The 211,060-nt window shown below is 42.3% G+C and overlaps 4 protein-coding genes and 2 long non-coding RNA genes across 11 annotated transcripts; 2 read left to right on the forward strand and 4 right to left on the reverse strand.

The window, feature by feature from the left end:
- Nucleotides 1–39,050: 39,050 nt before the first annotated feature.
- Nucleotides 39,051–56,909, reverse strand: OPN3 (opsin 3). Its single transcript, XM_080998787.1, has 4 exons — nucleotides 56,358–56,909; nucleotides 44,327–44,646; nucleotides 42,226–42,477; nucleotides 39,051–39,725 (listed from the first exon to the last, which is right to left on the reverse strand). Exons 1-4 carry the CDS (start codon nucleotides 56,731–56,733, stop codon nucleotides 39,462–39,464), a joined length of 1,212 nt encoding a protein of 403 aa, XP_080854913.1. The 5' UTR covers nucleotides 56,734–56,909; the 3' UTR covers nucleotides 39,051–39,461.
- Nucleotides 56,910–70,875: 13,966 nt separating this feature from the next.
- WDR64 (WD repeat domain 64) lies at nucleotides 70,876–136,602 on the forward strand. Of its 2 annotated transcripts, XM_080997664.1 has the most exons (28): nucleotides 70,876–71,221; nucleotides 71,554–71,684; nucleotides 82,071–82,173; nucleotides 83,380–83,483; nucleotides 88,558–88,587; nucleotides 90,888–90,998; nucleotides 93,051–93,268; nucleotides 93,680–93,814; nucleotides 95,055–95,134; nucleotides 100,402–100,541; nucleotides 111,674–111,800; nucleotides 113,149–113,297; nucleotides 113,696–113,819; nucleotides 114,034–114,206; nucleotides 115,104–115,286; nucleotides 116,264–116,391; nucleotides 116,733–116,825; nucleotides 117,913–118,006; nucleotides 119,548–119,590; nucleotides 120,671–120,819; nucleotides 121,404–121,509; nucleotides 122,504–122,565; nucleotides 124,036–124,145; nucleotides 125,580–125,768; nucleotides 127,274–127,373; nucleotides 128,357–128,437; nucleotides 134,467–134,562; nucleotides 135,943–136,602. In XM_080997664.1, the coding sequence occupies exons 1-28, from the start codon at nucleotides 71,068–71,070 to the stop codon at nucleotides 136,006–136,008; spliced, it is 3,279 nt and encodes a 1,092-aa protein (XP_080853790.1). In that variant the 5' UTR covers nucleotides 70,876–71,067; the 3' UTR covers nucleotides 136,009–136,602. The 2 variants fall into 2 exon arrangements, with proteins under 2 accessions (XP_080853790.1, XP_080853791.1); XM_080997665.1 differs by lacking the exon at nucleotides 83,380–83,483 and having other exon boundaries at nucleotides 71,078–71,221.
- LOC308472711 lies at nucleotides 83,497–92,825 on the reverse strand. Of its 2 annotated transcripts, none has more exons than XR_013983655.1 (3): nucleotides 92,567–92,825; nucleotides 87,190–87,342; nucleotides 83,497–84,243 (listed from the first exon to the last, which is right to left on the reverse strand). It is a non-coding gene; the product is annotated as an uncharacterized lncRNA (long non-coding RNA). The 2 variants fall into 2 exon arrangements; XR_013983656.1 differs by lacking the exon at nucleotides 92,567–92,825 and adding an exon at nucleotides 91,837–92,024.
- Nucleotides 121,569–124,052, reverse strand: LOC308472734. 2 transcript variants are annotated; one of them, XR_013983687.1, is made up of 2 exons: nucleotides 123,944–124,052; nucleotides 121,569–122,249 (listed from the first exon to the last, which is right to left on the reverse strand). It is a non-coding gene; the product is annotated as an uncharacterized lncRNA (long non-coding RNA). The 2 variants fall into 2 exon arrangements; XR_013983688.1 differs by having other exon boundaries at nucleotides 123,436–124,028.
- A 5,512-nt stretch (nucleotides 136,603–142,114) lies between the features above and the next one.
- EXO1 (exonuclease 1) lies at nucleotides 142,115–163,839 on the forward strand. 3 transcript variants are annotated; one of them, XM_080997672.1, is made up of 14 exons: nucleotides 142,115–142,270; nucleotides 144,347–144,531; nucleotides 146,658–146,777; nucleotides 147,977–148,100; nucleotides 149,061–149,198; nucleotides 150,299–150,511; nucleotides 151,501–151,688; nucleotides 152,722–152,818; nucleotides 153,348–153,576; nucleotides 154,022–154,274; nucleotides 156,601–157,090; nucleotides 157,824–157,928; nucleotides 160,468–160,661; nucleotides 163,471–163,839. In XM_080997672.1, the coding sequence occupies exons 2-14, from the start codon at nucleotides 144,371–144,373 to the stop codon at nucleotides 163,619–163,621; spliced, it is 2,463 nt and encodes an 820-aa protein (XP_080853798.1). In that variant the 5' UTR covers nucleotides 142,115–142,270; nucleotides 144,347–144,370; the 3' UTR covers nucleotides 163,622–163,839. The 3 variants fall into 3 exon arrangements, with proteins under 3 accessions (XP_080853798.1, XP_080853800.1, XP_080853799.1); XM_080997674.1 differs by having other exon boundaries at nucleotides 142,136–142,324; XM_080997673.1 differs by having other exon boundaries at nucleotides 142,136–142,288.
- An 8,987-nt stretch (nucleotides 163,840–172,826) lies between these two features.
- MAP1LC3C (microtubule associated protein 1 light chain 3 gamma) lies at nucleotides 172,827–180,954 on the reverse strand. Its single transcript, XM_080998788.1, has 4 exons — nucleotides 180,776–180,954; nucleotides 180,443–180,498; nucleotides 180,105–180,211; nucleotides 172,827–176,023 (listed from the first exon to the last, which is right to left on the reverse strand). Exons 1-4 carry the CDS (start codon nucleotides 180,831–180,833, stop codon nucleotides 175,813–175,815), a joined length of 432 nt encoding a protein of 143 aa, XP_080854914.1. The 5' UTR covers nucleotides 180,834–180,954; the 3' UTR covers nucleotides 172,827–175,812.
- Between the last annotated feature and the right edge of the window lie 30,106 nt (nucleotides 180,955–211,060).

A 211,060-nucleotide genomic window follows, 5' to 3' on the forward strand; every position in this document is an offset into this window, starting at 1 on the left:
CTTTTCTTCAGAAAGCCCTTCCGCAGTCCCCGAAATGTGTGGGGGGGGGACATCTCGCCTTTTGTTGTTGTTGACATTCTGTGCATGCCCAGAGACACTCCCTTTTCCTGTGGCTGCAGCAGCCCCACTAAGCAGTTGCGAAGCCTGGCACTGGGGGAGGGGGGGGGAGTTCATCAGTTCAATCTTCCACGTTGGCGCTTTACTCCAGGCGCAAATGCTGAAGAGTTTTGCCAAAGTTGTTGCTAGCTAATAATTGAGGAACGCAGCAAACGCGTGGTGTGATAATGTTTTAGTAGTCTGTCAGATCTAGTGCATCCAATTATCTTATTTGCTCCACTTGTTCAGGTTGTAATGTTGTAACAGTTTGATGCTGATAGCTATGCTGCTTTCAGCTGATGTCGAAATGGGAAAAAAAAATGTGTTGTTTTTATTTTTGAAGCTGGGTAGGGTCCATTCTAAGAGTAAACAAGTGAAGACCCACCCTTTCTTCTGAGGCTTTCAACAAAAACTCTGAATGTGATAGGAGGGTTAGAAGCTCCTCTATTCTGTAACTGAAACCTGATCCTCAGGGTTTACAAAAACCACCTGATTCTATGCCAGAATGCCAGATGATGTCATATACAACACTGTGCTGTTCTGTAGATCTCTCTGAGTATAGTCTAATACAAGAGAGAAACTAGGAGGGGGAAGTATGCTTGTTTTTGCATGATTTCAGTTTAGCCTAATAAAATATCCACCTGCTGACTAAGGCAAACAAAGCAGAGTTGTGTCTAAATGCCTCCTCAACATTCTCCACTGTATTTTTTGGCAGAGAAACTGGGGGCTGGGGGGGGGCATGAGTGGTTTCTCCTGGCAAAGGGGGAGTTCCCCAGCAATTTTTCAGTGTTGGGATTCACCACTAGCAGTGACACAACTTCTGTTTTCTTCTAGGGATCCAGCCCCCAGCCAATGCAAATGGCAGAAGCAACTGTGTTGGCAACCCAACCAACCATTCTGCCTCCTCCCCAATGCTCAAGATCTAGCCTGGTTCCAGGGCATTATGGGTGGGAAATGGCAGCTGGAGGGGGTGGAGTGCCGCGGACTATTGGAGAAAATTATGCAAAGTGACCTTAGGGATGAGAAAAGGGGAAAGCTCAATTTTTCTCAGAAGAATACCTTCTGATATATATTTGTATTCTCTGCTCTAAATATATGGTATATAATTACTTGTGCACAATGTGACATTTTTTTGCACCCAAAGAACTACAGAAATGGAAAGAGATGCCACACCACAAAATAATTTATTTGGCTAGCATCCATAATGGTGTAGAGAGATTTCCTTCTGTTCTTCACTTCTGTTTTGTTGGTCATAATTTAGGGCCAGTTAACATACCCTTTTCTTATATAGCAGCTATGATCAAGAAATGGTAAGTTTCCTTCCTGGGGTGCAGATTGTATGGTAACAGGCCAGTAAATATTCTGCTATGTGCCATGAACACAGCTCATCATATTGTTGAAAACCTTTACAAAGTGAGATGAGTCATACAGTGATAGACCAGAATCAGAATATCATAGAATCTAATTACAAGGTCATATTGGTGATGGAAAAGGGAGCTATCATTTAATTTGGGGAAAATATACACATTTTAAAAATCCCTATGGTGTAACTCACTGTAATGTGGACGTTCCTTTACTCAATCTCCCCAGCGTCAAGGTCCAAATTTGCTTGTCATGGGCATGTTGATACAAAAAGGTTATGAGAACTGGATTTTGGGGTTTTGTGAAAGCATGACAATCCCAAAACAAGGTCAAATATATTTAGCTCACAAAGTTAAACTATAGCCCTCAAATTAAAGGAAAACTTACAAGTTATGATCGACACAAAAATAATTTCCCCCATAATACAGGTTGGTAAACAAATATGACATGCAGCTACTGCCAAAACATATGACTGCCATTCTGTGACATTATGACAAACATAATTACAAGTCAATGGTGTCAAATACAGAGCATGGCTCAGCTACAAGAGAACTTATAAATCCATTTGATTTCAAGCCTTAACACCTCCAATTTAATCAATGGGAATTAAAATTGTTTAACTGCAGTTGCAACAGCACCCTATTTATTTTTATTGATCTAAAGAGTAAAAGAAATTTAATCCAGAATTACTTCTGCCAAAATGGATGCCTTTTACTGGAGCAAAATATTATTCCCATTAAATGTGCTTGTTCTAATGTCCTATTTTTATGATTGAACAGATTTGAATATTGATACAACTACTAAATGTAGTTGTATCAATATGATAAATATCATATGTATGTTTATAGAAGGATAAAATGCATAGAATTCTTGCTAAAGTTTTAAAATGAAAACTTCATTCTCAAATAGGATTTTTTTAAAGGATCCTTTAAGAATTTGAATTGGTTCTGATTCTGTTTTTTTGCTCTCACAAACAGACAAACAAGATCCTTGAAATCTTTTGCCTATAAAGTTTTTCTTCAGTTTTATACATCTGTCTTGTTAAAACAAGCAGCAATATAAAAATATATAGTTAACATTATTTGGGTCTAGATTTTAATCCAGATGATGCTAGCAGGGACATGTTATTACTTGCAGTGTGCACTTAAAACAATAATTATTCATGCTGTTAAAAATTACTGTTCCCAGAGCCAATAAGCATTTTAATCATGTTATTATATTTGATTCAAAAACTAATTGCTCATTTTTTGACACCCTTAAGAAAATATTTAGGTTAACAGACAATGAAGACTTTCTTCCAATCAAGCTCAGCAGGGGCCCCTTTTGTTGGGCAAAGACAAATAATGCAATATAGCAAGGGAGATCCACCCCATTGGGAGACAGTCTTGAGTGTGGATTGCTGTTCTGAATGTGATCTGTACACCAGCAAAAGAGCTCTGCATGGTGAAGCATCCAACAAACAGGGATATGCCTGGAGATAGCAGGATATAGGTAAAGGTAAAGGACCCCTGGATGGTTAAGTCTAGTCAAAGGCGACTCTGGGGTTGCAGCGCTCATCTCACTTCAGGCCGAGGGAACTGGCGTTCATCCACAGACAGCTTTCCGGGTCATGTGGCCAGCAGGACTAAACCGCTTCTGGTGCAATGGAACACCATGATGGAAGCCAGAGCGCACGGAAACTATACAGCGGTACCTATTTATCTACTTGCACTGGTGTGCTTTTGAACTGCTAGGCTGGCAGGGACAAAGCAATGGGAGCTCACCCCGTTGTGGGGATTCGAATCGCCGACCTTCTGATTGGCAAGCCCAAGAGGCTCAGTGGTTTAGACCAAAGCCCCACCTGTGTCCCTTAGCAGGATATAGGTATAACTATAGATATGTTGTTGTTTTGTCGTTTAGTCGTGTCCACTGCCTCTATATAGGTATATAGAGATTCCTGCACTGCAGGGGGCTGCACTAGATGACCCTCAGCTGCCCCTTCCAACTCTACAATTCAATGATTCTCTATACTGCTACTTCTAAATATTATTATTATTTTAACTAGCATTGATAGTGAGCTCAGGTGAACACTGAGTTACCAGTCTCCAAGGCAAAACAGTCTAGGCTTCTACATTCAGAAGATTTGGATCTATCTGCATTAGCGCTGTGTGGTGATTGTAAAGCATTACCAAATGAGTGGCAAATGTGCATGAGTGATTCCATCCACAGTTCATATATGATTCAAGTTGGATATATTATGCAATAATATCTTAAGGTACAGTCCATGCTCTCAGAGTTGAGTCTCATGTGTAAGAGCATGCAAGCTAGAGGTTTCTCATGGGGTCATGGCCTGATACACAGACTCCATGGAGGAGCTAGAGACTACACACCACCCCAAAACCGAAGGTTCCTTGCATGGGAGATACAAACAAACCAGCTATCTCCAACATGGAATCTGAGCTCCCTCCACCAGCGTGGTGTTAGCCCCAGACATTACCCTGGAATAGACTTAAGTTCTACTACATTGTCACTTCAAGGATTGTGACAGATGGCATCAAGTACAAATGGGAGCACTCTGGTTCTGCTATCCAAGAAGCCAATCATTGGAAGCCATCTGTTTTGGAGGCAGTCCCCATATGTAGATATCTGCTAATGATTGACAGCAGATATGTCAACCCTTCAAGAAGCCACAACAGAGCTTTGAGATTGAAAATCTGGAAGCTTATCTTGGCTTCCAATTATTTAAGGTGTCAGAAGACAGCTCACCTTTGCTAGTAACATGTAACTGTTTTCCCATATACCCCCCCCCCCCTGCATCTTCTGGGCAGGTTGCTCTGAGTCACTATGGACCTGGATAAGAATCTCAACTCAATGCAAAATGCACTGAAAGAACAGGAAGGAAGCATAAGCTCTTTTAACTGCATTGATTTTGTGTGCAAATGCTTGGTTCAGATTAAGCGAGTGAAAAATAATCCATTTTATCTTGAATATGTCACCTAAAACTATGATTACCTACATATGGTTGCACTATGCCATGAGCAGAAAATCCTTATCTATAGATAGATATTAGACACTTGAATAAGGCACCCCCTAAAATAATGCATCTTGTGTGAAGATGGATAGATCAACTTGTATTTCTACCACCTTTTCTCTCCTCCCTCCACCACAGCCAACAGTAATGTATACACAACAACAACAACAGCAGCAGCAGCATGCATGTCATGGGTTGGCAAACTAAGGCCCGGAGGCTGCGATGCGGCCCAATCGCCTTCTAAATCTGGCCTGCAGACGGTCTGGGAATCAGTGTGTTTTTACATGAGTAGAATGTGTGCTTTTATTTAAAATGCATCTCTGGGTTATTTGTGGGGCATAGGAATTTGGTGATTCCCCCCCCCCCCCATATATGATAGATTAGATAGATAGATAGATGATAGATAGATAGATAGATAGATAGATAGATAGATAGATAGATAGATAGTCCGGCCCACCACAAGCTCTGAGGGACAGTGGGCCGGCACCCCTGCTGAAAAGGTTTGCTGACCCCTGATGCATGTGGTAGTAACACACAACACATGCAAGCTGCATGCTTTTATTTGAGTTGTTAACAGTGAACACTTACTTGAACATATGTTGACAAACAGCCACCACCTCCACTACCTTTCACAGCATCATAGATTGTAGATTTGGAAGGGACACATCTAGTCATCTAGTCCAACCCCCTGCAGTGCAGGACTATGTCCCAGTTGGGGATCAAACTTGTGACCTAGGTGTTATCAGCACTGACTGAGTGGTCCTTGTAGGCAAAGCATATGTGCTGCTGCCCCTTCTGAGGAAGAAGAGATGGCATGGTGATAAAACAAGTAGTTGAAATCATACTTTCATGTGGACTGAGAGGCTTCTTTCGGTGCAACATCAAAAGCTAAAAAAACAAGTGGGTTGGTTTGTTCTGCTTCTCTCACCCCCCCCCCATCCCACCCAGCATGCAACAGTCAGAAGCCCTGGGAAGCTGCACTAGATACACAGATAACCTTCTGCCCTTTAAGAAAGGTTACAAGTGTTTGGAGTCTAATGATCAGAGTACATTTCAAGGTTGCCCTTCACAAGGCAGTTATTTTTAATAGACATCGTTTCTTTTCCTAGAAATCACCACCTTTTAGATGACCACAGCTCTGAGAGGTTTGGAAATCCTGGGCTGCTAATTTTTGTTCAGCATTTGAAACAGTATATTTCAGAGGACCTGCATATGATCAAGCAGGATGCAGATGTACCTCTTTCTCTTAAATGCCTTGATAATTTATTTATCACACTATTCTCCCAGCCTTCCACCAAGAAACCAATTAGTAACAAGTTACCTTTTGCCTTCAGCCTGTGAGGGAGTTTGGGCTAAGAGATATGGACTGACATTCCTGTTTTTTAATTATATCCCGCCTTTCTTCCATGGTGGAATCCAAGGCAGTGTACCAGTAGTTGTGGTTTCCAGGCTTCCACCCATCCAGGCACTGACTAGATCAAGGCATTAGCCTCATGTGCCTTCACACAATGCAATTTAATTTAAACGAGGATGTAAATTAAATGAGGCCCAATTTAAATGAGGATTTGAACTCAGATCTCCTTGGTCCTACTCCAACCATTAGTCCAACTAACCAGTATGTATGTATTTATAAAATTATAACATTGTGTTTTAATCACTGTAACCCATCCTGAGACCTTAGGGTGAAGGGCAAGTAATCAACAACAACCTCATCATCAACAACAACAACAACCTTTGAGAATTATTTTTTTTGCCTGAACTACACGCTCATTTATCCCAATTTTCATTTTGTCTCTTGGGCCAGCAAGGCCCAAGTACCAAATACTTGACAGTTCTCTCAGTTGCTGCTCTCCCAACCGTCACAAAAATCATTGCTAAGGGAGCAAAGGTGCTGCCTATCCAGTAAGAGAGTCTGCCTCTCCTCTGCCTCCATCGTAAAAGAAATGAAATGTACTGACAAGGCATCATTTCTGGCCATGCAGCTAAAACCAAGCCACAGCAACTTTGTAGTGTCCTAAGATCAGAGATAAAAATCCCTCTGCCTGCTCTTTAGAGATCCTCTAAAGCAGTGTTTCCCAACCTTGGGCCTCCAGCTGTTTTCGAACTACAATTCCCATCATCCCTGACCACTGGTCTTGCTAGCTGAGGATTATGGGAGTTGTAGTCCAAAAACAGCTGGAGGCCCAAGGTTGGGAAATGCTGCTCTAAAGCATGGTAGGGAACATGTTTGGGACCAGCAGGCCAGATCCGTATCTGTCCTCACCCCTGCAGCCAACTTTGACAGGTGGGCAGGACAACCCACTTGCTGATTGACAGATAGGCTGTCCCACCCACATGTCAGATTTCCTTGCACAGCACTTCCCAACTTCCTAGCATCCAAGGGGCTTTGCCAACCCTATGCTTGGCCCTTGGTATGTGCTGAGCACAGGGCTTGCAAAGTATTTCCCAAGCACTTGGCAACCAACTGGCTGCTGGGAAGCGCTGCACAAAGCACTTTGCAAGCCCTGTGCTCAGTGCTTCTCAATACAGTTGCTAAGCCAATCCAGCTGAATCAAATATTTCAACCCCACTTTCAGCAAAGATCAGCTGCATGAAGTTCCCACGGGGATCTCAGTTGCACAGCTGATCCAGCCCCATCTCTACCTGCCTCACACCTGATATCACATGTGCTAGGTGTAGTTTGAGGATGGTGTGGTTTGAGGAAAGTGACCTCCTGGGCCAAAATGGAATCTGTGCTGGGCCAAATTAGGCCTAGTAGCTGGAGGGTCTCCACCTAGGCAGTGAGGAGTCTTTTTATCCTCTGGCTGAGAGATACAGTGGTACCTTGGGTTAAGAACTTAATTCGTTCTGGAGGTCTGTTCTTAATCTGAAGCACCACTTTAGCTAATGGGGTCTCCCACTGCCGCTGCAGAGTCTGTAACCTGAAGCGTATGTAACCTGAAGAGTATGTAACCTGAGGTACCACTGTACTGGTCTTTTAGAGATCATTCTCCAAAGTGTGTAGTGAGATAAAGCTGCAGGGGCTGTTGAGGGACTTCCTGTGCCCTGGCAGGCCGGATTCAGTCTATGGGCTGTGAGCTGGCCACCCCTGCAGCAGAAGATCAGAGCTGCATATCAGTTGCCCCTAGGAATAGCCATGAGAGTAAAATCTGCATAATGAAATCTGAAATAAGATGAGGACTTATCCCTATGATCTTTGACTATTAATAGTGATCTTCCCCTCTCAATAGTTGGCTATGTATCTTGAATTATTATCTACACAGCTCATAAAGCTTTACCTATTCTTTTTGTTGAAAGGAAAATGAGACATATATATATATATATATATATATATATATATATATGAAACATAATACTATAGAGTATAGACTAATTATTGGCAGCTAGAAAAGACCTTCAAAGAGAGGCCAACATTACTAATTCCTTTTCCTGTGAAAAGGGATGAAGGATCCCACTGAGGAATGATAATAGAATACCACATCCCTAACCCATCTCTCTCTCTCTCTCTCTCTCTCTCTCTCTCTCTCTCTGTCTCTCTCTCTTACTCTCTCTCGGGCGGGGGGGTACAAGACGAACCAACAGTAATTCTGGACTCTGCTAATGGGGGTGACATTGGTTCTGAAAGAATATAATGGCATAATATATGGCATGCACTACCTTCACATAATGAGGGCACACTCTGAGACCAAGAAAAAAGGAGAGGAGAGGAAAGGACCTGTGCACTCAGTAAAGATTTTATTAGCCACTTTCATACTTTTAGATGAAGACAGGGAATTGTACTCAAGAGTGTGTGTGTATATAGACTTCCATAAAAACCATTGTTTTTTAAAGTAAAATAAAATCAAGGAATCACTGCAGTACCCAAGTCAGTCTCCTGGCACTTTCGGAATAGTTTTAAAACACTGCAATTCTTAAATGCTGAATAATTTCACAATACCGACCGGAACAATGCTTTTACTGTTAAGCCACTTACTCTAAATTCACCAGGTGATATCCAATGTTATTTATACTTAAGAGGTACTCTATCTGAAGTTCTTATTTGTTCCTATGGGTGTGTGATCTGTAGCAGCATCACAGAAGGAAAGAAATATGTGACGATGTCCTCTGGAAGTGTTGAGAGCAGCCCTGAATAACACATTTTGTGAAGATCTTTCTATGAAATGTCCTTGACTGGGAATTGCCATTAAGAGTAACCACTTGCAGTGAGGGTGCAAGTTGCTTCAAACACTTGCAGATCCAATCAGTATCTTGGGGCTCCCAAAAGCTGGATTTTGAATGATTTGCACAAAATGATAGCCATGATAAAAAAAGGAATTTTGCTGGCTCACAAGCAAGGTTACAATCTGAAGAAACAAAATGTGGGGGTTTCCTTAGTCATTCAAGCAGGGTAAATCAAACCCATAAGTCAAAAGAGTGAACACTTATCATCATCACCACCACTAAATAAAGGAGTTGGGAGAAACCACTGCATGGCAGGCTATACCTCATCATAGCTGACTGGAATATGGTGTTGCAGAAGATTGACATAAAGGTTTTATGGGGTGGGGGTGCAGCTGGTGTGTATTTGTTCCCACCTGTGAACGGAAAGTTACTATTGGTTTTGCCAGCTGAAGGCCTGAGGTAGAGATCTTTCCACTCTGTTTCCTTTTTATGTGTGATTTTGACTAGGTTTACCTTGTTTTTTTCTTTTTCTTTTTACAGTGCAACATGGTCAATAAACTTCCCTGTAAAATGGTTTTATTAGTGCTTCCCCCATCCTCTCTCTTGACACTTAATAAAAAGGACTCCTTGGCAACATGCACAAACACAGACACTGGAAGGAAACAGCAGGTATGTGGCTTTCGTGCAAATCCCTCCAACCTACTCATATATCCTCGAACCCGGTAAAAATAAAGGTTTACAATCAGGCGCTGATCCTCAAGCAAGACACCCTCGGTGCAATCCTACGCTCAAGTTAACTTTTTTAAAAATGAAGATGGGATTGCTACTAAATCCACTACTCCTGGTGGGAAATTAAAGATACAGTACACGATCATAGTGGATAGTTATACCTTTGTTCTGATGGAGCATTTTGCACAAATAAGCACCAAATAGCAAGGGGGGACAAAAAGAAAAGGACAGACTAATAACAACAACCCTTGTCTTCTCTTCGATACCCTCCCTCAAGTCTCCAGATACAAACATCCATTCCACTGCTGCAGAGAGAGACATGGGGCACAGGATGCAGTGGCGGATGCTGTGTCACCCAAGAAACACTTTTCAGAGAGCTGTCCACATATATACCGTATTTTTCCGTGTATAAGACGATGTTTTTTGCTTTAAAAAACTAGGCAAAAATTGGGTGTCATCTTATACATGGATAGTGAATACAGAGGGGGGACGTGCTATTAATGGCAGCAGCAAGGAGAAGATTGGCAGTGGTGATTGGGCAGGTGATTGGCGGCTGCGGCAAGGCCTGCTGGTGATTGGCTGTGACTGTAGCAATTGGGCAGGTGATTGGCAGCTGTGGCAAGTGGGCGAGTGGGCTGTTGGTGGCGGCGAGCAGGCAGACAATTGGCGGCAAGGTGTGCGATCGGCAGATACATCTATGATTGTTCTGTGTGTAAGTAAGATAGCTCAGTTGGTAGAGCATGATACCTTTTAATCTCAGAGACATTGGGCAAAAGATTCTTGCATTGCAGAGGGTTGAACCAGATGACCCTTGTCCCTTCCAATTCTATGATTCTATGAATTTGGGGTTTCTTCTGGCTGCAGCAAGGAACATTGTAGTAGGCATATTGGAATTTATTTTCTTTTTTAACCACTTTCCTATGAAACATCTCAAAGCAATTTAACAATAGGACCAAACATAAAAGCAGATAAAATAATGGCATATATAAAAACACTGAAAACAATTCATAGAAGAAAACTAAAACTATTCAGATATATACGATTTCAGATCCAGTGGTACAGAAATACTTACATTCATCTTTAAAATGTTTTAAATTCTAAGCCTTTCTATTTAGTTAGTTTATTGGCATTTCTCCCCTACTTTTTGGCAGAAGGTGGCTGGGAGAAAATGAGGGTGACAAACATCAGGCGTTTAAAAAGTTCAGAGCTTTCCGTCCTGAGGACAACTGGATAATTTCATTCACTGATAAATGCCTTAGATCAAAGTAAATGCATTCAAGAGCTAAACAAATTATAATTAGAGAAGAAGTCCTCATGATTATTCATATATTTTAAGACTTACCAAGAGTGTTTCCTGTGTACATATGTTCAGCTGGGTTTCAAACATAGATGCCAATTTACTGCTTTCTTGATGCTATCTAGGAGCTAAACCAAATAAATCTCAGTTTGTGAATCAGCAGTTCTCTTACCACTCAAGGGATTAATTGAAATGAAGAAGAAAATTGTATCTGGGCAGGCTATAGTATCTGGCGCAGACAGCACAAGCAAGGTAAGCATATTTACTAGGGGCACAATTCAGTGGAAAGGTCTATACAAATCCCATTGGGAGGAAGTCAACGTTGCACTCTTTGGATCATTCTGCCATCACAAGCAGATTAGATGACACACACACCCGAGTACAGATGTGGTGGTTCTCCTGACCCTCCAGAATGGATTTTGATGGGATGGGTGGAGAAGAGGGCAAGGCAGAGGAAGAAAGCCTTGTGCTAGTGGGAGCCTTTGTGCTGTCTTTCACTATCATGCCTGGTTAGTTGAATCTGGGCCAATGAAATGAAAGGGAAATGTGCAAGGGCTGCTCCCATCTATAGAGAGCTTATGCTGGATAGTGTCCTACAAACAAGTAGGACTTACAAATTCACTGGGGCAGACCTAATCTTACTGAATGTGCTTTAACAGAGCGTAGAGGTGTAAGCACCTTCTTGACATGTTGACGGTGTAGCACAATCTGCTTTGGGAATTCCCGGTACCAGTGGCCATCCATTGTACTGATTAAGTGCTTTTAAAAAGATGATAATTAGCTAGTCACTTGTGCCATCAGTGCTTTTTTATGGAAAGGAAAGGAAAGGAAAGGAAAGGAAAGGAAAGGAAAGGAAGGGTTCTGATACTCACATTGACAAAAGTGCTAGAGGTGCCAGCACAAAATGGCTTCCATGTGCAGCAAAAATGGTACTGATACTCCATACTGCTGGGAAAAGGCCTGAATATCATTAGATGTTTGGAAGAAAACCCTATGGCGCATCATAATGGAAGATCCATTTGTGGGTAAGCAAGACAGCAAGTCACTTTATGAAATTCAGCATTGTCAGTGAAATCCCTTAACTTGGTCATTCCAACCCCTTTTGTTGCTTGTGGTAGCCATTTTATGGAGAGAGTGAAAGAGATAAATATGTATCATTGTAGTACTTGTACTATAAATAGACTCTTTATATAATTTCTGTTGTACCCTTCACAAGACCACAACCATCTGAGCATTCTCATCCCTCTCTTATGTGAGAGGAAAGAGCCACTCTTGGACCTCAGAGTCCCAGCTCACCATCAGACAGCATTGAGGACAGCATCCCCATTAATTTTTGCTTAGCTTTTCCCTGCCCTGCCCTCTGTCCTCCTTTCACCCTCTTTCTCTGTGGTATATAAAGCAGAAACAACTCCTTCCACCCCTCTGATCTTTTTTATCTATTGAATAAGATTTCTTATCCGTCCTTCACCATAAGGTTCCAACGTGAGTTACAGCAACAGCAAATACAATTTAACACTCCCCCAGATAAAATCATTACCATTATAAGATACAACTGTTCCAAATGGAACAGAGTGATATTATCTTCCAGTCCCACCTTGTGTCGTTTACCTGGGCTTCCTTTTAAACAGCTCCAGCCTCATCGCAATGATTCTGTAAAGTTGATGACAAAAACCAGCCCTCTGCAATAAGTATGCTTACTCCAAAGTAAGTCTCACTGAGTTCAAAGAACTTACACGTAAGAGTGCCCTAGGACTGCAGCTGTCCCTGGAAAAGGGTGACTTGATGTCTGTCTATGGAGGATGGAGCTGAACTGCTTCTCTCTCAAAGGCAGCACTGCGGAGGCTGGCTGGCTGCCTCTCTCTGGCTTTGTGGGTGCCTGGCCTCCAAAATTATATTATTGTGGGTGTCCAAATACCCACAGCCCTCTGGAGTTGACTCCTATGGCAGACCAATTCTGCGTTACAAAGATGTCTGCATGAAGGCTGGCAACATCAACCCTGCTGTGCCGGATTTATGTACAGTGGTACCTCAGGTTAAGAACTTAACTCGTTCTGGAGGTCCGTTCTTAACCTGAAACTGTACTTAACCTGAGGTACCACTTTAGCTAATGGGGCCTCCTGCTGCCGCCATGCCGCCAGAACACGATTTCTGTTCTCATCCTGAAGCAAAGTTCTTAACCTGAGGTAATATTTCTGGGTTAGCAGAGTCTGTAACCTGAAGCGTCTGTAACCCGAGGTACCACTGTATAAGCCAAACAAGCTATAGCTTAAGGCCCCACTCTCTTGGGCCCCCCCCAAAAAAATTATGAGTCTTTGTAAATTGTGTTTCTAAAGGAACTTTTGTTATTGCCAAATGCATTATTAAGTTTGTTATGAATAAAAAATCATTTTAAGTTAGAGCTTAATAATTATTTGTATTTCACTATTAATATACTTCTTCTTAATTGTATTTCAGTTCAACAATTACTTTGATAAAATACATAATTTGTTATGCGCAAGTGGCTTTAGATACCTATTAGGTCCATAAATTACCACATAGCATATATTCAACACACAAAAAACCAACAACAATTTGTTGTTGACAAAGGACAGCTGGACATATAAAGGGCCCCGTTACCTTCAGTAGTTTAGAGCCTCATCAAACCTAAATCCAGCCCTGCATGTGCGAATTCCTTGCGGACAACTGCAGTGTGTGGAGACAGGAAGTCAAGTCGTGTATCCATAGCAGTGACCAGAGGAGAAATGACTTCTGGGAGGAGCACAGAGAGAAGAAACACCATGGTGCATCTGCAGCAGCACAACTGGGTGCCTTTGTCTGCCCCAGCTGCAACAAAACATCTCTCTCCCGTGTCAGTCTCGACAACCACAGCAGGTGCTGCAACCTCCCAACAGTTGAACTTCCAACCGCCAAAGGCACGCTCCCCCATTGTCCCAAATAAGTGTATAAAGCAGAGGTTGACAATTTTGGGGGAACCATGAGCACATTTGCATTGCTGTAAAGGTAAAAGGACCCCTGACTGTTAGGTCCAGTTGCGGACGATTCTGGGGTTGCGTGCTCATCTCACTCTATAGGCCAAGGGAGCCAGCATACAGCTTCCGGGTCATGTGGCCAGCATGACTAAGCCGCTTCTGGCAAACCAGAGCAGCGCACGGAAACACCGTTTACCTTCCTGCCAGAGCGGTACCTATTTATCTACTTGTACTTTGATGTGCTTTTGAACTGCTAGGTGGGCAGGAGCTGGGACCAAACAAGGGGAGCTCACCCCGTTGCAGGGATTCAAACTGCCAACCTTCTGATCGGCAAGCCCTAGGCTCTGTGGTTTAGACCACAGCATCACCTGCATCCCTCTTCCATTGTTGTAGGCAATGATATTTGTCTAGGAACAGAGGTGCCAGAACTCACCATGAACACCTTCTTTGTTCTGGCATCCACCCGAGAGGTGCCAGAACTGAGTTCTGGCAAGTTCTGGATGAAAAAAAGCCCTGGTTGCAGGCACTGCACATGCTATTCAAACAGATGGCAACCTTTTCATTGGATACAGTGGACTGCTTCTTTCAAACCTACTTTCAGTGGGTGAGGGGACCCTGTGAAGACATGTGCCACCCACAGGTACCACGTTGGCAGTCCTTGGGTTACAGGCTTAATTGCCCTCTTAGTTCTTTTGTTCTATATTGAGCAACTTGGTTCCTTTTCTGGCATGGATTTTAGAGAAGATAAACAGGGAACGGTTGGGCATAACTGCTAGCTTGACACTGCTGCCACGCCACAAGTGTAAGAGAAACCATTCGTTCTCTTTGAAACCCGTAATTTCATATGGTTCAGTGTGCAATCTGTATTTATTTATTTATTTCTTGGTCACAGTTGCAAGAATGCAGTTGTGAAGCTGTTTGATTCTTCTCTCCCTCAAACGATGTCTTTCTATTACATCCTGATGCTCGGATCATGGCAAGATGTTGAGTTAATAACTGTGAATCAGGCATTGATCTTAAGCTCTGCCTACACTGTCCCGCATTCAGAGACAAATTGCAGCTGTCTGAGTTTACTATGAACTGTGCACTGGAATTATGTGTTAAATTGGGGTCCATTCTGAGTCACCCTGTGGAAAGACCAACACAGATTACAACAGATCACAGGGTTGCCTGTCTGGATCTGCTAACATTGCCCAACCTTGCTTAAACTACACAAGAACAGCTCTATGCAGTGGGGACAAACCATCAAAACTGGGGCTGTTTTTCCAACTTTGTGCAGGGTTGTGAATTATTTTGTTTTATTAAATTTATACACCACCCTTCAGCCAAGAATCAAAGGGCAGTTTCTATTATAAAAACACAAAAATGCATTATATCTTCTTCGGATTCATGGGGAAGTCATGTTTGAACATCCTCTGGCCCATCTGTGTCTTCTCCCTCTCCCCAATGTTCTCTAAATGCAGCATTTTAATCTGTTTCCAGCCTTTGTAAATCTTTGGCATTCCTGTTTTATCTGTTCCTCGTTTTCCTTTGTTTTTATTCTGATGTGTCAATTTCTTTTTTGAGAGCCAGTGTGGTGTAGTGGTTAAGAGCGGTAGTCTCGTAATCTGGGAAACCGGGTTCGCATCTCCGCTCCTCCACATGCAGCTGCTGGGTGACCTTGGGCCAGTCACACTTCTCTGAAGTCTCTCAGCCCCACTCACCTCACAGAGTGTTTGTTGTGGGGGAGGAAGGGAAAGGAGAATGTTAGCTGCTTTGAGACTCCTTAGGGTAGTGATAAAGCGGGATATCAAATCCAAACTCTTCTTCTTCTTCTTCTTCTTCTTTTTCTGATTTATCCCATGGTATATTTTGTAAATTTTGGGGTAATAGCAGCAGGAGGGGAATGCTGGCCACTGCCCGGAGAACGTTTTGTGGAATAAAAATGTTGCAAATAAATTAAAATAACCATCCTGTTGTTCTTGTGCAGAAGCTGGGCAGCCCTGGACCTGGAAGCTGAATGAGGAAGAGAGACCCCCTCGGGAAGCAATGCTAAGCTGCTCTGAATGGATTCCAATGAATGCAAGTATTTAATTTGTCAATTTGGGCATCCTTTCTCACTCTTAGATTCTTTTTTTAAATGTTTCTTTTAAAAAAACAAAAAAACAACCCCTGCCTGTTTTCCAGAGTACAGTGTGACACTTCACACGAGTAACAGGCACTTCCTCCTGCCATGTTCAAAACTGTGAAATATACTTGAAAATAGATTTTAATTAACATTAGCACTTTCATAATTTGTGTTGGCAGCAGCCTGTTGGCAGACTCCAGCAGCATGAGAAATTGTAACTATTTTCAACTTGCTTTTCACATTGGCATCCCCAGGGGTGAAGACCCTGTGGTCCATCAGATGTTGGACTCCAGTTCCCATTTCTCGCCCCCACCTTCCAAGCCTCTGTGACCCTTTGCTGGTGCCTGACCTGTCTGACCTCTGGCACCAGGCCTGATTGATTTCATGTGATGCTCTAAGTGTCCCTAATTTCCAGGGACGTCCCTGATTTAGAGAAGCCATCCCGGTTTCTGATTTGATCCTGGAATGTCCTACTTTTCTTTAGGATGTTTCTATTTTCATTGGAGAAATGTTGGAGGGTATGGAGTTATCCAAACCATCTGAAGGCAATCCTGCATAGGGAAGTTTGTTTTAATGTTTTATTATGTTTTTATATATGTTGGAAGCTGCCCAGAGCAGCTGGGGCAACCCAGTAAGATGTGTGGGGTATGAATAGTAAAATTATCATTATGGAATAGGACGTCCCTATTTCCATCAGAGAAATGTTGGAGGGTATGCTTTCAGCCAAATACAGGCTTTCTGCCATTTCTTCTTTTTGTTGTAGCCCCGTCCGAGTCCTGCTGCAGAGCAAGCAGGGGCTAGGAGTCTCTGAAGAACACTTGCCTGAGAGCAGAAACTACATGCAAAGTCAGATAGTCCAGAGATCAGGGGATCCAGATGATCACAGAGCCAAGAGTCCAGATGGAGAGCAAGCAGCAGCAAGACAGAGCTGGGAACCACAGGTGTAGTTTCCAGCATCTGACTGCTGCCGAGAGCTGATTCTCACCAGTGCCTTCTCCTCTGTGAAGGCTGATCAGCTGCAGGTTCAGTTACTCTGCCTTCTCCCCCTTCAGGCTGTTGTTTAGCAGGCAAAGCTGACTCCTGGCCCATGGCACTGTTGCTGTTGCAGGTTAATAGGGAGGAACAGCTGCACTCCTTTTGCATTTTATCCTAAGGTTACCAGACGTCCCCGTTTCCCGGGGACAGTTCCTGGATTTACAAATCAGTCCCCCTGACAAAATCCACTGAATTCGACTGAGGTTGAAAAGCGTCCCCGGATTCATTGAAAAAAATCTGGTAACCTTATTTTATCCACATGAAAAAGGTGGCCATGTGACACATGGGGAGTGGGGCTGGAATGATGCTCCCCATCCTCAGGGCCAGGCACACCATTGGCTCTATGGGGAGAACATATTTGTGAACATGAGCAAAAATGCCTATATCGAGGTAAGGTGTGAGCAAAGATGTGTATATTAGTCAAAACAACATGCAAAAAAATGTGTTATGCTTTGGGGAAATTGCTTTGCAGTCATGTCTATGCAGTTCTTATTTTTGCCAATGCATGTCTAGTCTCAGACCATGGCACTTCAGCTTGCATATGCAGAAACATATTATGGAATGTTTCTCCCTGGAAAAAAAATACTTCTTGCATGTATAAAAGAAGAGTCTCAGGGAGAAGGGTCAGCTACAACTGTTCCCCAACACTCCAACTTCCCATGTTTTTATATGGAAGAACATTCAGTTGGTCAGGGTTTTGTTGTTGTTGTTTTGTTCTGAACAGCTACTGCCCGGGAATAATTTTATCACTTTATTTGTTGTTTCTGTGAACTGGCATTTTGGTGAAAGAGGTATATTCACACACACACCCCGCCCCTGCAAAGAAATGAGATCCAAAAGAATGTGTGCCTAATCGAGGAGCTTAGTTCTCGAAGTCAGGTGCCATAGTGATTGCTAAAGGAAGTGTAAACTTATTACTTATCCATCCCATATCAGGTTTTGGGTGTTGTGGCTGGTTCGGAAGAACATGGAAATATCCAGCACGTATGCAGTGCTAGGTGGGAATGAAGATCCAGAAGACAATGGCATAATACTAAGCTGGACTGTGCAGAATGAGAAAACTGTGGCTGTCTCCCCCACCCTCCTGCCACCAGGAGCCAAGCCAGGCATCCCCAACCTTCGGCCCTCCAGATGTTTTGGACTACAATTCCCATCATCCCTGACCACTGGTCCTGTTAGCTAGGGATCATGGGAGTTGTAGGCCAAAAACATCTGGAGGGCCGAGGTTGAGGAAGCCTGAGATAAGCCATGGCTGAAAGCTCAGCCATCAGCTGTAACAAAGGTTTGTTCTTAGCTTACTGGTCATGGTTTGTTTTGGGAAAGGAAGCCACAAGTTCAGGTTTGGATGTAAAGCCAAGCCAAACCGTGCCGGAGCTCCTGCTAGAGCAACAGGAGCAGGGGAAGAGCAAAGAGGTCACTATTTTCTCACCCTGCACCATCATGCATCCTCTTTCATGCGATGCCACTGTGTTCCAGGTTGGCATGCAAGTGCCAATCCAGAAATGAATCTGTGCATGAGGCACCTCTGGCTTTTTTTAAAAAGCAAGAAACTTGTTGAATATATGCAGTTGAAGTTTAAGAAATTGCCGAATGATTACCTGGAACACAGAATATATCTGCTACTAAATGTTTTAGGTGAGTAGCAGAAGTCCTGGCTCCCTGGGCCCCACAAAATTCCCCATGAAGGGGCCGGGCACCCACAAATTTCAGCATCAGGGCCGTGCACCCATTGCTCATGGCACCCACATTCACCAGGCCAAGCTGGCACTCCTGGTGAGTAGGTTAAAAACTGATTAGTTACATTTTATATTGCGTGGGTGTTGCTTTTAAATGAAGTTCTAAACTGCCTTGGGAAATTTATAATCAGTTTCTTTGTAATGAATAAATAACCAAATTAAATAACTGAAACAAATTTATCCAATTGGTATGTCTTCTTGTCCTCCTGTAACTGGAGCTATGTAACAATTCCTGGAAAAAACACTGAATTTTTTTCTGGTGACTACAGAATGTTGTGTACATTAAAAGGCACCCGTCTCCATTTGCTGTGTCGCTTACTCTGGAGTTTCCTGGCTTTCAAGCAATTAAAACCTCATTTGTAATACTCTACTAAAAGGTACCCTCCCCCAATAATAGATAATTTATCCCGATGTCAAAGCAATCAGGAAAAATGCTGGAAGACAAATTTAAAAAGCACTACTAAGCAGCCAACACAGGTGCATGGTTTATGCAAATGTGTCAAATGAGACTATTTGCCCATCATTAGAAAAAACTTGCAAAGGATCCATGTATGTTTGCAGTAATTTATCTATTTTTTTATACAAGCTTCTGCTGAAGCAGAGAGGTTTAAATTGCAGTTCCAGGATTTTAAGTTGGCTAATCAGTGCGAAAGCATGTAATTTTCGATGATTCATCACAGTTTTGCTTCTGAAAAGGGGATTTTTGGTAAATACGCTAATGAGAACATCCCTGATTTGGCAGCCCTCCTGCACATACAGGAAATTCAGTATGTGCTATTGGAGCTTCATGCAAGAAAGGTATACTCAGTTCACTTAACAGGAGATAGAGCCCATTATTTTCTAAGCCAATATAGACTTCTTTCTGTAAATTACTTGTTAAGTACAGTGGTACCTCGGGTTAAGAACTTAATTTGTTCCGGAGGTCCGTACTTAACCTGAAACTGTTCTTAACCTGAAGCACCACTTTAGCTAATGGGGCCTCCCGCTGCCGCTGCTGCGCGATTTCTGTTCTCATCCTGAAGCAAAGTTCTTAACCCGAGGTACTATTTCTGGGTTAGCGGAGTCTGTAACCTGAAGCATATGTAACCTGAAGTGTCTGTAACCCGAGCTACCACTGTACAGTATTTATGTCCACCTCAATCCAGGGTTCTGAGGCACATGAAGTAGCCCCCAGTGCAAACACTGAGTTCTGTAGATGGGACATTCCTCAGCGCCCATGTGGAGTTTGAGGCAAGCACTAGAGCTTTTGCATTGCAGTAATCACAAACATTTGCCATTCCTCCCTGGTGAGTTTTGTTTTGAGGATGCCAAGTAGCACCTTGTGTAAGGACAGCGGTGGTGAGTAGCAAGGTGAATGTCAGACCAAGCCAGACCATTGGCCAGTGTGGTATAGTGGTTAAGAGTGGTGGACTCGTAATCTGGTGAACTGGGTTTGCGTCCCCGCTCCTCCACATGCAGCTGTTGGGTGACCTTGGGCCAGTCACACTTCTTTGAAGTCTCTCAGCCTCACTCACCTCACAGAGTGTTTGTTGTGGGGGAGGAAGGGAAAGGAGAATGTTAGCCGCTTTGAGACTCCTTAAGGGGAGTGAAAGGCAGGATATCAAGTCCAAACTACTACTACTACTACTCTTCTTCTTCTTCTTCTTCTTCTTCTTCTTCTTCTTTCTTCTCTACAGTGACTGGCAGCCTCTCTTCAGGGTTTCAGACAGGAACTTGTCCCAGCCCTACCTAGAGTTGCTAGGGAGCTCCTTCCCCACAAAGTGGTTACTCATGCCAGCTGCACATGTACAGTGCCTAAATGCTCTGTCCCAGCTCCTGCCAACCTAGCAGTTCAAAAGTATACCAGTGCAAGTAAATAAATAGGGACCGCTACTGTGGGAAGATTAACGGAGTTTCCGTGCGCTCTGGCTTCTGTTATGGTGTTCCGTTGCACCAGAAGCAGTTTAGTCATGCTGGCCACATGACCCAGAAAGCTGTCTGTGGACAAATGCTGGCTCCCTCAGCCTGAAGTGAGATGAGCGCCACAACCCCAGAGTTGCCTTTGACTGGACTTAACTGTTCACAGGTCCTTTACCTTTACCTGCAACCACCATGACCCACTCAGGCCCAGTGCTAGCACCTCGAATGGGGCATGGACATCTGACCCCAAAGGCTCAATGTGGCTGATGCCACTTGCTGGCAACCCCTTTAAAAGGGGGGAGGTCTTAGCCTGGCTCTGTAGTGAGCAAAAGCTGCCATTATGGCAGGGGCCCAAAGGTGTTCTGGAGCAATGAACATGATGGTTGCAGAAATTCTTCTTACTTCCATGTATAGCCCTGGGTTGAGTGCTGCCACCTGTTCCCAGATTCTCCCACCTTCCCCAAACTACCCACCACTGGTAGGTTCATTTTGTGTGCCCTTTCAACCCTGGTGCCAACCTTGGATACACTCCATTGACACTAGCAGGCATGGGTAGAAACTGCACATTTGTGCACCGGTGCACAAGGTGTGAATTTTTTGAACATTGAAACCACACCAGATAAAGAGCCTAGATGGCCAATGGCTTCTTGACTCTCACCTAATGGAGGCTGTGGCATCATAGAATCATAGCATTGGAAGGGACCCTGAGGATCATCTAGTCCAACTCCCTGCAACGCAGGAATATTTCCCAGCTACTGAGGAATGAACTTGGGAGCTTCTGTGTGGAAAGCAGATGCTCCTCCACAGAACCCATTCCCCCTTGTACCCACCAGCCTTGTTTCCAAAATTCAAGGTATGCAGAAGATCAGAGATTCCTCTTCTGATGTGGGCACACATGAGGGAGAAGGCCATCCTTCTGGCATCCTGGAGCTATTGGGCGTGGTGTAGTGGCTAGAGCATCAGACTAGGACATGGGAGACCAGGGTTCAAATCCCATTCAGTCATGAAGCTTACTTAGTGACCTTGGGCCGGCCACCAACTCTCAGCCTGACTTAAAATAAATAAATAAATAAATAAATAAATAAATAAATAAATAAATAAATATTGTTAGTTAATTTATCTTGCCCAAAAGGATTTACAACCAACAGGGATGTTATGATGATAATATGGAAAGCAGGAGGGGGGTTGGGAAATGTATGCCGCCTTGAACTCCTTGAAGGAAAGGTGAGATCTAAAATGTAATAAATAAATTAAAGTAGCCTGCTTAGGGAGGAAGGCCCAGGGCAATAAGTCATAAAAACGTGCAAAACAACTTCACTCTTCCCCAGCGATTTCAACTGTTCCTGCTAAAAAAGGGGTCTGAAGGACCAATTATTTCTTTTCAGCTTAACTGCCTGATCACACTGTTCTCGTGTAAGTATTCCAAACAACAGCTGCTTTTCGGTGTCTTCCTGTCGTCTGGTGTTTTGGACATCCGGCTAAGCCTTCTCATATTCTGTTTAAAATACCAAGGCGAGAAACAGAGGATTAATCATGGTTGGGCACTAGACAATAAAGTGCAGAGAGGGTTAGAGGACGTTGTCTGCAAAACCTGCAATATATTTCAACTCTTGCCTTTGACTTGATGTAGACTCAAGTGGATTCTGTCCTTGCCCTGGATAAAGGCTGCCAAAAGGCTCTTTTTTAAAAAAAGCATGGTAATATTTCCCTTTATGCTGCAGTTGCATTGGATGTGATGCACACCCTTGATTTCGGAACATCCCAATTTCACCAAAGATGTCTGCTTATTAATCCAATAATATGGCTAGATAACTAGTGTCTTGCTTTTCTGCTTCTAAGCTTTAAATTGGTAGTTGGGAACCTCTAGCCCATGGGACAATCTACACCTGCCAGGGTGTCCACGTTGGCCCAAAGGACCATTTTCCCCAAACCACACTCACCTGTCCATCAGTTAATACCTTTGGGTGGTGTCAGCTGCTGGGTGGGGGCCAGCATGTTCCCCCTGAAGCCAGCAGAACCGAACCCTCTGCTCATCAACCATGCAGGGAATACACTGGCAAAACAGACCTGGACAGCCAGCAGAATTGTTTAAATTGTGTCCTTGAATCCTGAACCAATCCCTGCAGCCAATTTTTATGTTCCAACTAGTTCCAGCTAGTACTTAATGTTCCAGCTAGTTCCAACTGGTACTTATTGTTCCAGCTAGTACATAATGGTCATAGTAAAAAATGGTCATAGTAAAAAAACCCAATGATCATAGTTGTTATGTACTGAAGTTCTCACCCTGGGCCAGCAGGGGGATACTGTAGATAGTTATGCAAATGAAGGATCGAAAGTGACGTTCAGTGATTGGCTAGTTACAGAAAATGGTTACTGTTGCATTCTAGTGGAGCTCTATATAAGCAGGCTAACTGAGCTCCTCAGTTCAGTTCTGTTCCAGCTTAGAAATAAAGAGCTGCTTTGGAAGAATCGCTGTGTCATCTGATATGTTCGCCCACAACTTAACAATAGTAAAAAATGGTCATGGTAAAAGCTACATAAGATACATTGCAGTAGTCTAACCAGCAATGACCCACTTTCAAGAGCAAGGCAAAGCATACAGTTCTCTCACCCACCAAAGCAGAACTTTCAAAGGCAGATCCAGTTGTCAGAAAGGTGGGGGATATAAGAATCAATATCATTGTCATTTATTTCTGCCTGTAAGGTCTCTGACACATCAGCATAAAGGAACCACGGTATAATTGAGAAGTGGATCCAAGGGGTTTTCAACCAATACAGCTCTTCCCTGACACTTTGACACTACAAGGAAAAGTGCAAACTTGACTTCATTGATTTCCATTTTTCAAGCCCAAGGCTGTTAAAAAACAGTATGAAGCTGTGAAAAGCGGAATTTCACAGTTCTTTCAGTTTTAATAATTTACAAGCAGTCATTTCAGTATTGGAGGTGGGTTCTTTTTTTAATGCTTCCATATTCTCCCCACCCCCTTTCTTGGCTTTCTTTTCCCTTTGGGGAGGGAGCTCATACAATCACAGACTGATGAGATGAAGAGATCATGGTGTCCAGCTTGCCTCTACCACTTCCTGCTCTCTCTCATGCTGCCTCCAGAGCAATCAAAACACATTCCGTCCACTGAATTGTCCAAGGAGAATTTTATTGAAGCACTATATTGAATCACTTGAGGAGCAGATTATATATTTCTGACTTAACGGCAGTCTCGGGAACCTCATAAATCCTAGTACAAGAGTGGCATCTATCTCAAGCCTGTATTTATGACAGATTTTCAAATCCATAGGATACAAACAGCCAGTTCATGCAGGGAACCCAGATTGCTCTGATCTACACACCATGCACTTTCTTCCATTTGCTCTCATGTTGATGCACAAAAGCACATTCCTGCTGCTTCTGTTTCATTTTGGCGTAAGGCTGGCTGGCCACCCATCTGCTGCTGGATCTAACCCATAGAACAAATGATCGGGCTGCTGCTGGCCCTCCTAAGTTTTATTTCAAAGTACAGTGGTACCTCAGGTTAAGAACTTAATTGATTCTGGAGGTCCGTAACCTGAAACTGTTCTTAACGTGAGGTACCACTTTAGCTAATGGGGTCTCCCGCTGCTGCCACACCGCCACCTCTGCTTGATTTCTGTTCTCATCCTGAAGCGAAGTTCTTAACCTGAGGTATTATTTCTGGGTTAGTGGAGTCTGTAACCTGAAGCGTCTGTAACCTGAAGCATCTGTAACCCAAGGTACCACTGTATGGTGAAAGTGAGAAAAGTAGTCTTCCAAAGGTGTTCATAAGCAGGAAATATATCACACACTTTGAATTTACAGTTCTGCTTTTAATTTTGTATGCCATGGACAAGCTTGTACTTGAAGAGGAATTTCATATCAATGCTCAGAGAATCACATGACACTTTCAGGTGTGCTCCAGAAAGGCAACTACATGAGTGAGGCACGAGGCATGTTATATAAACATAAACAACAGTGTTTATTTTCCATATGTGTATCAGAAAGTCAAAGGGCAATGGCCGACCTATCTCCTTAGGCAGTGCTTTTTTTCTTTAAAAAAATGTTTAGGGGTACTCTCATTTTGACTCAAGAAAATCACCATTTTATAGTTCACATTAGAAAAAATAAATACAGTAAATGGACAAAAGTACAAAGATTAACAAAATGTTTAGGAGTATGCATACCCTTGTGTCCCCTCAGAAAAAATCACTGTCTTTAGGTCTAGGGGAAGTGCTTTTGGAATTATTCCTATTTGTGATTTCTTTATTTACTTCATGAAATTTATATAACGCCTGGTTGCAGAACAAACCTCAAAGCAGTTTACAAAAAAGATAACATAATAACAGAACCGCTAAAAATTTTACAACTATAGTTTAAAGCGTAAAGAAAGTTAAAACCACAACAGAATAGATTAAAATAAATTACAACTCACAGGTTTTTTTTCTGAACTTCTGGGTAAAGGTAAAAGTAAAGGTACCCCTGACCGTTAGGTCCAGTCGCTGATGACTCTGGGGTTGCACGCTCATCTTGCTCTATAGGCCAAGGGAGCCAGCGTTCGTCTGCAGATAGCTTCCGGGTCATGTGGCCAGCATGACTAAGCCACTTCTGGCAAACCAGAGCAGCGCACGGAAACGCCGTTTACCTTCCTGCCGGGGCGGTACCTATTTATCTACTTGCACTTGACATGCTTTTGAACTGCTAGGTGGGCAGGAGCAGGGACCGAGCAACGGCAGCTCACCCTGTCGATCGGCAAGCCCTAGGCTCTGTGGTTTAGACCACAGCGCCACCCATGTCCCATGAACTTCTGGGTAGGCTTGCCTAAATAAGAATGTATTCAGGTGGTGCCAAAATGAATACAGTGAAGGCGCCTGCCTGGTTTCAGTAGGCAGGGAGTTCCAAAGTACTTAAGGAAGCTTCCTCATAATAATGTTAGAATGAACAGGACATATGCATTTATTTAAAGGAAAGATCCATTATCAGCAGCCTGCTCAAACCAGTATCCTGCTCATAAATGTTTCTTGTAGCTCTGACACAGAACATTTCCCAGGTGCTTAAGACCCCAGGATTGGTCCAAAAGCTTTCCTATGGAGGCAGACATAATTTTGAACCAGTCTTTGAGAAAAAGAGCTGATGCAGCCTTGTGAATCAGGTTTTGCTTTCCACTTGCCTTTCCTAAGTACATTTGCCCACAAAATGTAGTGGCTGCCCAGCTAGAATTCATGTGAAACAACTGAAGTCAGTGAGTGAGAAGAGTCAAGCAAAACATTTCATTTACCAATGATGTCAGAGTGCTGATATAAACACAGAAAATACATCAGTTTAGAATGAATTTTAGAGGACAAGAAAAATGTATAATTATTTTCAGGATAAGTAGCTCCTGTCTGTGGAATAAAACCAAACAATAGATGTTACCAGAGGCGAGACGTGCCATTGCAGTTAGGAGAGCATCAGTTAGATACTCCCCCGCAGGAATAAAACTAGCGCCATCTAATGATAAGAATCCAGTTGTGTGGCTTCTTTCCAATGTAGCTTTTAAACAGAACGAGAAGCTTTCAAATGCTCTCTCCCCTGTTCAAAACAAAGAGGGACTTTGTGACAACTGAAAAGGTGGGCTGGAAATGCCCTAACTAAATAAAATGAAAGTGATGTTTCCATCACAGTTAGAGAATGTTCCGGAACCTCAGACGCAGAGGCCAAATTTGACCCTCCAAACCTTTCTGTCTGGTCCTCAAGACTTTTCCCAGGCCACATCCCTCACCAGTCCTCTTGAGTTTTTATGCCTTTCTGGAATTTGTCACTGAACTCTGATCATGCTTTTTGCTTCCCTGGATGGAGGACACACACAGAGAGAGGAAGGGAGGGGGTGTAAAGGTAAAATTCGCATCAGGATCCTTGCCCACTTTTGCCTTGGCTCCACCCACCAATGGCATGTGGCTCTCAGAATGTTGCCCAGAAAGGAACATGGTCCTCGGGCTGCAAAAGGTTCTCCATCCCTGTTCTGGAATACACAACGGGGTTCATCAAGTGATGTGTTCAAGCCTATTGGGACTTCTAATTTCCTGTGTGGGTAGAAACCATAGTGAAGCAGGTTTTGGTCCAGGATTAGGAGAAACTTCTGAATGGCCCAAGCTGCTTGAGAGTGGAACAGACTGCCTTGGGAAGTGGTGGTCTCTCTTTCCCTGGAGGTATTTAGGCAAAGGATGAATGAATGGCCATCAGTCAGGGTTGCTGTAGCTGCATTTTAAATCCTGCATTGAGAAGGGGGATGGGCCAGATGATCTTGAAAGTCCCCTTCCGTTCTTTAAACAATTATTGTAACTGAGTGCTCATCCTGGAACACAATAATCCTTCTCCAGCAGCTGCACAAAACAGGGAATGACTGTAGGGCTGAGCTAAAATGGCCTCCCCAAACAGTATTAACACTGGATCTGCAGTCACACCTAAAATTCACAGACTGCAAATATGGGGAGGCTTCCTCCCAAATAAGAACTGAATTTCCCCAACAGTTCTGGAGGAGCTTGAAAAAGAAAACATTCAGAAAATCATTTTCTGGTCGGTCCTTGAAGGCTGATAGTTCGGAACAAGCATTCCTTTGAGGCAGATTGTCCAACCAAGGTGATCTTGTCTTTGAGAGAGCTTTTGTCAATGAGCTTCAAAGGGAGCCTGGGGTTCTCCAGAACACTGTCTGAAAACAAGTGCTTTTAGGAAATCTTTTTTTCAACAAAAGTGGTAACCTTAAAGCTAACAAAATGATCAAGCAGCGTGCAGGGCTTAATCCCACAAGCCTTTTTACCTCTTACATGAAAGGTACACTTTGTGAGCATGCTTAGCTGCAGATAACAGTAATGGGCATTTACTAACATAAATATGTAAGTTAGGTATTCTGTGTTAACTCCTCATTGACATATTTTGCAAGCACCTAACCAATATCCTTAACTCATTGTGGGCAGAGCAGCACCTGAGGACAAGGTAGCAAAAACCAGGAAGCACTGCAAAGCTGTATGCTGATATCTTCTGTTGAGAATAACTTCATGGATTTTCAATATGTTCAGTCAGACAAGCTCTAAACCTAATTACAGGCGTTCCTCCGCTTATGTGTGTTTGACTCATGCATGACCGCATATAAGTGTGGTGCAGGGAAATAATTAAATGTATGAATTTAACCTTCAAAAATAGTCTGAAATGAATGGGGGAACTGCAAAAGCAGTGCAAAAAGAGTGGGAAAAGGCGCTGGGAGCCTTTGAACTGAGCTTTGAGGCCTGTGGAGAGTTCGAGTTTGAGGAAAGAAGTTTGAAGGGAGTGATTATGGTGGATTTTTGTGGGTTTCCAGAGGTTTAGATGATGTTTACAAGCTCTTTAGATGGTGCTCCCCACTATATGTGATTTTACATACACGCATGATGCCCAGGAATATAAGTGGGGAGACGCCTATAGTTTTTCATGAGACTTAGGAAAAAAGATCTGCATTTAAAACATTTCTCATTAAAAACTCTATTTGTGACACAGTATGTGCATACTCCCCCATTTCAGTCAGTGCGCAAGGCATTTATGGTTTTAGCAACATGGTGTGAGCAGAGGAAGGAGGGAAAGAAAGAAAGAAAGAAAGAAAGAAAGAAAGAAAGAAAGAAAGAAAGAAAGAAAAGATGGTCAGATGAGAAACGATGACAGTAATTTTCTTGTAATGAATTCCTTTACTTTTGTGGATAAGGCAATCCTGCAGAACAGGCCAGAAGCCAGTTCTATTCTGCACAAAGCTCCCTCTGTGGGTCCCCTGATCTTGGTTGGGCTACAACTCCCATCATCCCTGACCATTAGCTGTACTGACTGGAGCTGATGGGAGTTTGGATCCAGCAACATCTGGAGAGCTACACCCACTGCTGCTCTGTGGGTGGCTGCTTTTCCTCTGTTGATATCCTGCAACCTACTGGCATGTTTTAAGGAACAACCTTCCAGCTGAAGACAGACAGGTCCTCTCCCTGCTGAAATTCTGACACCTACTGAAAACTTTTTTTTTAATCCAGCAGGCATTTTAACCAAAACTTGGTTTTCAAGTTTTAATGGGTTTTTACTTGTTCTGAATTGTATTCCTTGTACACCACTTAGAGACAATAGTAGTTAAGTGGTATAGAAATGGTTTAAATAAAAGAAAATGCTTCTTTCTCAATTCTCCCCTGTCCTAACCCACTTCCTCACTTCTGCCTTGTCTGTGTATTTGTTTAACGCATATGCATTACACTGAATTGCTGGTTGCACTCTCTGCTTATCAACAAAAATATTTGCTGCAGATAAGGTTTCGGAGTGACTTGCAGGTAATGATTCAAAATTCCTTACTTCCTTATAGGTGCAATGATTTACGAATGTTCCCCCAAAGGGATGGCCAATTCATTGCTATGGTGATTTATACAACAGTTTGATTGTAAGGCTTGATGGGACCAAAAGGCCATTGAGTCTGGTTTTCTTTCACCTCTTCCCACTTATGAAAATGGGATTTACTTCCACATGCATAGGACCTGACTACAAGAGGGTATGTTCACAACAGCTGAAAATAGGGCATGGTCATTTCCTCGCAATGTGTTGCAGTGTTGTTCACGTCAGAAAGGGGATAATAATAATAATAATAATAATAATAATAATAATAATAACAACAACAACAATAATAATAATAATAATAATATTTTACTTATATCACACTTTTCCTCCAAGGAGCTCAAGGTGGTGTTATATAGTTCTCCTCCTTTCTACAACAACCTTCTAAGGTAGGTTAGACTGAGAGGCAGTGAATGAGCTTCATGACTGAGTGGAGATTTGAACCCTGGGCTCCCAGGTCTTAGCCCAACACTCTAACCCAGCATTTGTCAGCCTCTGGACCCTAGATGTCGTTGGACTACAACTCTCATCATTCCTAGCCATCATGGCCAGTTGTAGTTCAAGAACATCTGAGGACCCAAGGCTGAGATAAGCTCTCTAACCACTTCACCACACTGTCTCTGGTTAACATCATGCGAATACAACTTCAAAAACTAGCACTGGGAGTGCACTGGATGTGGAGTAAGCAGTAATGTCCTAAGGTTACGCATTTATACCGCTACGATTAATACAGTGGTCTTTACTGTAACCACCAGTCTCAATTCCCTGCAGCATTTGTCTCATCATTCATATATCCGAAATTCCGCCACCTGGTTTTTCAAATCCCAAAAGCATACAGAAGGAGAGAGGGTAAGGCTTTTGCGGGCTAAATTGCTTCTGTTGGCATTGTACATAAGAGCAAAACCTCGTTTTCTTTCATGCATAGGGCTGCATTACTGGTTAGACAAAATAAGGTGGAAATAACTGGTTTCAACTTTATTTTAATGTACAGTGTTTAGCATCAAGGTATCTTGTGGCAAAAGTATCTTTGGGTAGGACTAAAAGGACTACGACATTTAAAAAGTAATGATTTTTACCTGTAGCATCCGTGTTAAGGAATGCATTCCATGAATTCTGGCTTCATGTGGGTTTAAAAAAAATAAATATGCCAGGATTTGATCTCAGCAAATTTTCCTGGTTTGTTAGTTGGCTTCAAACTAGATGTTACATCATAATGGGGAATTTTTTTGGCTTAATACAAGCCAGGATCTTTGAATTGGTGTTGGTGAATGGATGGAGGAGGGAGGAGAGAGGAGAGGGTTTATGAAGTTTCAAATGGTTGTCAACAGCAGATCATAGGGACTTGGCTGAATAATGCATTTTCTGTGTAGCTTGTCTATTGTGGTTTGTGTATATTAAAGGTCATCTTTGCGAGCTGTGGGCCCTGGTTGTCCTTGAAGTGAAAATGAAAACACACACACAGTTTTTAAAACAATGACAAGAGCTGTGAAGGAACCTCTGCTGGCACAATTCTTTTTTGTCTCTGAGGGGGCAGAAACAGAATTGAATATTGACATCCATTTCTCCAAGGTTCAATTATATAGATGCGTCTATCAACACACTGCCTGGGTCTGTGTGAGAATACACTGCTTTTCATTACTGGGATGAGTTTTAATTTTGTAATGTTTAATTCCAGCAGGATTTTAGAGACCTTCCGTGAAGCCAAGCACAGCTGCTACAAAATAACTTTCTTTTCTTTTCTTTTGCGATGACAGAGCCAATCTTCCTTGATTTGTTATGAAACGAAACTGGGATCCCAAGGTACGTGGACTGTTACCCAATAGAGCTATTCAAAAGCTTTGCATATGTAATGCCTATTAGCATGTGCCACAAGGTGACACACAAATGTGCAATGTGCTAAGTGCCAAATCCATCACTTCCCATGAACAGTTTCCTCAACAGGAGAGAGCTTGACAATGATTTCCCAGTGGTAGACTATGCTTGCCCAACTCTGCCCTATTTAATTCCTCTAAAAGACCTGCCATGGGGTGAGAGTGGGGAGTAGCTTTGGAGAGAGCACAAAATGGGGTAACTAAAATAATCACACTTTGGGGAGGGAGAACCCACTGAACTCAAACATGCAGGGTTATAAGAGTCTGTTCACAAATTCGTGTTCCTAGGATGGGTGGGTGTTGCTTTTTCATGTCACTTTATCTGATATGTTATGGTTGATAACGCCTGAGAAACAGTTTCTACCCAAATGCGATTTTGGTTTTAGACGCATTGTAAGGAGTCTCTATATTGTATTTAAAAATGGGGTATCAGAGTTTTTAGGGGGCTAACCAGGTTGGGATAGCTGGGATAGCAGGCATGTTGGGTTTTGAATGTCTTATGTAGATTTCTCAATTTCGTTGTTCTGTATGGGACAATGACAATAAAGATTATCGTATCATTGATACTGTTGTGTGCACACAGCCCAAACTCTGGTCAAAGAGACTCCAGGGATTTCAGTGCTGAATCTAGGTTCAGCTTCCTTGATACGAAAGTCAATGGAGACTGTGGTGTCTTTGGGATAGCTGGTTTTATTTCCACCTATGGTTCGCCAGAAGCGGCTTAGTCATGCTGGCCACATGACCCGGAAGCTGTACGCCGGCTCCCTCGGCCAATAAAGTGAGATGAGCTCCGCAACCTCAGAGTCAGTCATGACTGGACCTAATGGTCAGGGGTCCCTTTACATTTACCTTTATATACAAGCTAGGGTGGCACTGTGGGTTAAACCACAGAGCCTAGGGCTTGCCGACCAGAAGGTTGGCGGTTCGAATCCCTGTGACGGGGTGAGCTCCCATTGCTCGGTCCCTGCTCCTGCCAACCTAGCAGTTTGAAAGCACGTCAAAGTGCAAGTAGATAAATAGGTACCGCTCCGGCGGGAAGGTAAACCGCATTTCCGTGCGCTGCTCAGGTTCGCCAGAAGCGGCTTAGTCATGCTGGCCACATGACCCAGAAGCTGTACACCGGCTCCCTCGGCCAATAAAGCGAGATGAGCGTCGCAAACCCAGAGTCGGCCACGACTGGGCCTAATGGTCAGGGGTCCTTTTATATACAAGCTAAGTACAGGAAGGAAGGAAGGAAGGAAGGAAGGAAGGAAGGAAGGAAGGAAGGAAGGAAGGAAAGGCTCACAAGCATTAGCATTCCCGCAGATCTTGCCTCTGTGTTAGGTTTCCAGGGAAGAACCCCCAGCAAAGCCATAGCTTTGGATTCAGCCCACAGGGAAAGCCCAGTCATTATGTCCAGCTTCTATCCCAGCCAAAAACTCCCACAAAAAATCCTCTGGCTGCTGTTCTTCTGCTTACAAGATAATGTCGTCTCCAGTCAGGTGTGGGGGTACAGAAATGACTACCCCTCCTCCTGGAGAGCACCATCGCTTAGTGGTCACTATGGCAACATGGTCAGCCCTTCAGTTACAGAGATGGGCAAGTTAGGACTGTTTCCTCTTAAGAAAGGGAATGGTTTGACCAGTTCAACAAGTTTACCTTGAACGGGCTGCAATCCTTCTTTATGGGGGAGCCTCTCCATCCCCTCGGTCATTTTGCTTGCCTATTTTTTTCACATGTGCCATGAGAATTCATTGATTTTGTTGAATTTATAAAAGTGTCAGGAAACAAAAATAAAACAAACCAGGTTGGGGAACCTAATACCTTTTGGTATGCTAGGAAACAGTGTTTGGCAATTAACAATGCTTCTTCATCACAGCTCATGGAGCCAGCATTGGCTTTTATAAGACAATCTGTTCCTATGGGAAGCTTGCTAGTTAGCACTGAAGGAGGAATGATTTATAGTTCTGACGTTTTAAACAATAGCGCGCGCGCACACACACACACACACACACAGCTCCTGCTAGCTTTATAATGACTAAACTACTTTTTGGATCGAGCCCATAATCCTTATTTAATTCAGCAGCTGTTGCCTTTTTGGAAGCCAAAACGCCTGGTAAAGGAAACCTGTGTTCCCATATTGCAAGTGAAGAAAATCCAGAAGGTTTCTGCCTGGTTCACCTAACTTTGGTTGTATTTACAGAGACACTAATAATGTGATTCTGATGCATGTTTCCTAAGGCAAATGCTCAATTTCCCAAGTTACCATGCTTGTTATTATTCATGGTAAATCACTGTCTGTCATAGAAGGCTTAGAGTTGTGGTAGGGAACTGGTCGTCCGCTAGATGTTGTTGGACTCCAACTCCCATCAGCCCTAATTAGCATGGCCGATGGTCAGGAAATCTGAGAGTTGTAGTCCAGCAACAGCAACAGGGCCAAACATTCACCAGCTGTGGCTTAAAGGCTACACACCAGCCAGAAAGCGAGATGAGAACTTTATTGTCTGTAACAAAAACAGAACAGCAACAGGAAACCTTCGACACCACCCAGATACAACTAAGTCCAGTGCCACCTAGTGAGTAAACCATATAATGACACTATCCACATAGTGCCCATATTTTTCCCTTTTGGGAATGCACGGTTATTGAAAGTTACCAGTGTGAGTTGCTAGAGTTGTAATTTTTCAGGGTTCAGTTTCCATGTCAAGATCTCCAGAAGTTAATTTTCTGAGGGAGGTGATGATGGATGCAATACACGTGCTTATAAATGCATACCTGTGAGCACTGGCAATATTCAGTCCAGGCTCTGCCATTTCATGGATGCTAAACTGTATTTTCAATGTTGATAGTGTGTTCTGATTTTTGTCTCTCATTATTTCACAGTTGGTATCCTCTGGTAGTTGTTGATTTGGACTTGGTTTCGAGATTCTTCTAATTTTGCCAATGCATCATATATGTGACTCAGACCGGCAGGAAACTGGTAGACTAGACATGTCTGTAAGTGGGGATGATATTTGTTATTGGAGCTGAATTTAACAGTATCCTGACTTTCAGCGTATTCTGAATTAGAAACCAACCAGTAAAATAGATCATCCTCTGTAAACCAACATATCCAAAGTGTTAAATCAGAAGATTATGGCTAAATAAAAGATATCTTCTTTGATGCCTCCAGACTGTCAGTATTCTGTGGGAGGGATTCAAGTTCATACCAGAAATTTAAGTCTGCACAATTAAAATGGATTAAAGTGCCCAGTCACCCTAGTGCAACAACATCATTTTCTGTGGTTAGCAGAGTAGTGGGAAAAGGCACTGAAATTTGTGGGATGAACAAATACTTAATGGAAAGACGTGTGAACTCCACACAAGCAAACTAAGTGTTGTATAACCTAACCACACGACTGTGTATAGTCTAACATCAGTGCAAGCTTTGTGTGAGAAAATCAATATGCAGGTCATCTGGATGAGCCCCATATTTGTTTTGTTCCTGTCACACATTTTGTTGCCTACTATAATGAGATCCATTTGCCACTAGAGGGAGATCCTGCACTTTAGTAAACTCTGCGGCATGCTAGGAATTTGATGTAATTTGTTACTATTCACATTTAATAGCATTCTCACGGTTATCGGTTATCGCAGGTGTCTGTGTGAACTATAGTGGAGCTGCAGGAACCAGAGGAGGGCACAGAGAGAAACAGTTCTCCCTCTGTAGTTTACTTATGCACACAGTATAGAAGGTTCTTTGCTGAAGCATTCCTTATAAGAATTCGTTTCTCAGCAAAAGATGATAAAATACCATTAACTAAGGTGCAGAAACTTCCCAATGTCTCTTGCAAATGTCCTGCTATTCAGCTGTAATTTAAATCAGATTAAATACTTATGGAATATGAAAAGTGCTGGTAATATTTATTTTCCACAGATACACTTAGAATCATAGAATTGGAAGGGACCTTGAGGGTGGCTGGGGAAGCCCAGCCAGATGGGCAGGGAAGAATAATAATAATAATACCCAACCCCCCACAATGCAGTAATCCTGCATACAGACGTCCTTACAGAGCCAGTGTGGTGTAGTGGTTAGAGTGCCAGACTAGGGCCTGGGAGACCAGGGTTCAAATCCCCACTCAGCCATGAAGCTCACTGAGTGACCTTGGGCCAGTCAGTAACTCACAGCCTGACCTACCTCACAGGGTTGTTGTGGGCATTCAATGAGGAGAGGGAGAACCATGTACACCACCTCAAGCTTCTCTAGAGCAAAAGGTAGGATGTAAATGCAATCTAAATAAATATACAGATTTAACTAATGCCGCGTGTACTAAAAGAACACCATCCATTTTAGAGAACTGCTCCGATTCCTCCTTAAGCACAGAGGCCACAGACAATTGACTGATTCTCTTCTTTAGAGTATCTTTCCTCTTCGCTGTCTTCTTTCACCTATTCAAAACCAGTTTAATTTTAAAATGCACCGTATTCAACTAGTGTGATGTGGTGGTGAGAGCAGCCTTCACCATTCTGACGCCATCCACTTCTCTGCCCTGACACACACCCGACAACAACTCCCATCAATCCTAGTTGCTGGCTGGGACTGCTGGGGGTTGTAGTTCAAAACAGCTGGAGGGCACCAGGTTGGCAAAGGCTGGTTAAAGTGTTGGACCCAGGAGACAAGGTTCAAATCCTCATTTAGCCAGAATGTTCACCTTGAGCCAGTCTCTCAGCCTCATACCTGCACAGAACCTCATGGACCTTCATTGTTTTTACAAGGAAACCCTGAACACTGCCATCAAAACACAGATCATATCTGTGTCCAAAGATGTCTTCTTTGGTTTGGTGCGGGAGAGGGGCCAATGCAAATACACAAAGATCCATCGGGATCCATGCTTCCTGCTCCATGCTTTTGTGTCACAGCAGATCTGGTAAATACTGGATTGGTAATTTTTATAATGTCAGGCAGAGACATCAATGTTAACTTTAATTTGTTGGTTGGGGGGGGGGGGGCTTGTAAAAACCCAGAGATCCATGTTTTGTGCCATGGTGATGCAAACATGTGCCAGAGCTGTGATTTTTGGAGACCTACATTTGAAGGGAGAAATCCCATATTAATATCATGCAAATAGAAGAGGATCTTTTTCTTTTTAACTCTGGAGTTCTTACTTTTCCAATGCCACATTGCAGCCATTTTGTGACTCACACCCACAAAACTTTCCAGAAGTCCACAAGTGTCTGCAAGCCTGCAAATGTTTGTTGTTGGGTTTTTTTGAGGGGAGCTGGCTATATGGGATATAATACGGATGTTATCGAGATGACTATTGGGATTGGTGGCCCAGTCTCTGTACTCTTCCTTCCTGCAGACATAAGGACATAAGAAGGGCCTTGCTGGATCAGACTAAAGGCCAGTCTCACCCAATGTTATGTTCTGCCAGTGGCCAACCAGGTGTTCATGGGAAGCACACAAGCAGGTTATATCAGCCTCTCCTACTTTGAATCTCCAGTAACTAATATTATGAGGTATTCTGCAGAGGTGACTAAACCTGTCAGAATGTGGTTGGACTCCCAAGAAGCATTACCAGTGCTCAGGGATGGTGAAGGGCCAAAGCGCTCCATGTTGATTACTCCAAGACATACTAATAGTAATTCTTCAAGTACTGATCCCTGCTAGCCCAAACTGCACCATCCAGGCATACAAGGGAGGTCTCAGCAGGGTCAGGGGGAATAATCCCAAGGTTACAGAAGTGGAAAACGTTTTTATAGAAGAAGAAAAGGCGGTTGGATGGCACCTTGTACGCCTCCTTCCAGCAACTCCTGCAGCCAAGCTGGTGCCAAATGTATTGCTCTGCTTTCCTTTGGACAACATCAGTAAGACCAAGAGAGGAGTCTTGTCATCTGGGCAAAACAGGACCTCCATACACACATTGCCCAGGCTTGTGCCCTGGAGAGGTCTCTTCGGTGCTGCCAACACAGCAAAAACAACGTGGGAGGTGGCAAATACAAGTTACCGGTCTCTGCAGCCACAGCAGGTGCTGTGATTCCCCAATGGTTGGCTTTGCTTCCAGAAGTGCACTCCATTGTCTCTCGAGACAGATGGATGTCAACAGCCAGCACACACACAAAAAAACAAAAAAACAGCCCAGTGTAGTTTGAGTGTGTTCAGAAGCTACAGAATGGTGATTATTTGGGGGAGGGCATTGAAGAACCAGGAGGGAAAGGAAAGGAATATCTGAAACAGGAGAACTCCACGCTGCAGCATTTCGTTGTAGGTTTCACTTGTTTCTGTATATTCCACACAGGACAAGGAGACTCTGGGTTAATTATCTCATGGTGTCCAGCAGATGGTGCTATACATCAACTTTCTCCCCACAAAGCCACAGAAACTAACCCACACAGGCAGTGCACTATTTACCGTATTTATGTGGTTTGAGCAACAGCACCCTGGATCCTTTGTGTTCCCATCATTCTAGTTTCTTCCAGTTAATTTGGATTCTCTTTCCCTATAAATTCACATGTATGTCAGGGAACTGGTATGGTGCAGTTGCCATAATTATCACTTTGGCGCGGGAGTAGGCTCAGATTAATTTCCCTCTGCTATATAAAAAATATATATATTTATTAATATATTATTATTATTATCATCATCATCATCATCATCATCATCATCTGCAGGTCACCTTGAGTCCGTGTAAAGGAAAAAGGCAGGATATAAATAAATATAATAAACAAATACATCTACAATCATTGAGGTTCTCCCAAGCCTGCTGAGACCTTGTGTTTGTGGTTGCATAGGCTGTTTGCCTACCTAAGCAATGATGTGCACAACCTGAACATCAAAGTTAGTAAAGGACGAGATAAATTTTCATTTCCCAAGATTCCGTTTATCTCTCTGCTGGGTTCTAGCTCTTGGTAAAGACATAGAAGAGTGTCTGGGACCCCAATCACTGAGGTGACCAGAGACAGGAAGCAGATTTGCTCCCATCCCAGCGCACCCTTTACTTTGTCCTATGTAACTGACTGCCATCCAGTCCTATTAGGAAAACAATGTGATTGGGGGCACTATTATGGTGACAGCAAACTTGCCTTCCACCCAACAGTGTATGGCCTCAACTTCACTCATAGGAATCCTGCAGAGAGGATGCAATGTTTCTAGAAGCCAAATAGAATAATAATAATCATAATAATAATAATTTTATATGTTGCCCATCTGATAGGGTTTTTCCAACCACTCTGAGCAGCTTCCAACTATATATATATATATATAAACACCACAGTAAAGGCTTTGCAATACTACCAAGTCCTTCATCCACTCACTTCTCTGCATTACAATGACAAGTGTTAGAGACTATTGCAAAGGGGTACTACATTTATAGTAGCATTCCTATAATGTATATGTTTTTGCTTATTATTTCCTATTTTAAATATTTAGTCTTATTTCATTGTATTCAGTATGTAGTTATACAAACTATTAATGTAAGTATACAGTATTTCAAGCACTGGCCATAATCCCGCACCATAATCCTGTATGTTCTGCATGTTTGTGTGAAACCAGACATGATGTTAAATGAGTTTTGCTATGCACTGTGTGAATAAGTACCTGTCCTGAATCTTCTAACATTCAACTTCATGGGATGTCCATGAATCCTAGGGTTATGAGGGAGAAAAACTTTTGCTGTCCTTTTTCTCCACACCATGCATAATTTTATATGTGTCTGCTATGTAATCTCTGACGCACCTTTTCTCTAAATTAAGAAACCACGAGTACTGCAACCTCTCTTCATAGTGGAGTCACTATGATTTTTGTTGGGAATGCAGTGGGAGAAGGGTTAATCCCCCCTCCCAACTGTTAGTAATAAAATAAAAACACAGCATTTCAGCCATGCATCCAGCTTCACATATAGTTTGGCCCTTAGGCCCTTTTGACTGTTTGCCCTTTTGAATCATTCATTTGTTTTGAACTTCTGCGCCCGCCTCAGAGAAGGTCCACTATAGCGTCATCCATGTCTTGTAACAAATGTTCACGCACCTTTTGGAATTCGCAGTTGCCTGAAGCGCTACCACTCTCTGCTTAAATATATTCAGCGCAAGCACTTCTTATGGGCGGCTGTAAGGGAGATGCCAGTTGCTAACTATCTCAGCTCTCGCAAAGATAATCAGTTCAGTTTTAAAGGGGAGGCAGGGAATGCCACACCACTAAGATACAATTTACTTTAGGAGCTAATTTATTTTGCTTTTGAGCTGCCACCTGTTCGGACATGAGGCGGAAGCTTGGCCTACAAAAAAAAACAAAAACCCCAAAACGCCACTGCCTATATGTACCCCTACACTGAATTCAAGACAAGTGCTTGAAGCTGCCAAGCGGGCTCAAACCGGCTTGCGACATCACACCATGTTAAAATACAACACCAGGCATTGCTTAGAAAGAAATAAATCAGCGAGGCCTTGCTGAAGGAACTATGGCCTACTTTAGAAGCTCCTTTATTTCGCTGGTTCGTGTACAGTGCAGCAAGGGATAGGTAGGTAGGTGATCAAGACATGATATGGAAAAATAAATATTCTAAGGAAAATAAAATAAAAACCGGCCCATCCACCACGTGTCATTGTTTCAGTACTGCCACAACAATTAACATGTTACAGAGAGCTTGAGGCTGGCGGCAGGGCAATCTTACACTTTTCTTCTCAGAAGTAGTCCCCAATGATTTCAATGGGACTTCTTCTCAGGTACACAAGCGAAGGATTGCAGTCTGAATTACTTCCACATCTTGCTTCTGAAAGACGGTGCTTGCTCTTCCTAATTGTGCCACAAAGATAGTCTAACAGTTTGGTTAGCAGAAGTCCGCTCGAATCCCGGGAGCCCCTATAGTGGCTTCACTTGGATTACATTTATTTTTGTGCCCGTGTATTTCGTGCTGTGGTCTATCTGCTGCGTGTCGTCGCTGGTGATAATAAAAATGATTGAGGAAGAGCTGAAAGTCACTTTCTTCTTTGGCCTGTCGCCTGCCTTCTGGGACACAACAATGGGCCTTATCGGTTTCTCGTTCCCTACTGCTGGCTTTTCTTTCAAGCGCCTCTGGAAGCTCAGGAGGCGAACACAGAAGAGCTGCATGAGGCATCGCCGAAACTGCAAGGGGAGCAAATTACAGTGAAAACCCGTCATTCAGAAAGCGACACTTTCACACTGCCTATACCAGAATGACATAGGTGCCACATAAAATCAGTTGTCAGAGCCTGCTGAGTGTTACACACATGTGGTACACTAGAGTACAGTGGCTTGATAACTCTCCTTCAATAGCTTCCCAAACATACATGGAAAAGCTGTACTTTCAGTTTTCATGCTGGCAGCAGACCAGGTATCTGCACGTGTGACAATCTTGATTTGCACCAACACATTAGAACAGGAATGGGGTGGAACCAGTGATCCTCCAGGTAATGGATCTCAAATTCCATCTGACCATGGCCAGTGGTCAGAGACAATGGGAGTCAGAGTCCAAAACAGCTGGAGGTCCAGAGGTTTCTTACTTCTGCATTATAGGATAATTCCATATGTTTGGCCACTGCATCAGCCTACCATATGGTGAAGTGTGAGCAAGAAAGCTCCCCAAAAGGAATTTCTTTTCAATGGGTGCAAAAGCATTAATGCAAACTGGCCTCTCTTTGACTTAGGATGGATTAGATCATATCTAGCATATATAATACCATCCGGCGGCGGGCGGGGGGGGGGAATCTACAGCACTTCATCAGTCATAATGAATTTCAGCTGCTTCTATTAACCTATTTAGACTTCAATAGCAGCTAATGCAAGATCCAGGCGCAGAACAGAACAGATAACAGCCAAAATGATTGCCTCATTTTATCAAAGGAAAACTCCGCTCTTTAATCCCCATGGATGAATTAGCATGCTCATATTTCAGTAGCTTTTATAAAGCCCACCTAAAGTCACTACTATATATCTAATTCTGAATTGCCATGGTATACTCCTGTACTCCATGGGCTGAGCTTAGGAGGCAAAGTGATAGGGACTGACAATCCATTAAGGATCAGAGGCACCCTAACAGTCATATTGAGAGACTTTTGTTCCACCCAGTGGTGTAGGGTGAAATATTTTCTGGTGCTCTACTTTTCCACAGAAAGTTTTCAACTTTGTACACTCTTTCACAGCAATGAATGAATGCCAATTGCAAATACAATATTAGGCAAGTGTCATGGAGCAAGCCTGGCAATTTCAAAGTTTTTTAAACTTTGTTTACTAAACTGAAGTATAATAAACATGCTAAATTAGATTACTCCCCAGGGCAGCCAAAAATTTTGCAATGAAAATTCCTCAACACAAGTTATCCTAATCTGTACATAGCATAATATTCCAGAAAACTTCTGTCACTGGTTCTGCTACACTGTCAGTTGTCTACGGGGTGCCTCCATCCCATTTAGCTGTTTCACATGTTCCATCCTGTCCCTTATGCTACTTAATATCTACATGAACTTGCTAGAAGTCATCCAGAAGTTTGGGCTGAAGGTTCATCAGCATGCAGATGGGATTCAGCTTTACCTCTTTCCCACTGACAGCCTGTGGACTTCTAAACGGGTAGTAGGAGGCTATTTTGCATTAGACAAGAGGAACAACCTGAAGGTTAATCCAGACAAAGCAGAAGTAATGGTGGGAGAACCTGCAAGCCTGTGCAGAGGTGCTCATCTTGTCCTTCACAGAACTGGATAAAGTTTGGGGATGCTGCTGTTTTCACAACAGGACTGAATGGAAGTTTGGGTACTGCAGGTAGCCAGGAGTGCCTTTTACTAGCTTGAACCACCCACAACCCTTCCTAAAGAAGTCAGATCTTGCCTTGGTTGTCCATGCCCTTGTCACCTCCAGACTTTACTACTGTAACACACTTCACATAAGAGTGGGCTTTGCAAGGCAGTTTGGCCCTCCTGCAGTTTCCAGCAACTGGTATCCAAGGAGGAATATGGCCTTCAACAGTTGGGGCAAAACATAGCCATTGTGGCTAGTACCCATCGATAGCCTTAGCCTCCATTAAGTTTTCTAATCCTCTTTTAAAGTTATCCATGGACATCACTACCTGCTGTTGGCATGAATCCTGAAGTTTAACTATGTGCTATGTGAAAAAGCACTTTTGTCTACCATTCTGAACCTTCCAGTGATTCAGCTTCATTTCATGTTCCTGAGTTGAAATTGGTGGAAACCCAAATAACTAGGGTGGCTCCCTTGTATGCTCACACTAGACTTACAATTCCAGGTGTTCCCTAGCACATCCTCTTCATCCTCATGAATCAGTGCCCTGGATGCAAGGACGGCAACTAGGACATCCACCAGACATGCTTTGAGCCTATATATGGTGCAAGTGGTAAAAGGAACAGCACCCTTGTTAAGTTACTAGGAAGCTTTATGCTGGTCAAGTTTCACTGTTCCTTTTCTCCCCCAAAGAAATTCTGTTGGTCTTGCCTTCTGTGCCTTTCTTGCCTGTTTTCCTATAGATGCAAGATAATACTATGTGTAATTTCTGCCATGTTGTGCTTATGTCGGGAGGAAGACCACCTCTATTGCATAATGCATTAGATGCGATCCTTTCGGCCTCAGTAAGTAACTCTGCTTTTCAGCTGCTTACCTTTCTGCTCATGAAGATATAGATAACTGGATTGTAGGCAGTGCTTGACTTGGCAAATAAAGATGGGATAATAGCCACTGTTGGAGTGACAAGGTGGCCATACCCATAGGCTACTAAAAGGGAGACCACTGCATAAGGCATCCAACAGATAAGAAAGGTGGTCATCATTAAAAAACACATTTTAGCTACTTTCTTTTCGTATCTCAAGATCTTGATCACTTGGACAGTGTGCAAATCTTCAACACAACGAAGCTGCAAAGAAAAATAATGAAAAACAATCAAACAGCACATATTTTAAAGAGCATTCAGTTCCAAATCCTTCAGAGAGAAGAATGCCATTGTAAGTGGTCTTATTATTTGACAGCTAACCACGTTTCAAATATTATTAAGGCATCATCCTTCTCACCAGCTTCATTTAAATAAGATTTCTGATGATGCCCTGACTTCTGGAAAAATAGCTGTGTTAATCTATTGCAGCAAAATCAGGGTCTTGTGACTAACAGATCTATGGAATAATTTTGAAGACTACTGATTAAGTTACCTCCTGTCCATGAAAACGTATGCCATAATAATTGTTATGTCTATAAGGTGCCATAGAGCCTTCATTTTGTTATCCGTTATTGTTCAGTTACACCAACAAAAACATTAAAAGCAGAAACTCACTATGTACTGAGCTACAGCGATTTTATGTCAATCCCTATAGAGTCCCTGTAATTACCAATACTAGAATTTTTTATAGATTTATTGATTTTATTTACAATCACACATATACATGTGATTGTATACATGTAAAATTACCTAGTGTGACTTTCTGCATTATTCAAACAAGTATGTAATAATATTGTATTATTAATTCTTGAACAATCTATTTCAATGGTTTAACAATTCAATACTAAGCATGCTTACTTGGAAATAAGTTCCATCAATTTTGATTTTATGTATTCCTTTGTAAATATCTTTCGTATTTACAGGCTTACTTGGATAGCATTTTTTTAATTGAACTGAATGATAGCAATTCTTAAGCCTTTCTTGGAACCACATTATTCCTAACAGTACAATACTGGGCTCATCTTATAGAAGACACATGCCAGAAGTACCTATTAAATTGTTTCAAGGTCATTATGCGCAGCCACCCAAATCCTCAACATTATTCACAGCCCAATGACTTGTTCCATTTCCCTTTAGGAGAGTAACACTGCACACTGTTACTAGAAAAAATATGAAAACTAGATTATGCGTGTGCACTAGGTAAAGCTCCTTCGAGTCAAGGATATCAAATTCAGCTGCTACATTTTGCCCCCATGTATAAGAGGCACTATTTCCGAGAGAATGTTGTCAGGAAAAGTAAGGCAAGATGTGAAAATATGTGTACAGTCAGCTTATCAATATATGGTACGACAGCTAAGACCCTACCTGACCACAGACTGTCTTGCCAGAGTGGTGCATGCTCTAGTTATCTCCCGTTTGGACTACTGCAACGCGCTCTACGTGGGGCTACCTTTGAAGGTGACCCGGAAACTACAACTAATCCAGAATGTGGCAGCTAGACTGGTGACTGGGAGTGGCCGCCGAGACCATATAACACCGGTCCTGAGAGATCTGCATTGGCTCCCAGTACGTTTCCGAGCACAATTCAAAATGTTGGTGCTGACCTTTAAAGCCCTAAACGGCGTCTGCCCAGTATACCTGAGGGAGCATCTCCACCCCCATCATTCTGCCTGGACACTGAGGTCCAGCGCCGAGGGCCTTCTGGCACTTTCCTTACTGTGAGAAGTGAGGTTACAGGGAACCAGGCAGAGGGCCTTCTCGGTAGTGGCGCCCGCCCTGTGGAACACCCTCCCATCAAATGTCAAGGAAATAAACAACTATCTGACTTTTAGAAGACAACTGAAGGCAGCCCTGTTTAGGCAAGTTTTTAATGTTTGATGTTTTATAGAGTTTTTAATACTCTGTTCAGAGCTGCCCAGTGTGACTGGGGAAAGCCAGCCACATGGGCGGGGTATAAATAATACATTATTATTATCCACATAAATCACATTTTGATCACTCTGCATTTGCCCATTTGAATTCTAGAGAAAAGCTACTGCTTTAATTAACTCACCATTCGTATCGCATAAAGAATATGTCCATAGCAGTAAGCCATGATCCCAACTGGTGTGACAAGACAGCCAAGAAAGAAGAAGAGGACAAAGGAAGAATCGCTGGGCTCTTTTGACCTCCAGTCCACTGAACAACCTAATCCATGAATTTCTAGAGTGTAGTGATTCCAGCCTAGGAGAGGTGCTCCTGTCCAGGCTAAGGAATACAGCCAGATATATGTGATTGCCCTCCAAGACCATGCAAAATCAATCACTCTTGCATGGACTACTCTAAGGTAGCGTTCGTAGGCCAGGACAGTGAGAGTAATAATGGAAACGATTCCTTAGGGAGACATAAATGAAAAGTTTAGTTTAGATTATTAAATTATCCCTAATACAGAGATGCATTTTGTAATAACGAAGTACCGGTACTTTGTAGAAAAACACAATTAAGCTAAAATCATTCATCCCTCCCCCCCCACACACAAAAAAACCACTTTAAAAAATAAACACACACACCCCAGGAACAAAAACCAAAGATCACTATTATAAGGCAAACTAATAGTGCACATCCAAATACCTGGAAAAACAAATACATCTTCACTTAGTACAGAATAGATTACCAGGAGAGCTTCCTTAGGGAGAGTGTTCCATAAGAATTTGCTAGCCAATAAATATACGTTTTCTGGTTTTGCATGCAGCCTTGTGATTTGTGGTGCTTGTTTCATTGCTCTGTATACCTAGTTCTATATGGTCAAAAGAAAACATCCAATTGGCTGAATAAGCAAATAATTTATGTTAATAATAATAGTAGTAATTTATTACTTATACCCAACCCATCTGACTGGGTTGCCCCAGCCACTCCGGGTGGCTTGCAAAATAATAAAAACACAGCAAATCATCAAACATTGAAAACTATTGCTGGTGACAGGTCTATTAGTAGTCAAAGAATACCTATCACTTATAACCTGTTAGCTCAAAAAAAAAAAATTAACAAAAAACCCAGTAACCTTATGTTAGAACCATTACCCCTTATAATCAAATTCAGAAAAGGCATTAGATTATGAGCAGTCTCAGACAAGCTCTGTTGTGATGACACCCACTACTGCTACACACACACACACTTTGAAAAGGCTTATTCAGCAGATGGTAAAAGGGAAGTCAAAAGGGAAGCATGAATTCAGCAGGAGTCCCACGACAGTCTGATGGACTCGCAATAAGATCCAGATGGAACAAAACCACCAGAGTGCCTGTTATTGATGCCTTCTTTGAACACAGCACTTCCAGTCAATAGAAAGATCGTTCTAGACAGCAAACATTGTTCAGACCACAGTTGTCCCCCCACCCACTGCTTCTCTGTCTAGCTTGCGCCACCCCATGTTTTCCTGGCAAGCACAACTGCTAGCAACTCCCACCTGGGGAGTTGAGAGGAGGCAAGTGATGGTGGCATCCCTGCATGCGCAGTGGGAGTGTGTGTGTGTGTGTGTGTGTGTGTGTGTGTGCGCGCGCATGCTCATGCACACAAGCCAGCATCAAATGTCATGGCTGAAAAGGTTGTGCATCCTAGGTCTGGGCCGTTTCCCAACTTTACATGAAGCAGCTACATGAACCAGTGCAGCCTGCTTGCTATCAGTAACATGTTAACATGTGAAAAAATAACCCAAAGTTCTGTTTTCAAAGCATGTGCATCATCTGCTACATGAGGAAAGATGCACATTCCCCCCGCCCCCTTGCCCCAGTAGGGAGCTCATGAGTCGATTAAGGCACACTTGACGAAGCAGGCATTCAAATTTAAGTAAAGGCAAATGCAAACAGCCACTTTTTACATGCTGAAGTCAAGATGAGTCATCTTTTCTCAGTTCATTCGTATGTGCTGAACTAGCCCTGTGCATGGGTGAGTGCACAGGGGCAGGTGACTGCCTGTAGCCCCATGCTTGGAAGCATCTGTCATGGTCTATCAACTCAACCCTCCACTCGCCAGCTGAAAGAAGCAGCACAAACAGCTCATGTGGTATGAATAAACACAGAATTTCAGATACCGGCATGCAGGTTCATCATCTTTTATGACAAAGATAAGTCACGCACACAAAATGGAAAACCAAAGTCACGAAATAGGCGACAACTGTGATACAAAATTGAAAAGCTGAACAACTTTGGGGGTGGAGGGGGGCACCAAAAATGAATCTCAGCTGGGTGCCATTTGGTGCAAGGCCAGATTGTTAGGGCAAACTGGAAGCACAAGAAGGCACCTTCCCAGAACTATTACAAACATCCTGCTGTAGATAGCCAGATGCTAGCACCCACCACAAATATCAACTCTGTGGCTGCTAGGGCAAAACACCTCACAGAAGCAAGCAAGGGAGGGAGGGGGAGTCCCAGTCTCAAAACAGTGCCCTTGGTACTTCCTTTGCCTCTCCAAGCCCCCATGCCTTTACTGCTGGCCCCCTTAGCTACTTACAACTTTTCTTAAAAGATTGGGTGGAGGGCAAGGTTAGGATAAAATTGAGGGCAGTCCAGGTGTGGCTTTATGGATTGTATTCAAGTTTTTATAACTCCCCAGCCCAAAATCTGGAGACAGGTTCACCTGGCTTCCTACCGAGAGGAAGAGAGAGGCAGTGTCAAACTGGCTCCACTGCTGTGCTGACACCGTGTTGAGTAAGCTCTCAGTAAGCAACAGCGCTGAGAAGCCATGGGTGCTCCACACACTCTGCCTGCTGTTGCCTAAAAAGCATCCAGCTCTGCCTCTGCGTGTTGCCATCTCTGTCCTCTCTGGTTTCAGTGCTTTCGAATAATGCATGGCAGAGAGAGATTCAGCAGCTGCTGCTGTATCCAGCATGGAGCAGCCATGGCGGGATGTGAATAATCATTCCGCCATGCACCAATTCTCCTCCACTACCCCACCCTCTGGACACTTCTCCCAATTCCACCTACAACTATCACAAAGAACACTCATTCTAACATTAGGAGTGGGGAAACAGTGCGGTTGTCTGAGAGAACCAGAAGTTGGGGGAAAGGCTAAGAACCCTCATCTCTTGACCACCGCACTTTTCTCCCGTGGACAGCTCAGTCGGTTAGCGTGTGGTGCCAAGGTCACAAGTTTGATCCCCATAAGGGACAGCTGCATATTCCTGCATTGCAGGGAGTTGAACTAGATGTTCCTTGGGGTCCCTTCCAACTCTATCATTCTATGAAATGCCTTCCCCTGAAATTATTGTTAGTAAGACAGCGTTTGTAAAAGTGGAGCTCTAGCTTAAGGTTTGAATGACTAGATATGTATCACGACCAAGAAAAAGAAGCTGGCACTTGTTTGGGGGAGCTCAGTGTCCTCTTCTTGGTGGAGCAGCGCTCATTTAGTTTAAAGATTGAAGGCTGCACAAGGCTTGCTGCCGGCACCTCTCTTAATGCTCCAAAGCTTCCCAAGGCTTAAAGATGCCAGAGCTAAATATAGCCCAGTCTTCCAACACAAGCAGTGCTCTACAGGCTTCAATGAAAGCCATGCCCAATTAAATTCTGTACGTCAACAACTGAGCACTACCTTTGGCTTCTGGACTTCCCTGGCTTTTCTGAAATCCCTTTACTTTCCCCCCATATTAATGCCTTGGCTTAGACCTCTGCAGAGTACTTGGGTAAAGGACACACAGAAATCCATTTCTGTATATGGCTGCAATACAGTACTGCCCTACATACAGTGGACAAACAGGCCTAGTTCCATAGGTTACCTTTTCACTTGATTCCTGCAAGCAAAAATCATTAGACTGAACAGTTTCTAACTGCAATACACTTTGTCCTTAAGAGTAACCAGGCAGCTATTTACAGTGCACAGTGACTTGACTGCAGAAATCATTGCTGGAGAACTGTTTCCTGCAGATAGCTCCTACTGCTCAAAGGTGCTTGCTCATAGGCATGGGGCAAAGGACGTTCTGTGCTTTCTGGCATGTTTTCCTCCACTGCCAAAACAGAGAATAGGTCCTGTTGATTCTACCTTGAAGATGTAGCTGTCTTATCATCCAGTGGGCTCACAAGCTCTGCCCTCTCCTCCTCCAGCATCGTTAAGCATGTTTTAGATTAACTGTGGTTTAGTATGTCATTTGCACTCTAAACTGTGGTTGATCTTAAAACAAGTTGGCTTCATAAACTAGGATCTGAAGTTGAATTTGTTTTAGCAAGCCAGAGTTAAGATGAACAGGTTTCTCCTAGTATGGAGGCTATCACAATCTGTGGTTAACCTAAAATGAAAAGAAAAGCTTTTGAACTCATCCTTGTAGCCATGCTGGAGGAGGACTGGCATAATGTTTTGCATTACGTCCAAATAAGGAGACTGGCCCATAGGCACCCAGCAAGCTTCACGGCTGATTGAGGACCAGAACCTGCATCCACACAGTCCTAGTCCAACCCTCTAATTAATACACCATGCTGGTTCCAAGCACTCTTCAGATGATAATAATAAAGCAGTGTCTCATCCATTAACAACAAAAGCTGACAAAAGAAGAGAACAAAGTAGGGACCATGCAATGGCTACACATGTCACTGAAGAGAAGAACAACATGCATCATACTTGAAATAGTTGTTTTCACTTCAAATATTAAGTGAACAACACGGAAGTAAGGCAATGAGGCAACAACCTTTTCTTGGGTCACCATTATATGGAACTAATAGTAAGCACTGATTCTGAGGGAAAGATTTTTACTAACAATCCCACTGCCCAGATTTTTTGAAATCAGTCACAATCCAGATACATGGCAAAGAAATGATATGCCACACGCTGTAATCTGCATCCTGATATGCTCAAACATGTAAGCCACCTTAAATCCGCTGACTGGAAGCTGAATGAGAAAATGAAGTCTAATGCGCAAAAAGAAATGCCAGTTCAAGGCTACATCCACATAGCAGTTTATTCCAGTTTCCCAAACTGTTAATTTCTGCATTATATTTGAACTTTCACATGACAAAAAAGCCATTTGCAGAGAATACAGGGCATGTTTCCAGTAGTGCTGTACGGAAGTGAAAGCTGGGCCATAAAGAAGGCTGATCGCCAAAGAATTGATGCTTTTGAATTATGGTGCTGGAGGAGACTCTTGAGAGCCCCATGGACTGCAAGAAGATCAAACCTCTCCATTCTTAAGGAAATCAGCCCTGAGTGCTCACTGGAAGGACAGATCCTGAAGCTGAGGCTCCAATACTTTGGTCACCTCAGGAGAAGAGAAGACTCCCTGGAAAAGACCCTGATGCTGGGAAAGATGGAGGGCACAAGGAGAAGGGGACGACAGAGGACGAGATGGTTGGACAGTGTTCTCGAAGCTACCAGCATGAGTTTGACCAAAGTGCGGGAGGCAGTGGAAGACAGAAGTGTCTGGCGTGCTCTGGTCCATGGGGTCACGAAGAGTTGGACACGACTAAACAACTAAACAACAACAACATAGGGCAAGTTTAGCACGCATTTCCATGCTATGTACAAGCTTTTTTTTCTGGAAGCAAATAAGATGGCAATGAGCACTAAACTTGTGCTATATTTCTGCAAGTGCATTTTGTTTCACGTGAAAGCTCAAATATAGTGCAGAACTTAGAATGGAGGAAAATGGAATAAGCTGCCATGTGAGTGCAGCCCAAGTCACCCCTGGAAGTTGGAAATGAAGCCTTCAAAAAAGAAAAGCCTGTGGTAGAATTGGAGGTACCCTCAGGCTTCCAGTAAGAAGAGATATGACTACTTACTAAAGGAACTTAACAGCTTATTTTAAAACAGAACACAACTGAGATGCAGACCTCCTTATCAAGCAACACAAACAGCACCTAGGGATCTTTCTTTCCCCTGCTACCTTGGAATGGAAGATAGCTCCTTTTGCAGTTATTAATTCCTCATTCTCTCAGTAGCGTTGCATGCACTTTGCCACACCCACCTCCAAATTCCAGAAAGCGGCAGAGCATCTCCTTCGCTTGCAAAAGGTTCCGGGTTTAATCCCTGGCATCTCCAGGTACGGCTGAAAAAGGCCCCTGTCTACAACTTTGGAGGGTCACTGCCCGCCAATGCCAACAGTACGATTCTGCATATGACAGGTCCAGCATCATTAGCAGAAGCTGAAGGAATAGTTGGGTCCAAAATGGGAAAAAGAGCAAGGTGCGCCATGCAGCCCATGGGCCAAAAGCCGTGTCGGATGCATGCCTGTGCAACCCCCTACCACCTTTTAGCTCCCTCAGCACCTCAGCTTACTGCTCCTGCAGTCAGGCCTGAATAGAGTGACACAACAGAAGTGATTTTCTAGCTGTATGGCAGTAGGAAAAAATGCATTAAAGCAGGAGATTCAATTTTGGATTTAGCAAACAGCTATGTCCACCTTTCTATTTCCCTTCTACAATGTAAAGATGCTGCTCTACCACTCTTCGACTGCAAAAACCAACTAAGTGAAAAATTCTATGGGAAAGTTAATTTTACGCATCACTGTGCCTGTGTGTACATACTGACCTACTTTCTAAATACAACTTCGTAAAACTGGCCTTTATATGCTTACGAAAGAACTTGGTTATTTAACAGTACCTAATTTACTGGCTTATGCTTCCTGGATCCTTTTCTAAATGGACCCCTGAGCCAGAAAGGCACATTTGACACGGGGCAGCTGATCACTGATTTTAGAATTGCAGAAATTGAGTAACAGTTGAGATGAGGAACTTAATGGATGGGAGAAGTGCAGAATGGAAGATACCACCTTAGCACAAGAGATTGGGTGGGGATGATGGTTAGGATCCTTGCAGTCCTCTTTAACTCAAATTATTAACATTTCCTTAAACAAACAGAAGCTGTTCCCCATGTCAGTTAAGTTCAAAAGAAAAAATAATAGTGAAAAGTGTCCTTGAATTGTTTTCAATGTGAAGATGAAAGCTTTGTCTCCCTCCACTGGCCGTCAAGTTGCATCTTACAATATGGCTGATTACATGTAAAATGATTCATAAAAAAATGATTCAATATGGTATCCATACACCCTGCAGCATATCCTGAAAGAGTAAACCGGCTGTGTTTCCCTACTTCTATTTGCTGAAGTTAATCTCAAAAATGTCAGATGGATGGCAAATATTTGAGAGCAGAATCAACATTATTTAAATGTCCAGTCATGTGCCAGGAACCAAGGTAAGATGAATAAACTTGGGTCACTGCAACTGTTGTTATAATGAATTGCATTCATTATAAAAGCACTGCCACAGTGTCCCTCATTACTGTTGTCAGAGGGTTTATTTTCTTATTTTCCAAAGGCAAGTAGCACAAATCTCCACCTGCTCACCTGGAAGCAACTCCTACTGCATTCCATTGGGTTTACCCCCTTTGCAACTGTGTTTACAACCGCAGCCTTAACTTGCACCAGTCTGTATGATATGTTCCTGGACTATAAGGTGTGCACCTCTTTTAAGCGGGCAGCTGAACTTCCGGCAGATGCCAATGTTGCATTCCAACCGATCAACAATCAGAAGTCAGATGTCTATCTTAAATGAGATTTCTAAGAAGGGACTTAATTCCTTTCCGATGTATGACTGTCAAAAAGCAGTTGAGATACATCCTAAAGGGAGTTGTGGCTTGGAGATGACGGCTTCTTGCCACAATGCAGAAAATAGCACATTAGAACAATTTGTGCTTTTCTGAATGGTACAAGAAGAGATTGAGTCCTTTTGAGGATAAAGTGTTAGGTACCATGCAGCATTTTTTAAAAGCTGACAACTCCAATTAAGGCAGTGAAAGCAACAGCACTCCAAGACAGCATCCATAAATGTATTTGCCTAGAATGAGCACCAGCTGACACATGGATTGGGAATATAGATTATGAATGAGTGAAGGAGCAAGGCTTAGCTGAGCTGCCTTCCCCCTGCAGATAACCTTTAGTGAGAATCAGGGACTTCGCCTTTAAGTTCCTATATTAGCAGGCCCATAGAACCTATTTGCACATGAGCTTGAAGATGGTCTGTGCAAATCACATTTGTTTCAATGGGACCCTGACCACTGAGCATGTTGGCAGGGCTTATGGGAACTAGCATTCACCAATACCTGGAGAGCCACAGGTTCCCCACTCCCTACACACACAAACAACAAATGCATCATGTGGAGCTTCTGAATGCCCAAGAATAACTGACTGTAGAGAAACCAAGTGATGCCCAGCTGTGTGCGAACAGCCCTCGGAGGAATCCATTCCCTGGGTACGGAAACCTCCAATATTATGTGCATGCAGCCATCATGTTGCTGGCATTCTTTAAAAAAAAAAATTAAGGCTTTTCATCAGGAATGGGAAGCCCCAATCTTGGGGGGGCCGCACACCAGCAGCCAGGGGTGGAGGAAGCAGGGTGCAGTGGGGGCAGGCTGTCCCAGGTGTCACCACTGGGGGGGGGACAAAATGCTGGGCGGCACCCACCATGGGGCCTGCAGCGCACCCGAGCCTGGGAAAGACATGGTGACTTGGGAGCACACAGGCTCCCCATTGCCCAAACGGTCCACCCGCTGCCTACCCACCCCGCCAGCTGTAGGGCAGCCGAGTGGGAGGAGGCAGGCAGACTCCAGAGGCCCCGCGGAGCATCTCGCCCTGGCTGGCCCCACCCCTGCAGACGGCTGGGGACGCATGCCGTCCCAGACGCCTGATCGGCGTGCTCCACCGCTACCAGCAGCAACCAAAGTCAGAGGCAACCGTAGGCAAACCATCAAGTGTTAATTTTACCTCTGTGCAGTAAACTAGATTCTACACACACAACCCTCTTTATCTTCCATCCAGGAAAGAAGGAAGCACCATCAGGACACATTTCAGCCAGGCCAAAACACTCAGAGATTGTGCAAAGCAGAGCTGGTATGGGGTATTGCCTGGGACCCACACACCGAGGCCAGGAGGACCACTCTGTGACACCAGCCCTGCTTTCATGGAAATGCTTTGGCTCTTAAATTCCTTCAAAAGGAATTCGCCAGGCATAGAAACACACAGGAGTTAGGAGGAGGTTGTGACTGCTTTCCAGCGATGTGGTACATGTGTCATCACAAATGGCTTCCTTGTGCACGTACCTTTAGCTTTTCTACAAAAATAGCTAGACTCCTGGCATGTCAAGTGAATGTAAGAAATCTGGGGATAGCTATCTTACCTGGGGATGTGTGTGTTTTAATGAATTAAAAGGCATACTCCGTTCTACTGAAGACACCTATTTAAATGTAGTTTAATGACTACATGTCTCTGCAAATGGCTTCAGAGAAGGGGAAGCAAATTTCCACTAGCATTGTTTGAATTATTCTCCAGCAGTTTCACCCATTTTCCACTTTGGGAAGGAAAACATATAAACAAAATTGTGTGATTTTGGTTCATAGAGATACCTGAATCACAACAGCTGCAGCCTGTGATTCATTTCAGGATGGGGGGGGGCGGGAATCAACTGAAGATGAGGAAAAATGTACTCAATAGATTGAACGCTGATGTTGTGAATCATCCTGGGTGCTGTAGAAACGCAAGGAAATATGAATGAAAGGAGGTGGGAACGTATCTGATGGGTCTGAGGAAAAGACGAGAAAAAGGAATATGAATTGCCAAGGAAGTAGCAGATTAGAAAAGAAATGGAGAATGATGCAGGTGGTTTTGCCTTGAAATTATTTACAAGTGGGACCCAAAACAAAATGAGGCAAAATGAGGCAAAATGGTTCCAGCCATCCCTCCCATCTATTCCTGGGGTCAGGAAGCAGCAGTCCATCAGCACAGTCAATAGTTCGAGGGGGAGGGAGTATTATCCAGAAGCATCTGGTGGGATCCAGGTTCCTCACTCCTGCTCCATCCACCTGGTTTTCCATTTTATTCTGTCAATCAGCATTCCATGGCCACTGAGGATGCTCAGTCAGCATTAGGCTATTTTGGGGTTCCCTTCCCCTTAAGAGCTCCCCCCCCTAAAGTTTAAGCATCTAAAACCTGTGGAAATCTTGATGTTCCCCCAAGCCTGCTGATACCCTGATCTTGAGGATCTACACTCAAAGCTTGAGTCTGTTATTAGTAGGATACATACAGCACCATCAGTGTACACAAGGGCCTTCCAGAGTAGAATAGGTAACAACAAGGCAATCACTTGCTTGCAAGGAACTTTCATCCTAACACAGATAACTGGCCATAGGCGGGGAACAACACAAGGGTAGAGAGGAAGATTTGGTATCAGCTACAGTTAGGAATGACAATCAGGAATTAAGTCAAAAGGCTCATAGAGAAGATGAGCTTTTGCAGGGATTTAAAGGGAAAGCAAAAGTTCAGCTGTCAAGCAGAAGCTGCAGAGGTCACTTACAAACAGTATGCATGATATGGAAGCGGACTGATAGAGGAACTATGGGCGCCTGCGGGCAAATGAAGACACAAGACTTAAGTGGGGAAGGTGGGGACTAGATTGAGGCAGATGCAAGACGGTGGCATCATAAATGTGGTGAGAGTTATTCCTGGGGGGCCTTTTGCCCTAGATCACGTACAGGTGTGGTGTGTGTTCCTGGCAAAATAAAGATATGGTGAAAGGACGGGTGTTGGTGGGGTAATGCTAAAATGGAGGTGTTTGTAAAATGGAATGATGGTCAGAGAGAGAGGTTAGATCTATGGGGCACAGGGAATGGCAAGCCTTTGTCCCTCCAGAGGATGCTAAGCTACAATTCCTATCATCGAAAGCCATTATCCACTCTTGCTGGGGTTGATGAGAGTGTTAGTTCAACAGAATCTGGAGGGTCAAAGGTTCCCCATACCTGGGATTGTGTACACAGGAGGTCTAGAAAGTACACAGGAAGCAGCCACTGAACTGTGTGGAATGAAGGGATGTGGGTTTTCTGGAAGGAAAAAAAATTGAGCTGGATTTTTCTCCAGAAAAAAAAACTATGCAAATTTGCATATGGTAATTTTCAGTTTGCATCAGAATATATTCTGGTGTCCTAAAGAGTGGTCTAATTTAGCACGTTTGTTTTACTTTTATTTAATAAACAAGGCTAAGCACTTCAAAATGGCCAGACTTGCCTAATGTTGTATTTGCAAGCAGCATCCCTTTCTTGTTACTAACGTACCTACAAAAGTGATTATCTTCCACGGCAAAATGAAGTGCGGGATAATTTTCAGTCCCACTAAGTGGACATTTCCACAAAGACATAAGCCTGAAGGCGCTGCAGATCTATGCAACTGGCGCACTACCCTCAGTACCACTTGTACAAATAAGAAGCAAGACCATGCATACAGCACTGCAGACCATAGTGAGCAGGTACCATCGCTCAGCTAGTGTTCTGCAAAGAGATGTCCTGGTGTCTACACAATTCTTGTTTCATGGATCTACAACTACCCCACCCCACCCTTCCTAATGAGATGGGAAGACACCCCAAAGAAGCTAGAGGAGAAAAGAGAAAATCTGCATATCAGAAGGTTGGGCGTGAAATGAAAGTGATACCACCTGCAGGACCAGGAATGAGCATGCATAGCGAATGAGATAAGGAACACAGACATGAAGTGGAAAATAAGACGGGGTGGGGTGGGGGGCGATGTGCAGCATTTATGGCAGTTTCTAGCTCAAGCCAAAAGACACCTATATTGCCAGAATAACGTTCAGGCTACAGATTCCTTAGAAGCTCCATTTCCTAGCATTGAACTGTGAGAGGTGAACTCTGCACGTGTTCAGAGGCATCATCTAATTTTGACAGAACGTGAGGGGGATTGCACTCACTCTCAAACCACATTATGGGTCCGGTGATTATAATCCGAGGAAAGGGAAGGAAGAAAAGGAGGTCATACAGGACTTGACCTGAAGGGATTACAGGAGAGAGGCCAGCTGGTTGGAGGAAGGGCAGTCCGTTATTCCGGGAGGCGCAAGTGGGAGAAATGGGCTGCCAGGGTGACGGCACCTTTCTCTTTCCTCCTAAGTATTCATTTATTGAAAAGACAAAAGTGTTGATCTGCATCCTTGGGGAACATCAGAGACTTGGAACCACACACACACACACACACACACACAGCATAAAGTGAGTTCCTCTTTTACCCTTCTCCCCGCCTGGACCCCGTGTCTCTGCACATGGCCAGAGGCGCCCTCGCCCCCCGCGGCTCCCCTTACCGAAGAGGCTGTTACTGAAGCCGTCCCACACGCAGCCGGCGGCGTCCCACACCCAGCGGTTCCGCAGGCAGGAGAGGAAGGTGAAGCAGACGCCGAAGAGCGACACGAGCAGGTCGCTGAGGCTGATGTTGACCAGGAAGAGGTGGGTGGGCGTGCGGAGCCGCTTGAACTTGGCGTACAGCACCAGCACCAGCAGGTTGTTGCACAAGCCCAGGATGCCGATGGTGGCCAGCAGCAGCGCCAGCAGCTCGTAGGTGCTGGCGCTGAACGGCGGCCCCGCCGCCGGATTCGGCGGCTGCACGGGCTGCTGCTCCGAGTCCTGCTCCCCCGGCGTCGGCTGCAGGCTGCTGCTGCTGCTGCTATTCCCGGAGTACATCGCTCGGCGTTGGCGCGCAAAAAACTCCGCTCACATGTCGCCACAACCACCACGGTCGCCGCCGCAGCGCAGCCTCCGCAGGAGCGCCCGGCTCTTGAGAGCGCGCCCGAGTGCGTCCGAGAGCCAGCAGAAGAAGCGCTCCCGCCGCGGCCGCTCTTGGCGCCACAAGGGCGGGGAAGGGAGGGGCCATGGGCCTGGGCCCGCCTCCGGCCCGCCCGCCCGCCTGAAGAGAAGCTGGCGTGGGGCGTTGTGAGGCGGCTTGCTAGGAAGGGCCGGCGCGCCGCGCGGAGTCGCCTCGTGCTGCTTCCCCGCGGAGAAGGCGAAGCGCGGGAAGCTGGGAAGTCAGCGGGGAGAACTCCAGGGAGCTCCTCTTCTCACGCGCGGCAGTCCGTCGGAGTTTAAGTCCGATCCTGAGAGAATTTAATTCGAGTTAGGGAAGGGGGGTGTTTAGGGCCGGATTTAGATTTGATGAGGCCCTAAGCTACTGAAGGTAATGGGGCCCTTTATATGTCCAGCTGTCTTTTGTCAACAACAAATTGCCACTGTTTTTTGTGTTGAATATATGCTATATTGTAGTTTATGGACCTAATAGGTATCTAAAGCCATTTGCACATAACAAATAGGAGCCTACACAACACAAAACACTGTTGCTGTATGTAGGTTTTATTTTATTTGTTTTTTATCTTATATTTAAGAAATGTTCATCGGTGTTTTTTTCTTTTAGTTTTTTTGGGGGGCCCCAAGACAGTAGGGTCCCAAGCTATAGCTTGTTTAGCTTACCCCAAGACAGCGGGGTCCTAAACTATAGCTTGTTTCGTTTATACGTTAATCTGGCACTGGGTGTGTTTGTGTGGAAGGAACTGGGCCAAAAGAGTGGTTGTTTGCCCTCTAGCTGGGTTAATATTTTGCGTTGGGCTCCTGTCCATATAAAGGAGAACTACTCTTTATTTTAAGGTTATCTTAAATATTCCCTCGGCAGCTGACAAGCAAGCAATATATGATGAATAATCCCTGGGTGGATTGTTGGAGGCAACTTTTTTTTAATGCTGCCATTTAATGCACTCTTGACCCAAGAAGAACTGGGCTGGATCTGCCCAACCAACATCCTGTTGCCCACAGGAGTTAACCTAGAAAGTCCACAAGGTAGACGAGGACAATTGTGTAACGTATGCACTATATTGGCAGAAAGTGAGGAGGAATTAAATAACTTTTTAATGAGGGTGAAAGAGGAGAGTGCAAAATATGGCCTGAAGTTCAACATCAGAAAAACTAAGATCATGGCCACTGGTCCCATCACCTCCTGGCAAATAGAAGGGGAAGAAATGGAGGCAGTGAGAGATTTTACTTTCTTGGGCTCCATGATCACTGCAGGTGGTGACAGCAGTCACGAAATTAAAAGTCACCTGCTTCTTGGGAGAAAAGCAATGACAAACCTAGACAGCATCTTAAAAAGCAGAGACATCACCTTGCCGTTTAAGCTATGGTTTTCCCAGTAGTGATGTATGGAAGTGAGAGCTGGACCACAAAGAAGGCTAATCGCTAAAGAATTGATGCTTTTGAATTATGGTGCTGGAGGAGACTCTTGAGAGTCCCATGGACTGCAAGAAGATCAAACCATTCTTAATGAAATCAGGCCTGAGTGCTCACTGGAAGGACAGATTGTGAAGCTGAGGCTCCAATACTTTGACCACCTCATGAGAAGAGAAGACTCCCTGGAAAAGACCCTGATGTTGGGAAAGATGGAGGGCACAAGGAGAAGAAGAAGAAGAGTTTGGATTTGATATCCCGCTTTATCACTACCCAAAGGAGTCACAAAGCAGCTAACATTCTCCTTTCCCTTCCTCCCCCACAACAAACACTCTGTGAGGTGAGTGGGGCTAAGAGACTTCAGAGAAGTGTGACTGGCCCAAGGTCACCCAGCAGCTGCATGTGGAAGAGCGGAGACGCGAACCCGGTTCCCCAGATTACGAGTCTACCGCTCTTAATCACTACACCACACTGGCTCTCTAAGGGGACAACAGGATGAGATGGTTGGACAGTGTTCTCGAAGCTACCAGCATGAGTTTAACCAAACTTCGGGGGGCAGTGGAAGACAGGAGTGCCTGGTGTGCTCTGGTCCATGGGGTCACAAAAAGTCGAACACGACTAAACAACAACAGTGCACTATATTGAAGAGAAACACGACCCAGGAGACCAGCCCCAGGAGAGCTGACTGAGAGGTGTAGCCTGGCTGGAGAGGTTTGTTGCTATTCTATGCAGGCTCTCGGGCCTCATGAGAAGTATCTTCTGTTAAACCATTCACTCTACTTGTAGGGAGTCTCTACATAAAGACCTAAGGACAACACAGATAGCACTGTCCCTTCTTATCAGCAGCTGGTAGTCAGCTTCCTCTGGTTTTGAAGGTACTATACAGCTATCAGAAGCAGTAGCTGCTGCTATTAGGAAATAAGGGCTTACTGAATCTAGTCCTGCATCTTGTTCTCAAAGTAGCTAACCAGAAGCCTGTCTAGGCAGAGCATAGGCACCATGGCTAGTAGCCATCAAGAGCCTTCTCCATGAATTTGTCTAATCCTCTTTTAAAGCCGTATAGGTTGGTAGCCAACTTGCTAGAGCTGACTTCCAAAGAAGTATGTAGAGAATTGCTCCTATCAAGTATTAAGGGTGACTTGGCTTGTATAAATGTGACACGTAGTATGTTCATTTATCTGTCCTATTTTGAAAACTAATATTGCTATGTAGGTTATAAAGATCAAGGCATTGTGTATGCTTCTGAACTCTGAGCCTTATTCCTTGAGTCAACAGGCATGGCGCTGGGATGTACGAATCCATAATACCTGTTAGATGTCAGTGAGCTGTTTTTCAACTTTATATTTCATCATTAAACTAGCTAAACTATAACTATTTATTACTCATTTGCCTTTGAACAATGGAATTGCCTGTAATTTGCAGTTCTTTAACTTTGTTTGTTTGTTTTGAAGATTTATGCCCCACCTGTTATCCAGTGGTCCTAAAAAGGGGGAAATGTGTAACTTGATGGGAGTGAGAGGCAGATAGAAAACAAACTAACACGCCTGCACACATTTTATAACACACATTTGAACACAAAACTGCAACAAAATGTTACAGTGTAGAGTGTTCCTGTTCAGAATTCCAGCCATTCCATAACTTCGCCCTCCTCAATTCATGGCTGCTCTCAATCTTCATTGAGCTCTTTTTGGGAGGTTTCCCTACCCCCTAAGGGTTTTTCCCCTAAAAATTTTCATACTTCCCCAAGCCTGCTGTTGCCTCTCTTGTGAATGACACTCATCTTTGAACATTGATAATGGAGGGAATGATGATTAATCATGCTGCGTGTACATCACCTGAATTGCCCTATGCTTGATGACTCTGCCAAATACATTGGGTGATACAAAAGTTCTTTCTGTGTTGATTCATACAAACGATTACCTGATGGTAGTGTCTGAACAAATGCATAAATCACAAAGTAGGATGAATAGTCTGCCTAAGATGGGGTTTGTTTGTTTTTGACAAGTTATGACTTTGGAAATTGTCTAAATGTAAATAATGATAATGATAGCTATGTCGTTGGATGCCCTTGGCAGTGTAATCTTATTCACATCTACTCAGAAGCAATCTCCATCAAATTTAATGGGATTTACTCCAAGGTCAGTGTGTAGGATCGCAGCTTTAAAGTTCAGTGGTCAAAGGATCACATGATTAAGGGGGCTTTAGGTTTGTGCCTCTTAGACATCACTCCACCGCATCATATTTATAATCAACCTTGCATCAGAAGTTTTCTTTTTTAAAAAAAAAAAGTCCAAAACTTCACTGGGCATTTAAGCCCTTAGGCATGCCTAAATAGCTCTTTGGGTCCTTGCCAAGGTCCTGGAAAGCTGTAATACTTCCCAATTAGCAAAATAAACAAATTCTCTCCTCTCTGCGCTCTCAGCAGGCAGCTGGATTAATTTACATTAGCTTTCATTTTAATGAGTTCCATGTGTATCTGTGCTGCATGTTTTCTGAACAGAGTCTTCTTGTTTCAAAGAGAAGAGTTGGGTACATACACAGCAAAATCTTGATTAAAAAAAACCACAAGATGTTATTGAAACACTTATTGTTAGTATGGATGGTCTGTTGTGATTTGTAAAATATTCTAAACTTCTCACTGTTCCGTGATTGAACACTCAAATCACAGCACACACATTGCTTAATTTCTCATGGGGAAGATTGATGATTTGGAATACCAATAATTGATTTTTAGTTTTCTTTTGGTAAGTTAGCCTTATGTCTTTCGAGAAGATGCATTGCAGTTCAGGGATCTAACCTTTAAAATGTGTTTCTAGTTAATTGGGGAAGTGTCATAGCTCAGTGGCAGAACATTTCCCCATGTTCCATCCCCAGTATGTTCAGGTAGAGAATATCCCCAGAGTGAAACCCTGGATAATCTCTTCCAGTCAGTGTAGACAATTCCCAAACTTAATGGACCAGTGTTCTGATTGAGTATAGGGCAGCCTCTTATGTTCCTGCTATGAGCTCTGCACTTTATTGTTTTCCTCTGACTAAGCAGGATTCAGAACCCTACAAGCGAATGTGTTTTATTTCCATATGAAATAGAACACATGAAAGTCAACTTTGAAGGAAGCCAATCAACCAACCAACCCAGGGCCAGGGCAGGTACTCTCTGTACAAATCTAGGTGTTTATAGAACCCTCCATATCTTTATTTCTTTGGGGGGGTATTTATACTGGGTGATATCCAACATTAGTCAAACTCGGGAAGGACCTATTGAAATCAAGACAAATAACTCAAGACAACTGATTCCAATGGGTCCACTCTGCATATGATTTAGTTAGATATCATGCAGTTTTTCAGAAGATAGTAGCCATTTATATAGTATACATATTCCACAACTTTCACAAATAGGCTCCTGTCAAGCCTTAAAATTCCCATAGTGTTCATTCCACAAAGCACCTGTCAGCAAAGTATTCTGCATTCTACCACTTCTCTGGTGTTTCATATCTGTTTCATTCTGCCACTCAGGGGGATCTATTTTTATTGGTTTTTAACAACTTTGTTTTGTTTTGTTTTATTAAACAAGCCAGCTTGACCACCTTTTAAAAACTGAATTGGGGTGTGTTCTACAACATTTATGTATGTAAACACTACAAGAACATGTCCAGAAGTCACAAAATTTGAGTATTTTGCACATCTGTAGCAAATCTTAACATTCTAGATCAGGCATCCCCAAACTCGGCCCTCCAGATGTTTTGGGACTATAACTCCCATCATCCCTGACCACTGGTCCTGTTAGCTAGGGTTGATGGGAGTTGTAGTCCCAAAACATCTGGAGGGCCGAGTTTGGGGATGCCTGTTCTAGATGAATGTGTTTCCTTCCTATGGTTATATTTTTTAAAAACAGAATGAATCATTCTAATTTCATTCATAGCAATTAGTGCAGGTTGAAGGATGAAATCAGATAATAATGTTGTGGAGGTGATCTGCAATTTTAGGATGCCATTGTGAGATTTTCTAGAATCTGAATTAGGAAGGCAACTTGCTTTGTCCTCCATTATTCTCATTACTCTATGACACTATGACCTGAAGAACATGGCCACAAACTGAGAATTAGATGGGATTTGTCACTGATTTCAGTGGACTTAAGCACATGGAGCCCTTCTTTGAAATGTGCCCAACATTGACTGGTCCACAGAATCTAGTCTTGCACTGTTTCCTCATCTTAAATTTCCCATGAGGAATGCATATGGATTAGTTTCACTTCTGTAAGCCCTTGTTTGCAATACTCATTATCTTTGTGATTTATTTGTGAGAAGAAGCAGAGGGAAGAAAAACCCAACTAATTTGTACCAGATAGAATTGATCCTTTTTGCCTTGCTTTGGGATATGATATGAAACACATCTTTTGTTTCATTATTTATGTGAAATAACATGGTAGAATGCCCAAAGTAGCACACCACGTCAGAATTCCTTTAATGTGTGGCTTAATATTTATGAGTTTTGCTGAAAACGTGATTACTCAAGGGATTGGGCATCTGAATGTAAATTTAGATAGAAGTGTCCTTACAGGGCTTACCTATACAGTCAGTATCAAGAGGTGGTTCTCTCAAGGTTACTATCCTGGGCAACAGTTCTCTTTCTAGATTTTGGAATATTTCAGCCATTTATCCTGAGCAGTTATCTAGAGTTTCTTCCTCAGAGATCACTTCCTGTACGAGAGATCAGTACTGCATTTATATAGCCAAAAAAGGACCCCTAATTTGCAGCTCCTGGCCATCCTTTTACTCATTTCAGCATCTGATTTATCCCCTTAAATGCAAGTGCATTAGTAGCTCAAAGTGAATACAAAGGTTTGTGCCGCAGAGCAACTGTTCACATACTGTGCCTCAGACATGCAGAATGAGGACTGGGGTAGTATTATTATTATTTTTTATAAGATATTTATTGAGATTTTCCAAATGTTACAATATAAAAATGACAAAAAGGGGGGGGGAGAAAAAAAAGAAAAAATACAAAATACAAAATAAAAATGATTAAAAACCACTCAATTTTTCCATTACTTATTTTTCCTTAGCTTGTTTCCCGGACCTCCTCATACCTCCCTTTTTTGTATTCCAGTTCAATTTGTTGGTTCAGCAAATCCTTACCCTCTTTGTTTATCCTAATCTTTGGTCTTAAAATAGTAACATTAGATTTTTACCTATTAACAACCCATTTTTCATATTCCCTTAAAGCATTACAGCTGGAAACCACTTAATTTCTATCCAACATCATTCTAACATTCATTAATTTTACAATATTTCTGTAGGTAGTCTTTGAATTTCTTCCAATCTTCTTCCACTGACTCTTCTCCCTGGTCTCGGATTCTGCCAGTCATTTCTGCCAGTTCCATATAGTCCATCAGCTTCATCTGCCATTCTTCCAGAGTGGGTAGATCTTGTGTCTTCCAATACTTTGCAATGAGTATTCTTGCTGCTGTGGTGGCGTACATAAAAAAAGTTCTGTCCTTCTTTGGGTAGTATTAAATCAAAATGCCTTACGATCTAGGGAAGTAGACAGAGAAAGGCTATGATTGACACTTCATGCATTCTTTATGGCACAGTATTTCTTGCTTTGATTCAGAACAAAATTCATTTTGCAATGCAAGTATTTGCAGCCATTCAAACAAGTGAAAAGTGTTTCAAAAACTGAAGTGTTAGGCTGCTGCTACTGCTGCATTGCCACCTGTCTTTTCACTAGTACCCCTTTAAAAGTGTTTGTGGGAGTGGGAGTTATTGGTTTATGTTGGTTGTTGTCCCTGTCCTTGTGCTTCTTTTTATCATTTTTGTCTTGTGTGTTTATCTTGTATTTTTATGTTGTGAACTGCCCTGTTTAGCTCAGTGAAATGTGCATAGGAGAATTTGTCTCTGGATTGTGCCCCCTGTCCTGCAGCCAGCTGCCTTTCCTGCAGATTAGTTGTTGATTGTGAATCACACCACCAGACTAGCAGAAAAGACAGGCTATAAAGTTTATGGGTAGAAGAAGCTATAAATCCCCAAAGCCTGCTCACTCTTTTTAAAAGTTCTGATGTTAACAAATAATTTGGAAAAGTGTCAACGTCCCTTTCAACTTCTATAGTCCAGCAAGCTGTAGCGTGTGTTCACAATACCACCTTAGAGCACAATGAAGTTATCCTCCCCGTGCGTTTCACAGCTCTTCTACCCTAGCTGTTCACATCAGCACGACTTCATTCATGTCAGATTCGTTCCTGTTTATGTACACATCAGGGGGTGTCGAGAGGGCGGGGATGTCTACCCTATGCAAAGGTGGTGAAACCTTGGCTAGAGACAAATTAGGAATGGCTTAAGGACTTACTGGTGTGAAGCTGGTTTGAGAAGCAATGCATCAAGTATTTTATAACAAAGAACAGGCTACTTGCCCATACAGTGGTACCTCAGGTTAAGTACTTAATTTGTTCCGGAGGTCCGTACTTAACCTGAAACTGTTCTTATCCTGAAGCACCACTTTAGCTAATGGGGCCTCCTGCTGCTGCCGCGCTGCCGGAGCACGATTTCTGTTCTCATCCTGAAGCAAAGTTCTTAACCTGAAGCACTATTTCTGGGTTAGCAGAGTCTGTAACCCGAAGTGTATGTAACCTGAAGCGTATGTAACCCGAGGTACCACTGTATTAGATAATGTGTTAATACAGATTAAAAATCCAGCTTTGGAAATGCAGCAAGTGCACAGTAAATAGGAGTGTGAACACAGCTGTGCTATATGTATGCAAGTCAGAGCTTAGCATCCCTTTCCCATGTGGCTATGCAGGTCGTCTGCATAAATACAATCTGCCAGCTTTGTGTCTGTACTACTACAGGTCAATCAATTAATGCTTCATGGTTTCTTTAAAAATTGAAAGTTTGGGTAGGGTGGTACTTCCGAGACGTCAAAGGAGAAAGAAAGTGTAACTTCATTTGCCAGCTGCACTTCCCTGTTTACCTGGGGGTGGGGGAATGGAGGTGCTTCCCAGCTGAGGTTTGCTCTTTGGAACGGAGCAAGGAGTCAGCAAGGTCAGGGAAGCTCTGTGGTGGCAGCACCACAGCTCTGCGCATGGCCAGCGTTACCAACCTGGAGTTCTCCCGACCTTGTCACCTCATTCCCAACCCAACAAGCACAGTGCTGCCACTGCCTCCGCCCGCCAGCTTCACTATCCCATTGGGCTTGGTTGCCCACAGTAGTCTGGTAACATTCTCTCTGTAATCGTAAACAATGTCCCGTGGAAATAGCACTATGTCATGACATAACATAATTCCCAGAGGGGTTCCTGGAGAGAGAAAGACGTCATCATTCTACGACATTCTGTTACAAATTACAGAAGGAGTGCTGACAGGCTGCTTGAAGTGGCAGCAAAGCATTTTCATAGAATCATAGAATCATAGAGTTGGAAGAGACCACAAGGGCCATCGAGTCCAACCCCCTGCCAAGCAGGAAACACCATCAGAGCACTCCTGACATATGGTTGTCAAGCCTCTGCTTAAAGACTTCCAAAGAAGGGGACTCCACCACACTCCTTGGCAGCAAATTCCACTGTCAAACAGCTCTTACTGTTTTGTCCGGGTTTGGTTTTTAAAAATTCCTGGCTTCCTCATCTTAAGAGAAGCACATCCCTGAAAGTTTCTTCAAAATTAGTTGCACCTGAATGTCACTAATATTAATCCCCCCCAAAACTTTCACTGGGGATGAACTCAAGTGGAGGATATTGCAAAACTACTCAGCAAACACAGAAAGCAAGGAATACTATTTCTAAAAAAGTTAACACTGTGTCCCGGTTTCTGTTTATCTCCTGTGGAGAAGTCCCAAGCTTCTGTTCACATTCTAATCAAATGCACTTGTATACAGTAATTGTTTTTCCTGACTATGATTTGGCTACATTACTTACACATTGAAACACAGCAAATTTCTCCTTGGACTGTTTTACTCGCAAGTGTACCACATGTTTACCCACCAAGGATTATCATCGGCAAGTTTCCTTTTCCCTTTATTAGTATTTTTAAAATAGTATTGTTTTGTGTGTTCTTCCTTTTTGTTGCCTTAGCTTTATTTCAAAATAAATTTCATTTAAAAACACTTTAGATTTCACATATTCTAACAAAGCATTTGCTATATAAACTAAGACTCAAGGAGAAATAAAATGAGATATTGCTAGAGGGTTGTTGTTTTTTAGTTCCAGAGCAACCAGATCAAACTGGCTTTTCAGCTCTGTTGTGACTTCTCGTGATCAACCAGTGACCCTGATTCTCCGTGGCATCTATTCTATGGCAGAAAAGAAAAATCTTGAACTTCTTACCTGCCTTTTTATGAAGTGACATTTTGTTCTTCTCTTTAGTACTCTCTGCTTTTTGTTAGCCTTGGGGCCATGTAATGATCAGTGGTGTTGCATTGCATCTATATATAGCTAAACCATTTAGCCATTTAAAAAGCCTTAAGGAAAAAAGTTTGAAGGAAACCTTTTGTGTATTCTGCTGTTGTTCAGCACGACGTGTCTTCATTTTGCCAGTTACTTCTTCTTTGATTGGATTAGACATAAATATTTATCCACTAATGCCCAGTGTATAATTTCTGAAATGAAATTTGCAAAACGGGTCTCTCATCCTGCAATTAAGTCCTGTTGTGAAAAAGCAGGCCACAGGATTCTGATTAACAAGAAGTAGTGGCAGTAGGTTATAAAACCACGGTAAAAATCAAACATTAAAAACTTCCCTATACAGGGCTGCCTTCAGATAACTTCTAAAAGCCAGATAGTTGTTTATTTCCTGCCCACAGGGCAGGCGCAACTACCGAGAAGGCCCTCTGCCTAGTTCCCTGTCTTTTCTATTTGGCTTAGTGGCGCCCTGCGCCACAGCGCCTGCCCATCAGGGTCACTGCGCTCAGGCGCCCAGCAGCGGGAGTCTGGGAACAGCTGCACCGTGTGTTGCTGGCGCTGGCCACCGCTGCAGCCGGGAGCAGAGAATCCCTCTGCTCGCTGCAAAGCGGCTCCCCATCCCGCTCCCCGCCTTGGGCACGGGCTGCAGAGGCGTGGGCAGCTCCATCCTCAACCCCGTGGTCGGCTCCAGCAGCCAGGCTCGGCTCCCTGCATGCTCCCGTTTAAAAAGACACGAGCTCAACCCCTCCCCAACCCCTCCACAAAGACCCCCACCCAAACCCACAACACAGCAGCAACCTCCTCCCTCCTCCTCCACTCCCAAATTCTGTGCATCGGGGCTGTGTCTCCCCCTTGCAATAGATGGAGGTGCTGTGCAGAGAATGGATTAAAAAATAATCACAAAAACCACATCGCTATTTATGTTGGGGTGTGTGTGTGTGTTGGTGTTATGAAGACTCATTACTTCCTGTGCCCGAACAGACTGGGCAGTCTCGAGCTACTGTGTCTAAGGCCCTCCGCTGGGCAGCCAATGGGTTTACACGTTGTGGGGGGCAATAAGAGGAAATAGTAAAAGGGCCTGCCTCACAAAACTTGCTTTGCACAGGGGGAGCGCCGTGTGCTCTTTGTGCCTTGTCCCGGAGGAAAAACTCCCTAGGAACAGATCCTACCCTCCCACCAAAAAAATAAACCTGCCTTTCCAATTTAAATATCAAATGCTTGCTTCTGGAGCGTGATCTTGGTCATCTGTGTGGGGTGTGGAATAAAGGAGTTCTAGAAAGGGGAGGAGGCGTTTGAGCAGCTTCTATCATACAATTGTTTTTACTCTATTAAGGGGCCAGATTGTGGGGGGGGGGGGGGACACACGTATATGTGTGTGTATGTGTGTATATAGAGGTCGCCCCAGCACATGGCATTTCATTTCTTTCTGATCATGCTGCTTACAGTCTATCTCAGCAGGAATATCTGTCCCCTAATGCTCATAACTACCTCCCAGAACAGTTATATTAACCCCCACCTCTAACTCATGAAGCTTTTATCAAATGAAACCCTTAGTTTTCATCTCTTCCTGAGTTTTGTAACTTGATTTGAGTATAGTCTTACATGGTCTTTGGACTCAGCTGCAATCAGTCAAAAAACAGCTTTGTATGTGTTATAAACGTGCAGGCATAAATGGTATATTTGCCTGTTGATGTGACATTGAGACTAAAAATTAACTGAAACTCATTCTTTATTACCTTCAACTGGATTCTTAATTGTGGATTATGAATACACCTTGGCTGGAGTGGTTTAAAAAAGATTGAGTTTGTTTTCAAAGTACGTATAAAGTACATATTCTTATAGATAAATCGGAATTTTAAAGTTTGGAATGGGCTAGAGAAGCTGAAATATTGATAAGGACTGGATATGCCTGTGTCTTTTTGAAAGGAGAAACTATTTCTACAAAGATCCCTGGGAAGGTGGTGCCAGCATCTCAGAGCCCCCACGCCACCTTCTTAAAGTTGGAAGCCGGGTGTGCTTATAAAAATGCTTGGAGAGAGAAACTGAAACTTCAAAGTTTGGAAAAGGTCAGAGAGGTTGAAACATCAAGAGGACTGCATATGTCTATATTTTGCTGAAAAGAAACTATAAGGATCTTCAGTTGTTTGTAACTCCTCATAGACATTTCAAGAGAATTGGATGAGTGAGAACTATCTACTCTTCCCTTCCTGTGGTTCCCAGCAACTGGTATTCAGAAGCATCACTGCCTCCCTGGAGGCAGAGCAGAGCTATCCTGGCTGGTAGCCATGGGTAACCATCCCCTCCATGAATGTGTCTCCTCTTCTTACGAAGCCATGCAGACTGGTGCCCACACATTTTGTTTGGCCTGAGACATTTTTCTGCCTGTGGCGACAGAGAATCCTAGAATTGTAGGACTGAAGGGACCTCAAAGATCATCTAGCCCACATACCCCCCTGAAATGGAAGAAGGCAGCACACACATTCACTGGTTCCATGGACGGAGTCCAACTGGAGGGGTGGCTGGGTTTTATTCTAGCTCCACCAACTCTGGGAGTTGATGTGATTTCAAAATTTGCAGAGAACAAAGTTAGGGGAAATGGGTTTTGAGTGCTTATGCTCATGATGTTAAGTAAATAAACCAGAAATTAGCACTTGCAACTGTAAGTATCTTATTTTTCCTTCTTTTAATAGTTTCAAAGGGGGGTTGACAAAAAAATTTCCGGACCGGGTACCACCTGACCTTGCTATGCCATAGGGTCAACAACTCTGGGAAATGGGAGGCAGAAGGATCTTTGCACCACGGTGCCGGATATGCTTAAGATGGCCCTGTCCCTGTAGCCTCACTTCTCGCAGAAGGCCCTTGTATCTGGATATCAGTGTCTGGGCTGAATGATGTGGTAGAGACACTCCTTCAGGTGTACAGAGCTGAAGCCATTTAGGTCAGCACCAACACTTTGAATTTTGCTCGGAAATGTACTGGAAGCCAATGTAGATCCTTTGGGACTGGTGTTGTATGGTCCTGTCGGCCGCTCCCAGTCTGGCAGCCACATTCTGGATTAGTTGTAGTTTCTGAGTCACCTTTAAAGGTAGCCCCATGTTGACCACATAGCAGTCCAAGCAGGAGATAACCAGCACATGTACCACACTGGCAAGACAGTGCACAGGCAGGTAGGGTCTCAGCTGGCATACCAGATGGAGCTGGTAGATAGTTGCTGGTAGATAGTTGCCCTGGACACAGAAAGCTACTTAGTCCTACAAGACTTCAAGCCAGGATTCTGCCCCTTCAGGATTTCTCCAGATGCCAGCTGAGTGCTGGGTGACAAAGCAATCCCAGACACTTGCTGTGACATACTCTAATCTTATGAGCCTGGGTTCTATGGGGCTCTTCCTGCTTCATACTGCATATTGTTCAGCCCCTCATGGCTTATGGCAGGGGTTGCCAACATGGTACTCTTTCACCTGTTGTGAACTACATCTATCACCTCTGATCACTGGTCAGGCTGGCTGCAACTGATGGAAGTTGTAGCCCACAGCATCTGGAGTGTACCACATTAGTATGGCCTGGCCCATAGTATGCTCAGGTTCCCATCTAGCTGTAGATAGATATCTCCTTTTCCTGCTTGCATGTGCTGCATTGCAGTAAAATACACTGTTTAAACAACTTGAATTCTTCTCTTGATTTTTTTCTTGCACATTAGCAATTGCCAGCAATTATATCTTATTTTACAGGTTCCGACAGGGTAGAATAATAAGAGAGTGCAGTTCCTAGACCATGGGTAGGCAGACTTAAGGCCTGGGGGCAGGATCCGGCCCAATCGCCTTCTAAATCCGGCCTGGGAATCAGCGTGTTTTTACATGAGTAGAATGTGTGTTTTTATTTAAAATGCATCTCTGGGTTATGTGTGGGGCATAAGAATTTGTCCCCCCCCCAAAAAAAAAATAGTCCGGCCCTCCACAAGGTCTGAGGGACAGTGGACTGGCCCCCTGCTGAAAAATTTGCTGACCCCTGCCCTAGATGTTTGAAGTTGAATGAAGAAGGCTGGGTTTCCTGTATGAGATCCCCCCATAAATCGAATCTCAGAGCATTTTGCTTCCTCCTTGTCCTCCTTTTTTCTGATGGAGATTGAACTGACTTTCAGCAGCTTGCCAGTTATGGTGGTTTGTGATCTAGCTGGACCTAATGACCAATGAGGCTCAATGAAGAGTTATGACATCAGGTAGTTAGTGGCACACTGCCTGAGAAGCTGCATGTCAAGGCCAGTCACCACTTCTCATTCACCTAAGCAACACTTCAGCTCATGCAGCTGGCATTTTCTCAAAGCATTAACATCAGAGAATACAACTGAGAAGAAAACAAGACAAGGAGCATTAGAGCGTGTGGAAAGGAGATTTTGCTGCATCCCACCCATCTCATGAAACAGAATGTCTAGGAAAAAAACTCAAGATGATGATATTTCCAACAACATTCCTGATGGAGCCGATTTCAAAAATCTACTGAAACTGTTTCAGAAATTAGTTGACCAGACAGTTGCTCAGAAAAGGGATGAAAGATTAGGCTTGTATATAAAAGATGCTGGTAAGTAATCCGGTTGTACACGCAGAGGGGTGGAATTTGGGGTGATAAATGGATTTACCCTTCAGAATGAATTAAGTCACCCTAGAAAGGAGTCTACCATTTCTCCCTTTCGTGCTCAAAACTTTCTCTAATATTGGGACCCAGGAAGCCAAAGATCCCTGCTGTACTATTTCATAAATTACGAGACAGAAAAGGGATTCCAAATGAAAATGAAGACTAAACTAAATTCTCCAAACACTGATGATGATGGATTGCAGCACGAGGTGATGGTTGGAAAAGTATCAAAAATAGCTGTGCTGATGTGTTAGCTTTTGTCTTTTCTTTCATTGCAGAGGAAATTGATTACGATAAATTCTTTGCTGAAGTCCAGAGGCTGTTTGGTACAGATGTGAAACCACAAGATGTTAAAACCTTCTATAGGAAGATTAGCAACAATCCTGATGGGCGGACGGAATGGTGCGAGGTAGATACGTGTTGTTAATAATAATAATAATAATAATACCGTAATTTATACCCCGCCCATCTGGCTGGGTTTCCCCAGCCACTCTGGGTGGCTTCCAACAAAATATTAAAAACACAATACAGCATTAAACATTAAAACTTCCCTAAACAGGGCTGGCTTCAGATGTCTTTTAAAAGTAAGATATAGTTGCTTATTTCCTTGACATCTGATGGGAGGACATTCCACAGGGAAGGCGCTACTACCCAGAAGGCCCTCTGCTTGGTTCCCTGTAACCTTACTTCTTGCAGTGAGGGAACGGCCAGAGGCCCTCGGTGCTGGAACTCAGTGTCCGGGCTGAATGATGGGGGTGGAGATGTTCCTTCATGTATACTGGACCGAGGCCATTTGAGGCTTTAAAGGTCAGCACCAACACTTTGAATTGTGCTCTAAAACGTAGTGGTGTTGCTGTTTGCGGTGTATAAATGTGTCTTGAGCTCAACCCTAAGTCAAAGCAATCCAATCTGCACTCATATATGAAACCATTTACAAGAAAGAGAATGCTGATACACTTTTACTATTACTACTGACACAAGATACCATGCTAAGTTAAACCGTAGCTGAGCTGATGTCCCACACTGACCTTAAAAGCCAAGGGAGTAGCAAAGGCCATGTAAGTGCCTCCTCAGGAGCCAGCATAGTCATGGCAAGTTGCTCCTTGGTTTACTGTGACATGAGCGCCAGGCCATTATAATAAGGTTACCAGATTTTTTTCAAAGAATCCGGGGACACTTTTTAAAAAAAAAGAGAAATCAGTTGACCGGGTGCCTGGGCGCTCTCATTCCTGGCTCAATTTGGGTCACGGTTTGTGTGTGTCAGTGGTTCCCCCTTGGCAGTGGCAGCAGCAGTCTCAGCAGCCCGGAGCCAGCCTGGTAGCACAGTTGGCTCTGTTGGGAAAAAGCACCAAGGCAAAAGCCAGCTCCAGATGGCTGGAATGCAAAACAGGATGTTATGTTTTGCAGATGTACTGTTGGAGAAAAGGTGGAGCCTATTCTCTGTACTGAGCACCGGATGTTAGCTCAGTGTGTCATCTGACCTGTACTGGAAGTACAGGGGAGGAGTTGAGACTCTTCTGATGGAGTCTGAAGGGAACAGTCACATTTCTATGTACTGTTGAGTGACAGGAATAAAACATGTAGAAAGGACTCCTGTCTGTCTCATTTCTCCTCCCTGGGAGAATGCAGGGAGGGAGAGAGAAGCAGAGAAACAGAGGGTGTGTTCTATCTCACATCTAATGAGAAGAACCGCCGGGTTTGTTTACCTAGCCTGCCGGAGGTCGCAGACGGACGGTAAACACAGTATCTCGCTCAATTGCCTCGGGGAGGCCAGGTACCTCTGCCTGTGAGCTGAAGATACTAACATATGGCAGCCTTCGGATGGTTTCGATCCATCGGACATCTGCATGAGAGGCTGGTGGATTGTCCTCCTCTGCTCCAAGGGAGAAGGCAAGCGTCTGAAAGAAGTCAGAGGCTCAACAGACACCTGGTGGAAAGGTGTTTTCCAGAGCAACAAAGTTCAAGGTATGCTGCATTTCGGGCTAAAAGTGTGAACGCAGTTTGATTAATTCACTGGTTCACGGAGCTGCGTTTCAACGAAAACAAGAGCTCCGGGAGGAAGAGGCCTGCAGCTTAAAGGCTGAAGCCTGCATTCCACAAATTCTTGTGGTTGATAAACTGTCCTATTGAAATGCATTGTTGCTAGGTAACGGAAAGTTGGAAAGTTACTGGCAAAGGGGCTGGACTGTGAGTGTGAGCCTGGGAAAGCGACACAAAATCAGAGAATGTTTTGGCTACAAGTTTACGTGCCCTTGGAAGGGACTTTCCATAGCAGCCAGAGTTTAGCTGCCAGGTGCAAAAGAGCGTAAACAACTTGCAGTTTGCCTGCCTGAGTGAGAAAGGAAAAAAACAACTGTTGGATTTTACAGTTTGTTTGAGAGTGTGGGCTGGAAAGCTGAAGAGGCTTGGCTTCAAGATGGATGCCAAGAAAGGAGCTTTGCCTTACCCACCTCCCTTAACCAGAGACAGTTATTCATCATGGTCTGGATGGATAACTACCCCAGAAGGGGTGAGCCAAGATGATGCTGGCCAAGTTCCTAAGAGCTCATCGAAAGCTGAGGAGAGCTTTGACCCCAGATGGGAGAGTGCAGGAACTGTGGTTGTTGGAACTGTTGGTGTTCCTGAACAAGGTGCAATGGGTGTTGCTGACAGGGGGAGGGAGGAACGGAGTTCAAATCTCCCCACTGATGAATCTACTGGAGAGCATGGAGTAGCATTGAGTGCTGTCCGATGCTACAATTGTGGACAGACTGGGCATCTACAGCGAAACTGTAAGAAGCCGCGCCAGTCAAGAGGAGCAAAGAGCAGCTCTACGAAGCCTGAGGCACCAGGCAAAAGCCGTACCAAGTGCCAGGTGAAACCTGCAAAGGCTATGATGGCGAAAGGAACCACGCCAGATGTTGGGAACTCGTTCATAATTGACACGGGCGCGACGGTTCATATGTGCCCGCACAGACAACTGTTTTCGACGTTGAAGAAGCAAAGCTTCGCTGTGAAACAGGCCAACGGTCAAGAGTTGGAAGCAACAGGAATTGGGACTGTGTATCTTGAGAGTCTGAACTTGACTATAAGTGATGTTTACCTGGTTCCAGAACTGAAATTTAATCTGCTGAGCATGATCGCAGATTGCAAAGAAAGGACTGAAACTGACCTATGATGCTAAAAGCTGCAAGATCTACAAAGATGGAGAACTGTTTCTTACTGCCAAAGAGAAAGATGGACTGTATTTGTTGACTTTTGATCAAAGTGATTACATGAAATGTAATTCTTCTGATTCTAACGAAATCTCTCTTGCAGGTGTGACCAGTGTGAGCACCAGGAAGGTGACCAAGAAGGTCGACAGAGCATTTCAGCGGGTGTATGCTGATGTGATTGGTCCTCTAGAACCATCTAGAGGCAGTGCAAAATATTACCTTTTGTGTGTGGATTGTTTCACTAATTATTCTTGGGTTTATATGATGGAGAAACCGCAAGAAACTTTAGAAAAGTTTCAGGAGTTTTGTGACAAGGTTAAAAATATGCATGATGCTAACATTGATTGTCTTTTCACAGATGAGAAGCAAGTTTTTCTGTTACAGAAGTTTCAGAAGTTCCTGGATGGAGAAGGGATAGACCACAAAGTTGCTGTTTCGACCGAAGCGTGGAACAGGGGGGTCTGTGTTAGAGTGAACAAAGAATTGCAAAAGGGGATGAATGTGCAATTGCTGAGTTCACATTTGCCACATGAATATTGGGCCGAATCGCTAGCGTCCTATCTTCATGTGTGGTTGAGAAAGGTCTCAACAGAGTTGGGATGTTCTCCTTTTGAGAAGCTGTTCAATAGAAAACCTTCTGTTGCCTATTTTAAGGTTTTCGGGTCTCATGTGAGAACAGAAGCTCCAGGTGGAGTAAAGAATGCCAGAGGCATTTTTGTGGGATATGAAAAGGGTCTCTACAGAGTAATTTTGTCTGAATCTGGTCAGGTGATTCTCACAAAGTTTCTAGAGAGTGCTCCAGAGCAAGAGCGGGTTGTAGAACAAACATTTCCCACAGGTGGCAATTCAGATGATGTTGATGATTTTTCTGATGTCACAGATTACAGTGGTACTGACGATGACAGTGATAGCTCAGAGAGTTCAGTTGTAACGGTCATTGAGAGAAAATCTCACACAATGGATAGACCTTCACAGGTGAAGGAAGAACCACTGATAGCTACTGGTTCTCAACAGAGTCCAAAGGTTGAACCAGTGAGCACAGAGGATCAGAACCTCAAACGCAGGTCTGGGAGAGTCACAAAGGGTGTACCATCAAAGAGGTACTCAAAAGAGTTTGCTAACTTAGCTGTTGCATGTGTTGCTATTGTTAACAACTCAAAGCAGGTTGAAGCAGTGTCTAAGTCAGAGACAAAGACACAACAGAGAGTAGCTAGCCAAGGTAATGCAGAAGCACTCATTCCTTGGAAGCCAGACAACCAGAGAGGTACACTGGTGAAACCAGTGGTGGGGAGTTCCAAGGGTGGAACTGAAACAACAGGGGACTGTTATATGTATAACAACTGTTTGTTCTCTTCTCTGGATCATGTTTTGCCAATTGATGCTTTTGGGGGAGGATGTTGGGAAAAAGCACCAAGGCAAAAGCCAGCTCCAGATGGCTGGAATGCAAAACAGGATGTTATGTTTTGCAGATGTACTGTTGGAGAAAAGGTGGAGCCTATTCTCTGTACTGAGCACCGGATGTTAGCTCAGTGTGTCATCTGACCTGTACTGGAAGTACAGGGGAGGAGTTGAGACTCTTCTGATGGAGTCTGAAGGGAACAGTCACATTTCTATGTACTGTTGAGTGACAGGAATAAAACATGTAGAAAGGACTCCTGTCTGTCTCATTTCTCCTCCCTGGGAGAATGCAGGGAGGGAGAGAGAAGCAGAGAAACAGAGGGTGTGTTCTATCTCACATCTAATGAGAAGAATCGCCGGGTTTGTTTACCTAGCCTGCCGGAGGTCGCAGACGGACGGTAAACACAGTATCTCGCTCAATTGCCTCGGGGAGGCCAGGTACCTCTGCCTGTGAGCTGAAGATACTAACAGGCTCTGGCTGGCTTCAGGAGCTGTTCACTGCCGTGGCGCCCGCCATTTTGCCTCGCCGGAAGTCCCCATATGATGTGTCTTGTGCCTTTGAAGCAATCGCACAACATTCATTCCCTACTAATAAATCTACAACACTTAAAATCTAAATCCGGGACATTAAATCAAATCCAGGGACAGATTTTGTCTGGGGACAGATTTGTAAATCTGGGGACTGTCCCCGGGGACATCTGGTAACCATACATTATAATGAAGGATTCGGTAGGGTGAGACCATGGGGATCAGGAAAGGCTTTACTAAGTGAGGCAGTGAGGATGAGAGGGAGCTATCTTCTTGGGCAGGAGGCTGTCCCAGCACAGAGAACGAACCATTTTTTTGGCCCTTGCAAGTCTTTTGATCAAGTTTCTCCTGCATTCCTACTTATGGAACAAGAAGAACCCAAGGAGGATAGCAGCTCAAGCGAATGATTGAAGGGCTTGCAATCTGTTCAACATTGCACCCGCAGTAGATCATCTCCTCTGTGACTGAAATAATGCATAGTTAGCTCCTAAATAATCAGAGGAGTTGCCTTTTATAAGGAGACTGAAGTGGGCTTTGTGACCATGAAAAGCACTTCATCAGGAAAGTGAACTCTTGACAATTTCTGCTTAACTGATGTTCCAGGGAGGCGCATGAATTTAGCTGATAAAGGCAATTCTTATAATTCACACCATTCATTTTCTGGCTGCTGACTAACTTTATGCTGCTTCAGCTCATGGAATAGTAATCACTGGAAAGTAGCCTGTGGTTTTTGGTGAGGCTTTTCTGAGTGGGAAGGGGGATGATGTTGCGAACAACAAGTGAGAATATTACCAGTTCAGCCATGCTATATAATTAGCACACAGGCTCCAGGTTATGGGATGCAAGTGTCTCAAACCACAACTCCCAGCAGTGTATCTTTGGCACTGCTCCGACTTTGCTCTTGTAGAATCACAGAATCTTAGAGTTGGAAGGGACCCAAGGGTCATCTAGTCCAACCCCCTGCAATGCAGGAATCTCAGCTAAAGCATCCATGACAGATGGCCAAGGAAAAAACCTCCAAGGAAGGAGAGTCCACCACCTCTCATGGGAGTCTGTTCCACTGCCGAATGGCTCTTACTGTCAGAAAGTTTTTCCATATGATTAGTCAAATCTCCTTTCTTGTGACTTGAAGCCATTGGTTCGAGTCCTACCCTCCAGAGCAGGAGAAAACAAGCATGCTCCCTCTTCCATGTGACAGCCTTTAAGATATTTAAGGTTGGCTATCATATCTCCTCTCAGTCTCCTCTTTTCCACACTAAACATACTCAGCTCCTTCAACCGTTCCTTATAAGGCTTACTTTCCAGACCCTTGATCATCTTGGTTGCTCTCCTCTGCACACGTTCCAGCTTGTCAACATCCTTCTTAAATTGTGGTGCCCAGAATTGGACACAGTATTCCAGATGCAGTCTGACCAAGGCAGAATAGAGTGGTACTATGACTACCCTTGATCTGGGCATACAGTACTTGCTTGTATACAGTAGAGTACAATCACCTTTTTTCATTTTGCTGGCCATGTCAGCCATTTTGTGCTGGCATCCACAATTCTGTTGTCAATATATGAGCACTGGTACCTCATTTTTAAAGCTTATAAATATTCATAAACCTTAAATAAAAATGAACTCTACAAGTGGTGCTCCTAAACCATGGCTTTTTCCTGCAGAAAGTAGAACTTGTACCCTGGAGTTCTTTCATCGGCTCCCTCTGATTTTCATGTTTAAAGTATTATGCTGCTAGGGCAATGAAGCTCACAAGCACTTGATAGGCTGCTCTCCATAAGGTGGAATGTGATTGGCTCCAGAGGCAATTTGGGGTCCATAAAGTTCTCTTCAGATGAATGTGCTTCTGATTACAGTGCCTTTTTCACCAACTAGATCAGTAGACCGTAGCTAAGTGGTCCATGTATTACACCATTAACCTTTTGAAAGCTGCATTTAAATCATTCTTTTGCCTATAAATCCTTCTTGTCTTCTCTAGGGTTGGAGAGGAATTTAAAAGAGTGCTTTGCTTAGTTCTTCATGTAAGCCTTTGCTGGCAGTAAGAAAAAAAAGTGCGAGAGAATGAGAAGCTGGAGCCTGCAAGAAAGGGGAAGGCGAGATCTGATCTCTTACTCCACGGGGTGTGGATATGAGGGATTTGCCCAAGAAAGGATGCTAAGAGGGAAGTGTTGTGGATTCCTCATACTGTACCTTATTGATATTGCTATATCATGGATTAGATGTACTGTGCAGACAGATTCTATATCTGTCATCACAACAATCCTTGGCAATAAGTTCTTACTGACCTGGAACTATGAGTTGTTTCACATATTCACACAGTTTGTGCATTGGTTACTGCAATGAACTGCATGTGGGACTTCGGTTAGTGCAGAATGCTGCAGCAAGATTGCTGAAAGGAATCAAACCTTGTTAGCCTTTCACACCTCTGCTCAGGGACCTGAACCAGTTGCCAGTTTACTACTGGGTCAAGTTCAAGGTGTTACTATTAATATATAAAGCCCTTAACAGTTTGGGACCAGTTTACTTGCAAGATCACCTTTCCCCATATATGCCCACTAGACTGCTTCAGTCTGAGGAACTGGCTATGTTAGAGATGACACATCATACCTGTTCCTCATTTGTAAGAACCTGATATTTCAGTGTGGCAGTACCCGCCCTTTGCAACTCCCTGTCTTTTGAGATCAGGCAGCCACCTTCACTGTGCTCTTTTCAGAGCCTGCTAAAAACATCTCGGGTGAACTTGCCTTCTTCCACTTGTGCAATAATGGATCAAAATTATGGTAGAAAACTCGATACAGAATTACAAGAAAATCAAACGACATCTAATACACCATCAGCCATGGAGGTTAAGCATCATTAAAAGATAAGGCACTTTGGCTGGAATGCTAAAAGGCCCTTAGGATTTGGTTACATAGCTGAGAAATGCTCAAAGTTTATCTGCTGAAACCACAGCTAAATTTGCTTTTGAAGACAATGGCCATTTTCCACAAGGGACTGAAATCATGTTTCTGTTTTCCCTGTGTCTGTAAATCAAAGGCAGACCTATACACTGACTAGAAAGCTTTTGAAATGACTTCTTTCTGTAATGAGCCATCCCATATTTTGTGTGCTGAGTCTGATTTTCATTTCAGTCATGCCTGGAACCTAATTTTGGAGTCCTCCTGAAGGCTTTCTCCTGGACAAAAGGAACATAGCTTTTCTCCCCACCCCCCATCATCTTGCTTGTTGTTTCTACCAACCATGAACACAGTATGAAACAGTCTAGAGAAATATGTAGGTTCCCAAAGAGGAGACAGCAGTCTCCGGGGAAAAAATTACATATCACTTGGAAAGACAGGCAAACTAATGCCAGTGTACTAGAAGAAGCAAAGATCACCAGTGTCAAAGCAATGATTCTTCAGCATCAACTTTGTTGGACTGGTCATGTTGTTTGGGTGCCTGATTATCGTCTTCCAAAGCAACTACTCTATTCTGAATTTAAAAATGGAAAACATAATGCTGGTGGTCAACAAAAGAGGCTTAAAGACCCTCCCAAGGCAAATCTAAGAAAAATGTAGCATAAACACCGACAACTAGGAATCACTGGCCTGCGAGCGCTCAGTTGGAGAACAGCCCTTACCAAAGGTATCATAAACTTTGAAGACGCTTGAACTCCAGACTTGAACTCTCACACATTCACACTAAGCCATGGTTTGACTTAGCATTGCATGAGAAACCAGCTCAGCATATCCTTCTGGGTTCTATCTAATTGTTCAGTTAGCTAAAATTGCCCCTTGGTTGCATAAATATTTTTTTCTTTGTAATATTCTTCTTTGGCCAGCTCTTCATAAGCCCTTGCCTCTTGCCCTCCTGTGCCTCAATTATTGGTCCATTCATCACCAGGAAAATGGTCAACTTCCTGACACTTCATCCTGAACAATATGTGCTGTGTGGCAGTGGTGACTGGACAGTTGCCCTTCTATGCCCTCAAGCCTTGTTTTGGAAAATAGAATTTGAATTCAAGATTCCTCTAATTTTGAAAGTATGTATGCCTTATGTCTGCATAACCCCTTGGGTTCCAATGTTTACACTTTTCTATCTTGCATTAACAGCATTTAGAAGTGATGCATTCGAGAATAAAGATGTCTGTAGTGTTAGCTGTGGAAAAACCCAGAGTTGATCTTTCAGTCTATCACATTCTCTATTGGAGTGCAGCAGTTGTGAGGACACACACATACACAGAGATAAATATAATTGTGGCAAAAGCAGCATATATATATATATATATATTTAAATACCCTTCTGTCTCAAGTAACCTGGTCCTGAACTGTATAGAACTTGGCCCAGTAGCAGACTGAGTGCCATTGCAAATCCCTCAAGCAAGGTGCTACATGCTGTTAATAGTTTGCCCCACAAGCAACCTAGCTGTGACATTCTGTATCAGTTGCAGCCTCCAAACCAATCCCAAAGGCAGCGGCACATAGAGCAGAGTGCAGTAATCCAACTGTGAGGCCGGACAGCTGTGGTTGAGCTATCTTGATCCAGGATTGGCTGTAGTTCTCTTACCAACCAAAGGTGGCAAAAGGCACATCTAGCCACATGTGCCTCCAGTGACAGAGCTGGCCCCCTCCTCCCCACCCAACTAGCATGAATCAGCCATGAAAGACAAGGATCCAAAGGCAACGTCATTGGGCACATACTCACAGGCACTCTGTCAATGTCATTAGGCTGCAAAACTTGAAACTGATTGCATATAAATGGCTTGATGGAGCACTGGAATTCTTGTTTGAGAATGCATCAGTCATGGCATCTAGCTAGCTACAGAGATCAATGACTTCATCCTCAAAATGCCTAGCAAGCAACTCTTGGATGGTTTCTAAGGTGTCCTGGGTGCCAACCACTGATATGGATGTCAACAGCAACAGACCACCCTGATGATCTCTGCTGGCCATGTTCTCGAGGAAGCAGTGAAATAGGCACAATTATGTGCTCTAGTCATCTTCGTAGTGGGACTTCCGCCACCTATGTTCTAGCCATCATCTGACTACTTGTTGTTGTTTAGTTGTTTAGTCGTGTCCGACTCTTCGTGACCCCATGGACCAGAGCACACCAGGCACTCCTGTCTTCCACTGCCTTCCGCAGTTTGGTCAAACTCATGCTGGTAGCTTCGAGAACACTGTCCAACCATCTCATCCTCTGTCATCCCCTTCTCCTTGTGCCCTCCATTTTTCCCAACATCAGGGTCTTTTCCAGGGAGTCTTCTCTTCTCATGAGGTGGTCCTTCCAGTGAGCATTCAGGGCTGATTTCCTTAAGGATGGATAGGTTTGATCTTCTTGCAGTCCATGGGACTCTCAAGAGTCTCCTCCAGCACCATAATTCAAAAGCATCAATTCTTCGGCGATCAGCCTTCTTTATGGTCCAGCTCTCACTTCCATACATCACTAATGGGGAAACCATAGCTTTAACTATACGGACCTTTGTCGGCAAGGTGATGTCTTTGCTTTTTAAGATGCTGTCTAGCTTTGTCATTGCTTTTCTCCCAAGAAGCAGGCGTCTTTTAATTTCGTGACTGCTGTCACCATCCATCTGACTACTACTGACTTTTAAATATATGTAGAGTTTTAAATATATGCCATCATTTCTCCATGCAGTTTAGGTTCTTCTTATGTGGTGCTGCATTTTGTTTGGCTTGTTTTAGATCTTTGGATATTATATACTGGAGGGTGATGCTCTTGCTGCCCAGCTTGATGAAGAAAATATGGTTTTCCTGGTATCCAAAAAGCAGCGGATTTCAAAAGCAGGTAGGATCTTTTAATGTTCTCTCCCCTTATTGAACTTCTGCATAATGTGTCATCAGATGTGGGCAGAACAATATATTGCCCCTCCTCCTCTCCCAGTAAGCAACATTAGCCCGCCCGCCGGGAAGTCAGAGTAGTGGCTCCACCCATTCAGTGAACAGCTTCTGGTTGCAAATCTATACACATTTGCTGGAGAGAAAGCCCCATGCACTCAGAAATGTTTATGTCTGAATAGACCTGCCCAGGATTGAACTGTGCCTGCTATTATAGGGTTCCTGTTAGACTCTTATGTAATTAAAGTAGATTTCCCAAACAGTTCGTTGATTTTCTTTTTTTTAAATCACAGCATTTCTGTTGTAACTCTGAGTTGCATTTTTCTCCAGCCAAAAGACAACTAGCAAACTCCTCCATTGGCATCACCAAAGTCGCACCCAAGAAACTCCCTATATGATCATATTGTTAATATAGCAGAAGTTCAAAATCAGAGCATGCTTTTTTATATTTATAAAAGTATGTTTTCATAAGTCTCCAAAGATGCCATGTTGTACATTTTTAATACATTCTATGGCTCTGCTGCAACCATCTGTTCATTTGTACTCACCTATGAACTGCCCTTGACAAAAACTGCTTGTAATTCTATTGTAAATGCCCTCACTGGTTTTTAGCCATTACTTTTATTTTATTTTATTTTATTTATTTTACAACATTTACCGGTATATACCACTTACTCAACAGAAAGGCCCTAAGCAGGTCAGGAAGAACAATAGAAATTATCTACTTAAAATAAAGCATTAAAAACAAGTTGGCATAAAAGTTTATAAAAACATTTTTTTAAAAAATCAGTTTAGTTCTCACTGAGTTGGTATATTTGCCTCTGGACTGTACCATTTCTTTACAAGTAGGGATGGGGGAGAAATTCTATTTGTTCATGTTTAAAGGTGGATCTCCCTAATTTGCGCTTTCCAAAACAATTACATACGATTTTGCAGTGTAGTTTTCCAGCAATTAACATGTACTAAAATGCATATATTTAGTGAAAACTACAAATTTCTAAAATGAATTATATTAGGGGAAATTCCTCTGCAAAGACATGTCTGTTAGGGAAAATTCCATATAGATGTGTATCTCGCCTTGTTACTAATTGTGTGCATTACCTAATTCCTAGAAGTTTTGTTGTTCAGATTTTAGAATGTATTTTGTCTTTGGCAGGAGTCAAGAGACGTGATGTAATAAAGTGCATAGTGAAAGTACCACAGCTGGATTTTTTAGTAGTAGCATCACAAAAAGGGATGCTGTCCGTTTTCTCCAGCCAGGTAATTTTTGAAGTAAACTAGATTTGTTTTCTCTATGGTACAGAGCACTTTCTAATATGAACAGCTAATTACAATTGTAAATGCATCTGCCCTTTGGTTATATATGAGAGAGATAGTCAAGCAAACGTCTGCCATACAAGAGATATCTGGCTTCAGGTTCCTGAAATACGTAGGCATTTAATACAATTTTCATATTTTATTCAGGCCCAAATTCAAACAAAGTAAGAACAGGTCACTAGAAAGTGTTCTGTGGAAGCTTAATTGAAGTAAATGGCCATTGCACAAACTGAAAATGTGTTATTGCCCAGGCCACCTTAGTTTGGATGATGCATTAGTAGGAAAAGAAGCTCTTGGAATATTGTTTGCTTTCTCTTCCTTCTAAAACATAATGCACCATCCTTTCCCACTCATTCAGACAAAGGCTTTCAGAAAAATGAGTAGCACACACAGACATTTAATACATATTGTTCAAAAAATTGTATGACTTAGAAACCAGTTCTCAGCATCCCAACACTCTATCGTGACAAAGATGAGAATTATGCAGGTAAAAATTTAGGATCATCCAGATAGGAGCAAGCTTGATGGTCAATGGCTGGGATCTCCAGGAGCAGGTTCAGTCTGACAAGTTAAGCCATTTCCACAGCAGGGTCCTCCATTTCCTTCCTTGTTGAGAATAGTGAAAGCCTGCAGCTGGGCATTTTGGAAAAGGCTTTGACAAGGGGCACCCAGCTCCAGCTTCACATCTTTGTGGAGGGACCTGCTGGGATGACATAAGAAACTCTAATGGAATTTACAACAACGATGTAACCAGATTTTTTTTCAAAGTATGTGATGGAAACTGCTAAGAATGTAAAACATGGCAGTTCTACGTACCTGCTCCTTACCTGCTCCAGGTAAACCTAGAAGAAACATCTGTGTCAGAAATGGAGGGGCAATTCAGTGCTGGCAATAGTGAGCTAGGTAGACCAATTATCCAACTTGGGAGAAGGCAGCTTCTGTCAGAGGCTGGTCCATTAGGGCAAATGGGGCACTGCCCCACCATCCTCATTCTGCCCTCAATCAGTCCCCACCTGCCTACCTTTTTGTTTATAACCTGTCCATGGGTGGCAATGCCCTCCACCTTCTTCCTTTTGGGTCTCAGTTTTGCCCTTGCAGAGCGCAGAAGGGAGGAAAATGTGGGCAAAAGCAGGATTGGTTGGCTCCATATCTGCCCATCATGGGCTTAGGCAGCACCCGCTGGTGGCCTCCCTTCCTTCCCAATGGGAACTACCATTGGAAGCTTCCCATTTTCCTAAAACAGAATATTAGAGTACAGGAGTGTACAAACATGGGAATCAGTATGACCACGCATAATTTGTGTGTGGAGGTCATGTACATATTGGTAAGCTGGTGAAAACCCATGTCTCAAATTTTATTAAAGATTTTCTTGTTTTACAGAAGTATGTGTAATGTCTCTCATATTTTTTCCATGTAACATTTTTACAAATCAGTTTCATTTGTTGAGACATTAGGAAGAAAAGGGGTGGAGGGGGGGAAGATGGGTGGGGTCGGGTGGTGATGTTTCTATTTTGCTTAATGTATGTAGGGTTTGGTGTCAGCGTTGCTCGTGCAGGTTCTCTGCTGTTCATTTGTGTTCCTTTGGTGGTGAGAGAGGTTGGGGTTGGCCCAGGGTGTGGTTGTTTGTTTGTGATTGGCTATGGTGATCTTTGTTTTCGTGTGTGAGTGGGGTGGGTGGGTGTTTTGGATCAGCCATATTGATTTGTATGCTGTTGGTGGATTATTGTCATTGTCTTGTTGGGCTGTGGTGATAAAGGGGAGCCATACTGGGGTAAAGGCGTCTTCTTCTGTTTGTCCCCGTGTCAGTTTCAGTTTATTTGTTAATTTTTCTAGTAGGGCTGTTTCCCATACTATTTGGTACCATTGGTCCATGCTTACTCCTGACAGGTCTCTCCAGTGTCTGGTTATGGTGTTTCTGGCTGCTGAAAGTAGGTGGGTTATGAGTGCTTTGTGGTGTAAATGGGAATTGTTGTCTTGGAAGATGTTGTCTCAAAATAATCAATTCCATAAAACGTTGGCAGTTACCACTTGTATTTCATCCTTTTTTCTTTCTTTTTTTGTAACCCGTTTAAATGAGATGTTGGAAGAGGGGGAAGAAAAGCTATGCTAATAAATCTCCCAAGGATGCAAGATCCTTTGTTTAAATGCAGCAGTAAACTACCCTGGCAGAAGGCACAAATATGAGGCTATGTGCTGTTTATTACCTTTATACTTCTGTAGCTCTTGTGCAAGTAGCCTATGAAATGTCGTGACTATGCAGTAATGCAGCAAAACACACCCAGGGTTTCAATTTAATTAGGACACAATACGCATCATGGGCGTGTACAAGATAATAAAAGATCCTTGCAGGTGATTAAACACTAAAGCAAGGCTGAGACATTTGGGAACTACTGAAGGAATGTGGGAGAAAACCTATTCAGTATCCCTGTACATTATATGTCTTTCACAGTTCTACGAAGAACTGCTCTAAAAAATAACCCCCCTCAGAGAGCTCCCAGCTGCTACCTAAGATTTTCCACTGATGTCACATTGACATCAGTACTTCCATTTCATTTCCAAAGCTCAAAAAAATATTACCTTACTTTTTGAAAGCTCTGCATGGAAATTTTGAGTCACATTAATATAACAGTCCCTGCTGTTGTGAAAACGGGAATAGGGTATGAGTGTGCCTACATCTTTGGCAGGTTATTAAGGATATAATCACACATGAGAATAAACCACTTGACTGATAGCTCAGTTGGTTGGAGCGTGGTGCTGATAATGCCAAGGTTGCAGGTTCGATCTCCGTATGGGACAGGTGCATATTCAGGTTGGACTAGATGCTCCCCGGGGTCCCTTCCAACTCTGATTCTATGACTGTGAATGAGCATTCTGACAAATGGGAGGTTTCTCTTTGCAGTTTAAACCCAGTTGAAACAAGAGGCACTTGTGTGAAAAGTCCCTTAACATTATTTATTAAATTTGGATGCCGCTTTTCATCCAAAGACCACAGGACAGTTTACAACATAAAACTACAAAATGAAAATACAATACAGGGTGGCCCAAAAGTCGGTATACTGCTTTAAAATCTACTTTCTTTGTTTTTGACTCAAGCTCTCACCATTCACAATATCAGTAAAGAAAAATAATCCATTTATTTATTTATTTATTAGTATTAGTATGCCTACTTTTGGGCTACCCTGTATACATAACAACAACAACAAACCAACAATCCCCATCCCACAAACGCATTTAAAAAGCCATAGATTGTTTAATCAACCAAAGGCCTGGTTGTAAAGAGGCAGTCCTTGAGGTATCATGGTCCTGAGCTATTTAAGGCTTTATAGGTAAAAAACAGCACTTTGAATTGGTCCTGGAAACTGATTGGCAGCCACTGCAATCAGGCCAAGTTTGGTATTATATGCTCAACCCGTTTTGCCCCAGTGAGCAACCTGGCCCCTGAATTCTGCACCAGCTGAAGTTTCTGAACCATCTTCAGAGGCAGTCCCACATATAATGCGTGGCAGTAATCTAACACAGAGCTTACTAGAGCATAGGCAACAGACCTTAGGTTATCCCTGTCCAAATAGGAGCGCAGCTGGACCACCAGCTGAAGCCACTAAGGCCACCTGAGCCTCAAGCAACAGCAGAGGATTCAGAAGCTACATACGTGCTTCTTCAGAGGGAGTGTAACCTCATCAAGAGTAGGCAAACTCCCATCCAGCCTAGGGAACTACCCACTGACAGTCTTATCGGGATGGAACATCAGTTTGCTGGCTCTCATCCAGTCCATTACTGGGGTAAGACACCTCCACTGCCACACCTGCGGTTGTAAAGAAGTTCCTTGATCAAAATGTTTCCAGCATCGATGTGGACATAGCTGATCATTTGACACGTTTGCTCATGACAACAAACATCTGGAGTACGATGAAATAACAGTGAAAAATGCTTTGCCTTTTTATTCTAGAAATTATCTCACCATGAACATTTACACCCCCCCCCAAATAATTTGAGAAAATCGTTTTTTAATGAGATAAAGAGTTTACCATCCACTTTTTATGACTAAAAAAATGATCTTTAAATTTCCTGTCTTCAGCAAGATTCAGAAAAATTCCCATATTAGGACTGCCTTTAATCTCTGTAGTACCTCTAAGAGCAATATTTTTTTCTTGCACAAAACAGAATAACATTCAAAATAACCGTTAATATGTCTCAACATTTCTCTTTTTCTGCTTAAATTGCCTTTTGTAGGCAATCATCAATAAGTCCATTTTTTAAATAAAAAACAAAAAACCAAGCTCTTCCATTTTAAAAAATTATCTCGATGGTCTGATGTGTTTTCATGAGCAATGGTTCAGTTCAAAGCCTTTGACATACTGCAAATATTTGAATATGCTTCAGGGATGTTTGTCACAAACAATACACAGGGAAAGCAAACCAATGTCTTTGATACTTTCAAGTACACCAGCCAATTTTATGATCAACAACTTTGCTATTGGGAAGTTTTTTTGGAAACCAGTTAATAGAAAATTTGCAACCATCTTCCAGTGCAGATTTCTAAAAATGAGCCAGTAAGTTCGATCCATGTTCAGTTATTTTTAATATCCTGTCTGTATCAAATTGAAAGAAAGGCAAGACAAAAATCAAGCTCATATACATATAAGCAGTGCTTTTGGTGACAATCCTCACTGGTATAGAATCCTGCCACCTCTTTTAATGCTGCCCATGGCAACCACCTCATTTTTGGATATGGGCACCTCATTTTGAACCCAAGGAAGCACTGTATATGAGACTGTGGCACTGTGAGTTTACTAAAACAATATCTGTGTGTGCTCTGCGTGGTTTTGATTTTGTCGCAAACATGCTCTAGCCACACGTTTTCTGAGAGCAGAGCAGAGGGAACTGTGACTGCATCTCACACTTCCTTACCTGGTTCTTGAAATATTTACCTGGTTGCCACCAACCTGAGTTTAAATAGTATTATTTTTCTTGCAACTGTATCTCACTTACTTCCATGATTTTTTCATTGATTTTCCAGATGAGGATCCTGACGAGCACAAGCATTCCCGTAAGTTGACTCTTTTTCTCAAAAATTCAATTACGAATTAGACATCAGTGAACTGAAACAAATACCTGTACATGTTTGTATTTGAAGCTCCCATATAATTTTGCATTGTGAACTACGCTGGGTTTGATAGCTTCATTATTTCCTATTCGAGTATGAAAATACTATCTATGGCATGATTATCTTACATATTTAGGTCAAAGGATGCATTAAAAAGCTGATTAAAAAGCTTGAAGGAGCGTCTCCACCCCCATCATTCTACCCAGATACTGAGGTCCAGCACCGAGGGCCTTCTGGCGGTTCCCTTGCTACAAGAAGCCAAGTTACCGGGAACCAAGCAGAGGGTCTTCTTGGTAGTGGCACCTGCCCTGTGGAACGCCCTCCCACCAGATGTCAAAGAGAAAAATAACTACCAAACTTTTAGAAGACATCTGAAGGCAGCCCTGTTTAGGGAAGCTTTGAATGTTTAATAGGTTATTGTATTTTAGTGTTCTGTTGGAAACCGCCCAGAGTGGCTAGGGAAACCCAGCCAGATGGGCGGGGTATACATAATAAATTATTATATTATATATTATTATGATGTAATTCATGGAATCAAACCTATTTTTTGAGTCGTAAATAGTGGCAATAAGATTACTTTGGTCAGTGTAATAAGACCAAAGTAATGCAATAAGTGCAATAAGATTACTTTGGTCATCCATCTTTAATTTACAAAAAAAGCTTGGACAAAGCACTGACCACATTTCTTGAAAACTTGATTGTATTCTGACAACAACTTCCTGCAGTTTAGGAAAGTGTGGCTGCAATGTTACATATACTTCCTTGGGAGTAAGTCCGCTGAACAATTCTGAGTAAACATGCAAGTGACTTGTTCAAAGACTACCAAGTAGTTATTTATTAAAAATCATGGTACCAATGATGAAAGACTCTCTGCTTTTGTATATGGGGGGGGGGGGGGGGAGAGAGAGAAATACAGATCTGTGCATTTACACACATACAAACAAAGTTATCTCATTTTAAACAGTATGAGTTATGCAGCTGTGTTTCTTTTTTGTTACCAAAATGCTAAGAAACCAAACTTAACTGAAATGTACACATAACTATACAGGTAATGTACCGTAGTTGCCATATTGTGTCAGAGCTATTCCCGCTACTACAAAGGGAGTCCACCTTTGCATCATCCATTCATTCACCGTATAGATTTTCCCCATCGCTACAATGAAGAATGCACTGCACATTCCCTTTTGGAACACCTTTTTGCCATTTTGGTTCAGAAAACCCATCTAAACTACCACAAACTTTTGATGCTATGCTGCTAATCCCGTTTGGAGATAATAGCCATCTGAAGACAGAGAGAGGTTCCTTCAGATTAGGTGCATCATTTATCTGGGGACTAACTGCTGCCAGGTTGTTTGAAGAGAGTTGAGCTTGCTAGTTAGAGATTATTGTATTTAATGTCCAACAGCTGCTGCTGGCACAACAGTGAGTAATAAATCGATTCATTAGGATAACTTCTCTTCTCTGCTCTTGATTATGAGGCAGCATAATTTTCTCTTCTGACTGCATTCCCCAGGTGATCATATTACTTGAACTATGTTCTTATTATAAACATTTTTCCCATAGCAGGCCTGCCGGTTCCTTGCTGTACTCATTTGGACACAAATTATATAATTCCTCCATTGCAACTGATTCTCTTTTAACATAGTTAGATCTGGTTCATAATCATCACAGGCTGTAAACAGAACTTGAGGTTCTGCAATAATTTTGACAGCTATAGCCTCTTAAATTTAATTTAGAATCCATTAGCGTTTCAAATTGCTCTATACAAATAGCAGAGCATAGGGCAATATATCTTTGTGTAGCACCCACACACGATATGAAATTAATTTATAGCTGTGTTGAGGCGCAGAAATGTTAAAGGGTTTCCATCATAATCGGATGCAAGCAACTACAAAATGTCTGAAACAGTCAACGTTTCAATTTCAGCTTGATTCTAGGGATATTGAAAAGCTAGGATGCACATGTACCGGTAATCAACTATGAAAGTTATATTATAAATTATTAAAATACTTCCACATCTTTATTCCACTGGCACAATATTTGTAATTCCGTAAACACAACTTTATCACCAAATTCTGGCAAACTCAACTTTTACATTTGTAGTTGATACTTCGACTGTAAATATTCCTTGAATTATTCTTCTTTCCATAAATCATTCCTAAGGAGACTTTCAGACATCAATTAAAGATAAAGGTTGCAAACTAGCAAAGAGGTTGATTCTGCCAACGTTTCTCTTTAACCAGGACACCTCCTGGATCACTGGATGTGATTACCTGAGTCAGCTCAAGCGTGTTGTTGCTGTGACGGAAAGAACCATTATCATCTGGGATTATAAAACACAGGGCACTGCCATGGTAAGACACTGAGTCATGCAAGTGTGTGTGTATGTGCATATGCGTTTTGGGGGTAGGGGGACAAAACAAAAATCCAAAGAATGTTTTTTTGGTATTGTGCTACAGTTTAACTGAACTATTCTGCATTCTTGTTAGCATATCTCATACTGAAGCATTATAGCTAGTTCGCAGCTGTATAGAGACTGGAGACTGGATTCAGTTCCTACATGCAGCAAATATCCTATCAGATCATGAAGGGATATAAGCCTGGGCAAGAGAGCTGTAGCTTCTCTGTCCAATTAGGACAAAAATAGACTTGACATGGGAAATCTGTGATTGGACAGTCTGGTAACTTTGGGGGGGGGTGTTATTGTTAAAAGTAGCAGCAGGGGACTAGATTGGGACTACAGCACTGGGGGTGAGGATAATTCTTCCTTACCATTTCACTGTTTTAAATGGCCCAGCTTCTGTTGGTCACAGCTTCTGTTGGTCACAGACAGGTACCCAAAGCGCCTGCTCTACCACTGTGCTACAGCACTTCACTTAACACTCTCTCTCTCTCTCTCTCTCTCTCACACACACACACACACACACACACACACACACAGACAGACATTCTTTTATCAGGATAGTTATCATAGTTTCTCCCAAAGCATTCTGGAAATCATAGTTTGTTGATATTCCTGAGAATTCTCCTGACAGGTCCCTAGTGTCCCCCTTATAGAACTACAGTTCTCAGGTTATTTAGTGGGGGGGGGGGGTCAATATTAAACCTGTTTCTTTATGGCATAAGTATAACTCAGGGGTACAAACTACTTGTACAAACTACTCTCCTGGTATGTCCCACAGAGGAACTTACGGTCTTCAAATAAAAACATCCTGAAGGTCCCAGGCCACAGAGAGGTTAGGCTGGCCTCAACCAGAGCCAGGGCTTTTTCGGCTGCGGCTCCAATCTGGTGGAACGCTCTGCCACAAGAGACTAGGGCCCTGCGGGACCTGACATCTTTCCGCAGGGCCTGCAAGACAGAGCTGTTCTGCCAGGCCTTTGGTCGGGGTTCAGTCTGACTCCCTCTTCCCTTTCATAAGAACTTGCATGAAAGTGGCCTCCCAATTTTTCTCACAGGCCCATATAAGTTCAGCATAAACATTTGGGCCTGGTGAACATTTAAGGTCCCCAACCCTAATCTGCGGGTTGCCATCTGATTGGATTTTATTCTGATCCTGATCTGATTTGAGGATGTATTTTAATTGATTGTCTGATTTTATGTTAATGTGTTATACATTTGATGTTAGCCGCTCTGAGCCCGGCTTCGGCTGGGGAGGGCGGGATATAAATAAAATTTATTATTATTATTATTATTATTATTATTATTATTATTATTATTATACTGATTGTAAAGCACACGTTTTTGTGAATGGCATATTATCAAGTATATTTATTTTAAAGGACAAGGCAAGCACATCCTCCGTCCCCTTTATTATTTGTTTCCGCCATTGAGCCACTAGCTGCTGAGATAAAGGAGAATCAAGAGATTAAAGGGATACAGATAAATAAAACAGCAAAAAATAAAGCTCTACGCAGATGATACCGTGTTAACTCTAGCAAATCCTATGCAGTCTTCAACAGCACCAGAGAAACAAATGTGGAAGTGTGGCTGCATATAAACAAATAAAGCAAAAACAGAAATTATAGGAGTAGATACTGGAAAGGAGGGGTGGGGGGAACAAAGGGATAATTTTGATTTCCATTGGTCTACTAAACTAGTGCATTACCTATAGAATTACGTAACACAAGACCTTCAGGAATGCTGCAAAAATAACTATGAAGAGTTAATTAAGGAATGTCAGTTGCTTTTGGCAGCATGGCAGAAATTGAACCTGTTTGAAAAGGTTTGTGTACTACTTAGGCATATTTGACAAGCTAGGATATATATCTCACAGGTTGCAGCCAGGACTTTCGAACTATCTTCTCACATAATTTTCTGAATAGCATCTTTAAGGCAAGAATACTTATTGGTGGATTAATAGAATAAATGCCAAAACATCTAATCGACAATCTGCTTTATTTCATAGGACAATTGTTTTATCATCAAACCCGTGGAACATTGCGTTATTTGTGTTTGTGCTGTTCAGCGACCAGCAGAACTACTAGTGAAGGATGACATCTTACTGGGGGATGACGGGGGATACGTAAATATGTATACCATGACCAGCGATGACTTCGGCCTAAAGCAATCTAAAGCTAAAAAGAAAGCACAAATTATGGTTATCGATTCTAGGAAATTCAAAAGGTAAGTCCAGATACTTTGACAATTCTCATTATTGAGACTGAAAGTTATTGTTTTTAAATAGAGCCCATGATGGGAAGTTTCCACACTTCTTGACACAAAGAGAACATAAATATTGTATAGAACAGGCATCCCCAAACTCGGCCCTCCATCATCCCTGATCACTGGTCCTGTTAGCTAGGGATGATGGGAGTTGTAGTCTCAAAACAGCTGGAGGGCTGAGTTTGGGGATACCTGGTATAGAACAATGGGCCAGGTTTTCCTTGACATCAGTAGGCTACGGTTACAGCAAACCATGAAGAATCCCATTTCAAATTATTTACTTGGTATAGAGATTATAATTTATATTCCATTTGAGCTCAGTTTCTTATATATGTAGATATATGAATTAGTATTTTATTTTATCACTCCCAGCATTAGACGCAAGCTACATGAGGACTGGGTTGTGAAAGTCAAATACTTTCCGGCCTTGAATTGTTTTGGATCCTGCTCTTTGGACAGTGTTCATTCTTTGGTTTTGGATGACCTGAGAAGACTTGAAGACAACACGTAAGTCCTTATTGTACTTTATATTATTTTCATACAGATAGTCACACGTATGGGTTAAGTCAAATTGAAAACTTTGAAGGAATTGTGAGTTATATGAGCTGTGGGTTTTTTTTAATGAAATCAAAATTAGTTATCTAAAGCCTACCAAAGTGATCTTTCATACAACTATCTTGCAAATTAGGATGCACTGTTGGTCAGAAATATTGGTTTCTTTCTTGTACACCTTAGAAGTGACATGAAATTTCATTCAGGTAGGTAGCCGTGTTGGTCTGATGCAGTCGAAATAAATTAAAAAAATTTAAAAATGTCCAGTAGCACTTTAGAGACCAACTAAGTTTGTTCTGGGTATAAGTTTTCGTGTGCATGCACACTTCACAAAAGCTTATACCCAGAACAAACTTAGTTGGTCTCCAAGGTGCTACTGCACAATTTTTTAATTTTTTAATGAAATTTCATGTTTACAATCTCAACAGTCATTTAAAGATTTTTGTCTTTTTATAATACTAAAGAAGATATAGTACATGCTATAAAGTATAAACAAATAGGTAATTCTCAGAAAAAAGCAAACATCAGCATTAACTATCATCCCCCCCCCAAATATCATTCAAACACACAATGAATACCATAACATTATAAAGTTTATACACACACACACACACACACACAATGTAGAGTCAAATACAAAAAAGGGTTTGCTCCCACTACATAGGACTATAGGAAGTTGCCTAATACCAAGACAAGCCTGTCAGGAGTGCATGCAGGAGCCAGGCACTGTGACTGGTAGGGCTTTGCAGAACTGGGGCTTTCCTAAGTTTGTTCTGAAGAGGTAAGGAGCAGCTGCACAGGTGAAGCCGATTGGTAACTCGCAGCACCTGGTGGCAAGAGCCGGGAAGGGATATAAGGTCAGCATTTCCCTTTGGCTCTTTGCCAGAGCAACACGCTTCCTGCCTTGCTGCGTTTGGCTTCTTGACTCCTTGCTTCCTGACCCTCGGACCCTTGGCTTCTGGACTCCCGGCTCTCTGACCCTCAGACCCTTGGCTTCCTGACTCCTGGCTTCCTAGCTCCTATTGCTGCTCCCACCCCGCCGTCTTGCCCCCAGTCCCAACATCCTCAGCCGGGACTTCGACCGCCCATAAGCCGGACCGTGACAAAGCCATTGGTTGATCTAACTCAGTACTGTCTGCCCTAATTTAATCAAATGTTTGCCCTTATTTAATCAAATGTTTTCTTGTCATTGCAGACCTGTTAGGGAGTTCTCAGTACCAAGGGGAGTTAACGCTTTCACATACTGTGGAAAAGCCAATATTGTTGTTACTGGGGGTAGGTAAAAATGCCTTCAGTCTACTAAATAAGTCTCGGTGATCGTTTCCAAAATTTCTCGGTTGCTAAATAATTGCAATGTTATTGCTGCTGCCTACAAAACATAAATTATTATTATTATTATTTATTATTATTATTTCTATAATGCCCTCATCCAATGATCCCAGGGTGTTCCACAACATAAAAACACAAAAATGCATACTATAACCACAAACAAAAACAATACCTCCCACAGGTTAAAAGGCCACAGTTTGCTTAAGCAGCCAAAGGCCTGGGGGGAAGAGGAATGTTTTTGCCTGGCTCCTAAAAATAGAAGAAAATTTTGGATTTGATATCCCGCTTTATCACTACCCTGATGAGTCTCAAAGCGGCTAACATTCTCCTTTCCCTTCCTCCCCCACAACAAACTCTGTGAGGTGAGTGAGGCTGAGAGACTGCAGAGAAATGTGACTAGCCCAAGGTCACCCAGCAGCTGTATGTGGAGGAGCTGAGACACGAACCCGGTTCCCCAGATTACGAGTCTACTGTTCTTAACCACTACACCACAATTGCTCTCAAAGGCACTTGGTGAGCCTCCTTGGGGAGAGCATTCCACAAGTGCGGAGGCACCACAGAAAAGGCCTGTTCTCATGTTGCCTGACCAATGCCTCACTCGGTATAAGGCTACTTCCTGTCTTCCTGTGCTCCATCCTGACAACAATGTACCAGCTGCAATTTACATCAGTCTCTGGATGAAGTAGCAGCATCAAGGCAATCCTGCCATATTCTAACGTGAGGAAGAAGCAGACGGTAGACATAGTCTTCCTATATAGCATCATTTCAGACTGTTGGTGTTTCTCCTAGTTTCATGTTTCATGCCTGGGATGACGTACTGTAGGTTTGTTATAGAGAAAGTGAAATAATCATCTCAAATTGCAGGTGGAACACCTAGGCTTTGCTAGGTTAGTATTCAGCATCACAATGAGCCTCCAGTTGTTCAGATCAGCAGTGTTGTTTGTTGAACAGCAGTGAGCATGTGGAATAATTGACAAGAAATACCATATTGGCCTGAATATAAGACGCACCCGAATATAAGCCGCACCTTTAAAATTGGAGGGAGGGGGGAGAAAAAAGAAAAAATACACGAATATAAGCCACTCCATTCCAGGCTGCATATGGGCTGGGGGGGGGGGGAGCCGGGCTGCATTGCCAGCAGCCTTTCCCCTTCCTCGCTGTCTCCCTTCCTGGCCTTGAGGGAGAGGATGGAGGACTATGCGCGGGGCGCTGTTTGCTCCTGGCTGCATACTGTAAGGTCGCAAATATAAGCCGCACTTTAACTTTTCATGGTCAGAATTTGGGGGGAAAGTGAGGCTTATATTCAGGCCAATACGGTATGTCTAAAACTGAGCACATTTGGGTCCAGCTATAGCACTACTCTATGAATCTCAATCAGCAGAGAAAAATAAAAATGTCTGATGCTAAATATAGCTAGGTTACCGATATCCTCTTATTGATTAGCAGAGAGAGTGTGGCTGAAATATTCAACATCTTATTCCCTGTAAAATAAAAATTGACATCCTAGCAATATTTTTTACTGAATTACACAAACATTTGCTGAATGCATTGATCATGCAACTAAAACAAGAACTTATTTAAGAAATGAGTCAGCTGCTCCTAAATACTAATACTTGGGACTAAAAGCAATTTATATTTAGTATTAATTGCTAGGCTGTCCATGGCTGTTGCCGTACAGTTCTAATAAAGTGCTGTCAAGTCTTGCCTGTCAGTGGAATAATGTTGTTTTAAATCATTTGAAAAACTAAGTTATAACTCAGTAAACCTTTGCTGATAAAACTGTCTTTTCATCATTTTGCTCAGAAGTATTGGAAGAAGGTTGAACAGAGAGTGTATTCTTTTATTGCTCATCATTCATGTCAACATAATTCTTAGAAGTCATAAATTTAATGAATGCTGCAGATGTCTAGCTGCCTTCAAATCCTTTTTATACATTGTTACGCAGCTCAAAGTCTGCCTAACACTTTCTCCGAGCCAGTTCTATAGCACATGCTGTTTTTTGACAAATACAGGGAACTATGTAATTGCTTATGATTTTTTCCATTCACACCTACCCACACCTGATCGTCACACTGTTCTCTGTTTGAGGGACAGCTGCTTCCATGTGTCATCATCAACACCACCAAAAAAGCATCCCTACTGCCTGCCTGCTGGGCTGACATTTTAGATGAAAGATGCATAAGAAATAACAGAGCTTTATTCTTGGAACTCAAAGAAGTTTCAATGGAAGTTGAGTGCAGTCTTATGCCTAGTCACGGAGACATAATAGTGATACAAAACAACCTTTTTAACTTTGTGCCTTCCCCATGCTTTGAACTACAGCCACTATCATCTCTGACTATTGGCCATGCTAGCTGGGGCTGATGGGAGTTGGAGTCCCAAAAACCTCTGGAGGGCACCAGGTTGAGAAAGGCTGGTATAAGCATTTCTCAGGTTATTCATCAAAACATGGTGGCTGCTTCCTTACCCTAGGGACAGTAATGGGAAAGTAGAAGAAGATGAATGGTTTGGAAAAACTAGCATTATGCTAGACCTCCTTGATTTTTTCTTTAAAATGCAAGGCGTGCATCTGTAAAGACTGACAGCAGGTTTTCCTTTTCAAGTACATGTATTGTAATTGGCTTCCCAAACACATGGCTGGGAAATGAAGCACAGCCCTTTGCCGTAAAGGCTAACAGCAAACATGCTGAAGCCAGAGCCTATCCAGGTGCTAAATAAATCATTTTAAAATTGTGTTACCGAAACATTTCAGTAAACCAGCCACCCCCGTCTAAAATAGCTAGTTACAAAGTATTAGTTTGAGCAATTTATACATTCTTTGGTTACCTGCTTTCTGGATGTGCCTGTTTTTTTCAACAGAGGATCAATCGGTCCTAGTCAGAACAGGCTGACACTCTGATAAGGTGTCAGGAACAGAGCATGGTTCCTTAAAACCTCTGCAGTCACTATCAGGGTAGCAGTTGCTCCCCCTAAAAAGGATGGGAGGAAGAAGAAGAGTTTGGATTTGGTATCCCACTTCATCATTACCCGAAGGAGTCTCAAAGCGGCTAACATTCTCCTTTCCCTTCCTCCCCCACAACAAACACTCTGTGAGGTGAGTGGGGCTGAGAGACTTCAAAGAAGTGTGACTGGCCCAAGGTCACCCAGCAGCTGCATGTGGAGGAGCGGAGACGTGAACCCGGTTCACCAGAATACAAGTCAACTGCTCTTAACCACTACACCACACTGGCTCTTGTTAAGTTCAAAGGAATCATATGCATGGGAGAAGGATACCAGATCTGCATGAAACATGATGAATAGAGACTCCGGTGTCACGGGGTGGTAGTCAACTAAGTTTTACTCAGAGAAGGCCCACTGAAATTAATGGATCCTTAGTCATGCTAGCCTGTACGCCGGCTCCCTCAGCCAATAAAGCGAGATGAGCGCCGCAACCCCAGAGTCGGCCACGACTGGACCTAATGGTCAGGGGTCCCTTTACCTTAACCCTAATTTCAGTGGGTCTCTTTGGGATATTCTTCTCTCGATTGCTCTAATATGCCTTCAGTTTGACTGAAGATGGTATGTGCTTCCATTCAAGAAGTGACAGGGGTCTGTTCCATCTGGCATGTCTCCACGCCAAGGCAAATGTGCAGTGGGTTCTCATCCAAGAGATGTTGTTTGCAGATGACGCAGCTTTCACAGCACACTCTGAGGAAGCTCTACAGAGACTCATCAACCACTTTGCCCAAGCCTGCTGGAGTTTGGCCTCACCATCAGCCTGATGAAGACCAACATCTTGGCTCATGATATTGCCAGCACTCCACACAGCAGCATGGGTGACCACACGCTTAAGGTGGTTGACAATTTTGTCTACCTGGGCTGTAGCATAACCAGCAACTTCCATTGACACTGAGCTGTACAAGCATATTGGCAAGGTAGTGAAGGCAATGGCTCATCTTTCCAAAAGGGTATGGAGGAATGTGATGCTAACAACTCCCAAGATGAAGATCTACCAGGCTTGTGTGCTGAGCATGCTGCTTTATGGAAATGAGTCATAGGCAATGACTCACTACCCGCCAGGAGCAACGCCTCAATGCCTTCCGTATGTGCTGCATCAGGAAGATTTTGGGCAGCACATGGTAGGACAGAGTCTCAAACAAAGATGTGCTCTTCCAAGCTCACATTCCCAGTATGTTCGCACTTATGTCTCAGAGATGTCTAAGCTGGCTTGGTCATGTACACAGAGTGGCAGATGGCAGGATCCCCAAGGATGTGCTTTACGGGAAGTTGGCTTGAGGCACCATGCCTGTTGGCAGATCAACTCTGCTATAAAGATGTCTGCAAATGTGAAATGAAGGCAACACCAACCTTGCCATGGAAATTCCTTGCAGATGACCACAGTGCCTGGAGACAGTCAGGTTGTGTGTCCACATCAATGGCCACAGGAGGAATGACTTCTGGGAGTAGCCCAGAGAGAAGAAATGCTATGGTGCATCCATAACAGCAAAACTGGATGCCTTCATTTGCCCCAGCTGCAATAAGATATGTCTCTGCTGTATCAGTCTCAGCAGCTACAGCTGGCACTGTAACTCTCCAACAGTTTGACTTAACCCTCAGTGGTGGACTCTTCCATTGTCCCTCGAGCAATGGAGGCCAACAACTAACTCTGCATAATATTTAGAAGAAAACCACCCAGAGTGGCACTGCACAATCTGTGACTGTGCTGGTCAGACACGTAACACCTACTACAAAGGTGCTTAATATACAGTTATCTAAGCAGGAATAAGGACATAGAGAGGAAACAGAATTCTCCCCTCCCCCCATTAGACCAGTTAGCTAAGAATTCCCATGTGGTACTTGCAATATCAACACAGTATTACATGCAGCTACAGAAGAAAGTAATACAAATCCCACAAATTTGCTTCTGACAGGCTAATAGCTCAAACAAACACGGACAGACAAAGAGCTTTCCCACTCTCCAAAATGGAGGTTACATCTTAAAATGGCAACATGTTGGTTTGAGATGCATAGAAAAAATAATAACCATACAAGTGTAAGCTGCTAAATGATATGGTAATAATAATAATCTCATATCATGTACCAGTCTGTGATGATGATGATGATGATGATGATAATAACAACAACAACAATACCACAGTATATTAATAACTCTACCAGTTTTGAGTTGTTTTGCAGCCCAGGTAACAGGCTCACTGGTCCATTCCTTTCTCCAGGAGATGATAAAATTCTTCGTTTGTGGCATCCTAACATCAATACAAAGCCAGTGGGGAAGCTGATGGGACATTTATTTAGCATAACAGAGATTGTCACCAATGAAAAGGACCAGCACATTATTAGCCTTTCGACTGCAAAGGTAAACTACTTTTTCACTGTATCTTACTGAGCAGTGGCGTAGCGTGGGTTGTCAGCACCCAGGGCAAGACAAGTAATTTGCGCCCCCTAACCCGGTAGGGGCAGAGAGCTGCGAGTGTGAGCGTGCCCCCCCCAGATGTTGCGCCCGGTGTAGCCGGCCCCCCTGCACCCCCCCACGCTACGCCACTGTTACTGAGAGAAGCTGCTGCTTTCTCCTCTCATCAGTCAGTAAAAATTATAGATAGATAGATAGATAGATAGATAGATAGATAGATAGATAGATGAGACAACCCACAATTTTTCCTTTGAGGGATCTTCTGCATTCTAGTTCATATAGATATAGGCGGTGCTTTTTTTCTTTTAAAAAATGGTCAGGGGTACTCTCATTTTCCTACTCGTATTGAAATACTGCACCTCAATAAGGCCAAACTTAGATTCACAAAATGTTTAGGGGTATGTGTGCCCCTGCGTCCCCCCAGGAAAAAAAGCACTGGATATAGGAGGTAGTCAGCTGTACAGTGCATTACTCCAAAACTACTCTTTTCAATGTTTCCCCAAAGTCTCTATTTAAATCCCTTTCCCTCAATCAAAATGTTGAATATATCGGAAAAGTCCAGGGAAGCAGTCTATAAACATATAGGAAATGGCTGCATGAAGAAAGGGATACTATAGAAAATCTTGTTAGCATATATCCATTTGCAAATAGTGAAATTGTTTATTTATCCTGCATTTCTAAAAAGAATCTGCATTAACATCATGGTGACTCCAATACTTTCTTTCCTCTTTCTTTAGTCCCAAAAGGATTTAATGCAGTGTAGAGTCTGGTATGACCTAGCCATGAGTTTGAATTTCTCTGGAGACTTCAGAGAAAAAGTAAACAAACAAACAAACAAAGCACAATCAGTGCAATCTTGATCCTTTCTGAGTTTTGCATGTATATTTTTCACTCTTGATACTTGTACTGGAATATAACTCTTAAAAATAGTATTAGAATATAAGTTTATAGTGTTGTGAGTTTGGGGGGAGTAGGCTGTATGCCAAGACCCTTCTAATGCCTGAGCCCCACTTCTAATTCTTGGAATAGCTTCCCGGTGAAGTGATAGCCCGGGTGATGGGCCATTAAGGGGAACAAAGGAAGTAGATCTGTGCAAGATGGCAAAAAGGTGGAGGCCCCTCCCCCAGCTGGTGGGTAGTTAGAAAGACAAAGTCTGAGAGCCGAGAACTGGAGTGATGTGAGGTAGGAGCAATGCTTTTTTCTGAGTTTGCTCAAGGGTACACAGTACTGGCACCCTTTCCCCCAAATGTTAAAAGTGTAGCACTTACTGTAAGTACTTCATGGTGAGTACTATGAAGTCAATTTCTTTTTTAAAAAATGCACTGGGTAGAAGGAAAACTGCAAGCTGGGAAGTGAGAGAGTCGAGCAGTGTTTCTTAATATATTAATATAATAATAATTATAATATAATATAAATCATAATAAATTAATAATAAAAATATAGCAATATAGCTGCCAAGTGTAGCAAGGAGATACATCTTACTATATCCCTATAGTATCAAAAGGGTATTTTCTGTTTTCCCATCAGCCTACCATTGCATGAATGAGCTCTTGGCAAGCCCAGCCAGAGTCCACTGTATTCTTTGTTTGTATCAAGACAAAACAAAAGCCTTCTGGAAACTATTAGAGGGAATTAAGAAGACTTAGTGTTGATGATGCAAGCACAACACCCGAGTGGGGAACTGAGTTCCAGTATCTGCTTCCCTACTTATGTTCCATTCACTACCTGCTGTGACTCTGCTCTCCTGAGCTTGAAGAACAGCAGCATTCCTTGTCAGATTATGGCTGCGAATTAATTTGGCCTGATAAAGCTGATAAATCGGGGGGGGCGGGCGGGGGGGAGTAATTAAATCAATTAAAAGTGTGTAATTGAACAAACCAGAGGAAATGTGAGGTTGGCCACAATTCAAACAGCTCACATCCAGAAATGAAGAGGCATGGCGAATGGTCTCAGCCCTTGAAATGTCAGTACATTATGTTATCTGCATCCCTCTCTCCTGAGTGGTGAGAGGTTTTGAAGATTACCTGAGATGGTGGTATCATTGTGATGTATGGTTTTATTTACACAAGCTGAGTATAAGATGGTAGGGCTCACAGCATTAAAACTCCAGCAGATCATGCTCTCCTATTAGGTTTTGGGGGGGCTGGAGCAAAGCCATGCTTTTGAACTTGACGCAGAGAGGAAGCCAAGCTTAGATGTCTTCCCAGCTCAAAATGAGACTGGGCCAGATTATCTGTGGTCTAAAAACAGATGGAAACAACTTAGGGAAAATCCAGTAAGACAACCATTTGATGAAGACATCATGTGGCTGCCCCATATCAGTGAGCAAAGTGCAACAATTCCACATTAAGTTTCCAAGGGTGCTTCCAGAGGATCTATATACTGGGCAATCATCCTGATTTTTTTACAGGGAGATTAGACAATGTTGGCTATTTAATGAGTATTCTGAGTTGTTTGCAGGAAGGTTTGTTGATGTTGCATCAGAGCAAGTTCTCAATCTACGCAGTGCATTTTCTCATTATTTTCCTTTTTGCAAAGTCTGATACCTGTGCATTTTTTTTATGGTCCGAAATGCAGAACTTTGCGTTTGTCCTTGTTGAATGGCATGGGGGGGGGGGATCCAGCTCAGTTTTCTACTTTATCAAGATCATTTTGAATTCTATTCTTGCCTTTTGAGTGTTAGGTTTCCTCACACTTTTGTAACCTTTACAAATTTGATAAAGATTCTATCCGCTTCTTCATCCAAGTCATTGATGAACATGTCAAAGAGCATCAATCCCAGCCCTGAAGGATCCCACTTGAAGCCTCCCAAAATTTGACAATGAACTATTGATAAGCGCTCTTTTTCTAACCAAGATACAGTGCAGAACTTTGTCAGATCCTTCGCTTAAATCAAGATAAAACTGTGTCCACAACATTCCCATACCCACTTAGTTAGTAACCTAATCAGAAAAAGAGATTATTATTATTATTATATTTTATTTGTACCCCACCCATCTGGGCAGCTTCCAACAAATATAAAAACATAATCACTTCCATTCATAAACATCATAAATACTTTCAGGGTGTCATGTTATAAATGTTACTATTCTAGACGGTATAGTTGTAATGTTGCAAAAGTCTGACTTTTGTAAGCCATATTCACAATTTATTTTAAAATACTCAGCTTCACTCAGTTTCTTCTGGTTTAGCCGGATTCCAACCAAGTGGCCTTTGTTCACATTGTCCAACGCTATCCATTGAAATGACATTGCAAATTAGACAGATGTTTCCCATAGTGCACTGGGCTCAGCAGGCTGCTTCTACTCACGGAGAGGTTCTTTGTCGAGAGCAAGCAGCAGAGTGCTGGGGGTTTAAATAGAAAGCTGTGGGGCCTATCTGTGAATACAAATCTTTGATAAAGGCTTACTGAATATAGCCATTCTTCTCCAACCCCCACCCCATTGCTCTCTGGATGGAAGACTGACGTACATTTTATAATGGAGACTCAGTCGCAATCAATAGGGTGTGAACTGTAAGAACAATCACAGCAAAATGCACTGTTTGAACAAATTCTAGACTATTTCCTATATACATCTGGCACTTCGGCCTAGAAAAGAAAATGGACTGAAATGGGTCAAGTGGTGAAAATGTACATTTTTGTTTTTACATATTGGTTTTGTTCAAAGTAGCAGCAGGGAGCAACCTTTGTCATGTTGCATGAAAATGGGGCAACGCGATCCACCATTTTTTTCCTATTGCACTCAAGGAACAAGACCTACAGCAGGCATAGGCAAACTCGGCCCTCTAGCTGTTTTGGGACTACAACTCCCATCATCCCTAGCTAACAGGACCAGTGGTCAGGGATGATGGGCGTTGTAGTCCCAAAACATCTGGAGGGCCGAGTTTGCCTATTCCTGACCTACAGTGTATAGGATGTCAACTTTAAGCATGTATTTAACTATCTCCTTGATTTTTACATATAATCCAGAGCAAGACTACATACATACATCATTTTATTTGTATGCCACCTTCCCATTTAAAGCCATGCTCAAGGCAGCTTTCAGCATGGGGCGGGGGGGAACCTAATTACAAACATAAGTAGTCAGACAACAAATTAAGCATCAAAAATACAAAACTAAATTGATCAATTTCCACATAAATCATAATAAGATACAAATATATATATATATATATATATATATAATCAGTAGCAGCAGCAACCCTGCCTCCCTCTCTTTACAGAGAGACTCCCAGCAACTCTTAAGAAATTCATTATGGTTGGAGGTCTCAGGAAACTGCCCAAGTGGTGTCTGTTTTTACATTTGCCAACTGAAGAAACAAAATGAGATTTGGGCTCCTTCCCCTAATACTGGCAGCCCCTTTCTGCTACTACTTGACTAAATATTAAAGCCATTTCCATATATTAACAAATTAAAACCAGCAAAATAGAATTCTGAACAGAGCCATGCGATATTCAGACTGTAATACTAGACACAGAGGCTCCACTGAACAGTGATCCACTCCATGTTTTCCAGTTGTGTAACATACTAGAATCTGGAGCCGTTCAAACCCAGGACTCAGGCCCCATCTGCACTATACATTGAATGCTGTGTCCTACCATTTTAACAACCATGGCTTCCTCAAAAGAATCCTGGGAACTGTAGTTTGTTAAGGGTGCTGAGAGTTTTCAGGAGACCTCTATTCCCTTCACAGAGTTAGAACTTTCAGAGTAGTTTAACAATCCATCCCTTGTCCTAGGGGACTTTGCTTTAAGTGTATAGTGCCTCAGTCTCCTCTCTCTCTTCCCCTACCAGGGAAGCTGTCTTGCTATTAGACAGCTATGAAAGAGTCTAGGAGGCCTCACTTTTGACTAAAGTCATTTTAATGAAACCATGATCTGCCCTGAGCACTGTCCTTGTCTGTTTTTTTTCTGGGGCCCTTGGAGTCTTACACAAAATGGGACTTACTGAGAAAACATGCAAAGAATTACACCCTCTGATTATTTAAAATGGCTCTGCTTCAAATCTGAACAATACAGTAGCACAGCCGAATTCCATCCATTCCCTACGTAGCCGAGAGCCAACTGAACGGGAGAAACATTCTGTGAGAAAAGTAACCCAGATATGAAAGCTGTATCCTCCAGGAATAGCTTTCAGTGTCACAGTTGTTTAGCTAGCCTGTAATTTTCATTTTTACTCACATTAAGGTCTCCATAGACTTCTTGAATTGTGTAAGTGGACTACAGTGCTATCAGAAAGGCTGTAAAATCCACAGTCAAAACACTGGTGAAAGCCAGACAATTTTCATGTAATGCCTAATAATAATATTCAAGCTACAGTTCTCATGGTATCTCATCCCACTGAGATTAATGCGACTTGATCACTGTTCAAGATGTCAGTCTCCAGGATCAGATGCCTTCATATTCTTTACCTATATTCAGTTATTGTAGCAGCCTGTTGGGAAAAGATCTTAACTGAAATGTTTGGTTATGACAGTCCATATAACTCAAAGAATGTTCTTTAGAGATTTTTAAGAGGCACAGCGTTAGAGCTAGTTCTCATCCTGAAGCAAAGTTCTTAACCTGAAGCACTATTTCTGAGTTAGCGGAGTCTGTAACCTGAAGCGTATGTAACCTGAAGCATGTGTAACCTGAGGTACCACTGTATGCATGGATTCATAGTTTTCAGTTTCAAAAGCCAGCACTCACATGGCAGTCTACATGCAGATGCATGACAGGGTCATTTGTTACTTTGCCCAGGCAAGTTCCCTAATTTGTCAGAACTTAGAATAGCGCTGTTCGCTATAAATAAAAGCCTTCCCCCAAAGCGGTTTGTCGCTGGTCACTTCCAAAAGTCCCGAGCAAATGTGCTGGAATTTCTCAGCTGCTCATTGTGCCTGACCTCACGCAGCCATGCGTGTGTGTACATTGTTACATGCACAGTGGTGACGCTGACTCCCCAGCCCGCTTGCAGCAAACTGTGTCAAAGTTACTCATGTTTAAACTTGTCGCTTGCATAATTGCTGCTGCTCATGCCCACAGGACAAGGAAAAAGATCAAGGTGAAAGTGTTTGTTCCTGTCTCTCTCTGTAGGAGCTTTGGGACTTACCTATGAAATGGCAACTTTCTCTTCTGAATGGCAAAGGAATAGTGTGCCCGTCAAATATCACGTAATGAGCTCAAAGTGCTATATTATTTATCCCTTGCCAAATAATTTATGGCAAACTATCATGCCTTCCATGGAAAAGCATTGTGTAAGACCAAATTTTCTAAACTCATAATGGAATTCTGTTCATACAATCCTGAAGTTTAGGAAATTGTGTATACATGGCCATCGGGTGCGAGACCCAGAAAAGTTTTGCATTGCAGATTTGTAGGGCCAAGATTAGATATTTAGACTTCCTATTGTTACGCCAACCCCCAATCTCTTTTGAGCAGTGTACAAGCTTCTAGGGGATTCCAGGCACTCACCCTGGGTTCTGTTTCCATTGGGAATCAAGACACGGCAGAGACTGTAGTGACTTTAAGATATAATATGGCTTATTCATATATATATACAACCTGAGCGTAAGTGGAGTGAGTTGCAGATCTTACAGCATTGTCTTCTCAAGGGTGTCTCTCCTTGCTTCTCTTATGGCTTCTGCCAGCTGGAGTCCAGAGCAGCCAGCCATACTCCCAAGTCTCTGGGCTGCTGCCTTCCCAGCCAGCAGCCAAGATGGTTCTGGCCCTCCAGCCCCCACTTGGAGTGCTGGCCTGACTTCCTTTCTTCTTCCTAGAAAACCCTGCCAAAACCCGAAGCTCCTTCCTGTCACCTCACACCCCTCCCGGCCACCTTGGTAACCTCTGTTTTACCAAGACCTGGGAGATTCCTCTTGAGGTGACCTCTGCTTCTTGTTTCATAATGAGCTACATTCAGCCAGTCTAGTCCGGCTAGTGAGCATAGGAGAACTGCTGCAGCCTGTATTTTCCTTTCAATGTCCCAAATATTATCTCAACACTACCATTTCTTGATTTCTACTCTTCACTAATAAACTCTGGCACTCCAAATCAGTAACACTAGAATAGAAAAATGCATTGAAAATCCTGCACAAAAAACCTACTTTCTAAAAAAGCTAAATCAAAACTCTAAAGCACGGATCATATGGCACTTGCTAAGGAGTAAGGCTGCAACCCTATACACCGGGGTAGTCAACCTTTTTATACCTACCCACCCACTAATGCATCTTTCTTGTTGGTAAAATTTCCTTACCACCCACCAGTGCTCAACGGAAGGAGGATTCAACTTGTGCTATAGAACTCCTACTGCCCACCTAGAATCCTGAAACGCCCACTAGTGGGCGGTAGGGACCAGGTTGACAACCCCTGCTCTGCTATACACACTTACCTGAGAGTAAGTCCCATTGAACAGAATGTGGCTTACCTCTGAGTACTATAGATATATGTATGTTTACACTGCACATCTCATTTAAATCTGTCTTATTAATAGACACAAATAGTGTTGCTATTCTATGGTGGGACAGGCAACATGGTGCCCTCATGTTATTGGCCTACAACTCCCATCATCCCTGATTATTGATCAAGTTGGCTGGAGCTGATGGAAGTTGTAGTGCAGTGTCTAGAGCAGGCATAGGCAAACTCAGCCCTCCAGATGTTTTGGAACTACAACTCCCATCATCCCCTGACCACTGGTCCTGTTAGCTAGGGTTGGTGGGAGTTGTAGTCCCCAAACATCTGGAGGGCCGAGTTTGCCTATGCCTGGTCTAGAGAGCAGCTTGTTGGCTACATTGTGCTATAGCATTTTCACAAGTGATCCTGGGAACAGTGTTTTGTCTAGAATATGCCACATGTTCCTATACATTCAATAATATAAAACAAAAGAGGCATTTTAAAATTTAAGGTGCATCTACATTTGAATTACTGTTTTAAAAATGCAAAAGAAACCCTTTTAAAGCACTGTTTGTTTATACAGCTGCATATATTTAAATTGGATCTTAAGGGGGAAGAATCCAGTCATTGTTAAGCTCATTTAAAACCATTGATTTCATCAGTGACCAGGTCGTAAAAAAGTCATTTCAACTGAATGCATTCCAAGTGGTTCTTATTTAAAGTTGATTTGAGCATTAGAGGCAAAATCTGTCTTCAGTCTGACTGAAACCATAATGACATTTCATTCAAGTTTTGCCCCCATAAAATTGATTGATGTTATATTTATGTTTTTGCTACTAGTTTCCATCTTGGTGCTAGAGAAAGTGATTCAAAATGCAATTACTTTTAGAATCCACTGACTTTAATCAAAATTTAATGTGTCCTTCTCTGACAAATTGCGGGGAACTCTAGGTCAAGTGCATCCTGGGGGGTGGCATGCTTGAATGGAAAAACGAAATCCAAAATATAATTTGAACTTCTATATAGAACATATGGTCCTTCCGTTTTTTTGTGGAACAAGACAGCATGGTGACACAATAAACTCTTTAGCTGATGAAGAAATAAACCATTTACCTGCCTTGGTAGTTCAGCTGGGAGAGCATGAGACTTTTAATCTCAGGGTTGTGGGTTCAAGTCCCACGTTCGGCAAAAGATACCTGCATTTCAAGAGGTTGGACTAGATGACCTTTGTGGTCCCTTCCAACTCTACAATTCTAAGATTATATGATTCTAATTGTTAAGGACAGTCAGTTTAAGAGTGAAGATCCATTTAGCACTGGGGTGGGTAATCATTTTGGGGACTTTGCATTGTGTTTGTAAGTTAGTGTAGGTCACTTTTTGTGGAAAAAAACCTAAAAAATACAATTATTGTTAATACTGATAACTATACAGTGGTACCTCGGGTTACATACGCTTCAGGTTACATACACTTCAGGTTACACACTCCGCTAACCCAGAAATAGTGCTTCAGGTTAAGAACTTTGCTTCAGGATAAGAACAGAAATCGGGCTCCGGCGGCGCGGCAGCAGGAGGCCCCATTAGCTAAAGTGGTGCTTCAGGTTAAGAACAGTTTCAGGTTAAGAACAGACCTCTGGAACGAATTAAGTACTTAACCCGAGGTACCACTGTACACAGACACACACACACATTTAAAAGTGGGAAACACTGGGGAAAGGCATTGTGGACACAAAAATATCTGTTGGCACCCTGACATCATAGTGGGACACCAAAGGATCAGAAAATTTAAAAAGGGGGGGGGGGTATTTTCAGGCCACAAAAAAGTATTGAAAGTCAGATGTGGCCTGCAGACCATGGGTTAGCCCCCCTTACTCTAGGAATTTTGAGACTCTTGGTCCATGCATACACAGCTTAGGCAAAGAAAGTGGCTGAAAATGTCCAATCTAAAGCAAATGTACAGTATGCATGTATAGATAATGGACATGGTACCCTTGTCCATCATTCAACTGTCCCATAGATTTCAGTGTAGCTTAGACAAAGGGAAACACCTTCAGGATTTCTGGCCAGAAATAAGGTTGCTTAGTGAGAGGCAAAGAACAACATTTTGCACATGGCAGTTTACACTATGTATCTGATGCTTGAAGTGGACATAGCAAAGGCACGCACTGGCGTCATCACTTCTCTTCTCTTCATATAATATTTAATAATGTAGGGTAGTTTATTAATTTCAATGGATCTACTATGATACGAAACCACTGCACTCCTAGTTTCTCTGTCATTTCCTTGGTTGTTGTGTTTATTATGTTGTTTCACTAGACTTTTAAAAGGAGAGAGGGAGAAGTAGAGACGGGGTTTCGGATTTTGGTGGGAGGAGTTCATCCTCTGTAACAGACTGTTTTGTACTGATGAGAGTTTTTGTCCATTCAGCTCTCTCTCTTGGGAAGAAGCGGGGAGCAAGGAACCAAAAACAGGTAGCTTATGACAGATGTGCTAACAAAGCCATACAAAGCTATTAGGCAGCCATCTGGCTCTCAGCATGATCCCCAATCCGATTAACTCTGTTCGGCCAAGAGCCCCCAGAACGTTAGTAATTTCACAAATTGAATATAAAATGATTGCTCCTTGTTTTGGAACTTCTCTTTAGAAAACAGGCAGGCTTGCAAACAGAAGGGTGTTTTTAAACCATATATTGCACTGATGAGGTGAACACACTGGTACATCTATAAATATCCCAAAACATTCAATCCACAGCACATGAAGATCTGTGGGGACGTTTTATGTTATATGTTAGTTTGTTGTTCCTGAATTCAATGTCTGGAGAGAACTGTCCATCAAGCCCTGCATTTAATAATGCTCATGTGTACTGTGATCAGCACAGTTTTGTCACAATGCATAGGCATCGATCTCTGACAATATCTTGTCAGTGATGCTACTATAATTGTTCTGATGCAGTAATTGTTATCATTTAAAAAAAAAAAATCCGTTGACTTTTAATTGAGAAATCTGTGGCACTGAAACATGAGGTTGTGGTCTTCTAAATGCTGTTAGTCCTGCTGAATTCACTAGGAAATGCAAATTAGGTTTTGCCCAAATGATGCAGGTAGAAAAAATTTAAGTATCCACGCTGGCTTTTAAGAAAAAGTGAGAAATAATGCTGGTGGTTTTTGGTTACCAAATCAATTATTTTCAAAGCTTATTTTTCAGATAAAAAATTAAGGCAGATAAGTATCAAAAGCGATAGTTATAAAATATAAAATAATCCACAATTCAAACAAATCATAAATAAAAAACCCATTTTTTTACAAATAAACTTTTTATTTATTTTCCACATGCGGTGTACCTGATTTTTATGCTAACAACCACCAGAACTAAAACAGCAAAATCCCAGAACGAGGAAATATTGCACTGAAGGCCTTTTAAAATATGCATATAAAACAACACAGTGAGGAGGCCTTGAATTGATTCCAAGTCATATACATAACTTAGGCAGTCTGGGCCTTTTTAAAAAAATCTGCTTTTAATTTTGTGTGTGAGAGAGAAGTTCTGTCTTGTTGCATTGTTATTGTTTGGTTTTGGTTTTTCTTATGCATTGTTTTTTTACCTATTCTTTGGAAACCACCCAGAATACTTTGTGTTATGGGGCAGCGAATGAATTACATATATAAAGAAATGCAGTTATTGCACCACAAGATAACCCATCTTGGTTTTCTTTCAGATTTTCAGAGTGTGGGATATCCAGACACTTTCCCTGATGCAGGTCTTCCACGATTCCCAAGCAGGACCTAGAGAGACACAAATCTTTACTATGGTATTTGACAATAACCATGGCACACTTATTACAGGTGTGTTTGTCTAATCATTAGGAGCGAAATACCTCTTCAGATATGAATCTGGGGTGCTGATACATAATTGTGAAAAGTAAATGGATGGCCTTCCAGCTGCATTGTTTAGACCAAGAATAGCTACAGAAATGTGGGGAAAACAAACTGGTGGCTTTAAATAATTAAAGCAATCCCATCCTATGATGCTGATAATTCAAAGCCACAAACATCTTGTGTCTTTTTGTCCTTGAGAAGCACTTATTTGGCATCCATTAAAATCTTGAACATAATTATTATGTGAAGTAAAGTCTGAAAATAGATTTATCATAGTTCATAGCCACAGAGGCAGGAATTCCTGTAAGATATGTAACATAGATATGCCTCTTCTTCCTCCTCACCACCACAGTGTGTTTTTTTAAAAAAATAATATTAATTAATTACAGGTAGGTAGCCATGTTGGTCTGCCATAGTCGAAACAAAATAAAAAAATTCATTCCAGTAGCACCTTAGAGACCAACTAAGTTGGAAGGGATTTTTTTATTTTGTTTTGATTGATTGATTAATTAATTAGTACCCCACCCATCTGACTGGATTGCTCCAGCCACTCTGTGCGGCTTCCAACGTAAATAAAAACTTGATAAACCCGTAAACCTCACAAAGCTTCCCTATACTAGCCCTATACTAGGGCTGCCTTCAGATAAGAATACTTGATGGGTCATTGAGGCCAGTGACAGTTCCCTGTAGCATCTTCCCCTCTCGTTTTCCCCATCTTGAAAAAACGTACATATATTTGTCTTTCACTTTTGGTGAAGAAGTGCACTCACTATTAATCTTTCCATAGGTGTTTAGTTCTGCTGTAATATGTGGTGGCCTTTGATTGTGCAAGAGACTCAGTCTTTATATGTTGTATCCTCTCTGCTTTTTCAGAAAGGGCAGGCTCCCATTTTCATTCCTCCTGCCGCTCAACCACTCTCTTCCTCTCATGCACACACTGCATGATCAAGAGTTAATGGTGGTCCTTGCAGAGTCAAGCAACATTCATGATGGGTCTCACAGTCAGGCATAGCGGTGGCATGCTCTTGACCTCCCAGCACCAGCAACTCTGCAGCTTATCAGTGAGGTCTGAGGTGGCAGGGCGGTTGGTGCTGTCTGGACACACCAGCAAGGGCAACACAATCTTTATGTGTGGTTAGGGAGTACAGGAGTAACAAAGTGGGTCCTGGCCACATCTTCAATGGCATGCTGCCCTTGGAGGGCTGGCTGACCCTCAGCGGAGCCCTTGGGCTGAAAAGGTTTACCCACCCCATTGGACATGTTTGCTGACAATAGCATGCAACGGATGCAATAACCCTTATTATATGATTCACAGGATCAGCTGTGATTGATATTTATCCTCTCACTCGAGTTATACAAGACACAAAACAGGTTCCCCAGACGCATGAGAGGAGCATCAATGTGCTGATTTACAACAAAGTCTTTCGCCAAATTCTAACTATCTGTTCTGAATCAATCGTAAAGGTGAGTATGAATCCTGCAAGCTTTTCAAGTGCAAAGCAAAATATTTTGCACAAAGGATTTAAGAGCAAGTAGGCTATGGGGGGGGGGGGCTTTATCTTCCTACATATTGGTAAGACAGGTATGGGGGACCAGGTGTTGCTGGACTTTAGATTCCATCATCTTTGACCATTGGCCATCCAGACTGAGGCTGATGGGAGCTGAATTGAGAGGGCCACAAGTTCCAGATCCCTGCATTAAACCCAGGGGGAAATGTTAAGAATAGGAATTCTTAGCTTTTTCCTTTCCACTTTCTCTTATCCCCTTAGCTTAATGTTTACTATAGATATTTGAAGAAAGTGACAACTATGTAAATATATATCTGTGTAGGTTGAATTTCATATAATTCACTTTATCTTTAGGTCTGGGAACTGGAAACAGGCCAACAAATATACCAGATTGAGGATGCCCATGGACCTAATGTTGAGTTGACATGTGCAGCAATTGATAAAAATGGATTCCACCTGGCCACTGGAGCATGCGATGGTAAAACTGTGTTATAATTGCAGATTGTAATAACACCACATCTTTATATAATTGCTTTGTGATGAGGGCTGTAAGAATACTTAACTGGAACCTATTTTTAGTACCCTAGGACTTCACAATGAAGGCCAGTTGAAGGCTGCTTCCTATATGACAAAGAGAAATCTCAGGTGCTTCCATGATGAGTGACATTCCTTCTGCTTTGTTGCACGTTTAGGAACTGTGAAGACTTGGGATTTTGGAAGTGGACAACAACTTAAAGTTTTGCCTTTAATCAGGGAAAGCACAGTTAATGAACACTGGCTGATGCAAATGGTTTACCTGAAGGCTAGTGGAAGTAGACATGTCATCCTGGTCTTGGAGTACAGTGGGACTATCAAAATTGTTCAGGTTTTGTTATAGCTTGTTTTTATTTGGTTTGTTGGTTTGTTTGTCAATGAATTATACATCCTTCAACCTTAGGTCCCAGAGCAAGTTACAACATTAGAACACAATGTTAAAAACCGTGCTTGCACTAACAGGACATTTGTAACAGGAAGGGGTTGAATTCCTCCCATGGTTTCAGTATATCCAGTATATCTCAACTAAAGACAACCAACCATGCCCTGCCCTTCCAACCTCTCTCACTGCCAAGGGAAAAAAATAAATGAAAGAGAACCTACCCAAGTGACACAGATGCAAAAACCTCACACATACACTAAGTAAAATAATGTAAATTCACCATTCCCCTTCTCCTCCCTCTCTTCTCCCCCAACCTTATACTGTATAATAATAATAATAATAATTTATTATTTGTACCCCGTCCATCTGGCTGGGTTTCCCCAGCCACTCTGGGCGGCTTCCAACAAAGATGAAAAATACACTAAAATGTCACATATTAAAAACTTCCCTGAACAGGCCTGCCTTCAGATGTCTTCTGAATGTCAGGTAGTTGTTTATCACTTTGACATCTGATGGGAGGGCGTTCCACAGGGCGGGCGCCACTACCGAGAAGGCCCTCTGCCTGGTATACAACATTAATATCTCACATGGAATGTAACTGATCAGTAGAAAATATTCTACAACCTGGAAATAGAGACAATGAACGTAGTTTTGTATCCCAAGAAAATCTTTAATAAAAATCCTTCTCCCAGTATATCTGAAGTGCCTCCCCAAAATGAATAATTAGGTTAGCCTCAGTTAGAAGACCCACCACCCCAAAATATTTATATTTGAAGAAATAAATCATGCCAAGTTGATTCTCAAATTTTTCTGTGCTACTATTCTTCCAACTCCTTGTTCTCCTAGGGTAATGAAGGTGAAGTTTATCTATGCATTACTTGGGAGCTTCCTGAAGCAGTATCTCTTGCTCTGCAAGGCAATCCACTCATGTCCCTAAAACTGAGTCCCAATGCCAAGAAAAGTAATGGATTTTTTCCAGACGTTCAGCTGCTGCTTGATAAGGTGCCTGTGAAAAAATCAAAGAATGAGGTGGGTATTGATTGGCAAATCTGTCCATTTCAGTTTCTCATTTTTTCCAAACTTCATTTCAGTCTGCCACATATCCATACCAGTTGACAATAAAAAAAAATCCTCATGAAAATTGAGCATTTTATTTCAAATTTATCCTAATATACACATTTTTGTGTCCAGTTTTCCCTAATAAAATGCATTTGTATGTGTTATTTTCACTAATGCATGCATTTCAATGCATAGATTATCCTTGAATGTGCATTTTTGTATATATGACCTGCAAAATTTGAAGAAATGCAAAATTTGATGGGTGGCTGTTTGCTTATTTGCTCTATTGTTTCACTTTGCTTGTTGTTCCAGTAAGTGAGAATTAGATGGGTTCACATTAAAATGCAAAATGAACTGAACTTCTCTTCCATCCCTAGAGGTGGGTGCATTTCCAGACTTTTCAAGACCTGCTAAGAAGGAAGTGTCTTGGAGCCTGGGTACACATTATACTCACCACTGAGAAGTAACCACATGAAGTAAACTTAGTTTTTACTGTTGAGAGGTCTCTTTGAAGAGGGGCAGAGAAAACTCAACGGGATTATAGAGAGCAGTGCAAGGGACTTTTGTTGGGTGGATGGAAAAACCACCTGTCAATGTTTGCCTGCAGGGGTGGGGACAGATAAAAATCTGGCCCACTGGGCCAAAAAGATCCCATACTCTTTCCCTCCAATTTTCTCTGCCTCCAGGAGCCTACTTTTCATGTAGGCAGCCTCTTGAGCTGTATAGTCATTTTCTCTGGACTGGGTGATGGGAAAATGCCATGGCACTTTTGTTTGCTGCTAGCCATGCTTAAATGCACAGTGATTGCATAGTCCTGTGTTTTCACAGTTTGGAACAAGAATTTTAAGAAGCAAAGGCAGGTATTTTCTATCCTTTAAAATGATGAGACTGTACATACTGGCTTTTAAATACAATTTTAACAATCATCTTCTTTTGCCGTCTTTCAGTTACCTCTGAAAACGGAAGTGAAATGCTTTGACCTACTAAGAGTGGAAGGTTATAATTTGTTAGCTACCGCAAGTGCAAATGGCGCAATCATCATGTGGGATTTTGAATCTGCCACTGCCAGGCACATGTGAGTAATGAAAGCTGTGAGAGGGCTCTTGCCACAGTGCTGTCCTTCATGCACCTTGGCTGATCACGACTCTGAGTAAGCAGAGAGACAGACAATTGGGAGCAAGCAAGTGAGATACATGAAGCGGGGAACTTGGGCAGATCATCTCTTACTGCTCACACTGCCAGAGGAGACCAGCTCCTTGCCTCCATCTTGGCTTGGGTCATATGAGTCACTGGGCAGAAGCTATGTGCTACCCCTTTGGCCTTGCTCAGTTCAACATCTGGAAAGGGTTGAAATTAGCTCCCAACCAATGCATCCTTCAGTACACACCTAGAAGGCAAAAAATACTTTCTTTACAGATTTAAAGCTGGGAACACTGTCCAAGAAGATGGAAAAGAATTATTAGGAATCAACGGGTTACTGTTCCTCTACCGAGGTGCTGTCTCAGAGAGGTAGGTGGACTATATATCAGGCATGTACAAGTCATATTAGGTCCACTTTTGCTAACTTGGAGCCTTCCAGGTGTTTGGGGTTGCTTGGAGGGCTCAAGGTTGGCAGATGCTGCATTAGATCTATACTGGGTTAAAGAAACAGTGAGCTAGCTAGGTCTTGGACTTAGGTGAAACTGATGAGCGTTTCTCCAACCTAGTGGTGGCAGCCAGTGTTGCACAAGCAGACTTCCACTAATGCAAGTGGGCTTCTCCTTCTTCCCCCCATTCCTGTGTTTCTTTATTACTGTTAACTGGGGCAAAGATTTTATTTATTTATTTGCTCGGGAGGGAGTTCCACACAGGGGTTCCCCATGAAAAAGCTCTGTCCCCAGTGCCCACCAATCTAATTTTAATGGCAGACCAACAAGCTGGTTCCCCAATAAAGGCAGTCCTTCAAATAACCTGGCCCTAAACAGTTTAGGTCTTTAAGTTATTGGTCCAGCCAGTGCTGTCTTCTCCAACAGACAGCAGCTCTCTTAGGAATGTGGGGAAGGGCAATCAGCTCCTTGCATGTTTGGCCTTGTTCATTCACAACCCATCAGGTTACATTTCAGGTTGGTATTGGTGTTGCTCAAATTCCACATGGCAAAGGCAATTGCTTCCATTCTGTCCCATCTCCAAAACATTTGCCATTTAAAGTCATTGGGGAAATCTGCCAGCCTTGTTTTTGAGTAGGCCCTCATTGCCAATACAATGTATTCTTTAGGTATAAGCTTCTGGCATTTCTGTTTGGCATTCTCAAATGCCTATTAACATTCTTTGGCACCTAGAGGCTCTCTTTCATTGTGCCAGTGTGGTGTAGTGGTTAAGAGTGGTAGTCTCGTAATCTGGGAAACCGGGTTCGTGTCTCCACTCCTCCACATGCAGCTGCTGGGTGACCTTGGGCCAGTCACACTTCTCTGAAGTCTCTCAGCCTCACTCACCTTACGGGGTGTTTGTTGTGGGGAAGGAGGGGAAAGGAGATTGTTAGCCGCTTTGAGACTCCTGAAGGGGAGTGAAAGGCGGGATATCAAATCCAAACTCCTCTTCTTCTTCTTCTTTCACAAAGGAAACTTAGCGAGACTTCCACCGACAGTTTAGACCAACCGAGTGATGTCAACACTACACAGGAGGTGGAAAGCAGCTTTGCAAGCATAAAGAAGGTATGTCCTTTGACGTTTGTACAGCAGCCAAAAACACTTGTAAGAATGTTGTGCATGTTAACAGTTAGATTTGCTAAAAACTAAGACAAGACAGCAAAGCGTGAAGTGTTTATCTTCATAAAGGCAACATGGGAGAGAAAGGAGTGTTAGCACATGTTATTCTCTCGTACAGAGTAACCATACAGAGCTGCCTTTAGACATAAAATGTAGGGCTGCTGTCATGCTGCAGTTTGCGTGGTCTCCAAAAGGTGGCTACGGCAACTCCAGTGTGACAACAGGGTAGCAGGTGGCTGAGGTGCATTGTTTAATGGGGAGGGCAGAGGTGCTTCAAAGAGCAGCTTGGCAAACAGCTCTGTGAAGTGCCTTCCTCCTCCATTAAACACAACTGCAGTGAGGTTCAACAGTGGAGGGAGACAGTTTAGCAAATTTGGTCTCTGAAGCTCCTCCCCTCCTCCTTTAAAACCTGGTGGGGCTTGGAGCAAACTGGAAGAGGAAGGGGCTTGTGTCAGCAAGTGGTGGTGGGGATAGATGGGGGCATGGCTAAGATGTAAAGGGAGGGGCATTTGGTCAAGTGTAAAGGAAGGGAGCATTGGAGGAAGGAGTTTGGTGTGTAATTTGGGCTGATGAGCAGACTGAGCAAGGGCAGCAGCCCTCAGTACTCTCGTGTTATTTCAGATGCACATCAGCAGCATTTCCAGATATAACGAGGAATGCTCAAAGGGCCAGTGCATGAGCAGAATTTCCCTTTCTTCAAGTCACATTTTAAGAATAGATTATTTGTAGCAATTAATGATCATTGCTGGAGACGGGATGAGCAAGCTAGGCCAGTTCCCTCTTCCATGCAAAAAGTCAAATATGCAAGCATGTTTTCAATAATCACTACAATTATTGTGTGCTTCAAAGAATGCTGTACTGCACTGTCTGCTCAGTATCAGAACATGTGAGAAATATGATAGCCTCTGTACTAGCAAAAGCTGGAGATTAATGTTAGGTAAAAATGTCAAAAATGCAAAATGCCACATTAAATCATGTTCTCTGGTTCATAGATAAAGAAGCTGAGATTAGGGGGAAGTGAAATTAGACGCTGGCAAAAACCAGCGGACTGTGCAAGCCTGAGACTTTGCTTGGGCTCCTCCTAGCTCATGCAGAACCATGGTTTAGCATTAAGTGCCACAGTGGCCAGTAAGAACAGGGATTTGTGCACATGCACAGTGAGCAAGTTGAGGATAAGTATGATTCTACAGGGAGACTGCACTGTGAAACTGTGGAATTGCAATACATTAAATGGTGGTGGTGATTGCTGTTAAACGTATTACCTGGCTTTCACCCACAGGTTACAATTAAAAATCAGAATTAAAATTTATTACTGTCACAGGAATAGGTTTATAGGCTATTATCTGTGGACTCTGAATCTGTCAGCATTTCTGGGAATGGAAGTATTTTCTTCTTCCCAGTAGTCAACAACTAGAGTTTACTCTTTATGCAAGCTATTTTCAGTTCCAAACCTCTGTTTCAATATGCATGCTATTGTTTAATTTCAGGAAGCTGTTAAAAGTGAAACTGATACCAAAACAGAAACTTCAGGTATGAACTGGAATGTCAGAGTTAAGTTGCAGAAAATCTTCTAATATAAGACTATGTTTAAGAAAACTTTTTTTTAAAAAAAGCTATCAGAAATTAAGCAAGTGGTTGAGTAAAAGAATAGTTAAACATTTGTAAATACCACAGAAAAGGTTTTGAAAACATGCTCATTCAGTGAATGACACAGAAAGGTTTTGAAGAAGTCCTTATTCAGTTAAAAGTTTGAGTTTGCTTATGCTAGTGGATAACTGAAGTTGCCAGAATATTATTATTTAAGACTGGTAAAATGAAGGATTAAATCTTATATACAAAGACTAGGAAACCCATGCATGTTATCTTTGAGCAATTGCTTACCAGAACTGATCCCTTTCTGGAGACCATGAACTTGCATTGAATTGTGAACTGCACTCACTACTAGACACCCAAATAATGATCATGATTATTTACACAAAGATGAAACAAATAGATTGAGCCTTACTTATCTGGCAGCTCTTTTGTCACTATCTACTTGTGTCACTTTCAGTTCAAGTTAAGCTTATGATTGTGCAAGGAAATCAGAGACTGAACCAAGTTATACCTCAGCAGGATACTTAATGACTTAACCAAGATGTAGAATTCCATGCAAATCTATACCCCCTTAGCAACCACTGCCCTGGAGGCTGTTGATGAAGATGCAGACATTGAAATATTAGTATAAAACACATTTTGCCATAAAGCATGTGTCCATGTTCAAAGGAAAAAATAAGCACTATTGTGATGAATTGAAAGTTCTTACTATTTATTGAACTTTTTGTTAGTTGCTTGTTGCATGAAAAGATCTCCAAGCTATTTAAAACATGTGCAATTCACAAACCATACATAAAACAACATACACACCCCAGTAGAGAGCTTTGGCAGCCCCCTAACAGGGAAAAGAATGTCATAGTCCATCCAAAGCATGGACAGGGGGAGATTAGTTTTGGCCTGACATTCAAAAGTTGACAGTGAAGGTGCCAGGCAGATGTCATTGGGAAGAGAATTCCTCAAATGGAGAGCCAAAACTGAAAAGGCCTTCTCCCTGTAATCAATTATGCTTTCTTTTAGAAGCAAAATTTACAGGGTCTCCCACCTTGGAGAACAAAACACTGGGATCTGCTTTATTAGAACCTCCAAATCAGGAAACAGAACGTCGTTCAAGACCTATACTTGCCTCTGGCCATGAAGATGGTTTTATTTATCTCTGGACTATAACGGTAGGTCCTTTTGCGTAACTGGATTGTGGTAGAAAACAATGGGTTCAAGCATCCTTGTATTGTGCTATCAGCCAAAGGATGTACAATCCAAAAAGATTATTCTTCTACATCTCCTGTCCTCTTTCTCTGTTTTTGTAGGAAACACATAAAATTATATTACTATTTATGCTTCATCAACAAAGGAAAGGATTAAAAAATATGTAGAACAAAAAAAAAAACATTGTTTAGAATTCATTCTGATCCAGCTGTTCTTCCAGCAGTAGCCTCGGGAAAGCCACAAAATGGGGCATTTGGGGGGCAGGGGTTCCGCACCAACAACTTTGGATCTGCCCAACAGATTCCTCAAAGGGATCAAGCCTCAGGCCCCTCAGCTGTGGTAGCAACCCCCCCACCCCACCCCCTTGAAGATGAGCAGCAGGGTTTAGGTTGTGTTAGTCAAATCTCACTGCCCTGCTGATCCCTAGCCAGGAGTCAGGATTGCTATGTTAGCCAGGGTGCTAGTAGACTGGTGTGACTCCAAACCCCTAATGTCAGAAAACGCTGCTTTGTTAAAAGAAAGTCCGATTGTGTTTTTGTTTGTGAAGGGAGATCTACTGAGAGAAATTTTGCCTTTCACAAAACATCCTCCAATTCCTTTGACAGCACTGTGCACTGGTGTATCTTCTAAAACACTTTTTGCCGCTAATAAAGGTAAGCAACCATTTATCAGTTAAGGCTGTCATAACAGTTTGTAAGCATTAAAAAAAAAAAAAAAAAAAGATGAGTGCAGACAAGAACTGAACCCTTTCCAAAGCCTGGCCATCGGTCAAATTACTAAAACCATGTCAAACTTTTGAAGATAACTAAAGAATATCTGTAAGCACTCAATATTAAGCACATGCAAGTGTGAAATAAAATTAAAAAGAAATCCTGCATATGTCTCCTCAGAAAGGGAGGAAAAGGAAGGGAATAGAGGGCTGTAGTCTTAATTACGTTGGTTTAAACATGCATATAAATGCTAAGCAAATAATACTTTACTTTGAGAAATCCCTGAGGAATCAGTGCTCAGCAACAGGGAAGCAGCCAAGTGCTAGATCTTTTTCTTCTTTTAAAAAAAATATTTTTATTAGTTTTTCAGATATATAAAAAGTGCTAGGCTATTGTATATTGTCAAATGAACAGTTATTCTTATCCTGATACAAAATAAATGGTAAATCATATAACAATTTCTTTAAACAAACAACACAGAACAAATCACATCTTGGAAAATTAGGGCTGTAAACTGGGCACATAATCCAGATTCAGTAATCATAATTTAAATCAGAACCAGAATCTTAAAACTCTACCATATCAAGGGAAATAGACCACAACATTAATTTTACATTATGTTTAATGTATTAACCAAATCTTCTCATAAACAAAAGGGGGTTCTTGACAGTGGTCCTCCTTACCTGCAAATAAGATAAAATTGAACCAAACTGTTACAAACTATCATTGACCTTTCTGAGTCTGAACAATCTGATTGTAAGGTGCCAGCCTCAAGAAGGCTCTATCTGAACCTGTATAATCCTATTATTAATTTAAAGACTAATCCAGATCCCATCTTGGTCATTATTTACGGATGTCATAAGCCATGAAATTATCTGTGAATTGCTCCTGATCCATATGTGTAAATATTATTTTTGATGGGGCATTTCTCTTGCAGAGGGGCATGTTATACGGTGGCATATTGGCTCCTTCTTAGAAGATCCACAGGATACCAACAAGGTGAGGCAGCTGTAAAACAAGTGCTTGCTTTTAATTCACTTATTACATGGGAAATAGGTATCCCCTTACCAATGCCATTTTGCCCATTTTCTTTCCTAGCTTGCACTGCAAATCAGAACTTTCCTGTTAAATAAATAAAATGTAAAGAACGGTGAAGGTCTAGTATAATCCTAAAAACATGAGGCTTTGTGTTTGACCCGGGGTTTATGCTTGGACCAGGACTTACTGTATTCTAGAAAATTTATAAAATCTGGCACATGTTTGTGATTTGACAAGTAATCCAAATGGTCAGCCCACCTCACCCTCCAAAAAATCCATTCTATAATCACCATTCTATAATATAATAATCCATTCTATAATATGGTGATATTTGTTACCACACCTCACTAATTATCTGAATGAAGGGTGTTGTTAGGGATAGCCCAGAGGGCCTGAACCGTGAATCTCTCTTGGCCGGCCTTCCCTTTCCTTCCTTCTCACCTTTTAAAAACTTTTAAAAAAAAATTACTTGCTTGCCTTTAGGGCAGCTATGACTGGTGCCACCCACCATTCCTAGAGGCATTTTATACAAAAATTATCCTATGCAAGTTTGTGTCATGGGCCTGTGCCCTGAGTCCTGTACTCTAGGAGGGCCCTCCAGCCAGTAGGCCCAAGTTGGCCCCACAAGGATATTTTCATGACATCTTCTGATGAGCACAAGGGTGCAGTTATATCCTGTGTTTGTTGTGTATATCTGTTTCCCAGCCGACAACCGTGGCACTGTCCATGCCAACCTGCATGGAATCCCTTGCTAAAACAATGAAAGAGCAATTCTGAAGCAAGGAAGGGTGTGTATCAGAATCTCTGGCAGAAACAGGAAGGTTTTCTTACCATTGTATTAGGAGGGGATCCCTAGAAACTGCTGCTAAAATGAGGAAAGAAACCATTGCCTTCTAGCAATTTGGCCCGCAAGGCCGATCCTGATAAGGATCTGGCCCATGGAGCCAATGAGGTACCTAGCAACACTCCTGGTCTGAAAATGGAGCAGCGTTTTTCTGTAGCTGTGCCTGAGGCCTGATGTCCATCTTTGATGGAGACACAGACAGGCCTATTTCCTGCCAGACATGATGTACTTCCACGCTGGAGGACTGAACCAGTATTTATTTAAAGCATTCATTTTCCACCCTTCAATTCAAAATGTTCAGAACCGTATGCAGTCTGCACTGGTAGCAAGGTTCCCTGATCATCTAGGTGGTTTTACTGTTTTTAAAGTTGGTGTGTTTTGTATTTTTTTCTCATTTTATCTTGTACAACAGTTTGAATCTTTCCAGCTGTGAACCTGTTTCTAAATATGTAAAAGTAAAATAAAGAGTTGGTTAGCTGTGTTGGGATGACTTACCTACACCTGTTCACATCAGCTGCTTGAATGTTAGAGCTTCTCAACGCCCACCAAAGCTCTCTCACGTATTGCTAACCTCTCTTATTCTGCAGCATATAAAGCAACAAATTTGCTGGAGAGCTCATTCCGCCAAAATAGTCAGCTTGTTCTATGAAGAAGAAAAATGCCTTGTGGTGACTGCTGCTAGTGATAGTTCTGTCAGGTTAGTTACAATTAGTGGCAAGCATTTGAATTTGGCCTATGCCAGAGTTGCTTTGTCCGCTTGATGGGGCATTTAAAAGCACATAGCTTTCCCCAGTGAATCCTAGGAAGTGTAATATGTTGAGGGTGCTGGGAATCATAGCTCTGAGGGGTAAATTACAGTTCCCAGGATTGTCTGAGAGGAGCCATGGTTTCCAAAGTGGTATAAATGTGCTTTAAATGAATGGTGTGAATGTGACCTGTGTCACAGTTTTGCACGCTGGCAAATAATATCACAGCATGGCCTGGGATACTGTATGGAAAACTGCAGAGAGGGCCAGTTCCAGCATTGAGGGGTCACTCAGCAAATGCCGTCCATTTGGCCTTTCTCCTACTGGGCCTCTCTAGAACTTTTGCTGGGCTCTTGGAGGTTTCTCTTGGCTATGGCTGTCATTTTGGATTTCTTGGTACAGAAAGTATTGATCTGAGGTGTAGATATCTTTCCCATTCTAATTAATTCAAGAGGGTTCTGGAAGCTTCTCTGTGTGAAAGAAACAAGCAGAAGGTTCATGGTATTTGGGTTATTTCTTCAGAGAAGCTGAGTACAGCTGCCTTAAACTGGTTCTGTTACCTCTTCTGTCAAGGTCATGCTGACTATAATAACAGGCCAGAAGGAGGCTGGGTCTCACTTTCTCTTTCTATCTCTTTCCTTCTGGTGTGGTATTCTGTATATAGTGTTAAGATTTAATCTTATTATAAGTTATTGTAAGTTTAAATTAAGTCTGCTGCAACTGGATTTCTTATGGACAGTGCCAATCCTGAATGTATTGGATTTGTGACCATTATGCTCATTTGCCTTCAGTAGGAGTAAAGCTCTGCTGGGTGAAATATAATTGCCTCTGGTCTATTTTTTGGGAATCCTGCAACGTGCTTAAGTTTTTACTCGGCTAACTATACGTTGGAGTTCTGCTCTGGATCAATATTGAGTAGAATTCCATGTCAATGGCAGCCATGTTTTTGCTCAAAAGTTGAGTTGACTTCCAGGGTACAGTATAGAAAAATCATGGTCATTTGCCCCCCAAAATATGGCCACTGCTGAAAGCCAGTGAGAGTTGTTTGAGGGGAATTTTTTGATAGAGGGCCCAGGGCAAACATCTACCATGGGCCCTGTTGGAACACTGTGATCCCAGCAACTGCCAAAGATATTATTGTGCCTGACTGCAGCTTCTGCTCCTGGTAGACATGCTGAATAACTATTTTTCTGTGGGCTGCCACAGGCTAACCACTACAGACAAAGAGGTTTTGAGCACTGGTTCTTAATATATTATGCTGTGAGCATTCCAATTCTTCTCAAGTGGAAATCTGTTTCGTTTTTGGTTAGTATTTGGTTAGTAGTCTTCTGTTTAGAAATCAATATTGTTTAAACATTTCTTTATTGGCCTTCTTCTTCACACAGGCTCTGGCATGCACCCGATGGACACTACATTGGTTACTTTGGTCAGCGCAGGTTGTTTGAACTCTTGGAATCCGCAGATATCATTTTGCCCTGTGACGTGAATGAAATCCCCTTCAGCATAAGAGACAACAGCAAATATATGGATAAAAAGCAGAAGTTTGAATATCCTCTGGTCCTTGACAGAGAGAAGTAAGATTGGCCACATATTAGATTGCATGAGGAGAAACACCTGCAGTTTCTATAGGAACTTGTGTATAAGGCAAGGATGGGAAACTTGTGGCCCTCCAGCAGCTTTTGGACTCCAACTCCCATCAGCCCCAACCATCTTGGCCATTGGTCAGGAATGATGAAAACAACATCTGGAGAGTAACAGGTTCCCCATCTCTGCTATATAGAATTACTACAGAATACACTGAACTGAAGCTAAACAATGTGGGTTGTGGCCACAAGTATGGACCCAAATATCCTTTCCACCCACCTACCATCTCACTGTCACAAAACTTTTGTCAGTCACCACAATATCCCCCCTGAAGCTCAGCAATGCCTGTGAAACTTCGCAGATGCCACAGCTGATCTGAAGGACAGTGTCCCCGAAACCTCTCCACAAATCAGCAAGGGGTTGACTTTCTTCATATTCTCTCCACCCTGTTCTGATACGACTCAAAGATAATTATTCACATTAATAAATGAAGTTGTGTCTTTTTAAGCAGCTGGTTTTTTAAAAAAAATATATATATAGCTGCCAGTTACCTTTATGCCCTTGTAAAGATTTCCACAGCTTGCTCGTGAAATAAAATTAATATTTAAAATGAGTTGTGAGTGCACATTTAAGGTTTAAGAGAGGTATAAATAACCGCCCTTTTGGGTTAGAACCCGTGAAAGCTGTCCTTTGTAATACACATTGCAATGAATGGTAGTCTATAAATAAATAAATGACAACAGTACAATTCAGCAACATGGTGTTTGGTTTAGCACTTTCACTATGCGCATTTAGGGCCCATACTCCTAAGGCAGCAGTCAGCAGTTCCTTCGTCCACAGGGTGAAATCCCCATGTCCCACCTGCTTTTGCACTGCATTTGATAGATGTACTTACTACCAGTTCAAATGCAGATATCCCTCCTAAGCACACCCACCCACAACTATTAGGCAGCTGAAAACTTTTTTTTATTGTTTAAAGCACTGCTTGTATGTTTATGCCATTAAATGTTGGTTTATGCCCTTTTTTTTAAAGGTAACTTTTTAAAATGGAACAACTGCCCTGCAGGGTAGGGGTGAGGTAATTCATGATATCACAGGCACCTGCCAATCAGCTGTCAGCTTCTGCAAACTAACATGACGTGCTTCCCCTCTTCTCAGTTCCGAAGACCCCACCATTCACATTATATATGTGGAGCATTTACATCCTTTTGAATTTACCTTTGTAGAAAAGATGTATTTCTTAGTTATGGGGCCATCCATCTGCAGAGCATTCCTATGTATATTTACACAGAAACAAGTCCCTCTGTGGTCAGTGAGTCTTACTGTGCTTCCGGTTGCAGCCTGAAAAGGGCAAACTGTACTGCTTTAAATTTTCTAAATTTTATTGCAATTATTTTTTTATTGCAAGTTATACTTTATTTTTATCTTGCATGATTATGACATTAAGTTTCTTTTGTTTTGTAAGTACAACATCTTTTCCTTTCTTTTTTTCTAGATGGAAGACTCTGACCAGAAGCTCCTTGTCATTGAAAAAGCCTGGCCCTTTTGAAGTTGATCAAGATTTCAAGTTTTTCAAAGCCCTGGCTTCTCCTATGGTACTAAGAGTCAATTGTCATGTCAGAACTCCCTAAAACTGCCATTACATAGAATTGTAGAATTGGAAGGGACCCAAGGGTCATCTAGTCCAACCCCCTACAATGCAGGAATCTCAGCTAAAGCATCTATCACAGATGGCCATCCATATCTTTAGTTGCCAGGTGAAAACATTTCCCCTTAACCAGACCTGTGGCTGATTAACATTCTATGTCCCTTTAAATGTGTTTGGGGGGTTTTGGTTTCTTCTTGTTGCTTTTATTATGTACTTTGTTTTCTCATTTTTGCTCTGTGATCTTCAAAGGAAGGGTCCTCCATCTGTAGAGACAATGTTCATTCATGAAGACACTCATAGAAGTGGACCATGCTAGATAGAGTTGCATGTGTAAATCATGATTAACTGAATTTTGGAGGTGGGGTGTCCATCCTAAATATAATGGGTGCTTCCAGTTTGTTGCTACTTTATGCTGCAAGCCATTCATAGAAATCACATGACTCCCCCCACAAATAATCATAGGAACCATAGTTCAGACCCCCTGGAGCTGTACTTTCCAGTACCCTTAACAGGCCACAGTTCCAGCTGTTTTAAGGCATTTGCCTGAACATGTGAAGACTGCATCCATGCATGGGGGTGGGGGTACATTGTCACCAATTCTTCCAGTGTCACCAGACAATGCAGGCTTCTCTTCAGACCCTTGACTGTTAGCATGAAGGTCAGAAGAAGGTTTCAAAAAAGCACATTCTGAGCCCTGATTTGACAATTTTGACGGTAGCACCAGATTTTATTTTATTTTTCATTTGTTGATACATGTTTCTGTTCAGGTAACTAGGAAGATCAGTATTGGCCATAATGTTAAATCACTGAATGTACTAAATGCTATACAATTAGATGTGGTGGGCTTTTTATTTATTTCATTATAAGTATTTGTTTTTGAGTTTTTTTGCTGGAAATGAAAATACTGATGGTATTGTTTGTGTCTTCTAGATTAACAAACACCCCCTGGAAAGTTTCAAATCTGGCAGCAAAGATACTGGTGTTGTATTTGGGTCTATACCTATATACAGGGTGAGTTCAAAGTAATTTGCTTAAATAAATGTTTCGTAATGGAAGAAACATTAAAATTAAGCAATGTCTCAGATTGTGAATTGCTACCATTTGCTTCTCATTTAAGTATCTCCTTTTTACTGAGCTTGAATTATTCCTTTTCCGCTCTGAGTTTTGTTTCCTTCCTATAAAATATCAACTGTCCTGTAAGATACATTTTGGCTCACCTATTATAGCGAGTAATAGTTGACTTTTACTAAGGCCTTGAGCATCACATATGGGCTATAAAACACCTGCATTCAGCACATAATGCCAGGGCTGTCTGTAGACGAGATACTGAGCCACAGTTATATCACAATCCTATGCTTACTTACCCAGAAGCAGGTCCTGCTGAGTTCAGTGGGAATTGCTGCCAGAAAAACGAGCATGTGATCACAGACTTAGACTGCAATCCTGCACTTAACTGGAAGTAAGTTCCATTCAACTCAGTATGTGCTAGTCCCATTAAACTCAATTGAGATGGAGCTTACTTCTGACACACAGGATTGTACTATATACCATATATTTTGACCTGGCTGTCCACATTGCTCCTCAGCTCAGTTTTTTCCCATCCCAGCGCCCTCCAGATGTTTTGGACGACAACTTTCATCAACCATCATAGCCATTCTGGCAAGGGCCGATTCTGCTGTAGTCTAAAACAGCTGGAGGACATCAGGTTGGGGAAGGCTGCCTTGAGCTTTCTTTTTCTAAGGAGAACCAGTTTTTGCATTCCACCTTAATACATGCTGTCACCTTCCCTCACATTCTTGTTTCCTCCCCGCTATCCTCAGAAGACTTGATTATGCAAACACAAAGAAGCTCTGGTTGTTATTATGTGAATGAGGAAATCCTGGGTTCAGGCTCCCAACTCTTCCTTGAACAAAATGGCTTTAGGGAAGCCGCCATCTCCCCCATACCACAATATAGGCATTAGGTAAGGTCTAGAGGTGCCCTTCTGCTAATGGAAGGGGCTGCAGTCCAGCAGAGGCTCCTGCTCATGGAAGGAAGAGGACAGGCAATTTTCACTGGTTCTCCTTGCAGCTCTCTGCACACATTGCCATGCTGTTCTAGAGGGTTCTCATCTCACAAAGCAGATTTTCAGTGGGCGGGGAAATCAGAGAAATTTGCCTCTCCCTCCTTATGTAAGTGGGAGTGGAATGCTGGAATCGACCCTGTTAAATTTTATTGTAATAATCACTGAGCTATTTTATGTGAAGTACATTGAACATTAACAAGTCCTGTATAAGTGCTATTGTTACGATCAATGTTGTCAGATTCATTCACCTCTATTCCACCTCTGCCACTGCGCAATATCTGTCTTTCCTTCACTCAAGTTTTTTGCCTTCCCATCTTAGTGATACTGTGACTCTTCCTGCTCTCATAGAATCTTGGAAAAGGCACTCAACTGGCATTGTCCTAAGAGATGTTTAGGACTGATGTGTGATATGATCTACTAGGCATAGGCAAACTCAGCTCTCAATATGTTTTTAGACTACAACTCCCACAATCCCTAGCTAACAGGACCAGTGGTCAGGGATGATGGGAATTGTAGTCCCAAAACATCTGGAGGGCTGAGTTTGCCTATACCTGTGATATACACTGGATGTGAATAGGCAATGAGAGACGTTTTCAGGAAAAAACAAACAAACATGAACATGGCTTTGGCTAGACTTTGCCAATATGGTGCCTTCCTGATGTTTAGGCCTTTCTTCCAGCATCTCTGGCCTTTCATGGTAACATGAAACATGAAATTTATTATGGTCAGAGACCAGCTTGAACCTTTCATGGTACATGTGCCGGGTAAGATGAAAATTGCTATTGTGTGCTGGGGCCTAGCATGACAGAGGTTTGTCCCAGTTGGCTCCTAGATGCTCTAGGCACTTTATGGGCCTTAAAGCTGAGCCTTAAATTCATTTTTCTGTTACACTGGAGACTTCTGTACCAGTATACAGATTGCAAGGCAGTCAAGAAACATATGAATCTTCTCTAGGCTTTTTAGGACAACTGTCAGTCTTCCATTTCCCGTTATTAGTTTAAAAGAATTTTGTGACATGCTTTATGACAGAGAAGCAATAAAACCTGAAAAACATTCGCTTCCATTTTTTTCCAACTCTGCAGGTACAAATCAGGAATATCACTGTTACAAAGTCACAGGGAGTTAAAGACAAGTAAAAATAGAAATATCACACATTTCAATAGTTCTATTGGGGGTACATTATTCCAAAGCTGTGTCTTATTGACTAAGCAGCCATAAAATGTTGTTCTTGCCTTTAAAATAATGCTTATATATTTGAGTGGTGAGAAGCTCCAGAGACACAGCACTTACCCAGGGTTGGTTCTTTTTAGATGTTTTTTGGAGGTTTAATTGTGTTTTGTTGTACTTAGGTTTATTTACAAATACGCATTTTGATCATAAATGGGGACACACATTTAGCCAAAGTTTAGCCAACATATAACCAAAGTTCACTACCCCTACAACAGATATCCATAGAAACAGCCAGCACCCTATGAAGCCCAAAACTCTCTTCACACACCAAGACCTGAATTGCCTCTTCGATCATGTTTCCTATTCAAAACATTCCCAAAATCATCCTGCATGGAAAAGCAATTTTCTAAATATTGAGTTCCCATGACAATAGACTGCCTGTAGTTTACCTAACAAAAGGATGGATTGGCTAACAGGTTTGACCAACTTTAAGCAACCTTTCTGATCTGCTCCTCTCCAATATTAACAATATTTGGCTTCAAATACTGTAAAGCAGATTCAGAAGTCGAGAATTTTAATATGACATTTTGTTAAGGATTGGAAATTTGGCTATTTAAATAGCTGGACAGTCTGCTGAATAAAAGACTGGCACAAAATCAGGTATGGACCTGACACCCTTTACATCCTTTCCACTCCTTCCCATACATACACTATCCCATGTCTGAGACTTTCCTGTTGCTGATAGCTAACCCACAAACGGTGCTGCGCTCATGGGAAAGCTGCTTGGAAAGCTCCAATTGCATCTGTGTTGTTTAATAGGAAAACACCCTAACAAAATGTGCACCAAGCTACAGAAAACCCACACTCTTCATTTCAGCTCTTAGGACTGTGGCCTTAATGCATAAATCCCAATTTACTATCTATACCTGCTTAACTGAGAAAAAAGTGCAATTGAACTTGAGTGTAGGATTGCACTGTGAAAAAGACACATCTGAAAATATGTTATATAGAGCTAAAAACAAATAACAAAGTAATTGCCAAATGTGACTCTTTCGCTTTTCACTGGGGTACAAAATGAAAGTCAACAAGGAAATATTAGACTTTTGGTGTGTGTTTTTAACATACAGGAAAGGAAAATTAAGTTCACACATATACTATGGGAGATAACTGGCATGAGCAAGCCACCTTTTTAGAGAAAGGTTTAGAGAGAATAATATATAAGTAATTGAAAATGAGCCAAAATGCAAGCCAAAATCACTTTCCACCTCTACAGAAGTAATAGAAATTCTCCTTCATTCAGCACAGCTAAGTGTTTTTGCTACTGCAAGCTACTCTTCATGTAGAAGACAGATTCTACCAGGGCAGGCTAAAGGCAACAGGTGTATCTTGCTTATAGAAAAGAGATTGCAATCCAAAGCACTCTTAAAAACTGAAGTGCCAGGTTTTTTTGTTTCTGTTTTAAACTTAATTAGTGCTTTTCCTTTATAAATCTCAAAGCAGTTAAAGTAATTAAGAACAATTAAAACATATAGGTAGTTGCATCGCATAATTTCAGTAACAACAACAGCCAATCAAGAAATGTCATGGGGAGCTCATTCACAAAATGGGCACAACAATGAATATTAGAATTACTTATAGGGATAGAGAAGGATTTACCTGATTTGATCCAGCCAGATCCTGATTATCTGGATTGGATCACTAGTCTACTTTAGTCCATTTTAGAATCTGCAGTCCTGGGGGCTGAGAACAATAACGTGTCTTCAAGTTCTGCCACTCTCAGACTTGCTCTGTTCTACTCAAAGTGCACAGCGGCCAAACAAACCAAACAACCATATGCTAGTAGCTGGATTATTTCTGGAATTTTTTGTAGGTGTGGGGCAGTGGATTTTAAATGGACAAAGGCACCACTGGAGCCCTCAGACTGCCTTGTAGATGCTTTTATTTCATGCTGACTTAAAAGGATTTCCCTTTTAGAAATCAAATGGAAACAAAGACTCCTTTGAAGTGGAACAGACAGGACCGCAATGGGTCTCTCCATCCCTAATTACTTCTGAGCAAAAAGGTGCAGGATGGATCTCAAATAAGGAGGGTGGTGTTTGCTGACAGCGAATACTAACAACAAAACAAGACGGGGGGGGGCGGGGAAATAGCTGTACATGTTGCCCACTAATGACAGCACAAGAATGAATGGTTTTAAAATGGAGGCAAATACAGAGAACATGCACCACTTGCAGCATCCATGTTCTGGAATAAACATGCATTTTATATGATGGCAATGGAACTTACAGTTCATGGGTGAATTCTTTAGAGTGTAAAATTGATATGGGCTTTGAAGAAGAAACAGTACCTCAGTGGAAGCAGCTGTCTTGAGGGGGCTGTTGGATCTTCTTCCTTGAAGGTTTTTCAAGAAGAGGCCAGACGGGCACAAGCTATATTGTCTTGGGGAAAATAGTTGAAGAAGGTAATCAGCTGGGCTTCTTCAAACCATGTAGATGTGACAAAAAGAATGACACTATTCCAAAAGCAAAAGCCAGAAGAACAAGTTTCCTTTTTTTTTGGGAAATTATAACCTGACACCATATTGGTAAGATTTTTAGGTCATTACTTGCTGGGTTGCCAAAGGGATATTTTTGTAAACAGGAAAATGTTGGTGGTGGAGTGGTTTCACTTCAGGCTATCTGTACACCGTAAATGCCAAAAATTGGCGTGAGAGGACAAGTATATTGGTATAAAAGGCTTTGTAGTCTAGAAGCGTCTGTAGATTTATTTCACAAAGTTGGTCATGGCCCTTTAAATAAACGAATACAAACATAGGCAAGCAATGTTATCATTCTTATGATTCCTATCTTGTTGGCACTATTCAGAAAGAAACTTTGAAAAATAGCAGTTAGAAAACCCATCAGTTTAACTCTCACCTCGGCACCCACAGCATTTATTTCCCATTCTCAAAAACAGCCAAAGAGCCTTGAAGCACCCTAAATAACTAATTTATTATGGCATAAGCTTTCATAACTTCGTCAGAAGCATGAAGATAAATCTCAGTGGTCAGAAGAAGAAAATTGTAAGTTGAACAGCTATGAGATGACTAAATTACAGTCAATGAGACCTTCAATAAATGTTATAGGCACACCTTTAACCTTTCACAGTACCAAGTTGGTGATACCGTAATTACTGAGGTTATGGTATTAACAACTGTAGTGGGCAGGGAACCATTCACAGCAAACAACCGTAGATAGCACAGATATGTTGGTATTGACCATCTAATTAACTTGTGAATTACTGTATTTATCTCCATTTCACCCACTGCAAGCTGAAACTGCTTGATGAATTTTTGCGTTGTATTCTTCCATTAAAAGTATTCCACAGTGGTCAATTACAGAATGTCCCAGGAGTTGGGGGTATTTTCTCACTGGTTTATGGACAATCCCATTCGTATCATCAGATTTGTGGACATTTATGCTTTTGCATAGAGACTTGTCATGTGTGTCCTATTTAGAACACAGAAGAGCATTGTTGGCATAAATCACACCTACCTCAGCTATATATGTGTTAATTACATTTCCCTGGCAAATAACTTCTATCTCAGCCTCAGTTTACCTTCTGAAAAAGAAATTATAATATTGACCTACTGCAAGGGGATTGCTGTGAGGCTGGACATGATAAATGTAAAAAACTTGTACATCAAAAGTGTTTTATATAAATAACAGCAAGAAGCTGACTAAGGGATTTTTCCTTAGTGCAGATTTCACAAATGTTGCACCTGTCCACATAATTCTTGATTTTTTTCCTAAATTACTTGTAAAAGGTTACAACTCCTCCGAAGATTAAACCTATTCATACAAAGGATCAGGAAGACTCTGTTGACAGTATTGGCATGAGAAGCAGAATTATTTCCCATTCAGTAAGTGTATTGTTTCTTCATGTAGCATGCATGTTATGTCTAAGAATGGGAGGCGCGTGGAGGGAGTTTCTGGATTTTAAATTTCAGGCAATACAACTGAATCTGCTTAAATTCAAATAATTCACCTTCTGAACTGACACATCTGTTTGGCTACTTCTTGGTCAATTGGCTGTGGGTAGTTTGTTTTGCAAAAATGAAATTAAGATTGGGACAAATAATAAAGTGCAAAAAGCAAAACAGTAAACTAAATGGTTATAGCATTCTTTTTTCATCACAGTGAACCTTCAAAGTCTACAAGCCAGGATGGGGGAGAAATCCAATTCACTTTGCATTTATAGGCAGACCTCCCTAATTCACCCTTTCCAAAACAATATGTGGACCGAAGCACAGCCATTCTTTGAAATATTTGCCCTTCTCTGAATTTTGAAAGGCAGTTTCCAGCCAAGTAATATGTACAAAAATGCAAATACTAAAGTGTGCGTATATATTTGTGAAAATAACATACAGAAAATAGTTATAGTGGGGGGAAATTTGCTTTGCAAAGATGTATATGTTAGGGGAAATTTGCACTAAAATGGTGGTTAATTTTTACAAGGATGGGGGGGGTCACAATGATGTGGAAATGTGGAGATCTGAACTTAAGAGTGAAAAAAATACAAAATAGAAAGAAACTGAAATGGACAGAAATGGGAGCCCATCCCTCCCTCCAAGTACAGTAAATGTCCCCCCCACCAAATGCTGGCAAAGAAGTACATAGGAGTGTATTGCCAGAAGAATATTTTGGAGTGTAAGAAAGTAGGCATATTCTAATGCTGCTCTTCTCATCTGCCAAATCAGAAGTTGTCTGACAGAGCCCCATTAGCAGTAGGGTGGAGCAGAGAAGAGACCACCCCTTCTTTCCTGCAAGGCAAGCTGAAACCATAAAGCAAGGAGGGCTGACTCTTGTGCCTTTAAGTAGTACTGGTTTTTTAGCATTAGCTATAGGGAAACTACTTACCGTTGCTGTACCTTTCTACTTGTTTAGAACCCCGCAAACCTCTAAATATGTGCTTGTAGTCAAGCTGCTCGTACTCGCCCTATAGTTCCCATCAGTCAACCTCTTTAAGCTAAATCCTAGCCTCCTTCCTTTAAAAACACATATGTCTTTTGCAAGATCTGGACCAAAAGCAAGCAAAGCAATTTAACAAGAGGGCTGCACAAGAATCACAGAAGGTGGGAAGAGAGATTGGGTCTTCTGATTGTAATAGACTCATGTGTGCTGGTACCGCCTTTGATATTCAGGATCATGTGCAAAGATCGGTATAATGCTCACATACTATTTGGGTTACTTTGCCTTAAAATGGGCATCAGTAAGCATTTGCTCTGCTCTTTCTCTTACAGCCATCGCGTGTCGTCGCTGCAAAAGCTGCCAAAGCTGCAAAAACCCTTCAGGCCCCTCCCTTCTAACCTCCTCTAATGCCAATCCAAGTATGAAAACCATGAAACAGGAAGATGTGTTGCAATGAACATCGGTGAAAATAAAATTGTGATAACACAAAAGGAAAGATCTCTGGATTTTTGTATCTGAAACACTAGGCATGCACAAGCCTACAGACTTCATTTTCAGCAGTTTCTTTTCCCGTTGTTAATATCATTGCTGTACTCCAACAGAGGAATTTTAAAGTGAGACTCCAGTACACTATATCTGAACTAGAACTAATAACTAAATTTAATTCTGTTTATTTGGGCTTGGATGGAAACAGTGGCTTCCTGTTCCACCTCAGGTGTTGATTTACCGAGCAGTGCTAAAATGATTGTGTTTTCACTAGTTACTGCTGTTGGGAATAATTTCTGTGTTTGTTGGTGTACATTTAGACTTGAGCTGAATTGTTTCAGACTCTGCTTTTTGCATGTCTTTGCCATTTTTACCCCAATGTTTGCAGTTTTTCCTGTCCTCTGTACACTCATACCTGCCAGCTGAGGATGCTGTGCCTCTGATGAACTGCACTCTGGTCCATGAAAACTTATATGCCATAATAAAGTTACTAGTCTTTAAGTTGCTATGAGGCTCTCTGTTGGTTTTGCTGCAAAAGGTTAAGATTGCCCCTCTGGATCATGTTGAAAACTTCCTGCCGATGCAGACGCAGGTGGCGCTGTGGTCTAAACCACTGAGCCTAGGGCTTGCCGATCGGAAGGTCGGCGGTTCGAATCCCCGTGACAGGGTGAGCTCCCGTTCAGTCCCAGCTCCTGCCAACCTAGCAGTTCAGAAGCATGTCAAAGTGCAAGTAGATAAATAGGTACCGCTCCGGCGGGAAGGTAAACAGCGTTTCCGTGTGTTGCTCTGGTTTCGCCAGAAGCTGCTTAGTCATGCTGGCCACATGACCCAGAAAAACAGTCTGCGGACAAATGTCGGCTCCCTCGGCCAGTAAAGCGAGATGAGCGCCACAACCCCAGAGTCATTCGCGACTGGACTTAACTGTCAGGGGTCCTTTACCTTTACCTAATCCTGCCGATGAGGCGCTGGCAGGGGAGGGAAGTCACATTCTCAAACTAGCTTATATACAAGTACAGTACACACTTTATATTATGAGTGCAATAAGATTTGTCTGGCATATAGAATAGCCAAGTAAGCCAGTCTTCCTGGCACTGAGAGAGAACCCAACATAAAGAAATATTTCTGAGAAAACGAGCCTGTGTTATATCCCTTCCAAATACATGAAACAAATGGCGACTTGGGGGAAATCTTTAACTTCTCATGAAAACTAGCTGTGACAAGGTAGATAAACCAGTTTCCTTCCTTGAAATAAGAAGAGGGATGCAAGTCCACTCACATTACTGGGCCTCTGTGTTGTACCACGCTCCCTGGGAGGAACCCAGAGGAACAATCTGCCCATGATGCAATCCTTCAAGGTGGGCACCTACTTGCTAATGACGCTGGAACATGGGTTGGGGCTCTTGTCTTCTGTCCCAGACCCTGCTCCAAGTGTGCCCTGCTATAGATGGGTCACACTCTACTCTTGCTTTCCCCCAACTTGGTTCAGATGTTTTGAACTGCAACTTCCAACAGGCCTAGCCATTATGGTCAATAGGCAGGGGTGATGGGAATTGTAGTCCAAATTATATGGAGGTTGGGAAAAGCTGCCCTGCCCAGTCTAATGATGGAATTCTTGCTACTTATCACTGTAAATGCTTTACAAAATGTAATGTTTTATCAGTCATCAATATTTTAATATTACTGATCCATGTTTAAGGGATTCTTCTTGTCTTAATATTATCCTAATGCGTAATTTCTTAAGAAACATCTGTCGATTGATTTACATAGGTATCCATGCCTCCCTTTTCAAGGCAAAAAAAGGCTTCACAGTGGCTATAAAGAAAGCAGGGGTAAAAATTCTGTGACCCAACCATCTACAAGTCACCTACAGTAGCTGTGAAACTTCAATGTAACGCTGTTGTTTTAAGTGTGAACAGACTGGTTTAAATGTTTTTTGGATTGCGTTTCTGGTACTAGCTGATAAACCTGTGTGTAGGAATCTCATGTCAAAATGCTTTATGCAACACCTCGGAATTTTGTTGAGTGCTGGTTAAGATGTGTTAGCCCACACATTTCAAGTGCACACCCTTATTCTGTGCGTGAACTGGCTCTCAGATGAATGCATGGAGTCCTCAGCACCACTTAAGCATCCATTAAAGGTCTCCCAGGTATGTTCTGACCTTGCTTGACACGACTGGTGTGATACTTTGTGATCACATTTTAGATTTCATCTTCCTGTGGAGAGAGAAAACAGAACCTAATGGGACTTACATGCTTCTTAAGGTCATTTTTATAAAAGTTAACTTCTAATGGAGAGTGTGTTGTTATGTGCATTAATCCCATAATACTTTTCTACACACAGAAGAATCTTGGCTGTGTTTTGTAACCTTGAAAATGCCAACTTTTGTTCCTTCCTCATTTCTTGTTTTTATGATACTGTTCCACTGTTTTTATGTTTGTGTTTTTTGTATACTGCCTTAAGAGATTTTAGATATCTTAGACATTTTAGAGGTTTAGAAATTCATTTATTTCATAAAATTTGTACAGCACTTGATTTTTTAAAAAAAAAAAAACTTGAAGCAGTTTTCAAAAAGAAAAAACAAGAAAACCAAGAAAAATTCACACCAGTACTTTCAAACATGCACAAGTTACAATACTGAAAACAGATTATAATTCCCTGAACTTTCAAAGCATCTGGGTACGCTTGTCTGAACAACGTTTTTAGCAAATAGCAGGTGTGGAAAGAGTACAGTGAAGGTGCCTGCTTGATCTCAAACGGCAGGGAGTTCCAAAGTGTAGGTGCTGCCACACTAAGCAATCAGATTCTTACAATGACTATCACTGGAACAGGTATTAAGTGGCACCTGTGGCAGTGCCAATTCTGTCGATCGAAGTGGTCGAGTGACTGCATGTGCAGTAAGGCAATCTCGTAGGTCTCATAGAAATGCTTTTAAATAAATAAATAATGCTGACTTAGGTTGTGTGTACACACCTCTGAATACTTTGGATGCAGTGCACACTCACCCCTGGTTTGGGAAGCAGTGTACACAGGACATTAGTCACAATCTGCATGTATTCTGTATCTATCCTGACATTTCTTATGAAATACAGTGGTACCTCGGGTTACAGATGTTTCAGGTTACAGACGCTTCAGGTTATAGACTCCACTAACCCAGAAATAGTACCACAGGTTAAGAACTTTGCTTCAGGATGAGACCAGAAATCGCGTGGCAGCGGGAGGCCCCATTAGCTAAAGTGGTGCTTCAGGTTAAGAACAGTTTCAGGTTAAGAACGGACCTCCAGAACGAATTAAGTTCTTAACTCGAGGCACCACTGTATTGCATTTTGATGCATTCCCCTCCCCCCCAATCCAGTTTTGGTTTGAATCAGGAAGAAGAATGACCTACCCACCCACCCAGACAGACAGAAGACAGACATACACACCCCCTAGTAAAACAAGACAAATAATTGCAATAAAAACAGCACCAGCCCTTTCATTCAAAAGCCTGTTGGAACAAGAAATTCTTCACCTGCTGGAAGAAGGACAAAAATGAGGGGGGAGTTCCAAAATCTAGCGTTTGTTGTTTTAAGTAATTTGGGGTTGCACTGGCAAAAAAAAAAGACTAATAAGCGTAAAAAATAATAATAATCTGCACAACCCTGTTTTCTTTGGTAATAGGTACAGTCCTGCAAAACAGCTGACCTCCTAGGTTCAGTCTTTTATCCCTGTCGTCATAGCTGCATAAAACTTCCTAATTAAGTAACTGCCTCTCATTCTTTGTGTTCCATAATTTCAGCTGCTTATGCTTTCTATTAATCCTGTCAAAGGCAGCAAGGTCACCAAAAACCACATACAGAGGTTGTCGATTTTGGAACACTGTATTTTAACGAGGCCAGATGACTCCACGCCACCCTCAACACACAAAGAGAAATTGCATTCCGTTAAAAGAAACTCGGTCACCCCCACTGACCAGGCTTGCTTTGCCTTTCTGAAATTTATTATCTGGCACAGCCATTAGAAGCTTTCCATGTTCTTCTCCCTATGTCAGAAATTGTTTCTGCATCTCTCCCTTTTGCTCCTGTTCTCAGCAGGGAAATTGTACGGCAAATTGTGTCCAATTGATCAAAATGCCAAGTATGAGGTAGGGCTTCAGCAGTGCTTGGGTTTAAAAACAGAATGAAAAAAGAGGGTGTAAGAGAACTTAAGCTGTACAGTACTTATGTCAGAGGTGCGGAAGCTTTTTCAGCTGCAGACCACATTTACTCTTGGCATTCACCCCGAGGTGTGGCAAAAAAAGTGTGTGTGTGTGTGTGTGTGTGTGTGTGTGTGTGTGGCCATGCCATACTCTCACATACCACACACTACACAAGCCACACTACACTCCCTCTTCAGCTGGGAGAAATCACCAGGAGTGGATTTTGCTGCTGGTGGTTGTCAAGCACTCAGGAAAGCTCAGAGTCCTCAACTGCATATTATGGTATGGTAATTATAATGATCTTTGCAGGCCAGTGTCAGCAACCTCTAAGCTTCTTTGCAACCAATAAAAGCCCATACGTTTTGTCAATTTGCGTACTTTTCCCCTGACACATCCCTGTTTCACAATCTTTCAAGCGTTACAGCAACACATTGATTTTAAACTGTGTAGGCAGCATTTGACTAAGAGCTGCAGTTTTCAATTGATGCCCTAAGACTGCAAAAGCTGCAGGTGAGGTGTGAAAAACAATATCTATATTTGAACCACCATATTTGCATATTTGCTGTGGGACATCTTGCACACTTTACATCACTGGTAAAGAAGTGACAAATGTGAATATATTTTTGTCCTTCGAGTGCGTTTGTTAATTTACACCTACTAGAAAAAGAAAACATTTTGCATATGAGTGACAGTAATATGAAGAAGCCCACAGATGAAGAGTGGGGAAAAACTGAGTTCTCTGTTTTTTTGCAAATCTGTGAGTTGTATAAAATCTCACTACAAGTTAAGCACCCAAAACATTAAAGTGGCTGAGGAATGATTTGTTAAATGACCGACCCCAGCTGTAAAGTTTAACAAAAATAATTACCAGACTAGCCAAGTTAGGATGATGAGGTCTGACCAATCTATGACAAGTTATTGCAAAGCTGCATATATGTTCAATGACTTGCAGGCCTATGCTCAGTGGAGCTTGCTTGCAAGTAAACATTCATTGTATCAGGCCATATTTAAACCAAGAAACAAATTAAGCAAATTAGCTTTGGAATGAATATATGCCAGCTATTTATTATACTGATGAAGCTGTAACGTGTAGGAGTCCATGCTTAAAAGAATTAGTACAATGTGGTTCAGAGTAGATATCATTTTTTGTATCTTTATTTTAGATCTTATTATGATTTATGTGGCAACAATTAAATTTGGTTGTGTACTTTTTGATGGTTTGCTTGTTCTTGAACTTTGGAAAAGCCAGACCTTCCAAATGTCCCTATTTTGCAGGGGCAGTTTCGGATTTATAGAAGCCATCGTGGTTCCTGATTTGATCCCGGAATGTCCCGCTTTTCTATAAAACATCCCTATTTTCATAAGAGAAATACTGGAGGGTATGAAGTCATCCAACCCCTGAGCCATCTGAAGGCAATCCTGTGCAGGGAAGTTGTTTTTAATGTTAAACGTTTTACAACATGTTGTAATCTAGCCAGAATAGATAGATGGGGTATTACCGTATTATTATTATTATTATTATTATTATTATTAAATACGGCGTCCCTATTTTCTTTGGAGAAATGTTGAAGGGTATGAAAGGCGGCATGCAAATAAAACGATTGACAAATAAATAAAAAAATAAATAACGGAGGCTGAATAGAACGAAACAGGCCCGTCCACCAGGCATTTGCCTTCCTCACTAACTACGTTGCCCAGCATGCGCGAGGTTATCTTTGGGAAAACTGGGCCACGCTCCTGGCGGCCGCGTTGCATGCCGGGCGATGTAGTCGAAAGGAGGTGCCTTCGCTTATTCGGAGGGAGGGAGGGAGGGAAGAGAGAGCGGGAGTGCGCATGCGAGGAGCAGGAGGCGGGGCCTGGAGGCTGGGAAGGCGCGCGGGGCTTGAAAATCGCCTTTACTGTTTCCCGCGCTGCGCAGCCGGCGCTCTTCTTGCTTAGTGGACGGAGCCGGTCCGGTCCGCCGTCGCTGTCAACGGGCGCTTCCTCCTCGGTGCTGAAGGTACCGGGGCCGGAATAGGTAGGAGCTTAGCGGCGGCCGCAGAGGGGGTCGGCTGTACGTTTATAAAGTCCCCACGAGGGTCGAGTGGGCGAGCCTAATTTGTACCGTTTTCAGAGGGATACCCTGCCAATGGGTCGTGGAGTGGGTGCGTGGGCGGAATCCAATATACTTTCCCTTTTCTGAGAAAAGCAAATGCACGATCTTGGCTCTCCCACTCCGCACACAAAGGGTAGTGTGTTTGTTGTTTGTTTTGTTTGTTTAGGCCCCGAACAAGGATGCACAGACTTCAAACTTGCCGAATCTACTTCGATTATTATTATTATTATTTTATTAGAACCCGGAGAGCTGCCAACCGAAGCCTAGTGCAAAACACAAAAACATATATACATTCTACTCTGAACCCAGTGTTTTGTTTTGAGCACCGGAACTGAACGGAGCTCACAGTCCTTCAGTATAAAAATCCACTCCTGATTACCCCAAGCATTATTCATTTCAGCAGTATATTTTTGGGGCGATGTAATCACTTCGTGTCTGCGTGGGAAATCCTTGCTGCTCAGTTGCAAATCACCAAAATTAGTCAATAGTTCCCACCAGCTCACTCCTAGATTACAATGTATAAATAAGATTATAATCTCCTCTGCCCTTGCAGCTAGAAGGGATTGCTGCCTGATTCAGCTTGTTTACTTGGAAGCAAGCCCCACTGAACTTAATAGTGTGATTTGGACTGTGGGGGGAAAATCCCACTATCCTGATCCGGTTAAATGGGTTTCTTTATATTCATTGATTTCAATTAGCACATGACTTGCAGTATTGTACTTAAAAGGTGCAATCTTTTATATGAAATTACATGGGGGGGAGTGGAAGAGCTCTGCCATCCAACCTTTATGTAAGTGCTTCCCGCCAAAACAATTGTGTTGTGAAAATGAACATGAGTTACTAGTCCTCTGCATTTTTGTGGATCAAGTTCGACATTGGATATTAACATCCTAGGATTTAGGGGCAAGGGGTTTGAACTGCCAGATTTTCAGTTACTAAGTCTTTGGTAGAAGGGGTTCTGGGTATGCCAACTCAGCAGCTACTAGAATCTCTTGATTCTTTCCCTGAGTTTGTTTTAATAAAAATTTCCCCATTCAGGTCAGATGGGATCTTACACATTGTGTAGAACAGAGAGAGATGGAAAGATGTGGATTGGTGAACATCAGATTTTGTTTCACTTGTGGCTCATAACATTCATTCCGAAGACTGTTTCAAACATCACAAAATCATTAAATGAACAGCTGTTCTATACGGCACTGAGTATAGAAAATCACATGTATTTTGCAGTGTGTATGCATGTTAGGAAGCCACTGTAGATAGCAGCTTCCAATGTGAGTTTATGTTGCCCATATACAGTGGTGCCCCGCAAGACGAATGCCTCGCAAGACGGAAAACTCGCTAGACGAAAGGGTTTTCCGTTTTTGAGTTGCTTCGCAGGACGAATTTCCCTATGGGCTTGCTTCGCAAGACGAAAATGTCTTGTGAGTCTTGAGATTTTTTCCCCGCTTTCCCCCCCCCTTTATCTAAGCCGCTAAGCCTTTAATAGCCTTTTAGCAGCTAATCCGCTAAGCCTTTAAGCCTTTAATAGCCGCTAAACCGCTAATAGCGCTAATCCGTTAAGCCGCTAATAGGGTTGCTTCGCAAGACGAAAAAACCGCTAGACGAAGACACTCGCGGAACGGATTAATTTCGTCTTGCGAGGTACCACTGTATACACAATGGAGGGGGGAGCAGTCATCATAAGCTCAACCTAACCTCTCTGTACCAATGATGAAGCTTGCACACAAATTTATTTATGCAGGTATTTTGTATCATTTGAACTGTCCCTTGAATGAAAAACATAGGGTAACTATACAAAATTCCTAGCAGGTAACTGTAACTCTAGGATCTCTTACATTGGGGTCAGAATTGAGTATTTTAGCCATGCTCAACCATTTCATCTCTTGGTGGTTTCATGCTGATGTTTGGTTTTGTTGCAAAGTGTTGTTTTGCTTTTGTTTCTCAAGGATTGAGGTTGTATTGACTTTGTTTCCTTCCTAGTTTCCTAGATTTGACTTCGGAACAATGGGGATCCAGGGTTTGCTCCAATTTATCAAAGAGGCTGCCGAATCTGCTCATGTAAAGAAGTACAAAGGACAAGTAGTTGCTGTGGATACTTACTGCTGGCTCCACAAAGGAGCCTATGCATGTGCTGAAAAGCTAGCCAAAGGAGAACCCACAGATCAGTAAGTTTAAAGCAATTTGACGGACAGAATGGGTGTTAATGGGTTGTTGTTGTTGTTATTGTTATTGTTATTATATATACGCATTGTGGCTTTTATGTTGATCTTTCCTGACACATCCGGGTATAGGGCAGTATATACTGTATTGGCCTGAATATAAGCCTCACTTTCCCCCATATTCTGACTGAGAAAAGTTAACGTGTGGCTTAATTTCGCAACCTTACAAAAAATGGCTTTTTTACGATATCGCTGCTGAAACAGACATACGGTAAAATGGAATGGGTGTGAGTGCCTGCGGAATTTTAAGGGAGCGGCTTATATTCGTGCCAATGCGGTAATTCAATAAATAATAATAAATAATAAAATAGGGGAAGTATTTCCTGTAAAAGAGTGGTGCCAAACTTTTTTGGGGTTGAGAACTATATTCACCCTTGACCGATCCTTTCGTGGTTACATGTGGGTGAGGCCCCCACGCCCAGGAATGTATGGGACACATAGCACCCCACTCCAGCTGAAGCATGCAAATGTTGTTGCTCCTTCCCCTACTTGATATGATGAGATCACAATGACTGTAGAGAGCAATTGCTACCCCCATTCGGGTTGCTGGGCTAGGCAGAGTGACTTGTTATTTATTTAAAGCAATTGTTATCCCACTGTTCAGCACAAAAAAGGCTCCCACAGTGCAGCTCATAAATGTCAGTGATAAGACCAATCTACAGGACACTACAGAAAAGGGAAAGGGAAGACTAGGGTTTTTTTGTGGTGAGCAGAAAAAATTGCATGGTGAACTGGATCAGGCCCCCAGGCCAGGTGCTAGCCCCCCGCCCTTTTTGCTGTAAGACATATTTAATTCACACGAGAGATTAATTGGCTTTGTTTTTTTTTGTTTTTTTTTAAAATATCTATTAACCACACTTTTGTATAAAATGGCACAAGGCGGTATAAAGCCTATAAACACAGTACTACAATAAAAACAACTTTAAATGTCAAACAGATCAGTTAAAAGCTGTTTGGCAAAGAATCTCTAATTGGAGAGTTATGTCTTAATACAGTGGTACCTTGGGTTAAGAACTTAATTCATTCTGGAGGTCCATTCTTAACCTGAAACTGTTCTTAACCTGAAGCACCACTTTAGCTAATGGGGCCTTCCACTGCTGCTGCTGTGCCGCCGCCGCTTGATTTCTGTTCTCATCCTGAAGCAAAGTTCTTAACCTGAGGTACTATTTCTGGGTTAGTGGAGTCTGTAACCTGGAGTGTCTGTAACCTGAAACGTCTGTAACCTGAGGTATCACTGTAATACAGTTTTTAGAAGACAGTTTTGACTTGCAGTCTTTTATTTGATGTGTAATGCTCAGTGGAAAAATATATGTGGAAAATACTGCCACTAACAGATCTCGTAATCAATTAGCAACAGTCGACAAGAAAAATAGGAAAAGTACATAATGTGCTATCCAATGCATAAATTAAATTAAAAGGAATAATATTAATTTGTGGTTGTGTTTTAAGTTGCTTATGACTGCTGCAGGCTACTTAAACCCCATTTAATCAATAGAATGTAAACAGCTGGCACTCAGGATTGCAGCTAAAATGAAAGCAGCCTGAAAAATGGAAATCTCTATGATCATCTTTGGCCACTGATACCCATAAGTTTATATGTAAGATGAAATGATGACTGTTCCTGTTCTATATATGTTTAATATAATTACCATTTTTGCAACTAAGTTCACATCATTAATTTCTGTTGGCTAAGTACTGTATTAGGCATGGAATTGTTACCTTTTTATCCCAGCTTTCCTCTGAAGAGCTCAAGGCAGTGAACTTGGTTCTTCCTCACCGCATCGTATCCTCACAACAAAACTGAAAGAGGCTCTGTGTCACTCAATGAGCTTCATGGCTGACTGGGGATTTGAACCTTTGTCTTGCAGTTCCTAGTCCACTGCTCTAGCCATTATGCCACGTTAACTCTCCTTGGATGCTGTGGTATCAAGGTATCTTAATCTTGTGGACATTTTGGTATTGCAAAGCTAAGTGTGCCTTGACTCTTTATAATTAAATTTCCCCTAGCAGTTTACATTTTAGGATTAAGGTGAACATTTCCTGATATATGGCAACTGTGTTTCTTTCTACAGATACGTAGCTTATTGCATGAAGCTTGCTGATATGCTTCTGTCATTTGGGGTCAAACCCATTCTAGTATTTGATGGCTGTACCCTGCCTTCCAAAAAGCAAGTTGAAAAGTCACGACGAGAGTAAGTCTTATGCCTCCCCCCCCCCCCATTAGAAATTCAAATTGGTAATTTGCAGGATATGTGTGCTTTAAAGACAGTAGCTTCCACATGAAAACAATTCAGATGTTATCATAATGAGAGCAGAATTTAGAAAGCAATGCAGTGTTGAAATCTAAACAGACTTCCGTAATGCTGCAATGTGGCATATGATCCTGTCAACAATAACATTAGCTAAATTTGCAAAACCTCTCAGTACTGAACACATCCTACAACCATCTCAATAGCGAACACATTCAGCTTTGACAAAAGTCAACAAATAGAACTTCTACTCCTGTATCACAGACTTTCCTTCTCCCTGAAAAGCTACTCCAGAAAGTCCCTGAACCTGCTGGAACAGGTATAGCATGAGGCACTGCTTTTGGGAGTGGAAATTGAACTTAACAAAGTACAGCCATACCTTGGTTTTCAAATTTAATCCATTCCGGGAGTCCGTTCGACTTGCGGAACAGTTCGAAAACCAAGGCGTGGATTCCAATTGGAAAATCATTTGAAAACCGGAACAATCACTTTTGGTTTTCAATTGTTTGGGAGCCGAAACGTTCGAGTTCAAAGGCTTCCGAGGTTCCACTGTACTTAGGCACAGTCACAGAAAACTTGCACCCTAGTTAAAACAGTGGGATGGTATTCTAGTAACAGTTTCAGTAGATGAAAGTGCAGTGAAATGCTTATGTTCCATTTCTTTCAATGGGGACTTCCTTCCTAAGGTTTACACAATATATTTTATATATTTATGCTTCTTCTTTTTACATCTGGCTTTCAAGCCTTACATAGTAGACTCAGACACCGTAGTTCAGGCATTAACAACCCTGAGGGCATAAAGTGTAAAGGGAAATGCTCCCACAGTCCCCACTCAGTCCATCCTGACCTTCCCATGCCTGGGGGTAGGGGAGACTTCTAAGCAAGCCTTAGATCAGGAACCCTAAGAACACAGGTTTCCTGATCATATAATCGCTCAACATAGGAAGTTGAAACACACAGCAACATTGAGTGTCTAGGTTGTGTGTGCCTCCTCCAAGGCGCTGCCCTCATGTTTTCTTTGAAATGCTCAAATAGGGTTTATGCACATGTCTCCCATGTGTATTGCAATGCTGGTGCTGTCCACCTGTTCAGTTATGGTTGTGTGACACTGAGACGATGGGTTTGTTTTTGTTATCTTGAAGAAAACGGCAAGCAAACCTCCTGAAAGGGAAACAGCTGCTTCGTGAAGGGAAATTATCAGAAGCCAGAGAATGTTTTGCACGTAGCATTAATGTTACGCATGCTATGGCCTGTGAAGTGATTAAAGTAAGTCGCCTTTTAGCTGGTAGGTTGTTGCTGCTCTCCCATTTTATATTTATTGGCAGAATAACTGCATTTCTTATAACCCTGATGTTTGCATAATACAGGCTTTGCAGAAGGGATAGTGACTCAAAGTTTGCAGTGTTTGTTTATTCAACCATTTGCTGTAGTTAGTATTTGAGTAATAGGAGATATGCAATTATATATTTTATATATAAATTAGGAGAGAGAGATATTTCTTCTATTTCTCATTGAAGGAGCAAACCCATGTCAGGGCTGCACCATTTCAGACTGCGGATGAGGGCTTATAATAACTGCATTGTTCCCTGTACTCTTTCCCCACCAACATCACCAAAGATAAGTTGTTTCGATTAAAGTAGCCTGGAGACCTTCACTGTGATGCATCTTGTTAGGTTGTGGGCGAACATATCAGACGACACAGCGATTCTTCAAACAGCTCTTGTTTATTCAGAGGCAGAACAGAACTGAACTGAAGGGCTCAGTCAGCCTGCTTATATAGAGCTCCAGTACAACAGTTACTGTAGCAACTTTCTAAAACTATCCAATCACTGAACGTCACTTTCGATCCTTCATTTGCATAACTATCTACAGTATCCCCCTGCTGGCCCAGGGTGAGAACTTCAGTACATAACACATCTCTTTTCCTTTGAAGCAGGAATTATATTTGTACTGAGAAGCATTCATATTATATAACTCCACAGCTGCAATCTAAAGTGTTACTGTCTGGAAACTGTTTACCAACTCAGCGATCAATGAGCCTAAATGCAGTTCTTTGTATGGAAACTTATTCCACGCAAAAATCCTAAATTCTGCACCTAGGAGAACTTCAGGTGGTCAGGAGAGGCAACTAGGACCATGCGGGGAAGAACTAGGGACTAGGCCAACTGGGGAGGGAGTGTCACTTGTAAAGCACTATAATGGGGGCTTGAATTGTTTTTTTTGCAGGCTGCCCGAGCCCGGGGAATAGATTGCATTGTTGCTCCATATGAAGCGGATGCTCAGCTCGCCTATCTTAACAAGACTGGCTTAGTTGAAGCTATAATTACAGAGGATTCTGATCTTCTTGCTTTTGGATGTAAAAAGGTAGGAAAGATCTAGTAATTCGTTTCTAAAAAGGACAGCACCAGGCCTCAGCTATGCATGGAAACCCAGCCCTCTAATCATTCATTCATTCATTCATTCATTTATTTTATAAAGTCTTTTATTGTAGCCCTTGAGAAACAGGAGCCAGACTCTGGTGCTTAAGACCCCTCCAAAGGCGGCGAAAGGGGGCCTTATCAGAGAGGCTTCATTTGACAAGGTCCTTCAAGTACTTCCATCCATTCTGGGTATATTCACAGGCCCTGGTGGGGGCTACAGAGAGAGCGCCTATTGTCCTCCGAACCCCTGAGTTCCAGTAGCTGCAGAGAGAGAATTCAGTCTTTGGGACAGCTGGAAGCTTCCAGCCAAACTATTTTGCCCGTTCTTCGACAGCTGGGGGGAGCACTTCTTGGGCTTTTCAGAGGGCTCGGGCCCCTCATCGCCCCACTCAGCAAACCTTGGCTGTAAACCACGTAGATGGCCTGCCGCCCCACCAGGCCGCCTTTGACCAGGAACTTGACAATGGGGAAGATGCGGGGAGCCATGACTGAGCGACGTCTCCGCACGTAGGGCAGGGGCCCCCTCTAATCCTATATGACCCAGGGCAGGCATTGTTCTGTGACTGTGCCGTGAGGCATGAAGCTCCTGCTTAAAAATCCTCCCCAGCTATGAATTTGCATAGGGACCTTAGGTCAGTATCTGTCAGTGTTGGCCTCTCCTTCCTCCATCTGGAGTATATGGGGAATAATATTGGTCTCCTGAGAGGTCCTGATTGCTGAGAATAACGTAAGCGAAGGTCTTTGCACATTCAAAAAAATGCCATATAAATGCTAAGTATTACTGACGTTAGGCAGACTGTGACCGCTGGACAGAATTTGACAATGTCTGTATGGGGGAACGGGATTGCTGGGTTTGCAAACGTCACAGAGACGCAACAGGTATGTAATAGAAAATGCAAAATTGTATTGCTTATTGATGAAAAATTGTAGTGTAAAATATACAAGAAGTTTATATGCTGATGATTGGGAAAGAATTCCATGTTTGGTCACCATTTGTAGAAATAGTACAATAATACAAGGACTTGTCCGTTATTTTGTTTTAAGGTATTTCTGAAAATTGACAAGTGTGGAAATGGCTTAGAAATTGACCAGACTCGGCTTGGAATGTGCAAACAACTTGGTGATGTGTTTACAGAAGAGAAATTCCGTTACATGTGTATTCTGTCTGGTTGTGACTACCTTCCGTCTCTTCACGGTATTGGATTAGGCAAGGCTTGCAGGCTGATAAAAATAGCCAATAACCCTGATATTATAAAGGTAATGTTTATTGGCTCTTGAGTTAACTTTATGTTTTCCAAAAGCTCTACAGATAGTGAGGCCAACTCTGGAGAGGAGGAATTCTGGGGAAAGTACTCGATTGAGTTATTATGTAGATACCTGTCAAAAGAAATTTGTTCTGCTGTTCACGTAAATTGGGGAAAACAGTTAAGCAATAATATGTTTTGTGGACTCTTGTATGTTGCGTGTTGACTAAAGCTTAACTCTTCCTTGTTACATTTACATATAGGATCTTTCCAAATAAGTCCATTTGGGTGAGATACAAATACATATTTTGGTTTTAATAATTGTAAATGAGCCAAGATTCGAAGCAGCCCTAGACTTTAACTATATACAAGCTTTGTCATTATTAAATGATTTATCATTATTTTCATACTGGCAAATGTAAAAGGCCACAGTCCAAACTCTTGTTTCAGAAATCATGCCTACTCCTCAGCTTTCCAGGATGATTTTTTGTTTGTTTGTTTGCTGTACTATTTGAAGATAGGGAGAATAAAGACAGAAAATAATATTTGGTCCAAATTTCCAGTGTATGTCACTCACTCTGAAAAGATACTTGGGACTTTGGGGAAATATCAGATCTGTTTGGGTTTTTTTAAAAAGGAAGTTTGACAAAGGTCTTAAAACATTACTCGTCTGCCCCATGCCTCTTTTCAATAACCATTTCAGCTTTGGAGTACATACTAGACGATGCTTTTAGAGTGACAAAACAATGAGCATAGATCCCCAATTCTGTGAATGCAGCAGGGTTTCTGATCCTTCCTTTTCCTGGTGCAACCGCTGAAAATCTGCTCTCGGAGTTTGAGGGAACCTTGGAAATGGTGTGAGGGTTGGCATAGGGAAGGAAGTATTGGTGGACATTGTCCTCCCTGTTACATGAATGGAGAAGCAACAAAGGGTCCAATCCGTTGTTCCTGCTGTCTCGCAAGTATGCTGTGCATTGCATAACACGACCTTTTCTCTTCCAGGTCATTCGGAAAATGGGGCAGTATTTGAAGATGAATATTTTGGTACCAGAAGAATACATACAAGGATTTACTCGTGCTAATAATACTTTCCTCTATCAGTTGGTTTTTGACCCAGTCAGGAGACAGCTTGTTCCTTTGAATGCTTATGAAGATGGTGTTGATCCAGAAACACTGCTTTATGCAGGAAAGTATCCTTTATCGAATAAAAATAATAATGTCTTTATAGTCTCTTCCTTTCATGGGGTCTCTGGGATGCCTGGCAAAGTTAAGCATTTCTGAGGCTGTGGTCCTGTGCATACTTACTTGGAAGTAAGCCCTACAAAGCTTGAGACCTTTCGCTGCAGGGTTAAACATGCCTCGGATATGGGTATAAGTACCAACAATAACAGAGTTAAGATCATGCGTAGAAATCTGTGAAACTTATAAACTCCTTAAATTTGACTTACTGGTGCTAGTTGTTGCTCCATTGGAAAAAAATGGGTGCCTTTAAGTATGTTTAAAATATGCAGGAATGTAATGTAGACCTTCCTTCGCATTGTTCAAGTCAATTTTGCAAGGAAAACTAGCTGTTTAATGGCTTTCCAACATTGAATAAAGTTTGATAAAAGTGAACTATCGAGTGGGCCATCTGATCTCTTGCTTAAATGTAGAAATTCTTACAAGTGGTTTTTCATTCATCCAATAGTTCTTAAAATCTCAGTTAAAAGGTCCTAAACTACCATAATTTTAAGAAGGCTTTCTAAGCTGTTTAGCGCCTCCACCATCCATTATATAAATGGTGGCTATCTTGAAATCTTCAATTATCATGGACTCTTTTACTATAAAACAGAACATAACTGTTGTTTCTAAACCAGTTCATGTTATAGATTCAGTTTAGCACCTCTTCTTTCCTTTGGGAGAAGGCTAAACTTATATAAACAGTAATGCTGCTTCAAATACCTCAGGCGGCTACAAAACTATTGCCGACTAGAATGACGGCTCCTACTCTTAGCACAGAGTCTTCCAGGGATAAAGTTAAGAAGAGCTAATTCTGATGTAAAGCTTTAATATCTTGGCTAAGCTGTTGTGCAAAGTGGTTAGGAGGCATTCATCCATTCAAAGAAGAAGATGTAGAATTTAGTTTTGATTATATAGAGGCTAAATCTCTTTATAAAACGCCGCTTTCAAGGAAAAAAGCATCAATAGAAGAACTGCATTTCCCCCTTAATTTGATTAACTTAGGCACATTGGTGATAGCGCTGCTTTTCAAATAGCACTTGGAAATAAAGACATCAATACCATGGAGCAAATTGATGACTACGACCCTGATGCTCAACAGGTAGTGTTTTACTTCTAAATGTCACATCACCTTTAGAGACTTTGTGAGGAACGTGAAGTTGCATGTTGGCCTGTGGTTGCACACTCAAAGGCAGGCATCCCCAAACTCGGCCCTCCAGCTGTTTTGGGACTACAATTCCCATCATCCCTGACCACTGGTCCTGTTAGCTAGGGATGATGGGAGCTGCAGTCCCCAAAACAGCTGGAGGGCCAAGTTGGGGGATGCCTGCTCAAAGGACTGCTGCCTGGATGACCCAAAGCCGACCTAATACATCAACACTTCCTCCTCTTCCCATGGGGATAAGAGGTGTATGAGGTAACAGGAAGAGCAGTGTTGCTTTCTAACCACTTGTTGGCTTGATTATGTTCCTGGATTGTTCCTCCCATACTGGCCAATGGCCAGCAGTAGATCGATGGAACAGAATTGAAGAACGATCAAATTATTTGCATCGTTTTTAACAATCTCAAGAGAAACAGGCTCCAGTCATTCTTTCCTCTATTATACATCTTCTTGTTTCCTTTTCCTATAGTCTGTACAGCCCAGAAGTCGTGGCTGGGACGACAAATATGCCAAAGAGCAGCCACCCAATTTAAAGAGCATTTGGAGCAGAGACTACAAACCTGGTTCCACTGCCAAGATTACAACAAATTCAGCCTCAGTGTTGGAGAAACCCACAACCAGAGGCCTGGAGCGACTAGTTAACATGAAAGGGCTGAAGCTTCCCAGCAAAGCGCAATTGGCAAAAAGACCAAGGCATGGTATGATAGCTAAATCTCTAAAGAGATTGTATGTGAAAAAGAAAACCTTCCTCTTACTCTAAAATGTTCTCGAAGGCTTAAGACTTGAAAGCTTTCCCCTCATAACATATTTATTTTGTTTATCCCTTTCTATAAACACTTTGAAGGAATAGGATTCTTTAGCATAGAGAATCCAATCAGTTTAACAATAGTTGGTATATATTTATAATATCCCATTTTTGCATAGCAATCCAATTTTCTGCTGCTGCAAACTCATGTATTAATGTAATATTTGGTGACTTAGTGTTTGTTTCTTCTACACTGAAAGGGAATCAAATTAAGATCAATATATCTACATTTCTTAATGGTTTTCTTTAGGTTTTTTTAAAAAATTTAAAAAATATTCCTTACAGTCTTTTTCTGTTGTGACCCAATTACAAAGTGTATTTTTCATATATATATTTAGAAGAGCTGTCAGAAGGTGACCTGCTAAGCCAGTATTTTTCAAACACCAAAAAACCTAAGATGGAAAGCAGTGAAGATGGTGAGCATCCTGCGTTTGTTGGTGCAGTGTCTGCGATTGCTCCTTCAGAGGACTCTTGCAGAGACAAAGAAAGTTCAAGCTCCCATCCTAGGCTTAGAAATAAATTTGCCTTCATCTTGCGGAAGAGGAATGAAGAGACTGATGCAGTTGTTGTTGTTCCGGGGACTAGAAGCAGGTATGCTTTCTTCAAGTTCAGTATGTAAAAAGTTACATTCTTGGGGAATTTGACTCTGCAGTTTCCCTTCATTACAAAAAGTAGAAGTGGCATACTCAAAAGCAAAATATAATATAAAAATATATAATATATTCAGCACACTAGGCTACCTTCTAAAAGACCCTAGGGGACACGTCAGAGAAAGTGACACAATAAATCTAGTTGGCAAAGTCTTTGGTTCCTTTGAAAAACTATTCACATGTAAATAAGCAGTTACCTTTACATGCTCATAAATTAGAACATGTACAGTACTAGAATTTGGATTGATTTGCTTTTTTATATATTTTCCCCCCCGAAGGGAAGCTGAACAAGGGCAGGATGAATCATAATCTGGTCAGAGCAGCCTCTAGACCAGCTTTACATATAAAATCCTCTTTTTAAAAATTTACTTAGGAGTTAACAACACACAAACGAATGTGACGTAAATTGCCTGAGGAGCAATATTAAACTGGCATCTGAAAGTCAAAGTCAAAATTAATAGTGTGCAGAAGCTTTAATCTGATGGCCTCTTGAGACCCTTCCCAACTCAAATTAGTCAAAACACACTGTAATATCAACTGGGGAGGAGGGTGTGTCAGTAAGAGGTTGGCAGGTCAGGTGAAGGGTGGATTTCTACATCTTTGCACCACCAAAGTCCCCAGTGATTTTACATTCTCGTTCTGCATGTCCCAGTCCTCCCATACAAAGCAAAATTGAACATGAAAGTTTGCTCTTGGGAAGTACCGTACATGGAAAATAATTCCTTGGGATGCATGCCTACATACAAAAAAAAAAAAAAAAAAAAAAAAAGAACAGAAAGATCCCAGCACATTCTAGATAAGTGCAAATCATTTGGAGAAGACATGGGAAACTCGTGGTGTTTTCAGCAAAAAAAACCCCTTTTCTTTAAGGTTGAGAGAGTGATTGGAGATTACTCAGCTTTCCTTTTCCCACAGCAGAATGTTACTGCTCTCCTCAAATAGTTCTCCATATTTTATCCTCTCCTAACATTTCAAGAACTAGAGCACATTTCTGGAAGACTGTGAAGATTTCCCTTAACCCAGAAACAACAAACATGCCCCAAAGTCTGCCACTTGGTAATGAAAATGTGTTTTTTTCTTCCAACAATGCCAGCAGCAACAAGAAAATTACCCAGGGCTTCCGTAGTGCAAGTTGTGTGCATCAGGTTCTTGGTTTGGTTAGTCATTAAAATATTTGTATGCCACTATATATTACATTACATTCCATCATTAGTGTGATTTACAGCAATAAAGCCTTAAAAACAAACTTCCCATTTGCATTTCCTCCTTTTGCACTTCCTAAAGTAACAGTGTCCATTGGTTACACGTAAAATAGTGTATCCTTAGCACATAGTCTGACAGTTGTGTATTTAAATATATGAACGAAAAGTAAGAACGAGAGGAAATGAACCTGGCATCACAAAATGCCGGCTTGTTTTCAAGTTGCTACTGAATGGATGATGAGCCTTCTAGCACACTCATCTGCAGGAAAAAAATGTCACGCCAGTGCTTTGTGGTATATAAAATACTGCCATGTTCAGTTTCTGAAGCAGGGTATTAGTCACTGCTCTAGGATTATGCCGGTGGACTGTGCAATGAGGCTAGAAAGCAATCTCTGGCTTTCTGACTATGACATCTGTGATCTCCTATACTGTGTTCAGTGATGCCTCTAATACCTCCACTAAAAGCCCATTCTCTTATTATGCTCCTACAAAGGCGGTTTTAGTTATGCTGGCACTATTAGGTGGAGAGTCTTATTGGTCCATCAGTGTTGGTCTTCTGCCAGCTCCTGAAGAAACACCTGTTTAGGCAAGCATTCCCCACCCCCCAACCGAACATGTGATTTTACCGTTTTCACTGTTTTAATTATATTTTTAATTAAGGATGCTTTAATGTTTTGTGTACTTGAATTATGTGTTGACTTTATAGCTGTAAACTGCTTAGAAGCCATTTTGGCATATGAGTGGTATATAAATTAGTAAATAATAATTACTGCTGCTACATTTTGCAACACAATCAGTTGAGTACCTATCCTCTTAAGAGCTGTGAGAAGCGTAGGCCTATCTGTTTGGTATAATTTATTAACGTCCAAGTTCTTCCTTGTTTTACTTAGCAAGTGTCCATAATAACAAATGAATAGTATCAGTGACACCTTAACAAATATTCCTAGTCTCTTCCTTTCGGTGGATTTGTGCTGTTTTAAATTGCAAAGAGTCCTTCATGCTTGCAGCCATTTCGCTTTATCCCTCCTTTCCATTTATTACCTCTGTTCTTCCAATGTACGTTAGGTTCTTCTGCAAAGCGATGGATCAGCCTGACAATACATCAAAGGATGAAATCCATGAATCACCGCAGGGCAGTGAAGTGGATTCTCAGATTGTGGAAGCAGGAAATACAGTAACAGAGGATCTTGGTCCTTCCTCTTCAGAGAGTGGAAAAACTAGAACTGCCTTGCTGTCACCCAGGACAATACAGACAAGCTGTTTCAACTGGACTAGAAGCTTTGCAGATAGGCCTGGAACACCCAGTCCATTGCAAAGTATCGCATTGTTACAGCAGTTTCGTCGACGCACACCCAGCAAAGTCACACCCCAGAGTTGTGAGGTGTCCGGATCACAAACGCTAAACACCACAGCAAGTAAAGAGTCGGATGAAGAGTCTTCCCCTTTAAAAGAACTGCAGCGCTCATCAGAACAGGAGCTTGATGGAGTGTCGCAAAATAGCCTGGGCACTTCAGAATATTCACGGATGACCAAGAAAAATGTTCCTTCTGGCAGAGTAAGATCACCACCCTGTGCTTCAGTTAAGCAGTTAATTAAATTGCCACTTGCCTCTCAAGGGAATAGTCTACAGCTCTTATTTATTCCAATACATCTGGCTCTCCAATGTAAAATGACTTCTGACGAAACTCTTGGTTCCCCTGCCAGTCCGTCTGGCTGTTGTTATCAACCAGTGTGTCTAACCCTATGCACCCCACCCCCATGTGGTTGGATTTCTGCTTTCATCAACCTCAGCCAACAGGGCCACTAATAAGGAGTTGTAGCCCAGCAGCATTTGGTGGGCCAAAGGTTAGCTCTGCTGTAAACCAAAATACTGATTTTACTTTACTAAGGAAGACAAGAGCAACTTACATTTATTATTTTATCTTTGCCATTGGGAATATCTTCAGTCACTTAACTTTTAAAAACAAGCATGAAATTCTCTGTTTAGATTATTATATACAGTGGTACCTCAGGTTAAGTACTTAATTCGTTCCGGAGGTCCGTTCTTAACCTGAAACAGTTCTTAACCTGAAGCACCACTTTAGCTAATGGGGCCTCCTGCTGCCGCCACGCTGCCGGGGCACGATTTCTGTTCTCATCCTGAAGCAAAGTTCTTAACCTGAAGCACTATTTCTGGGTTAGCCGAGTCTGTAACCTGAAGCGTATGTAACCTGAGGTACCACTGTACAAGCCAACGTTAAATTATATATAAAATAACACTTGCCTTTTTCTCTTTTTTTGTACCATAGGAACCTGACTGCAGTCCGGAACCAAAATGTAATTTGAATTCCCAAATCTTTCAGTTCTGTGACTCATTGTGTACTGAAAATAAGGATATGGAGTTCAATAGCAAGGTATGTCTTTTTTTCCTCTTTAGTTTTTTATGTTCAGTTTTTTTGTTCTTTTCTTTTTTGGTATGTAAATACATACCTGTACATTGAAATGCAGCGGGAGCACAGCGGAAGAGATGGAACATCACCCCCTGCCCCCCCTCCATCTCTGTTGGCTCCTTTAAGAATAGCACATGTTGGAGATCATCTCATCCAAGCTCTAAGAAATCGGATTGTCATATCTGGCGCTGGGCACTTTTGAGGAACTGCTGGCTATATTATTTATTAATGCCTTGGAAAGTTTTATCCTATCTGACTCTGGTTTATATATTTTAAAATAAACAGTATCAATTTGTAGGTGTGTAAATTATTGCTGTTGCCTATTTTCATAATACATTTTTAATTGTTAGTTTTTATTATACTAATTGTTTGGATTGCCAGGTTATTAGTTATTAGGCTATTTGTTGTAATGATGCATTATATGTATTTTGCTGTTGTGTTGTGAACCACATGCATTATATGTATTTTGCTGTTGTGTTGTGAACCACTTTGGGCATATTTTTTGTGGGAAAGTGGCATTCAAATAGAAATAATGAGTCTTATGGGTAAGACCTGGATTGTAAATTTTTAGAACTAGGGACCTCTTCTGACATTTATTTTATTTGCACATACTTCCTACTGCAACTGTTACAGATCTGAGACTATCACCCTGTGATGTACTGTAAATCAGGCTAAGAGTTTACTCAAGGATTCTGTTTGGATTGTCAGATTATGCCTTGAAACGAATAGTTATTAGACTGTTTGTTGTAATGATGCATTGATGTGTATTTTCGCCCACACATTCGAATAAGCCAGTCACACATAATGTATAAAATTGTGGAACTGTGGTTTGCTCTAACCAAAATTAAGATGAACGAGAATGAACCTGTGGTTTTCAGATCCTTGGTTATTCACTAACCTGAGAGTTGCTGCAGTGTAGTAGTTAAGAGACTGAGCTGGGAATCGGGAAGTCCCTGATTCAAATCTAGCCTCTGTCATGATTTCACTGGGGGGGGGGGGGCATTAGACAAGCCACTCTCACTCAGCCTTCTAAGGTAAGTCATCGACATCGTCCCTCCCTACTGACAAATCTACAATATTGCAGGGGGTTGGGGATAATAATATCAACTTACCTTACAAGGTTGTTGTAAGGATTGCAACTAATTAATGCATGTGAAGTCATTTGAACACTTAATATATTAATTAAAATTATTCTCTTGTGCATGAAGGAGGAAGGGATGGGGAATACTAGCCTGAGCGGCCGCAGCTCATTTCCAGTAATCTAAACCCTGGCTGAGCTGTTGGATTCTCCAGTTTTTCTAGTATGGCTCCCTCATTGCATCAGTCATCTTTCCCTTTCTTTTGGGAAGACAATATAGGCTGTGGATTCCCTGGTTAATGATAGGCTTGAGCTGAGAACAAAATCTGCAGTTGTTCTTTGTGGTGCAGATGGAATTTCATCACTGGCAATGACGCCAAAAAGCTCTGAGAAACACCCTTCATAATAAAGAAGGCATGGGAAAGATTGTGCTGGTTAATGTAAACATCTCTGGATTTTTTGTGTAATTGATTGCTTAAAGGAGGAGCTTCTATACAGGTCTAATGAGCATCCTCAATGACTAGTGTTTACTAGCAAGTTTTATTTTGTTTTTTATGAAAATAAAACCTTTATAAAACATGTTACTAAGATTCTAAATAGCATTCTGTATTCTTCAGAATTATAGTGACCTCTTGTGGTTAGTGACTTCACTGTGCGGACGGATTCCTTTTCCTAAAAGTGTGTGTACAGACTTGCTTGCGCAAAATGCTTTCTTAGAATCATGGGATACTGTCTCTTTTAATTAGCTTTTTTTAATGTTGCTTAGCACTGCTTGTAAGCAGCCCTGATACCCTGAGATTTTAGTACAAATACTACTCTAGCAGATTAGAAATAGTAGAAGCTTTAAAGGACAACTGTGTCTGCAGTCTATAGATTTCCTAAGCCTGTTTACCTGAGTATCTTCCTCCAGGATGAATCGACTCTTGCCCAGGCCTTAAGATCAACGCTACAAGCCGTGTTCTCTGCTCCTTTGTTATGGGAGATGTGGTACAGGAAGCTGAACCTTTTGATGGGGGTACCAAAATTAGAATGTCTTCCCTGTGGCAATCCACCAGGTCCCCTCTCTTCTTTGTGTCCAGACAAATCTGCTGCTTAGCAAACTTTATTACAGTTGTTTTGCCATTTCAAGTCATTTACAGGTTCTGTGTGATTCCCGCATGCAGAGTCGCATGTCAGTCGGACATGTGTAAATTTATATACGCATAAATATAGATACCTATATATAAATGCATACAGAGAGAGCTATTTAGAAACGGACAAGTTTTTGCTGGTAGAGAGATCAGTTGGGAGGGAGAGATCAGAATATAATGAAGCTCTAGATTGAGTTTTTGAATGAATTGCACTTGGTGATGCAATGGGATCATTTTATTGACAAATCATAAGGACTTCAATGGAACAGCAGCTGATATTTCTCTCCGTCTCCAGGTTCCTGGATTACTTAAAACCAGTTCCGCGAAATCCCACACTGTGACAGAACACAAGAGATTGCTGCCTGCCAAAGTTAGTGGTCTGAGCAAGAAAACAGCCAGTGCAAAGAAGAAAAAACATCACAATTCTGAAAATAAGGCAGGGTTGCAGGTGACAATTAATGAACTTTGGAGGACCTTCCAGTTTAAAAGGTGAATGTTTTTTCCTATACAGTCATACCTCGGGATGAATACACTTCAGGTTAAGCGTTTTCAGGTTGCGCTCCACGGCAACCCGGAAGTAATGGAATGGTTTCACCGCTCGCGCATGTGCAGACGCTCAAAATGACGTCATGCGCAGAAGCGGTGAAACACGCACAGATCGCTTCAGGATGTGAACGGGGCTCCGGAACGGATCCCGTTTGCATCCAGAGGTACCACTGTATCTCAATACGACAGTTTCCTTTTACTAGATCTTCATCAACTTTATTTAAATATTGCATACTGATGAAGATGATATGTTACTAAGCACTTTGTAAGCCTTTGTAAACTGCTTTGTAATAGGATCTCAAGTGTTATATAACAGCTTTGTAATAAATAATTTACAAGTGTCTTTCTGGCAAAATATTTGCTGTTGCAGCTCTTGAAGTAGGCATGTTGGCATCATCAGACTGCTGAGATTCATAAAGGCTACCTAGGCTAGTTCAGACGGCCCATAGTGGCTGGGTGGTATATAAATAATAAAATTAGTGTTAGTATTAGCTGAAGGAGGAAGATTGAACAAGAATGTTATCACATATCAACTAGACCTCATTCTCATTCCTCTTCACCTAAGACAAGGAGTAGATCTTTGGGATTTTCCTCCTACTTAGCATATTATTCTAGTTGGGTAGAAATAAACATTTCCTAGGAAGCAGACTTTGATCTTCTCTGGCTGTAGAATATGTCTCATACACAACAAATTTGATGTCTGCATTTTTTCAGTTGATTTAGGACGAATCTGATGCGCTGAATCCAAAAATCACATTGGTTTTGCTCAGTCAGGTCAAGTTCTTGAGCTATGGCCACATGTCGTTTTTTTACGTTTTTGTTCACATGTATGCTTGTGTGGAGCATTTTAGAAGAAGTTGGTGGGGGTAAAATGCCATGTTGAATAATTGTTTTGATTGGAAATGATTATTTTAATGACAAGAAGTATTCAGGTCCGATAGTTCTGGGTGATTATGTCGAAAAGAGATCAGTTTGAAGTCATAAAACCTCGAAATCTTCCATAAATTGGTGCGGCTGGGATCAACAGAAAGAACCAGAGCAGCCTCAAGTATCCTGACCTTCAATCAGCACGTCGTCCTGTAGCTCATTGTGATGAAATTCCAGTGCCTATCTTTGGAGAACTTCCTGACATTAGTGATGAAGATGCCTCCAGTGTTGAAGGACATGAAGAAGAAGATGATGATGCTCCACATCCATTTTCCCAAAAGGAGTTGAATGATCTAGTTCACGACCTCAGCTTGTCAAAGGACTCTGCCAAACTGTTGGCATCCAGATTGAAGGAAAAAACCCTCCTCTCTGACAGTGTTTGCATCAGCTTCTTCCGCAACAGGCATCAAGAGTACCTCCGTTTTTTCTCGGAAGAGAAGGACTTGGTGTACTGTGCAGATATTGCACAGCTTCTGCTCAAGCTTGGAGTGCCACAGTTTGAACCCAAAGATTGGAGACTGTTCATTGACAGCAGCAAGCGATCACTGAAATGTGTTCTGCTACACAACGGCAACCAGTTTGCCTCTATACCCCTGGCTCACTCGAGTACACTGAAGGAGAACTATGATGCGGTGAAGTATGTGCTGGAGAAAATTGGTTATGATCAGCATAAGTGGTTTATTTGTGTTGACCTGAAGATGGTGAACTTTTTGTTGGGACAACAGTCTGGCTTCACCAAAGTACCCATGTTTTCTGTGCATGTGGGATAGTAGGGACCGTGCTCAGCATTACACGAAGAAGGACTGGCCTGTGCAGGAGGAATTGGTGCCTTGCAAAGAAAGGAACGTCATCAACGACCCTCTGGTGGACAGAGACAGAATACTCTTCCCACCGCTGCACATCAAGCTCGGCTTAATCAAGCAGTTCACCAAGGCTCTGGACAAGGATGGTGACTGCTTCACTTACTTGTGCCAAGCTTTTCCAGGATTGACCATGGAGAAGTTGAAAGCTGGCATCTTTGACGGTCCTCAGATCCGTCAGCTCATCAGAGATCCAGAGTTCAGAAACTCAATGAACGAAGTGGAACTGGAAGCGTGGAAGGCATTTGTTCTGGTAGTGAAGAACTTTCTTGGCAACAATAAGGCCAGAAACTACGCAGAACTTGTCAACAACATGCTGACTGCTTTCAGAAACCTGGGCTGCAACATGAGCATCAAGATGCACTACCTATTTTCACATATGGACCGGTTTCCTGAGAACCTGGGTTCAATGAGTGACGAGCAGGGGGAGAGATTCCATCAGGGCATGAAAGAGATGGAGACCAGGTATCAGGGTCGCTGGGACGCAGTCATGATGGCTGACTACTGTTGGACTCTGAAGAGAGACCTCCCTGCCGCTGAGCATCCCAGGAGTTCCAAGAAACGGAGGTTCAAGCCTTGAAGTTTGAAAAATGGTGAAGCAACATGCAATTTACGTGTACTTACCTTTATCAATGCCCACCATTCAGTTTACAGTAAACCTGACCTGATGGAGAGAAACGGATGCCATTTCCTGATTCAGCAGTGCAAAAATACCCTAAATCACTTGTAGAAATCTAGACAACATTCAAAAAGTAAAAAATTGTTGCCCAGTGTAATTTTTAAATCAAGTATAAAAAAAATTAATGGACATTTGGCAGATTTTAAATCACTTGCAGCTCCTGTCATAATGTCCTATCAGAGGCTCACAATGCTATAAATACACTTTGAACTAGATAAATAGGTACTGTCTGTAAGCACTGGTAGTTAGTATTTCTGGGCACTAACAGTTTGCTTTCCTTTTGCAGGGATTCTGAAAGGCTACCGTCCTGTAGAAAACCAGAGCCACTGTCTCCAATCAAAGATAACCAAGATAACATCCAGCTCACTCCAGAGACAGACGATGACACTTTAAATAAACTTGAATTCAGTCATGTACAGCGGAAAATCTTTAAATGAACTGATCTTGCAGATATGAACAAAACTATAGCCATTGACCAACGTAATGTCCAGGCCAATTTGCTTCTGGACACCAAATCAAAATGAGCATTTGTATATATTTGGATGTGAGCTGTATATTTTAGTCTTATCAGAGATCTTGACCACTTCTGTTTTGAAAGAAGTAAAATGAACTACAGTGTTTATATTTGCTTTAATAAAATAAATTTGGCTACAAATCTACTGCTGGACAAGATTTATCTATCCAGTATAAATATAAAAGCCAAAGGCTATTAGAGAACAAGCTCAAAAAGCTTTGGGGGCGGGGGCGTTAAAATGTTGTGGTTATTGGTTCTTTGGTAAATATACCACTTCTAGATGGCCCAGGAAAGGGGGGGGGGGAGCTTAAAGAAAAGTAAGTGTAAAAGATTTGTTGTGTCCTAAGGTTAACAGAAATTGTAGATCACCATAATTTATCCGAAAGCCCATTTTGATCCAAAGGGCCACATACAGCAGTAGGGCTTTTGAACGTCGACCCCCTGTCATTTTTGTTCAGAAGCACACGCCCAGGTTGCTGAAGAAGCCGCTGCTATAAAACATGCTTGCAGAAGTAACTTCTTGAGCCATATGGAGAGAAGCAAATCATGAACAACACGAACAGCCTCATGGTGGAGGCTGGTCCATCAACCTCAGCCTTCTGCCCTTAACTGGTTCCTTCACCTGCCTGCCAGGGGGGTGACATTGCCCGTCTGCTGCCTTCTCAGTCTCCTTTTGTACCCAGGGGGTATGTTTCAGTACAACTGTTGGAAACACTTGTTTTTTATAATATACTGTATTTTATGAAGGGGGGTCCTCTAGCTTGTGGGCCAAAAACAGCCCTCCAGGCCATTCATTTTGGTGCTCAGGACCCTCCCCAGGCAAAGCAACTCACCAGCCATGCCCCACACCCTTCTCAAGTGCCTGGTTAGGCTATTTCCTTGAACCCTGATTATACTTCTTGCTTAATTTGTTTAGTGAAGTTTTTAATATTTAATGCTGTATTGTTTTTAACACTCGATTGGGAGCCGCCCAGAGTGGCTGGGGAAACTCAACCAGATGGGCGGAGTATAAATTATTATTATTATTATTATTATTATTATTATTATTATTTATTATTATCATCTGGGTGGAAAGAAGGCTGGATGAGAGTCACATTTGTCACTCCACGACCTTTTTGCCTCTTGCCTCCCCTCTACCCTCTGAGATCTTGGGCTGAAGGGTGGTATACAAGTTTAATAAATAATAATAATGTAGCCCCTGGGATGCTGGACACAGTCTCTGAATTGGCATCTTAAGAACAACTTGCAGAATCCATGAACAGGCCATATTAGAGCTGGTACACTTGTTATCTTTCTTTAATGAGAGAATGGATGGACTAAAACTCACTGCTGCTTTGGGCTTCTGGAGATTGGAGAAGGTTCTCTTCCTCCAGAATAAAAAAGAGCAGGCAGGGAAGTTCACTCCAAGTTTATCCATGTGAGAAAGAACAGTCTTGGACGATCCCTGGCTGTTGGTGCAAAGGAGTCGCTGCCTTTTCATCCTGGCCAGTTCCCCCATTTAAGGCTCTTCTTAATACAGTGGTACTTCGGGTTACATACGCTTCAGGTTACATACGCTTCAGGTTACAGACTCGGCTAACCCAGAAATAGTGCTTCAGGTTAAGAACTTTGCTTCAGGATGAGAACAGAAATTGTGCTCCAACGGCGTGGCAGCAGCAGGAGGCCCCATTAGCTAAAGTGGTGCTTCAGGTTAAGAACAGTTTCAGGTTAAGTACGGGCCTCCAGAACGAATTAAGTACTTAACCCGAGGTACCACTGTACCACAAGTCGGACCTACACTGCATGCCACATTTTGATGTCTCACCACTTTCTAAAAGGAGTGCTCTTGTTCATGGAGCCAGCCAGTCATGCCTGCCTCCAGGACACTCCATTCCATCTCCCTTTCCTTTTCTGTTTTTATTTCCTAACTAACTCACAACATTCTGTAGCTTCGGAGTACAGTGGTACCTCAGGTTAAGTACTTAATTCGTTCTGGAGGCAAAATTCTTAACCCAAGGTAATATTTCTGGGTTAGCGGAGTCTGTAACCTGAAGCGTATGTAACCTGAGGTACCACTGTACTCATTCAAGCTTGGGGTGGGATTGCAGCCTGACCTGGTATGTTTTAAAAGCTTTTTGTACTTCTGCTCTTCAAACCTTTTGATACCTCCCTCTTGTTTAAGAGGTTCTGATCCTATCGGCATTCACCACCTGAGTTTGCTTTGAGAGAAAGTGATGTTTTGCATAGAAATAATTTTGTTTAAAGTATGTTTCCTGTTTTTCATTTGTGAGAGTTTCTGCTTCTGTTCAGCAGAGTTTGGTGGTTCTGTTCTGGCTGCACACAAAAGTTGTCTGAAGTCCTGTAATGGTTAACCATTTGAAGTGAAGCCCAAACTGCTTTGGTCCAAACCACTCAGGCGCCAAAAACCTGTTCTCATCCTCCCTGTCTTGGACTGCATGGTGGCAGATGCAAATGGTGGAACTACAGTTTCCTGCTTTTTGTAACATGTACATTGCCCATATTTACACAGCTGGAGACAGTAAATCCTATGCAAGTCTCTCTCTCTCTTTTACCAACTACTTGCCAAATGTTATTTACAAGAAATATATACGGCAATAAGCAAAAATGAAGTGTGAATATGAATTTCCTATTTCTTCTCTTTATCATATATTTAGATGAACTAAAAATAGCCATTACTGATGGAAGCTCCAACACCCCCCCACACACACTTTTACTTAAAATATAATAATCACACATTTCTCACATAGTCTAGTTTGGCCAATAAAGAATATGTAACTTTACTTGGAGTATTATTGATCTTTTGTCCAAGGAGCAAGATGTTGGCGGAAGTATTTAATGTGTGCTCTGGTATACTGCTAGATCTGAAAAGGGCAGCTGCCTTGGAGGACATTCAGTCAAGCAAACCTCTTAATTTGAATTGCTATCATTCTTTCCTTGCAGTCCTTCCATCCCTCATTTGTACGCATGCATTGGTTTTCTGAATTACCACAATAAGTTTGCTTTATTCACAGAATCTGATGGAGAAGATCTTAAGAGATCGTGCAGTTCACCCATTTGTGATCAGTGCAGGATCTGCAGTACAGAAAACAGATTTTTGGCTTGGATGGGTCATCGGCCTGATTCAGCAGCCTATTCTCATGTTCTTATGAGTTATCATTTCAAATATTTCGGTGGTTTTGAGGCAGTGGGGTGGGGGGAGAGAACCAAGTAATCTGGCTTGAGTTTCTTGGAGGAAGAGTAGACTAAAGTTGGCATCCGTCTGTCTCGGGAGACAATGGAGGAGTGTGCCTTTGTGGATGAAGTCAAACTGTTGGAAGGCTGCAGTGGCTGTAGAAGCCAATACAGGAGAGACATGTTTTATTGCAGCAGGGGTAGATGCTTCTCTCTGCACTCCTCCCAGCGGTCATTCCTCCTCTGGTCACTGCTATGGATGGACAACCAGACTCTGTTTCCAGGCATGTGGTTGTCTGCAAGGGATTCCCACACGGTGTGGTTGATATTGCCAGTCTTCGTGTCATGTTTGCAGACATATTTGTAAAGCACAGTTGGTTTGCCACTGGGCCTGGTGCCTCAAGCCAGCTCCCCATAGTGCTAATACTACAGTGGTACCTCAGGTTAAGAACTTAATTCGTTCCGGAGGTCTGTTCTTAACCTGAAACTGTTCTTAACCTGAAGCACCACTTTAGCTAATGGGGCCTCCTGCTGCCGCCACGCCGCTAGAGCACAATTTCTGTTCTCATCCTGAAGCAAAGTTCTAAACCTGAGGTAATATTTCTGGGTTAGTGGAGTCTGTAACCTGAAGCATATGTAACCTGAAGCGTATGTAACCTAAGGTACCACTGTACTAATAATTGTATTCCATGTTGTCTTTAAAAAGAATTTAATTGGTTTTACATAGTATGCTTCTACTGAAGAATTATTAAGTTCTTCAAAACATCAGCTTTGCACCAAGCAAAAATCCAGTTCCCTCATTGTGGGTATGTGGCTTAGAATTTTTTAGTCCAAGGCTGAGGTAATGTTACTGCAGGCCTGGCACTTCTAAAGAATGACCACTTTCCAAAGATTGTTGCGGTTGCTAAGCAACCTGCAGATTGCCTAATGGCTCCCAAACTTAATCACAGCTCAGCTGGAGTGTGTTGTGTCTAATATCATGTGGGATGTTCAAGACTTCAAAACACAAATTAATATTTGTGTTGGATTAGAAAGCAAGTTCACAGAGGTCAGCTGCAATGAACACATCCATCTTTTCACTCAGCTATAAACATGATTTAATTTCAGGGGGTGCTGTGGTTTGTTGCTGAATTGCTTTTGGTTTCCTGTGTCTGACATACGGTCTACCAATATTATGCGTCTTCCAAGATCAGAATGACACAGAACCACATTAATGTCTGTGGAATGGGGAAAGGGGTATACAGAAAATAAAAACTGGCCTAAATACCTTAATACAGAATCAGCCATGTCTTCTTCCTGGCTATTTTTATTTATCTTTTGATAAATATTCATTTGATACATATTTATATCCCACTGTTCCAATGCAAACACATTACATGGGAGTGTAGAGCAATTAAATATTGTGGCAAAAGTTCAAAACAGATGATATGGAATAAAGGCAGTTTCGGCAAGCAAAACAAAATCCCACTCATAAAACCTTTACTGCCTCCCATGGCAGGACTGCCAGAATACAAAAATCAAATGGGGAAAGAAACCAAGAAAGAGGTCCAAGCAAACTTCATGAGGCAAGATGTTCCAACCATAGATGGGACACAAGCCATATTTATATGTTATAAATACAGAGAAGTAAATGTGGGATGGGTTTGGAGGCTTAGCAGAAAGAAACACATTCTCATTAGCTTCCAACTTGTGAAAAGTAACTGCCTTTGTACTCAGCAATCCCACCCACCATTGAACCCAATGGCTTTTGACTATACGCGATTTTGGCTTTAGGCGAAATCCCCAGAATGCAACAAAACAACACACACCATGTAAGTTACAAGCTTGCTGTCATCACCAAGGCGTGGAATTCTGCCTGGAAACAAACTGGCAAGCAGTGCAGATATCACACGATAGGTGTGATATCGCCACAGAGATGTGAGTAGCCATAACACCGTGCTACTCTGTCTCACTTTAACAACTCGTCAGCTCCCTCGGTTGGGAAGGTGCGTAGAAAGGCAAAAGAGTCTTGCCTTGCCCTCCCGCAGTCAATGCCAGTTGTGTCTCCTAGGTCAGGGCTTTAAGACGAGCAGAGCAACTGGGAAGAGAGAAGAGTTTAGGGGGCGGGGAAACTTTTAATAATTTTATAGGTTTGTGACCTTATTCCTCGGTTTGATATTTTTACATGGTTTTAATGTATTGTAATTTTGCTGTTATTTTTACTTATAATTTAGTAATGATTTAGCAATGAATTGTGCATTTCTGTCTATTATTTGTTGATAATTTGAGAGTTGATTTTATTGTATAATGGATTATTGAATATTACTTTATTTGATACACTGTAAATTGGTTATTTTAAGCCACAATTTTTATTATGATTTGTATTGGTTTGGATTATCAGGTGTGCAATCTTGTATATTTTGTTGTTTTTTGATGTTGTAAGCCACCTTGTGTATAGCAATGTAGAATATATGGTATACAAATTAAAAATGAAGCAAAATTGGAAAAACTCCTATGCAACAGGGAGTTACTAACATTGTTGCTGCTGTGGTCTGTACCAACTGATGCTTCTGAAGTCTCTTAAACAGAAGCCCCATATAGACCATCTTGCAATAATCCGATTTGTACATAACTAATGCATGTGTCACCATTGTTCAGAAGCATTATTACAATGTAGACAAGCATTTGAAGATCATGCCACACAAGTATTAATAGACTTGCAGTCGTGCTTTAGTTTCCACTGCCAGGCTGTTCAGGTGGTATCACAAATAACAAACCCATCAGCTGTAAACAATGGAATAGTACTAGACAAGTTTTTGAGAACTGGAGAGAGATTAGATATCTATCTGCGTGTGTCGCTCATAAACCTGCTATATAAGCAGTTACCATGTAAAATATTAACAGCTTCATATACCTCAGCAAAGATAATCTTATTCCTTGCTTTAGATTTTTAAAAAACATTCCTTGACCAATTTTCCTGGGTTTACAGCATTGTTAAGGGGCAATGAGGTGTACTCTGTGAAGAACGTTGCACTCTTAAATGTATTTTTGCTTTGCTTTTAAAACACCTTCCATTCTTACTAGGGAGCAAAGCCTTTCATAAAAGTCAACATGGAATCTATGTGCCTAAGGGCAAATTTATGCAGTGACAGAAACATTTGCTTAGGAGTAAGTCTTGCTAAAATCAATGAGGTTGCGTCTGAGCAAATGTGTTCAGAACAGATGTGTTTCATTTAGGCAGGAAAAAAACTGCCTGATATCTTAAAAAAGATATCAAATATGTTTAAAATAAAGCAACCTTAAAAGTATATTTGAAAATAGGGGTGCCAAAATTGTGCCTCAGAGTGGCTAGGAGGGAAAGCAGCGAGGGGAGGGAAGCAGGAAGTCACTGGTGGAGTGCAAAAGGTGACAGAAAGCAAATTTTTTGAGTTTCTGGTCCATGGTCTCTCATATACCTCCTTGCCAAGGGCACAAGGTAGCCTAGGTGCACCTCTGCCCACAGCCAGGATATCTTGAACATTAGACTCCCTCATTTGATGGACTGTCTGTGGGAGGGTTGATTGAAAACCACCACTTGCGAATCAAGGGGAGGAAAAATGCTGCTTTGGGAAGCAGTGCATGCTTAAGGTTATCAGTGGGGCCAAGGCTTCTGCTGAAGAACCATTAAGAGTTGAGATTCATGAATTATTCTGTGTGTCTTCCTTTCATTATTGACTTACGCACTTCTCGATTGACGTGGCTTTATTTTTTGCAGGGAAACGTTAAAATACGCGGCACACAGTCATGTCTGCTTTTCCTGAACCACAGTCATTTTCAGGGTTGCATTATCAGCATTACAGATTCTGGCCCACACTTTCTATTTATTTGTGCAGTGAATGTGCAATTGGCCCTAGCTATTTAAAAGTAGAAGCAGGATTCCGGCATACACACAGACACACATACCTACTACAGTCTCTTACCATTTCGCAGTTGTTGTGATGGAATTTCCTGCAAATTGCGCTGGACAGGCAGGTAAGGCATATTCACTTAGCAATGCTCTGCCTCAGGTTTTACAGACCAACAAATACAAAATACCCTATGCCCACACATGTCGTCGTCATCATCATCATTCAGCCCAGCTGATTTGGCAAGAAGTGTTGTAAACTTTTTCTGTGACCTGCTTATTGGAGAGGCCCAAAGCAGGGATGATTACTCACTTATTGCAGCTGAACACCTCCCTCCCTGCCTAGGGAAGGCCAAACAACCTGGTCTCTTTTTCTGCTGTTGAAAAACATTCACAGCTGTGCCAAATTAAGTGTAAAATGCTGGCTGTAATCATGGGAGCATTTTACACCTATTTCAGGATGCCTTAAGGGCCCGAGGCAACAAAAAGCAGGCCTCCCTTAGAGAGATCTGTTGCAAGACAGATTTTTTTTTAATTAAGTCATATTCATGGGGGGGGTGCTTTCAGGTTGCCTCGCAAACTTGCTCTCAATCAATTTGTAGAATCATAGAATTGTAGAGTTGGAAGGGACCCAAGGGTCATCTAGTCCAACCCCCTGCAATGCCAGAATCTCAGCTAAAGCATCCATGACAGATGGCCATCCAACCTCTGATACAAACCTCCAAGGAAGGAGAGTCCACAACTGCTATTAGTATTATTTATTGAATGTATATACCGCCCTATACCTGGAGGTCTCAGGGCAGTTCCACTGTCAAACAGCTCTTACTGTCAGAAAATTCTTCCTGATGTTTAATCAGATCAGAATCTTCTTCCTTGTAATGTGAAGCCATTGCTTTGGGTCCTACCTTCTAGAACAGGTGGCTGCATCTTCCATGTGAAAGCCCTTTATATATTTGAAGATGGTTATCATATCTCCTCTCAGTCTCCTCATTTCCAGACTAAACATACCCAGCTCCTTCAACCATTTCTCATAAAACTTGGTTTCCAAACCCTTGATCATCTTGGTTGTCCTCCTCTGCATTCATTCCAGCTTGACAACATCAAATTGTGTGCCCAGAACTGGACATATTAATCTCTAATCTCTATTACATGGGATGTATGTCCTTTTGGACCATTTTTATCAGCACCCTGGATGTACATTTACAGGGAAGACGGGAGAGGGATGCATCTGGAGGTCCAGACCAAACCAGTGTTCAGTCATTCATTCCTGCGTATAATCAGCAGAGGATGCTTAACCTCCCCAAAGCTCCACCACATTGGTTTTATTTATATTTCTTGAAAGTGCAGTAACTCTTTATTCCCTTTCTGCAATTTTTGATCATTTTAAGGTGGAGAACCACTCTTGGTCATTAATAAATCCAGCGGCCAATCCATACTAAAATATTATTTGACTGCTCTCAATTGTTTGGGAGAAAGTGACCCATGCCTTTCCCTTTCAGCATTAGCAATTTGCCTCAAAGAACAGTTTGCTATTAGTACCAACAACCCTTAACTACTTGGAACCAGTTTACCTATAGGATCACCTTACTCCAGGCTTCCTCAACCTTGCCCCTCCAGACGTTCTTGGCCTACAACTCCCATGATCCCTAGCTAGCAGGACCAGTGGTCAGGGATGCTGGGAATTGTAGTCTCAAAACATCTGGAGGGCCGAGGTTGAGGAAGCCTGCCTTACTCCATATATACTGGGTGAGGGGGGCATTGTTACTATGGTATGTATTTTTGTGTTTTTATATTGCAAACTGCCCTGTGATCCTCCGATGAAGGGAAGTACAGAAGACAAACAAACAAACAAAACATATACCCACTTGATCATTTCAATCAGTGGGACTGGCACCATTACAGGGGCCACAGAATACCCGTTCCACATTTGTACAAAATTAATATTTTAATGTGGCACTTTGGAACTCTCTGCCTATTGATATCAGGTGGCTCCCCTCCTCACGGTACTGTTTATCCCTGTGTAAGTTGTGAGGCTTACTGTACTTCAAACTGCATTCACTCACAGGAAACCAGAAACACAATTAGAGACGAGAGATGTTTAGGCATGTTGCTTTAATTCTCCTTCAGTCCATCCTTCCCATAGTGACATCACCATTGTTTCAACCCTTTACAGTGGTACCTTGGGTTACATATGCTTCAGGTTACAGATTCCGCAAACCCAGAAATAGTACCTCAGGTTAAGAACTTTGCTTCAGGATGAGAACAGAAATCGTGCGGTGGCAGCAGGAGGCCCCATTAGCTAAAGTGTTACCTCAGGTTAAGAACAGTTTCAGGTTAAGAACGGACCTCCAGAACAAATTAAGTTCTTAACCCGAGGTACCACTGTACTTTAGAGGAGTAAGGTAACTACTCCAGAGTTTAAAATGCTTAGCATGTCCATTTAAGTCTCTCATACAGGATATCAAGAAGCAGATGGCTGGAAAGTGAGAAGCCTCCTGCAGGAGGTATTTGAAAACTACCATCCATTCCAGCTACTCTGACTCTTCATCTTTTTACATGCCAGCAGAAGCGGTGGAGCAAGCCAATCGGGTGCCTGGGGCAGAGCATGTGACCTACGCCTTGGGGTGGGGCCAGCCGCCCACAGGGTCAACTGGGGCAGGACACTCAGCAGGGTCTCCGAGGAGTCTGCCTGCCTCCTCCTGCTCAGCCACCCTACAGCTGGGGGGAAGGCAGTGGGCGGACCGTTTGGGGTAGCACCGAGCCTGCGGGCGCCCAAGCCACTGCATCACTCCCAGGAGAGACACACGGCTCGGGCGTGCTGCAGGCCTCGCGGTGAGTACCACCTGGCATTTTGTCAGTCCCCTCAGTGGTGACACCCAGGTCACCCCGCCCCCCCCCGCCCCCTTCTTCTGCCCCTGGCCAGCAGTGACATCGGAAAAGACACAAGAATGCTGCTGTTGCTAAACAGGTGGTGTTGCCTTAAGCTTTGCAATGGCAAAAACTCCGTTGGTTTGTTTGTTTTTAAGTCCCACCCCCCCTAAAAAATGGCTTTCAACAAAGTACATACAGTACAAGTACACACACCAGCTGCAGGCAGAATCATAAAATGGAGACTAGACAGCACATACTCTTAACATTTGCCAAGGTTCTCTTTTCAAACAGGAACGCTGGTAGGCCAGCACAGCAGCTTCTTAAAACAAACAAATAAAGGACGACTCATACATCAAGGATGCCAACAGAGAACTGCTTTTGAGATATGTAACTGGTAGATGAAAACTGATCTTAAGATGGGGTTGCAATTCCACTTCAACAAGTCTAAATAAATCCATATTTATTTTGAAAAAAGCTAACAGATATACTGCAATATATATATTTCTTTATTTACATAACTAGTGATAATTCAGTGCCACTTAACGTAGTGACACTGTATACAGAATCCAGGCCCTTTCCTGGTTCTTAGAGCTAGCGGTCCATTAAACCAAGTTGTGTGCCATATATAGGAGGAATTTGTGTCCACATTGCAGTGAATACCTATTTAAAATACTGTTTGAGCCATGGGGGCCTGTGAACCAACTGATGTGATTTGACTCCCATTGATCAATAGTCAGAAATTATGGGAGTCCAACGTCATATGGGAGGGGCTGCACGTTCCCCATCCCTGGTCTCTTTACTCTGATAGTCTGTGATGCACCCCTTCTAAAGACATCTGGCTTATGCGAGACTAGGACCTGTCAACTCAAGTTCCAAGTCAGCTAAGTTCCCTTGAAATACAGGCGGCCATCTTAAACATGACATTGACACAAGAGGCTCAGGCAGTTAAGTTTAGCAACAAGGTTTAAGGACCAAGGAGCTTCTAATTGCCTTGCACTTTGTGAGCTACGGACAGGAGTCATGTTTTTAACAGGGTGCCCTTTTTATGCAGCAATCTTATCTTAAACCCAAATATCGAAAGCTCAGCAGAGTTCAAAAGGCAAGAACACAGCCTCATGATAAAACTACTGTTGGAGCTTCAAGGATTGCTGCCTCAGCTCCAATGTTAGTTAAAACGCCTGTTCCCCACCCCTCAATTTAAACAGCCACAAGATGGCACAGTAAATATTCACATACGGATCATATCTCCATTTGGAGAGCTGTGCTCCGGAACTCCCTACCTAGCCAGAGCTCTATTTCACCTTACCAACTCCTGATTTTTTTTATAAGTACTGCGCAGTGGGATCCATGCGCAGCAGTGCTGCCTGAAAGAGGCCCATTACATGCCATTGCCTCAGCCCTTTCAATAAAACTCACTCCCACATGGATTTGTGTGTGTGTAGTGTCATGTAAATCCATCCTTAGGGGTATTCCTCCTGGAGGTATATGTAGACAAGAGCAGGGGCATAGAAAAGCCAGCTATGGCTCTGTGTTTTGCAGTGCTCAACACCACTGATTAGAATCAAAAGAGTGCTACAGTAACTCTGAAACAGTTAGTAAAATCTTTAGTGCATACATTATTCTTAGCTGCTAAGCAGATCATTCCTGCTCAGACCATGTGACTTGGTTTTTAAAATCCCTTTATTTTTCACTGGTCTTACCCAGTGGGGGCATTCTCTGCACTTGTGTGCTTCTTCCTTTGGTGTGTGTCCCCCCTCGAAGATGATGATGACATAGCCATAGATTTGTACGGATTTCAAAACTGACCACAGTTACTCATTTAGAGGAGCTGTTTGCTGACCATCCAGAAATACCTGTTTTTGGACCAGAGATGCAACCATAATTGGAAGCAAGCAAGTATTCCAGTGGTGGTTTTAACACCACCTTTAAAAGCAGTTACATCGTTTATTATTATTATTTTAAACACTGAAGTGCATCCCCTGCTACCTGTTTTTGGGCAGGAAAGGAGTGAAATACAAAGTACTTGTCCGTGTCACTCATTTAGGATGGTTTGTTCCATCATGTGGTTCTTTGGTCGGGTCCTACCAACTCCTGGACCATGAATCCTTCGAGAGGAGCCCACATTTAGAGACAGCACCTTTCATTTTCAGGTAGCTCGCATGATTCACAGCTGAGCTGTCTAGCCACATAGCTGTTACCCGAGAGAACACTTATGTTTTCTGGAGACATTCCTTACATTTCCCCTTGCCAGCAGCTAAGAGGCCTCCAAACATCTCTTGGGAAGCATAAGTCATGTACACAAACCCATCTTCATCTTTGTAATCCTGGTAGACTTCTGCCAGCGTTAGAGACATGCTTGCTAAACTCTTGTTGTTTACCAGCATATAGAAAGCTTGCGTAGAACTCAGCGCCATTCTGCTTCTGGGTTAACAAAGAAAAGAGAGGGGAAGTCTAAAATGTGCAAGTTGTTTCATGCTATGCCAATACAATCCTAATCCAGGACGATGTACTCAGTGATTTTGTACCCTTGAGAATACTTTATAACTGGGCTCATTTATTATTGGCAGGCTTGACTCAAGGGAAGTTTACACTGTTTTCACACCTACAGAAGAAAAGTGGGCTGTATAACATCACAGTGACACTGGGTGATTGACAGGTGGGTGAATTCCTTCAGTCCATCAAGATGACCCAGCAAGGGTGAGGAACCCAGAATCTGGCACTTTGGAGAAATTTTTACAGCTTGTGTAAGTTTTGGCACTGAAACTGGGGTGCTACTTTTACTCCACGTATAGGGTGGCTGGTGGTAAGCAAACTTTAAACAAATTCCCCTTAAATAGATATTTAAGACAATCCATTAGGAATTGGGAAGGGGGAATCAACCATCCTGCACCCAGTTGTGCGCATCAGTGACCATTCAGACAAGTTTTGGGACATTTAGATATTCATAAAGGCCAAGTGAAATAGTAAACAGGTTGATTTATAGAGGCCTACATTGTTGTGAAGCATATATAGTTCAAATTATTCCAAGAGACATGTTTACGTGACAGTTTTCCTAGGGTCCATCAAGTTATGGATTGAGTGGGAAAGTCATCTGCAGCACTGACCTCAGCTACAGAAACTGGTAGCTAGATGTCCTTTAATACATACCCACAAGTGATACAAGATGGAACAAACAAAATCCATTAAAGAAAATCCTCTCCCTAATTTAAACTCATCACTTTTGGGGAAGTTTTTGCTTACTGTAACTCCTGATCTTTACATTTTGTCAGCAGTTTAGCTTGAATGCACATAACATTGGTGCAGAGTCAAAGATGAAGTATAATAAATTTGTATCCCATCCTTCCCCCAAGAAGCAAAGAATTATATTTGTCTAATAAACCATGGTTTACTGGAATGTGCAGGCACTTTTTCTTCCCCTTTATATATCCATTCTCTCTTGCACTGCTGTTAGACAGATTTCAGTGTTTGTTAAAGCACAGTTTCTAGTTACATCCAAGCTATGTCAGATTATAAACCGTAGTTTGGAACCAGAACTAATTCTGGTTTATAAGATTAAAGCCACAGTTTCTCAGTTTGAATACAACAGGAAACTTTGGTTTAAAAACCCCTAAAAGATTTTTAATTATGGCTTAATTATGGTACATGAGGGAAAGAGAAGGGGATAGCAGGCAGGTACAATGATTATTTATTAGACTGAGATAGTAGCATCTGAACAGGGCTGATTTGTGAAATGGTTCCAAGATTCATAGTTTAAGCAAGTATTTGAACCTAGGCTTATTAGTGGTAGGACAGTTAGCTGGTTTCCAGAGGTTTATAGAAGTGTCGGATCCAAATACTTACACAGGTTATCTATATCCTACAGCTAGATCAGCAGAAGCAAGGTTTAGGTGGTAAAGGACATACCTAAAGTTATGACAATTCCTAGCCTTCCAAGAGGAACACACCAGAAAAAAGGAGACATTTCTAGGTGGTAGCAGAGTAGTGCAAAGTTACTCCTTTCCCACTGTCTAACTGAAACAAACAAATATCTTTTATAATAATAATAATAATAAATAATAATTTATTATTTATACCCTGCCCATCTGGCTGGGCTTCCTCAGCCACTCTGGGCGGCTTCCCAAAAAATATTAAAATACTGTAAAACATTAAACATTAAAAGCTTCCCTAAACAGGGCTGCCTTCAGATGTCTTCTAAAAGTCTGGTAGTTATTGTTCTCTTTGACATCTGGTGGGAGGGCGTTCCACAGGGAGGGCGCCACTACTGAGAAGACTCTCTGCCTGGTTCCCTGTAGCTTGGCTTCTCGCAGTGAGGGAACCGCCAGAAGGCCCTCGGTGCTGGACCTCAGTGTCCGGGTAGAACGATGGGGGTGTTATAAACACACACATTTAGTCTTTTTTTAAAAAATGTAGTTTTTAGGGAAACCAGCAGATGCTGCTCTGTTTCCTCCCCCCCCCCCGGCCAAAAAAAAGCATTGCAGAAAAATTTAACATACTAATTTTCACACAAAGAAGGCAGTGAGTGGAATGTTTCGGGGGGGGGGCAGAACACTGGATACGTGCCAACTTCATCAGCTACTATTAAGAATATACAGTAACAAACTATATGGAAACAAGCTACTACTGACATATTGTAGGATAGGAATTGTAGGATAGGAAAGCTATCCTACAAGATAAATCCTAGAAAAATCCTAGTACTCTGCTCTGTATTTCACTCCACCTTGGAAAGGTTGTGAACTGAGAAGGCAAACAACTGTATCAGTCAGAGAGGTCAGACCGCTTGCTTAGGACCAAGGGCAGATTGCTGAAACGTAGCACATTTCCTAAGCTGACTTCAGAGAGGCTGTAGCTCAGGGCCACTTCTGACGTTACTTTTCTCCACTTGGATTCTGAAACAAGCTGGAAAGGTGCCGCTCCAGAATGCCCACGATCTTTGTAATGCGCAAGTAGTTAGAAAGCATGAGTCACATCTGCTCTGGGTCTGTCTCTCACAAAATTTACAGACTGCTACCTCCTGTCTGAAGCTCTCCAAGGACCTCTAAAAGCTCCAAAACAGCAGAGTAAAAAGAGCTGAATGTGACGCAGTCTGGGTTTGAGCCAAAGCATCTCAGGAAAAATGATATTGTGCAGCGAGGGATGGGGAGGGCAGTCTGTGGCCCTGGACAACTGCTGCTAACCTTAATTAGCTAGACTTCCTAATGCAGGCTCCAGGGGTGCCAACTTGAATAGAATACTGGGGGGGGGGGCAGGTAAGCCCCACCCTGCATAATTGATCACATGATACACTGCCCACATACACACTCAATTTGAATAAAAATGGCCATCAACTTGGGAGCCCCCAACCCCTTTCAAATATTTTATTGTGGGGGCCGAAACTCCCACAGCCCTAGGAGTTGTCTCCTATAGCAGGCTCCTTATATCCCCAAGACAGAAGGGTTACAGACAGAGAAGGCTTGGAATACTATGACTCAGATGAAACACTGAGACATGCACTACTCAAATAATTCTGTGTGCCGTAATTATGGTTCTTGAACAGCCCCCCCCCCCCTTATAACAAACAGTTTTCGAAACTGGGGAGGATTTAAAAGCAGCTTGCAATATGTCTAAGGGAACGTGGGTGGCGCTGTGGGTTAAACCACAGAGCCTAGGACTTGCCGATCAGAAGGTCGGCGGTTCGAATTCCCGCGAAGGGGTGAGCTCCCGTTGCTCGGTCCCTGCTCCTGCCAACCTAGCAGTTCGAAAGCACGTCAAAAGTGCAAGTAGATAAATAGGTACCGCTCTGGTGGGAAGGTAAACGGAGTTTCCGTGCGCTGCTCTGGTTCGCCAGAAGCGGCTTAGTCATGCTGGCTACATGACCCGGAAGCTCCCTCGGCCAATAAAGCGAGATGGGTGCCGCAACCCCAGAGTCGTCCGCGACTGGACCTAATGGTCAGGGGTCCCTTTACCTTGCAGTATGTCACAAGTAATCAGTTTTTTCCCCAAAACACTAGCAGAACACTTTGGAACCTGGTCTCCAAGAGGTTTCATCAGCAGTTCTGGGTTTAGAATAAATAATCCGAAGCCTTGCTAAAAGATTTTCTTATTTTTAAAATGTGGGAACTACAAGCTTCTTCTTCTTGTTGTTGTTGTGTGTGTGTTTTAATCACCATTGATACAAACACTGAGAATATATCTTAAAATTTTTGTGTGTGTGTGTGTGTGTGTGTGTGTGTGCGCGCAAGGGGGAGTGGGCAGTAGGGAAGATGACATTAATCTAACAGATTTCTTACCACAGCCTTGTGCAAACAAGAAGGAATCATTTGCAAGAGAACTCAAATGATCTGAGTCCCATCAAAGCATGGAGGGGAAAAATCACAGAAATGTGCTGAGTAATATAGTACATATTATCACCTAGTTTCCAAGTTCTTTCAGAAGCCCTGCTGCAAAAATAGATTAACAAAAGAAGCAGGCAGAGGAGCAGGGAGAGTCAACAAAATTAGAAGCCTATCAAGACCTTGCTACATACCTGATGATAGTTATAAACTGAGTCATGGTCAGCTCCTGAGGCACAAGAAACTTGGTTTTGTCTAGCAGGGGAAGGTACTTTTCTTTCTGGTACCTTTCAACAATAACCTGTTTTTAAGAAAGAAGGAAACAGATTTTAAAGCAAAGTAGCAATAGAGCATGCTGCACAATAGTACTCAAAAACTAGGACGGCAATTCTAAGCACACTTCCTGGGCAGGAAGATCCATTGCTCCCAGTGTGACTTGCTAGTGACTAAATAAGCACAGAATCCTCGATAATTTGAAAATGTGCAATTATCAGTAATTGGCAAAGGAAAAGGAAACAGAATAGATACTTACTGGGACTTTTGTTGGGAACTTCCCTCGTATGCCTGCAACTTCTTCAACTCGGGTTGCTATGCAGAAGAAAAGCAAGGATCAATTGTCTGTATTTCTGCATGCCCAACCTTGAACACACTCGGAAGCATATGTCATTGCTTTTGAGTGCAATCTGTAACCTAGTCCAAATCAGTAGCTGGAATCCCATAGGCTTGATACACCTAGACTTCACCCTGCTCCTACAGCCCACCGTGCCATCCCCAACATGATTCCATCTGATCTTATTTCCAAATAAATGTGCAGCCGGATTGGAGTCTGGTCGGTTAGTAAAAGGCTCCGTCTGCAACAACTTACCAAAACTCTTTCTTTGTTTAAACGGTCTGACATGCTGGCAGCTATGTAAAGGCTGCATTTTCCCTTTGGAACGCAGGCTGCCTTTTCTTTTCCTTTTTAACCAGCGACTCCTGCACCGGATCAGCTGCCGTCAAAATGCACCGTTCTTAAAAAGAACCCCCTTATAAAGACCTGCTTGTGACATCGTTCCTTGCCCTACCTCCCCCCCTCCCCTCCATAAGCGGTGAGGGGTGGGGTCAGGCTGGCCTCCGCAGTTAGGGAAGGCAGCGGCAGGGTGCTTCGCGGCCAGAAGAAGGCACAGTTTCTAACCTACAGGGTGGGGAGGGGTCTCTGCCCCGCGCGCAGCGCATGGCTTCTTTGACGCGCTGTGGCCTGTGCTGCTGCCGGGCGCTCTTTGGTTTACATCTTCTTGGGAATAGTTTGCCGTGTGATACAAAGCTCAAGTCTTTTACAGAATAAACCCATTGATCCACACTGCAACCTGGAGGGAGGGGAGTGCTATTGAACCCAAAGGGGAGAGTTACATCTTAGTAAACATAAAGAGGATCGGGCTGCAAGTCCAGCAGCTCGTTGCTATTTGCTGCGCTTTGCAACGGCGCAATGAGTTCTTCCTCTTGCTTTCGTGTGGGGAAGGGGGGTTACACAGCTGCTTGCTTCCTCCTCTCGTGTGGCTGCTGTGCATGTTTAGTCTGGAGGAAGTCCACGGCGTCGAGAGGGGTAAACTCCCATCTCACTCTATGTAGGATCGCGCCCTTAGCAGTGACGTTGCTTCCTTTGGAAATGTTGCGCAGGCAAAGCGGGAAAGCTCTTTGCGCCATGAATGGTTTTGCTCCAAGTTACTGAGAACAGGTCAAGGTAGTACTCGCTCAAGAAAGCTTTGTGTAAGCTTTACAGCTACAACACTGCCCTGGTTTATTTGAGGCTCTAATGAAGTGGGACTTCTACCTAAATGCGCAAAGGACTGAGCAGCAGGTTTCTTATTACCATCAGTTTGTTGTAGGTGCTGGAAGAGCCTGGAAAGCTCAGTTGGTTAGAGCTTAGTGCTGATAACACCGGTTGCAGGTTCGATCCCCTATGGGACAGGTGCACATTCCTGCATTGCAGGGGGTTGGACTGTGATCCTTAGGTTCCCTTCCAGCACTACAATTCTGTGATAGAAATGTGTAAAGCACTCCAGTCTGCACTTAGTCCTTAAAAAGGCGCTGGCAGTGTAAGTTGCTCTATCCCAGCTCCTGCCAACCTAGCAGTTCAAAAGCATGCCAGTTCAAGTAGATAAATAGGTACCACTGCTGCAGGAAGGTAAACGGCGTTTCCATGCGCTCTGGCTTCCATCACGGTGTTCCGTTGTGCCAGAAGCGGTTTAGTCATGCTGGCCACATGACCTGGAAAGCTGACTGTGGACAAACACCAGCTCCCTTGGCCTGAAGCGAGATGAGAGCTGCAACCCCAGAGTCGCCTTTGATTGGACTTAACCGTCCAGGGGTTAAGTCCAGGCACAGCTTCCGATTGGCTGCAGGAAGCTCCTGTAGCCAATCGGAAGCTGTGGAAGCAGCAACGGACGTTCGGGTTCCAAAGAACGTTTGCAAACTGGAACAATCACTTCCAGGTTTGTGGCGTTTGGGAGCCAAAACGTTCGTCTTGCAAGGTGTTCGACTTCTGAGGTATGACCGTAATTGAAACCCATTGAAGAACACTCTGCCCCACCCTTCTAGTGACATTTCAGTGACATCTTTATGACATTTCTAGATCACTTCTGGGTTTGGCACAATGCACATATACATGGTCGCACACATATTGAACATGCATAAAGGGGGAGGGCCTGCCTGTACTCTACTCTTCTCAACTAACTCCTGGGATTGTCTATACAAACCTGCTTACTGTATTGTTTTGAATTTGGCCACCTGATTAGTATTACTGTGGCTTCATATAAATACAGTGTCACTTAATGTGAGTCAGGGATATGGCACAAGACCCAAGAATATTATTCTAATGGCTGTGGATGTTTCCTTGAACTGGCAATTCATCTTCAGGGGTGGTGTCTTCAGACAGTGTGTGTGAAAAAGCAATTTAGCAGTTGAAAGGAGAGGGACTGAAAGAGGCAGACAAAGCGAGAGCTGAGAGTTTCTAGCAGAAAATGGATGGTGGGCAGCCTTGGGTAGGCTGCTTAAGTTCTCTGGGAATTCAGTGTAGGAATCAGTGAATCTTCTGCCTGTTGTAGAAGTTCCTGGGTGCTCCCCCCCCCCCATGCTTTCCTGTATATATGTTAATAGATAAAGCAAATATTACGAAGACAATGCAAATCTTCTCTGCTTTCCCATAAGACCACAAGGAAAGTCATGCTGGCTCAGGCCAAAGGCCCATCTTGTCCAGCTTTCTATTCCCGCAGTGGCTAATCATATGTCTGTGGGAAGCCCACCAGCGGGACATGAGTGCAACAGCACTCTTCCAAGAAAAAAACTGAAAGGAAACTGAACTTTGTAGCTGTGTTCCTGGAAATAGGAAAGTGAGGAATTTCTTTTTACCTAGGGCCTGGCAAAGGGCACATGATACAGCAACCTTGCTAAAACTAAGCAGGTCTAGATCTCATCAAGTGCCTGGATGGAAAGTTGTATTCTACCTTCAGTTCCATGAAAGAAAGAAAGAAAGGATATAGATATTACATCCCAGCCATCCACTAAGTGGCCCAGAGGAGCATGCTTTTACCACAACAGTCCTGTGAAATGGAGAGAGAATAGCTTTCAGAGATAAGGTTGGCTTACAATTCTAAACTCACAACACGTACAATATATTATGGAAAAGTGGAATTGTTTCTGGTACTTACTGCTAGTGCCTGGCAGTTGATGAGCATCTTGGTTCTTCCTCCCTCTAGGGAATAAGCTGGCCTTTTAAATACGTTGGTCCCAGGTTCTTTAGGACTTTATATACTAACAGTAAGTCCTTGAAAATGGCTTGGTAGTATCCTGGCCACTGGTGCAGCTCCCTCAACACAGCTGTTATCCGTGATCAGTAACCAATGCTCAAGTGATAGCATCCAGGCTGTAGAATTGTGCCACACTTCTGAACCATCCACAAGGGGAGCACCACAGGAGCCCACTACAGCAGTCTATCTATGAGGTTACCGAGACTTGAGCCACCCTATCCAAGCCACTGTAAATATAAACTGATTTTTTAAAGAAACCTATCAGTTTTGAGATCAAATTTATCTCACGTTATTTCAAGCTCTGCACATCTGGGAAGCCAAAAGCTTAACAGATCTGACATTGCACAACTTCCTATTTTATCATTTATTTATTTTAATTTTATGGTACAATAAATAAACAACTCAGATGAGAAGTGTATATATTGTTGCAGAAGACAATTACATCACCTATACGTAAGTGTCATAGCCATAACATACATAGCTATATATATACATGCCTATACATGCCTATACATACATAGCCATAAGTGTCATGCCAGAGAGTCCCATGCATTACTGGAGGGCAAAACACATGCTCATTTAATTTTTCCCATTCAGGTAAGCTTTTTCATCAAAGCTAAGTTGCAGAGTTGCTGCTGCCAGACCAACATCAGGTCTGCTTTCCTACAGTGTTTATAGTAAGTGTATCTGCAGTTAATATAAGTATAATTAAAATCAACAGCATAAAGTTGCTCAAAGTTTGGTTTGGAACTGAACAATAATTTTTGTTCCCAACTGCTAAATGCATAGTATCTCATTTTTTTCAGCTGGAAGAGGACTTTAAATTCCATTATGTTTCATTTACAGGCATAGACAAATCTGATCCAGATCTTGGAGCCACCTTCAGAAGGTAAGAGCCAGGACCAATAACTGACAAATGTGTACTGTCCTCAGGATTGCCTGCTTTCTCTCTTTATTGGCTAAGAAAAACAAGACCCTCCCCTCCACGTATTTACATAGTGTCTTGTGCCACCAGCTGGTTCTGCGTATCCTTACAAGCAATTTTTTTCTTCTAGAAAAAAAGGTGCCAGTACTTACCATGAAGTTGCCACAGTAAGTGCCACAGTTTTAACCAGTGCTTTTCTTCTAGGAAAAATGGTGCTGGTACTGTGTACCCTTGAACATCCCCAGAGAAAAAGCACTGCTTACAAGTACTAACTCTGGTACAGTACTGATACAATAGCCCTACAGTATTTCCAGCGATGATAAACCTAGACAGCACCTTAAAAAGCAGAGACATCACCTTGCCAACAAAGGTCCATATAGTCAAAGCTATGGTTTTCCCAGTAGCGATGTATGGAAGTGAGAGCTGGACCATAAAGAAGGCTGATCGCCGAAGAATTGATGCTTTTGAATTATGGTGCTGGAGGAGACTCTTGAGAGTCCCATGGACTGCAAGAAGATCAAACGTATCCATTCTTAAGGAAATCAGCCCTGAGTGCTCACTGGAAGGACAGATCCTGAAGCTGAGGCTCCAATACTTTGGCCACCTCATGAGAAGAGAAGACTCCCTGGAAAAGTCCCTGATGTTGGGAAAGATGGAGGGCACAAGGAGAAGGGGACGACAGAGGACGAGATGGTTGGATAGTGTTCTCGAAGCTACCAGCATGAGTTTGGCCAAACTGCGGGAGGCAGTGGAAGACAGAAGTGCCTGGTGTGCTCTGGTCCATGGGTTCACGAAGAGTCAGACACAACTAAATGACTAAACAACAACATTTCCAGCCTGTGGAATGATTCTGGGAAACAGACACACAAACACATGTGACAACTACCTGCATAAATGGCCCTCTTACGTTCAGAAAGGCTTGCATCTGAATTTAGCCTGCCCATGAATGCAATATATCTCCCCTCGCTTTCATCAGTGATTTCTCTCACTGGCAGCCTGATCACCTCAGCCCTCAAAATTACCATTGCTACTCTTGTTAATTTGCTCCTACCCCTCCCCTGACTTTACAAGTGTGGCTGCAAAGGAAATTAGTCCCTTATATATACGGACACACCTTTCTTGCATTTATATGCCATCTTCCGTCATGGAACCCAATGCATATGCAGGAGGTTCCCAGGCAGTCACCCACCCTGGCACTGACCTGACCCAGACCTGCTTAGCATCATCAAGGTGGCGGGGGTCTCATGTGTTTTCAGACTGTACTCCTGGCACCAGGGTAAAATTAGCTGGCTGTGAATGAAATGCCGATTAAGCAGTGTATAAATCTTGCTAAATAAAAGTGGGTCCAAGGACAATGGGTGGGATAAAAAAGGTATAATTCTTGCAGTGAGGTTTTACTGTATCTCCGTTAAAGCAACATAGATCCAGGAAGCACTACATCTTGTTTTGTGAGGTTGCGTTCAGGAGAAAAGTGCTCATTATGCAAAAAGACATGGGTAAGGAGTAGGAATCAGACTACAACGATTTTACCAAAAATCTCAAAAACGAACAAGAGTTTATCTGCATTTGAATAAGCACTTGTGTCATCAAGCTGCTATCTGAAGCATTTAGCTATCAGGTTCAGGGGATTTCCCAAGAGTTAAATTAGGCTGAGCATGTAAACGAAGAGATGCCGACTTTATTTGAGATGGAAGCTCCTGTTATTTGTAGTCTTGAACCCGGGCTTAATTTTTAACTCCTCTGGGTTTTCCATCCAGAAATTTAGTAGCCTTCGGCCTTTTATTTGTACAATATTTTTTATTTTCTCAGCTTTCTTTTCGCCTTCATTGAAACAAATGTATATCATCCTGTTTGTCCTTTGAAATAACATGACATTCACACAATTGATGCTATGCTCATGACATAGAAGGAAATGAACTACGAGCTCGTCCAAACTAAATAATGTATTGCATTGTCATAATGATAATGATAATAATTTTGTTATTTACATGCCGCCCATCTGACTGGGTTGCCTCAGTCTCTCTGGGCAGCTCCCCACAAAATATTAAAAACACAATAAAACATCAACCATTAAAAAAAAAAGTAATGTGTCAGTAATGGAAATCCCCCTGTGGCCCTGTTTAATGATGGCTGGTGGGAGGGATGATGGCTCCCTCCTTATTAGAGAAGGGGGAGAGATTCAATTCAGTTCACATTTAAGAGTGAATCTATCAGATTGTGACTTTCTGAAACTGTACGACTGAGAACTGAAACACAGCCAGTCTTCACACAAAAAATTCACACTTATTTGAATTTTACAATACAGTTCATGAGGATTCTTTTATGAAATATATAAAAAAATGAATAGCGACAACCAATTCTGTTAATGAACTTTCTTTCAATCTGGGCATTCAGGCCATTCTCCACTCCCACCCTGATACTTGGAATGCTGCCTCTGACAATTCCTTGATTATTACCTACATAATTCAAGCTGAATGCAAAATTGCCACTTCAGATATTTATTCCAAGTAAACTTTGTGCCCAAACTACAAATACTGAGAATGTAAGGGGTGTGGCTGGCAGATGTGAGCAGTGTGGGGCATGGAGAGAACTCCCACCCTGTTGTGTGTGATTTCTCACCTCACACACAAGGTGGCTGCATTTCTGGGCACGTGGAGGGACGTTGTCCAACAAACCAACAAACCAACAAACCAGAGCAGTGTGTTGAATATCAAGTCCCCTTATCAGCTCCAGTCTCATTGCTGTATTTTATGGGCCTTTCTAAAGTCCTCAGTTTGCTCTTGCATAATTGAATTCTGATAGCTCTCATGTGTCTACGTAAGCAGTTGAAGCATCCATTGAAAACTATGCTTGCATAATGTAGATGAGTGTTTGGCTTAAGTATAATTCATCATCCTGTTGCCTGAAAACAGCATTTTATTTTTGCTTTTTGTCTTGTTTTACTCACGCACGAGATCATTCATTATTCTCCCCTGAACCGTAGCAAAGCTTAACTTGCCCAAGGCTTCTTTGGTGGAGCACCTGAACCTTGCATCCCAAATCAAACCTATTCTTTAAACTGCATATTCTGTCTAGTTCATGCCATCAGAAGTCTATTCATGCCTCAGTCCTATTGAAATCAATACAACATAGGCTTAGTTGTGATAAGTTGGATCCTCCTAACAGAGGGTCCATGTTGTGCATGGCCCTGGAACTCTTCCCCAACCGGCTTGTGGGCGGGCTTGCCCCGCTCCAGCCGGTGGTGCTATAGTTATGGCACTGGCCTTTAGCCAATTGGCAGCGTGGCAAGGTTGGGGGTATTTATTCGGCAGTGTTACGTGGGGACTCTCTCTTGCTTCGCACTGCCGAACACCCGCCCACTCACCCGTTAGTTAGGTCGTGTCTGGCTTTGCTTTGGACTTTGGTTGGTCGCCTGTTTTGAAACGGGGGCTGGATAGGAATTTTTCCAATGTGGCAGATCGGCTGTGGCCACTTGGTTTTTGTCTACCTCTTAGCAATCGTCACAACTTTGTAAGGTTTGGCAGTTAGGCATTGGTTTAGGGGAATGTGGGGAGGGGAGGTGCAGCCATCACCTGCCCCTCCAATGAATAGGGTATTCTGTTAAAGGAATCCGGGGGTCTGGATCTCGTCCGAAGCCAGGGAGGGGCTAGGGCCATGCCAGGAACCCCAGGGGTGAACGCCAGTCAATATACATTGATGGAGCTCCCCCTGCTGGTTGTTTACCCTTCCAGGCTTCCTGCAGGATGGGGAGGAGCCAGTTATAGTTTTGATACCAATGCCTAAGCCAATACCAGTCACACTTGTGTATTTAATAAAGTTGTGGCCAAAATTTGCCCATTAACCTTTAAACTAAATTCTGTCTCCACTGTGTCTTTATTTCCATGGGGGATGGGTTTTGGGGCTCCGAGCACAAGGGTTCCATTCCCTGTTTCCAATGGGGTTTAGATGCAATCTGCGTGTTCCTACTCTGCTCCCTTCTGTCTCCATTTACTATCTGTAGAAAGGCTTTTTGTTTCTTTTGTAACACGTGGAATTGGCCACTTGTCCCCATGCCTGGGTGGGCGGCTGTTGGGGCCCCTTGTTCGGTCACCATCCCTGGCAGCTGGGACCCATGATCTCAGCCAGCTGTTGGGAATTTCTCTGGTTAGCTGCCCTGCAAGACGGGACTGCCTCCCTCAAATTCTTATATTCAAACTGGCCAATTAGGGGTCAGCTAGTGGACAGAGCTTCACTGTCAAACAGTGAGTTGGCTGCTCCTGCTCTGGTCTGCCAGCGTTGCAGAAAAGCCAACACACATTATTTCCTATGCAGTGCAAAAAGGATGAGTTGGCTTGCAGCCAGCACACCATCAAGAAGCTACAGTGTTAGCCTAGCTGTTAGCAGCTTAAGACAGTGTAATTTGCCATATGAGGGCTTTCATGAGTTGGGCATGTCCTGAAGGGATAAGGTAAAGGGACCCCTGACCATTAGGTCCAGTCGTGACCGATCATGGGGTTGCAGTGCTCATCTCGCTTTATTGGCCGAGGGAGCCGGCATACAGCTTCCGGGTCATGTGGCCAGCATGAGTAAGCCGCTTCTGACGAACCAGAGCAGCGCACGGAAATGCCGTTTACCTTCCCGCCGGAGTGGTACCTATTTATCTACTTGCACTTTGACGTGCTTTCGAACTGCTAGGTTGGCAGGAGCTGGGACCGAGCAACGGGAGCTCACCCCGTCATGGGGGTTCAAACTGCTGACCTTCTGATTGGCGAGTCCTAGGCTCTGAGGTTTAACCCACAGCGCCTCCCGCGTCCCTGAAGGGATATGATGCAACAATTTCCCAAAGCTTAAACAAGTCTGTTTGGATAGGAAACCACTGGGGAACCCTGTGAATGCCACCTTCAGCTTCATCATGGAAGAAAGATTGGATGCAAGTGTAATACAGTGGTGCCTCGCAAGACGAAATTAATTCGTTCCGCGAGTTTTTTCGTCTAGCGAATTTTTCGTCTTGCGAAGCACGAAATCTCATAGGAATGCATTGAAATTCAATTAATGCGTTCCTATGGTCAAAAAAAGTCCAAACAAAGCCAAATTTGGTACAACAAGAGTTTATTAAGTGCTCTTTAAAGTCACACATACTGTAAAGAGCATTTCAAAAATTGAAGGAACAATAAATTAAGTTTCTAAACATGACAGAAAAACATTTAAAAATCAACAAAGTGTACAGTACATTTTCTAAGACTCTGGGGGACAACTCGAAGAAGGTTCCTCTTCCACTCTTTGCTTCTTGCTGAAGAACCCCCTCCTCAACTGTTCCCCCAGCCACCCACCACACAGAAATTCAAATCCAGATTTTTTTAAAAAAAACAGCAGAGTGGCCCAATGGTCACAGAAAATCATAAAAATTCAGAAAAAAACCACACAAGCTTCCAGATTCTTGCAAACCCCTCCCCAACACCAAGTCCTTGAATTCCAAACACCCCAACCCAAAATCCAACCCCCCCCCCAAAAGTTTTAAAAGTTTAACTTACCAAATGGCTGCAAAAGAAGTTTTGGAAAAGCTTCAAAAATCACCAAAGTCTTCAAAAACCTCAAAAAAGGCTACCACACCGCGTGCTATGAGTTGCTCCTCGAAGTCAAGTCGCAACTGCACCTCTTCAAGCAATGCACCCTGTATTACTGTGACGGTTTTAAGAAAAAGGAAACAAACTTGCAAGACGTTTTCGTCTTGCAAAGCAAGCCCATAGGGAAATTCGTCTTGCGAAGCAGCTCAAAAAACGCAAAACCCTTTCGTCTAGCGAGTTTTTTGTCTTGCAAGGCATTCGTCTTGCGGGGCACCACTGTAATTGTAATGTGAAAGCAGAGGATGGCGTAGTAAGGAAAGAGAGTGAATGGCTACAGTAAAGGCAATCCTAGCCATGTCATCAGAACTCCTTACACACCACCTCTTTGTGCAAAAGTAACATCAAGAACACAAATCATGAGTATTAACTCCAGAAAGAGAGCCAAAACTCATTGTCCAAACAGATCACACGATTGATGACTACCTTATATCATCGAAACCTCGTGTCTGTCAGGGTTCTTGTATTTTTCACAGAGAGAAATATGAACAGGTGGAGGGAGCATTTCCTATTAAATAAGAGACATTGGTGGGATGGGACAATTCCTCTGCTGTAACTTTGCTTGTACATCTGTGAAGCACATGGAAGCTGATGAGACAGCAACTCTGTAGGGAACAAACTGGTAGAGCAACACTTCAGCATGGGACTACATTGTCCATCAGAAGTTACGTGACCTCGCCCATGGGACGTTCAATCCTAATGACTATATTTTGCATGTTACACTTGCAACCATAAAAGCTATTAATACAGTTCATAAATGGTGATGAAAACATCTCCTGCTCTATAGCAGGGCCATAACTATTATTACAGTAGCAGCTTGGAAGAGTTGAAATTATATGGGCAGGTAATCAGCTCCCTTTCCTCTATTTCCCTACTCCCTAGAAATTAATTAAAAGAAAAATCAGTGCAAAGCCTTCTATGTCACCAAACATCTTTGGAAAATTTCACAACATCTCACAATCCTTGTTGCATTCTGTTTGTCCAAAAATGGGAGTGAACTGAACAACAACATTGTTTGATGATAGTGGGATCTTTGCAAATTATAAAAGGACCTGATTAGTGCAGATAAATATTTAACTGAGTCTTTGTTTTCAGATGGGCCTAAACAAGAGTTAACACAAATGCTTGATAACAAAAACTGTTCTCTTTCTGCCTGATTTCTTTGTTGTTTGAATGCGTGAGATTATACAGTTGTAAATACCAGGGAAGAAATCTTGAAATTATTTGCTTTAGGGTTATGTGGACTAAAATTGTGTGGGTTTTTGTTAAATGATTAATTGGCATTAATTGGCAATACTATATAAAATCTTGTGCTTGTAATTGCCCTATAATGCCTCTTATGACGGTAGCCCCTGAATAGCTGTTGATAATTTAGAAAACCTTTTAATGTGGAATCCTAAAATGTGACCTTGTTCCATGCTTGCTCCTTATCTAATGAGAGGCCATTAGAGCTGTCAGGGTTTTTTAAAAAATAAAAATGCTGCTTGTTAAAACAGCAGGAAGGCTTCATATTTTAAAAGAAAAAGGGCTTATTATTTTGCACTTTGCTCTGCTCTGTGCTGCAATATGCTGGAGAACTGAATTTTGGCGATCACTTGTAGCTGAGTAAGATTGTCTTCCATGAACAAGGTCTTAACAGTGAGTCTATTAGTGACTGTGGAGACCCATTCTGGATCCGCAGTGGGGACATAGGTTTCTGGGCAGGAGTGGATCATGGTGAGGGTTTGCCAAATGTGCCTTCCTCTTAGCTCATATCTCCTTTTTGCCCTGAGTTCATTCTTCTTCCAAGTCCATGACACCTTTGGTAAAGGCTGTTCTCCAGTTGGAGTTCTCGCAGGCCAGTGCTCCCCACTTATCAGTGCTTATACTACATTTTAAAGGTTTTCCTTGACAGCATCTTTAAACCTCTTCTGCTGTCTACCAGTATTTCGCTTTCCATTCTTGACTTGGGAATAGAGTAGTTGCTTTGGAAGACATCAGGCATCTGAACAACATGACCAGTCCAACGAAGTTGATGTTGAAGAATCATTGCTTTGACACTGGTGACCTTCCAGTACACTGGCATTAGTTCGTCTGTCTTCCCAAGTGATGTGAATAAGTTACTGCCTTTCTCTTTATGCATAATTTGTAATGTATGATGTGAATGTAATTCACAACTTCAGTCACTAGGTGGCATAACATACTTAGTGATCTAGTACAGTAAGGGGATGAAGCTTCAGTTTTAGCAATTTACATCCAGATTGTATGCTCCTGTATGTAGGGTAAAGATGAGCTGGTATTAAGAAATGATTTCCCATTCCAAATGCTGGAAGGAAGTGTTTTGCACTGGTGAGCAATACAGTGCTGCATCCTGGCCCATGTGGCAGGACATCCACAGTTCCCAGTGGAAGCACCACATATACTACCCACACATTTATTTACCGTATTTTTCGCTCCATAAGACACACTTTTTTCCTCCTAAAATGTAAGGGGAAATGTCTGTGCGTCTTATGGAGCGAATGCGTGGTGCCTGGAGCCGAATTGCCCAGGGGCAAAAAGCAGATCTTGCTCTCTTTTTTTAGAAAGAGGGAAGGGGTGTTGAAACAAAGCTGCTAAGCAGCTGATCAGCAAGCGATCCGGAGGGGAGCTAAGGGACTCTAGCGATAAAGGATGCTGCCTGGGAGGGGGGAGGTAAAGACAGTGAACTTGCAAGGAGAGGAGACAGGAAGATTAAAGCAATGAGGAGAGAAATTAGAAGAAAAGGAGAAGCAAAAAACTGCTCCAGCTAAGGAAAAGACACTAAGGCAAATGGGGGACCCCTGACCATTAGGTCCAGTCATGGCTGACTCTGGGGTTGCGGTGCTCATCTCGCTTTACTGGCCGAGGGAGCCGGCGTACAGCTTCTGGGTCATGTGGCCAGCATGACTAAGCTGCTTCTGGCGAACCAGAGCAGCGCATGGAAACACTATTTACCTTCCTGCTGGAGCAGTACCTATTTATCTGCTTGCACTTTGACGTGCTTTCAAACTGCTAGGTTGGCAGGAGCTGGGACCGAGCAACGGGAGCTCACCCCGTCCCGGGGATTCGAACCGCCAACCTTCTGATCGGCAAGTCCTAGCCTCTGTGGTTTAACCCCCAGCGCCACCCATACCATCCTAGTTATAACTGAATTGTGACTATGTGCCCCTTTTACATTTATTTTACCGCTAACTTCACTGAGTACACTGAAAGCCAGTGTGGTGTAGTGGTTAAGAGTGGTAGATTTGTAATCTGGGGAACCGGGTTTGTGTCTCCGCTCCTCCACATGCAGCTGCTGGGTGACCTTGGGCCAGTCACACTTCTCTGAAGTCTCTCAGCCCCACTTACCTCACAGAGTGTTTGTTGTGGTTGAGGAAGGGAAAGGAGAATGTTAGCCGCTTTGAGACTCCTTCAGGAAGTGATAAAGCGGGATATCAAATCCAAACTCCTCCTCCTCCTCCTCCTCCTCCTCCTCCTCCTCCTCCTCCTCCTCTTCTTCTTCTTCTTCTTCTTCTTCTTCTTCTTCTTCTTCCTCCTCCTCCTCCTCCTCCTCCTCCTCCTCCTCCTCCTCCACAACTGGTGTATAAATACCTACCAGCTAAGGTGCTGGAAAACACTTTATACTGTATTTGCTGTAATACTGTGTACCTAGAAGTAGTGATTGCTTAGGTACATTCAATGAAATGAACAGCGCCATAACCAAACTCTCCATAAGAAACACAGCACTGTTTGTTTAAATTGAGAAGAAGTACATTTATTAAGGAGGTGACATAATGTGGTGATGCATATATGAGAGCAAATCCTAAGGAAAGTTACGGGGTCCAATAGCAGTTGTCATCACAGAAGTGAATGCCTTTTCAAAAACTTGCTTCTAAGGGTGAAGGAGACACACTGTATGCTATGGCATTACATTTTCCTCCGGGGCCTCTCATGAGGCAGGCGTTTGAATTGGTATTTGTCTTTCAACCTTTTCTGTTTGAACTGTGGACATCCAAAGCCAAATACAAAGGTTATAGGCCTTCCTCCTGCTTTACATTGTCTCAACGGACTGGCCTTGATACCTGTTTGCACATCAGCTACCACCACTGTTCCTGCTACTACTACTTCCAAAAGAAACTAGCGTACCATGTGATTCTGCTGTGATTCCTGCATTGCATGGGGTTGGACTAGATATTGCCCTTGAGGGTTTTCCTTTCAGCTCTACAGTGCTGTGATTCTATATCATCATGTTCTCTAAATACAACAGCCATTTCTGGGCCAATGAAGTTCTTGTTGCACCCATGTAAGAAGTTCCTTAGAGCTTTTTAAGAATTTGTGGATGCAGTTGGTGCAATAGATGAAGTAGGAAATAGCCATTTTACATTCAAATGATTGCCCCTGCCTGCCTGGCTATTGATGTGTTTCTTTGTTCTTATGAATAAATGCAGGGTGTTGTTGTTTTTTACGAAAGATGCATTATTGCCAATACAGACTGTAAAAATATCTAAGCTCTCCTCCTGGAGCATGAACTTTCTCATGCTAAAAGATTCCAGGCGGAGGAGGATGAGATATGTCCTTATGGCATCATGGCAGTGATGCACAGCATTTGAATAACAATCAGACCGTCTTCAGATAAAATTAAAGATAGCTGATTCTGTTGTGATGCAGGAGATGGGCTAGCTAAAATATCTACAATTGTCCAGTAGGAGAAACTATAATCAAATCTGTATCCATGCCTTCATTTGCCCATTATCTATCTATCTGTCTATCTGTCTATCATCTATCTATCTATCCATCCATCCATCCATCTATCCATCTATCCACTCCCACCTTTCTTCCATCATGGGATCCAAGGTGATATACATTGGATTCCCAAGAGATCCCCAATCCAGATACAAACTGGAACAAACCTGCTTAGCTTCAGCACGGCCCTGGTCTCCTGCTGTGGGACCCATGGATTCTGTGATTCTCTCTTGTTGAAGGAATTGTAGTGGTGAGAGGAAAAGCATACTCTCTGGTTTGAATTCCCTGTGACCTTGCTCTGAGAGTTTTGTATGTCAAAATCTTTGGAGACTTTTATAAAGGAAATAAATATGCTGAAAGAAACTGTGTGACTATTGGAGGTGCAGAAAATAGCACAGTGGTCTGAGAAACACAGAGAACTAATTTTGCATTAACAGAAGGCTGCCAGGCTTTGAACTTCTGATTAATTCAGTTCACATTGATCTTGAGAACATTCAAATCCGAACCTCGTGGAGCATGAAAGGGAAATGTTTTATATGCTATTCCATTTTCTTGCTGCAAAGCCTTATGACAGACATTTGGTGGAGCAGAGTTGTATGTTCAGGTGACATTTCTCTGTACTGGAAAAATACGAGAGGCTTATAATGTAATAGACTTTCAAATGAATTTCAAAGCTTTTTTTCTGCCTTTATCATCGAGTTCCTTTGTGTATTTGTTTGCATGCAGATGAGGACTACAACCAAACACATAAGTAATTGCACTTATACAAGTGATTTTGAATCAGACCCAATTGATAGGTTACTGGCAGGGCCATCAGTCTGTACATGATGGAGGAGAAGGCAGTCATCTTTCCCCTCTGCCACACACAACAGAGCCACGGCTGCCACATTGACACCCAATTCACAATGGTAGCCCTGCATACTTGTCCATTGGCATGGATGTCTTAACTTGCATGTTCTGCGAAATGAACAGTGGAAGAGACAGATGCCTGCCACACTTGCAGTGTGTGGAAATTCTTGCCAGTGGTTAGTGTTGCGACCAACAGGCCTAGTTATGGCATGCAGTAGAAGAAACAATTCTTTCAGTGTTTGCTCCCAAACAAGCAAAACATCTCCCCCCAATTCTGCATATATACAAATATTATTTTCTGTTCTGGGCAGCCTTGTTCTCAGTTTAATGGGAGAAACAGCTGAGTATTTGGTGGGGAGATGGAACACTGGGCACTTTTGCTGTTGCAGAGTAATTTCAATGTGCATTTCCTGTCACTTGGCTCAGTGACAGCTCTTATATGTTCCTTAAACTCTCTTGAAGAGGAAGTTCCTTTCAGAAAGGTGTGAGTCACTCTCCTTACAAACACATCTACAAGATCTCGGTTCTAAGAGACAGTGATTTGATTCTTTCCTCCATTATCCAAAAACAATGTTGCTCAGCCTATACTAATGGGGCAATGGCATGCTTGTGTTTCTCAATGAGATTCCATTCCTTTGTCTTAGTGGAAGACATGTAAGGAGTTAGAAACTATGAAATAGCCTTCACCAGGCACTTCTAAGCTAATGCACCCAACAAGCACTGTTACATACAAAGCCTTCTCAGCAGTAATTGCTGGCTTTGCAGTCAAGACTGTTGACTGAGTAAAAATAGAATTACAGGGCAGGGAGGAGGCCTCCCTGGTGGAACTATGTGTTGTTTCATTTCTAAGCCCTTTGGAGAAATAGCACCCAAAGATGCAATTCTGCTAGTCGTCCATCGGAACAAAATGAGTACTTGGACAAGCCCTACATTGTACCAGATATAATAAGGGTCCAGGGAAGCAGCCTGATAAGAAGGAGAAAAGAGCCTTTGTGTCCCTAACCCAAAATGTAACTCATCCAAACTCTGCCCCATGACTGTCTGGACTGAACCAAGACATTTTCTTACCCAAGGTGAAGGAGAAAATAGATAATGGAAAGCTGGCTTAGAGGATAGTAGTGTGAAGACTGCTGCTGCCCCCCAGGCATCTGCTGCCTGAGTCAGCTGCCTCACTCTGTCTAAAGGTAGGGCTGGCCTCTACTTGATCACCTGCCATTTCTGTTTTTGTTTTTTTAAAAATCTTCCTAACAGGGCAATCTTTAGAGGCGTATTCAATGGAACTTCCTCCCTAGTAGGCATGCACATATTTACACACTAAAATCACCTCTTATCTAGTTAATGCCTGGACTGCAAACCTTTCCCTGAGCTCCATGGGCCAGTTTAATCAGATAAAAAACAAATTTCTGGGGGAGCAGATTCCTGACTCATTGCTCAATACAATTATTATTATCATAGAATTTTAACATGTACACTGTGAACAGTATCAGTCAGTATTCAGCAGCACTGACCTTTAATGAATATAATGGATTTTTGGTCCTGCCGGGAAAACCCACTGTTTCCCGCTGAATTGGAACAAATGTCCATTGGGTTTTCTGCAGATTGTCATTTGTTTCAATTCAGTAGTAAAGAACGGATTTCTCCAGGGAAGTGTCGGAACAAAAGACCCAGCAAGAACCCTTTGGACCAATGCCTGGCAAGCATAGACCTGTGCCTACAAATCACAGCACGAATTGGAAGTCTGAATGAACCCATCCTAGTCACTGCTAGACATTTTCTCCATGATCCACCCCAGTAATTTAAAGCACCTTTATGCCATGGCTTCCCACAGAGAGCTACAATTCTCAGTACCTTTAACAAACTCCCAATGTTCTTTGGGGGGAGCCATGCAATTTAAATGTGCTTTAAAATGAAAATAAAATCTAAGCAAAAGGCACAGGTGGAGCAAAGGTGTTACATGTCTCCTTCCCCTCTTCAGACGTTCCAGTTGTATAGAACATGTAGACGGTTGCATTCTTATCAATTTAAGCCCCCCTGACTTAGTTTTTTCTGCCCATGATGTAAACAGATCGTTGAAACACCATGGAATACTTGACAGGAGTTGTTGTCTCCTGACTTATATGCAGCATTTCACATAAAGATGCTTGTGGTTCCATAAATGCAATGTTACCAAAAGACAAATGATCACAACTGGGAACAAGTCTTCAGGCAGGGCTGAGTTCACTTCAGACCTGGGCTTATGAGGTGTATAGTACTCTGGAAGAGATCTCAGGGGCAATAGATAGATGAGCAGCACTCGCTGTGAACATCCATCTCTGCCAGCTAAGGTTTCTCAACTAAGGCCTCCCAGACTGATCTGGGGAAAACAGAAATAGCAGCTAATGAGTTTTTGCACTTTTTAATTATTATTTTTTTTAAGCAAAAGCTAATTAAGATGTTGAAGGGTTGTTTTAACACATACCTTCTGCAAGTGAATGCCAGGAATTCTTTTATGGCAATTTGCAGGACTTGCCTACCATTCTTTTCTAATGAGGGGGAAAATGTTGCTTGGCATTTTGTGGACCTACAATCTAATTAGGGAGAGTAGCAGTTAGTTTCTGATCTTTGCAGTGCCTCTGAAAGTTGCAACAGTACCCTGAGAAAGCATAAGTTTTCATGGGGAATTTCTTTCAAAGGCAGCTAATGTCTTCTTCTTCTTCTTCTTCTTCTTCTTCTTCTTCTTCTTCTTCTTTCTTCTTCTTCTTCTTCTTCTTTGGTGATCACTCATAGCTGAGTAAGATTGTCTTCCATGAACACGGTTTTAATAGTGAGTCCGTAAGTGACTGTGTGAGGCCAGTTCTGGATCCACATGTCCTTCCACAGTGGGGACATAGGTTTCCGGGTGGGAGTTGATCACGGTGAGGGTTTGCCAAGTGTGCCTTCCTCTTAGCACGTTTCTCCCTTTCGTCCTGAGTTCAAGCTAATGTATGGAATCCTTGTATGGAGAATCATGAGTGTACACCAATATTTCACGACATGTACCCAATAATGGATGTGACTTCCCAGCATGTGTGCAAAACATGCAAATATATTTACAATTTCAACTAGTGCTGATGAGAACTTTAAAGTTATTCTGATGCTTACTGGAGGACTCACAGACGCACTAGCCAAGTTGCCACCAGCAAGGACACTGGTGAGACCATGGAATCAGGAACCATTCCAGTGCTCCTTCCATGCCTAGACATGCACAAGGTCTTACCCTGATGCCATATGGACTCAAAACCAAAGTATCTTAAGTATATTTAGGATTAGTGTGTGCATACAAATCTGCTGCTTGTTCTAGACTTTGAAAGAGCATGGGTGAGGGGATCGGAAGTAAATGGAATGGGGTCAGATCAGGCAGAGGGTTGACCTACTGAATCTTAAAGGGGCCCTGTGATTGGGATCTGCTGACATGCAAAACATTGCTTCTTTGCTATTTGTGGCAAGCAGCCCACCCACCGCCAGCATGTTCATTAAGGGCCTAGAGTCAGCTGTGGCCACCTGCAACAAGACAGATAGTTATTTTTGCTTGGGGCTATTTTGGTGTTTGTTTTGCTAGAGACTGAATATCACCACCAAATAGGAAAAGCAAACCCATCGTACTGTGTTAGATGGACGGGGGCAGTATCTCTCCAACAGGTCTGCAGCTATGATCAAAACAGCAACCCTCTGCAGGTCAGCCCAAGACATCTGGCTGCCTGAGGCATAAAATGCTATGAAACGAACTTTATGAAATAAATAAACAAAGCAGCCAATGCCCCAGTCCCCCAGTCATGGTACACAGCTCCCAAGGCTGGTCAAGTTATTTTGGCACCTGAGGCAAATAAATAATAATAATAATGATCATAATCTCCCAAGCCCTTCTTCCCCCTCCTAATAATATAATTACCTAATAAAGTAATATTAGTTTGTTGCCCTTTCACAACACTCAGAATTAACTGCCTGAGGCAGCCACTGATCTCAGTCTGCCTAATGGTGGGGCCAGCCCTCAATGCTTGTTTGTGTGGGTATTTGTTGAAAGAATTAAGCACATGTTTAGCGGTGGTTGCCTTTTTCTAAAGGCAGGCTTTAGGACTGAGTTCATTGTCTTGGTGTTTGAATGTATTGTCTGCAGTGAGGGAGGGCAAAAGGAAATGGGGAGAGCAGTAAATGTCTTTAACTCTTTCCCTCAACAATCTACATGTTTTATTTGGGTACCAAGTACAAAACTCAACTTCCATCACAGATTCATTGAGTTGTAGAGTTAGAAGGGACCCCAAGGGCCATCTAGTCTGACCCCCTGCAATGTAGGAATCACAACTGAAGAATCCCTAGCAGACGACCATTGAACTGCTGTTTAAAAACCTTCAATGGAGAAGAGTCCACTGGGCACCATATCTTTCTTGCCTGTCATCATTTACCTGTGGAGACTAATTTGGCGCTTCTGAGTGCAAGCAGTCACTTGTGAATACTGTTGCAGCACTGAGTATTCAGTATGATCAGAAGCAAGCCATTTCCCTCTAAGGTACATAGGAAACTATCTTATCAGGCTTCTCTTTATTATTTATTCTATTCATAAAAGTATTATTTATTTTTTAATGAATGCTTCTGTTCAGTTTTACAGAAGTGTCAAAATGATGCTAAGTACAACAGTAAAGATTTATTATTTTTTAAAAATAGAGCTTCCCCCCACCCACTGAGGAAGAAACCATGTACAGTGGTACCTTGCAAGCCGAACAGAATCTGTTCCGGAAGTCTGCGGAAGCCGTGCCGGACATTCAGCTTCCAAAAGAACATGCGCAAACCGGAACACACACTTCCGGGTTTGCGGCGTTTGGGAGCCAAAACGTTTGACTCGCAAGTCATTCATTAACCAAGTTACGACTGTATTTCACAAAGTACATTGCACCACAGTTGTCTATGTGTAGATAGAGGGTGCCAATCTGAAGGACTGTTAGACAGGAAAAGTAATAAAAAGATATCCTATTTCCATAAAATTGTTGGAGCCTTAGGTTACATTTAGAGCTTTCCCATATTTTGAAAGTTTATCTGTTAACACTACTGTCCATACCCTTTGTCTCCACAAGGAAAGTTCATGAATTGTTTCCAGTTTTGCACCACCAGTTTTCGGGCTGTCACAAGTAGAAATATTACTGGCTCCTCAGAATGTACCTCCTTTTGCTCTCTGTGGAAAACAGTCAGTAAAGCTAAGTGTGGTGAACCATGGACTCTACAGTTTGTAATGAGACTTGGTTCATTGAATAAAGGTAAAGGTACCCCTGACCATTAGGTCCAGTCGTGACCGACTCTGGGGTTGCGGCGCTCATCTCGCTCTATGGGCCGAAGGAGCCGGCGTTTGTCCGCAGACAGCTTCCGGGTCATGTGGCCAGCATGACTAAGTCGCTTCTGGCAAACCAGAGCAGCGCACGGAAACGCCGTTTACCTTCCCGCCGGAGCGGTACCTATTTATCTACTTGCACTTTGACGTGCTTTCGAACTGCTAGGTTGGCAGGAGCAGGGACCGAGCAACGGGAGCTCACCCCGTCGCGGGGATTCGAACCACCGACCTTCTGATCAGCAAGTCCTAGGCTCTGTGGTTTAACCCACAGCGCCACCTGCGTCCCACATTGAATACTTCTATCCAAATCTCATAAAAAATATAATGGTGGTGTACAGTGGTGGTGTACTGTCCATCTAGGGCAATAGCTCTCCAGGGTCTGAAGCGAAGACCTTGATACAGTGGTAGCTTGGGTTACATACGCTTCAGGTTACATACGCTTCAGGTTACACACTCCACTAAGCCAGAAATAGTGCTTCAGGTTAAGAACTTTGCTTCAGGATAAGAACAGAAATTGGGCTCCGGCAGCGCGGCGGCAGCAGGAGGCCCCATTAGCTAAAGTGGTGCTTCAGGTTAAGAACAGTTTCAGGTTGAAGTAACAATTAAACAATACAAATCAATAAAAAACCAAAGTCAAAAAGAAAAAAACAAAACACACAATACATCAAAATCAAAAAGCAAAAATAAACAAAAAATTTAAAAACAAATCCAATATTCCCAGATCCTTAACTGTCATTACCTTATTTCTTTTCTTTTTTTTCTCTAGGTTCTTCCTTCTTATTTCTTTGTAACCTTAAAATTCTTAATAAATATCATTAAAAAAAAAAAAAGAACAGTTTCAGGAGGTTAAGTACAGACCTCCAGGATGAATTAAGTACTTACCCTGAGGTACCACTGTATTTGATCCTTAAACAAAAAACAAAAAACCACCCACAACTACTGGAGCCAAAAGGATCCAGGCATCTTAATGTGTATGGAACTGGGATTCTGAAAAATGGGGTGGAAGGAGGGCAGAAATTGCTTCTCAGGCTCCTGCTGGCTGGAGTTGTGGTCCACATCTTTGGAATGCACCATATTGACCATTGCTCCAGATACAATGGTGTTGTTCTTTGTGTAGTTGAACCTCTGCCTTATATACCCACCACTTATGATCACATGAAACTGCCCAATACTGAGGTGTTCCATTGGTCCAACTAGCCCAGCATTGTCTCCAAGCTCTCAGGAGAAGAAAAGGCCTTTCCCAGTCCTGGCACACGTGAGAGGTTTTAGCTGGATCTGAACTGATGAATGCAAATATAAACAAGCTCTCTCCTAGCTGTCTCGTATTTCTTTGCTGCTTCTCTGTTTGTTATCTTTGCATTGGGCAACTGAGGAAATGTGCTTCTTTCTACAAAGACATCCCCTTCAGCAGCCCAAGAGAGAACGTACACTGGAGATTCCCACGCATAAACACACACTCACTCAGTTAGAAATAATGGAAGCCTTCAGGCTTAACATTGCAGTTTAGGCTTCTGCCCATTATTCGCACATGCCAGAAACGACTAATTTCATGCCCAAGTGAGCCTCTAATCATTAACAGCCGTTACTTGAGGGAGTTTTATCATCATGCAGTTTCTGGTGGACGATTCCCCTCCCCCTCCCCCAACTGCATTCACTGCCAGCAGACTTTTACTCAAGATTCAGGAGGTCTTGACATCCTCTGCTTACAAGCATGTCATAAAAACCAATTTAAGTAAAAAATATTGAATGCCACCTCTGAAACAGCTGGAACTTCTTGTATAATAAAATGCCCCAGGGAGTGGATTCCATCAGTTAACTAGCAACTGCACTACTGACTGCAGTATGGGGAATAAAGTATGCTTTTACGCAGCAAGAAAATAGTAATTAGGCTATAGGTATAGTATAGATTTGTTTTACACTTAATAAGCTGCCTTGGGTGCATATGTGGAAAGACAGGATGAAATGCTTAAAACAAATAACTATGCAGGAGTTTGTTTCCTGTAGGTTCAGGGTAGGCGAAAGGAAGTACTGCTGGAGAAAGAGGAGAGATTGAGTGTGCGGCCTTAATCTGGCAACACTCAATATTGAGAGAATTAAGGCTGTTATCCTATGCATATTTTTCCTGGGAGTAAATCCCGCTGAACTCACTGGGAGTTGCTTCTGAGTACAAATGCCCCCAACTGATTTCTCACCAATGAGTTGTCTGGGATATTTGAATTGCTCTCATTTGCCAATGCGGCAGACCATTCGCACACAGTGTTTTTGCAGGTCAAGTGTATAACTTATGACTGGTGTTCATTATGTAATTTTTAATGAGCTGCCCTTTTATTGAACAGGCAAAAAAAAAAGGGGGGGGGGGAGCCAGTTGTATTGGATCCAGCTTTTTGTTGCCAAGAGCATTAACAGTGATGTTGAGGAAGCCAAGAAACATAATTTCTTTAAGCAAGTAGGTGGGATTGATGAAAACTCAACTGCATGGAACCAAGTGGCTGAAATAAAACAATTCATTTCTATCCGTTGTCTTGTCTGGAGAATTGATGGTAAAGGGAGAAAATGTCGAAGGGATACTTTTGCAGGACATCAACAAGCAAGTGTAAGGAAGAGCCCTTTTCTGTGTTTTGCAGTAAATATACCACAAAGTATAAATTTCAAGGGGTCTGCATGGTCCCACAGGTCCGTATGGAAACAGCCTCCTGAATCATCTGTCAGTCATCTGATCTATCAAGCTCCTTTTCTTGTCTCCTTTACGTGTTACCTGTTCTTAAATGCACTAGTGAGACTTGCTGCAAAATGTCATAGTGTGAAAGACTCATGTGAAGATTCTGGCAAGCCAGCCACAATCTCTGTTATCTTCCTTAATTTCATCCCCACCTCCCTCCTTTCCGCCTCTCCCTACTAACAGATACTCAGTATTCTGTGGCAACTAAATCTGTATGTGAAAACATATCCTTTACCACTATCTAAAAATCTGAGATTCAGTGGAAGAGAAGATCAGCAGAGAGATCCAGGGGGAAGGTTGTGCAGAGCCTGCTTATGCTACATAGAAAAAATCCAGAATCTGCAATGCACCGCATAGTACAGGGACCTGCAGTCGATCCTAGCTCCATTTAAAATAATTAAAAAATGAAAAAATAAGTCTGCAAATAACATTTTGCCATCACTACAGGGAACAGTCTCCCTCCCTCTCTCATTTCTATTTCAGTCTGGGACAAGAACAGCAGTTCTTGGTGGGATTTCCCATCAAATCAAATGCATTTGTTCACCACTGAACAGTCCCTTTGGACCAGAACAAAGACCAGGGGAGTTCACGCCATTGGCAGGCAGGCTGCCCTAATTTTGCACCAAAATAAGAGGCACCGCAATGTACTGAAACACGTTTATTTTATTTCTGTGAAGTAAAGAGAAAGTTATTCTGCTCGGCATGAAAACTTGCTTTTTGAAAATAAAACAGAGGCCTGAACAAAATGCTGGGTGGAATACATTCTATGGAATATCAGGTATTCTTGGATATCGAAGCGATGGAAAAAGAAGTCAATAGTACCGGCATGAAAATCAACTCTTACACAGCTTGAAATCAATTCATTACACAATACTTTGATTTAGTGTTATTTCATTGGTAACTTAGTTTGCAGCAGTATAAATATATTACCAGCCCTCTTTCAAAAAATTTAACACCAATTTTCTGGCCACCTCACTCAGTGATTTTTCAGATATATAAGCTATCAATACAATAAAAAGCTATTTCTGGATCAATCCAACCCTTTGGTATTTCAATTTTTGTTCAAATGATCTTTGGTTACGTTTAGTAACACTGTAAACAATGGGCCCAGTTCACAACCAGTTTTCACCACTGTAACTTTAGTGGAGTGATGATTGCACCCCCTGGCCCTGATCCAAGGCACCTGGAGTGAAGAAGGACACTCCATGCCCTTTGCTTTGATTATCCTTTAGACCCAAAATAGATGGATAGTCCATTCCCTCCTTCTGCCTCCCCATTCTGTGATGGGCACCATGCAGTGGAACAACACTCAACATATATCATTTGGTACAGAGTCTTTGCCCCTCCCCTCAAATTGCACTTTTCACTCTGGTGGTAAGGAAGTTCATTTTAGAGAAACCTGTTTGTGTTTACACGTTTTTCAAACTTGATCAGGATAAATGTGTTATAAAGGTAAGAAATACAGTAGGATCCAAAGATGCATGAAAACCCGTTCTGAGATTCCAAAGGGACAATCAAGCATATTTCTTCTCCAAGAGCTGCTTTGCTGAGTGTTACATTGCTTTAGAAGCATCCCTAAGCTCTTAATAGTACAGTGGTGCCTCAGGTTACAGACACTTCAGGTTATGTGTTTTCGGGTTGCGCACCGCGCCAAACCCAGAAGTACCGGAACAGGTTACTTCCGGGTTTTGGCACTCGCACATGCACAGAAGCGCTAAATCGTGCTTTGCGCATGCACAGAAGCACGACTCATGACCCGCGTGTGCGCAGATGCAGTGCTGCAGGTTGCGAACGCGCCTCCCGCACGAGTCACATTCGCAACCCGAGGTTCCACTGTACTCTGCTGTTCAAGGAAAAAGTTGCCAAAATTTTCACTGAACATGAACTGAAGCAGCTGTTCGGATCCCCGAGAATTATTATTCATAAAGAAAAATGCCTCACATATTCAAGAGTGCCTTACCAAATGAAATATTTCTGTTTGGAATTATCTATTTTGCAATATAAATGGAATAATTTTTGCAGATCTATAGTAGACCTATTTCTACTACATTTATTCCTGATAATATTATGCACAGTTGCATATGTCAGGCAAAATAGTTACCACTTGCTGTGTGGCAATGTCTATGACAACAACTAAGGATATTGCTTATTCTCCTTATCTTTTATATCAGACAAAGTGGCCTTGCACCAATGTATCTGATATACAGGTTTTATCCAAACAGATCACACCTTCTTGCAGATTACCCTTTTGATTTTGCAAACACTAATTCCTGTACAGCCCTACTGGATTATGCAAGTGTCTCCAGGATCCGATAAGGCCTCTAGTCCCATTTATACAAAATCAACAATGTTACAGACACATAGATCACGGACTCATGTATTGCTGTGAACCAAGCCCATTGTTGGCAGGAAGCCCATTTCCTACCATGTTTTGTTTCTTTAAAATGTCTTGGTGCAACCATGTCTTGTAATGGATTAAGTTGACATTGAACTTTGTATGTTATAAAATACCACATGTTCCTTGATTGTACTTTATGGGGACAACAGAACCATGAAAAGAACCATGCAATAAATATAGCATAATTACAAAAAAGGGGTACAAAACATTCAGTATTCTAGTATTAAAGCATTTACAGTGCATAGGCATTCATAAAAGTTATATCATAACAAAACTAATGTTATATAAGCATGCAGCAATTGCCCTGTGTTTCGATTTCCCCCCCAATCACAGCACATTGATTGCTCAAATAAAAAAGAGGTAATTAAAAATACTTTGCAGTGGCAAATTTCATTTATCGTGTGCACTAGAAAACAGATCTATGCAACAGGTCTAAGCAATGCAAATGACTCCTGCTTGGAGACTCTGTAAGGCTTGTCTCAAGTAAATAAAATATTCACTGTGTTTTTCTTAGGCTTATAGTTCAGACATAAAAAGAACTAGAATTTAGGGACTAAAAGCAAATTGCAAAATAATGCATGCTTTTTCATAACTCCCTCTTGTGAATTTCCATCAGCCTCTCTAGGTGTTCTCGGTGTTGTGGCTTTTGCAAATCCAGGTTAAAAGGAACCTGGGAATGCTTGATACTGCAGGTAGCCAGGAGCATGCCCACAACTCTTAAACCCTGATTCTAGCTACATGTCCAAACTACACATTATAGAGTCTTAGAAAACAACACAGTAGTCTTATCACATCAAGTTACTGCATAAGCTAGCCATGCAGTTTTCAAAGAGAGCTTAAGCATCTCTGCTCTTTGATGTCAGAAGAATGCATAAAGTAACAGACATACATTTTATGGTGCTATACAAAACACCACTTCCCCCTGTAAATTCTATGCATGATTTTCAAATAGTAATTTAGGGGTGGGGGGAACAGCACCCCCCAACCTCCTTGTCTTATTTGTTTGTATTGGAGTTGTTGTGGCAAATCACAGGTTCCCTGGGTTATTTAAAAAAAAACCACCCACCCATACCATACTTTCCTAGTTTAGCAAAGAAGATTTTCCAACCCATCAAAAGGATGATGGTGTCAGAATCCATCCCTCATTGGATGTCTTTATAGACAGTCTAACTTCACATGAATCTCACTGTAATTTGATGGGGAGAATAGAATAGCCAGGTAAACCTGTTCTTTGATTCCTATGATATTTGTTGTGTCTTAATGATGAAGTAAGAAAATGGGTAACAGAGCTATTCTAAGTGGGGTTGTAGTGAGGAGGGGAACAGCAGGCTCATCACCACATCTCAAACCTTGCCAGCTGTTCTGTTTCAGATTTGTTTGTTACTGTCAGCGAGGAATTTCAATCTTCCTGGGCACAGGCAGCAGTCCTGTGCAATATTGTAACCTATCCCCAACTATCAACATTGGGAAATAGGATTGTCTTCTCTGCTTGCCAAGATAACACATATATTAAGCTTCTAAATTGTGGTAGCTGTGACAGCACTTAAACAAGCAAAAACAATTCCAGATATATCTGAAACCTCACAGACAGACATTGCCTTTTTTTTTTCAATCAGTGCATGAGTTTGCATGTGTTTTTTGCCTGAAGGAGCACAAGTATTAAGGTTGGTCAATATCACAGAAGAGAAAATGAGCAGGAGGGGAAGCTCCCAGGTGTTGAAAAATTGTGATTTAGGTTTTAGAGGGACATGGTTGGTCTTGCTTCCATGAAATAGAAAGAATTAGAAATTGCTTATTAAAGATTGTGAGAAAATTCAGAAAAGTGGCAATTATAAAATATGACATGTACATTAAAGTTTGTTGAATGGAACAGATGAAAAAATTTCATCCTTCTATGAAGTTGTTTAGATTAAAATTCCATTAAATGCCTGCCCTTTAAGAAATTGTTCTCCCATATATTTGCAATGAAGGAATTAATCTCAAATGCCTGGTTTCATGCGGTCAGCCTTATATTAATTCAAGGAGGTACCAAATGAGTTCCAGTCCACTTAAAATAAGGCATTGACAGGAAAGTATTTGGGCTCTAATTTACTCGACTGGTCCCAAAAGTTCCTGTAGAAGAAATATAATAAAGAAAGCAATTCTGACTGGAGGTTCCTCATAATGCACTTGGATGTTCCTGTATGTGCTTACAGTAGCCTCTGAACTTTGAAATTTGAGATGTTTCCAATGGAATCTCTTACTGAAATGTATTTTTAATTTCATTTCAGATATTTTTATACTGCTTAATACTTAACACAGTCTTTAAGTGACTTTTTTTGCAGATTTATAGACTGCTTTGCAGTGAAAGTACAGAAGCAGTGTATGTACAGTAAGACATGTTAATTCCCTTAATACATCCTGACTTCAAAAGTCAATGGGAAGCTTTATTCTAAATTCCAATTGTATCTATGGAGTAGCAAATATGGATGTTTGCTACATATTGGCCGGAGGTTCTTAGTTACTTCCAAGGAGTAACAGAATATGAAGTTGCCAAGTTAACTCACAAGACGGGGTTCTGTGAGACTCCATTGTTTTACAGCAAATGCTACAATAGTACCCCAGAAAGCAAACTCTACCTAAAACCCATTAGCTGCAATAGAAAGAATTGCTCTATAATTCTACCTAAAATTGATTCTTAAAAACAAACAAACTGCAATGTCTGTGTTATACTTGATACAGACTACCTGTTGATTGAGCTTGCATCCTGATTTGATTTTTACAGTTTGTATGGCTCTTAAACAATGTCTGTTGTTTATTGACCAACCTAAATTTGCCAGTATATGGATGAATTCATTCTACAAAATAGTGACAATCTAGAAGTAGTTCTAGCCCAAAGGTAGGAGACAGGAAAAGGAGAAATTGAATTTCACATGGAACAGAAGCAAATATGTTTCTAACAATGCACAACTATATTGACAAGGCACCTGTTTCTGAGCAACCAGAAGATCCCCTATCTAAATCAGCTGGGTGTGGCAGCTCAAGTGTCTAGCTTGCTTACACTTCGTAAGGCTCAAATCTGTCATCGACTCCTATGTTAATGCATAGGCTAGATTCTTCTCCATCCACAGAGGTATCTTATAAGATAAAGGCGCATAAATATGGAAGCCAAAAAGAATCAACTGCTGAACTCAGCAATAGGCACGTATTTGTAATCCATACTAAAGCAGCAGGCATGCATGGCTCCAGCAAGGGAAAGAGAAATTTGAGAGGCAGGCTAAGCGACACCACAGAATGTGTGCTAACTCTTCGAAAAGAAGATGCTGTTCATGCCATGCAAAAACCCCGTGAAATTATTCCTGGACCTAGCCTTAAGACTTCCTCCACTAACAAAGATGTAGAAATTGGGCAGACAGGCTAATTGTCTGTCTGGTCTTGTGTCACTGTAGACATGACCAATGTCTGCAGTCAGGATGGTCTGGTCTCATGTTTTCATTGGCAATAAAGGACAAGATGGAATCACCAGGATCTGTGGTTTTGCTTGCAGCAGCACTGTCAATATTTTGGTGCGTAGTGGCATCATACAAAGCTGCCACGTTGCATATGTTTGGGTGACAGCACAGTAGGATGGTTTGGGGAATTCAGATGACATCTTAGTACCAAGTTCATTTCCAGAACAATCCAAAGTATTGGTTTTGAACTTTATAGCCCTTTGCAGTTTAGGACTACAATATTTGATGCAGCATTTGTTTCCATATGTATCTTCCTGAAGCTTAAGACCTTCTACAGCTGGCCCTGCCATCTGAGATAAGGCAGGGGGCTACCACTGAGAGTGAATCTCAGGGGTAGTGCCTCAGTTATGAAATGCTCTCCCAAGAGAAACTCACCAACGTCATTGTTTTGGGACCAAGCAACCCCCCCCCCCCATTTTTAATCCTTTATGAGCTTTGCTATTGTTTATGCTGCTTCAGCTTTAAAGAGCCATATTAGTTATTGCATCACACATATTTATAAATATTTTGCTTAAAGTGCATTTTCTACAGAATTTTATTGTAAACCACCCTGAGAATTTTATTAGATGCTTATAATAAATAAATAACACTGTCAGCAGAAAACCATGAATGATCGAATAATTGGTGATTCAGTGAGATTCTGCCTTCACAGCCACGTATTTATCAGTTTGACTAAGGTGGCTGCCTTGTAATATAAGAAGCTGCACTCAGAATTCTTGGTCTTATTTATTATCTTATTAATATTTATAAATGACATTTTCTGCCCAAAGGCAGCCAAAGCAATATCCCCAGAAAGCGTCAAGACATGTGATCAGATCACTTAATCAAGGGAAGCATTTTGGTTTAGTTTGAATATCTGATACATTATCTAATGGCAGCACCAAAAACTATGATAAGGAAGAAAGAAGCAGTGGGAATGGGCTTTTCTCTCATTTTCCAAAGAGATTTAACATCATCCTCTGAAGTATCATGAAATTTCTTTACTTCTCCTATAAATCATTCTCAATAATATATTTTGGACAATACGCTAAAATCAAATTTTGGAGTAACTGGAACTGAGGACCAATCTGATATCTGCAGAACTCTTAAAGAGTATTGTGAGCTAGATCTTGGAAAGGAAAGAGTTACCAAAGTTCTACTGAAACAGATAAATAAGAGTGGCAAAACGAATTTGCAGACTCAACACATCCACAAATTTAGAAAGGAATTACTGCGCTCTGTTTGGTTGAAGACAGAAGTAGTGAGAACAGCAGTCCTTGTGCAACCTGAAATCTACTAGGTTTTGTACCTAATTGAGACTAACCGAATTCAGTGTAATTAACACCTCTT

Source organism: Podarcis pityusensis, assembly GCF_964106645.2.
Source record: "Podarcis pityusensis genome assembly, chromosome: 3".
NCBI classification, from domain to species: domain Eukaryota; kingdom Metazoa; phylum Chordata; class Lepidosauria; order Squamata; family Lacertidae; genus Podarcis; species Podarcis pityusensis.

Excerpts from the sequence above, each read along its gene's own strand:
- OPN3 (XM_080998787.1), bottom strand. The coding sequence starts at position 56,733 with ATGTACTCCGGGAATAGCAGCAGCAGCAGCAGCCTGCAGCCGACGCCG. Across the intron at positions 44,647-56,357 it reads CTTCAGTAACAGCCTCTTCG|GAATCGTTTCCATTATTACT; the intron begins GTAAGGGGAGCC and ends TGTCTCCCTAAG. Across the intron at positions 42,478-44,326 it reads TTCTTTATGCGATACGAATG|CTTCGTTGTGTTGAAGATTT; the intron begins GTGAGTTAATTA and ends TTTTCTTTGCAG.
- WDR64 (XM_080997664.1), top strand. The coding sequence starts at position 71,068 with ATGTCTAGGAAAAAAACTCAAGATGATGATATTTCCAACAACATTCCT. Across the intron at positions 83,484-88,557 it reads TGTCCGTTTTCTCCAGCCAG|ATGAGGATCCTGACGAGCAC; the intron begins GTAATTTTTGAA and ends TTGATTTTCCAG. Across the intron at positions 119,591-120,670 it reads TACCAAAACAGAAACTTCAG|AAGCAAAATTTACAGGGTCT; the intron begins GTATGAACTGGA and ends GCTTTCTTTTAG.
- EXO1 (XM_080997672.1), top strand. The coding sequence starts at position 144,371 with ATGGGGATCCAGGGTTTGCTCCAATTTATCAAAGAGGCTGCCGAATCT. Across the intron at positions 153,577-154,021 it reads GGCAAAAAGACCAAGGCATG|AAGAGCTGTCAGAAGGTGAC; the intron begins GTATGATAGCTA and ends ATATATATTTAG. Across the intron at positions 157,929-160,467 it reads ATATGGAGTTCAATAGCAAG|GTTCCTGGATTACTTAAAAC; the intron begins GTATGTCTTTTT and ends CTCCGTCTCCAG.
- MAP1LC3C (XM_080998788.1), bottom strand. The coding sequence starts at position 180,833 with ATGCAGCCTTTACATAGCTGCCAGCATGTCAGACCGTTTAAACAAAGA. Across the intron at positions 180,499-180,775 it reads TAAACAAAGAAAGAGTTTTG|CAACCCGAGTTGAAGAAGTT; the intron begins GTAAGTTGTTGC and ends TCTTCTGCATAG. Across the intron at positions 180,212-180,442 it reads AGTTCCCAACAAAAGTCCCA|GTTATTGTTGAAAGGTACCA; the intron begins GTAAGTATCTAT and ends TCTTAAAAACAG.